This window comes from Heteronotia binoei, chromosome 21 (genome assembly GCF_032191835.1).
Source record: "Heteronotia binoei isolate CCM8104 ecotype False Entrance Well chromosome 21, APGP_CSIRO_Hbin_v1, whole genome shotgun sequence".
In the NCBI taxonomy this organism is placed as follows: domain Eukaryota; kingdom Metazoa; phylum Chordata; class Lepidosauria; order Squamata; family Gekkonidae; genus Heteronotia; species Heteronotia binoei.
Window position 1 is genome coordinate 120864624 of NC_083243.1, and position 237170 is coordinate 121101793.

At 43.0% G+C, this 237170-nt stretch overlaps 1 protein-coding gene and 2 non-coding genes across 3 annotated transcripts; 2 read left to right on the plus strand and 1 right to left on the minus strand.

Moving 5' to 3' along the window:
* The first annotated feature begins 115568 nt into the window (after positions 1-115568).
* Positions 115569-236780, plus strand: PRMT3 (protein arginine methyltransferase 3). Its single transcript, XM_060262279.1, has 16 exons — positions 115569-115686; positions 115774-115891; positions 117654-117736; positions 118931-118980; positions 119590-119692; positions 123389-123542; positions 127246-127387; positions 130369-130434; positions 143724-143845; positions 152250-152349; positions 166848-166926; positions 187662-187849; positions 194792-194878; positions 219831-219881; positions 220073-220160; positions 236574-236780. Exons 1-16 carry the CDS (start codon positions 115659-115661, stop codon positions 236681-236683), a joined length of 1569 nt encoding a protein of 522 aa, XP_060118262.1. The 5' UTR covers positions 115569-115658; the 3' UTR covers positions 236684-236780.
* Positions 137260-137326, minus strand: TRNAI-GAU (transfer RNA isoleucine (anticodon GAU)). The gene has a single exon. It is a non-coding gene; the product is annotated as a tRNA-Ile (tRNA).
* TRNAP-AGG (transfer RNA proline (anticodon AGG)) lies at positions 221454-221520 on the plus strand. Its single transcript has one exon. It is a non-coding gene; the product is annotated as a tRNA-Pro (tRNA).
* Positions 236781-237170: the final 390 nt, after the last annotated feature.

Genomic DNA, 237170 nt, shown 5'->3' on the forward strand with positions numbered 1-237170 from the left:
ACTGAATATGGTTCAGAGCTCCAGTTTTTTTAGGTAGCTTATTTTTAAATACAATTTGATTTTATCAATGTCTGTCTGTCTGTCTGTCTGTCTGTCTGTCTATCTATCTATCTATCTATCTATCTATCTATCTATCTATCTATCTATCTATCTATCTATCTATCTATCTATCTATCTATCTATCTATCTATCTATCTAATGGTTATAGTTCTCCATAAATAGCTATTAGTTCCAAATCCAGGTTATGCCCATAAAGTATACAGTTCATCTTTAGGTATTATATCACTAAAATTAAACACTTTTAAGCATCTTGGATTTCAGTGGAGATGTTAGTAGGCATGTACCCCATCTCTCTCTCTCTCACACACACACACACACAGAGGCACTTATACCCAGTCATAAAGATAGCACAGGATGTAATCATTGGAGAAAAAAATAAAATAAATCATCAATAGAAAGAAGTATAGCATGAGCCAGCTCAAACTAAGCAAAGGGGGCAAGTCCTAATGATATCAAAAGAAAAAAAAAGTAAGCATCATTATCAGTGAAAAGGTGCTTAACTTTGAAGGGATCATGCCCATAGTTTTTGGCATAATATAATCATTCAAAACTATGATGAAGAATGCCTATGTAGGTTAAAGACAACAATTGGCATCATATGAATAAATACATTGAGATGTTTTGGTGAATGTGAATACAGTTCTCTATACTGCATACAGTCCCACAGGAAAGCAAAAAGCATAATGATTAAAAATGAAAAAAAAAATAAAGATAGCAAATAGATGAAATATCTGTGTCATAATAGGTGATTTTAACTATGAACACACTGATTGTGTCAATATGTCTTCAAGTCAGAAGAAAGAGATTGAGTTTCTAGAGTTTCTAGGGGTGTCGAGCTCATTTGTCATGAAGGCCAGAACTAACATAAATGAGACTCTGTCGGGCCAGGCCATGTTGGGCCGGGCCATATGTGTACCTATGTAAGATTAGATAGCAGCAGCAATCATTTTGTAGAGAAATAGGTGGTGGAGCTCATCCAGGGATTGTTATGCAGCTGCAATACTATTCAATGGACAAGGAGGTGGAACTCTCAGAAGGAGGAGGTGGAACTCTCAGAAAGGTTCAGGGGCAGGGCTGTTGCTTTACTTGAGAAGCAAATTAAGTGTTTAGGGCCAAACAGGGTGGCCCCATGCCCCCTTCCCCGAACAAAAAATGCTGCCCCTCAACATGAAATCCTGGGGCCCCTCAACATGAAATCCTGGCTACAGCCCTGACTGATCTTCTGTAATATAAAAGCAGACCTTAATTACTACATATTGGAAACAATGTTTCCATCCATTGTCACAAGGTGTGCAACTAATAGTTGGTTCTCATATACATGTGGTACTTTCATATCTCATTGTGCTAAATAAGGTAAAGGTCTCTACTGAAAAGAATTGTATTTGAGATCATATAAAATCTGTATCTGTTATTGTTTGCTTTGTAATGGCTATATCACATATGCAAATAAACATGTGAATATAAGAACATAAGAGAAGTCATGCTGGATCAGGCCAGTGACCCATCCAGTCCAACACTCTGTGTCATACAGTGGCCAAAACTGTGAAATCCAGATGGCAAGAGAGACATTTACCTTAAGTTTTTCAGGTTCAAGGCCTGGAGTTTAAGCTGCAACCCTAAACACACTTATGTTGGGCATAAAATATAACTGGAGACATTTAAAAATAAAGGTTAGTCAAATTAGGGCAAACATTGTTTTGGTATCCAGATCTGTCTGAAATACCATGGTGGAGTGGTGGAGAGGATAATCTCAGATTTGAATGGAATAGAAAAATTTTATAAAATTGGTTGAGAATACAAAGGTTTCTAGTATAGTGATTTTGACTAATTTCACTCAAAGGAACGAAGAAAAAGGAAGTTATAGCTGCATATTGATAGTATGCTGATAAATAGCCATGATATTCTTAGCATAAGTCTAAAGGAACAAAATAGTATGTGTATAAACCTAAGGATATAGTCACAGCCTTATCACTAAATGGAACTGATAGAAACCCAAAATCACATCTTATTTCCCAGATTTTCAACAGACCTAAGTATCAAGCATTCATGATCAGTAGAGCCAAGATGGTCAGTCACAGTGCAGCTGAGCTGATCAATAACAGACACTCATATTCCAATTCCAACCCAACTTTCTTTATCTCAGTTTTGTCAGAAAAGCTTCAGTGGAATACCTGAATTCAAACACAGCCAGGAATTGTGTAAGGACTATAGAAATAGGTACAAATGTGTGTGAGAGACAGATTAATATCAATACATTGATGGCATGTCACTCTTATATCTATTCTGAATTGCACGCACACGCTAATGTGAAGAGGAAGCATTTCAGCATATGCTAACCCTTTATTTCAGTGAAGGCTCTCAAATAATTATGCATGAATGAACCTTCTCTGTGTTCTCTGTGTACGTCATATTTGCTACATATATTAAAATGGCTGTGGCTATAATATATTTTCAGCATTGAATATATATATGCTCACAAGGAGAAGTTTTGAACTAGGGTTCAAAGCAAACTAAATGGAATTATTTCCATTGTTCATTGTGGTCTTTGGACATGAGTTAAAAGAAGACTAACCATTTCAGGGGCTATATGAGAAGTACATTGGAATAGGAATTGACACAGAACTATTAATTTATTCATCACTATCTAAAATAGTAAGAACAGACTGTCAGGATGTCTTTAATATAACTCTATAAAATAATCCCCACTTGAATAAGGAAGATTTTTGTCTTACTGAGATATAAACATATCCAAGCACTATACAATTCTTTTCAAAACAGTTCTCATCCACCATAAGAATTGTTACTTCTACAGTCAAATCCAAGTAACATCTGCTCAGAGCAACCAGTCAATATTGTGAAAAGTTCAAAGAATGAAGATCATTAGTAGTGTCAGCTTTACAAGCAGAAGGTAATGACGTTAAAGTGAGCAAGGATAATACCCACAAATACTGGCTTCATTAACCAGTGATTTATCATGATGAAAAACCTGTTTAACCTTTTGATCTCTGCATGCTTTCTGATTTTAACAAAAAGCTCTATTATTTTGTGTTGTCAAGTGATAATTTGTGGGTTGTTAAAGAAGTGTATTGAATTATTCTGAAAACAATTTTTGCATATTTTAGATTTGGACTGGATTCACTCCAAAATTGTATGGAAATGGCTGTGCTGTTTCTCTTATGTTTTCATACTTCTTTTTTCATCAATAGGTCTCCACAGTGACTTATAACAAATAACAGCAACCTCCAAAGACATTTTGTCTGATGACATTTTATCCAATATTAATGGGAGATATCAAAACCCTGAACCTTTTAAGTCCCAGCTTCAACCCTACCATTGGACTCATAACAAACTGTTTATTGTATAAAAGGCTATATTGCTATCTGTCTAACTTTTCTCTTACATAATCTATCTCCTCCTCACTCCTTCTGATTTCCCTGCCTTTTTCCTTTAGTTAAAGAGGAGGCAAATAAAACAAGCAAAAAGAAACAGTAGTTTCTACTGCTGGTAGTACCCCCCTGTTTGGATCATGACATACCAGTTGAAAATCAACTGTGTAACAGAAATGCTGAACAGTGTGATAGATGACACTGACCAGATTGGTGTTCCACTATTACACAGCCATCCATAATCTCAATGTAACATATATGTTCTTAGAGTGGAATGTACCTACAGTAAATACACACTAGCATGAAACTACAAAACAGTCAGTCACTACTGCCTCATTGCATAGGCTTGAAAAACAAGTTAATGACTCCTATTTCAACACTTGAAGATTTTAAAGCATTGCTATATCTGGCATACGAATCAGGAAAATGGTGGTTCGTGTTGGTTCATTGTTCATTTGATTGGCCAAACTGGTGTTTCATTTTGGTTTGTGTTTCATTTGATTTCCCTGTCTCCTGTGAGCTCTGAAAGCATTTAAATTCCTTCAGAGCTCACTTCCCTTGGGCATGGCCAGTTTCATGAAACTGTCTAGCTCTCCCTTCCCTTCCTTTCCTCAACCAGCTGTCTGGGGGAAACAAAACGGAAGGAAAGTGGGTTGGTTTCATTCACCTCAGCTTGGAAGCTGAGGGGATTGAAACCAACCCACTCTACCTCCCATTTCCTTCCCCAACCAGCCTGCCGCAACAGGCAGGCTGGGGACATTAGACAGCTGGCCTGCCTTCTTCAGCTGGCCTGCAGCAGTCACGTGGCTGGGGGAAGGAGAAGGAGGCATTTAAATACCTCTCACTCCCTTGTCCAGGCCACAATCTCTACATTGTACCCTATGGGCCCATGTGTACTATGGAGAGGTCTCTTCCCTTCTCTCTTCCCTCTCCTAGCCAGCCAGCTCTGGAAAGCCAGCTGGGGTAGTGAAGAAAGATTGGGGAGAGATCTCTCCATTGTACTCTGCTGGGCTGTCTAGTTGAAGCCAGATAGCCTAGCAGAGCCCACAAAACAGCTGATCCTGCAGGGAGAGGTCTCCTGCAAGGTCAGCTGGGGCTCTGAAAGAAGGCAGCTTGAACTACCTTCCCTCCTGGGATTGACTTCCTCAGGAGCCCTGTGGCTGCAGGATGCTTAGGGAAGCTGAGGCTTAGAGAGGAGCCATTTAAACTGCTTCCTCTTGGCTTCTCCAGGTGCCCTGTGGCCACAGAACACCTAGGGAAGCAGAGGCTGGGAGAGGGGCAGTTTAAATGGCCTCCCCTTGGTTTCTCCAAGTGCCCCACAGCCATGGTATGCCTAGGGAAGCTGAGGCTTGGAGGCTTCCCCAGGAGCCCTGCAGCTGTGAGGTGCCTGGGGAAGCCAAGGCTTGGAGGGAAGGAACAAACTCTTCCTGAATCTCCATGGGAGGTTCGGGGAGGGTTCATGGGAGGCACTTCCTCCCAAACTGGTTCAAAATGAACCACAAACCAACATGCTTGAACCATGCTTCATTTTTTTGTTCGTGCCCATTCCTATTTGGTGAGAGTTAGTGTGGTGTAGTGGTTAAGTGTGTGGACTCTTATCTGGGAGAACCAGGTTTGATTCCCCACTCTTCAACATGCACCTGCTGATGTGACCTTGAGTCAAGTCACACGTTCTCACAGAGCTGTTCCTCTCAAGAGCAGTTTTTATTAGAGCTCTCTCAGCTCCACCTACCTCACAGGGTGCCTATTGTGGGGTGGGAAAGGGGAAGGAGATTGTAAACCACCCTGAGACTCCTTCGGGTAGTGAAGGACATGGTATAAATCCAATTTCCTCTTCCTCCTCTTCTTCTAACTAACACTGAAGTGTTGCTTGAGTTAGTTAATTTAAACAATTTTTAAGTATATGTTTTAAATCCAAAACTCTAAGTATTCCTAATATCTGTCCTCATGGTTCTGTCTATTGTAGTCACAGATAATGTAACTGGTGGCAAATAATGCTAAGTTGTGTAGCTGCATTTTGTGTAGAGAAGAAATGTCATGTCAGCAATTAAATGAAACTACTAAAATGAGATCTCTTGTGAGGAAAGAGCCAGGAGTTATGCATGAATGTGATTTTGTTAAGAAATTCATCATGCTTCATGCTTAGTATGTAGCTTATGCCCTTTAAAAGATGTTATAGAACATCTATAATTTTTTATACAATTGTTTACTTTAGAAAACTGAGCTTGTATGCATGGAAACAAACTGACAGGAAGACTTCCTTCCCAGTTCCTATCTGCCCAATGCAATCTTTACTAAGAATGAATCTTAGGAATTTTCTATTCATCTTTCATCTTACTGTGTAACCCCACATTTTTGACTGCTCTTATGCAGGCCAGCCACAGACATTTTTTTCTAACTTTAAAACTCCAAAATAGGAGAATCCATCCTTCTCAGGACCAGCATATGCACAAGTTTTCCCACTGAATGCATCACCTACCCTGGAAGTGAGCCTCCTCCTTCCCTCAGTTTCTTTTTTACCACCACGAGAATTGGATGCTTTCTAATGCTACTCTGTTTCTTCTTTGCCACTTTGATTAATACCAGGATATTTTCTCTCACATCCTTGCAAGCGCTGTCCCGTCTTTCAGCTGGGAAACAATTTGTGTTTCAACTGGGATTTCTTCTCCTGAGAGATTGTGTTCCTGTGGTCTCTCCATTATGGCATCTAAGGCTCTATTCAGAAAGCGCTGAGGTGTGGCAGGAAAATTACCCACGCCGATGTCTCTTCTGCTTGGGCCAGGACCATTATGTTGGTGCCTGCCAAGCCTGTCAGTGGTTCATACTGAAGGCTCCCATCTTAAAGCTGCATTATGGGAGGAGGTCTTGTTCTTCTTGAGCCTGGCCAAACTGAGTCCTAGCTCTGGGTCTTCGATCTCACCTCTGCCTCCATCCATTGGACATTATTCTGATCCCCTATCCATCTGCTCTGTTCTGATGGTTTCTGTCAGAGCAACTGCATTGCCTCTCAAGTGGGCTGCCTTTGTCACCTCTGAATCTAAGAGTGCACACCTACGCTCACCTTCTCCTGTTCCTTCCAAGAAAGCTAGACCAGACTCTGAACCTCCAGCTAAAATGTAAAGGAGACTGAAACTCAACGACAAATCTAGCTCAGCTGTGAAGCCATTAAAATGGGTGGAACAGCCTGAAAACTCTAGCCTTGAACCTGAGTCCATCCCAGTTGTACCGTGGACCTCATCTCCCCATTTGGTTTGCTGCCTGGATGGCTTGTTGCCCAGATGAAGATCATTTTGCTTGTTGCCTGAGATCCCTGCCAGCCAGATCATGCATATAGAACTGAGAGCTCCTTCGACATGGCAACCTACTACTCACCAGCAACCAACTTACTACATGTCACCAACTTAAGTCGGTGGGACCAAGACCATCCTGAATTTGCCAAGGAGCAAGAGATCCCCTGGCTGTGTGCCCATACTATGATGTTGAGAAAACTTCCATCACCTCTTATTACAGCCCTGAGAACATATTGGATCCATCCCCAGATGATACAGTGGGATATCAAAACCCCATATTTTTGAGTGAGGATCTTTGTTTATATGGCAAGCTGAAGCTGCAAATGGCAAAAGCACTCAAAATCAATGTGGCTACCTCTGACAATCCGCTTAAAGATAAAATCCTTAGTCAGTTCTACTCTGAGACCCCCACCTCTGTAGTATTTTCAATCTTAAAGGGTTTGTCTGACCTGGCAATTTCTATTAGGGAAAAACCAGCATCTGTTTTCCCATCTATAGCATGTATAGTGCCTCAGTGGTCTCTGTCCTTGGTATTGGCTTCCCTTATGAGCCCCCCTTTTCAACCGCTTGCCACTTGTTTTTTGGCTTTCCTCTCTTGGAAGGTGGCATTCCTAGTGGCAATCACTTCTGCTAGGAGGATGAGTGAGCTTTCAGTGCTTAGTGTTGACCCCCTTCCCTTTCCTCAAGAAGTTTAATGAGTGGATGGTGTTACATTCCTGTTAAAATTCCTCCCTAAAGAGGTTAGCACAAAACATTGCCTTATCTGTTTTCTTCTCCTCCTCCATAGAAAAGACTCTACATGCTTTGGACCTTAGAAGGGCTCTTCTTTATTATTTAGACAGGACCAGTTCTTTTTGCAAAGATAAAAGGTTGTTCATTTGTTACTGGCTCCCCAAGAAGGGAAGGGCAGCTTCCACCCTATCAGTGTCCAGGTGGGTCATGGCTGTGATACAGTCCTGTTATAGAGTGGCAAGAGAGTTCTACCCTCTTGAGGTTAAGGCTCACTCCACATGAGCACATCGTAATGTCCCACCTCAACATTTCATCATAATGTCTCACTCCTCAAAATTTGCAAAGCTGCAACTTGGTTGTTGGAAGATACCTTTGTGAGACATTATGCTTTGGACCTGCAGACAAGAAAAGAAGCAAATGTTGGAAAGGCTGTGCTGCATGCTTTTTTCCAGTGAGATAATGATCCCTCCTCCTCAGGCGAGCAGCTCTCTAATGATTCCAATGTGAGGCTCCATAGTAAGATCATGAAAGATGAAAACAGAGTTGCACTTACCTGTAACTGTTGTTCATCGATGTTTTCTGTGCACACACACATTCCCTCCCTCCAGCCTGACTATAAGCTCTCACATTAATGTATCATCATAATGATACTATATTAATTTTTTTTTTTTGCCTTGCATAAGAAATTTACAAGCGCTCATGACAGCTTAGCAGGAATTGAGGGGAGGGGGCAGCTTGCATCTGGAGCAGGTGATGCATTCTGAGGGAAAACTCATCCATGTGCTGGCCTCAGGAAAGGTGGGTTACCCCATTTTGGAATTTTAAAACTAGAAAGAAAAATGTCCATGGCCAGCCTGCGCAAGCACAGTCTCAGTGCCATCAATGAACAACTGTTACAGGTAAGTGCAACTTTGGTTTTTTAGGCATATAAGGACAATAGAGGGAAGTAGCAGTGGGGTAGGGTTGCCATCCCCTAGGTGCGTGTGGGGGATCCCTTGATTTTAAGGGCTCCTGCCCTGCCACTGGCCAGCTGGTCATTAGGGAGATGCCCCACTCCCAACAGCCATGAGCCTCCCAGATATCTCCGATGTGATAATGTTATGCAGAAATATGTCCATCATGCCAAGGACATCACACTACTTCCCTGGAATAATGATGTCATTTCTGTGTGATTTTATCATGTTGAGGATGTCACTTGTGGTGATGTTGCCCTGCTGCTCATACTTCCGGAGAGTTCCCTCCCACCTCCTGCCACCTACAAGGACTTGCAGGGTGAATTTCCCTCTCTCCTACTATATCATATTTTTCTTCCTTGAAAGTTTCCATAGTCTCTTCCTTATTCCTTCCTTCCTTCTCCCCTTCCCACTCATCATGGGAAATTTCCCCCACTGCTTAGTCCTCTGGCTTCTGACACTCCAGCCTCTTTTGCATACCCTTTTCCTCTCAGTGCCACCATGCTGCCCTACCTATCTACCCTCCACCCTTGGTAGCCCCCCACCCTCACTGTTCTGCTTACCTACCCTCCACCATTGCCACTCCACTCACCCACACCCTCACTGTTTTGCCTGCCCACCTACCATCCTTGTCACTCTACTCACCTCCCCACTCTCACTAGTCTGCCGACCTACCTCCTACATAGGGATGCCAATCCCCAGGGTTGGTGGGGGATCCTCTGGTTTGGAGGGGTTCCCCCTGACACCAGCCAGTAGGCAGGCACGGTGGAGCCCCACCCCACTAGTCCTCTGTGGCTCCATGGGTGCCACTGTCACCTACCCCCCAACATGAATTCAAGGCTTGCAGGGCAAGTGTGCATGGTGCCCACTCTTTCCAAGTGGGAGGGCATCTGCTCTTGCCCTCCAAGCCCCAATCTTGAGGATTGGAAGGAAGGAGAATACTGCACCCACTATTTCTGAGTGGGGACCCACTGGCTCTTTCTCTCCAAGCCTCAATCTCATGGCTTGTAGAGCAGGAGCCCACAGTGCTCGCCTCCCCCCAACCATTTAAAGAGAAGATCCCTTTACATTGTTGGGGGAAAGGGGGACATGTGTGCATGGTGCTGCATCCCTAGCATGGTGATGTTATTCTGCATGATGTCATGTCATTGCATTGAGGACAGTCCCACCCCCTCCCAGAACACCCCCCCCCCCCAAATCCCTGCAATGGGGAGAACGTGGGACCTGGCAACCCTACCCTTGCCACTTCACTTGCCCTCCACCTGGCTGCTCTGCCAATCTACTCCCACCCTTGCTGTTCTCTCTCTCTACCTTCACCCCATCTGCCCTCCATTGCCTCCACCCCTGACACACAGCTCACTGCCCAGTAGCCTCATGAAAATGAAAGGGAAAGCTTCCTTCTCTAACCTTTATTCCCCCCACCATAGTTGGCACAGAGCTCAGACTGGCTACAAGCCTCTGCCACTGGGCTAGGGTTGCTAATTCCCAGGTGGGGGCAGGGGATCCCCCAGATTGGAGGCCCTCCCCCTGCTTCAGGGTCATCAGAAAGAGGGGGGAGGGGAGGGAAATGTCTGCTGGGAACTCTATTATTCCCTATGGAGACTTATTCCCATAGGAAATAATGCCGGTATCTGGGGCTTTGTGGGGGGGGCTGTTTTTTGAGGTAGAGGCACAACTTTTCAGTATAGCATCCAGTTAGGCTTCCCAATCCCCAGGTCCCAGCGGGGGATCCCCTGGTTTTACAGGCTTCCCCCCTCCCCCAGCCAGCTGGCCAGCGGGGGAAGCCCCACCCCCACAGCCATTATGCACCTCCATGAACAATTCCCATAAGGAATGATGGGGAATTGATCCGTGGGTATCGGGGGCTCTGGGGGGGCTGTTTTTTGAGGTAGAGGTGCCAAATTTTCAGTATAGCATCTAGTACCTCTTCCCAAAATGCCCCCCAAGTTTCAAAAGTATTGGACCAGGGGGTCCAATTCTACGAGCCCCAAAAGAAGGTGCCCCTATCCTTCATTATTTTCTATGGCAGGAAGGCATTTTAAAAGGTGTGCTGTCCCTTTAAATGTGATGGCCAGAACTTCCTTGGAGTTCAATTCTGCTTGTCACACCCGTGCTCCTGGCTCCGCCCCCAATGTCTCCTGGTTCCACCCCCAAAGTCTCATGACCCCACCCCCAAAGTCCCTAGATATTTCTTGAATTGGACTTGGCAACCCTACATCCAGTGCCTCTTCCCCAAATCCCCCCCAGTTTCAAAAAGATTGGACCAGGGGGTCCAATTCTGTGAGCCCCAAAAGAAGGTGCCCCTATCCTTCATTATTTCCTACGGAAAGAAGGCATTTAAAAAGGTGTGCAGTCCTTTTTATATGTGATGGCCAGAACTTCCTTTGGAGTTCAATTATGCTTGTCACACCCTTGTTCCTGGCTCCACCCCCAGTGTCCCCAGATATTTCTTGAATTGGATTTAGCAATCTTACACCGGGCCTACCAAGGCTTCCCCTCAGTGGCTGCTAGCATGGCTGTCATTTAGCCTGGTGTGGCTCCTGGCCTCTGCTGCTGGCTCAGCAGAGGATTCTTAACTCTCTTATGATTGTTAGTGAGCCCAGAGCAGCTGCTGGCCTCTGTTGCTGGGCCTACCAAAACTCCCCCCCCCTCACAGCTGTCAGTGATCTCAGTATGACTTCTAGCCTCTCTTGTCAGGTCTGTTAAAGCTTCCTCCTCAGTGGCTCCACTCTGAACCCGCTGAGGCTTTCTCTCCCCCATGGCTGCCATTGGCCTCAGAATGGCCCCCGGCCTTTGCCACCAGGCCTGCTGAGGTTTCCTGACTTCTTGATGGCTCCTAGTGAGCCTAGTGCAGCTCCTGACACTGCTTCCAAACCTTCCAATATTTCCTTCCCCCCCCCCTCAACATGACTGCCATTGAGCTCAGTGTGACTCCCAGCCACTGCTGCTGGCCCCCCAAGGCCTCTTCCCTCCCTAACTGCTGCTAACGAGTGAGCGATGTAGCTCCCAGCCTCTGCTGCCAGGCCCACTGAGGTTTCTTCTCCCCTCTCCATGCCTGCCATTGAGTCCGGTGCAGCTCCAGCCTTCACCACCAGGCCCACTGAGACTTATTCCCTCCTGTATCCATTGTCATAATGACTGCCGCCTTCTAATGAGGAGGGAGGGAGGATGCATTCTCTGCACTTGCACAGACCATGCTATATTATTTGGGTTGAGATTAAAACTCCTCAAATGTCTTTCCTCCCCAACTTTCTGATTTTTCTGCAAACCTGGGGCCAGTAGATTCAGGATGAAAAAAAGAAAATACTTCTTTACTCAACAAAAGATTAAAATGAAGAATTTACTGCCAGAGGACAGTGGGTACTAGTCATGGTGACTAAAAAAACCCCTGTACTACATTCTAATTAGGAGAGTTACAGAATCTGATCCATTCTTTGGCTTGCTGTTTTTCCAGTGACCAGAAAATTATTAACAGTTTTCACGACGGGAAAAAAGAAACCCTCTACAAGATTTTTATCTCAATCACTCACTGACAGAGAGGGCAATGTAATTATACTGTGTCTCTTCATGTAAAACATTTTAACCCCAGTTATTCCAAACTGTGCCACAGATGTCTTAGTCTTGTCTTGTTAAAAAAGAATGACATTATAACTAAAACAAGAATAACAGTGTGTCCATTTTTCACATCTGTACTTACCCATATCATCCCTTATACACTGGAATCCTCTTCCCCTACAGTCAGCCATTCTGAAACCTTTTAAAATGATTTTAGAATGTGTGTCATCTTTGCTGTGCTACTGCAGTGGTGTATTCACATATCCTTTTAACATTTGTGGTATGGGTGTGTGTGGATGTATTGAATATCAACAAAATTCCCTACAGCCATTCTCTATTATCTTGTATCTGTCTACCTATCTTCCTTCCTCTTTCCCACATATTTTTCTGCTTTGTTTAAACCCCCCCCCCCCCAAAACTGGCAATCTCTTTGCAGCATGAGGTTCCCCAACTGCACACACAGTAAACCAACACATCTTTCCCCCTCTGATAGGTAAAATTTAATGCTAGGAATAAAACATGATTTTTACTCCCAGAATCCAAAAGATCCTGTGTAAGATCCAGATAATGTACCAAGGCTTTAGTGCCCATATATTTGAAAACTACTCCGTAAGTTGGTATGACATTACCAACTCTGTTCCTTGTGTAGTACATATCTACAGGCATGTTTAGACTCAGACTGAGAGCTGGTGTTCCCTCTCCCTTTCCCCCCATCCTCCCTCCCTCTTCTGTTGCCTAACAAAAGCTTACCAACAAAAGAAATTCTTCCTGGTCTGTAAAACAGTTGTGTAAAACTTGAACTGTAAAAGCCACAGTTGACTGCGTTAATGCAGAACAGTTGGGAGGGTGGGGAAATCAGTGGCAGGTTGAGGCAGGCTACAGCAGTGGTGCCCCTATTCTGTTGAAGGGCTACTTAGTCACACCACCTGCTCCCCCTGTTATTTCAAAGGCAAACCAGTCATGGCAATATGGACAGACGGGTGTTTAGCTTCAATACCATAGACACAGAGCACCAGACGGTTTGAGGGGAAGTTAAGAAAAGATAAATTAAGTGATCAATAAAGATAAGGGGAGCAGTAAAATGGTAGGAACAGAGTAGACAAAACAAAGAGGGCAAATGTTTAATAATGCAAATAATGCAAATTTAATAATGCAAATAATAGCCAAATTGAACTTTACAAACCCTTGTAATTTTCAGGATTATTTCTTCTTTGTGTTGTGTACTTGTGTTCTTATATAATGATAACTGTAAAACAACTGCATGGTCAGGCAAATGTGTGGGTTTTGTGACACAGTCCAGTAACACTGGTAAGGGGGAAACGATGTGTCTAGAATTAACTACTGCAACTCCCAATAAATCCAAGTATCTTAGGTCCAGGTAAGACCTTAAGAGTTACTCAGTTTTATAACCAACAAGAACTCTTTGTTAAGAGTTTTACAAACACCAGCACAATTTTAACAGAAAGGAAGAAGGCATTTTCATCCACCAATCTTGGTACCCAGCTCTGCAAAACACCGTACAGACTATAAATTGCAGAAAGTCTCAAAACAACCAGCAAATTCCACAGAACAATCAGCACAGTCAACAACCATCTTCCTTATCTTCAAACCCCTTCCAACCCTCCCAGCAATTAACACAGAACAATGGTCACATTTAACAGCCAGTTTCCTTATCACTACCCTTCCAGGAAGCCCCACCAAACAATGGGCACATCCACAAACCAATTGCCCTTTCATCACACCCCCTCCAGCCTAGAAATAGCAGCTCTCCAGCAGCCCTGGCCCCACTCAATGCACAGCAGCCAAGAAGGTCTGAGCGCCTGCTCCGGCTGCAACGCCACTGAGGATGTTCTCCGCAGCTGAGAACGAAACATCTGGAAGGAAAACTTTCTCCAGTAGAACACGGCACTTGATCCCAAAAGACTCTACAAACCCTAATGATGTTACCAGCTGTGAAAACCTGAAATCTTTGATAACTCTTTGTTAAATTATAAACTCTTTGTAAGATTAAAGAACTGGATATCACCTAAAAATTTCTAATCACATCTTCTGCCCTAACGTATGAAGAGAACACTGAAAAATATAATGTATGAATAAGACTATTTAATAGCTATCACATTAGAGTTACCTACAGATAAAGGGTAGCAATCAGGACCATTTCACACTTGTTCACATCACATGTATGAAAAACAGTAAAACATTTGTATGCACAGCAATGGGTACTCTTTGGGCAAAATTTAATCATGCAAATACAAACTTCTGAAAAACATGGGTCAAGTCACTGTGTATGTGAATCAGGCTGTTTACAGGGAATATGAAGAGGACCCCATCAAATAAGATGTCCTGAGACCTGACATTGAGCATAAGTTGGGTCAGTGTTCCAACTCTGTTCTAGGTCATAGCCAAATGTTATATCTGGGAAACAATGTTCCCAAGCGTACCATGGCATGAGACAAAAGAGGCTTCAGTCCCCTTGCTGCTTTCTGAAGCCAAAATGAACCTGTGGGTGAGTTAAGAACTTAAGAACATAAGAGAAGCCATGTCGGATCAGGCCAACAGCCCATCCAGTCTAACACAGTGTCACAAAGTGGCCAAAACCCAGCTATTGGCCCTGTTGCAGGGTCGCATATGCACTTGGTACTACCTATGCAGCTGCTCAATGAGCCTGTTTGGGATTGAGAAAACACTCCCCCGCAGAACTGGTCCCCAACATGCTTCAGAACTTTCCCCCCAGACATAATGTTTAGCTGTGACATGGATCAGACATGGATCAAGCAACACTACAAAGTATATTACCAGAATGGATGGTAAGGCTATACTTTTTTATTTATTTACTTAATTTATACTTCACCTTTCTCTCTGATGGGGACCAAAACCAGCTTAAACCAGGGATTATTTTGTAGAAAAAGAGGTGCTGGAGCTCATTAGCATCCCATTTGCATATGTCACACACCTCTGACATCACCAGAAGGTGTACTAAATTATATCAGCTCAGCATCTACCTTAAAATACTTCTTGAATTATAATTGTCATAATAAAACCTTACTCCCATCATACTTTTAAAATTACTTTCTCCTATGTGGCAACAGTGGCATGATGAAGATTTCCATATGTCTGCTTTATATGTTTTGGTTATATTCCCATTTTGTGTGTGTGTGTGGGGAAAAATATTAGAAAATTTGTCAAATCTGAGAATTCAGCAAAATTCTCACAGGGGATTTGAACAATGGAGCCCAAAAGCAAATATTGGGGGGGGGGGGAGGGTAAGAAAGAAAAAGCACACTAAAATTTAGAGGTTCTGGAGCTCTGCCCCTGTGAGCTCCTGCTCAAAATGAGACCTGGCTTACACCATTCTCCTCTCCTCTATTTTATTTTGTTAGTAATCCTGTTAAGTAGGTGAGGCTGAGAGCGTGTGACTGGTCCAAGCTTTGCTGGTCTGCCAGCAAGCTTCCACAGCAGAATGGGACTTCAAACTTTGATTGCCCCAATCCTAGTCTAACACTTGAATGTTTACAACTACACTGGCTCTCAGTTAGCTAGGGAAAAAATGACTTGGTGGAGATATAAATGTGGCAGGAGTTCATGAAACTATGGGTGAGATGGACAGACCTGGACCAGAGTCCTGGCTCTGGTCAAGTGGTTGGGAGTAAATCCAGAAAAGACTGAAAGTCAAAAAGTCCTTATTTTTTGTACTTGAATATGACTGTGCTCAAGTATTTCCTGTAGCTATACAGTAGCTGCAGTGAACTGATTCTTTAAAAAAAGGGGTGGACCAAATGGGCTCAGAATGATGCTGCAGGGGAAGAAGGGCTCCTGCTTCCTCCCAAGCGGCTTTCCTGAGTAAAAACCAGGCACAAGGGGGAGTTATTTTGCCAATTTTCTGCTCAACATGTACTGACACTCCGTGAGGAGCAAAAAATTTGGCAAAATAACCCCCCCCCATGTGCTTTTCCTCAAGAAAAATTAGGTAGGAGAATTCTCCCTCCCCTTTGGCACTGCTCTAAGCCTATTTTTTTTCTCTCTCTCTCTTTCTCTCAGCAGGGAAATCTTGAATGTTCGTGTATACAAGTACAAAAAACTATTACTTAGTTTGACTCTGAGGTGATGCAGGCTGGGAATACAGAATATTTGCCTGACGTTGACTTGCCAGTTTGGTGTAATGGTTAAGTGGGCAGACTCTTATCTGGGAGAAATGGGTTTGATTCTCCACTCCTCCACTTGCAACTGCTGGAATGGCCTTGGGTCAGCCATAGCTCTCGTAGGAGTTGTCCTTGAAAGGGCAGCTGCTGTAAGAGCTCTCTCAGTCCCACCTACCTCACAGAGTGTCTGTTGTGGTGGTGGTGGGGAGGTAAAGGAGCTTGTGACTGCTCTGAGATTCAGAGTATAGGGTGGGATATAAATCCAATATCTTCTTCTTATCAGACTTAGATGGGGTTGAGTTTTCTATACTAGAACAAGTTAAGAGTTTGGGGTGCTTTGTCATTGAATGAGCAGGTCAGTGCTATTAGTTGGAGCGTCTTCTTTTTATTTCATCTGGCCCCATATTTGGATTCTTCTGACCTGGCTATGCTAGTCCATGCTATCATAACCTCCAGACTACAGGACTACTGTAACACACAGTATGTGGAGGTACCTTTGAAGATATCTCAAAAGCTCCAGCTGGTACAAAATGCAGCAACAATGTTATTTTCTGAGTCAGTTGCTCCAGTCCTGCATCAACTGCACAGGTTACCTATTTGTTTCTGAGCTCCATTTAAAATGCTGGTTATCTCCTTTAAAGCCGTACATGGCCCAGGTCCCTCATACTTATCAAACCACATTTCCAGTATAAGTAGACTATCCTACATCAGTTACGTTCTGCAGCCAGCTTCCTCCTTAAGGTATTCTCCATTAGGACTATCTATCTGTATGGTTACAGTAAGATCATGGACATTTTCTCTGGTAGGCCCAGCCTTCTGACATGGCATAGCAGAGTGGGTGAAGAGGGCACTATCAGTGGCTACATTTAATAAGGCATTTAAGGAAGTCTTATTCCAACGAAAATTCAGTAGAAAGTGAATTGTTTCAGCATATGGAGGGAGGGTGGGATATAAATGCAATATCTTCATGGAGTGGAGGGTGGGATATAAATCCAATAACTTCATCTACCTCACAGGGTGTCTGTTGTGGGGGAGGAAGGTAAAGGAGATTGTGAGCTGCTCTAAGACTCTTTGGAGTGGAGGGCGGGATATAAATCCAATATCTTCATCTACCTCACAGGGTGTCTGTTGTGGGGGAGGAAGGGAAAGGAGACTGTGAGCCGCTCTGAGACTCTTTGGCGTGGAGGGCGGGATATAAATCCAATATCTTCATCTTTTTCTTCTTCATATCTGGCTGTGCTGCTTCTTCTCCTGGGTCTGCTGGTTCTGTGTTTTTAAATTCCTATGTGTTTTTAAGTCTAGAGTGCTTTTAAATTTTAATGTGAGTATTTTAATCTGTGTTCTAATTTTAGTAATTTGAATATTATCATTTATGCCCTTGCAACTTGGTTACCACATTCTTTGCTGCCCTGAATCCAAGGAGATAAGATGGAACAGAATTTTTTAAATAAATAAGTGTTCACCTCTTTTCATAGTATCAGAACTCAGGAACTTCCAAAGAAATTAATTAGCAGTACGCTGGTACAGACAAAGAAGAATTTTTTTTTCAAATAATCTGTAACTTCACTTATGTAGTGATAGTCACGGCTTAGAGGGCTTTACCGGACTATAAGACAAAATAAATCAAGGATAGATTTAACAGTGGCTGTTAGCTGTGAGAGCTAAATAAACCTCCAGGTTCAGAGGCCGTATACCCCTACTAATGTTCTACAACAGTGTCTTGAAGCTATTGTAAAGGGACTGAGGAAGATCAAAGTGAAATGGAATCCAGACATGGTACAGGAAATGCCGGTGGAAGTGTCAGCCTTGACCTTGTTGGGGGTAAGCCTTAAGAACATAAAAACATAAGAGAAGCCATGTTGGATCAGGCCAATGGCCCATCCAGTTCAACACTCTATGTCACACAGTGGCCAAAAACCCCAGGTGCCATCAGGAGGTCCACCGGTGGGGCCAGGACACTAGAAGTCCTCCCACTGTGCCCCCCACAAGCACCAAGAATACAGAGCATCATTGCCCCAGACAGAGAGTTCCAACTCTATGGCTAATAGCCACTGATGGACCTCTGCTCCATATGTTTATTCAATCCCCTCTTGAAGCTGGCTATGTTTGCAGCCACCGCGACCTTCTGTGGCAGTGAATTCTATGTGTTAGTCACCCTTTGGGTGAAGAAGTACTTCCTTCTATCTGTTCTAACCCGACCGCTCAGCAATTTCATTGAATGTCCATGAGTTCTCGTATTGTGAGAAAGAGAGAAAAGTACTTCTTTATTTACCTTCCCTATCCCATGCATAATCTTGTAAATCTCTATCATGTCACCTGTCAGTCGACGTTTCTCCAAGCTAGAGAGCCCCAAGCATTTTAACCTTTCTTCATAGGAAAACTGTTCTAACACTTTATTCATTCTAGTTGCCCTTTTCTGCACTTTTCCCAATGCTATAATATCTTTTTTGAGGTATGGTGACCAGAATTGTACAGAGAATTCCAATTGCCCCCGAAGCCGAAATGAAGAGTCGGACACAAGATATTGGTATGACTAAAGGCTACTTTATTAAGTATAATAATAAACAGCAAGGGCAACCAGAACTGCGGCCTGTTCAGCGCCAGGGGTCTCAACAGACAGCTCCCCTGCCATTAGCAGGCGAGAGACCCAGACTCCAGCAGGAGCTGTATGTTACAGCTCCCGCCAGGCCGGCCCAGCAAGGAGGCAAGCCCCAGAGGATCCAACCACCAGATGCACATCTCAATGGAAGGCACCCTTTAGTTGAGCCTCCAGGACAGTCTGCATTCTCCCACCCAGGTCATCAAACCCAAAGGCTGATCCTGCCAGACCCCTAAATCCACAAAAGGGGGTGCTTTCTGGTCCTCCCCTAGCCGCATAATACCATAAACCCAGTAAAACCTGCCACTACTAAGGCCAAGTCTTTACTTAGGCCTTAGAGCCCACAGGGAGGTCCAAGGCCACCCGCATCCCTTGCCGGAGATCTCTCAAGAAAAGCATGTTACCTTTTTCAGAGAGAGGCACCCCATCCCCTCTGTAGAGGTCAGGAAATTTCGTAGCAATATTCAGGTGGGGAAGATAGTGGCCCAACTCCCCTTCCAATGCCTTCCGAATTTCTTTATTAGCTTTATAACGGGCCGACACCTGCAGGATCCCAAGCACTGCGCCATACAAGGCAGGGAAGCATGGCTGACCAAATTATAGTGGTCCTGGGCCATCTTTCCCTAATGTGCCACAAATCCTCTTGGGCCTGCAAGACTAAAGCCTTGCCCTTCACTAGCCCGAGATCATTCCCTCCCTGGTAAATGATTAGAACCTGAGGAGAAGGGCCCACATTCCCATGGAATAACAATGGCAGCAGGCCAGGCCACTGAAGACCCTGGTGCCCCCGCATTTGATAGTAACATATTGGCTGAGTCCCAGCTGAGAGCTGACCGAAGTTCTCCGGGCCTGATGTGTGGCCCAAAACACATAGCTGTGTCCACAGATGAGAACTCGGCTCCTTTGGCCAGGAACAACAGCATCTAAAAAGAAAAAACACACAAACTAGAACAAGAACCATAACATTTCAACTACAAAAAACGAAGCTAGGAACTGAGCAGAGGACGAACATAAGATTTGTAGGCTGATGACCGCCAACAGCCCAGGCGCTAAATGGAGGAAGAAGTATATCCCAGAGCCACAGCTGTAGAGGATGCCCCAATTCTAAAGGAGTGGATACCAAACCGCACCCTGGAAAACCCCAAGCTTAGCTGAAGCCCGGGAAGTCACAGCCCAAAACTGATGCTTTGTCAGTGGGCTTCCGTTGAGGTGACAAAACAAAAACCCATCATTGGGCCCCCACACTGACAAATAAGCAGCCAAAGTGGAAACTGAGCGCAGCTCAAGCTCAGATCATGTGCCCAGCTCTATCACGGTCCCTTTATGACGCTGGTCGGTCTTAGAGTGTCGCACGGTAATGACTACTTTACCCTCAATTAATCTCAGGTCCCATAGCAACAAAGCATTGCCAGAAACATCATTTCTGGATGCTGCCACTAACTCACTAACTCTAAGGGCCCCGAAAAAGGCAACCAGGGAAGCAGCATGGAACAGTGTGGATTCAAAATAAGATGCACACACTGTGCCCCAGAGGGAAGATAGGCTTCCTAGTATCGAGATTAGTCTCAGCCTCTCTGGCCCATCCCTCCAGCATCTTTCGAAGTCGAAAGTCTGCTGTTTCTTCCTCATATCCCAACGCCTTGCTAGCGAAAGCCAGAGCAGACAGGCGTCCCCTAATGGATCGCACGGCCAATCCCTTACCTTTTAGAGAAACACAGTAGTGGAGCATCTCTTCCACCAGGAGGGGCCAAATGATACAATACCCTACCTCTGCCCTAAAGTCCTCAAACTGCCACATAGCACATTCGTAAGACTTCCTGGTGCTATTGCTCTGCAGGCCTCGGCTTTCCAATCAGCCATAGCTCCTGGGGCATTGGCGCCGGCTCGCAATCGGAATCTGGGGCCAGCTGACAAAACCTCTCCATCTGTTTAGAGAGAGAGCATGAGCCACCTCGTTGTTTAAAACAGTTGGCTAAAAACAGTATGTTCAGCTGCAGACAATGCAGAATGAAGGCAATCTCATAACCCGTTGAGATCTGGATGAAAGGAAATTAATGACATGGACCACAGCCATGTTATTGCACCAGAAATAAATTGTGCGATTGGCCATATAATTCCCCCACAGCCAAACTGCAACAAGAATGGGAAAGAACTTGAGAAATGTAAGATCTCGGTTCACACCTGCCTGAACCCATGAATCTGGCCATGTATCTGTGCACCAATGTCCGCGGAAGTAAACCCCAAATCCTAAAGACCCAGCAGCATCAGACATGACCTGAAGCTCCGCCTCAAGCCTCATGTCGTCTCTCCAAAAAGAAATCCCATTAAAGGACTCCAAAAATTCTTGCCATACTCTTAAATCCTCCCTCATGCTGCTGGTAACCTGTGTTCTATGTTGGGGCAGGCGGAGGCCTGCCATAGCATCACATAGCTTATGAAGAAAAGCCTGACCAGGAGCAATCACTTTGCAAGCAAAATTAAGATGCCCAACCAGTTGCTGGAGCTCAAGCAATGTGACCTTTTGCTTAAGAAGAAAGGAATTAATCCTACTCCTCAGATCTGCCAGCTTTTGAAAAGGTATTCTGGACAATTGCACCAGGGTATCCAACTCAATCCCTAAAAAGATAAGGTTTTGGTTTGGACCTTCCATTTTATCCTGCGCCAACGGAACCCCCAGTTCTGCAGCCAGCTCGATGAAGGCAGACAACATCTATGCGCAACATCCAGTCCCTGCAGGACCCACAAAGAGGTAGTCATCCAAATAATGAACGACATCCCACAAGCCAACTTTTTAGTGAACAGCCCATTCCAAGAACATGCTGAAACACTCAAAAGCTGCACATGAGACAGAGCAGCCCATTGGCAAAGCTCAGTCCATGTAAAAATGCTCCTCAAAGGAAAACCCCAAAAGCTCAAAATCAGCTAGATGGACAGGTAGAAGACGAAACACAGATTTAATATCAGATTTAGCCAACTCTGCCCCCTTACCGCAGCGTCATACTACGCCCACGGCCTGAACAAAGCTGGTATACCTGACTGAGCATAAGTGCTCGGGAATCCTATTGTTAACTGACTTCCCTTTTGGGAAGGAAAAATGGTGAATCAACCGAAATTCACCAGGTGCCTTTTTTGGCACCACACCCAAGGGCAAAACCCTAAGGTTAGGCACCAGGGATTGGAAAATGGGCCCAAAATCCTACCCTCTGCCAACTCCTTGGCAATCTTATCTCTAACTACATGCTCTAAGCCTCTACCAGAACAAAGATTCCCGGACCCAAAAGCGACCCAGGGACCATGAAAAGAAATCCTAAAACCTAACTTGAAACCTTTTAACAAGTAAGCAGTACCAACCCTACGCGGATACCTGAACAGCCAGTACTCAAGAGGTCCCACCTTTATATGACTGGGCCCCTTTTTGAGCTTGGAAATTAGCGGTACTTCCACCCCCGCCTTGTTTCTTTTGATTCTTTCGTGGCCGTGCTTTAGGGCAGTTACTGAAGGAGTGAGAGCCACCACACATGGGGCATTCATGCTTGAATTGACAAACTTTTCTACTGCACAATCCTTGGGAGCCGAACTCCCAGCACAGCAGGCGGGGTTAAACCGCCTGCCCCGCAGAACTGTGGAAAGAGGATGACGAAGCTGAAGGAGTCACCACTGCCCTGGCCACCAAATGACCGCTGTCCGAGTGGTTGCCCAAACTCGGTTGCGCAGGAGACATGACTTGGAGACACAGCTGCTGGTGAATGTGATCCCACTGCAAGGAAGGGTACAAAGCAGCCCTCATCCGGAATTCCTCATCATATTGAATCCAGGCAGGCCCACTAAACATTGTGTACCCCTTATAAATGATATCCATATACTGGATAAGAGCACCCGCCCGCCAAGGCTGGGCGCATGCAATCACACCAGCATATATAAAAAACCCAGGCAGCCAATTAGCACAAGTCTGGTCTTCTTTCTGCTTCTTCAATTTCTCTTTTTCTTTGTCATCTAAATCCTCCTTATCTTTTTTTTCCAACTCCCGGAACAGGAGGGAGAAGATATTGACATTCTCCCCCTTTAGGATCTTATCTTTTGTTGCAGGCAACAACTGATCGCCCAAAGGTAATGCTATGTCCCCGAAAGGTAAGGCCATAAAGGGGACTGCCCCGTAGGGAGAAGACCAACCCCAATCCCTGAAAAAAGTACCTGCAACACCCTGTTGCCCAACAGCTGGCCAATTTCCATAGGAGCCAAACTGTCCAGGTGGCCAAGACCAATCTGACTGAGAGCCCATAACTGGGGAGGGAGCTACGCTAGAACTCCCAGCAGCAATGCCAGGTGCCGCAGGAGTGGCAGGATCCCATGGACCCCAAGGCCAAGCCAGCCCAGTGTATGACTGTGGAGTGCCACCAGCCTTACCCACAGTTCCAATAGGCACCAGCGCTGACCCTGATCAAGCAGCCCCCAGAGATGGAACTGATCCTCCGTCTGAACCGCCAACTCCAAAGGTGCCCCCTGCAATCTTTCCAGCAGACCTGCCATCGAGAATAGACAACTGAGTTAACATATCTGCTTGAAGTGCCATTTTAGAAACTTTCCCCGATCCTACACCTTGTGAGGGAGGAATACCAGATGCTTGCTCCAGCGCCAACAGCCTTTGCATAATAGCTGCATTAACTTCATCCTCACCCTCATCAGAAGAAGAAGATACAGGCGATGGTGGCCTTTTGGGTGGGGCCTTAGGGGCCTTTGGCGCAGGCTGCTTACCCTTGGATTTACCCGTCCCTTTTCTACCAGCCGTTTCTGCAATGCCAAGGGCAAATAGTACTACAAGAAATTACACCAAATTGGCCTTCTATTAAAACCGCCCCCAGCCGCCGCTCACTACTGTTTACCTTGACTTCCAGAAAGCTTTTGATAAAGTTACTCACCAAAGGCTCCTTAATAAGCTTGATAGTCATGGGCGATACAGTATACAGTCCAGTAAGAATGAGAACGTAAGAGAATTAGATTCGCTTCTAGAAATGCTTTGGGTCGAAATAGTTGGTCTTTATGTTTTTTGCAATATGCTCCTCATAGTCCCTTTTTGCCTGCCTGATCACAGACTTTCATGTTATTTGCCACAACTTATGTTCCCTTTTATTAACCTCACTTGGACTAGCTTTCCACCACTTCTTACCTTTTACAGCTTCCATTACTTTGTTTGTTAACCATGCAGGGTTTTTTTTATACCTATTTGTGCCTTTCCTGTCTTACGGTATATATTTTATCTGAGCTTCTAGAGTTGTAATTTTAAATAGCCTGCAGGCTTTCCCAAGGGTTTTGACTCTGTTTACCTTTCCTTTCAGTTTCCTATTCACATGCCCCCTCATCTCAGAGAATTTTTGCCATTTAAAGTTAAAAGTGGTTTTGTTGATCTTTTTGGGCAACTACCTATTTATACAAATGGTGAAATCAACAACATTATGGTCACTGCTCCCAAGCAGTGCAATCACTTTTACATTTCTCACCATGTTTTGGGCATTACTTAGGACCAAATGCAAGATCGCCCCACCCCTGGTAGGTTCTGTTACCATCTGCTCCATAGCACAGTCATTGAGAGTGTCTAGAAACTCAATCTCTTTCTCCCGACCACAGCACATATTGATTCAATCAATGCGCGGGTAGTTAAAATCACCTATTATGACACAGTTTTTACATTTAGCTGCTATCTTTAATTCTTTCATTATCTTTTGATCCTGTGGGTGATAATAAACTCCCAGAGTTAAACTTCCTTTTGGACCCACTATTTCGACCCAAAGCATTTCTAGAAGCGAATCTAATTCTCTTACCTTCTCATTCTTACTGGACTGTATACCCTCTCTGACATACAGAGTCACCCCACCTCCAACCCTTCCTTCCTTATCCTTCCAATATAATTTATATCCAAGAATCACCATGTCCCATTGATTCTCCTTATTCCACCATGTTTTTGAAATACCCACCATGTCTATATTTTCCCCAACACTCATTCAATCTCCCCGATTTTACCTTAGACCTTTTGGCATTTGTATATAAACTTCTGTAATTTCCCAGGCAAGTTAGACTCGCAACCTTCCTCCTGCTGCCTCGAGACTTTGCCAGGTAGTCCATATTGTTTGTCACCATCTCATTGGAGAACTCTAATCCATTGCCCGGTAGAAAAGTGACCTTCATCTCTTTGAGATGAGTAATCCCGAACCAGAGAAATTTAATCTCCTGTTGGCTTTCCCTCAAGTTTCAGTTTAAAAACTGCTCTGCCACCTTTTTGATTTTAAGCACCAGCAGCCTGGTTCCTTTGGAGGTCAAGTAGAGACCGTCTCTTTTGTACAGCTCCCACTTGTTCCAAAAAGCATCCCAGTGCCTAACAAACTTGAACTCTTCCTCCCTACACTATCATCTCATCCACGCAACGAGACTCCTAATTTGTGCCTGTCTCTCCAGTCCTGTGCGTGGAACAGGTAGCACTTCTGAGAAGGCTACCTTGGAGGTCCTGGCCTTGAGTCTCCTGCCTAGCAGCCTAAACCTCCAGGACCTCACAATTGCATTTCCCCACATCATTGGTGCTGACACATACCACAACCACTTGCTCCTCCCCTATCTACAACATGCGTAATGTCCGCTACCTTCACACCAGGCAGGCAAGTCACCATATGGTCAGTATGCAACTTTGCCACCCAACTATCTCTCTCTCTCTCTCTCTCTCGGCTTGACTTCGCGAACGAAGATTTAAGAAGGGTGCAGTAGTCCACGTCTGCTGCAGGCTCGCTGGTGGCTGACAAGACCAATGCGGGACAGGCAGATCCGGCCACAGTAGCTGCAGGGAAAAGTCTGATTTGGGGTTGGTGCTGTAGCAGTGCGATTCTTCCTCAATCTCCTTTTGTCCTCAAGACCAGCTATGCGTGCGTTCTCAAAGGAAGAGACAGCCTGGTGGATGGTGTGCCTCCATGTTTTGTGATCTGAGGCTAGGTCAGACCACTGGTGATGGTTGATGCGACAGGTGCCAAGGGATTTCTTCAAGGAGTCCTTGTACCTCTTCTTTGGTGCCCCTCTATTTCGATGGCCGGTGGAAAGTTCGCCATACAGAGCAATCTTGGGAAGGCGGTGGTTTTCCATCCTAGAAATATGCCCTGCCCAGCGCTACCTAAGGATTGAATCACCAACTACCAAGAGCCCCCCTCTCTCCCTGCCCAGGGATGGTTCCTTGGTGCGAAAGGATGCCCACTCACAAACTGAAGAAGAGGTCCCTTCTGAGGGTACATTCCCCTTATCCTCAGCACAGTGCCCTATTCCCTCTCGACCCTCATGCTCCCTGGTAGCAGTAGGGCTACCATGCTCAGAGTGGGACACATCTAACAAGTCCCCAAGAGTCTTCTCCAAGTGCCTAACTGACTGTCTCTGCTTCTCCAGGTCAGCCACCTCAGCCTCAAGGGTGTGAACTCCTTCCCTGAGGACCAGGAGCTCCTTGCACCGAGCTAGGGCTGTCAATTCGGATAAAGGTTTACCGAATTTTTACTGAATAGAGCCATTTCGGTAAATATTCAGAAATAGGTATTCTGGCTAGGCATCTGAGCCTATTTTTGAATTCTGAATACCTGATTTCTGAATATTTACGGTACTATTTGGAAATATTCGGTAAAGCTATTTCTTCCATTGTTTTCAACAGGGAAAGGCAAAAGGCAATCTATGATTGCCTTTCCCTGGCCTTTTCCTGCCTCTGGCTGGGGTGAGGGTGAGGGGGGAAAGGAGGCCTTTGACCAATCAGAGGCATGCATTTCTGCAAAGTGCAACTTTGTGGCTTTGCAGGACCCAGCGGGGCTGTTTCTGCAGGGGGAAGAGAGAAACTGCAATTATCCAATGGAATTGCATGTTTTTCCCCTCAAGCCAATCAGAGAACAGAACAATTTATTTTCAAACTGTTCTGTCCATGGGCAGAGAGAGGGTATTTATTTACCATCTCTTGCCCCCTGGACTCCATTGCTGTTCCTGTTGCCATAGAGAGACTGTGAGCTGGTGTTGAGCCTCTGTTGCTTTGGGGAAGTGCTCCGCTGCTCTACTCTCTGTGACCTAGGGTTGCCAAGTCCAATTAAAGAAATATCTGGGGACTTTGGGGGTGGAGCCAAGAGACTTTGGGGGTGGAGCCAAGAGACTTTAGGGGTGGGGCCAGGAGACATTGGGGGCGGAGCCAGGAACAAGAGTGTGACAAGCATAATTGAACTCCAAAGGGAGTTCTGGCCATCACATTTAAAGGGACAGCACACCTTTTAGAATGCTTTCCTTCCATAGGAAATAATGAAGGATAGGGGCACCTTCTTTTGGAGCTCATAGAATTGGACCGCCTAGTCCAATCCTTTTGAAACTTGGGAGGTATTTTGGGGAGAGGCACTAGATACTATACAGAAAATTTGGCACCTCTACCTCAAAAAACAGCCCCTCCAGAGCCCCTGACACCCACGGATCAATTCCCCATCATTCCCTATGGGAATCGTTCTTGGAGGTGCATAATGGCTGTGGGGGTGGGGCTTCCCCCGCCGGCCAGCTGGCTGGGGGAGGGGGGAAGCCTGTAAAACCAGGAGATCCCCCGCTGGGACCTGGGGATTGGGAAGCCTACTGTGACCTGGTGTGGTGATCCTGATCCTGAATCCTAAACCTGGACTTCAGCATCTGACTGGGTGAGATCCTTCCTTTTTTTCTTTATTGTGGGGAAGGGGATTGGAGGATTTTTATAAGTGTTTTTTTGTTTCTATCTTTTAGAAAACCTTCTGTTTTCCTTGAGTAGGTGTCTGGGTGGTTTTGTGTTGGGGGGGGGTGTTGCTGGGGGTGGGGAGAAGGGGGTGGCTGTGGCCTGGCCTGGCCTGGTTGGGGTTGTTTGCTTTAATCACTTTTGCCTTGTTTGTTAAAATAATTTCTGCTTTGCTCTGCTGCTGTTTTGGGCCTCTGTTTGTTTGCTTTCGAATAGGCCATTTTTCTGTGGCCTGAGTGTCTACCTGGGCTCTGGTTGTTGTGCTTGTGGTGGGTCTTTGGTAGCCTGGTTTTTTGGTGGTCCCTTGGCTTATTCTCAGTCTTTATTTCTCCTGTGGCCTCAATGCCAACTTGGCCTACCTGGTCTGGGTGGCATGCTAGTTTAGGCTTGTGGGTGGGTTGGGGGTGGAGGGTTGATGACCCTTCCTGGTCTCTGCTGTGTTCTGTTGCTTGCTAGCCAGTAGCCTGATCTGGTCAGTCCTTGGCTTATTCTCAGTCTTTATTTCTCCTGTGGCCTCAGTGCCTGGCCTACCTGGTTTGATTGGCATGCTAGTTTGGGCTTGTGGGTGGATTGGGGAGGGGAGGGCTGGTGACCCTTCCTGGTCTCTGCTGTGCTCTGTTGCTTGCTAGCCAGTAGCATGTTCTGGTCAGTCCCTTGGCTTATTCTCAGTCTTTATTTCTCCTGTGGCCTCAATGCCTGGCCTACCTGGTCTGGTTGGTGTGCTAGTTTGGACTTGTGGGTGGGTTGGGGGGAGGGCTGGGAACCCTTCTTGTTCTCTGCTGTGCTCTGTTGCTTGCTAGCCAGTAGCCTGGTCTGGTCAGTCCCTTGGCTTTTAATTCTCCTGTGGCCTCAGTGCCAACTTGGCCTACCTGGTTTGAGTGGCATGCTAGTTTGAGCTTGTGGGTGGGTTGAGGGGGAGGGCTGGTGACCCTTCTTGGTCTCTGTTGTGCTCTGTTGCTTGCTAGCCAGTAGCCTGGTCTGGTGGTCCTTTGGCAAAGTCTACTTTTCTGTGGCCTGAGGAGGTTTTTTTGGGGGGGAGGGGGCTGGTTTGCCTGCTGTTTTTTGGTCTTCTGGTCTGGTGCTCTTGGAGTTTTTGGGTTTTTGGCAGGGCATTTAAATAGGATCCATATCTGTTAGGCTAGTGTTAGGAAGGACTGTCTGATATGGTTTTTTCCTTTCACTTAACTTATTGTAGGGCTGCAGTTTGGTGATTTAATAGGAAGTGTCAGGAATCTTAAAAGAGCAAAGGTTTTACCGTAAAGGCAGCTAACTTAGGCAAGGGGGGTTGTACTTAAAAAAAAAATGCATAGAAAAACTGTGCACTTTGCCTTCAGTGACTGGAGGTCAGTGCCAGCCTATTTGATTTAGTCAGGGTTACACCAGATTTATCTTCAGTTAAGGGACACCTGCGTTTCTTGTTTAAACGGAAATCAGGTTTGTCCCAGTAGATTCATCAGGGGAAGCTTTAAAGTTCCACTAAAAAGGCTTACTCGTCCATCTTGAGGAAGCCTTTTAAAACATTCAGCCAGGTACGGTCAGGTTTCCCAAGTTGAACCACCACTACCAGCTCAAACACAAAAAAGGAAATTTTTAGCAGGATAGGTTAGGGACCTCTTTAAAAAAAGAAAATTTGGTGGGAGGAGGATAATTAAAAATGACTCAGGTTCTAATTGTTAAGGTTGCATAGTGTAGCAGATTAGGTGAACTAAACACCACAAACACTATTAGTCTAGACAGAGCTTGGCCAAGGGGAGAGATTAGTAACAGGAAGGGAATTAAGAGGGGTCCTGGGGGCAAAGCGAAGGAGAAGACCAGAGGGGTGGAGGGGAGGGGAAGGGGGAGGACCCCCACACCTGTGCGTGGGACTGCTCCAGAGGGGCCTTTCACCACTCCACCCTCGGGGTTTAGTGGTGCGAGGAAGAGGCCCCGCCTCTTCCCCATGGCTGCCTCAGGGGTTGCCCCAGCAGAGGTGCCTGTAGGTGCTGGCACTGGGCAGGGATCTGCTGCTCAGGCACTCACTCCTCCAGCTGTTGTTGCTCAGCCTCAGCAGCAGGAGGAGGGGGAGCAAGAGCAGTTGCCTTTGGGGCTGGCGCTGAGTGATAGTTTTCTGTCTTGCAGCATCACCCCAAGGATGCGGAGGGTTATGGCGGAGCTGGAGGAGACGGTGGCCACCAACCAATCCACTTCTCTGGCTCCTCTGGACTCCAGCAGGCCTTCTGGGAAAGGAAAAGAGGAGATGCCACCAAGGAGGTGGAGGAGATGGAGAGGCACCCCCAGGTGCTGCCATTTCCACCTCCTACTCCCCGATGGCCATCTCCACCTGCCATCCCAAGGCATGACATGCCTTCCCCAAGCCCCTCACAGGAGGCGGCTCCAGTGACCCCACCTTCTCGTAACCGTGGGCACTCATTCTCCTCCGATGTCTGGAAGCACTTCCAGATCACGGAGGATCTCCGGTTTGCGCAGTGCCAGTTTTGTAGGGACTGCATCAATCGTGGGAGGGATCTTGCTCATCTCTTGACTGCGGGGATGTGGAACCCCTTGACGAAGCACCATGCGGTGGTGCTTCTTCGAGAGGAGAGACAGGCTGCCGGTGGGGTGCCGAAGTGGGCCACGCCACCTAGCACGGATCCTCCTGCTGCATCCACCTCCAGAGCTCTCCCAGGGAGTTCCGTGGTAATGAGGGAGCGCCAGGCAACTGTGACCGAGATGCTTGGTGGGGGTGGCTTTAGCATGCCAACAAGGGTGGTGAGGAAGCACCTTAGTGCGGAGATCACTTGGCACATTGCTGAGATGATCGCCAAGGAACATCCCTTCTCCTTAGTGGATAGTAATGGCTTGCGGGGGATGCTCCACAAATTTGCCCCCTGGTACAAGGTTCCCTGCTGCACCACTCTGAGCGGGAGCATTGTGCCAAAGTTTTTCAGGGCAATGAAGTCTGTGGTGAGGGAGCATTTGTCCCATGCTGCCGGGGCAACTGTTCACTTCACCTCAGATTTGTAGACTCCCCACAATTCACATGAATTGCCACCAGTGTCCCTGACTGCACACTGGTGGCAAGCCAAGGAGGTGGGTGGGGGTGGTGGAAGCAACAGGCAGGGTCAGGGCCACCAGGCCGGCTACCGCAAGGTCTTGCTGCATGCCGAACCAATCGATAGGCCACACACGGGGGACAACATCAATGCCATCATCACTAGGTCGACAGAGGAATGAGTAGGCAGTGGGGTCACCGCGGGCTTCATGGTGACAGATGGTGGCACGAACATGATCGCGATGACCGAGCGTGTAGGCATTACACGCATTCCCTGCACAGCTCACCTGATCCACAATGTGGTGACGGGCACCTTGGGTCAGTCATCCCAAAGGGATGATAATTGCATCGCGGTGACTCACGAATGTCGGTTTCTGCTCCAGAAATGCCGACATATGGTGAGTCACTTCTCCCACAGCAATACAGATGCTCGTTTGCTGGAGGAGAAACGGCGCTGATCGGCTTGCCAGATCACCACCTGATGGGGGACATAAGCACTCACTGGAACTCCACCTGTGCTGCTGGAGCGCTTGGTGGAGCTGAGAGCAGCTGTGGATGCCCTGATCGATGAGAGCAGGGTCATTTCAGAGGAGAGCCGGCTCAACGAGGAGGACTGGTTGACTGCCTCTCAGTCATTGCCCTTGACTGTGGAGGTTCTTCAGCCCTTCAAGACCTTCATGGAGATGCTCTCGTCTGACATGGCAAGCATCACACTGATCATTCCCATGGTCCACATGGCCCAGGGGATACTGGCCCAGTTTCTGGTGTGACGCAAACACCATGCAGACTACTTTCCAGCAGTGCGCACACTTGTGAAACATCTTCAAAGCTGGCTTGAGCAACATTTTGAGGGCACTCATGAAGTAGAAGGTCTACATGCTGGCAACCATGTATGACCCACGCTGTAAGGGCAAGGTCGCAGAGTGGGTCAGCGAGCTCAATCAATGGCAAGACGAGCTCTCGCAGGAGGTTGAGCAGAGGCAGGCCCAGAGGGCAAGGTCGGCAGGAGCTGAGGAAGTGAGGGGTGAAAGCAGCTCCTCTGCTCTGGTGGCTGCTGCTCATCCCCCCTTCCCTCGCTAGGAGGCATTTCCCACAAGGCTCCCACACCGAAGACTGTGGAGATGGCACTCTTCAGGTGCTTTTCTGGCCCCCTCCCGGAGCGTTGGGCCCGTGAGAGTGGACACGGGTGTTGCGCAGGTCAGGGCGTACCTTGAGGAGCCCTGCGTGCCACAGGACATGAGTCCATTGGACTACTGGGTTTTGAAGGAGACGGTCTGGCCGGACGTCTCTGCCATGGCCCAGGCGTTCCTCTCGTGCCCACTGACGAGCGTCGAGAGTGAGCATGCTTTTCCCCATGTGGGCGACATTGTCAGCCTGCATCGCGCAAGCCTCGATCCCAACACAGTGGCAATGCTGGTCTTCTTGAAGGTCAACATGCCACTGTTCGGCTGCCCAGACGTGGACTCTGAGGGTGTATGAAGTGAGCACCTGGTTGTGCCTGCATCCACTCTCAGTCTGGTCTGAGAAGTCAGAGAAACGCTCCTCCCTAAAATAAAAGTAGAGAGAGCCCAGAAGGAACCCCAGCCCAGAGCCCAGTAACTGGTCAATTGATTGGTGGGAAAATGGCCCAGTCCCAACATTTCTCCCATCATGCTGCCTGCCTGACTCAGAAAGAATGCTGCAGCAGAGCAGTAAAAGAAAATTTTCCCAATCCCCAAGTCATCATAACCAATAGAATTTTTGAAAGGGCTAAGAAAAACTAGCAGCTCCAGTCAGAGTGCCATAATGGTTAAGTGTATGGACTGTTATCTTTTTTTGAACTGGTGTGATTCCCCACTTTTCTGCTGGCAGAGCAGCTGCTGGAGTGGCCTTGAGTCAGCCATGGCTCTCTCAGAGTTTGTTTTTTTAAAGGGTGCCTTCTGTGAGAGCTCTCTCAGGCCAACCCAGGGCATTTGCTATGGGGGTGGGGGGGGGAGAAGACGTAAGGGAGACTGTGTGACTTGTTGTGTAAGCTGTTCTGATACTCAGAGTGAAGGGCAGGAGGGAAATCCAATGTCGTCTTTGTTTCTTGTCCTCTATTTCTTCTTTCCTTCTGTTTCTTCTTCATTGGAGGTGAAAGACAGGGGGGCCTGTGATGAGGAGGGAAGCCACACCTTGGCTAAAGTTCCCCTAGTGGCACAGAGATGGCTGGTGTGTGTTGCTGCTGAGAGATAGGGAATGGTTCCCTTCCTCTCACTCTCTGAGGCCCTCCCATACATTTCCCTCATTTGGGGTGCAACTCTGGCTTGCCTTCTCGTGGTGCACTCTGGGTAACGCCAAAGAGCCTAGACCAGCCAACCATTCATCGCTCAAGGTAAGTCTGAATACTTCATCTTGCTTTGTGTCAAACACAGATGTGGACCTAGGTGTGGTACACTGCTCCTGTTGTTTGAGAATTGTGTTGTTTGGGGCAGGGCTGGAGAGCTGGCATCTGCAGATTATCTGTTCTGTGACAGGGAAGCTGTCATCTGGGTGAGAGACCCAGAACCAGCATGGTTGATGTGCTTGGCCAGCTCTCCCCATGTTGTTTGGGGCAGGGCTGGAGAGCTGGCATCCAGGTTTGCTGCAGCCCAGTCTTCAGAGCAGACCTTGATCAGATTGTGTTTTGTGTGGCACTGAGGTTGGCAACTGGATTTATGTTGGTGCCAGGGTGCATACAGAGTAGATAGATGAATGTAGTGCATTGGGGTCCTATAGAGATTCTCTGATTTGAAGTTAGGTTTGGCTTTGGGTGCTCCAGGAATTGGACCCTCTGGTCCAATTTTTTTTTTTTTGGCCTTGTGGGTTTTGTGTGGGACAGTGCTCTGAAGCTGCACAGCAGTTTTGGGGGCTCTCCCCAAAATCCCCTGCTCCCAGGGCCACTTTTCCCATGATAATTACAATAGGGGAAGTAGCTAATTGTTTTTTTTTTCTCACCATTGAGAGCAGTGTACCTTCTGGTGTGCCCACAGATAGGTGCAGTCTTTTTGGTCCATGGGGTTTGCATGTGGGAGAGTCCCTTGCAGGTTTCCTGCAGTTTTGGGGGCTCTCCCTCACACACCCCTCTGGCCAGAGCCACTTTCCCCACAGCAATTATAGTGGAGGAAGTGGCAATTATATTGTAGGAAGTGGCTAATAGGGCTTTCCCCAGCAAAATTGGCCTTTTGGGGAGCCCACAGACAGGGACCCACTAGCCCAATCTTTTTCAGGACTTGTGGGTTCTGTAGGGGAGAGTCCCCTGCAGGTTCCCTGCAGTCTTGGGGGCTCTCCCTCAACCCTCCTGCCTTTGATTATGCCCTATGTTGCCATTGAGTTCAATGGCTCATAGGTCATAATGGTGGGATAGGGGCACCCTCTTTGGGTGCCCCTGGAATGGGACCCCCTAGCCCAAACTTTTTGGGCCTTGGGGGTTTTGTAGGGGAAAGTCCCCTGCAGGTCCCCTGCAAATTTGGGGGCTCTCCCTCAAACCCCCTTCCCTCCAGGCAGCTTCCAATATACCCTATTTTGCCATTGACTTCAATGGCCCATAGGATATAATGGGAGCCAAATACCGTATATATCCAAATATAGCGGTATATTCAGATATATCCGAACACCCTATTCGGTAATATCCGGAATACCGAAAATTTTATTTCCGAATATTTCTGAATCTGGATATTACCGAATTTTTTTTTTGGTTGACAGCCCCACACCGAGCACAAACCAAAGACCTCTGTCCAGTGAGCAGATAGTCATACATGTGATGCTCAGTGAAAAACACTGGAAAGCCCCCACCCACCCCCTAATGGCATTCTACCTTCATAATAGCTTTAAAAATATACAATCCACCCTTTAAGTCCTTTTGTGTTTATGTGGCTCTCCTTGTGGAAAGTGTAATTACCTTATTGGGAACACAAGGAGACTAGGGCCCATGCTTCCTGGTCCTTCTGGATACTTACAGAGCCCCCAGGCTAAGATCCACAGGCCCAGAGCCCTTCAGATCACGCCTCTGGCAAGGTGCAGACTCAAAGAGGGTAGGGCCAGCAGTCAGCTCCAGACAACACAGACACTCCCAATTAGCAACAATCACCTGTTGCAATCACTTACAGCCCACTCAAAATAAACATACAGCAGTTCCCCAGCAACCACACAAACTCACTCCTCCCACAGAGTAGCACCCAGCATATTTCCCCCAGCTGTTAAGGCAGTTCAGAAAAGGGAAACACTCACCCTTTCAGCAGCACACCTTTCCTGCTCTCTCCCAGAGCTCAACTGTAAACCTTCTTCTAACATACATGCAAAGAATATGGACCCAGTCTTGCTGACTGATAAGCGGTGCTGCTTCCATATAGATGATTTGCTTTGCCCTGCTTCCCCAATAGCAGCAGATTTTCTGTGTGCTTTCACAGGATATCCTCATGCATGTGGTCTCCTTCCAAGTTTTCTTATGTCTTGCTGCTTCCACCCCCCCCCCCCACCTGTTTTGGTGTGATCTTTCCTGAAAGATTGCACCCAAAGTGGGTTTGTTCACCAGATCGTTGGGGAAGGTTGGATTTTCAGACCTCCCTGCTCACATAGCAGCATTTTCTAGGTTCTGCCTTATGCTTTCCACTGATGGAGGGCTTTTTTGCAGTTGCAGAGGAATTGCAGAGCTAAAGGTCCTTGTGTGAAAGCTGAAGTAGCCAGGCTAAAATTGGCATTGCTAGGTAGGCAGAGCTCTGATGTGACTTGGATTACACAGGCTAGCCTGAATTCATCAGATCTCGGATGCTAAATAGAGTTAACCCTGACTAACACTTGGCTGGGAAACCACCAAAGAAGTCCAAGGTTGCTACACAGAGGCAGGCAATGGCAAACCACCTCTCTTTGTCTCTTGTCTTGAAAACCCTAAAGGATCTCTAAAAGTTGACTGCAACAACAGCAGTTAGAATTAGTATAAATAAAATGAGGGGGAAAGATGTAAATTACTTTTGAAATTTTTTGAGACTTGTTTAATAATATTAGACCAAATAGTATAGAAATGGCATAAAATAATTTTGAGACTGATCTGGAATGGCAGAAAACCAACAGTGAGGTTGAAAAAGTCCAGAATGCCTGGCAGCATGTAAGAGATTAAGAACATTTTAGTTAATTGCATATGAGAAAACTGCAGAGGCAAAGAATTGAATTTTTACCAGTTCTCTCCTTTACATTGCTGTTTAATGCCTCTATGAAAGAGTTTATTTTCTAAAATGAAATATGCCAGGTACCCACCTTGCATGGAAGCGTATTGTGAAATTCCTTCCTCAAATTCCCATTGTGCTGCAGAATTGGTAATAATTAGTCAACTGTAAAGACAGCCTTCCAAAGAGCACCGTGGCGCAGCACTGCAGTCCAAACTATGCTCATGACCTGAGTTCAATCCCAGCAGAAGCTGGGTTCAGGTAGCCAGCTCAAGGTTGACTCAGCCTTCCATCCTTCCAGGGTTGGTAAAATGAGTACTGCGGGTAAAGTGTAGATGACTGCAAAAGGCAATGGCAAACCACCTTGTAAAAAGTCTGCCAAGAAAACATCATGATGTGACGTCATGCCATGGGTTGGTAACAACTTGGACTGCAGGACTGCCTTTACTTTTTTACCCTTAAAGGCAGCCTACAGACACTCAAAGCACATTGGCTCCTTCTTTTCATTCACCAGTGAGCCCTGCCTCAGATTAAACTCCAAGCCAATTACATTCTTCTTCATAAGATCTATGAACCATTCCACTGATGATCAAGACCAACTCCTGCAAGCTATGGGTGGTCATGAACTGAACAGTAATTTCATGAGCAGGGCATGGCTCAGTCTCTGAATATATTGTGTAGCTGATCAGTTTCCAAAGCCCAGTTTACTCATTGTCTTAATAAATTATCTAATTAATGATATAAATCTGAGTGGTCATCATTCTAAGTCTAGCAATAAAACTGCTCCATTTGATGAGATATAGTACAATTTTAGGTCTCTGAGAAAAGCATGGCCCATTAGTGTTGGTATATCAGCTTAATGGGCATATCAAGTCATAAAATGAATCAAACAAACAACAGAGGGCATTAAGATGTGTTATGGCATTTGCTGCACTTGCAGCCATTAACATGATTCATTGAGTAGATGCTTATGACTTATTAATGTCTTAGTTGGCCTAGGATTTATATAAGTATTTGTTTAGCTACTATGAGGATGAGAAGCAACCTAGTGAGGTATAGTCATGACTATAACTATACTGATATTGCAAGACAAGCAAACCAATGAAGTGATGCTGCAAACCACACCACCTAATCTCATATTGGGGATTATTCAGTCCTTGTGAGAAGAGTTCTTGCATAGATGTCATGAAGAAATCAGTCAGCAGCAAGCCTGGAAACTGCTGCACTATTACATGACTTTCAGCACTGCTGCTTGATTTCTGAAACAGCACACTTTACCCACCCACACAGACATCGGTAGCTGCGTACCTCCTGCCCTCTCCTGCACAAAATTAGCAACATTCTTCCTAGCCAATCAAATTAAGGCTACTCCCCCTTTGTGGGGGAGAACCTGGGAAGCCCAACCTATAGCATTATTCCATAAGGCATGTTTTTTGGCTTTGGTCTGGTGCTGTTCAGAGATGACACCACAGTGATATGTACCCAAGAACTAATGTGAGTGCACTGCTTACTTAAGGCTCACATATTGATTCATCCAATTCCTGCAATGACATGGAAGATGTATTAATCCCCTACTAACTGACACAGTTTACTGGGAGCAAATACAGGGTCCATGTTTGTGCCATACTCTGCACTGGAAAACATGGTGGGCCACCTGTTCCCTTACAATATAAGCATTCCTTTTTAAAGGTTACCGCCTCTCCTGTTTCTGGCCCAATAAAACTCAAGGCAACTCCAATGCAATATTTTTATTTATTTATTTACTTACTTCATTTATGTACTGCCTTTTCCCCTAATGTGGTCCCTATGTGGTTTACAGTGCTCCCTTCTCCTCTATTTTATCCTCACAACAACTCTGTAAAATTAGCAATTTGTGTGTGACTTGGCTCAAAGTTACCCGGTGAGAATCCATACCATTTGACCCTGAGTCCCACAAGTCCTAATCCAACACTCTAACCATTGCATAATACATACCCATAGATATTATTTCCGCTGAAAGCTGGAAGTCTTAATTCTTATTCTTTCTGTATGAAAGAGTTGCCACGTGAAGCTGCTAATTCCCCCCTCCCCCAATAGCTGCTTTTGTGCAACAGCTTGCCATCCAGTTCAGATTATTTCCCCCATGCTCCAGCAGACCTTCCACTGGAGACTTCCATGGGAGTTTCCTTCCACTGGAAACTTCCTAATCAATGTGTTAAGCTATAGCACAAGAATGTGTCGCTGAAAGGAGGCAACTTAAACTATTGAAAGTGACTGCTATTTCATTTGCCCTGATCCTTAGTTCTACTGAAATCTAAGGGGAATATCTGCAAGCAAATGCATTCAGAATTTAGGTATGAACAAAAGCTGTTTATTTCCCTCCTAAGGGTACTGTGGTTAGAAACAAAGCCTTTGATATATAGAGGATTTTTTAAACAAGCAAACAATTAGACATAACAATTAGACATAATACAGCAAAGAAAAAGAGCCACCTGAGAAATAAGTATTGAACAATGTTTTCCTATATCAACTTGGTTCACTTAATTTTTCCTTTAGTTTTAAAGGGTGAGTAGTGATTAGGAAGGATGATGTAATTCATTCTGTTAATAGTTACATCTTCATCTAGTACTATTCCAAAATCAAGTTTAAGATGCTAAAAATAAGACTGATCCCTCAGGTTTATCATCTAAGTCTGAAATCCTAGTGACATTTGCCTAGAAGAAAGAACACACTGAGATTTACTGCTGAGTAAACAGGCATAGGCTCATGTTGCACACTTGGTAAATATGTTGTATACCTCTTTGCATAAAGCATTATAATTCAACTGAAATTATTGTGTATGTAATTGTGCATCTACACCATAGATAGCCAAGTCTTATGTTGTGGTTTTCCAAATGGATAGTCAAGGATGTTTGTTGAACAAAATTACTGGGTTTGAATTTTAGCTGTATGGGAGAGATAATGTTACCGAGTTTGGAGTTTTTTTTAACATCAAATCTCACACGATGATTTCTCCAGCTGTCCAAACAGAATAGGGATGGATTTTTCTCTTGGTATTGAAATTATGCATGCCAGCAAATGCTCATAACAATTGCTTCTTAAGTCACTGAAATTTAAAACCATTCAGTTTCCTAGTAAGGAGCTCCCGGCTTCTTTTGATGTGAATGTTGGTTAAGCCTAGATGTGGAGAACTAATAAAATAATAAAAAGACTCCAGAGGTGTTTATAGATTTCAATTATCTTGCTTTTCTATCCCAGGACGGGACTAAGTTGGAATGTGTTCCACTCTCAAGTAGTACTTGAGGCGAGGCTGCATTTTATCCTGGCTGGTTTTGCATTCTCCAAGACTACTTCTTTGTAGCTGAATTGCCTTATCGTGGCTAGTGTACAGAGGTGCTGAGGACTACCCCAGACAAAGCAGGCATGCTTCACAAAAGCAAAGGACCCCAAAGAAACAAAATTGAATCTCTAGCACCCAGCTCCTGAGCAAACAAGACAAAACTAATGGATCCCCTTTTGCTCCTCCCATCCAATTACTGTGATCCAGTGGAGAGAATATGGCAACATCAGTTCACACAAATTCTAATGCTCTTAATCCCTTCCATACATATAAACCTCACATTCACCAACATTACTTCATTACCAAGCCACCCAGGCAGATTGAGTGCTGGAATGGACCCACCAGCTGCATAAACCTGCCTCCTTCAGATTTTAATCAGCTAATGAGGGATATGCAAATGACAAGCTTATAGGATTATGGCTTGTCTAACAGCAGTCCTCCCCACAGTGATACAGTACTAATACAGGTGTTAGTAAACTGGTTATTCGGCCCCAACTAATTTAGGTCCATTCATGCTGAGATTGTGCTCTCAGCCTCATCATTTGTACCAATGTTTGTGGCCCAGTAGGAGATCTATTAGTGCTGCGGTGGGTCTGACATGAACTCCTGGCTGTCAGATATGATGATAACAAATCCCATTGGTTTGGTGTTTACAATCTTTCCCTGTTCTCCACCCACACCCCCACACACTTAGCTTTCCCTGGGAAATTGCCACAAAGCAGTCAAAGGGGAATTTAATTAAATGTTACTGTTTATATGGACATGTTACTGTTTATTTGGTAAAGGGTGAACCTTAGCAACAATTCATTTAACCTCCATTTTCTCTTGTTCATAAGTAGTTAGTGATCAATTCTCTGACAGAATATAGTTGAATGGGTAATACTGAGGGAGAAAAAGTACAACAACATGAGCTTAGAGTGGAGTCACTACTAAAACATCAACACAGAAAAAAGTCTTTAGATGGTTATTTATTTATTATTAATTTAATTTATATCTTCTGTTTCACCCTGGTTAGCTCACTGTCTTCTCTTTTCTGCTTTAAAATATGACAGCAGAACTTAGTGTTGTACAATGAAACACACAAGCAAGGATCTGCAGGGACTGGTGGAAAGCACCTCATCCCCCCCCCACCTATTTCTGTTCCCCTTCTCTGAAAGCCCACATAGCCTCTCTCCTTGCCACTCACCAACACTTACCTTTTATCTGGTCCTCATCTTTGGAAATATTTATTATTTATTTATTTCATTTATACCTCACCTTTCTCCACAATGGGAATCCAAAGCAGTTTACATCATTCTCCTTTCTTCTGTTTCATCCTCACAACAGTGCTCTGAGGTAGGTTAGGTTGAGAATGTATAATTAGCCTGCGGTCATCCAGTGAGCTTCCATCACAGAGTTGGGGATTTGAACCTGGGTCTCCAAGATTCTAATCTGAAATTCTAACCAGTACATCACAATGGCTTTCATGGAGTAGCTGTTGCTAATAGTAGCAAGCAGCCAGTCCTGGATGAGTCATGCAAATCACGTATTATCAAATTGCTTGGCAGTTTCTTCCAGGCCTGGCCCTCATAAGCCTTCCCTCAAAGGCCAACACAGACCTGAAAAAGTGCATGGTGCAAGCTACCACTACCAAGCTGAACCCAGTTGTGTGGTGCTAGCTGCTTCCAGTGGGATCAGGTACAGAGCCTCTGGGCTGGGCCCAAGTGTGCAGTCATGTGTGTGGGCTGGGCCTACCTGTGTGATGAGGAACCTGCAAGAACTTGCAGGGGGCACCTCACTTATCCCCTCTCCACACTATTTCCTGTTTCCTTCCTTCTGGCAGCCCTTATATCTTCATCTTCCCCTGCTTCCTTTGCACTCTGATCCCCACCAACCTGCTGTCTGCCCCCATCTTGTGTTATATTTATTTCATTTATACCCTACCTTTCTCTATGAGGACTCAAAACAATGTTTGTCATTCTCCTCTTCTCTATTTTATCTTCACAACAGCCCTCTGAGGTAGGTTAGTCTGGGACCTGGTCCAATGTTGTTTGGTGGCTGCTGTTGAATAGCGAGTAGGTAGGCCTGCTAATGAATCTTTGCTCAAAAGCCATAACAGCTGTGAAAATGACCTGCTCCTTCCCACAGCCTTTTACTGACATTAACAAAGGCTTGAAGACTGGCAATACTGTTGTGGTTGCCTGGCAACTCCCACAATGGCCACTGCAGAGGGCATTCATTTCTTAATGATAAAAATGCTGCACCTATTATTTGGAATTTTTAAAAAACTTCCCTTCCCTTTTTAAGGTTTCAGATTTTTCTGCACACCTGGGGCTTTTCTCAGGTTTGTACAAAGATATGTTTTATTCATTAATAGTTCCAGTCTCCAGATTAAAACATCTTCAGATGGAACTGCATTAAGAATTAGATATACTGATATATGGATATAGGTTGAAGTAAAATTAAATAATTGCATTTCAAATATAATAAAACTTTAACAAAATAGAACAGGACATAGATGAAATTATCAGTCTGGCTGTCTAGCAACTGCTCAGTTTGGCTGTCTAACAACTGCTTAAAACAATTAATCTAAACATACAATATACCTGAACACACAGACTCATGAAGCTGCCTTATACTGACTCAGGTCATTGCTCTTTCAAGGTCAGTATTGTTTACTCTGATCCCAGTGGCTCTCTGGGATCTCACCTACTGTCTGATCCCTTTAAGCAGAGATCCCAGGAATCACATGTAGGACCTTCTGCATCCAAAGCAGATGCTCTACTAAGCCATAACCCCCCCCCAACGTATTGACCTATTGATATATTTTTTCCCTACAGGAACATGTTTAGGGCAGGACTAGATGTTTCTATGTCATGCTTGCTTCTGTAAGATCACCCACCTCTTCCCCATATGCAATGAGGTGAATATAATGAGACATGGTAGTAGAATTTCACCCGCTTTTCTTAAACATCCCTATGTCTTTCTCACAGGGGCAAAAAGACAACAAACAGAATGCCAAAAACCCCTCCACCAGATGGTCAAAATGCATGGATTATTTTATAGTTTTATTCAAGACTATTTTTGTAGGAAAAGCCCAGCAGGAACTCATCTGCATATTAGGCCACACCCCCTGATGTCACCATTGTTTCACATAGGGCTTTTTTGTAGAAAAAGCCCAGTAAGTACTCATTTGTATATTAGGTCACCTCCCCCCCGCCCACCGACATCAAGCCAGCCGGAAATGTAATGTAATGTAATGTAAAATTTTATTTATATCCCGCCCTCCCCCGCCGAAGCAGGCTCAGGGCGGCTAACAGCATTTCAAGTAAACAATACAGTAATAAAAACATTAAATTCACATTAAAATTCACATTAAAATCAGTCAATAATCAATAATTAATTAAAACATTCCTAAATCAACACTGGCGGTAAACGTTATTAATCTGGCGGTAAACATTAATTCAGTTATTGGTGAACGCCTGTTTGAAGAGGGCGGTCTTGCAGGCCCTGCGGAACTGGTCTAAGTTCCGCAGGGCCCGCACCTCCTCTGGGAGTTGGTTCCAGAGTTGTGGGGCCGCAACGGAAAAGGCCCGAGTGCGGGTGCTTTGAAGTTTAACTTCTTTTGGCCCAGGGATATTCAGTCTGCTTTTCCCCACTGACCTCAGTGCTCTCTGGGGCTCATATGGGGAGAGACGGTCCCTCAGGTAGGTCGGTCCTTGGCCATATAGGGCTTTAAAGGTTATGACCAGCACTTTGTACTGGATCCGGTATACGATTGGCAGCCAGTGCAGTCCGCGCAGCCCCGGCCGTATATGCTCCCATCTTGGGAGACCAAGTAACAGCCTGGCCACCGCGTTCTGCACTAGCTGCAGCTCCCGGGTCCGGTACAGAGGCAGCCCCATGTAGAGAGTGTTACAGTAGTCCAGTCTTGAGGTGACCGTCGCGTGGATCACCATTGCTAGGTCCTGACACTCTAGGAAAGGGGCCAGCTGCCTCGCCCGCCTCAGGTGGAAGAATGCTGATTTGGCAGTGGCTGTTATCTGGGCCTCCATTGATAATAAAGGCTCCAGTAAGACGCCCAGGCTCTTTACCCGCTGCGCCGTCTTCAGCGGCGCCTCGTCAAAGGCCGGGAGAGATATTTCCTTCCCCAGAGTGCCACGACCCACATGGAGAACCTCTGTCTTCGCTGGATTTAACTTCAGCCCACTCAGTCTAAGCCACGTTGCAACAGCCCGCAAAGCCCGGTCCAGGTTCCCCGGGGCGGAGGCGGGCCGGCCGTCCATTAGTAGATAGAGCTGGGTGTCATCTGCGTATTGATGGCAACCCAGCCCAAATCTCCGGGCAATCTGGGCGAGGGGGCGCATATAGATGTTGAATAACATCGGGGAGAGAACTGCTCCCTGGGGCACCCCACAGTCTAGTGTGCGCCTCTGGGATCACTCACCCCCAATCGCCACCCTCTGTCCCCGACCCATGAGGAAGGAGGAAAGCCATTGTAAGGCTAGCCCCTCAACCCCTATGTCGGCGAGGCGGTGGATCAGCAACCGATGGTCGACTGTATCAAATGCAGCTGACAGATCTAATAACATCAGTATTGCCGCACCGCCTCGATCCAGTTGCCGCTGGAGGTCGTCCACCAAGGCGACCAGGACCGTCTCCGTCCTGTGGCCTGGTCGGAAGCCAGACTGGCACGGGTCTAAGACAGAAGCGTCATCTAGAAATCTCTGTAGCTGTAACGCCACTGCCCTCTCGATAGTTTTACCTAAAAATGGTAAATTGGACACCGGTCGGTAGTTTGCCAATTCGGCCGGGTCTGCTGTAGGTTTTTTCAAGAGGGGGCGGACCAAGGCCTCTTTCAGAGGTGTTGGAAAATGCCCCTCTAGGAGGGATCTATTTATGATGTCCCATAGAGGACATCTAAGCTCCCTCTGGCAGGATTTAATCAGCCAAGAGGGGCAAGGGTCCAAATCACATGTTGTTGGGCGAGCAGCAGAGAGAATTCCATCAACTTCCTCCAGGCTGAGTGGGTCGAAGTGGTCCAGTACTAAATCTGAAGACAGGCGCGGAGCCTCAGTTTCACTTACTGTGTCTAATGTGATAGGCAGGTCTTGGCGGAGCGATGAGATTTTATCTGCAAAATATTTCGCAAATGCTTCACAGCCTATTTCTAATTCCCTAATATTTGGTTTGCCTTGTGGCAATGTTATAAGATCTCCAATTACTCTAAACAATTGTGCTGGGCGCGATTTTGCAGATGCAATCTTGGCTGCGAAGTATTCTTTCTTTGCAGCCTTGACTGCCATCTCATAAGACCTCATAAGCGTTCTATAGGATGTTCTCGTCGCTTCGTCCCGAGTATGCCTCCACCATCTCTAGTCGTCTGAGCCCTTGCTTCAGCTGGCGTAACTCCAAGGTATACCATGGTGCCAGCCTCTTGCGAGGGCGCAGAGGGCGCCGAAGTGCAATTTCATCGATAGCCCTGGATAGCTGGCCCTGCCAGACTTCCACCAGGTCATCGAGAGAATTGCCAGTGGGCCAGGGATCCCTCAGGGCTGTTTGGAACCGTTCCGGGTCCATCAAGCCCCGGGGGCGAGCCAAAATAGGCTCTCCGCCCATACAGGGTTGGGGCAACGTCTCCATACGGGCCTTAAGGGCTAGGTGGTCCGACCATGGAACCGCTTCAGCCGCGATATCGTTCACCAAAATCCCGGATGCAAAGATCAGGACTAATGTGTGCCCGGCCTGATGCGTGGGAGTTGTGACAAATTGAGAGAGCCCCAGTGTTGCCATGGAAGACACTAGGTCCATCGCCTGAGTGGAGGCCGTGTCATCGGCATGGACATTGAAGTCACCCAGGACCATAAGCCCCGGGAACTCCAATGCCCAGCCCGCCACTGCCTCCAATAGTGATGGTAAGGCGCTGGCTGGTGCGTTGGGCGTACGGTACACCAGCCAGATCGCCAACCCCTCTCCAACATCCCACGTCAGGCCGGCACATTCAATGCCATCGATCCTTGGAGCCGGGAGAGCCCGAAAGGTGTAATCCTCCCGTATGAACAATGCTACCCCTCCCCCCCGCCCGTTATTCCGTGACTGGTGAAAGACCGAGTAGCCTGGGGGGGTCATCTGGGAGGGAGCTACTGTCTCTCCGTCCCGCACCTAGGTCTCGGTCACGCAAGCCAGGTCCACATCCTGTTGGAGTAGAAACTCCTTGAGGGTCGAGGTCTTATTGTTGATAGACCTGGCGTTGCATAACACCAGTGACAGAGACGGGCATTTCCTGCTCAATGCGTTCCTTGGCCATATTCCACAAAACAACAGGAAATGCGTTCCTGCTCAAAAAAAGTCCTGGTTTTATTGGCTTAAAATGTTTTATTGCAGCTTTTACTATTTTATGCTGGTTTTGCCATTGCTTTTTAGAGTTGAACTCCTTTTCTCTTTGCTATAAATTGCCCAGAATACCCTTTTATTAGTCCAATAGTTTACAACAAATCAATCATGAATGTCCCTCATGGTGGGGTGTTAGCATGTTTACAGAACAGAATCAGGGAACAGGATGGCCACCAAGGGCTTCCATGTCCAAAGACCTTTACCCACAATTGTTTTTACCCCTGTTTTTTCTTCCCAACCAAATCCAAGACTTGCAGTAAGGTGGGGGTGAAATGACCTAGAAGGTAACGTTCCAGAGGAGAATCAACAGATGGGTTGAAGGGAGTCTTCCCTGCTGATACTGCCCTATAAATGGTTGCCTTGTATAATTTTCAAGGCAAGAGATGAACATTGTGTGCCTCTGCATAGCAATCCTTGACTTCCTTGGTGGCCTTCTATCCAAGTCCTAACCAGGACTGACCCTGCTTAGTTTCTGAGATCTGATGAGATCAGGCTGGCCTGGACCATCCAAGTCAGAGCATGTGACCATTTAGGGAAGAAACATTTGGCAGCAAAATGTGCTATTCAACCCTCAGAAAGAGAATATCTTGATGTGAGTCTCAGATCTCTTTGCCTAAATGCAAGTTTTTACTGATATAAACATTATCCTTTCACCTTACATTGCATGCACTCCTAAGGCTGCATTACTCCTCATTCTGGTCTGGCAAAATGTTTGAGGTGATGCTGAGGCAAAGAACTGCAGTGCTGCAAGTGGATATGGTATCAAATGGATGAAATCAGTAATGATAAATGAACATGAGCAGGGACAGAGAAACAATTATGAAAACTCTGACTGATATTCAGTAAAAGCAAGCAGATATTGGTGTGGATCCCTCCTAGATTTCCATGGGCACAAGGATGGGGACATTTTTGACACTTCTCCCTTCCCATGTGAGAACACCAATCCCCCCCCACACACACACACTATATGTGGGGACACCCATTTTCCCAAGAGCAGTATTTTGGGGTGTGTTTTTAGCTGTCACAGGAGGACAGAAACAGTAAACCCTCCTCTGAAATCTAGGCAAGATCCAAGCCATGGTAAGATACACAGTGCTTTTTGTATGATTTTTGGTAGTGTTTACTTCCTTCACTATATATTTTAATAGCATTTTTAAAAGATCTACTAAGCAGGAACTAGTGTTTCAATTTGTCATCCTTTGGATTGCTTCCACACAGACAGTTCTCTCACTGCAGGATGAACAGAGGACAACCTCATGGAGATGTTCCTGAAAATAGTGCTGTTGTAAGGAAGGCAAGGTGGAGCAAAACATCCCTTTGGACTTTTAACTGATACAGACTGTTGATGCTAGGCTTCCCAATCCCCCTGCTTTGGCGGGAGACTTCTGGGTTCGTAGCTTCATCCCCCCCGTCTCCAGAAATCAGGAAGCGGGGGGGTGGGGGGGGTGGAGGGGGGGGAGAACATACCTGAATGGTTCATGTTGGTGTAGAGCTCCTGAGCAGTTTGTAAAATTTCTGCCCCTTTAAGGCTGGGCAGGAAGGAGGAAACAGGAAGGGCTTCGGAGAACGGCCCCTCCCTTTCTTTGCTTTCATTTTCACAGCAGGCAGAGGGAAGAAGACCAAGTGCGGTGTTTGTTTGTGTGTGTGAGAGAGGGAGGGGGCAGCGAGGGGGGATTCCCTGGTATGGAGGCCCTCCCCCTTCCTTTAGAAAGCGTGTGTGTGGGGGGGGAGGGAAATGTCTACTAGGCACTCTATTATTCCCTATGGAGAACAATTCCCATAGGGAATAATAGGGAATTGATCTGTGGGTATTGGGGGCTCTGGGGGGGCTATTTTTTGAGGTAGAGGCACCAAATTTTTAGTATAGCATCTAGTGCCTCTCCCCAAAATACCCCCCAAGTTTCAAAACGTTTGGACCAGAGGGTCCAATTCTATGAGCCCCAAAAGATGGTGCCCCTATCCTTAATTATTTCCTATGGAAGAAAGGCATTTAAAAAGGTGAGCTGTCCCTTTAAATGTGATGGCCAGAACTCCCTTGGAGTTCAATTATGCTTGTCATATCCTTGTTCCTGGCTCCACCCCCAAGGTCTCCTGGCTCCACCCCCAAAGTCTCCTGGCTCCGCCCCCAAAGTCCCCAGATTTTTCTTTAATTGGACTTGGCAACCCTAGTTGATGCTCATATTCTAAACCACACATGATGTTGGATTACCTGGCCTGGATCCCACAGAAGATTTCCATATGCACAAAAGTGCACAGAAGTCCACACACATGTTAGCACTAAAATGGCTCCCCTCTGTTTGCTTGCACTAAATGGAAGTGATCATATCTCCATTATATTCTCAGTGTGAGCAAGACATAGATGAAACTATTTATTCTGATACAATTTCAAAACCAAATTAAATGAGATCACTGTGAACCATTTACTGCACCATCTATGCTCCATAAGAACACAGTTATTTTGCTAAAAATTATATGAAAGTACTTCAGAACTAAAGAAGATCATTAATACTGAAGGTGGAACACTAAGATATGTGACTGAGTTTGAACAGCTGATTATAAAACAAAATGAGCATTTACCTCTGCATATATAACTTACTACTCCAACTAGAAACGGAAGAACAAGTGAATAAATATATGATTAAATGGCTACAGAACTTTAAAAACAGATATCCATGAATCAATGGGAATGGCTTTGGGAAAAAATATTATTTATTTATTTATTTATTTATTTATTATTTATTTATTTCATTTGATTTATATCCCGCCCTACTCCACCGAAGCAGGCTCAGGGCGGCTCACAACACAAAAATTCTAACAATAAAATTAAGAATTAAAATACATTAATAATTTACACAATAAAAATAAACAACAATTCATCAATGTGCTAAGTTTACAGTCAGTGTTAAGTTTACAGTCAGTCAGGCATGAAGAGAAAATTGGTACAAAATGTTTTTAGATTGTATATAACTTCAAAGGCTATTGAGAAAGCAAATAAAAGCTAAGAAGGAAAATGTTGGAAATATCTAGACATAAGACGGAACTTTCTTCCATATGTAGTGAACGTGTAAAAACGTGGAGAGCCAGTTTTGTGTAGTGGTTAAGTGTGCGGACTCTTATCTGGGAGAACTGGGTTTGATTCCCCACTCCCCCACTTGCACCTGCTGGAATGGCCTTGGGTCAGCCATAGCTCTGACAGAGGTTGTCCTAGAAAGGGCAGCTGCTGTGAGAGTCCTCTCAGCCTCACCCACCTCACAGGGTATCTGTTGTGGGGGAGGAAGATAAAGGAAATTGTGAGCTGCTCTGATTCGGAGTGGAGGGCAGGATATAAATCCAATATCATCATCTTTTTCAAAAAGATATTGGAAGGAAATACATGGAGAAATGCAGAATATATTAAAGTTCATTCCCCATGAAAACCAAGAACATGCCTAACAATTTGCCAAAAAAATTGGAAAAGATATTCAAATACATGATGACAGCAATCAGAATTATCTACACAGCAAAATGGAAAGTAGACACTTGTCCACAGAAGAATGGGAAAAGAAACTTGTGAAATATGCAGTGATGGTGAAATTAACAACTTATTTGAGAAACAGATCAGGTACAAAATTTGAGGAGAGATGGAGTGTATGCTATGCAAATTGGAGTCAAATTTAGAATGAGAAGTACTCTAAAATAGTGCATACAGTTGTACTGTAATGAAGCAGAATGAGAATCAGTTCTAGATGTAATATGTTGAATATAAATGTTTGTAATGAGACAGGTTTTGAGGATAAACATTTTTATTATCATTAGATATACAATAGTCTTTCCTTCTGTATTTTTGTAGAAGAAGAATTGCAGATTCATACCCCGCCCTCCTCTCTGAATCAGAGACTCAGAGTGGCTTACAATCTCCTATATCTTCTCCCTCCACAACAGACACCCCGTGAGGTGTATATTATCTATTATATTAAATATACACCCTTTGTATTTTATCTATTTGACAAGCGTAATAGCAAGTACACAATAATGGATGGTATAATATGCAGTACTGAGTATGTAGTAACAGTGAAATTAATAAAAACAATTACAAAATTCAAAATGTAAAATGTTGAAAAATACATATATCCCAACAGTCATAAGTTTTATAGTATTGGGTAAGCGGTGACCCAAAAATCTTTCAATGTAATGAAAAGGGTGTTGGAGAAATATATTAAGTTTCATATATTTTGTTATACATAATAACCTTTTTGTTGTATAATGATACATAATAATTTTTTTCTTTTCCGTATTTTTATAATCTCTGTTTTTTAAAAATAAAAATATCATTTGTATTTTATAAAATTATATGAAATTTTGTGCTGCTGCAGCTGGTGTACTACTGCTTATGCATGCAAAGCTGGGCTAAGAAGATTTTTCTTTTCACTTACATTATGCTGGATCCAACTCTTGCCCTTAGTGTTTCTGGTAACTAACCCAAAAGCAAAATATCTAATAAAGCTAGCATTTTTCCTTATTAGGTGATCAGCTCATCCCATATATATATACCTTTTAGGATCAAGATCCTGTATCAAAGTTACTTTGGAATATTATGTATGAACATAGCAACCATTTAAAAAAAATTGTATTATTACTATCGTTGAAAAAGTACAATCACTGTATTTAGTGGAAGTACATGTTAGATGAACACAGTATAGCAAGGTACCAGTCTTTGCTTCATAAAGCGATAAGACAGTACTTCACACTTGCAATTTATAGTTCCTGTGGGAATTATAGAACTAGATTATGAAGAGGAAATCTGGAATGGTTAACCTTAATATTTGCTTTGCTATGTTTTAGTGATACAGAGCTATTTTAGGCAGAGTTGGGGAAACAGTCCTAACCCTGTTTTGAACTGCATGAGATTATTGCACACGAGCTCTTAAAACTCTGGACATTGTGAAGTATGGATTGACTCAATAAAGCAAGCCATAGCCTTCAGTTTGCAAGTCCTGAGCGAGTTTGTTAATGATAGGATGTTTTCGATGTCATTAATTTTTAACGTTGCCACAGGTGATGGCATATCACACACACACACAGTGTAAAATGCATTGTATTTTTTGCAATACAATCATAAATATATCCAAGATTTAGCCTTTTGAACATCTAAGAATCTTGATCCTTCCCAATGAAATCACTTTATGGCATTCTGTCCTCCCTATCCTTTAATTACAGCCCTGGTGAGTGAATGTACTATTGCCTAAATATGTTTCCCCTCTTCCCTGTACTTTCCTGCATTTTGATATTCACTGTCACAAGAACAAACTTTAAGACAATCTTCAGCTAGTACTCTATTCATCATTCCATTAGCTATTCTCTATTTCTCAACTTTGGCTATCATGAATCCAATTGTGGAGGATGGTATTCATATTTAGACAGGATTAAGGTACAGAATTCCCATAGATATAGTTGAAAAATGCAGTTTTTATATATGTTAAACTGGGATAGGGAGAAGTGTAAAAGATCCTGAAGAGACACATTTCTCTAAGTTACTGTTTAAGGAATTAGTTGAAACAGGAGGGGGGGAGAATAACAATGTGAAGAATTACCTTAAAACCCTAAGGTCAATCAGGCTAAAAGCGTATTTATTGCATGCCTTCATAAGAAGATTTTTAAAGGAATCCTTGCCACATGATGGTACAAAGGGTCAAAGGTTAACTACTGACCAACTCTGAGGACAAGGCATTATTTGAAACTGGGTACTTAGAACATTTGCGGGAGGACTTAGCTATTAGAGTTGTTTGGAGTCGGTGTGTTTCCCAACAGGGAAAGTCTTTAGAAAAGAGTAAAAGGAATCTGGACATAAAAGAAATTAAGAACATTCTACTGTCTCTTGTCACTGTATGGAACTGAAAGAGTTCTTTAGAGGTTGGTTCTGTTTTTTCTTTTTAAAAACAAATCATGACAATATCCAGATTTGTTCTGAGGAATTGGTATATGATGGCACAACTCTCTCCAAGCAGAAGTAAGCCTAAAAATATTCAGTCTCCATTTTTGGTGCTCATTGGTTTTAGAAATTATAGTGCACCCATTCCGCCGACCCCCAATTTTAAAGCTGTTAGTGAAAAAGAAGATACAGGTGCCCAGTGTAGTATATTCCCAACAATGGAGATTACTCTACCTATCTTTTTAAAGCACCAAATATGTAAATGTTTGATAAACTGTTCTGCTGAAATGAGAGGAATAAAATTGTTCAGGAGAAGGAGCAACATATTATTAAGTTCTCATCAGACATACAAATACACAAATACTTACAATGTAGAAGGGGAAACAAGACTGAACCTATTGCCCCCCAAGTCAAAATGAAGAGTCGGACACAAAGTATTGGTATAAATAAGGACCACTTTATTAAGTATAATAATAAACACAGCTCCCGCCAGGCTGGCCCAGCAAGGAGGCAAGCCCCAGAGGGCCCAACCACCAGACGCACATCTCAATGGAAGGCACCCTCTAGTTGAGCCTGCAGGACAGTCTGCATTCTCCCACCCAGGGTCATCAAACCCAAGGGCTGATCCTGCCAGACCCCTAAATCCCCAAAGGGGGGATGCTTTCTGGTCCTCCCCTAGCTGCATAGTATCATAAACCCAGTAAAACCTGCCACTACTAAGGCCAAGTCTCTACTTAGGCCTTAGCGCCCACTGGGAGGTCCAAGGCCACCCGCAGCCCTTGCCAGAGATCTCTCAAGAAAAGCATGTTACTTTTCAGAGAGATGCACCCCATCCCCTCTGTAGAGGTCAGGAAATTTTGTAGAAATATCTGGGTGGAGCAGATAGTGGCCCAACCCCCCTTCCAATGCCTTCCGAATTTCTTTATTAGCTTTGTAACGGGCCCTCTCGATACCTGCAGCATCCCAAGCACTGTGCCAAACAAGGCGGGGAAGCATGTCTGACCAAATTATAGTGGTCCTGGACCATCTCTCCCTAATGTACCAAAAATTCCTCTCGGGCCTGCAAGACTAAAGCCTTGCCCTTCACTAGCCCGAGATCATTCCCTCCCAGGTGAAGGATTAGAACCTGTGGAGGAGGGCCCGCATTCCCATGGAATAACAATGGCAGCAGGCCAGGTCACTGAAGACCCCGGCGCCCCCGCATTCAATAGTAACATATTGGCTGAGTCCCAGCTGAGAGCCGACCGAAGTTCTCCGAGCCTGACGTGTGGCCCAAAACACATAGCTGTGTCCACAGACGAGAACTCGGCTCCTCTGGCCAGGAACAACAGCATCTAAAGAGAAAAACAAACAAACTAGAAATAGCTGTAAAGGCTGCCCCAGTTCTAAAGGAGTGGGTACCAAACCACACCCCGGACAACCCCAGCTTAGCTAAAGCCCGGGAAGTCATAGCCCAAAACTGATGCTTTGTCAGTGGGCTGCCGTTGAGGTGACAAAATGAAAACTCATCAATGGGCCCCCGCACTGCCAAATAAGCAGCCAAAGCAGAAACTGGGCACAACTCAAGCTCAGAGCACGTGCCCAGCTCTAACACAGTCCCTTTATGATGCTGGTCAGTCTTAGAGTGTTGCACGGTAATGACCACCTTACCCTCAACTAACCTCAGGTCCCGTAGCAACAAAGCATTACCAGAAACATCATTTCTGGAGGCTGCCACTAACTCACTAAGGGCCCTGAAAAAGACAACCAAGGAAGCAGCATGGAACAGTATGGATTCAAAATAAGATGCACACATTGTGCCCCAAACCACCTTCAGACCCTTAAGAATCAGAGGGGAAATAGGCTTCCTAGTATCGAAATTAATCCCAGCCTCTCTGGCCCATCCCTCCAGCATCTTTCGAAGTCGAAAGTCTGCTGTTACCTCCTTGTATCCCAATGCCTTGCTAGCAAAAGCCAGAGCAGGCAGGTGTCAGCTAATGGATCGCACAGCCAAACCCTTACCTTTTAGAGAAACACAGTAGTGGAGCAACTGCTACACAGGGAGGGGCCAAAGGATGCGATACCCTACCTCTGCCCTAATATCCTCAAACTGCCGCACAGCACGTTCGTAAGACTTCCTGGTGCTAGGTGCAATGGCTACACCTATCGATCTGCAGGCCTCGGCTCTCCAATCAGCCATAGCTCCTGGGGCATTGGTGCCGGCTCGCGATCGGCATCTGGGGCCAGCTGACGAAACCTCTCCATCTGTTTAGAGAGAGAGTGTGAGCCACCCCGTTGTTTACCCCAGGAATGTGCTTGGCTAAAAACAGTATGTTCAGCCGCAGACAACGCAGAGTGAAGGCCCTCACCAATCTCATAACCCGTTGAGATCTGGATGAAAGGGAATTAATGACATGGAGCACAGCCATGTTATCACACCAGAAATGAATTGTGCGATTGGCCATAAGATTCCCCACAGCCAAACTGCAACAAGAATGGGAAAGAACTCGAGAAACGTAAGTTCTCGGTTCACACCTGCCTGAACCCATGAATCTGGCCATGTATCCGTGCTCCAATGTCCGTGGAAATAAACCTCAAAACCTAAAGACCCAGCAGCATCAGACATGACCTGAAGCTCCACCTCAAGCCTCATGTCGTCTCTCCAAAAAGAAATCCCATTAAAGGACTCCAAAAATTCTTGCCATACCCTTAAATCCTCCCTCATGTTGCTGGTAACCCATGTTCTATGTTGGGGCAGGCAGAGGCCTGCCAGAGCATCACATAGCCTCACAAAAACAACAAGAAAAAACAGGAGCCAGTACACAGCGCTCCTATTCCTCCAAGCTTCTGCCGTGGACTGAGATAGAGGGCAGATGGTCCTGCCGTTAGTACAGCAAAGCCCCGCCCCCTCCAGAGCGTGCCTAAATGGGCCGCAAAAGTCCTGTCTTCCCTTCCAGGAAGGCAAATACGTTCCCACAGCCTAGCAGCATTGCTGCTGGTTGCTAGAAATGGCTTATCCCTACTGTATGCATTGAGCTGCTTTGTGTGTTCAAAGATTACATTATATAGGGTTGCCAGATCCCCCTCGGCCACTGGCAGAGAGCAGGGCCAATTTGGGAATATGTGGACTGTCTCTCCATATAATTAGACAGTCTGCATTTCTATATGCACTGGGAGTATTGTAACACACAGTTTATCCTAGCTGCGCTAAAAATCTTTAAGGCTAAAGTGATACCGCAGCTTTTATATGGGGTCCCAGTGTGGATCACAGCCTTGGATAAGAACATTGAAAGTGTCCAATCAAAATTCCTACGGAAAATTCTGGGATTCCCAAAGTGCGTACCATATGCAGTTTTGTGTTTAGAAACAGGGACGAATCTTGTGGAAACACAAGCATGGCTAATGTCACTTAAATACTGGCTATGGCTACATTTCCACTCTGACTCAGAGAACCTTTTATATTAACTGCTCTCAGAATCTAATTTGTCAAATTGGCTAGTATTTATTGAGAGGAAAATAAAATCTATAGGCATTGATTTAGATTCACTTCTTATGCTATCCTTAAAAGAAGCTTTTTTGAAACTTAAGCTCAGAATTCTAGATATTGAAATGCAAACGTTATATAGCCTGGCCAACAAGTCCTGCTCCCCGCTGAATTTCGAACTTCCTCTCTCAGTAGGGAAATTAGCGTCGTATTTCTCCTCTCTGCAAGCTCCACAGCAATGGCGTGCATTCTCGTTAACGAGATGTAATGCATTACCATCTGCTATCCTATTTAGTAGATTTAACAGGATTGAGTACTCTAATAGACACTGTCTTTGTAATTCCAAGTCTATTTAAACTATTTCCCATGTATTACTGAACTGTCCTCTTTATGGTGATATTCGTTGTATATACTTGAAAGATTGTATATACTTAGCAGATATGTTGGGCTGTGCTGATTCAGGCAAAGTCCACAAACTTTTAAATGGCACTTGCGCTGAGGTAACTTTAATGGTGGCTAGATTTCTCCAACAGGCCATGGAAATACGACAGAGAATGGTTCTGGAAAGACCACATTTTATTTGTTTTAATTATTTAATTTGGCTAAACTCGACTCATATATATTTTACTTATTTTATGTATTTTAGCTCCCTATGTACTCTATAATCTAGGATTTTATACTATTTATATTGCTATTTTACCGCTAAATCTGTTTTATGCCAATAAAGGCTTGCTATTTGCTATTTGCATTTGCACTTGTTATGGAATAAACCTCATCTGGGTTTCTACTTTTTCAAAAGCTGTGACCAGATCATTAAGTCACTCCTGTACAGGTGTTGTATGCTTCACTTGTTCTTGCTGCCTGAAGAGACAGAACCAGAGAGAAGGAATGGCAGTTTCAGGTTACAGGTAGGAGAGGAATAACAGTAGCCATGTTTGAAATAGAAGAAAAGTTGCCATAGGTGAAATGGCGGGTGGGGGGGGGGGGAGAGAAACAGAAACGGAGAAAGACAGTAGCTTGTGTGTGTGTGTATGAACAGAATTGCACTGAAACATAGAGTGAATGACTGACTGTTGTGGAGGGGAGGCAATGGTGAGATGAATGGGACAGCTGAATATCACAACCTTGGAGATGAATAAGTGACTACAAATCCTACTCTGCAATTACAAGTTAAAACAAGCCACAACACATCACACATTTTGCTGTGGGTCCCTTCTTGTAAAACTTCTAAAACCAGATCCTTCTGGTCTTTACTTACCAGGACTCTAACTGTAGTTCACCCTTTTCAATTCCCCAGAGTAACCTTGGTTATCTGCAGGAGTCAGCATAATTCCTGCAGCACTCATGATTCAAACTCTTTCCCTTGATCAATGCAAATACAGTGGGTCAAACTGCAACACAACATGCTTCACAAGTACATCTGTCAAAGTATCAGTTCTTTTTCTAAGGGGCTGTGCCACCACATGCTTCAAAAATGTTTTATACACTGTTAGCAAGTATTGGTTCCCAGTTGGCATTTCTGGTAGTGGGCCTTTTAGGTCAATGTAGGCAATTTCCCATGCTTTTGCAGTTTGTAGCATGTCCCCTTAATGGGGTTCTCTCTTGTCTTACTGGTGCTTTCTCTTGTTGGCAGACAAAACTAGGGATGGGCACAAACTGAACCACAGAGCACAATTCGTCACAAATTTTGCCCTGTTTGTGGTTCACAAACTGAAGTTCACAATGGGTCTACCATCACAAACTTCCATGTACTTTTAAAGCAGTTTGTGGTGGTTCGTGGACAGAGCAGAAAGGGACTGCACAAGAAAGTGAAATGGCTGAGCAGCTGGGAGCACCTCCTTGCTGCTAGCTGTTTTTCAGGCTTCTTGCAAACCCCATTTAAAGGGACACTGGTTCATTTCAACAGGGTTTGCAGGGCGATGAACAACAAATTGGTTCAATTCACAAATGAACCTGTTCGGTTTTTGTTCATGGTTCAGCCATGAACCACAAATTGACATGAACTGCATTTTTCTGGTTTGTTCCTATCCCTAGACAAGACTGCACCCATTCTGCAAAATCCTTTGTCATATCAATTAAAAAAAAAACCTTTTCTGATACCTGATGAAGTCTCTTTTCATATCTCAAGTGACCTGCTGTTTGATTCTCATGAAGGCATTCTGATACTGTTCTCGGTGAGGATGATGGCAAAATAACCTTGTGACCCTTATAAACAAGTATGTTTGAAACAGGATCAGAGGGCAATTTTTCCTGAACTGGATCAAATCTCCCTATCCTAAATTTCTTTTGATATATCAGTTGATGTACAACACCCAGCTCAGGGGCCTTGCACTGCTTCTGGATGATGTTCTCCCATGACCAGGATGCATCTACTTTCACTGTTCCTATGTGGCTTGGAGCATCTGCCACTATATTCCATTTCAATGAATTGCGAACGTATATTAATCTTGTGAATTCATCTCCATTGATGAGTTTCTTGACATTGATTATGGGGGACATAGTAATGTAGAATGTTCTTTCAGCATCTGGGTTCACTTTTCTTTCATGATGTATTGATATGCTAAAGGGTGTGACATGCAAGTTCACTGGCACGCTGTTTGGCTTTAGCACAATCTGATGGTGTACTTTATATCTCTCATATCTTTATCATATCTCTTTATTACTACATGAAAACACACATATTCTAGAAGTTTCTGCTCCTGTTGTTTTTTAGAAATGCCTTCTACTAGTGCTTCTATCAAATAAATACCTAGTACAGACAGTCAGCTTGGTGTAGTGGTTGAGACTGGTGGACTCTAATCTGAAGAACTGAGCTTGATTCCCCACTCTTCCAAATGAAGCCAGCTGGGTGATCATGAGCCAGTCACAGTTCTCTCAGAGTTCTCTCACCTACCTCACAGGATGTCTGTTGTGGGGAGAGAAAGGGATGGTGATTGTAAGTCACTCTGAGACTCCTTCAGGTAGCCAAGGGTGGGGTATAAAACCAACTCCCCCCTCTTCCTCCTCCAGCTTCTTGACTTTGCTCCTGTACAGCTCTTAAATTCCACATTTTGAAGAGGCTCTGAGATGCCAGTTACCTTAGACACTGTCCTCAGTGTCTGGTTCTTCGTGAGCTGTACTCCTTGGTCAAGTGCTCTTATGTGGAACTCCACTTTTGCTCCAGCTTGAAACAAGGTTCTACTGCAGGGGTAGCTGGGGCTGATGGGAGTTGTAGGCAAATGACCAATGGCTGGGGCTGATGGGAGTTGTAGGCAAAAAACATCTGGAGAGCTACCGTTGGCCACCCCTGTTCTACTGGATAAGAGGACTGGATAGATGAAGCTAGGTTTGAACCAAGGCTGGCTGAACTGCAGCTCGACAGCCACATGTCTTTCACACATATCATGTGGCTTTCAAAGCCCCCTGACACACACACACTGGCCAGCTTGGCGAAGACATTTCTCTCTTTAAATAACTTTTCCAAGCCAAGCCAGCTGGCATCTAGGAGAATGCATTTAAAGTTAAAGTTGCCTTTCCCCCCCACCCCCTCCCTCCTTCTCTCAAACATCTGACGTTCATGTCTTGCGGCTCACAAATATCTGATATTTATTCTATGTAGCTCTTACTTTAAGCAAATTTGGCCACCCCTGGCTTGAACAATCATTTCCTTGAAGCAACTGTTTATCCACAAGGCCAGGGCATGCTGTCTGGGCTTCACTGACACTTATGTGCCACTACAGTCCTTCTGACTATACCAACATGGTGTAGGCCCCCTATATCCAACTCTTGGACACCAAAAACTTCTGTGTCTTTCCAGTTCATCTATTTGTTCCAGTGAAAATCCCACATTGACCTTAGAGGTATCACAGGTTACAATAATCAGGTGGGACTGATCTGGGAATTTAAGAAAAGCATAATTGAACAGACAGTCAGCTGCTTGCGGAGGTTCATCAGTCAAGAAGAGAGCTATCTGGAAATTATTCAAGAACAAATGTGTTTTTCTAATAGTTCAAGCCTCCATGTAGTGCACCTGAACAAAATCTGTTCCAAGAACAACTGCACTAGAAACCTGTGCCTATAGAAGTTTGTATTGCTTCAGAGACACCAATGTCACTGGGAACCAAACTTCTCCTTCTGCTAGCAATGGCTTGTTGTCACCAGTAACCAGTATTAACTCCAGCTGCATCTCTTTCCTTTCCTGCATGTGTGTAAAGTGCTGTCAAGTCACAGCCAACTTATGGCAAACCTACCAAAGGACTTTCAAGGCATGTGAGAAGCAGAAGTTGTTTGCCATTGCCTTTCTTTGCAGTCTACCTTGGGGGTCTCTCTTCCTCTTCAGCTTCCGAGAGCTGACAAGATCGAGCTATAGCATGCTGTCTTCCCTCCCATTCCAATGATCACTATGCTTATTGCAGAACCTGAATCCAACAGTATGGAGTTTTCCCAGCTATTCACACAGTAGCAGGTGCCTGACCACTTCACCAGGGCCCTTCTTATAGTTCTTGATGGTGACCTTGCCCTGGTGCATCTTCCTCTGCTTGGACAATTCCACTTCCAGTGACATTGTCATCTGCACTAGTGGCAGATTACATCTGGCCTAGGACTCCCCTGGGGACCTGCTGTTGCTGCTTTCCACTTGCTTGCAAGTGGTGTTTTCTAACTGCATATTCACCACAGTGTCAAGTTGTTCCTGAAGTTTGTCATTCCCATATTTGATTGGACAGGATCAAATTCCTCTAGACTGTCACTTGGATTGGGAGAAGCAAAGAAAGGTCTGCTCAGAACACATAAATAAGTCTGCAGAGGTACCCCCTCTTCGCTTGCCATTCTTCTCTATATTTTAGAAGGGCAAGGCCACCCTCATACTGGTCTTTTACATGTTTGCAGAGCTGCTTGTACGAACTATGTTCTGTACAAGGAAGTTACAGGTGAAATGCCTCGGCACCCCCCTATAAAAACACTGTCAGGCACTGTGCTGCCTTCTGATCACTCATTCACAGAGACCAGAAGGTCAAAGTCAGCCAGGTACTCACAGATTCCAGGCCCTTCTGAGTGACTTGTAAATGTCTTCTCTGCAATAAAACTTTTGTCGTTTTGAAGCTGTAAGACACTTTTTAAGGAACAAACTTAATAGAAGGTTTCAAGTGGTCTCCAGAACAGTCTCCAGCACAGATCTTAAAAACAGTTACTACAGTTAAACAGTCAAGTTCTACAGAACAACAACTAGAACCAAAACAAAATCAGCACAAGCATTCAGATGTATAAGAGCACCACCCACTGGTAGGGATGGTTATCATAATCATTACGGTATCTACATCTGAAGATCAGAAAATGGCCAAAGAGAAGGTTACTTGCACGTTTTAAATTGCATACATGAGGGTTATCTTTAAGCCTTTGAAACATATCTCTATAACATAAATGGCTGCAGCTTGAAAAAAGCTTAGATATTATTACTGTTGTTGTTGTTATTCAGTTGCCTCGAATGTCGTCCATTGACCCTGAAGCAGGAAAAAGAATAGATCACTGGGGTTTTCCACTATTGTATGACAAATGCACAGAACTTGAAGGTCATAGTTAATGAACACCAAGGAACTTAAACTCTTTCTTCCCTTTTTGACTACCTCCCAAATTGATGAATTGAGTAGTTCTGTTGTATATTCACTTTTGTCACTATTAAAAGTGCCTCCAGATTTCATACAGCAATCATGTTAGCAAGCAAAATAAGAGTGAATGGAAGTGTCTACATGTGTATGTAAGAAGACGTATCTGAGGCCTGCAAATTACATATTTGCTTCAGGTAACAACAGTTTAGTTGAGGCAATCATGAGTACAATGTAAAGTGTAGAGCTGCTTTTAATTTGCACATCAAGTAACACTGGTATAAATTTAAATCCTTCCAACGTTGGAACACATGCACCAGGAGCATGGGTGTTTTCCATATGAGCTTGTATGGAATCTTCATTGCTGCAGCAGCTGACCATACAGTACAGTGGCAACAAGGCTTCCACACAGCAGCATCCACCCTCTTCCCCACCCAGATTTTTTTCAGGTTTTATTTTTTAAATCAGCACTTGATATCATTATCTGTGTATCTAATTCTCAACAAAGCCAAATCTGTGGATATTTAGAGATTGGTGCCATGGACAGACCAGATAAATAAATACCCCCAGGTTTGTACACATATCTGAAATCTAAACAGACAAGAAACAAACAAACATTGTTCTAAAATGCCTGTAGCTATTGTTAGGTAACCACAACAGTATTCTCAGTCTGCAAGCCTGTCAGTAAAAAGCAGGGGGAGAGGGCAGGTCTATTTCCAAGGCAGGTCTATTTCCATCTTTGAGGGAGGGCTTATCTGGTCCAAGCCTGGCAGCAACCATGGGTGACATGGGAGGAAGAGAAGGAAGCAGGAAATGTGAGCATGTGAGAGTTTCCAGGAGGAGGAAAAGAGGAAATAGTGTGGGGGAGGGGATACAGGTAGGGTGGCCAGACCGTCCCGGGCGCCCGGGAATGTCCCGGTTCTGGCCCCCTATTCCCGCCTCCCGGGCTGGCTATACCGGGACCATTTAGAGGTCCCGGTTTAGCCAGCCCTGGAGGCGGTGGGCCGCGGGCGCCGGCAGGGAAGGCGGCGAGTGAGGGAGGGAGCGTCCCTGCCCATGCGCAGGGCCCCTGCACACGCGCAGGGACGCTCCCTCCCTCACTCGCCGCCTTCCCCGCCCGCGCGTGGGGCCCGGCGGCGGTGGCGGAGGCCTCTCCGTGGCCTCCGCTGGTCGCTGGAAGCCCTCCAGAGACTCTGGAGGGCCACCAGCGACCAGCGGAGGCCGCGGAGGGGCCGCGGAGCAGCCGGCGCTGGTCCCGGAAGGCCTTCCAGAGACTCTGGAGGGCCTTCCGGGACCAGCGCCCACCAGCGAAGGCCTCTCCGCGGCCTCCGCTGGTCGCTGGAGGCCCTCCAGAGACTCTGGAGGGTCTCCAGCGACCAGCGGAGGCCGCGGAGAGGCCGCGGAGCAGCCGGCGCTGGTCCCGGAAGGCCTTCCAGAGACTCTGGAGGGCCTTCTGGGACCAGCGCCCACCAGCGAAGGCCTCTCCGCGGCCTCCGCTGGTCGCTGGAGGTCCTCCAGAGACTCTGGAGGGTCTCCAGCGACCAGCGGAGGCCGCGGAGAGGCTGCGGAGCAGCCGGCGCTGGTCCCGGAAGGCCTTCCAGAGACTCTGGAGGGCCTTCTGGGACCAGCGCCCACCAGCGAAGGCCTCTCCGTGGCCTCTGCTGGTCGCTGGAGGCCCTCCAGAGACTCTGGAGGGTCTCCAGCGACCAGCGGAGGCCGTGGAGAGGCCGCGGAGCAGCCGGCGCTGGTCCCGGAAGGCCTTCCAGAGACTCTGGAGGGCCTTCCGGGACCAGCGCCGACCAGCGAAGGCTTCTCCGCGGCCTCCGCTGGTCGCTGGAGGCCCTCCAGAGACTCTGGAGGGTCTCCAGTGACCAGCGGAGGCCGCGGAGAGGCCGCGGAGCAGCCGGCGCTGGTCCCGGAAGGCCTTCCAGAGACTCTGGAGGGCCTTCCGGGACCAGCGCCAACCAGCGAAGGCCTCTCCGCAGCCTCCGCTGGTCGCTGGAGGCCCTCCAGAGACTCTGGAGGGTCTCCAGCGACCAGCGGAGGCCGCGGAGAGGCCGCGGAGCAGCCGGCGCTGGTCCCGGAAGGCCTTCCAGAGACTCTGGAGGGCCTCCAGCGACCAGCGGAGGCCGCGGAGAGGCCGCGCAGCAGCCGGTGCTGGTCCCGGAAGGCCTTCCAGAGACTCTGCAGGGCCTCCAGCGACCAGCGCCGACCCGCGGAGGCCGCGGAGAGGCCGGCGCTGGTTGCTGGAGGTCCTCCAGAGACCAGCGGAGGCCCTCCCCGGCCTCCGCAGCTGCCGCCAGCCTCGCCAGCAGCACCAGCCGCCGGGAGGAGAGGCCGTCACCCGCCCTGGAAGAAGGTAAGCAGGGAGGGTGGGGGCCGAAAGCGGGGGGGCTGGCAGGAGGGGGCGGTCTTAAGAACATAAGAACATAAGAGAAGCCATGTTGGATCAGGCCAACGGCCCATCAAGTCCAACACTCTGTGTCACACAGTGGCAAAAAATGTTATATACACACATACACTGTGGCTAATAGCCACTGATGGACCTGTGCTCCATATTTTTATCTAAACCACTCTTGAAGGTGGCTATACTTGTGGCCGCCACCACCTCCTGTGGCAGTGAATTCCACATGTTAATCACCCTTTGGGTGAAGAAGTACTTCCTTTTATCCGTCTTAACCTGTCTGCTCAGCAATTTCATCGAATGCCCACGAGTTCTTGTATTGTGAGAAAGGGAGAAAAGTACTTCTTTCTCTACTTTCTCCATTCCATGCATTATCTTGTAAACCTCTATCATGTCACCCCGCAGTCGACGTTTCTCCAAGCTAAAGAGTCCCAAGCGTTTCAACCTTTCTTCATAGGGAAAGTGCTCCAGCCCTTTAATCATTCTAGTTGCCCTTCTCTGCACCTTCTCTAAAGCTATAATATCCTTTTTGAGGTGCGGCGACCAGAACTGCACACAGTACTCCAAATGAGACCGCACCATCGATTTATACAGGGGCATTATGATACTGGCTGATTTGTTTTCAATTCCCTTCCTAATAATTCCCAGCATGGCATTGGCCTTTTTTATTGCAAACGCACACTGTCTTGACTTCTTCCTTCCCTCCCCCCTCCCTTCCTTTCTTCCTTTCTTCCTTCCTTCCTTCCTTCCCTTCCTTCCTCCCTTCCTTCCTTCCTTCCTTCCTTCCTTCCTTCCTTCCTTCCTTCCTTCCTTCCTTCCCTCCCTCCTCCCTTCCTTCCCTCCCTCCTCCCTTCCTCCCTTCCTTCCTTCCTTCCCTCCTCCCTTCCTTCCCTCCCTCCCCCCTCCCTTCCCTCCCTTCCTTCTTTCCTTCTTCCCTTCCCTCCCTCCTCCCTTCCTTCCCTCCCTCCCTCCTCCCTTCCCTCCCTCCTTCCTTCCTTCCTTCCTTCCTTCCTTCCTTCCTTCCTTCCTTCCTTCCTTCCTTCCTTCCTTCCTTCCTTCCTTCCCTCCCTCGCTCCCTCCCTCCTTATGTTCTTATGTGACACAGAGTGTTGGACTGAATAGGCCACTGGCCTGATCCAACAGGGCTTCTCTTATGTTCTTATGTGACGCAGAGTGTTGGACTGGATGGGCCTCTGGCCTGATCCAACAGGGCTTCTCTTATGTTCTTATGTGATGCAGAGTGTTGGACTGGATGGGCCACTGGCCTGATCCAACAGGGCTTCTCTTATGTTCTTATGTGACGCAGAGTGTTGGACTGGATGGGCCACTGGCCTGATCCAACAGGGCTTCTCTTATGTTCTTATGTGACGCAGAGTGTTGGACTGGATGGGCCACTGGCCTGATCCAACAGGGCTTCTCTTATGTTCTTATGTGACGCAGAGTGTTGGACTGGATGGGCCACTGGCCTGATCCAACAGGGCTTCTCTTATGTTCTTACGTGATGCAGAGTGTTGGACTGGATGGGCCATTGGCCTGATCCAACATGGCTTCTCTTATGTTCTTATGTGACAATACTGACTTTGGTGGACCCAAGCACTGATTCAGTGTAAGGGAGCTTTGTGTTTGTGACTGGAGTGGACAATACTGACTTTGGTGGACCCAAGCACTGATTCAGTGTAAGGGAGCTTTGTGTTTGTGTCTTCTGGTGCAATTTTGTTCTCAGATCCTGTATTTACTTCATCAGTATATGGGATAAGGCATTTTCTCAACTGTGCTGCATAATGCAGCCTATTTATTTTGTCCTGTTTGCTCTGTTGGCTCTATCTGCGCCACCTTCATCACTTTCGGGGTTTGGATCCCCCAGTGGGGTGGTCTCCCGACTCCCTCCGCCGGCTGTTTCTGATAGCCCTGCGCCCCCTCTTTCATTTGATATGTGTCCCGTGCGGGTGCCACCCTCCCGCCGGGAGATGCCGCAAAATGAGCCCCCTTGAGGCTTATGGCGGCAGGGCTCGGGGGAAGCGAGCTAGACTGCTGTTCTTTTGAGGGGTTATAGAGTGTTTCGAGCCCGTCCCTGTGGCATCGGTCCCATCGTTGTGGGGCCCAGGGGGCTGGCGCAGCGGCACGCTGAAGCAGCCTGTCGGTCACTTCCGGGTTCCTGTCCTGCATCTCGACCTGTGTTATTAGTGACAGGCTGCTTCGGCGGGCCACTGCGCCGCCCCCCTGGGTCCCACAATGATGGGACCGATGCCACAGGGACGGGCTCGAAACACTCTATAACCCCTCAAAAGAACAGCAGTCTAGCTCGCTTCCCCTGAGCCCTGCCGCCATAAGCCTCAAGGGGGCTCATTTTGCGGCATCTCCCGGCGGGAGGGTGGCACCCGCACGGGACACATATCAAATGAAAGAGGGGGCGCAGGGCTATCAGAAACAGCCGGCGGAGGGAGTCGGGAGACCACCCCACTGGGGGATCCACACCCTGAAAGTGATGAAGGTGGCACAGATAGAGCCAACAGAGCAAACAGGACAAAATAAATAGGCTGCATTATGCAGCACAGTTGAGAAAGTGCCTTATCCCATATACTGATGAAGTATATACAGGATTTGAGAACAAAATTGTTTCCGGCGGTGATATTTGGGGGATTTTTGGGGACGTCACAGGAAGTGCTGTGAAGTCACTTCCTGTTTCCGACAGTGGCATTTGGGGGAAATGATGTCATTTGGGGGAAGTGATGTCACAGGAAGTGATGTCACTTCCCGTTTCCGGCAGGTGGCACGGGGAAATGATGTCACAGGAAGTGGTGTCACTTCCTGTTTCCCGCGGTGGCATGACATCACCGGAAGTGATGTCGCCGGAAGTGACGTCACTTCCTGTTTCCGGCGGCGCGCGCTTTGCGCGCGCACCCCTGCCTCCCCCCTTTCCCTCCAAGGTGTCCCTGGCTGGCCTTCAGACATTATGGTCACCCTAGATACAGGAATTGGACCAGGGGGTCCAATTCTACAACCCCAAAAGAAGGTGCCCCTATCTTTCATTATTTCCAAAGGAGGGAAGGCATTTAAAAGGTGTGCAGTTCCTTTAAATATGATGGCAAGAACTTCCTTTGGAGTTCAAATATGCTTATCACGCCATTGTTGCGGGCTCCACCCCAATGTCTTCTGGCTCCACCCCCAGAGTCTCCTGGCTCCACCCCCAAAGTCCCCAGATATTTCTTGAATTGGACTTGGCAACCCTAGCCATCTGTCTTACATAGAGAGAGAGTCAGGAAGTGCAGCCAGCCACATTGAAATCATAGGGAGTGGGTGTTCAAAAATACCATTTAGAAAAGCTGTATAGATGCTCAATTTATTCATTACCACATCTGATAGAAGTAAATCCCACTGTGCTATATCAGATTTACAATACACTCCTATGCAAGTTCATTCAGAAATAAATCCTGTTCTGTTTAATAGTGCCCCCTTCCTAGATGAGTGTCCACAGGAAGGATTGCAGCCAGACTACAGCAAATGAATTTAGGATTTCAGATTAAACACCCTTCTAAAGACACTGATGTCAATTAGCTTAGAAGGATGTTACTGTTTAGGATAGCACTGTTATCCTCAGAAATCATCATGAAAATGCACCACTTTAAAAGCCATGGAATACCCCATTGCCATCCCTTTTTACTTTCTAAAATGCAATGTGTTAGTAATATTTTTCCTAAGGACAATTAAAAATGAGTGGGAAGATTTTAAATTCTTTTGCCTCCTAATATGATTATTCTCTGTGATTTACAATGCTTCATCTTAGGGATGTATTGTAAAAGTGAAATGACATTTAAAGTGATCAAACTGTAATCAACATATATGCATAATCTTTCTTACTTGTTAATAACATTCTTAAATCTGTAGACTACATTAAGTCTTAAACAAGAGAAAGATGGATTAGAAATCTAAAATAACAGATTTCCAGGGGGGAAACAGTAGGTCTGTTCCTTGATGCTACTTTGTATATTTAACAGCCACCACATAACACACTACAATTGGTGTCAGGCCAAGGAGATATAACATTTCTGCCGACCTCTTCCCATAAGCAAGAAGCTGGGGAATGAAATCTCCTTTCTCCCAATTCGCTCCTCTGACTCTAAGCTACTAAAATTGGACATTTGTGACTGCCTTCTAAGAAGATTATCAAGCCAGATGACCCAAACAGCAGTGGCCCCAATTAGTCACCATTCAATATTAATAAACAGTATGATGATAACAAATAAAAAGATTGATTCTTCAGATGCAGGCATCATTTTAATTAATTTAATCCTTGCTGAAAGATCAGCTGCGCACAGCCCTGCCTACCAGTGGGCCCCATTTGTCCCTACCTCTTGCCATCACCTAAAGCCAGTGAATATGATCAGTAGCCAGCACTTAGGGAACAATACGAAACAGATTGTACTGTCAGGCTTCATTAAAGATCATCATTAGTATTCCAATTTGGAAACAGTCAATCTATCCTAACCTTTTACCCATTCTTTTGGGGTTGTTTTGTGAAGTTCAGATCAGCTGCCAAACATAAGAAACATCATCCTGAGATTTAGAGAGAGGGATGGATCTACTTGATGCCTGTCAGTTGGAAGCTTAAGGATGGAGCTCTGAGGGAATAAAATATTAGGAGACTATTTTTTAAAATGATATCAAGTTCAAACTGCTTATGGCCTTGAGAATTTTGTTGATATGTTGTCTTTTAAAAGTCTACTGTTGTGATTTTTCTGAGTTGGGGAACCTAAAGCTAGGCCCAGGTGGATTGTTAGAATCCCATTTTGGGGCTTTGCCATTTTGAGTGTCTTGCAAGGGAAATACCTTGAATACTAGGGAGATGACTACATGAATGAGCATTCCCATCCCTAGCGCAAGATTAATGGATTTGCAGGAAAGGAAAGGTCCCCTGTGCAAGCACCTGTCCTTTCCAGCTCTGGGGTGACATTGCTTTCACAACACTTTCACGGCAGACTTTTTACAGGGTGGTTTGCCATTGCCTTCCCCAGTTTTTTACACTTTCCCCCCAGCAAGCTGGGGACTCATTTTACCGACCTTAGAAGGATGAGTCAACCTCAAGCCAATTACCTGAAAACCCAGCTTCCACTGGGGATCAAACTCAGGTCATGAGCAGAGCTTAGGACTGCAGTACTGCAGCTTTAACACTCTGCGCCATGGGGCTCTTTTCAATGGATTTGCAGAGCTGCATCCAAAACAATTCCTCACGTAAGGTGAGGTTCTCATATGATGACATAAATGTGCATTTCCTTGTCCTGTGTGGGGATCATTGTATGAGTCTGTCATTTTACCCTTAAGTAATATTCAAAAAAAAATATGCATTGGCTCAATTAATGTTTAAAAAATATAAATTGAGTTTACTTTACAGTGGGTGGGTTTTTTTACATAAATTGTTTTTGGGTTCCATATTCACAAGGAAAAAGAGCCATTTCTCTGTAAAGTTGCAAGTGCAGGTATGATTCTCTATAACTTTCAACTGGGATGATACTTTATCAAAAACATTAGCATTTTCCAGATCTTTAGGATTGCCAAGTATGGGTTTATTTATTTATTACATTTGACTTATATCCCGCCCTCTCCGCAAGCAGACTCAGGGCGGTTGGGAAATACCTGGAGATTTAGAGGGTGGAGCCTGAAGAGGATGGGGTTTGGGCAGCTATTTTCTCCAGGGAAGCGATCTCCGTCATCTGGCAATCAGTCAAAATTCCAGGAGATCTCCAGGCCCCATGTGGGGCTGGCATTCCTACATGGAGTACTAGATTGAAATAGTAGCAAGGTTCCCCTCCCCCACCCAATACACTTTTGAGCTATTTGTAATTAGGCGGCCGCCAAAAACTAAGTTTATAAATTCTTACCTAATTGGAGTAATCTGTTTATTATGTCTGTGTCCCAATAGGGTTGTTTTTGCTTGAAAGTGAACTGAATGTTCTGTCATTTTTTGAATATACATAGGTGCAAAACATGCTGAGTTTTGGTACAAAGCCACCAGGTATGACAGAAGATACCTGTTTCTCCACATTTTCATCAGCACAGAGTATCCTTTGTGAATAATAAAATATCGGGTAGTGAAACCTTTCGGGTAGTGGAAAGTGCCAACAAGTCACAGCTGACTTTTGGCAAGCATGTAGGGATTTCAAGGCTGGAGATATTCAGAGGTGGTTTGCCATTAGCCTGCCTCTGCATAGCAACCCTGGACTTCTGTGGTGGGGTACTTGGCATCTACGATTTGATTAGATCAAGCCAGCCTGGGCCATCAAGGTCAGGAAAGTGAATCAAATACTATCATATAAATCATTTAAAAAGTGGGTTACCTTATATTATAGAAGCAGAGAAGGAAGGTGGGAGAGACCGTATGTTACAAAGAGTTGCCAGCTCCAGGCTAAAAAATACCTGGAGATTTTAGACACTTCTGGTTACAGCGAGATGAGACGGTCACGTTTCAAGCCATCAGGGCAGGAACAGATCAAACCATGCGGGTTGGGGGGTCATAGAACCCAGCAAAGCTCCTGTAGGAGGAGCATTGCTAGCAGAAGGGGTCTTGGGGAAAGGCACGGGGGAACTTCTAGGTTCCTGGCTTTTCTACCCTCCCTTTACCCTAACCATATCGCGCGCCATTAGGTGAGAGAGTCTCAGCTACTGGAGACAGAGGTGAAGGTGGAGAGCGTTTGGTGAAAGTAAATGAAACTAACCCAAAAACGGAAGACCAAGAGGAGACGAAAAGGGGAAAAAAGGACAGTATATACCTGAAGTAAGGCGCTTTTTGTTATGGCTGCAAATTGGGCTTGGCTCGGTCGCGTATGTGGGTGTGGCTGAGAGAACTACATTGAGACAACTACTTTGTGGCTGGCAAGAGGAGCAGAGGAACAAAGTCGGAGGAAGAAGGAAATGAGGTGGGCGGTGGCAGCAGCAGCGGATTTGGCACCGAAGGAACAAACTGATTTTTTCTTTCCCTGTCTCACCTCCTCTCCGTGGCTAGCAAACACCATAATTGGTATTTTTCTTTCTTTTTGAAGTATTCTACTTTTTTCTTGTTAAAGAACACTGAAATGTGATTTAAAACACTGTATCTCTAGCTGAAGGGCGTGGAAAAGAGAGGAGGAGGAAAGTGACAACCCTGTGCTACAAGAGTGGAAAGACCTCGAGTTAGAAAGTAAATCTCTTGAAACTTGCCTAAAACTAAAGACTCATTTAAAACATTGTGTGTAAAGATTGCTACGTGTTGTGGAGATCGGATGGGAGAAAATATATAATGTTATAGAAGATCTGATTTATATTAAGGATTAGGTGGACTATTTTTTTGGACTAAGAGCTGTAGAAAAGTGAATAGTTCATTAAAAGACTGTGTTCGATCAATATAATATAAGTAACTTGGAAGAAGAAATTTAAAGACTAGAAAGACCAGAAAGACAAAAAGGGGGAAAAACGGACAAAGAAGAGGAGGAAGAAAGGAGAAACAGAAGGACTGAAGGAAGAAAGAAGAAAGAAGAAGAAAGAGAGGGAAAGCAAGGAATTGAATGCTGTTAGTCTATAACTGTATAATTTACAAAAGTGTGTGAATGTGTGTGGGTCTAAGTAAAAGTGTATGGTTAATGAGAAAGGATTAGGATGGAGAATGAATGAAGAAGTGAGTGTATGTAGTCTGCAAGAGGTAGTGAGTGGAGTGTTTGAAAGGGTTAAGTGGTGCAAGAGGAAGGCAAATAATGAATAATTATTGAATCAGTTGAACATGAACCATTATTGCTTGGGGAACAAATTATTTAGACTAGTTGGTAAAGGGATACTAAATCTCTGTATTGGTGTCTTCATTCTATATTAGTATATGATAATTTGAATTTCTCCTGCTTAACTCAATGATAGAGGGAATCATGTTGTTGCAGGATGCTCTCAAAGTATTTCAGTCATCTTTTGAAGATTTTTTAATGGGGGCATTAAATCAGATGCAGAACAATTTAATGGAACAGATAGGGGGATTAAAATTTAAGCTTGATGGATTAGAAATTGGATTGAAGGCTTAAAAACGGATATGACAAAGTTGACGCAAACCAAAAATTCTATTGATACAAAACAAATACTAAAGGAGCAAGGTACAGGAGACTTGGAAATTAAACAGGAAGAATCAGAGAACAGGATTACTAGATCAGACATGTATAAGGTAAAATATACTTCAAGATTTTTAAACATATCAGAAGAAATAAATGAGGATTTATTTTGTTCAGTAGCGGAAACATTGACCCCCATGCTGGAAAAAGAACAAAAAAAAGCCGAGAGGGAAATTGAATATATATATATAGGCTAAACTCTCTAAAGCTAAAAAAGAATGGTTCACTTAGAGAAATACATTCAAGAGACATAAAGAAACAGATCAAAGATGCAGTTTGGAGAAGGGAAAGGGAGCAACATTAGATCTAGAGGTCAGAGAAATAAAAAAATGAAAGAGATATTATGGATAATTAGGCATTTAACTCCAAAACCAAGAGAGGTTTTAAATAACCAAGAGAGAAACTGGCGTAAACGAAAGAAATACCAAAAATGGAGGATTCATTAGGAAAGTATGGAATTTATCAAAAGTACATAATTGGATGGTGCTGCTGAATGGAATGCCAAAGCAAATCGTTAGATTAGTGGGGCAGGTCATACAGACGGTTAAAGGTGTATGGAAGTAAGGTATTATGTAAGGTGTCGAGTGTCATCGATAAAACATCTTTAATCAGTTTTCCTTGAGTGTAAGTGAAAAGGATAAATGGGTTTAATTTGTAATGCAATAGTGAAGGCGAATGCATTAAATGGTGAATAGAGATAATGGAATTTGAATGTATATATAACAGTGAAAACACTGCCTTTGACTTCTGTTTTAATAATACTATTTTCTTTTGTATGGTAACGGGCTTGTACACAATATATTAATTTAATAAACTATAAAAATATTGGGGGAAAAAATAAATACCTGGAGATTTTGTGGGTAGAGTCTAAGGACGGTGGGGTTTGGAGAGGGAGGGACTTCTATGGGGTATTATGCCATAGATCAGGTGTAATAGTGGGAGACTGGCAAGCTTAATGTAATGACACACACTTTTTTTGTTTTTTAACATCTAGTTCAGTGAATTGTCCTGAATAAATTTAAAGTTTTCACACTGTTTTGTATCATTCTGGTTGACCTTAATAATTGAATTTGGTTTTAGAAGTAGAATCAGAAGTAGAAATCCGGTTTCATACTTCAAAAAACTAAAACCAACACAACACACATTTAAATATATGTAACCCTCACCCCACCATTGTCATTTTAACTTTACAAGGTATAGCAACCTTTTAAATAGTTTTTAACAGTCTTTTTCATTTGGTTACATAATTGACAACTTGGAACTCAAGATAACAGGTTGCCTGGTCACCAAACAAGGTTATTACAAGATGATTATTTCCATTGATTTCGATGTTTGATTAGCCATACAGCATGATCTGAATGCTAACATGACAGTGTCCCACTAAATTCAATGGATGAATTCCTAATAAATGTGCATAGGACTGCAATTTGAACTTCCACTGAATTGTTATATAGAAGAAGAAAAGGAAGAAGAGTTGGATTTATACCCTGCCCTTCACTCAGAGTCTCAGAGCGGCTTACAATTTCCTTCCCCTCCCCACAACAAACACCCTGTGAAGTAGGTGGAGCTGAGAGAGCTTTTTTGAGGACTGCTTTTGAGAGAACAGCTCTGAAAGAACTTGTGACTGACTCAAGTTCAAGTAAGACCTTTAATGGCATAATAAAATAATAAATAAATAAATAATACAAATGAGCTAAAATGAAAGAAGCAATTAAAACAATGTCACAGAGAAAAAAAATACTAAAAACAGAATTAATCAAATACTCATTGCCTTTTTCTAGATATAGAGTAACCCTTATACAGTACAATAGCCAAATACTCAGCCACTATTGCAGTCAAACTGGCAGATTTATTAGCAAGTAAATATTGGGTAATTCTTTCTGGAGGGCCAGAGAGGATAGAAATAACAGGATCAAGGAGTTGCTGGCGAATCTTACAGAACATGGGGCAATGGAGAAGACTCAAGTTCACATAAGCAGGTGCAGGTGGAGGAGTGAGGAATCAAACCCAGTTCTCTAGATTACAGTCTGCTGCTCTTAACCACTACACCAAACTGGGCAGACAGCAACAATCCTATGTACATTCAAGGGTGCAGAGAGCCAGCACAAAAGCTCCCTGTAGGGTTGTGTTTCATATTCCACCTCTGTCCCTCCCTGCCCTGCAACATGCAGAAGAACAAATACCAGTTGCTTCATTAGAACAAATGAAGATTCTGCAGCCATTGTCCAGTAGCATCATGCCTCAGGGTAGGGAGGGCACATAATTTTGAACCCCTAGTCCCCTCTGTTCAGTATCCCCACACACAGTTATAAAGCACTGCAGTGTAAATGTTTATTTATCTTTATGAATCTGTGATCTTCTGTTCTTCCACTGAAGTAATAAATTTAGAATGATGTATAAACTGCTTTCCCCCTCAGGCCACTATGTTTGTCTGATTCAGTCACTGGTATTCCAGTCCTAAATTAGTTTACTCAAAAGTCCAGTTTGCCATTTAGGACTAATTCAAATCACTGGATTTTCCCAGATTAGAACTGTAGTGCCCTCTTGTGTTTGTAAGCAGAAATTGCAATGAAACCATGAAGACTATTTCCACGTCTATATCAATTTGCACAGCACGCAAAATTGCCATGTACCTCAGCATCAGTGTACCTCAACATAAACTTGTATGTATTTCATGCTGTGGAACTGAACTTGGAATTTCCATACAGATTCTCAGTTCATAGTGCATCACCTTGACAGATGGGTTTGCAAACTGCCGTCCAACCAAGGCCTCACCAAAGTCTGTAATTCATGCAGGTAGACATGATAATAGGATGCACAAGTCATACCCAATTGCCAAAAAGGTGCAGTTCCACCAGCATGGAAGCCATACTTCTGAATCCTAAATGAGATGACAGTGTTTATACTGTAAGTGAAGGAAATCACCACACAGATAATCAAAGACACTTTCTTTGCTACTTTATTTATGTTCCCAAGGATTCTCAACTCTAGTATTAAAACAGATTCTGAGTCTGAACCATAGTGGATGCTAGAATAAATCAAGATTTGGTAATGTGAACATATGAAGTTGTCTTGCACTGTATCAGTCCATTAGCCCATCTAGATTAGTATTACCTACTTTAACTGCTGTCTCCCTGAGAGCTCATACATAGAGAGAGCATTTCCAATACCTTCTGAGATACTTTTACTAGAGTAAGTTTCAGAGAGTAGTAATGTTGGTTTGCAGTAGAATGGCTAGATTCAAGTCCAGTAGCTCCTTAGTGACCAATAAGATTTTTGATGAATAAATTTTGAGAGTCAAAGGTGCTACCAGTCTTGAATCTAGCTATTTTACTAGAATGTGCACATGATCTGCTGTTGAACCTTTCCCAATAGTTCTTCTTGGAACAGAAAGCTAGCCCCTAGAGAAACTTGCCTTATTTACTTACTTATTCATCTGTCATTTAGTTAGAGAATTTATATGCCATTCTCCAGAGATCTGCTTGAGGCAGTTTACAAAGTAAAAACATTACAATATATCATACCACAACATTCACCATCCTAAAACTATATCCACAAAACAGCCCTCAGACTACAAATAGGCTTTTATTTTGAGCAATGTCCTTTTGACAAAATGATCTGTGGTCCAGGCAGGGTAAAAACTATTAAACTTATCTACAATTTACTTTTGCAATTGAAAATGGCAGATGAAATGGTTAAAGACTGTGTGGTTAAATAGGTCCCAAATATAGGTTATAATATTGAATTTGATACTTGGACACAGATACAGATATGGAAGTACAATGCGAAAATGACTAAATCTGTTATAAAGAAAATATAAGATGTTTTATAGATGGCATGACTCCAGAAAAGTTAGCGAAAATGTATCCTAATATGTCTAATAAGTGTTGGAAATGCGGAACTCAGACTGGAACCTTTTTTCGTGCTTGATGGTCTTGTGATGTAACATAAAATACTGGCAAATTGTACATAAATATTTACAAAAGATGCTTGGAAAAGCACCACCTTTTAAATCAAAGCTATTTCTGTTAAATATAACGCCAAATGATTTTGATAAGACTGTGAAACACTGATTCATGTAATAATGACTGCTAGAATCTTATTGGCAAAGGTGTGGAAAAGTCTGTAACACTCTTGAAAGCAGAATTTATCGAGAAGATTTTTTACACATTCTTTCAACAATTTTGAAAGAGGGAGATATTCAAAGAATTAAAGATATCTGGACACCTTTCTACAGATGGCTTACAGCTTAGGTTTGGAACATATTCTCTTTCAAATGTAAGCTTAAAAAGAATGAAACTCACAGTTAAACATGAGCTGGTTGGCTTATCATGTTTTTAAAAAAATGTATTTTAACATTTATGGAGAATAATTTATTTTTTCATGTATGGACTTTATTAGTATACTTTATATGTTAGCTGAGTCTTTTTCTAACAATGTTTTATACTTTTTTCCTTTTCTTGTCCCTTTCCTAACATAACTTTTGAAACTCAAATAAAACTTGCAAAATTAATTAAAACAGTCCTCAGGCTAAAAGGCCATAAACCCAGCTAAAAAAAGATAGAATTATTTGGTAGAAATTTTTTTTTGCCTGAAGCACAATAAGATGTGCACCAAGTGAGCCTCAAGGAGGAGGGCATTCCAAAGGCAGGGTGCCATCATTGCCAAAGCCTTGTCTCTGGCTGCCACCCATCTCACTTTTGTATGTGTGTGTAGGGGGGAGGGGGAATGTGACTACATTCTTCTGGCAGATTGTCTGCTGCCTGTGAACCAAGGCTCCTTGTTCCTTTCAGCCCAGATCAGTGTAGCTTTGCTTTCATTCCACCCCCCCCCCCCCAACAATTTTTCTGCCCTATAGCATGGGTTACCTTGAGAGTGTTCTTCAGATTCAAGTCCTGCTCAGGCTATTTGTTGTCTGTAGCAAATTGTCTTACTCTTGAAGTATGTTTCCTGTCAATCACCCTTCTCTTCCCCCAGACAAATATCTGTTGTCAAGACTGAATTCAGGTGGACCTGTGGCTTGCAAGTCATAATCTCCGGTAGGGATGAGCAATTTATTAAACTGATCTAACCCACCCTATTAGGCAATATTGGGAAGGTTCCTAATTTGAACAAAATTATTTCTGGCATTTGAAAACCAGAAGCCTTACAATCTTAGAGTTATTTTGGTCTCTTATTGTCTGGTTTAATTTTCCTAGGCTTCATTAGAGGCTGGGAAAGCAAGGGGAGAGAGGTATTCAGTATCCACAGTTATGAGTAAAAGGGATGCCATCCACCCAGAAGATCTGAGCAGAATATCCCAATGGGTGTTTCACATGCAGCATTTCCATTTTCCACCATCATTGAACCATCTCACTAACGAGGGAAAGCTGTCATTCTGCAAGACTGTGGGTCTTGACTACCTGAGCTATGCTGTTATTTGAGGTTCTGCACAATGGGCTAAGGAAGTGAGATAAATTGCTTGTTTCTGTTGTATGCTAGGAAAGGTGGCAGAATGGAGTCACAGATGCTATGGCTCTCCACAACCTCGAGTTCAGTAGACAGCACCAGGCAGCCCACTTATCCTTCAGGGGAGAGAAGAGCACTTTGCTTGCACACACTGGCAAAAAGGCAGGGCAGATTCAGGGGAGGAAGGAAGTCAAGGACAAAAGCCTTGCCTTGTGTACAGTTGGTGGCCACTACTCATATTACCTCTTATGTGACCTGCAGAGGTCAGAAGGATTTTTTTCCATATTAGCTGCTCAGCAGGGAGATTTATATATTTACATCATTCATGCCCCACCTTACTACTCAATAGAAACCCAGCTTACATTGTTCTCCTTTCCTCCATTTTATTTTCACAATAACTCTGTGGGGTAGGTTAGGTTGGAAGTGCAGCAAGCTTCTATGATAAGAAGGAGAAATAGAAACAGATTCCTTGATTTTCCACCTCCCATGATAGGCAGGTGGTCTCGCTCTCTTTCTGTCTCTCTCTCACACACAACAAACACACAAAAATATGGAATTTACTTATATATTGTACAGGTAGAAAAGAGACTAAGTTCCACATTAAAGACATATCAAATCAGGTAAGAGGTGAGGTATCAGTGACAGTGAAGGGCTCTGATGTTTTCTCCTGTGAGAACGACAGACTTAGCATCTCTCAGTGTCTTTAACCACACCTTAGGCTTCCCAAGCTCCCACTGGGGGTGAAGTTTCCCTTGGTTTTGGGGGCCCCAACCCACTGGCGCTGAGCATCCCTGCATAACGTGCCCAGTGCGATGTCACTTCCGGGGGACTTCACTATACTGCGTGCACTGTGTGCACACAAAAAAGTCCCCCACCAGCAGCCACTGGGGGCTTAGCAACCCTCCCACCCCTCCCCCCTCCCGTCCCATGTTAACTGTTGTCAAGTTGTTTCTGACTATGAATTAATGACCTCCAAAACATCCTGTCATTAATAGCCTTGCTCAGGGCTTGCAAACCAAAGCCATACTCCCCTTTCCCTGCTGTAATTAGCTTTGTTGAGTGTGGGGGTGGGGGGAAGCAGGCAACTCTTCTCATTCACATGTAAAGAAAACAGGAAATGAGGAATCTGTTTTGCAACAAAATGGGAGCACATGGGAGATCTGGGGAGCTATATCTGACCCAGTGTATTTTGGTGCTTGAAGCTTATCTTTTCCCCAAGGGCAGAGCCAGTCCAAGACCCTTTGACACCCTAGGCAAAGCTAAATACTTGTGCCCCCCCCCCCGGGATCACTGTGGCCATTGCATTCTGTCCTATGGCCCCATAGCATAGAACAGAGGGATCCAGTCGCTGCTGTGATGTGATGCTAGAGAAGGGGTTTTAAACTTTAAACCCCTTCTCTGGGATCATGATGAAGAGGTGGCCCAATTCCTCCATTCTATACTATGGGCCCATAGGAAAGAATGGGGGGGAGAGATGCTCTCCCTGCTTTTGAACCCCTGGGGTAAAAAAGCAGGGAGAAAGCCTCTGCCATCATTGCCTCTCAGGAGATTCCCAAGAGCCATGTGGGGGAACTCGGAGAGGCAGCCACTGAGCAGCTGCCTCACTGAGTCACATAGGGGACATCCAATTCAGCACCCCCAGAAGGCTGGTACCCTAGGTAAATCCCTAGTTTGCCTAGTAGCAGGACTGGCTCTGCCCAAGGGCTCCCGTATAGGGGATTATATTTTACTGGGGCCCAGAGGGGCCCGATGGCAGTTCAGGCTGCAAACCCCATTACTGTGAGGAAAAAAATGAGGATAAACTGTAGATCATGACTGAAGATGTTTATAGAAACTTATTTCCTTGCATTCATGAATCTGTTGTTCAGATCTTTTGTGGGATGGAGGGGGGCATCAAAAACAGTGTTAACAGTAATCTCAAGCAACATTCTGAACTGGCCAGTAACACTCTCCCCTAGAACAAGACAGTGTGTGGTACGTGTGTAGTTAAACAAGGTGAGTGAAACTGAGAGACATAGGGATTTGGTTTCTTCAAACAGTCCTCAAACAAAGAAACTTCATGGGGACATTACAATGCTAGATTGCTAATCTTGAGTTCATTCAGAAATTTAGAACAGGGCTGAAAAGGGACACAGGATTCTTATATCAATACAGATGCTACTTTTCTGTCCCCAAGCATTCTGTTCCTCTCTGCTCTCATCAAGCTACTTACAATAAACCTTCTACTTTTGCATCCTTTACAAACATTCTCTGCAACACCCCTCCCACCTTCTGACTGGGATATAAAGAATCAGAGATCTCCATTCCTACTGACAAAGAGAGTGTTGACTCTAGAAAGTTTCTACCTGAAGATCTTGTGGGTCTCTAAGGTGTTACTGAACTGAAATTTAACTATTCTACTGTGGAACAACAACACAGCTGCCCCCTGAAATGTGGTTACTTTTATTATTTATTTATTTATTTATTTATTTATTTATTTATTTATTTATTTATTTATCTGGGATTTATATCCCGCCCTTCCCACCGAGTGGCTCAGGGCGGCTTACAACATATATAAAACTAACATAAAAATATAAAATTACACTTTAAAATTAACATTTCATAATATATAATTAAAATCAAACATTTGTTATAACTATACATCATTAAAACAGACAGCGGTCGTGGAGCTACACTCTATTCAGCTTCAGATACAAATTCAGTATACAGTATTCAGTAGTCGGTATACAGGGCCGTTAGTTGTGGGCCAGCCGGAAGAGGACTGTCTAACAGGCCCTGCGGAATTGGGTGAGATCCCGCAGGGCCCTTACCTCCTCCGGCAGCTGGTTCCACCAAAATGGAGCCATTACAGAGAAGGCCCGGTCCCTTGTGATCTTCAAGCGGGCTTCCTTTGGCCCGGGGACAACCAAAAGATTTTGAGATCCCGATCTCAGTGCTCTCTGGGGAACATGCGGGGAGAGACGGTCCCTCAGGTAGGCAGGTCCTAGACCATATAGGGCTTTAAAGGTAATAACCAGCACCTTGTACCGAACTCGGTAGGATATTGGCAGCCAGTGCAGCGCCCGAAGTCCCGGCTGAATGTGCTCCCACCTTGGGAGCCCCAATAACAACCGGGCGGCGGCGTTCTGCACCAGCTGCAATTTCCGGGTTCGACACAGGGGCAGCCCCATGTAGAGGGCATTGCAGTAGTCCAGCCTCGAGGTGACCGTAGCATGGATCACCGTTGCTAGATCGTCGCATTCCAGGAAGGGAGCCAGCTGTCTAGCCCGCCTAAGATGGAAGAATGTGGACTTGGCAGTGGCTGCTATCTGGGCCTCCATAGTTAAGGAAGGCTCCAGAAGTACCCCCAGGCTCTTGACCCTGTGCGCCGCCATCAGCGGCGCACCGTCAAAAACCGGAAGGGGTATTTCCCCCCCCAGGCCACGACGGCCCAAGCAAAGGACCTCTGTCTTCGCTGGGTTTAGCCTCAGCCCGCTCTGTTTGATATATATAATATCAAGAACTACAAGTCCCAGAGTTCCTTGTGCACACACAGACTGGAGGATCACCTGGTAGGAAGAGCAATTCAAAGGATTGGAAGCAAGTGCTACGTCTTTGTCTAGTAGGATTTATGGACCTGTGGCAGAACATGCCTGCTCTGACCTGCGGGCCCTATACCTAGGGCTGCTAAGCTTCCACCAGGGGCAGAGAATCCTCTGGTTTGGGAACGCCTGATCCTCCGGCACAGAGCAGGCCACTGGAAGATCCCTACCCCAAACAGCCTCATCGCTGCGCAATGTGCCCTGTACTATGACATCACCCGGAAGTGACAACTTCATGCTGGGCACATCATGCCATGGGCACTCTAGGATTTTCAGTAAAACTCTACAGTACCATAAGAGGTAGGGAACATCCAGCCCGAGGGCTGTTTACGACCCTCGCGATCACCTGGTCTGGCCCTCTGAGATTGCTGGGCTGAGCCAAGCCACATGGCAACCTCCCTGGGGCCTGGCTGGCTGGTGAGGATCATGGGGCCCAGCTGCACTGTGCAATGGCCTCCCTGGGGCCCAGCTGGCTGACCAAAAAGTAGAGACATCACCCTGCCAACAAAAGTCTGTATAGTCAAAGTGATGGTATTCCCAGTAGTAATGTATGGCTGTGAGAGCTGGACCATAAGGAAGGCCGATCACAGAAGAATAGATGCTGCTGTGGTGCTGGAGAAGAATCTTGAGAGTCCCTTGGACTGCAAGAAGATATACTCCAAGATCAGGACTCTTAAAAGGGAACCCATGAGCAGTTCTGGCGTGAAACTTGACTGCCGTGATTTCGCAAGGGGATCTAGGGGGGTGGTTCTGGGACATGCATATAAGCAGGTTATTTCTTTTTCTTTCAATTTCTTCCCCCCTTTCTTCATTCCCCTTTTCTTCCCCCCATTTCTTTATTTCCCTTTCACCCCCTCATTTCCTTACTTCCCTTTATTCTCCCGATTTCTTTATTTTCCTTTATTCCCATTTCTTCCTCCCATGTCATTTCCCTTTATTTCCTTTTCTTCCCCCATTTATTTTTCCCCTTTATTACCCTTTCTTCCCTCCATTTTATTTCTCTTTCTTTCCCTTCCCACTGGTCCTTCCTCCCCCCCCTGGTCCCTCCCTCCCTCCTTCCTTCCTTCCTCTCTCTCTCAAGCCTGAGTGGTGGCCATTGTGAAGGACTGCTGCTGGGGTATGTGGGTGCCTTTAAAGGTCTGCTGGGATCAGCTGCAGTTTCTGCATGAAGGGAGGAAGGGAGGGGTGGTAGAGGTGGTGGGTGGGAGCCTGCTACCACCAGTTCAGCTTGCACTTGATTATTCCAGATGGTGTGGCCTAATATGCTAATGAGTGTGTGACCTAATATGCTAATATTAAGGGATATAGTCTAATATGCTAATGAGTTCCTGGTGGGCTTTTTCTACAAAGAAAGCCCTGGACCTAGGCATTTGCATAGGGTGGCAGACCAGGGGTTGTGTGTGCCAAATTAGGCTCTCCACATATGACTTCAAATAAAAAACCTATTATTTGCATTAACTTTGCCGGCCTGAATTGTTCTCCCTTAGTGGAGCACTGTTTTTTAAGTTGATCATTTTGTATGGCCTGCAAATTATGTTATAAATATCCAATGGCCCTTGGCAGAAAAAAGGTTCCCCACCCTTGCTGTAAATCCTAGAGTGTCCCTCTGGAGTAGTGGAGAGACTTGGCAACCCTACCTATTCCGCCCTGCCCTCCAAGGTTTTTCCAACACCTATAGGGGCTATGCTTTCTGTCTCAAGTAGTTTCCTGAACTTTGTACAGAATTGCCCACTGGGAGGGTCAGGATGACCAATTTCCCTTCCAAGTTCTGAGACCTTGCCACTGTATCTTCCATGAGGACTGTTTACTGCCTTGTGCACCCTTGGAGGAATAGTCACTTGCCACTTCCAACTGCCTGCCTTCCCCTGTGTAATACAAAGAACCACTACCAGCATCAAAACTTATGAAGTATTTATTTAAAAGAAAATATTCACAAGCATACTTTTAGCACAGAACTAGATTGAGCAAGAGATTCGAAAGAAAGGGGTAAAATGCAAATCCTCTGTTCCTCTCTCTAGCTCTTCTGGCTACCACATGGCCAATGGTAGCTAAGAGTTTTGTCTGCTGTCATGGACTAAGACCCCAAATAAATAAGAACTTCCTCTTTGCTCTCCTGAGTTTTATCAGCTCTCTTTTACCCATCCTCTGACCAGGCCAGGCCAGGTCAGCAAAGCTTTTCCTGCAGATCTCTCCGGCAGAGAGTCAGTTTGGTGTAGTGGTTAAGACTCTTAACTGGGAGAACCAGGTTTGATTCCCCACTCCTCCACATTCACCTGCTGGAATGGCCTTGAGTTAGCCATAGCTATCACAGGAGTTGTCCTTGAAACGGCAGCTGCTGTAAGAGCCCTCTCAGCCCCACCCACCTGTCTGTTTTGGGGGGAGAAGATATAGGAGATTGTAAGCTGCTCTGAGTCTCTGATTCAGAGAGATGGGCAGGGTATAAATCTGCAGTCTTCTTTTGTAGAAATTTCCTCCTGAAGCCTCTCTTATATTTAACACCTCCAGATATCTGTTCCCTGCTTGAAGGTTGCGGGGCGGCGGGGCTGGATGATTCAATTGTATATAGCTAGACCTATTAGCATTTGTTAAGGGGTAGCTGAGGTGAGCCTGGAAAGACATTGACTGACTTCCTCCTCCTCGATGGTTCTTTGCCCAGAGGGGGCAAAAAACCTTAAAACCCAGAGAAAGGTTCTCCTCATCAAATCTCCAAAGGAAAAAATGCATTTCTTCACAGGGCTCAAAATGTATCTAAGCATCCAGTTAACTCACAGTCATACACACATAATGAATCCATCGAGTCCAACTCTTTGTGACCCCATGGATCAAGTCATGCCAGGCCCTCCTGTTTCCACCATCCTCCGAAGTCTGCTCAAATTTGTGTTTGTTACTTCAGTAACGCTGTCCAGCCATCTCATCTTTTGCCGTCCCCTTCTTCTTTTGCCTTCTGTCTTCCCCAGCATCAGGATCTTCTCCAGTGAGTGCTCCCTTCTCATTTGGTGGCTAAAGTATTAGAACTTCAACTTCAGCCTCTGACCTTCTAAGGAACAGTCTGAGTTGATTTCCCTTAGGACTGACTGATTTGATCTTCTTGCAGTCCAGGGGACTCTCAAGATTCTTCTTCAGCACCACAGCTTGAACGCATCTATTCTTCTGCGCTCGGCCTTCCTTATGGTCCAGCTCTCACAGCCATACATTACTACTGGGAATACCATCGCTTTGACTATACACAGGCCTCAGATTCAGTGGGAGCTTACAGGAGCACAACTCCTGAACCTTTCTGAGAGTTCCACCTCCTCCTTCTGAGAGTTCCACCTCCTTGTCCATTGAATAGTATGTGCAGCTGCATAACAATCCCTGGATGGGCTCCACCACCTATTTTTCTACAAAATGACTCCTGACTATACGGACTTTTGTTGGCAGGGTGATGTCTCTACTTTTTATTATACTGCCCAAGTTTGCCATAGCTGTCCTCCCAAGGAGCAAATGTCTTTTAATTTCATGGCGACAGTCACTATCTGCAGTGATCTTGGATCCCAGAAATGTGAAAGTCTATCACTACTTCCATGTCTTCCCCTTCTGTTTGCCAAGGTGTGATGGGGCCTGATGCCATGATCTTAGGTTTTTTTGATGTTGAGTTTCAAGCCTACTTTTGTTCTCTCTTTCTCCCTCAACAAGAGGTTCTTTAGGTCCTCCTCACTTTCTGCCATTAGAGTGGTATCATCTGCATATCTGAGGTTGTTGATGTTTTTCCTGGCAATCTTAATTCCGGTTTCTGCTTCATCCAGGTCAGCATTCCGCATGATGTACTCTGCATATAAATTAAATAAGCAGAGTGACAATCTACATCCTTGTTGAACTCCTTTTCCTATTCTAAACCAATCAGTTGTTCCATATCTAGTTCTGACAGTTGCTTCTTGACCCTTATACAAGTTTCTCAGGGGACATGTGAGGTGGTCTGGTACTCCCATCTCTTTAAGGACTTGCCACAGTTTGTTGTGATCCACACAATCAAAGGTTTTAGCATAGTCAATGAAACAGAAACAGACGTTTTTCTAATACTCCCATGCTTTCTCCATAATCTATCGAATGTTGGCAATTTGATCTCTAGTTCCTCTACCTCTCCAAAACCCAACTTGAACTTCTGGTAGTTCCCGATCTACAAATTGCTGAAGCCTAGCTTATAGGATCTTTAACATGACCTTGCCGGCATGTGAAATGAGTGCAATGGTGCGATAGTTTGAACATTCTTTGGCATAACCCTTATTTGGGATTGGAATATAAACTGACCTTTTCCAATTCTGTGGCCACTGTTGCATTTTTCAAATTTGTTGACATAATGTGTGCATCACTTTAACAGCATCATCTTTTAGGACTTTAAATAGCTCAACTGGGATACTGTCATCTCCACTCGCTTTGTTGTTAGTAATGCTTTCTAAGGCCATTTGACTTTACACTCCAGGATGTCTGGCTCAAGGTCAGCGATTTCTTATTAGTATTATTTTCTATCTTAATTAATAGTCTTATAATATTACTATACTTAATTTTTGGTGTTATCTATCTTAATTGTTATCTATTAATCCCAATCCTCATATGCAAAAAACACTGTATATTTCCATAATTTTACTTTATCTGTAGTTGACATTTTACACTAAAAAAAGAAAGAAAAAAGTTAATCATTATTAAAAATCACCAAATGTCCTTTCACCTTCCACTGTTTTTCAACATACTTTTGAAATTTCTCCCATTCCCTGTTATATTTATCTATATCAAGTTCTTTTAAAGTTCTAGTAAGTTTGTCCATACCGTCTGTATAACATTTTAAAACAGTTTTCTTTAATATTGTTACATGTCGATATTTTCATAGAGTTCTTCCATAAATATTCCCATTGTTCCATCTGAATATCTTTATTTATGTTAATTGCCCACTTTATCATTTGAGATTTAATCACTTCATCCTCTGTAGACCATTTCAATAATAATTTATATACCTTTGAAATTATTTTTTCATTATCGCCAAACAGCATTCTTTCCAGTTCAGTTTGATCTTGTCTTATTCCTTCATTCCATTATTCTTAGACTTTTTGAAATGAGATCTGTCACAAAATTTATTTAAAATATAATTGAAGTCCCTTCCTATTGTTGTCTCTCTTTCCTGGAAATTATTCAATTTCTCTGAAATTTCTTTAAAGTATTGGACCTGTTGTGTATTGGGGGCGTAGACTGAACCAATCGTCATGAGTTCTCCCTCTAATTTGCCTCTAATGAAGTGGAATCTACCCATAGGGTCCTTTAATTCTCCTTGTAAGTCAAACCTGGTTGCTCTATCAATTAAGATAGCTGTACCTCTAGATTAAGATAGCTGTACCTCTAGATGGAAGAATATTGTGTTGTGTACCAATTTGTAGCAAGTACCTTTTTAGTAGCATCTTTATGATGTGTTTCTTGCAATAACAAAATTTGTGGTTTATATTTCAAGATATGATTTGTGACCTTTTAATACATTTTTTTAATCCTCTAACATTTCATGACCAGACGGTAACCATATTGTACACCTCTTCAGTATATTGACACACTTCTGATTGGAAAACTACCCTTTCCTAATTAAAAGAACCAAATTATTATTTTTCTTTTTAATAATACTATGAATTTAAGTATCTAAATTTCTGACCTAAGTATTGTTTTGCTTTCCCCTACCTGCTTCTATACAATCTTACCAAAACCAAATATAAACCCACCTATTCTGTTTGTATGATTGCTATATCTTAAAACTTACACTTAACAACAACAATAATATCTAATGTTACTCGTAAAAATGTATTACTATGTGCCACTAATAAGTCGGGACCTACCCCTAACTTCCCTCTCCACCTACTATTACGCCTACTCTGTGGCCTCTACTATTCTATCTAGCACAATTATTTTACCAGTTGTACCAACTTTACTAGGAGTTTAACCTTCTTCAGAACCCCCCTCCCACCCCTCCCCGCAAAATGCAAAATTATGCAAAAAATATAAATTGTGAAACATTCAAATCAATGCATACTTAACAAATTTTCCAGATACATGAGTGACCTTTGCCAGTTGTAAAACGTCAGTCTATATTTCTTCTTTTTCTGGGGATTCAGTTAGTGACAATTTTCTTTTAGCTGATTTCCTGTTCTGGTCAGTGTCCTTATCCAATTTCAAAGCTTGCAGAAGTCCAATTCTGGAATCTTCATCAGCTGCGAAGTATTGGCAGCCATTTCTGTAGACCATCAGCTTTGCTGGTGTGGTCCATCTATACAGAATGTGTGCTTCTCTCAGTTTTGTTGTGACATGTTTAATTTTTTTCCTGGTTGACAGAGCTTCAGAAGGTAGATCTGGGAATACTTGTATTCTAGTATCTTGAAATGTAAGGTAGCCCATTTCTCTTGATTTGGCAAGAATTAGATTTCTTTGCCTTATATCAGCAAAGGCCACCAAAATGTCTCTTGGTAGTTTTCTATTCTGCTTATATGGGGCTCCAATGCGATCAACTTTCAGTAGAATAGGATACACATTTTCTATTTGCATAATGTGGGCTAACCAGAGAGACATGTCTTGAAGTAGAGTGCCTGTTTCCTCTGGATTTTCTTGAAATCCACGAAATTTCAGCTGGTTACAACGCATTTGGGTTTCTAGTAGTAGCACTCTGTCCTTTAAGTCCTGTGTTTCCTTTTGCAATTGCTGATTTTCCATTTGGATAGTCATTCCAAGAGTCATTGTAGTTTCAACCTGTGCCTCAGTTTTTTTAACTTTCATAGAGAGGTCTTTAAGTTGATCCGTTAAGGATTGCATTTTTCCGTTAAGAGTGCTATCTATTTTGGTCATTATTCAACGTTCCATGTCTTGCAGAGAGTCATTTAGAATTTTTTGAAGTATTTTTGTTGTAATAGGTTCTTCCTGAGCGTCTTTTTTAGTAGCGGGATTTTCCGACGCCATTTTTTTCGGTGCATTTATTTTCACACTACTTCCTGGCTTTTCTTCAACAGCATTTGTTGAGTTGTTCTGACGCTTCACGCTGGGTCTGCCTGGTGAGTTTTGAAGGGCTTTTCTTTCTTCGTTTCTTTTTTGCATGCTTTAGTTGCGCTTCGTTTGTTTTCACGCTATTTTTAACTGGCAGGGTGAGATCGGGCCTGGAGCTGAAAGTTTAGGCGTCCGCCATAAATCTCTCCGACACCTCACCCCCCCACCTACACCCTTCTGAGTCCATTAACTTCAATCAACTCAGAACAGTGCAACTCTACTTAGAATGACACTGTTAGTTTCGAAGCTGTTTTATTAATATTATTGCCCCAGGAGAGACCGTTGAATGTTCTGTATCCCACTGATAAAGAGGTAAACTGCTGTTGCCTTTCAGAAGAGACTTGCCTCAGTGGAAATACTGAGCAAAAATCTGTGAACAAACTTTGAGTCTATGGTTATCTCTTGAGCATGCATGTCCCATTTTTAGATTATAGTCAATTTCATACCACATAAACTGAAACACACTTTAAATGTCATAATATATTTGCAATGAAAGCTATCAAAGAATGGCAAGTGTAATTTATTCTTTACTTACAGACAAAGCAGAATGCCATCTGATTTTAAGTACAAAGCCAGTGTAGTTCCAGATTTAAAAACTGATCACCTCCTCAAAGTCTGTGTGAGAAGATACACAACTTTTTGCCCACATCTTAAATTCTGAAGTAAAATAGTCCACCTTCCTGTACTGGCGTTCTGAGTGAGCAGAATAAGACAGCTGTTCTGCAGTTAGGTGCTAATGCATAATTCCTCATCCCTCAAACCCTGGCTTAAAGGATCAGGTGAAAATGAATAAGATAACACCGGTTTCCCCACTCAATTTCTTCAAACCCCCCTCCAAATAAAACACAATCAGATCTGGTATAATAAGGATGTATTTCCTTTTCTGTGAAGAGGACAAGTGTGACAAATATGTAGAACAACTGAAATATGGTACATATTTCCTACATAAATTTGTTTGCTTGAGGCATGGAAGCACTAGCAATATACTAAGCAGAGACAAACCCACCAGTATTCATTTCTTTTTGTTTGAAGGAGGAAAACTACATTGTTATAAGTGATACATTTTAGTAAAACCTACAGACCACTTAACTTGGCAGATTTACCTACTTTAGAACCTAATCCTATGTGCAGGTGAATAAGTTGTGCCTTGTGCAGTTGCAGCTGACATTATACTGTGCCTATAAAACATAGTACAAAATGGCATAAGAACAAAAGAGAAGCCATGATGCATCAGGCCAATGGCCCATCCAACCCAACACTCTGTGTCACACAGTGGCCAAAAATATATATATATATATTTATATATATATATCTATACATACACACACACACACTGTGGCTAATAGCCACTGATGGACCTCTGCTCCATATTTTTATCCAATCCCCTCTTGAAGCTGGGTATGCTTGTAGCCACCACCACCTCCTGTGGCAGTGAATTCCACATGTTAATCACCCTTTGGGTGAAGAAGTACTTCCTTTTATCTGTTTTAACCTGACTGCTCAGCAATTTCATAGAATGCCCACGAGCTCTTGTATTGTGAGAAAGGGAGAAAAGTACTTCTTTCTCTACTTTCTCCATCCCATGCATTCTCTTGTAAACCTCTAAAATGTCACCCTGCAGGTGATGTTTCTCCAAACTAAAGAGCCCCAAGCGTTTCAACCTTTCTTCATAGGGAAAGTGTTCCAACCCTTTAATAATTTAAGTTGCCCTTTTCTGTACTTTCTCCAATACTATAATATCCTTTTTGAGGTGCGGTGACCAGAACTTCACACAGTATTCCAAATGAGACTGCACTATTGATTTATACAGGGGCATTATGATACTGGCTGATTTGTTATCAATTCCCTTCCTAATAATTCCCAGCATGGCGTTGGCCTTTTTTATTGCAACCACACACTGTCGTGACATTTTCAGTGAGTTATCTACCATGACCCCAAGATCTCTCTCTTGGTCAGTCTCTGCCAGTTCACACCCCATCAACTTGTATTTGTAGCTGGGATTCTTGGCCCCAATATGCATTACTTTGCACTTGGCCACATTGAGCCTCTTCTGCCACGTTGACGCCCACTCACCCAGCCTCAACAGATCCCTTTGGAGTGCCTCACAATCCTCTCTGGTTCTCACCACCCTGAACAATTTAGTGTCATCTACAAACTTGGCCACTTCACTGCTCACTCCCAACTCCAAATCATTTATGAACAAGTTAAAGAGCATGGGACCCAGTACCGAGCCCTGCAGCGCCCCACTGCTTACCGTCCTCCACTGGAAAGACTGCCCATTTATACTCACTCTCTGCTTCCTATTAATCAGCCAGTTTTTGATCCACAGGAGGACCTGTCCTTTTACTCCATGACTCTTGAGCTTTCTAAGGAGCCTTTGATGAGGAACTTTATCAAAAGCTTCCTGGAAGTCAAGGTAAACAACATCTATTGGGTCTCCTTTGTCCACATGTTTGTTCACCCCCTCAAAGAAATGTAACAGGTTAGTGAGGCAAGATTTTCCCTTACAGAACCCATGCTGAGTCTTCCTCAATAACCCGTGTTCATCAGTGTGCCTACTCACTCTGTCCTTGATAATGGTTTCTACCAACTTTCCCGGTATTGAAGTTAGACTGACTGGCCAGTAATTTCCCGGATCTCCTCTGGAACCCTTTTTAAAGGTGGGATGACATTTGCTACCTTCCAGTCCTCAGGAACGGAGGCCGATTTCAATGAAAGATTACATTTTTTTGTCAGAAGATCCACAAGTTTAACTTTGAGTTCTTTCAGAACTCTTGGATGTATGCCATCTGGACCTGGTGACTTATTAGTTTTTAATTCGTCTATCAATTGTAGGTCCTCCTCTCTTGTCACCTCAGTCTGACTCAGGTCTTTCAACACCCCTTCCAAAATAAGTGGTTCTGGAGCAGGCAAACACTTCTCATCTTCCGCAGTGAAGAAAGAGGCAAAAAATGCATTCAGCTTCTCAGTCATTTCCCTATCCTCCTTCAGTAATCCTTTCACACCTTGGTCATCCAAGGGCCCCACTGCCTCCCTGGCTGGTTTCCTGCTTCTAATATATTTGAAAATGTTTTATTGTTGGTCTTTATGTTTTTTGCAATATGCTCCTCATAGTCCCTTTTTGCCTGCCTGATCACAGTCTTGCATTTGATTTGCCACAGCCTGTGTTCCCTTTTATTAATCTCACTTTTCTAGCTTTCCACCGCTTAAAGGAATCCTTCTTACCTTTTACAGCTTCCATTACTTTGTTTGTTAACCATGCAGGCCTTTTCTTATACCTGTTTGTGTCTTTCCTAATTTGTAGTATATATTTTATCTGATCTTCTAGGATTGTAGTTTTAAATAGCCTCCAAACTTCCCCAAGGTTTTTGACCCTATTTACCTTTCTTTTCAGTTTCCTTTTCACATGCCTCCTCATCTTGGAGAATTTACTCATTTTAAAGTTAAACGTGGTTGTGTTGGTCTTTTGGGACAACTCCCTATTTATACAAATGGTGAAATCAATAACGTTATGGTCACTGCTCCCAAGCGGCGCGATCACTTTTACGTCTTTCACCAAGTCTTGGGCATTACTTAGGACCAAATCCAGGATCGCCGCACCACTGGTAGGTTCTGTGACCATCTGCTCCATAGCATAGTCATTGAGAGCATCTAGAAACTCAATCTCTTTCTCTCAACCAGAACACATATTGACCCAGTCAGTCTGCGGGTAGTTAAAATCACCTATTACAACACGATCTTTAATCCATCCATCATATTATAATTGTCCTCTATCTTTTGATTTGGTGGGCGATAACAAACTCCCATAGTGAAATTTCCTTTTGGGCCCTCTATTTCAACCCAAAGCATTTCTAGAAGGGAATCTTATTCTCTGACCTCAGTCTTACTGGACTGTATACCCTCTCTGACATACAGAGCCACCCCACCTCCAACCCTTCCTTCCCTCCCTATCCTTCCAATATAACTTATATCCAGGAATCACCGTGTCTCACTGATTTTCCTTATTCCACCAATTTCTGAAATTCCCACAATGTCTATGTTTTCTCCCAACACTAAACATTCCAACTCACCAATTTTACTTCGGACACTTCTAGCATTTGTATACAAACATCTATAATTTCCCAGGCAAGCTAGGGCCACAAACTTCCTCCTGCTGCCTCCAGATTTTGGCAGACAGTCCATACTGTTTGTCACCATCTCAGTGGACAACTCTGATCCATTACCTGTTAGAAAAGTAACAGCTAACCCTTCATCTCTTTGAGATGAGTCCTCCTGAACCAGAGACGTTTCATCTCCTGTCGGCTTTCCCCCAAGATTAAGTTTAAAAACTGTTCTGCCACCTTTTTGATTTTAAGCACCAGCAGCCTGGTTCCATCCAGGGACAAGTGGAGACCGTCTCTTTTGTACAGCTCCCGCTTGTTCCAGAAAGCATCCCAGTGCCTAACAAACTTAAACCCTTCCTCCTTAAAGCATCGTCTCATCCACACATTGAGACTTCTAATTTGTGCTTCTCTCTCCTGCCCTGCACGTGGAACAGGTAGCGCTTCTAAGAAGGCTACTTTGGAGGTCCTGGCCTTAAGTCTTCTGCCTAGCAGCCTAAATTTTTCCTCCAGGACTTCATGACTGCATTTCCCCACATCGTTGGTGCCAACATGCATCACGACCACTGGCTCCTCCCCAGCACTGTCTATCAGCCTATCTACAACATGCCTAATGTCCGCTGCCTTCGCACCAGGCAGGCAAGTCACCATACGGTCAGTACACGGTTTTGCCACCCTGCTGTCTACTTGCCTAAGGATCGAATCACCAACTACCAAGACCCCCCCTCTCTCCCTGCCCAGGGATGGTTCCTTGGCGCGAAAGGATTTCTGCTCACCAACTGAAGAAGAGGTCCCTCCTGAGGGCGCATTCCCCTTATCCTCAGCATGGTGCCCTGTTCCCTCTCGACCCTCACGCTCCCTGGCAGCAACAGGGCTGCCACATTCAGAGTGGGGCTCATCTAATACGCCCCTGAGAGTCTTCCCCGAGTGCCTGATCATCTCTGCTTCTCCAGGGCAGTCACCTTGGACTCAAGGGTATGAACCCGTTCCCTGAGGACCAGGAGCTCCTTGCATCGAGCACACACCCAAGACTTCTGTCCTGTGGGGAGATAGTCATACATGTGACACTCAGTGCAAAACACTGGAAATCCCCCACCCCCCTGCTGGCATTCTACCTTCATGATAGATTTTTTTTTAAAATATACAGTCTTCTTTAAATCCTGTTTGTTTAAGTGGCTCCCCTTCTGGAGGGTCAGCTTACCTTATTGGGAGAACAAGGAAATTAGGGATCTGGGTTCCTGGTCCTTACAGAGCTCCCAGGGCAAGAGCCCTTTAGCTCTCACCCTTTAGCTCTCGCCCTTCGGCTCGTGCCTTTAGCAAGGTGCAGCTTAAAATGCAAAGAGGGTGGGGGGCACAGGCACTCCTAAGCAATCAGCAACAATCACTTTCAATCACCTTCACCTTCAGCCCACTCAACCAAACAAACAGCAGTTCCCCAGCTACCACAACTCAGCTGTCTCAGCTTATCTCAGCTCTGCTCTCCCTCAGACCTCTGTGAGATGTACTCAGCCTTTGGCAAGGCGCAGCTTAAAATGCAGGAGGGGACAATGGCCACTGTTGTACTATGCAGGAACTAGGGTACAAATTGCAGGGAAGCCAGGGCTTTTTTTGTAGCAGGAACTCCTTTGCATATTAGACCACACCTCCATGAGGTAGCCAATGCTCCAAGAGCTTGTGGTAGGCCCTGTAAGAAGACCCCTGTAAGCTCTTGGAGGATTGGCTACATCAGGGGGTGTAGCCTAATATACAAATGAGTTCCCACTACAAAAAAAGCCCTGAGGGAAGCCATCAACCATCAGGAGTATGGGCATGACCCTGGAGGTCTCCCTGCCCATGGAGGCCCAGGTTGTTAAGGTTGTCAGGCTGGCATTTTTCCAACTGCATCAGGTTAGTCAGTTGGCTCCCTACCTGTCACACCCTGACCTAGCCATGGTAATCCATGCAATGGTCACCTCCAGGATAGACTACTATAATTCTATGTGGGCCTACCCTTGCACCTGACCTGGAAGCTCCAGGGGATCCAGAATGTGGCTGTGCGGGCCTTTACGGGGACTCCCCGGATGGCACATATTCAACCTGTGCTATGCAAGCTGCACAGACTTCCATTGGAGCACTGGATCAAGTTCAAGGTCTTTAAGGCCCTTAGTGGTCAGGGACTTACTTACCTTCGGGATCACCTCTCCCACTATGCCCCCAAGAGAGCACTGTCCTCAGGGAACAAGAACTTATTGGTGGCCCCAGACCCAAGAGAGATTTGGATGTTCTCAACTAGGGCTAGGGCTTTCTTGGCCCTGGCCCCCACCTGCCAGAGAATATCTGTGCCCTGAGGGATCTACTACCTTTCCGCAGGGCATGTAAGGCAGAGATGTTCCACCAGACATTTGGTTGAGGACAGCGATGGGACAGCATACAATCTGGCACTCTCACACTCTCCCCCACCCCAGCAGGCTTAGAAATTAAAATTTTCTTACCATTCTGTAATGGGGACTTTTATTCTGGAATTGGTTTTAATGTAGGTAATTTATCTATATATATTCTATTGTAAACTGCTCTAATCCTTGCTCACAGGGGAAGGGCAGTTCATACATCCAATGAAACAAACAAACAAATAAAATTTATGAATTGCCCAATCCCTGCTACTGGAGGGCTCTGGGCAATGTACAACATTTGACAAAACATCAATATATAAACAATATTAATACAATACAATAAATCTAAAAGAATGAGATGGTGAATTTCATAAATTACTTCCTAATTCTGGATTGCTGGCCACCTCACAACTGGGAGGGGAAGGGGAACAGAGCAAGTGTAGTGAGCAAGTGAGGAATTTTAAACCATCCTCCCCTGTAAAGACAGGGCTCGTGGTGGTGTACTTTAATAGAATACATTCATACAATAAATACATAGCTAAAACAGTTAAAATACAGTAAAAACATAACAGTCAACTTGGTAAAAGATGCTAAAAAACTTCCAGTTGTGCCACTACTTCATGGGGGGAAGGCAGGGGTTAGTAGTGTCAGACAGATGGAACCATCACTGTCCTCATCAAAATGTCTGGCGGAACATTTCTACCTTAAAGGCCCTGCAGAACTGCATTAGGCCCTACAGGGCATTAATGTTGTTCGGTGGAGAATCCCACCAGGGTGGAAAACACTCAGGCTCTGGTTGAAGAGAGCTGGATAACGCTTGGGCTGGGGATTACCAATAAGTGCTTATCTATCAAGCACAAGAGTCTTCTGGGGGTATACCAGGAAAGGCTGCCCCAAAGGTTTGTGGGTCCCACACCATTAAGGGCCTTAGAGGTTAACACCCAAACCTTGAACCTGATCCAGTACACCACTGGAAGCCAATGCAGTTCACGCAGCACAGGTTGGATATGTGCTGTTTGTGGGGACCATCTGGTCCAGAATGAGGTGGTGTGGGTCCATAAGGACCTTTGCCACCACATTCGGGACCAGTTGGAATTTCTGGCTCAGTCTCAAGGGTAGCCTTACATAGAGCAAGTTACAGTAGTCTAGTCTGGAGGTGGCTGTTACATGGATTACTGTGGCTAGATCAGGGAAAGACAGGTAGGGAGCCAGTTGCCTGACTTGGTGTAGCTGGACGAATACCAATCTGGCAACATTTGGGCCTCTTGATAGGGAGGCATCCCGAATCACACCCAAACTCTTGACAGTTGGTGTCAGTCTCAAAGGCACACTGTCAAGGCCTGGGAGTTGGCACCCCAAGCCTGACTCTGCCCTTCCCAGCCACAGAATCTCCATATTAACCGGGTTCAGTCTCAGCCAGCTCTGGTTCAACCATCCCACCACAGCTTCCAATCCTGCAGAACATTGGTGACACTCCAGCCTGAAATTCTACACCAGTTGGGCAGGGGGATGCATATAGATGTTAACATTGGAGAGAGGATTGCCCCTTGAAGAAGTTCACATACTAAGGGATACCTAGTTGACATCCTGGGCAGTATAATAAAAAGTAGAGACATCACCTTGCCAACAAAAGTCCACATAGTCAAAGAGATAGTATTCCCAGTGGTAATGTATGGCTGTGAGAGCTGGACTATAAGGAAGGCCGAGCACAGAAGAATAGATGTTTTCAAGCTGTGGTGCTGGAGAAGAATCTTGAGAGTCCCTTGGACTGCAAGAAGATCAAATCAGTCAGTTCTAAGGGAAACCAACCTGACTGTTCCCTGGAAGGTCAGATGCCGAAGCTGAAATACTTTAGCCACCAAATGAGAAGGGAGCACTCCCTGGAGAAGATCCTGATGCTGGGAAAGACAGAAGGCAAAAGAAGAAGGGGATGGCAAAAGATGAGATGGCTGGACAGTGTTACTGATATAACAAACACAAATTTGAGCAGACTTCGGAGGATGGTGGAACACAGGAAGGCCTGGCATGACTTTGTCCATTGGGTCGCAAAGAGTCAGACTTGACTGTGCAACTGAACAACAACAGTTGACATCCCAGTGCCACTTTCTCTCTCAGTGCCACCCTCTGCCCCTGACCTTGGAGAAATGAGGTTAGCCATTTCAGGATTACCCCATGGACTTCTATGTTGGTGACACAGTGGGTCAGAAGATAATGATCGACCATATCGAATGCTGCTGTGAGATCAAGCAATAATAGCAGTGGCTAACTGCCTTGATCCAGCTGTTTGTGGAGTCTGTCTGTGAAGGCAACCAGTGCCATCTCTGTCCCATGGCTAGGGCAGAAGCTGGACTGGAATGGGTCCAGGAAACTCTGCAGCTGTTCTGCAGCCACTCTGTCAATTACCCAGAAATGAAAGATTCAAGACTAGGCAGTAATTTTAATCAATGCAAAAGAAAGGGAGGTTTCCAGTTGCCGGATCTAAAATTGTACCACGATGCATTGTGTTTGGTGTGGATTAAAGAATGGATGATGTTATTAAATAAGAAATTGTTGGTTTTAGAAGGCCATGGAAATATTTTTGGTTGGCATGCATATATGTATTATGGGAAAAATAAGATGTTATTAAATAAGAAATTGTTGGTTTTAGAAGGCCATGGAAATATTTTTGGTTGGCATGCATATATGTATTATGGGAAAAATAAGATGTATGGTTTTTTCTCACATCATTATTTAAGAAGGAATCTGTTAAGTACCTGGTTAAAATATAAAAAATATGGTGATGAGAGAAAGCCACTATGGAGTGTGCCAATGGAGGTAATAAAATTATCCTCAGAAACGGATGAAGGGATGTGGTTAACGTTTAATCAACTATTCAAGATACAGGGAGGAAAGGTGGAGCTAAAATCGGCTGAAGAATTACAGTACAAATACAATTGGTTTCAACTACAACAAATTAAGAGTTTGGTGGAACAGGACATTAAAAATGAAGGCATGACAGGAGCAAACAGAATTGGAAAGAATGCTGTTGGGCGATAATGAAAAGTTGATTTCAAGAATTTATAAATTACTATTGAAGTGGTCTACGGAAGATGAGGTAGTTAAATCTCAAATGATAAAATGGGCAATTAATTTTAATAAAGAAATACAAATGGAATCATGGGAGTATTTATGGAAGAACTCTATGAAAATATCAACATGTTACAACATCAAAGGAAATTGCTTTAAAATGCCATATAGATGGTACATGACATATAAGAAACTGGCAAAAATGAATAATCAGGTGTTAGATAGATGTTGGAAATGTAAAAAGCATGAAGGATCTTTCTATCATATGTGATGGACTTGTGAAAAGGCAAGACAATTTTGGCAAATGATTCAGAAAGAAATGTCAAAAATTTTAGGTTATGACATTAAGAGGTCTCCAGACTTTTTTTTGTTGGGATTACAAATGGAAAGTTTTCCGAAATAAGATAGAACGATGGTGTGCTTTCAGTTGCAAGGACATTATATGTGCAGTTATGGAAGCAAGATAAAATACCAGAAAAATGGGATTGGGTATTAAAAGTTATGTCTTGGAGTGAAATGGACAAACCTACAAGAATCTTAAAAGACTATGATTTGGAGAAGTTTAGAAAGGTATTGGAAAAATTTCAAAAAATACGTTGAAAAACAATGGAAGGTAAAGGGACATTTAGTGATTTTCGACAATAGCTGAAGTGTGGCGGAATAATAGACTAAAATTTATAAAGAAATAATTTCCTTTTGTTTAAGGTGAAAGGCTAAGAATGAAGATGGGCATATAGGGTTCGACTTTTCTTATGCTCATTTCTTTTTTTTTTTCTTTTTTACTGCTATATGGAGATTCTTGGTTTGATAAAATTATTTTGTATTTTTTACCAATTTAAGTAAACACCAGGGGGTCATGAAAAGGGAGGACAGGAAGAGAGGGAAAAATGTAATGTATTGTCACTAACTTGTATTGATTCATTTATTCTATTAAGAATATTATAGCAATATATTGCAAATTAATAAATTTTTTATACAAAAAGACTAGGCAGTAATTGGAAGGATTGGTAAGATCCGAAGTTGGCTTCTTTAAGAGTGGTACAACCACAGCCTCTTTTAATCCCTCTGGGTAAGCCCCCAAATCCAGGGACATATTGATAATGTCTACCAGGCAGCCCCATATTCCCTCACCACCAGCTTTTACTACCCATGAGGGACATGGTCCAAGAGGCATGTGGTCAGCCTAATAGTGCCTAGAATCTTGTCATCTAGAATTAGCCTGGGAAAGTTGACCAAAACTATCAAATACAGAATCCAAAGCAGCCAAGGGGACTCCGGTTCACTTACTGGTTGGGAGGTCGTGGCGGAGTAACAAGACTTTGGGTGTGATCACACAAGGAATTTGGCACAGCAGTATCATGGCTTTGAAAGTGCTCTGAGAGCCAGTTTGGTGTAGTGGTTAAGTGTATGGACTCTTATCTGGGATAACCGGGTTTGATTTCTTACTCCTCCACTTGCAGCTGATGGGATGGCCTTGGGTTAGCCATAGCTCCTGTAGGAGTTGTCCTTGAAAGGGCAGCTTCTGGGAGAACTTTCTCAGCTTCACCCACCTCGCAGGGTATCTCTTGTGGGAGAAGGAGATTGTAAGCTGCTCTGAGACTCTGATTCAGAGAGAAGGGTGGGGTATAAATCTGCAGTCCTTCTTTGATGCATACTGCCACATTCACACAATCCCTGCCCTGCTGCCAGGAGAAGCATGGGTTGCACACAGGAAAGATGAACATTCAGACTGCTCTTGTGCATGCAGGGCACTTCCCAGCCATCCAGACAGCTGGGAAGTGCACCCTGCATATGCTTATAGATTTGCTACTAGGAAGTTCACAGGAGCTATTTAATCCGGTCCCAGCCCATCCTAAAATGAGGTATGTATGGGCAGGATTCAGGGGGCAGATGTGTGCATGTGATCACACACATTAAATCTGGATGGGAGGTGTGGCTAGGTCAGGCCAAATCTCTTGTGTGATCACACTCTTTGTTTGAAGAAAAAAAAACTTGCAAAAGCCAAATAGCTAATAGCCAAATCTCTAACATTTTGGGTACTCTCAGTGAGAGAAGTTAAAGATGTAATTACCTTAAACAATTGTGCTGGGCAATAGCTAGTGACTGTGATGGAGGCTGTGTAAAACTTTTTTTAACAACCTTAATTGCCATCTCATAGGGTTTCATAAATGTCCTATAGGATGTACTTGCAGCTTTGTTGTGAATATGCCACCAAACTCACTCTAGTCATCTAAGCTCCTGTTTCATGCCCCTTGAACTGTACTAGCGAGATAATTTAGATAGAGAGAGAAGAAGACATTGGGGAGCAATTTAAGAACATAAGAGAAGCCATGTTGGACACTGTGGAAGCCAGTCAATACTGTTTGTCACACAGTTGCAAAAAAAATTATATATATATAATTTTATATATCTAAGCCCCTCTTGAAGCTGGCTATGCTTGTGGCCAAAAAAAGTTTATATATATATATATATATATATATATATATATATATATATATATATATATATATATATATATATATATACACACACACACTGTGGCTAATAGCCACTGATGGACCTCTGCTCCATATTTTTATCCAATCCCCTCTTGAAGCTGGCTATGCTTGTAGCCGCCACCACCTCCTGTGGCAGTGAATTCCACATGTTAATCACACTTTGGGTGAAGAAGTACTTCCTTTTAGCCGTTTTAACCTGACTGCTCAGCAATTTCATCGAATCCCCACGAGCTCTTGTATTGTGAGAAAGGGAGAAAAGTACTTCTTTCTCTACTTTCTCCATCCCATGCATTATCTTGTAAATCTCTATCATGTCACCCCGCAGTCGACGTTTCTCCAAGCAAAAGAGCCCGAAGCGTTTCAACCTTACTTCATAGGGAAAGTGTTCCAACCCTTTAATCATTCTAGTTGCCCTTTTCTGGACTTTTTCCAATGCTATAATATCCTTTTTGAGGTGCGGTGACCAGAATTGTACACAGTATTCCAAATGAGACCGCACCATCGATTTATACAGGGGCATTATGATACTGGCTGATTTGTTTTCAGTTCCCTTCCTAAGAATTCCAAACATGGCGTTGGCCTTTTTTATTGCAACCACACACTGTCTTGACATTTTCAGTGAGTTATCTACCACGACCCCAAGATCTCTCTCTTGGTCAGTGTCTGCCAGTTTACACCCCATCAACTTTGATTTGTAGCTGGGATTCTTGGCCCCAATGTGCATTACTTTGCACTTGGCCACATTGAGCCTCATCTGCCACGTTGACGCCCACTCACCCAGCCTCAACAGATCCCTTTGGAGTGCCTCACAATCCTCTCTGGTTCTCACCACCTTGAACAATTTAGTGTCATCTGCAAACTTGGCCACTTCACTTCCCAACTCCAAATCATTTATGAACAAGTTAAAGAGCATGGGACCCAGTTCTGAGCCCCGCGGCACCCCACTGCTTACCGTCCTCCACTGTGAAGATTGCCCATTTATACTCACTCTCTGCCTCCTATTAATTAGCCAGTTTTTGATCCACAAGAGGACCTGTTTTTTTACTCCATGACTCTTGAGCTTACTAAGGAGCCTTTGATGAGAAATTTTATCAAAAGCTTCCTGGAAGTCAAGGTAAACAACATCTATTGGGTCTCCTTTGTCCACATGTTTATTCACTCCCTCAAAGAAATGTAACAGGTTAGTGAGGCAAGATCTTTCCTTACAGAACCCATGTTGAGTCTTCCTCAATAACTTGTGTTCATCAATGTGCCTACTCATTCTGTCCTTGATAATGGTTTCTACCAACTTTCCCGGTATTGAAGTCAGACTGACTGGCTTGTAATTTTCTGGATCTCCTCTGGAACCCTTTTTAAAGATGGGGATGACATTTGCTACCTTCCAGTCCTCAGAAATGGAGGCAGATTTCAATGAAAGATTACATATTTTTGTCAGCAGATCCACAAGCTTAACTTTGAGTTCTTTCAGAACTCTTGGATGTATGCCATCTGGACCTGGTGACTTATTAGTTTTTACTTCATCTATCAGTTGTAGGTCCTCCTCTCTTGTCACCTCATTCTGACTCAGGTCTTTCAACACCACTTCCAGAATAAGTGGTTCTGGAGCAGGCAAACACTTCTCATCTTCCGCAGTGAAGACAGAGGCAAAAAATGCATTCAGCTTCTCAGTCATTTCCCTATCCTCCTTCAGTAATCCTTTTACACCTTGGTCATCCAAGGGCCCCACTGCCTCCCTGGCTGGTTTCCTGCTTCTAATATATTTGAAGAAATTTTTATTGTTGGTCTTTATGTTTTTTGCACTATGCTCCTCATAGTCCCTTTTTACCTGCCTGATCACAGTCTTGCATTTGATTTGCCAATAAAAGGGAAGCCTGTGTTTCCTTTTATTAATCTCACTTGGACTAGCTTTCCACTGCTTAAAGGAGTCCTTCTTACCTTTTACAGCTTCCATTACTTTTTTTGTTAACCATGCAGGCCTTTTCTTATACCTGTTTGTGTCTTTCCTAACTTGTGGTATATATTTTATCTGATCTTCTAGGATTGTAGTTTTAAATAGCCTCCAAGCTTCCCCAAGGTTTTTGACCCTATTTACCTTTCTTTTCAGTTTCCTTTTCACATGCCTCCTCATCTTGGAGAATTTACCCCTTTTAAAGTTAAACGTGGTTGTGTTGGTCTTTTGGGACAACTCCCTATTTATACAAATGGTGAAATCAATAACGTTATGGTCACTGCTCCCAAGCGGCGCAATCACTTTTACGTCTCTCACCAAGTCTTGGGCATTACTTAGGACCAAATCCAGGATCGCCGCACCCCTGGTAGGTTCTGTGACCATCTGCTCCACAGCATAGTCAGAAAGTCTCAGGAACTTCCCCAGCTGCTTAGCCAAACCTCACCCTTATATCACTTATTCTCTGCTCTCTCTCAGAGCTTCTCTGCTCTCTCTCAGAGCTCTCTGAAATTTAATCGACAGCTTCAGGGAGACAGGAATTTCAAAACTCTATCAGCACATCTAATGAATTCCCAGGAGCATTAGATCCCACAGGACATTCTGGAAGCCATTATGGGCTGAACTATTTTCTTTCACCGTTGCTAATACTTTTACAGAGCAATGCTAAACAGAATTATTTTTTTCTAAGCCTGCTAACTGCAGTGGGCTTATAACAGTGTAACTCTGTTTAAGATTGTACTGTTATTACCACAAATCCTGTGCACTCCTTTAGGACTGAATTGATTAGGATTGAAATAGCTAAACACAAGTCTACACTGTCTACCCTGGTTTATGGATTTCAGCATACCTTCTTTTGATAAAGACTCCTGTTTCATTGTTTTCAGTTATGCTTTTAATCTAAAACAGTTTACCATTTCATCTTTTAATGCTGAAACCTAGTTGAATATAGTCTCACATTAACATTGTCCAATTTATTGATTATGTATTGGTATTTATAGCATTTTGTAGTCCAATGTTTACTACTATGTATCAGAATTTCCTTTAACTTTCAGTCATAAAGGTAATTTCTGGTGCATCATAAACCATTAAGGTAATTACTGGAGGACACTAATTCCATTTTTGCCTCAAGACAATTCTGTTACACTGATATTTGAAAAGAGCCAAGTTTATATATTGCCAAAGACAAAACTTACTTGCTTTTAAATAAATTTTAAATTGCTTTGTCTGAAAACTTCAACAAAAATTACTTTTTCTGTGACTCAGTAGTGAAATGTAACATTAAAGGCCACAATGACTACCTTTAGCATTTGAATCTTTATTTCCCAACTGTAACACTGTGTATATTAAAAAGCCTGAGGAAAGCGAATGGAGGAAGTAAACCACCAGAAATTTTAGCATCTTAAAAGAACAAATGTTTATAATCAGTTTGAGAGCTCAGTGAATTTGTGAAATTGTTTGGGATTAACAGGCTATTGATAGGTAATAAAACAATATTTAGCTTTGTTTAGGGAACAGCAGTGGGAAAAGGTGTGGGCACCTTGTCAAACGAGTCCCATTGAGGAGGGATGATGGGTTAAGTGTGGGGGTTGGAGTGGCAGCGTGGGTGCCCATTCTTCAAGGAGGACTTGTCAGTTGTTCGTAAGGCTAATGAAAGGAAGGACGCCAGCATCTGATGGCTGGGGTAGTATTGATGCAAGTTAGCTGACTAATCAGATTGAAAAAGTCCCATGGTATTTATGTCACTTTAATTTCCTTCAAACAATTGAAGACGACAGCACTCTATTAAGGAAAGCTTGATCCAGAACTAAAGCTAAATAAATTAGGGTCTCAGTTTAATCAAATTATCCTTTTACTGGCCTTGGATTAACTCAGAGAGACAGCGTCGGTATAGGGACTTTTGATTGGCTGGCTAATTTTTAAGAACCCAATATGAAGAATGAGAGATTTTACACACAACTACTATGTATAATACTTCAAACAACCCCTTCTTTTCCTTTTAAAAACTGGAAATAATGCATGTGTAAAGAGAATTAGTATTTTCCTCCTTTAGGATAGAAGCTTCAGTTTCTTTTTAAAGCATAATTTACTTAAATTAATTCAATTTAGTTGAATTACATTAGCCTAAAAACAGCTTTCCCCACTTTTGTAAGGAACTGTTGCTTTTCACTGCATCTGGCATGAGGCAACAGCTATTCATTAAAGCAATTTAAAATGAACCCAAACTGCCACAGTCCCAGGGTTGGACAATAATTTGGTGAAGAGGTCTCTTCTCTTTGTAGGCAGCCCCTTTATTTTAAAATAAAAAAATCTTCTAGTTAAAAACAAAAAAGTAGTCTCCAGAAATAAAAAGTGACTACTTTTTGGTTTGTTTGAATGCACTACAAAGTCTTGCATTAAACAGAGAGGATTAATTTATACCATGCTTCATATCTAATCTTATGCAATGTTACAATCAGACTTCATTTTGCATAGTTCTCTACTGCAGATCCTTGTTTAACATGTCTGTATGTGTTCTGTATTATAAAAAGGGGGGGGGGGGGCAAAGGTTTAAACCGATCAAAAGCAGTAATTAATTATTATATGTAAATTGCCCAACAATCTTCCTCAAAGCTGCTGTAAACAAATAATATCTCTAAAACAGATATTAAAATTAATTCAAAATACTAAATCCATAAGTTCTACTTTTAGTTAGAAGATATACACACTTGGGTACTGCAATTTAGAATGTGTGTCATTTAGCATAAAAGAAGAACAACAAACACCTGAAGCCAAAGAAAACAAGAAAAAGACATGAATAACATTTGTCCTTATGGATGTCTCTTATGACCCACCAGGAATCTCAGCACTATGGTCACAACTGATACTGCAACATTAAGGTACCCCTTAAAGGTATGCAAAGGGGCTTCACTGAAGAGATGGTTCAAAGCAGGGACCTTCCACTTCTTTAGTCTACTCCCCATGTCATAGATGGATGTAAAAGGTGCTCAGATATTCACACAATGTCATCAGGTTCCTCCTAAGAGGTGGAATTGTGTATTGACTAGCAGTCCTCATTAAGCAACAGACAGGAACAAAGTTTTCTACACACAGAGTAAATTTTTAGTTTACAGTAAAGGGACACACTTTTGACCGTGATGTTCTTTCAAAACATTGCCTTAATGCGCTGGAGAATGCAATGGGAGCCTTCATAGGAATCTGGGACCCCTTGTTGGTATATGTATACTTTCCTGCAGAACTACATAAGAACCTACTTGGACCAAATTATTAAACCTCTTAAAGTAGGGGTGGGGAACCTTTTTTTCTGCCAAGGGTCATATGGATATTTATAACATCATTCGCGGGCCATAAAAAATTATCAACTTAAAAAACAGTGTTCCACTGAGGGAGAATGATTCAGGCCAGCAAAATTAATGCAAATAATTGTTTTTCTATTGAAGTCATGTGGGGAGAGCCTAATCTGGCACATACACACACGGCCCGCTGTTCTAGGCAAATGCCTAGGTCCAGAGTTTTTTTGTAGAAAAAGCCCAGCAGGAACTCAGTAGCATATTAGACAATATCCCCTAATATTAGGTCACACACTCATTAGCATATTAGGCCACACCATCTGTGATAATCAAGTGCAAATTGAACTGTGACAGTAACTTTTCCAGGCTCTGCAGCAATTCTGGCTGGCCAGCCAGGCCCCAGGGAGGCTGCCACGCAGTACATCCCTGCCTGGCCCTGTGATCCCTGCCTGGCCCTGGGGAAGCTGCTGCACAGCGTAGCTGGGCCCCATGATCCTCGCTGGCCAACCAGGCCCCAGGGAGGCTGCCACTTGGCTCGGTTCAATCCAGCAATCCCCGAGGGCCACACCAAGTGACCTCAAGGGCCATATATGGCCCTTGGGATGGAGGTTCCCCACCCCTGTCTTAAAGTGACTTAATTTTATGCTATCCCCACCTCCACACCCCTTAACCAAGGTAAGGTGTGGAGTAAGTAGAAAAAGCAGCAATATGGGAGAATGTGTGCGCCTCTTTTCATGTAACCCATCAGAGTTCAAGGGGGTGCCTAGAATGTGGTGGTAGCATCAGCATACAACTGAGGCCTTTCTCCTCCCTAATCCCTGCCCTCCTCAAACTCCACCACAAAACCTCCAGGAATTTCCCACCAACCTGGAACTGCCAGCCCTAGTCAGGATTGGGTCAATTAGTTCTCCCTCAAAGGCCAAAATAGGCCTGGAAAGAGCCTCCCCTCACCTCTTACTGAAAGAACCAAGCTTGGTTGCTTTTTACTAAGAGAACCAAGGATGGTTGCCACTGCCTAGCAGCTTTCCCAGTGGCCCAATCCTCATCTATCCTGGGGCTGGCAATGGGCGGGGGAGAGTGGAGTCAGCCAATGCCACGCAAGTGCACTTGAGTGATATTTGATGGGCCAATGGCTGATGGAGTATATATATAATATTCTAACATTATATCTTTTATAGTCCACCAGCTTTCTGGATACTTAAATCCAGGCTGCGGTCACACTACAGGCTTGCTGCGATCTGGCCATGCCTATAATTACAGAGTTTTATTTTGAAATGGGAAATTTTGATGAGACATCCCACCCTGTACCAGCTTCACTGAACGCTTGCCCCATAGTTGATCATTCAGATTTCATCCATTGTCATAAGTGTGTATTTGAAACTCCAGCTCCTTTTTGACAGCTCCACAATCCCTCTGCCAAGTACTGTGGACTTCAGTAAATTTACCTTTCTGTCAATCATGGGATGTTCTCCGACAGCAACTCTGATGCAGAAACAGGAGAGAGGGGTTGGGGGGGGGCAGTTGTCACTCAAAAAGAACTCCCCTGTGGAATCCTGATCTAGAATAAGTACCTGACCACAGTGGTTGACAACACTTGGGGCAATTATGTGCTTATGTGCACATTGCTACCTGATCCAAAATTTTTAAAAAGGAGGCAGAAAGAGAAGAGAAAGTTCAGGCTTTCCAAACAGTTTGACTCTGCAAGAGAGGAGTTCAGGCAGGTGGAAATGAGGGGTGAAACTGCTGGCATCTGTGATGACCAAACTTTTTCTGATGTCTATTAACTCCACTTCAATGACAGGGCAGAATGGGATGGTGATGACTGGGGCACAGAAGGTAGATATCACTGTCTGGTTGTGCTATTTAAATCTGCAAGGGTACCACAATGATACTGGATCAAATTGTTCATGTGACCCAGCCCCAGTGATTGGAGCTGTGGAACAGGCAATACAGATCTCTCTACAGACCTGAAAATGGCCCCAGGTTTTCAGAAAAATCTGAAATCTTAAAAAAAAAAATTGAGAGTTTTAAAAAGCCCAAATTGATAAAAGGAGTAGCTGTGGCTTTAAGCAATGAATTCCCTCAGTGGCTGTTGCTAGACAATGACAGGATTCCATGTTGTGTTCAGGGTCCTTTCCAGTCCTATTTTGGCCTTTGAGAGGGGATTAACTGGGGCCAGCCTGACTAAAGATGGCAGCTCCAGGGTTGGGAAATTCCTTGAGATTACGTGGTGGAGTCTGAGGGAGGCAAGGTTTGGGAAGGGGAGAACCCTCAGCAAGATATAGTGCCATAGAGTCCACTCTACAGAGCGGGCATTTTCTTCAGGGAGACAAATCTCTGTAGACTGGAATTCAGTTGTAATTCTGGGATATTTCCAGGTTCCACCTGGAGGCTGGCAACCATGAGCCTGGCAGCAGCCTCTTAGTAACTTGATATGACCTGACTTGCATGACTCAGCTAGGCCTGGCTGCTTGCTACTGTTCAATAGCAGCCACCCTATGAAAGCCAGTGTGGTGTAGCAGAACTTCAGAGAAGAGTCTGGGAGACCCAGTTTCAAATACTCATCTTGCTGTGGAAGCTCACTGGGTGCTTTTTGGACCAGTTACACACTTTCAGTCTATTCTACCTCATAGGGTTGTTGTGTGGATTTAAAAAAAAGAGGAAAGGAGAATAATGCGAGCTGCTTTGATTCCAACTGTGGAGAAAAGTGGGGTATAAACGGAGTAAATAAATAATACATATAGCTGAAGATGGGAGGCAGATAAAAGGTAGGCTAGTGAACACCTTTGAAGCCGAGAATGAGGCAGGGAAAGGGGAAATAGTGTGGGGAGGGGGATACAGAGAAAATGAGGTGCCACTCAATGAGTCCTTGAGGGTTCCAGAGAGCCAGTTTGGTGTAATGGTTAAGTGCATGGACTCTTATCTGAGAGAACCGGGTTTGATTCCCCACTCCTCCACTCGCACCTGCTGGAATGGCCTTGGGTTAGCCATAGTTCTGGCAGAGGTTGTCCTTGAAAGGGCAGCTGTTGTGAGAGGCCTCTCAGCCCCACCCACCTCACAGGGTGTCTGTTGTAGAGGGAGAAGGTATAGGAGATTGTAAGCCACTCTGAGTCTCTGATTCAGAGAGAAGGGCGAGGTATAAATCTGCAATTCTTCTTCTTCCCTACTATCCAGGTGAACCAGGCCCAGTTGCTAGCTCCATACAATGGAGAACAGAAGAAATCAAACAAGTGAAGGCTTACAAGTGTCTGGGAATTACCTTTAACTACAACCTTAGATGGCCAATGCATCGTAATAGATCTGTAAGTTTAGTAAAATGTTCTCTGGTGCAAATTTAAAAGTTCTATTTCTTAGGAGGTAACCAGTTCATTCCAGCAACTCTGAAAATTTACAATGCCAAAATCCTTCCTCAGTTGCTAGATGGAATACCTTTGTGGATTGGAGCCTTTAGTCCCTGTGTGGAGAATGTGCAATCATCATTCTTCTGTCAGATTTTAGGTGTTCCCAAATGTGTCCCCTACTCATCCATTTGTGCAGAGCTAGGTTTACATCTTCTAGAAACCAGAGCCTGGATTAGGGCATTTAAGTTCTGGTTAAAAATTCATTTCAGAACGGATTCAGGAAGTATATTTTCATTTCTCACACATTATCAACAACTACAGACATGAAAGGGAGATCCTATCTCCCAGTAGAATAGCCCCCTAAATTGGAGGAAGGTTTCAAATGTTGTTTAGTGGAGTGTTGGTGGGATATGGATCAAAGACTGCCGTATTCCTAGCACTGTGTGTGGAATCTTTGCCTTTGTTCCTGAGGTTCCTGTGACTTTCAGGGTTGTAAGTATAAACCTCCTTGCACTAACTGGGTTGTCTAGCTAGTTAGAAATTGAAATTGGAATGTCTTTCTTTTCTGACTATTCCCGTTAAAAAAGGAGTGGATTATGCATTTACTGCCCTCACGTCAACTGGTCTATAGGTAGTGAATGGGGAGACTCTGGGCTTTCTGTGGCAACTTGCTTGTGCTTTTTGTGAGTTAACACAGACATGTTAGGTTATAGCCTGACATTCTAGATCTTACATGAATAGATTCCACTGTTGAAAGTACACAGGATCAGAACACTGCACTAGTAATAGCATAGCAGCCACCTACCCCATGGAATTCCTAGAATGGTTCTCCTGATATCTTAGTTTTGCCAGTTTATTTTTCTGTCAAATGAGTGCATCTCCTACTATATTACTTGCACTAATTTGCTAATCATAATGGAATGTAGGTAGAGTTTTGAGCTAAAAATGCTTAGATATAAGGGTAGACTGACAACTACTTGAAGGGGCGGCAACTCATTTTCCCTCTCCTGCTATTTTCCCTTTCCCTTCCCTGAAAGCCCCCAAAGCCTTCTCCCTTTCTCTGCTTCCTACCCACCAGCCAACCTACCTTCATCCAACTCCGTTTTCATCTTCCTGCCTTCCCTCCGCCATTCATTGCTTAAAGCTGCAGGCACTGTTTTTTATCATTTTGGATGGTGTTAACTCCCCGTTTTTTTAACATTTCATATTTTTCTACAATCCTGGGGCTTTTCTCAGAGTTGTGCCTATGGCCTCTGGATGCAGCAATCCATATAACCTGTTCTGTGTTTACAGGACTTTGTAGGCAGAAACAGCACTGGAAATGACCTTGCCTTTTACTGACAAAACCTAATGCCTGCAGGTTGGCAATATTATTGTGGTTGCCTAGCAATCCCCACAAACTGCCACTTCAGAGGGCATCCATTTTTAAAAGGTACAGCAGTGGCTTGTGTTATTTTTGAGGAGTTAACATCCAGATTTTTTTTTTTTAATTTCAGGGGGTTTTTTGCAACCGGGGCATTTTTTTTGGCTTTTAGAAAGATCCATCTTGTCTGTTCATGGCTTTGATCTCTGGATTTAAGTATTCACATACAGGGCCATGTTGAGAATTAATCCTCTTAGTAATTAGGTCTTTTATATTTTTGAGAATTTTGTTTCCAGGAAGAGATTCTGGAACTCCGTTCTGCCACATTCCCCCAGAAAAAAAGCCCTCCACAAGACTTACTATAGAGCTAACATTAAATAGGAGGTTCGTCTTTTCATGAATCCCTTTTCAGTTTTATACTTCTTCTGTCAGTGGCATCCAACCTTGGGGAAGGTGAACAGGAGCATGGCAGTGCCCAGCTTGTCTACAAGCACAGTGCAGCTAGCAAGGAAAGGCAGTTCAGGCACAGCATAACCAGCATTGTTGCCATATCTAGGGCCTCCAACTGTTTTTGAATCTCTTTAATTCTAATCTGTAAACTAGGATTACACTTTCCCATTATTTCTTTTTGTAACTCCTCCAATTCATTAAGTTTTGTTTGCCTTTTTTTATACCATTCTCTTTTTATGTCTTTTTCCTTCCTAACCAAATGGCCCCTTATTACCGCTTTAGCAGCGTCCCATAATATATTAGTTGGCACAGTTACTCTATTTTCCTTAAAATATAATTTTAACTGTGTCATTAAGTATTCCCTATCCTCTTCTTTTGCCATTACCAGGTTGTTATACCTCCAAGGTCTATTTGTCGGGGGAAGATTTAGTTCTAATTCAATACCTAGAGGGGCATGGTCAGAAATCAAAATTGGATGGGTCTTGATCTCTTTAACCACCATATTATTATTTTTTTCCAAAATTATATAATCTAAGCAGGATGCTGTTTTATATCTACAAGAGATATGTGTTGGGCGGGGTCTCGTGTTGGTAAACTCATGAGCGTCCTTCAAGCCCCAATCTCATAGTTTAATACTATTGTTCTTGGTTATGTCCGTATTTAAATCGCCCACTACAATTCGTTCGCCCTCTGAAAACTGTTGTATCTTCTTAAAAACCAAGTTTAAGAATTTCCTTTGTCTTTTATTTGGTGCATAAACATTTACTATAGTGATTTTTATGGCTTCCAGCTTAAACTTAACTAACAGGTATCTACCTTCCTTATCTACTAATTTTTCCATGTTCTCCACCTTAATATCCTTACGAATCAATGTAGCCACGCCTCTAGCTTTGGAAGACCCTCTTGCTTCTGCTAAAACCTGCCACCTCAAATCTTTTATCAATGGTTTTCTATCATTTATTTTTTTTGTGAGTTTCCTGTAGGCACAACAGATCTATTCTTTGTTCTTTAGCCATTTTAATTACTTTGAATCTCTTAAGATTTGATGTTAGACCATTCACATTCAGTGAAAGGACTCTTAAAGATCTATCCATTCTCTTTGTTTGTAACAAACTTGGGCCCTAATGGCTGAGGGTATTTTACTATACTTCTAACTGAAAACCCACCCCCCATTCCCTTCCCCTGTGGGACAGACAACTTTCTGGATGAGACCATCATCCTGTCTCCCACCTTCCAGGGGGTACGCACCCCGCTCTCCCCTTCTAGCTTCTAGCTAAATTTAGCTCAAAATGTTTTATACTTCCCTTTAGTAGTCCGTTCTTGGCCTTTTCTCTTGTCTACTTGAGCCTCCTTCTCCTGGGTCCACATCAAGCTCCACTGTTTCTTCTACTTCTTCCTCTCTCGGGTCTCTCAGGTCGTCTGTGGCGATGCCCAGGCGAGTGAGGAGACCTCTTGCTTCCTTAGGGTTGCGGGCCACCAGCCTTTTTTCATCTTTAAAAATAATTATTGAGGAGGGGTACCCCCAAGAGAATTTAATCTTATTGTCATATAGTTTTTGCCCAAAGGGTCTCATTAGCCTTCTCTTTCTAATGGTTTCCTGGCAGAAGTCTTCTCTCACCCAAACTTTCCTTCCTCTAAAAGAGAGGTCTTTCCTTTTTTTCAGAGTCTTAAAAACTATCTGCTGAGTCTTTTCCATTGAAAATTTAATTATGACTTCCCTTGGGGCACCAACATCTTGTCTCCTTTGCAGTCTATGAGCTCTCTCAATATACTGAGATTGCAGAGTAACTCCTTGCTCACCCATCCAGTCTATAAGAGTTCCTTCTAGGAGTTTATTATTTATTTCCTCTGAAATTCCACCCAGGATCAAATTCGCTCTTCTATTATGGTCAGAGAGCTCTGTTAATTGTGAGTTCAGCTGGAGTATTTTCTGTTTGTTAGATAAGGCAAGTTCATTAGCCAAAATTGCGATGTTCCGTGTGTCCTTTAGCTCTGCCGTCAACTCTGAAAATGCATCTCTGAGTGATTTAATTTCAGATCTTATCTGGTCCTGGGACGGAAATAATGGTTAGGAACGGTCCCATCGTTGTGGGGCCCATGGGGCCGGCGCAGCGGCACACTGAAGCAGCCTGTCGGTCACTTCCGGGTTCCTGTCCTGCATCTCGACCTGACACTAATAACACAGGTCACTAATAACACAGGTCGAGATGCAGGACAGGAACCCGGAAGTGACCGACAGGCTGCTTCAGCGTGCCGCTGCGCCGGCCCCCTGGGCCCCACAACGATGGGACCAATGCCACAGGGACGGGCTCGAAACACTCTATAACCCCTCAAAAGAACAGCAGTCTAGCTCGCTTCCCCCGAGTCCTGCCGCCATAAGCCTCAAGAAGGCTCATTTTGCGGCATCTCCCGGCGGGAGGGTGGCACCCGCACGGGACACATATCAAATGAAAGAGGGGGCGCAGGGCTATCAGAAACAGCCGGCGGAGGGAGTCGGGAGGCCACCCCACTGGGGGATCCACACCCCGAAAGTGATGAAGGTGTCACAGATAGAGCCAACAGAGCAAACAGGACAAAATACAGTCTCACTGGAATCTGACTGGCTTCTCAGCGTGGAACCCGTTCTCTCTAGTCTTCTCACTTTGAAAAAAGTAAAAAAAGAGTTTTATTTAACTTTATTTCCCCCTTTCCCTCTCTATAAATAATCTTGGTGTTTCCGGCGGTGATATTTGGGGGATTTTTGGGGACGTCACAGGAAGTGCTGTGAAGTCACTTCCTGTTTCCGGCAGTGGCATTTGGGGGAAATGATGTCACAGGAAGTGATGTCACTTCCTGCTTCCGGCAGGTGGCGGGGGGGGATGATGTCACAGGAAGTGATGTCACTTCCTGTTTCTGGCAGGTGGCGTGGGGGGAAATGATGTCACAGGAAGTGATGCCACTTCCTGTTTCCGGCGGTGGCATGACATCACCGGAAGTGCCGTCACCGGAAGTGACATCACTTCCTGTTTCCGGCGGTGGCATGACATCACCGGAAGTGACATCACTTCCTGTTTCTGGCAGTGCGCACGCTCCGCGCGCACGCACCCCAACCTTCCCCCCCCCAAAGGTGTCCCTGGCTGGCCTTCAGACATTATGGCCACCCTAATGCTGCAGTGTGTGTGTTTCTCCTTCCTGGTTGTACTGCACCTGGATTTGCACAAGCTGAATATGGGCACTTTCACGCTTCACCTGTCTTGATGCTGTGCATATAGGGTAGCACAGGTAAAGCCAGTCACCACTATCATTCTCCCCACCACCAGAACCTGGGCCACAACCCAAGCTATACACTTTCCTCCTCTTCACCTGCCAAACCACATTCAGGCTGGTATTGGGCAAAGCCTCTCTGACTACAAAGGCCCAGGTTACCACCACCGCTAGATTGGCCTTTTTCCATCTGAGGTGGGTCAGACGGTTGGTCCCATATCTTGCCCCCATGACCTGGCCACAGTGACCCATGTGATGGTCACTTCCAGGCTAGATTATTGTAACTTTCTCTATGTAGGGCTGCCCTTGACCCTGCTCCGGAAACTCCAGCTGGTGCAGAATGCTGCTGCACGGATGTTGATGTCATTGCCTGTGTGGACACAGATCCATCCTGTGCTGCATGAACTGTACCTACTGAGTACCTGATCTGATTCAAGGTGCTGGTACTTACATTTAAAGCTCTATACGGCCAGGGGCCAGCATACCTTTGGGACCGCCTCTCCCTATGTAAGTCCCATAGGTCTTTATGATCAGTGACCCAACACTGTTTGGTGATACCCAGCCCCAGAGACATCTGCCTGGCCTTGATGAGGGCCAGGGTCTTTTCAGCCCTGGCCCATGCCTGGTGGAATGAGCTCCCCATGGAGATCCGGGCCCTGTGGGATCTACTTCATTTCCGGAGGACCTGTAAAACAGAGCTCTTTTGCCAAGCTTTCAGCTGAGGCAGTGGATGTTATTGGCCTCCCCCCTTTCATTCCATCCCAGTGCTGTAGGATCTGCTGGACCTAGACAATAGGCCATGTTTGTGAGGCAGAATTTGCCATTTTAGTCTCTACTATTACTCTGTGATTTTAGATCTAATATATTTTAATTGGTTTTTAATTGTTGATTGCCTTTTATGATGTAACCCACCCTGAGCCTGTTCTACGGGAAGGGCAGGCTTAAAATAGAATAAAATAAATAAATAACAGCAGGGAATGCTAAGATAGTCACATTAGGACTGTTTACTTGATTTCTTCCACCTGTACTGTTTTTCACCTTTCACCATCACACCAAAATTATTGTTTATAACTAGGGTTGCCAATCTAACTCAGAAAATACCTGGGGACTTTGGGGGTGGGACATGAGGTTGGGATGTGACATGAGGTCACACAGAAGTTCAAAGATAAAATGCCAAAGCAAGAGAAGCTAGCCCAGGGATGGCCAAACTGTGGCTCTTTCACACATATTGTGTGGCTCTTGAAGCCCCCACCACCTTGTTGGCTGGCTTGGAGAAAACATTTGTTCCTTTAAATCACTTCTTCAAGCCAAGCCAGCCTGCAGCTTGGAGAATGCAATTAAAGTTAAAGCTGCTTTCTTTCTACCTCTTCTTCTCCCACTTATTTGCCTTACTTCCTTCCTTCCTTCGACTCTCAAACATCTGATAATCATTCTATGTTGCTCTTATAGTGAGCAAGTCTGGCCACCTTTGGGCTAGCCCAAATGAGCATTACCCTTGAGAGATACTGCCAGGGCAAAAGCATTTATAAGTTTCAATGGCCAATAGGCTCAGGCCTCAGATTCACTGGGAGCTCACAGGAGCACTTTCTGAGTTCCACCTCTTTGTACATTGAATAGTATGTGCAGCTGCATAACAGTCCCTGGATGAGCTCCACCACCTATTTTTCTAAAAAATGACCCCTGAATAGGCTACTGTACAGGAGTAAACGGATTGGCACAGTGTTATGACTGAGATGAACTTTACTAAGGGACAGAGGTGATCCAACTCACTTCATAAGTGACCAAAGTTGCTAAAAGTATTGTGATTGTTAAAATTGTTGTTAATAATATATACATCTATAAAACGTATTTCCATTGAAGTGTTCTTGTGGTGAGGTCCATTATGTATTTCTAGCATGCTGCTATCCATTGAAAAGGAATTGTTAGATGAATTGGATACAAAAGCAATTATTGACAGATTTGCACAATCTAGTGAATTAAAACAATTGCTCCTAATATAGTGGACTGCATGAAATATGTTTTTGAACTGCCTGTTAATGTGTTACATTTTCAGTACAAGCAAACTATTTAAAAATATCTACCATTTATTTAAAATAAAAAACAATTTGAAAATTCAATTATAGCAATCTGTATTTGCATTTAGTATCTACTGTATACTGCCAGTAATGTACACTGTAATTACTAAACAATATACATTTATTTCACAAGTTTAAATTGTACCTCTTTTCCACTTATGTATTTTTTCAAAAATTTATTTATTATAAAAATTAAATAATAACCTTATAGTTGTGGGTGGGCCCCTTTTGTCTCCTCCTGGCAACCAGTATTTTTAGACCCAGTCCGCCACTACTCTCTAGCCACCCCAAACCCAGGGCAGTGCAGGAGGAAGCTAAATATTGCCGAGTTCCTTCATCTTAGCCGCTCCACGTTCAGACTGGTAGGTCAAAGCCAGGCACTGCTGTGCCTGTGCGCCTCCTCTAACGCTGCATTGGACTCAGATCTACATAACATGAAGCCAGGTACTCCCGGGCTCCTGTTCCTTGACCACACGCAAATCGCGCCTAAATCAACACAAGTCCAAGGCGGTTTGACTGGAGATTCAGGGGTAGAGCCTGAGGAGGGAAAGCATAACCGATATCATGGCGTGCACCCCCCAAAGCAGCCATTTTCTCCTGCGAAACTGACTTCTGTCATCAGTTGTAATTCCAGGAGATCTCCAGGCCCCACTTAGAGATTGGTAACCATATGGGACAACAACTTATAAAATTCTGGGCAATAAAATAAAGCAACCCATTTCCCCCGGCTCACAGCTCTGTAGCACAGTTTTCTGTAACTATATAGCAACCAAGAGAGTTGTCTATTCAACATCTCGTCTTTTTTTCATAGCTTCTTCATTCTCGAGCAGTAAGTCCTCGTAGATTTGGCCCATTTAAGCTCCCGTACCCAGCGCTTCTTTTCTCTTTGTGAGTCTCTTTTTTACGTCCCGTTATCTTATTGGTCAATGGGCGGAGCTATAGACTTCCTGGGTAGTTAGCCGGGTACCTTAGCCCGGAAGCGGTTTGGAGAGTCCCTCGTGCGGAAGACGCTTGTTGCGACGGCGCAGGAATGAGTTCTCGGATAGTTGTGTCTATTGGTATGCTACTCTCTTCTCTCTCTTCCCCAATAAGGTTTTAGGAGGCTCCAATGATATTCATTCTCTCTCCCACCCCTCTTTTTCCAGGTGGGGCTGCTTCTGTGACCGATCCTTGTTTGTCTGACAGTGGGAGCGAGGATGCCTGGGAGGAAGTAGAGGAGTACCCAGAGGGTCCGTTGCGGGCTCAGTGTCTTTTTTGTGACAGGTCTGGTCGTCGTCCCTCTTGTGGGTAGTGTGCATGCGGAGAGTCTCTCTTCCCTGAACTGCTTACTAAACTTTTGTTGATAGTTTCTGTTTATTTGCGGTGAAAGCTTATCCTCTACCTGTTCAAGGGATGTCCAAAGAACTGCTTAAAATATTAAATTTTGTCTCTTTAAAGGAATCATTTGTAGCAAATAAGTTCTTGTAAAACTTCAGGATAGATAGAAAAAAATAGTTGCAACTCCCCTCCCCCAAGTCTTTATGATCCCCCACCTTTTAAATATCACTTTAGGGTTGCCAGCTCTGAGTTTGGGAATTTCTGTAAATTTGGGGGTAGACCTTGGAAAGGATGGAGTTGGCGAGAGGCAGCATCTCAACAGGGTGTGATGCTACAGAGTCCACTCCACACTTAAAAGTGCCATTTTCTCTTTCTATTTTAAGGAAATTAGTTGTAACTACAGAAGGTCTACAGGTCCTTCCTGGATGTTGGCAATCCCATAATCAACCTTTGATAAAAAAAAAAACAGCAGCAACAATATGCCATCCAGAGATAAAGTAGGGGTTTCTATGTGAGGTTTTTCAGATATTTAGACAAAAATTACTTTCTAAATTAACCAGAAGTGGGATGACCCCAAATGATTTGAGAAGGCCTGAATGTTTTTGAGGAACAGAGAAACACACACAAAGTACTGTTGAGCATCACGAAAAGGGAGGAGGAACTCTGTTCTAGATGCACAGATTTTGAGTGGTGGGTGAGTTCTAAATTGTTCTTTTCCTCTCAGAATTTCTGATGCCTACCCCCGTTAGCTTGTCTTGTTAGCTAATAGTAAACTCGCTAGTTCCTGTGTGTATGCTGAAATCATTCAGTCCAGTCTACTCTTAGCCCAGGATCTCTACTTATTTGGGTGATTCCCAGGTCTGTGGGAAAGTATGATGTTATAAATTTATCAATAGGGGAAACAAGTGACTTGATGGGGACTGAAAATGCTCCAGTATGGGTTGAATAGTGAAGGTACCTGAGTATCAATTAAAGTGGCTCAGCACCTGCAAACTTAGAAAATTTTGAAGAGAGAGATTTTGAGGAATTAAATGGGAATTCCAAACTGTTTGTTCTTGTGGCTCTTCATACGTTCCTAGCTTATAGTGCATGTATTTGCAAGTATTCTCATGTTGCTGTACACCCTTCATGTGCTTATGTTCACATTTAAAACATCAAAGGCATACACTTAACTATCTAATGGTGATGCATTTTTCCCTTCAAATGACATATATTTTGCTCTACTGTGTATTCTCGTGTTTCTTGTTTATCTCATAGACTCTTGTCACTACTTTCTGAAGTAAATTCTAGATGATTTAAAACAGTCTTTTTGCTACGTTCAGTTTGATGCCTGTAGTTGGCTGTGTTTATGGAAACTGATGGGTGGTGGGGTGAGGAGCACTGTTGTAGGCTTGATGGGCTTGATTTGTGGGAATAACTTTGGTGAACACTTTCCAGTATGGGGAAACAGCAGAGTCTGCAACCGGTATGTGATATAGGTCAACTGTATACCTTGTCCCTTTTGTACTTCCCTGTAATTAGATCCATCACCTAGTCAGTACATCCCCTTCACTTCCCCCCAGCCCATTTCTTGGGTGAACTGATAAAGATTTGGTAATTATTCATTATCCAATCATTGCCCAAACCTCTGCTTTATTTGTGTCTACATATGTTATCTTCCTGTTCCTTTCAGAATACAAAAATAAATTCACTTACTGTGTTTTCCTAGGTTTTTCAGTTCACCTGAAGATGTATTTGACCATTGTTCATCTGACCACAAATTCAGTATTGAGATGATGGTTCATAAACATAGTAAGTGTATTTTCTGCATTTTAAATATTTTTCTGCTTTTTAGTTTTCTTCATTTCAAGCTCTACAGATCTTTTGTGTCAAAAATGAAAAGATCACATTTCTTTCTTCATGGTCCTTTCTATACACCAGGGGTGGCCAAACTGTGGCTCGGGAACCACATGCACCTCTTTGACATATGTTGTGTGGCTCTTGAAGCCCCCACTGCCCCATTGGCCAGCTTGGAGAAGGCATTTCTCTCCTTAAATCACTTCGCCAAGCTAGTTGGTGGCTTGGAGAATGTATTTAAAGTTAAAGTTGCTTTCTTTCCACCTCTCCCTCCCCCATTTCCCTCCCTCCCTCCAACGTCTGACATTCATATCTTGCGACTCTCAAACATCTGATTTTTATTCTATGTGGCTCTTACATTAATCAAATTTGGCCACCCCTGCTATACACCATAGGCCTGTTGTATGAAACTCAATTATAGAGTTAATTTGGTAGCTTACTTGTTGATATCTGACTATAGCTGAAATCATTCTGTGCATTGAAAATGAAGGAAGAAAGAGAGGTAAGATAATTGAGGGCTCCCAGCGCTGGATTGGGAGGGAAGGTGGCTTAGTGGTAGAGCATCTGCTTGGGAAGCAGAAGGTCCCAGGTTCAATCCCCAGCATCTCCAAAAAAGGGTCCAGGCAAATAGGTGTGAAAAACCCCAGCTTGAGACCCTGGAGAGCCGCTGCCAGTCTGAGAAGACAATACTGACTTTGATGGACCAAGGGTCTGATTCAGTATAAGGCAGCTTCATATGTTCATGTGTCCATTATGGGGAAGACCTAAGTTTATTTCTGCTTTTTAATATAGAGTGGGGCAAGCAGCTTCAGCACAAAGTGTAGGCAGGCATGCTAAAAGTGAGGTTTTTAGGCTGTTCACATTTGTTAAAATAATTACAAATATATTGTCTAAAGTATACACAGGTGTTCATGCATGCAAAGTGATGTGTGTACATATGTGGAATCTCCACCCAAGTCTATTGATCTCCATAGATTTAGCTGGATTTGGTGCACCATATTGTTAGGCTGAAAGCGACATTGAAATTAAGATAGTAGAGCTGATAGAGAATAAAAGCAATTCAGTGAAAAAAGGGTCAGATGATAGCCAAATTTGTCACAATTTTAATCTAAGTAATTATTTCTCAAGTTGGATTTTTTTCTCTTTCAGGACTTGATTTTTATGGCTATATCAAGCTAATAAACTTCATTAGGATGGAAGTAAGTTACTTGGTATTCAAAGAGTAAAACAAGACTTATAACTGAATAATATTACTTTGTGTTCTTTAGAGGTGGTTTTTTACTTATGCTCTTTAACTACAAGTTCACAGAATAAATGCACACTTTATTTTAAAAGCTGGATCAAAAGTGACTTTCTGGAGAGTGATGTTCATTAAGGCTTGAAGAAATTATCCTTTAGTAATGTACTGAATGTACCTGTGGCACAGAGTGGTAAAGCTGCAGTACTGCAGTCGGAGCCCTCTGCTCATGACCTGAGTTCGATCCCAGCGGAAGCTGGTTCAGGTAGCCAGCTCCAGGTTGACTCAGCCTTCCATCCTTCCGAGGTCGGTAAAATGAGTACCCAGTTTGCTGCGGGGGGAGTGTAGAATGACTGGGGAAGGCGATGGCAAACCACCCCGTAAAAAGTCTGCCGTGAAAACGTTGTGGAAGCAGTGTCACCCCAGAGTCGAAAAACGACTGGTGCTTGCACAGGGGACTACTTTTACCTTTAATGTACTTAATAGGATAGTCCATATGGGAAGAAATTGAAACTTTTAAACTGGTATAAATTTTAAAACATTTTGTATGTCTTTTCCATTAATTTTTCAGAAACCAACTGCAGAATGTCTCATTTCAGTCAGTGCACCAGTTCCTTGGGAGGAAGAGAAGTACTTGAAGCCTATTTTGGAAGATGATCTTTTGCTTCAATATGGTAGGGTTTGTTCTAACTTGAATTTGGGTACAGTCTTTATGAAAGAAATAACCATGTTTGCACACTGATGTGGTTTAAAGGACTGGCCTCTTCCAGGATACATAATCTCCCCTCCTCCTTCCAACTACAAGTAAACATAAAAGGCCTTGAACATCAAGCTTAGGGGCATCTAAACATATGGCCCATGGGATACATCCAGCCCCTGCAGGGCTCATATCTGTCCCATAAGCAATTGACTCTCTCCTGCTTCCTTCTCCAGGGCTGCTGCCGCCACTGCATTGCAGCTTGCTTTTGCCCAGCTCCCTCTTGTGCTTCCTGCTTCAAAAGCCAAGTCTCTGTTCCCTCCATTGGCTGAGGGGGGAAGGGGGAAGAGAGAGACAGTTCCCTCATAGGAGGGAGAACAAATTCTGAGTCCCATGGTACCTTTAAGACCAGCAAAGTTCTATTCCAGGTATAAGCTTTCGAGGGAGGGTGGGTGGATGAATTCTTCTGAGAAGTACAATTTACTTTGGGATTGCTGTGCTTTGCTGTTTTCTTTAAGATTTGATCTCTCACTCTCTCACTCGCTCTCCTCTCTTTCAATTGCTGTTTCCTGCTTTGGGGGGGAGGATTCTTCTGGCAAGCACAAGTATTGTGTGAGTGTTTTAAGATTAGATTTCTCTATACGAGGAGTGGCCAAACTGTGGCTCGGGAGCCGCATGTGGCTCTTTTACACACATTGTGTGGCTCCCAAAGCCCCCACCGCTCCATAGTTTAATGGCTGGAAGTAGATGGCTAAGTATTTAAAAATACATTTATGGTTCCATATGTTTCAGTTCCACATGTCTCCCTTTCTCCCCTCCTACTTTGCTGGCTGCCTTTCTTCAATCCCCCTTTGCTTTTTAAACTGTTTCATTATCATCATTAGTGCTTGAGTGGATTTTGCCCAGTCTGAAATCAACACATTATTTCACTTGAAGAGATCCCCCTCTCCAGTTTAAACAGATGGAGAAAAAAGGAAACCTAACAGTACAGCTTACTGTCTTTATTAATGGAAAGGAACAAGAGTCCAGTAGCACCTAACAAAATTTGTGGCAGGACATGAACTTTCATGAATTACCGCTTCTTCAGACACAGTGAATCCACTTGTCCTTATATCTTGGAAAGTGGAGTGATTTCAGATGCCTAATGACAATAGCAGGCATTGGTAATGAGACAGGAAACATATGCCTCGGTTCCGCTCTGGAGGATGCATGGAGATTCATTATCAGTTGTAATTCAGCATTCTCACTTTTTAATCTTATTTTTAAAATTCCTTTGTAAGAGAACTGCTGCTTTCAGGTTAGCAACTAGAACGTTAAATATTCCCCCAATATACTGGTTTTTGAATGTTGTGGTTTTTAATGTTGGACTTAATGTCCATTTATTCTTTGTATCCTCCTGGACTGATTCCTTCTGGACTGAGCTGAGATCTGGGTTTCCTGTCTCATTATCGATGCTGGTATCTCCATGCCTACTACTTCTCTGCATAGCACACCTAATCCAATCAAGCCTGTTGTTGTTGTTCACCTGCTACTGCCATTCGACATCGGAAATCACCTTTATAAAGTGTATATCTCTGGTACCTTGTATTACATGTTTACAGCATGTGTGTCCAACAAAATGACATTTATATCTGATCAGGCCCTCATAACATACTAGTTCAGCACCTCTGACCCAGCTTATTATTAAGTTGCTGCTTTATACAAGAATCTATATATTTAATTCCCAAGTGTACCCCTGTCTGTGATAATTATATCCATGGGTTGGGGCTACACTTGCAGATGTTTGAGCACACTTGAGGGAAGCGTCTAGGTTTACAGAAAAATCTGGGAGAAACCCCACATTGGGAGGTTTAAACTCTCCCCCAAATAAAAAAGTGTTGCACTAATCTTTAACAGCCCTGCCCAGGCTAGCGCAATCTCATCAGATCTTGGAAGCTAATCAGGGTACGCCCTGACTAGTATTTGGATGGGAAGCCTCCAAGGAATACCAGGATCGTAATGTGGAGGAGACAATGGCAAACTAACTCTGAATGTCTCTTGCCTTGAGAACCCTTTGGGGTTGCCATAAGTCAACTGTGACCTGATGGCACTTTTCACCACCACCCTTTAACAGTCCTGGTGGCAGCAGTGAAGCTTGGAAATTGCTGCCAGCCCAACTTGCCTGGAGTAGTGTCATACAAGCCACAAAAAGCTGTGGGGGAGGGAGGAGCCCTAGCGGTCCTGCCTGGAGCTGCTCCGGGTAAGCCACTGAGAGTGTGAGGGAGCCTTGGTAGACTCACCAAGAGTTGCTTTGGGTAGGCTGTTAAGAGCGGGGGGGAGAGGGAGGGAAGCCTCAGCAGGTTAGCTGGAGCAGCTCTGGGAGAGCCACCAACAGTGGCTATGGAGGGGGAAGCTTCAGTGGGGGTGGGGGAGAGACAAACAGAAAAGGTGAGAGTCTTGGAGTAGAGGAGCAGAAGAAGAAATAGAGAATGCTAGGATAAGTGGCAGAAAAAGTGTTATGGGGTGGGGGCAGAAAGAGTGACAGGAATGAGGGAGAGTAAGAGATGGGGTGGCAGGATGGAGAAGGAATGAGAGGCAGAGAAGTAGGGGGAGACAGGAGGAAACAGAGGGGAATGCCTTTTCACAACTTTCTTATGGGTCTCAGCTTGTTTTACATATTTGTGTTTTCAAAAATGGGGTATCTTTCATTATAATTCTCACAAATCTGTAGTGCCTTGCAGTGATCCCTTGTTTATCAGATGTGTGTTATTTGTATGCTTTTCATCTGCTTGCTAAACCTTTCTGTATATCCAGACATCTGATTTATTCCAAATATTAATCTGTATGCTTACTTTCCATTTCTGGAGATGGTTGAAAGACTGAACTCATTTTAAAGGAAATCTACTAGGATCTGGTGGTTTTTGGAAAATGATTTTTAAAGGGGAAGAATTAACAGCTGTGCTTGGTTTTATATGACCTAGATGTGATTACTAAAGAAACAGCCCACCTAAGCTAGCCAGTTACCTATCTGCCTATGAGCTTGTATATTCGCTTTCTTTTTCTAACTACTTAGTTGGTAGATGTATTTCTGGTGGGAAGGGAAGAGATTGTATCTGGGAATATGAAATAATTTCTGTAGATGGAAATCCTTGAAGTGTCCCTTGGTGCTGTGTGCGCACTAGAGGAATATCTAGTTTCCCCTTCCTTACGGTCCCATCAGTGTCTGCCTAGTAACTACCACCTTGCAGTAGGGAAAGGTATGAACTGCTGAGCATAATGGACATGGAAATAGAGAAAAGAATAGTCATAATCAACAGTCATCTCTTGGTCACCTGCTTGGCAACAGCCTCATGATATGGCCACATTCCCGCCATTTTAGTAGCTATTTTCATGTTAGTAGGTCAAGTAAGCAATACTAAGACCTAAAAGCACAAGCTAAAAACATGAATTGCAAACTAAAGTTATACTTTGTTGTGTATGTATGAAATAATACTAAGGGCATGCTTATAATAAAACAAATTAAAATGTCACTTTTGCACAATCAGTAACATTTATCTTGTTCAGCCTGAAGGGAACTATAAGGAAGGTTGCCTATGGTTAGCTCAGCATCTCCTTGAACACTCCAGCCTTTGTTCCCTTGCATGCTAGTGTGCATTTAATATGTGGTGAATTCTTTTGTGCTTTCTCCTCTCAGATATAGACGATTTTGTTGACTCTGCCAATACCTATTGTTCCAATGAGGTAACAGAGGCTTCATCTCTCCTGGAGCGCTTGAAATGTGCGGAGCACAGAGCAGAGTTGGCAGAAGCTGCATTGGTCAGAGCCCAAGAAGATCTTCATAAAATGAAGTACTGTTTCAACCAAACATTTTATTTATGTAGAAACTTAATTGGCACCTCTCTTGGGTACATTAAACTATAATAGTTTAATATGATCTAGATGGAACTACGAAAGAAACAGCCCACCTAAGCTAGCCAACTACCTATCTGCCCATGAACTTGTCCATTCTCTTTTTCTGACTGCTTAGAAAGCGCAGCAAGATTGTCATAAAATTAAGTACTGTTTCAGCCAAACATTTTATTTATGTAGAAACTTAATTTGCACCTTTCTTGGATACATCAAACTACAACAGGCTTTATATACTATTTATGGTCACTAGAAGCCTTACCATATGATCAGTTCCAGTAAACTGAGTGTAGTGGTGAGATTTTTACAGGTGTCAAATACCAGTTGCTTTATTCCATCCAGTTTTAATAAGATCTTTTGATTATTTTCTTCTGTGTCTTTTTTAGTAGCTGTTATGCAGCTTTTTCCCCTAATTCATAGAATCATAGAGTTGGAAGGGACCTCCAGGGTCATCTAGTCCAACCCCTTACACAATACAGGAAACTCACAAACAACTCCCCCTAAATTCACAGGATCTTCATTGCTGTCAGATGGCCATCTAGCCTCTGTTTAAAAACCTCCAAGGAAGGAGAGCCTACCACCTCCTGAGGAAGCCTGTTCCACTGAGGAATCGCTTTTAACGGTCAGGAAGTTCTTCCTAATGTTGAGCCGGAAACTCTTTTGATTTAATTTCAACCCGTTGGTTCTGGTCCTACCTTCTGGTGCCACAGAAAACAATTCCACCCCATCCTCTGTATGACAGCCCTTCAAGTACTTGAAGTTGGTGATCTTATCATCTCTCAGCTGCCTCCTCTCCAGGCTAAACATCCCCAGCTCCTTCAACCTTTCCTCGTAGGACTTGGTCTCTGGACCCCTCACCATGTTCGTTGCCCTCCTCTGGACCTGTTCCAGCTTGTCTATATCCTTAAAATGTGGTGCCCAAAACAACACAATACTCCAGGTGTTACGAAAGCAGAGTAAAGTAAACATTTCAGTTGTGAAACAGATTTTCTTGCAGTATTGTAAAAGAATGGATCATATCCAGTGAATGGAATTCCACCCATGCAGTGAAATTTCCATACCTTTACTCAGGGCTTTTTTTGTAGTAGGAACTCCTTTGCATATTAGGCCACACCCCCCTGATGTAGCCAGTCCTCCAAGAGCCTACAGGGCTCTTAGTACAGGGCCTTTTGTAAGCTCCAGAATGACTGGCTGCATCAGGGGTGTGTGGCCCAATATGCAAAGGAGTTCCTGCTACAAAAAAAGCCCTGCCTTTACTCCTTTGTTGCGGCCTAGCATATACTGCTCCTGGGCTCTATAGGATCTCCAGAACACTGCAGGGCATGATATGGGGGCTAGCAATGGGAGAGATAAATTGACTGAAAGCATCCCTTCTTTCTCCAGAGGAAGTCCAAGTATTGGATAGAACCCAGTCTTTGCAACCCCTCCCCCCAATGTGTGTTTGACAAGATGTTCTCTGTTTTGGAGTATAGCCCTCTTTTCTTCTGAGAACCAGAGTGGAGTAGCGGTTAGAATGTCTGACAAGGATCTGATAGACTTGGTTAAACCATGTATCCATGAAGATCATTGGGTGGCTTGAGCCAGTATCACACTCAGCCTAATGTCTCTCAGAGGGCTGTTGTGAAGATAACATGAAGAAAGGAGAATCATCCCATTCTGAGATCTTATAAGAAGGGCAGGATTAAAATAGATAAGCTAGTATTTGTTCCACCAGATTGTCAACATCTCTCCCCCTCCCAAACATTTAAAAACCTGAAAGTTTCATTGTGGACCTGGTGCAACTGAAACGTTGGCTCCTAGCTTCTTTGATTGCATTCAAGTGCCTCTTGAGAGATTTCTAGATTCAGTCAGTGATTGCTTCTGGTGCTTCTTCCACTTCTTTGGCTTTTTTGCTAGCTGTTAATGATTATGGTATAAAGCTGATTGTGACAGAATTTTTGGCTTCAGTGCCTTCAATATGAAGGTAGAATTAAAGGACATTATTAGTGTGATTTATGTTGCCCAAGACTGAGATCTATTTATTTCAAATAATCATCGGGTTATTTGAAATAAAAGTAAAACTGCTGGTGGAAGTGTAGGCACATACAACATGCCCAACACAGTTCTTGGAGCTCCTCTGAACTCAAGTACAGGGTAATGAATTCATCAAGCTATCTTATTCTGAACCAGACCATCAGGGTCAGTATTGTCTGCTTAGACTGGCAGCGGCTCTCCAGGGTTTCAGGTAAAAGGTGTTTGGTATCTTCCACTGCTTGCTCCTTTACTAGAGATGGCAGGGATTGGACCTTGAACCTTTTGCATGCCAAGTAGATGCTCTGTTACTATGCTACAACTCCTCACTGAAGGGTTTTAAGGGCAGGATACAGTTTGACTCAGCCTTCCATCCTTCCGAGGTCAGTGAAATGAATACCCAGCTTGCTGGTGGGGAAGTGTAGATGACTGGGGAAGGCAATGGCAAATCACCCCGTAAAAAAAGTCTGCTGTGAAAATGTTGTGCCCAGAGTCAAAAACGACTGGTGCTTGCACAGGGGGACTACCTTTGCCTTTTAGAGAATACAGCGGGAAGGTGGAGGTGGAAAATTCCTATTTGCTGTGTGTTGGCTGCAACAAGCTGTTTTGTTCTAAACTATAATATGGACAGTTATGGGAATAAACTGCATATCCATGGCACAGAATGGTTTTTACTCAGTCCAAAATAATAATAACCTCTTAGTGAATCAAATGCTTTTGTTGCCACTGTACCAGTGCATGGTTGCTGTGTATTTAGGACATTTTAAAGTGAAGTATCAGGGAAATTCATTGTAACTTTATTTTTATTTATAGTTATTTGTAAAGCAGATTGTTTTCTTTCCTGTAACCAGTTCTGTGTTCTTAAAAACCTATTATATTAAAATTCATTGTTAATTATTGACTGCAAGCAATTTCCCCCCATCTCTGTCTTTCCCACCGAAACCCACTATGTTTGCCAAAAAGATTTCCCCATGGGGCTGAGGGGATTCTTGGAGCATGGCAGCTGACACATGGGAAGGGGAAATCATCATTTCTGACCACAGAAGTGCAAGTTGGCTGGCTTCTGCTCCAGGAAGGTAGACTTTGAGTCTGGCGCAGTACGTAAGCAGTCAGTGAAGAAGCCTGGGAAAGGAGGTGGGCAGTTGTTTGAGTGCCCAGGTCTGCTGCATTTTTTGGATGGCTTAGTATCTGTCATCCTGGGTTTCTTTTTTTCCCCCTAATGTACATCCTTACTTGAGTAGAGTTGTGATTTTAAAAGCTGCAATTGGAGGTACAGAAAATTTTCTTTTCTGTGAACATCCAACCTGAGTGGGTTGGTCTGGGAAGACCTATATGTCAAAGGAGACTGATGAAAAAAAGTGCCAAGTCAGGGTTCCAGCAATCAGAATTTTGTAGCACAACGTTATCTGAAATGTGGAAAAATACTAATGCTGATATGCAGAGAATACCAAACTCTTCTGCAGCAACTTTCTGTGCAGCAACCAGCAGAGGGAGCTTCAAGTTTTGAGGAAGTTCTTTGAAACATGCATGCTTTCTCTTTCTCCCTCTTTCCCCCACCCTTCTCTTGCCCTGAGGTTCTTTTTTTTTAGTGGTCCTGTAAACATGTCTCAAGGGTATTTTTTAAACTGATTACAGACAATTTGCACAGGATTTTGTGATGAATGCAGAAGTCAGAAGCAACTCAGCAGCCAGTGCCATTGCGGAACTACAGGAGAATGAGGAGGATGTTTATTTCAGCTCTTATGGGCACTACGGGATACACGAAGAAATGATAAAGGTTAGAAAGTGAGCACAGACATGTCTTCCTCTCCATAAAGATGGAGGCAAGGCTGATGGTCTATAAACATGCTGCAGCATAGCTGCATTTTTAACCCTCTCCTGACTAGTTAGGACTTGCTGAAAGTGAAGGTGTAGAATGTGAGAAAAAAGGAGAAATCGTACACAAAAACCAGGAACCAAAGGGCTGCATACATTTTGCCTCTTCTTCCATTGCAGTTACATTCTCTGCAAAGCCACTTCAGAATGTCAGAGAACTCTCTGGAGCTGGCTTCAGCACAGTGCCAAGAAACTGAAGCCAGAAATGAAACCACCAATTCACAGTATTTCTAGAATTAAGACAGTTTGACTATATAAGTAGAACCTAATTATGCAGCTGTACATTAGAAAAATGGTGGTTACAAAGGTAGATGATGGATTTAAGCAGATTAAAACTATTGTGTTCCTCTAAAGATATCATATAAGCTACCATTTTTACTTGGTCATACTATTATACCAGAAACAGAAGTGGTTTCAGTGGAGCTGAAAATTGCTTGTGTGTGAATGTGTATAAATTGGGTGCATTAATAATATTTTCACCTGTTCTTTCATAGTTCCTCTGTCCGGATTTTATTTTTACAGTTAGCCTATAGATAGGAACCTGTGTATTTTATTAGTGGGTTGTATACAATTAAAAACATGGCAGGGGGAAAAGGTTCTTAAATATTCATATGCTCATTTCAAGCAGGGCAGTTTACATGCCTAAGGCAAGTGGTTCTGGGGTTGTTGTGTACCTGTCAGCATTCCCAAGGCTTCTGTCTTGATTGGTGACAGGCACAGTATTTTGTGCACAGATGTTGCAAGGCAAGTTAATGACCAGTAGAGAAAATAATCCATAATAGAGGCAATGATAACCAATGCTTTGGGCTAAAACTAGGCAACAAACAAGGTCTTTAGGTCTGTTTTAGTGCTCAAACTATATAGGATCCATACATTTGAAAAAATATGGTAGAAGTTCAGGAACTGCCAGAAAATAAAAATTAGACCCCAAAATCCAGCATGTCAATTTCCTATTAGATAACCATGAAACTACAGCTTGATTAAATTTGAGATTACCATAAGTTTAGGTTGTGTTGGGTCTACACAGGATAAATATATAAATGAACCTTTTCCAATGTTATGGGATGACTTGCCAGTTAATTTTAGTTAGCTGCGATTAAACTTGTAAGTGAATTTTCCATACATTTCCATATAGAACTAGAACTTTGACAACAATTTGCAGGGTTCTCAGGAAGAACCCAGTTAGCATGAGACTGATTTTGAAATCTGATCCTTGAGATATCATTGAATTTGCTTGAAAATACCAGCTAATTTTTTAAACTCTTCCCTGTGTTCACTATCAATGAACACCTTGGCTAGTCAGCACTAGATATTCTTGCTTCTGCATTTCAATTGAGTCCATTTTCAAACCTATGGCGAAGAATAGATGGCTTTTTTGGTGCATAACTTCTTGTTCTGGCTACTTCTGTGCTTTTTTGGTTGCTTGAATATTTTAGCTCCACTGAAATAGTGGGAGAAATTCCTGATGGAGGTGAGGAAAAGAACAGAATTCTAAACAAATGTCTGCAGCTTTTTAAAACAGCTGTGAATATAATGAGGGCAGTAGTTGGAAATCTCTTGACTAATTTGAACAGCAAGAATAGTGTGGGTAGAAGTACTGAAAGTTTTACATTTGATTGCTTATGTGACTGACAGCCTTTTGAAGCTTGGTAGAGTAAAATTAAGTCCAATCATACCTTAAAGACCTAATAGCTTATTGAAGCATAAGCTTTGGTGAATCAGAGCTTACTTCATCAGGTAAAAACTAAGCTCTTGTCAGTATAGTGACACAAAAATATTAGTCCCAAAATATTGGGTCCTTGTAACTAAACAAGCATTTATCAACTGTAAACAATACTGGAACTTGCATTGACATTTTGTAAAATCAATTCTAGGTCACTTTTTTATAATTCAGATTTATACGTTTCAACCTAGAGGAGTAACCTGATTTTATGATTAAGGACTGTATTTCGGTTTTTGTAAGTTCAAGTTCTGGACTGCAGCTTGTGGAAGGAATTGTCCTTTTCATCCTTTTGCTATTCAAATAGCCTTGCATCTTGTGGTGCAGTGTCTAATTTGTATGCAAGCAGTGATGTTCTCTGATTTTTTTTTTACTGTTCTGTTTGTACTTTATACTATTTTTGACCGCTATCATAAGGAGCTAAAAATAAAATCGTAACTACTCTGTTCTTTCACGTTGGTGATTGGTCCACTTGCTGTTTGCAGGGCTAGTAAAACATACGGCTTGCTTGGCCATTTTTCTTCCTTCCTACGCATTTTAAAAGTAATGAAGTCAGTTTGCTACTAAGACAGCCTATGCAGCCAGCTCACATACTTACGTACTACATCTATTCAAGTGCACCCTCTGGAAAACCAGCAACATTTTTATAGTTATGCTGAATAAGCACTTGCAATTTCCCCCTCCCCCAATGAACTTGGCATATTGTTGCATATAGCTGCTGTGCATCTTCTAGGTTGAAGATGAGGCTGTTCCGAGACATGGAACAGCTTGTTCTGCTATCTAGACCTGATTCAGAGTTTTAATTTTAAAAAGAACAGCTTGTGGATTATTTTTCTTTTAATGTACTGTGTAGTAGTCCACTGCTGAGGTACCCAAACCTAGATTACTGGTAGACGTTAATGGTTTTGATAGTGTGGTGCTGCCAGGAAATTTGGAATACATATACAGACAGTATTTAGTTAGTATTGCTTTGTGAGTTATTACAGAAAATTAACTGACTAGTTCGCAAGCAAAACACTGAAAGTCTGTGAATGGATGATTCTGCATTTGTTCTTGTAGGCTTGAGGAGTGGGAAATCTTTGAAATGTGACAAAGTACTTAATGTTCTTGTCATTATACAATAATTTGTAGTGTGTGCTCTGAACACTTTTTTTTTTAAATAGGATAAAGTGCGTACAGAAAGCTATCGTGACTTTATATATCAAAATCCACACATCTTTAGAGATAAGGTAAGTGGGTTAGCTTTAAAGCTGTAAATGTTCTTGCAGTATGAGATTTTTGTAGGTAATAGACACTCTTTGATTGGATTCTTTCTGGACTTTGGGGGAATGATTTCTTGGCAGGCCTGTGATTCAATATACGTTGGGTTCTGTTACATGAAGAGCATTCAGCTGCTGGAGGGTGCAGAACACTGATAACAGAAATGCTGATCAGCATTGTCATTGTTCGGTGTGCTGTCTTGAAGTGTTCATTAATTATGATGACATGGTTTTGTCAAGCCTTCCTTGTCCACTGTTTTTAAGTAGCGTCTGAAATACGTATGCCTGCATTTATTTACAATAATTCAAGTGCATTTCTAATCTGTATTTCACATGATAAAAGCATAATGGATATCCCTGTGGAATTACTTGTGAGGGTTCAGATCTGTTTTTTTTGTCTTAATGATACCCATATAAAGTATAAACATTAGACTGGCTGCCACAGATTTCTGTCTTTGCTGTATATTGCATTCCCTTGTGTAAGCAAGGATTAAGGTTTGGAAAGGAAGAAAGCTATAAATATGTGGCTTGATTGGTCTGTCCCAGCTGATACATGCTGCTTTGCTTACGTATGTGTAAGTAGACTTGCAAATTTACTGCTGGGGCCTTTTGATCACCTTGCTGGTCTTTGGACAAGGACACAGAGTGTTAGTGTGTTGAATGCTACCTAGACATTGCCTTTATTTGGTAATGTGGTAATAGAATCCTAAATCTTTACTGTAATGTATATCAATATGTCTAATTCTCAGTGTAACCTCATTTATAGATATTTAAATCCCAACACTGCCCACTTTCTCTGTATTTAAAGATGGCTTTCTATTCCAGTTTTGTCTGATGAAGTCTGCTTAAGAGCATATGAAAGCTTACATTCTGAATAAAACTTAGTTGGTCTTAAAGGTGCTACTTGTCTACTGCTTTGTTCAGTTTTCAGTCCAATTCCTCGAACACTCTGCTATGCGGGTTGCTGGAATTATCTTGCCACTTTGCATGTGGAGCTCATTTCAGTGTTCAGCACTCTGTGTACTGTCTGAAATTGTTGTTCTGAGATGTCCCTTATAAGGACTGAAAGCAAGGTACAGATTTTGTGCAATAAAGTACCATGGACTCAGCAGCTTTTTGTCTAGCTCTATATGCTCATCAGTACTGCTGGATCAGGATGCAAATGTTCCTGTCAAATCCACATTTTGTTTTCAACTAGCTAGTTACACATTTAACCGATTCCTTTTGGGTTTGTATGTCTTCTGCTCATTTCCTTACTAGATATTCAGATGAATGTAAGATTGACAGTTTGCATATATCTTATGAATAATGTCCTATTTTCAGAAAATCCTAATGGAGGTGCAGTCAAAGTTGCCAAAAGTAGAGTAATATTAAGTAGAGTAATATTAAGTTTTAATTGTTTTTGAATGCTGCAGGATTTTTCAGATGTGAAATACCTTAACATGAGGTTCACAGACCTGCCAGCCCCAGATGGGCTTGGGTAACGTACCCTTTATGGGACCCTCTTTTCTTTCTGAATTTTTTGAGTCCATAAGGCAGACGGTGGGGGCAGCAGTCAGGGCATCTGGCCGTAGGAGGCCAAGGTCTCCCAGGTCCAGTTCCTCCTCCAGGTCCCCTTCTCCAAAGAGGCCCAGAGGTAGCTCCAGCCACCTTAGGGCTTCAAAGAAGCCACTGATCTGTGACCAGATGGAGAGCGAAAGATCCATTTCTGAGGCTTGCTCTGAGGATTCCTATGGGGGAGATCGGGAGGAGGGCGAGTTCTTATCTGATGAGATAGAGGACGTTACAGTTCCGGAACCCTCATCACGCTTCTTCAAGGCAGAAGAGTTCCAACCTCTCTTGGCCAAAGTGCTGTCTGCCCTAGACCTCCAAGTATCCCCCGAGGAGCAGGAGCCTCCCCACCCACTAGCCAACCCCAAAAACAAACCCAAGGGGAACACGGAATTCTTTCCCAGATTCAGATCCTCGGACAAGGTTTTTCCCTTTCCGGAGTTCTTCGAGCGTCAGTTGAAGTCTGAATGGGCCAAGCCTAGTGCCAACAGGCAGGTGCCCAATTCTATCAAGAAGCTGTATGAGTTACCTACCTTTGCCAACGATATGCTACAGGTACCGTTGGTGGATGCACCGATTGCAGCCTTGCAGTCACACGGCCTGTTAGCTGAGAATGGCCATGGCTCGGTGCGAGACAACTGGGACAAAAAGATAGACCTGGCTTTGAAGAGGAGCCATGAAGCTACGGCTCTGGCCATCAAGGCAGCTGCGGCCAACTCTATAGTTTCCAGAGCAGCGATCGTCTGGATAAGACGACTAACTCAGCTATTGCCAGACGCAGATAAAAGGGTCCTGGAAGGTACCCTTCCGAATTCTCAGCGGATGCCTCGCTGAATGCCCTTACGTTCTCCGCTAGAGCAATGGCATCAAACACCGTAGCGAGGAGGGGTCTATGGCTCCGGGCCTGGCCAGCAGACGTTCATTCGAAGTCGATTGTTTCAGCCTACCCTTTTCAGGGAGAAAAACTATTTGGAGATACCCTGGATAAGATCCTGGTGGAGACACGGGATAAGAAAAAGGCCATGCCCAAATATCTGAGACGCTCCGACAAAAGAAGCTTCGGGTCTAGTTCCTTTCGTGCCTCCGCCAGCTTCTCCAAACCTAAACAGGACTTTAGAAGATCAACCTGTGGACAGCCCGAACAGAGTTTTCGAAAGGGTTTTTCCAACTCCCGGTTCCAGAGGAATCAGCCCGATAGGTCCGACAAATTCGAGAAGGGACCCAAGCCCAACAAAGCATGACTGGGACTCTATCCCAGTGGGGGGCCGTCTGCTACACTTCCAGCAGACGTGGGCGGCCTCGAGGGTCGATGCTTGGACTTTGGAAATTGTTTCATGGGGTTACCCCATAGAGTTCAAAAGAACACCTCGAGATCGTTTCATTGTGTCTCCTCTTCGCTCAAATCCGGAACGGAGAAGCATCACCCTCAAAGCAATTCAACACTTACTGGAAATTGCGGCAATAGAACCAGTCCCTCCATTGCAGAGATGTCAAGGCGTCTATTCCATCTTCTTCACAGTGCCCAAGAAAAACGGGGACTGGAGAGCAATTCTAGACCTGAAATTTCTGAACAGACATATCAAACTCCGTCACTTCAGGATGGAGTCCATCAAATCAATAACGGAAGCCCTGCACCATCAGGACTACATGTCATCTCTGGACCTAACAGAGGCCTATCTGCACATTCCAATCCTCCCTGCACATCGCAAGTTTCTCCACTTCTGTGTGAACGGGTCCCACTACCAATTCAGGGCCCTACCATTCGGCCTTGCAATGGCACCGCGGGTGTTCACCAAGGTGTTGGTGAACCTGATAGCACTCCTCAGGCAGAGAGGGATACATGTACACCCTTATCTCGACGACCTGCTGATAAGATCTTCGTTGAGGAAGAGTGCGGAGCAGGACATTTTACACACCATATCCTGCCTTCAGCAACACGGGTTCATAATCAACGTACCCAAGAGTCATTTACGCGCATCCCAGAGGCTACAACACCTGGGCATGGTCATTGACACAAACCTGAACTCTGTTTTTCTCCCAGGAGACAAGATACTGAGGACCAAGACGTTGGTGCGTCAGATAGTGCGGGAGCCATCGTCGTCTCTCCAGACCCTGGCAAGACTTATGGGTCTTCTGGTTTCAAATCTAGAGGCGCTTCAATGGGGTCATTTTCACACCAGACAACTCCAGATGTTCTTGCGTCCTTTTCAGACCCAGATCATGGAGAAGCGCCCTATGTCTCTGACAGTGCCCAAGACGGTCAAGGAGAGTCTTCTGTGGTGGACGAAGGACCACAACCTGCGTCAGGAGAGAACGTACCTCGTAGAGAAGGAAATACAGCTATTTTCGGATGCCAGCCTATCAGGATGGGGGGCGACCCTCAGCGAGATACCTTCCCAGGGCCAGTGGACGACCAAGGAGGCGAGCCTTCCGATCAACCTTCTGGAACTCTGGGCCATTCGCCTGGCTCTTCTATACTTTCAGGACCAGGTGACCGGGAAGCATGTCCTGGTTCGAACGGACAATATCGCAGCCAAGGCTTACTTAAACAATCAAGGGGGTCCAGGTCGAGTTCCCTTCACAAGGAGGCCGGGAAGCTGTTCGAATGGGCGGAGACGCATTTGAAGTCTATAAAAGCAGAACATATCAAAGGGGCTTGCAATGTCAAGGCGGACTGGCTCAGCCGGGAGAGCATTCAATCGGGAGAGTGGTCTCTCAACAAGAGGCTTTTCTTAACGATAGTGGAGCGCTTCGGTCCACCAGTGTTGGATCTCTTTGCGTCCTTTCAGAACCACCAGCTTCCTCGATTCTACACGAGGTACTACCACTATCAAGCGGAGGCCACGGACGCGTTAACATCTCCCTGGCCGCAAGGTCTTCTATACGCCTTTCCTCCAATCCCAATCATTCCGAGGTTACTCAGAAGGATCAGGCTGCTAAAGGCCGAGGTCATCCTAGTTGCTCCCTGGTGGCCTCGATGTCACTGGTTCTCATCAATCCAACAGATATCAATAGCGGAGCCACTTCACCTACCAATCTGCCCGGACATGCTGTTACAGGGTCCGGTGTGGCATCCTCATCCAGACTGGCTGAGATTGACTGTTTGGAGGTTGAACGGCGCTCTCTATTAGATCTTGGTTATGCAAGTGACGTGACGAATACCATCCTAGAATCCAGAAAGAGCTCCACAACGCGGATCTACGATATGTCTTGGAAAGCCTTCCACAGGTGGTGTCGGAGAAAAACCGTGGATCCGTTACATCCTTCTGTCCCCAAGATTCTCCAGTTTCTTCAGGACTGTCTTCATTCTGGGTTGAAGCCAGCTACCCTCAAACGTCAGGTGGCAGCCTTGTCCTTGGTGCTCCAGCAGGTGGACGGCGTGAACCTCTCATCTCACCCTCATATTCGACGTTTCCTTAGAGGAGCCTCCATGAGTTCTCCACCGCAAGTGTATCGATTCCCTACCTGGAGATTTAACCTGGTACTCTCGGCCCTAACAGGCCCACCATTCGAGCCTTTAATATCTGTGCCTCTAAAGATGATGCGCATGAAGACAATCTTTCTGGTGGCAATAACATCGGCCAGAAGAGTGTCAGAGATTGGGGCCTTGTCAGTTAAACGGGAGCTGTGTGTGTTCCACAAGGACAAGGTAGTTCTCTATCCGGACCCTACCTTCCAACCGAAGGTTTCTTCTAGATTTCACCAAAGTCAAGAGATCAACTTGCCATCTTTCTGTCCGGATCCCAAGCATCCCAAGGAGCGCACATGGCATACCTTAGACGTGCGAAGAGCAATTAAAGTCTACCTTATCAGAACTGAATCTATTCGCAAATCAGATTCCATGTTCATTAATATAGCAGCACCCAGACTGGGACAGAAGATGTCCAAGTCAGCAATTAGCTATGCCATCAAGCAGTGTATATCGGAGGCGTATAAGGCGTTACACCTTCAGGTACCGCCAGGGATCACCGCACACTCGACCAGGAGTGCGGCTACCAATGCAGCCTTTAGCAGGAACGCCTCCATCGAGGAGGTGTGCAAGGCAGCTACGTGGTCATCTATCTCCACTTTTATCCGCCACTATAAGTTGAACGCATATGCGTCGGCGGACGCAGCCTTTGGCAGGCGAATCCTGAAACATGTGCTGCCTGAGTAGGACGATCCCACCCTGAATAACATACTGCTATGGGAGCACCCAAGATGTCCTCCGCCTCTTAGGGAGAATGACCCTTGGCACTTACCGTGAGGGGTCCTTCTCCTAAGAGGACAGGAGGACATCTTGCCCTCCCCTTTTCTGTCGCCCTACCTTGGGCAGCATCTATCTGTATTTGTATCTGTGTCTGGTTTTTTCTCCTGTAGCCTTCGTCTACAGCTGTTTTTTTTTTACCCTCTGATATAGGCTACCTGTAGTTTGCCTGTGCTTCTTTCCTATACGAGATTATTTTAGTCGGTCTAGGAGGCTGATGCCAAGTTTTTTACCGACCACCAGTTAGTTTACTTTTTCATCGCAGCGATAGTTGCAAGAGTTTTTACTGCTTCTCGGAGTCACCCGAACTGGAAGGAGGGTGGTTCCCACAGCCACAGGAAGGGGAAGTTTTTTAAGATTCCTGCCTCCCTGATTGGACAGTGGGAAACACCCAAGATGTCCTCCTGTCCTCTTAGGAGAAGGACCCCTCACGGTAAGTGCCAAGGGTCGTTTCATTGACATGCAGTAGGAGATGGAAATTCAAGGAAAAAATAACAGTAGCTAAGTGAGTTCTTGTAACTGTTTTCTTTGGATTACTAATGCCTAGCTGGGAACAGTGTTACTTCTGTGTGTGAAGATTGCCCTTCTTATCCGTGACTGTGCAATACTGAAGCCATCCTCCTTTCCATTTTTCCTTTGCCTCCTACATAGCATTGTCATAGCCAATGTTACCAACTGCATACAGAAGGGCACTCTGCCTTTTTTGAGACCTTTCATACTTTTCAAAAAAATCTTTGGGAGTCCAGTTTATCTGGAAGGCCCTATTGACATCTCATAAATTCTACATTAAAAATCCTTAAATGTCATTATGTATGTAGATAGCCTTAATGTTAATTTCAGCCAAAATAGATATTTTATGAGGGTAATGAACATATGAAGCTGCCTTATACTGAATCAGACCCTTGGTCCATCAAAGTCAGTATTGTCTTCTCAGACTGGCAGCGGCTCTCCTGGGTCTCAAGCTGAGGATTTTCACGCCTACTTGCCTGGACCCTTGTTGGCGATGCCAGGGATTGAACCTGGCACCTTCTGCTTATCAAGCAGACGCTCTACCACTGAGCCACCATCCCTCTCCTAATAATAGACAACTGAATGTCATTTCAGGCTTGTCAACCAGTGTCTCCCTTTATTCTCCCTATTCAGTCTTTATTTTGCTTCTCTATCATGCTTTATTTTGTTTCTCTGTCTACCTTAACTGACATGATCAGGTGGAATGGGCTATTTTATCTTTTGCACATTGATTTCAGCAGGAATATCATTCTTGCATTATAAATGATACAAAAGAATTTAATGGAGGCTCTCAAAATACTTGTAGTGTAAACATTTGTAAACATCCGTAAAACATCAGTCATGATAGAAAGAGCTAAAAACAGAAATACAATATGTCACAGAAGTGAGTACACCCCCTCACATTTTGTAAATATTTAAGTATATCTTTTCATGTGACAACACTGAAGAAATGACTCTTGACTACAATGTAAAGTAGTGAGTCTACAGCTTGTATAACAGTGTAAATGTGCTGTCCCCTCAAAATTATGCAACACAGCCATTAAATTGCTGGCAACAAAAGTGAGTGCACCCCTAAGTGATAATGTCCAAATGGGGCCCAAGTAGCCGTTTTCCCTCCCTGGTGTCATGTGGCTTGTTAGTGGTACGAGCTTGGGAATTAAAAATTGATTGGTGGCAAATTAATTAAGGAAAGATAATTATTGGGAGGGTTTTTACAATTAATGAGCTTTTAGATTAAATTAATTTGATTTCAGCTAATGAGTGAGAAGTTAGATAGGAGTTAATTAAATAGCTAGATAGTAATTGGCAGATTAGTTTTATTAATTTATATAAATAGATAGATTGGCTGGAAGGAGGGGTGAGGAAGAGAGGGTAGCTTTAACGGTTCCATCGGACTAGGGAACATTAACAAGAGATGACTGGCCTAGGGATTCCAGTACTCCTGGGGAGGGGAAGATACGACGGTGGGACGAGGCAGAATTATAAGGGAAGGAGACCGAGACACAACAGTGCTCGACCCCCTTCCAGCCTCCGTCCCATCCCGATGGTGACAAGTAGTAGGGCCAGGCTGAATTACTCGCCTCCGTCACTGGTGTTATGCAATGCCAGGTCCATTAATAATAAGACCTCTGTCCTGCGAGCGTTTCTGACCGAGCAGGACATGGACCTGGCTTGCGTGACCGAGACCTGGGTGCACGAGGGGGAGACGGTAGCTCTCTCCCAGACCGTTCCCCCGGGATACTTGGTCTTCCACCAGTCACGGACTAGCGGGCGGGGGGGGGAGGGGTGGCACTTCTCATAAGAGAGGCTTACTCCTTTAGGGCTCTTCCGGCCCGAGAGATTCCAGGCATAGAATGTGTTGGCCTGATGTGGGATGTTGGGGAGGGGTTGGCGATCTGGCTAGTGTACCGACCGCCTAACGCACCGGCCAGCGCCTTACCGTCCCTGGTGGAGGCCGCGGCGGGCTGGGCGTTGGAGCACCCAAGGCTTTTGGTCTTGGGTGACTTCAATGTCCATGCCGACGACGCGGCCTCCAGCCAGGCGACGGACCTGGTGTCATCCATGGCGACACTAGGACTCTCCCAGGTTATTACAACGCCCACTCATCAGGCGGGACACATGTTGGACCTGGTCTTTGCGGCCGGAATATCAGTGACTGATATTGCAATGGAAGCAGTGCCATGGTCAGATCACTTTGCCCTTAAGGCTCATATGGAGGTGTCACCCAAAACCTGTTTAGGCGGAGAGCGTATTTTTGCTCACCCGCGGAGCCTGATGGACCCGGAACGGTTCCTAACGGCCCTTCGGGACACCTGGCCCGCTGGCGACTCCCTGGATGATCTGGTAGAGTCCTGGAATGATGGGCTCTCCAGGGCCATCGAGGAGGTCGCACCCAAGCGCCCTCTGCGTCCCCGCTCGAAGCCGTCGCCCTGGTTCAACCAGGAGCTGCGGCAACAAAAGCGGGGACTCGGACGACTGGAGAGGCAATGGCGGCGTACTCGAGACGAAGTGACCCGAACATCTTATAGAGAGAGTTTGAAGGCCTATGAGATGGCAATCAAAGCTGCAAAGAAAGTGTTCTTTGCGGCTAAGATTGCGTCCGCAACTTCGCGCCCGGCACAATTGTTCGACATAATTAGAGGATTTACAACGCTGCCGCAAGGCAGACTAAATTCTACTGAATTGGAAATAGGCTGTGAGGCTTTTGCGAAATTTTTTGTGGATAAAATCGCGTCACTCCATCCCGACCCCCCTGCCAATTTTGAGACAGTTAGCGAAATCGAGGCCCCGAGTCTGTCTTCGGATTATATGCTGGACGGCTTTAGCCCCCTCAGCCTGGAGGAAGTTGACAGGATTCTCTTATCTGCTCGCCCAACTACTTGTAAACTGGACCCATGCCCTTCCTGGCTTATTAAATCTTGCCAGGGTGACCTTAGATATCCTATACGGGATATCATAAATAGATCCGTGACGGAAGGGCATTTTCCAATGCCGCTCAAAGAGGCCGTGGTCCGCCCCCTCTTAAAGAAACCATCTTTAGATCCGGCCCAATTGGCACACTATCGGCCGGTCTCAAATTTACCTTTTCTGGGCAAACTTATTGAGAGGGCAGTGGCGATGCAGCTACAGACCTTCCTGGAGGATGCTTCCATCCTTGACCCATTTCAGTCCGGCTTTCGCCCGGGACATGGGACGGAGACGGTGCTGGTCGCCCAAGTGGATGACCTTCAACGGCATCTGGATCGGGGCGGCTCGGCGGTGCTGATGTTGTTAGACCTGTCGGCTGCGTTCGACACGGTCGACCATCGGCTACTGAAGGGTCGCCTCGCCGACGCGGGGATTCAAGGGTTGGCCTTACAGTGGCTTTCCTCTTTCCTTGATGGTCGGGGACAAAGGGTCGCAGTTGGGGGGGAGCTGTCCCAGAGGTGCACACTTGATTGTGGTGTACCACAAGGGGCGGTTCTCTCCCCGATGTTATTTAACATCTACATGCGGCCTCTTGCCCAGATTGCCCGAAGGTACGGGCTAGGGTGTCACCCAGCTCTATCTACTGATGGACGGCCAGCCGACCTATGCCCCGGAAAATCTAGATCGGGCATTGCATGCCGTGGCTGAGTGGCTCAGACTGAGCGGGCTGAAGCTTAACCCTGCGAAGACAGAGGTCCTTTGCTTGGGTCGCCGCGGCCCGGGAGGGGGAATCCCCCTACCAGCCTTTGACGGTGCGCCGCTGATAGCGGCGGACAAGGTCAGGAGCTTGGGGGTGTTATTGGAGCCTTCCTTAAAGATGGAGGCTCAGATAGCAGCCGCTGCCAAGTCCGCTTTTTTCACCTTAGGCGGGCAAGGCAGTTGGCCCCCTTCCTGGAGCGCGACGACCTAGCAACAGTGATCCATGCTACGGTCACCTCGAGGTTGGACTACTGTAATGCCGCGGCCCGGCTGTTATTGGGCCTCCCAAAGTGGGAGCACATTCAGCCGGGTCTTCGGACTCTGCACTGGCTTCCAGTGATATACCGAGTCCGGTACAAGGTGCTGGTTATCACCTTTAAAGCCCTATATGGCTTGGGACCTGTCTACCTGAAGGACCATCTCTCCCCGCATGTTCCCCAGAGAGTACTGAGGTCGGGATCACAAAACTTCCTTACTGTCCCTGGGCCGAAAGAAGCCCGCTTGAAAGCTACAAGAGAAAGGGCCTTCTCTGTTATGGCCCCTACATGGTGGAATCAGCTACCGGAAGAGGTGAGGGCCCTGCGGGACCTTGTTCAGTTTCGCAGGGCCTGTAAAACAACCCTCTTCTGGTTAGCCTACACCTAGCTTGAGAATTTTAATGCAACCTGCCAGATCTCTGTATATATTGGAATATTTATTGATTTTTATGGTTTTATCTGTTTTAAAGTTATTCCCTTACATGTTTAAATTGTTGCTTTACATAAAGATGGCCTAGGCTATAAGAAGATTGCCAAGACCCTGAAACTGAGCTGCAGCACAATGGCCAAGACCATACAGCGGTTTAACAGGACAGGTTCTACTCAGAACAGGCCTCGCCATGGTCAACCAAAGAAGTTGAGTGCCCGTGCTCAGCATCATATCCAGAGGTTGGCTTTGGGAAATAGACCTATGAGTGCCTCCAGCATTGCCACAGAGGTTGAAGGGGCGGGGGGGGGTCAGCTTGTTAGTGCTCAGACCATACGCCGCATGCTGCATCAAATTGGTCTGCACGGCTGTCGTCCCAGAAGGAAGCCTCTTCTAAAGATGATGCACAAGAAAGCCCGCAAACAGTTTGCTGCAGACAAGCAGATTAAGGACATGGATTTCTGGAACCGTGTCCTGTGGTCCGATGAGACCAAGATAAACTTAGTTCAGATGGTGTCAAGCATGTGTGGTGGCAACCAGGTGAGGAGTACGAAGACAAGTGTGTCTTGCCTACAGTCAAGCATGGTGGTGGGAATGTCATGGTCTGGGGCTGCATGAGTGCTGCCGGCACTGGGGAGCTACAGTTCATTGAGGGAACCATGAATGCCAACATGTACTGTGTCATACTGAAGCAGAGCATGACCCCTTCCCTTTGGAGACTGTGCCTCAGGGCAGTATTCCAACATAATAACAACCCCAAACACACCTCCAAAACGACCACTGCCTTGCTAAAGAAGCTGAGGGTAAAAGTGATGGACTGGCCAAGCATGTCTCCAGACCGAAGGGCTCCTATCAGGCCTGAGAGCAAGTCTGTTTACTTCTTCCTCTCTCTTGCTCCCTTCTGCATCACAGCTTGCTTTGCCAGGCTTTCTCAATCACACAGGAACTATAGAGCAAAGCCTCTATTTTCTCCATTGGCTGAGGCTCCTCCCTTGGGAAGGATGGGGGAAGAGAAAGCTTGCTTTGCCATGCTCTCTCAATTGCTCAGCAGAGCTACTGAGCCAAGCCCCTCTTCCTGAGACTCCTCCCCCTCCTTGTCCCCTGAGGTAGGAGGGAAAGAGCCAGAGATTCTTTGCCCAGTTCCTTCAACCACACAGGATAATACGAAGTACCTTTAAAGTAAACAAAGTTTTATTCAAGGTATTAGCTTTTTGCCTTGCTACAGAGAGAGAGTGAGAGAATATTTATGTGTTATGCCAGAGCTCTCCTGGGTACAACTAGGTTGTACTCTCCCTTTTCACTATATTCATGCCTTCTTGGTCCAGTCTTTCTCAATAGGAAAGCAATGTGAACTATATAGATGAGGAAGAATGACATGCCAGTGAGGTGGATTAAGTTGAGTGTGTGTTCAGATCATGTTCACCCAGCACATTTCCTTTGCAGATTGGGAAATTTCAACTTAAACTTCCCAGGTACTATGCTGATACTGATCACTATACATGGCTGTCTCTGTACTGTTACACTGCTTCATAGAGTCTTTATAAAGTCTAAATCTCTGCTACTTGGCCTTACATTTTATGACACACATGGCCAGTCTGACAAGGTCTCATTTATGTCAGATCCAGCCCTCAAAACAAATGAGTTTGACACCCCTGCTCTAGTTGCTATGCCTAATGAAGATAGATAGTAGCAGATTTTTTCAATGTTTCTATAAATCCAGTATTCACACTTAAAAGTATACTGTGTTAAACTATTATATAACCAACAGTTTTTCTGTGAATTTTTGGTGAGGCTTTTAAAATTCTCAGCACAGCTTTTTCTGTGACAGGTTGCTGCTTGTAGTGCATCTCAGTAGTGAAATGAAAAATCACTGAAGGGTCTATAATGAAAAAAAAAGTGACAGGCCTTTAATTACAGACCCATAAGTGGCACCACTAGAATGCAATCAGAGTACTCCACCAGGCTTGGCAGTTTGAATAATTGTCTCATACTTAAACCCTTGTGTGTTCAATTATCTCACCATCTCTTTCCCCCTGTATTTTCCTTTTTTCATACTTGATGGTTATGCTTGTATACAAATAAGAAAATGTAGCTATTGCAAATAAATGACTAGTCACATTAACACTAATTCAGGAGTTGACAACACATTCAGTTTGGAGGGTCACACCCTGAATATCTTAGGGTTCAAGGGATATATTTTATAATGGAGAAGTAAATCATTCTTATTAATTGGAAGGTGTTTTCATGCTTTCATAATTAAGAAATTCAGAAACACTATAAAGATTTGTGTTCAGTCTTGATTTACGTCAAGGTTTTTTAATCCTTGAATTATGTGGTCAGATGAAATCCTCGAGTCTTCTGCATGCAGCCTATAAAGTGTACACATGTTCTTGCCTATTCCATTGAAGTTAAAATTACTGCATTCAAGTGTTTGTTATTACTTTGTTAGAACCTCGGTGCAAATTTATGCAGATTTACTCCAGCATAAGACCATACTATTAATCTTGTATGCTAAATTTTTATGAGTCATTTTTCAGAATCTGTTTTGGTATCAACAGAGCCAACCTTCTTGTAATAATGACGTTTTGCCTTTTTGTGCTAGATTGTCTTAGATGTGGGCTGTGGAACTGGGATCCTCTCCATGTTTGCTGCCAAAGCAGGTGCAAAGAAGGTTATAGGAGTGGACCAGTCTGAAATTATTTATCAGGCCATGGACATCATTAGGTAGGAACAGTTCTTCTGAATTAGTGACTTTTAGTAATAAGCTGTGCTCTTATTCATATTAAAATTGAAGATTGTATATAACACAGATCATAGGGGCTAGGAAGTTTGCATGCGAGAAAGAAGGGTGTACACAATGTTTAAAGCCTAGCATTATTGCATTTCTACTTATGCACTTAATTTCTGCACCCACAATACTTTAATACCTGCTTCTTTTGAAATCTCAAAATGCAGTATTGTTCACCACTCATCTATAAGTAATGATGACTAAATGTGTCTTTGCCTGGTCTTTCTGCATCCCAGCTACAAGGGTGTGTATACACACACACAGAATTGGAACTACTGTTTAACTAAAATTTTCTAGGTCACATATGACACCATTGTAACTGCTTAAAAAGTCCATGTTGACCATTGTCGGTCCTATAATCCCTCAGATGATTGGGGAAGGGGCTGTGACTCAGTGGAATATTCACAGGTTTGAGTGTAGAAGGTCCTGGATTCTGTCCCTGATATCTCCAGCTAAAAGGATCATGTGGTAGGCAATGTGAAAGACTCCCTCCTGAAACCCTGGAGAGCCATTCCAGAGTAGACTGCTCTTTCTGACTTTGATTATTCCAGTAGAAAGATAGTTCCATAGAAGCTGTTAAAAATACTGAAAGATTAGCTATGCCATTTGGAAAGTTGCAGGATGAGCAGGGAAAGTAGGAAAATTGTTTAGTACAGATGGATATGTCTAAAGATTACCATCCTTTACTTGCCCTTTTCTTTTGTGAAGTCTAGAAACTAAACGAAAGCTGGGATTGTTGAGACTTCTGATGAGCCATTGGCCATGTCTGTCAACAGTAAGGATTGCAAATAGTATAGACCTGCTATATTACTTTCTGTTGAATGTTACCTGACATCGTAATGTTTCCAAAGACTTTTTGTATTGAACATGTACAAGGAACAGTGTTCCTGCAGTTCATTATTCCTCTTGGCCACTGTTGTGCTTTGCTGTTTTGAGAGCAGGGGACCAATATGAGCGAGAAAGGTAAAGTTCTTGAAATATCTATGGTGGGCAGGAAGCTTTCTCTTTTAAGGCAGTGCTTTTCCATAGCAGTTGTTGGTGGACCCAAGTCCACATTATTGTTAATGATGTACACAAAGAAACCTTGCCATGTACTAGATCTGAGAGAGGGAATAGATTTAGCAAGACTATCTGTGTTAAGTTATTGCTACAGATCCACTTCAGAATCCTTAGGCATTTCACATTCAGTATTTCTTTTTTTAAAATATATTTTCTTTATAAGACAACATTGGGTTCTTTTTCCCTTATGGTCATTGTTTTTGCATTTTTAGAAACATCTTGCAATGATCTTTGGCATGCTGTATTAACTTAGTACCTTCTAAGTTTGAAAGCAAGTCATGGCTCTTGTGTGAGGGCTTTGGGTTGACTTCAGAGCCAGAATCTAGCTCCTTTTTGACACTTCAGCCACCATCAGTGTTGTTGACCAAGTGCTTCTCTCTGGCTTGTTTAGGCCTTGAATGGCACATTACTGCTAGGAGAAAACAATAGAGCTGGGATAATGTTTTACAAGGCATCTCACTTGGGAAGAGTATTCTTAGTAGGATAGGCTTTGGATGGCAGAGGTGAGGGTTATCTGGCTCTGTTTTGTTAATATAAACATATGATACCATTTCTTTAGAACAAATAATTTCTTTTGGTTTGAGATGCCACTTTAACAGACCATTGCTATTCTGGTGAATCAATCTGCACTTCCTTAATTTGTCTTTTAGAATCCATAAGCAGTGCTGATTGACCTTGATAGGTTACCTGTCTCACTGGAGGCAAACACTGTTACATAGTTTAATTTTCATTATCAGTAAAGGCCTTATTTAAAATCACTTCAAAGTCACAAGGAACAGATCAGTTAATTGAGCTTGAGACTTTCTACTGGACACTTTCAGTGGGGAATAGCAGACAAAATTAGCACCCAAGTTTGAAGGCAGTCGCTGTGTCACAAGGATCTGTTTGGATCTATGTTATAGCAGCTAAACTTCAGAGCTCATTTTCATTTTGTTTGTAGCCTATGCAGGCTTTAGGAGGCTTTAAAGGCATTTTAAGCAAACATGCTGGATGTGTTATAAGATATGAGGCAGGCAAAATATCCTCATCAGAATTTGAAGCTGCACACTACTGAAAAGGAAACCCAAACATGTAGCTGGAATCTTTTTTGTTCTTTTTTTTTAAAGAATTGGAAATCAGGGCCTTTGAATTTTTTTCCATATAATATGTCTGGAGTATGTTTATTGTGGAACAGCACCTCATTCAGACTTGCTCTGAAATATTGTGGAACAGCTGTAGTATTCCAAAGCTGTCATTTGGATTTTTTTAAAAAAAAAATCGCTTCAATAAACGTACAGGAAGCCCTTGCTACACTTGGAAACAGAGTGATGAAAACACCTGTCTGCATAACAGTTTTGGATTTGTTTGATTTGCATGCCACGCTAAGGGCAAAGAGGGATTAAAGAGAACTAATCTTATGACAGTGATGAATGATGTCTTGGAGTACATGGGGAACAATTGCTGTAAGGTTACATCTGCTGACTGTTGGAATGCGAATTAGAGACAAATGAAATAGTTATACAATTTGTAACAGCCTTGTTATACTTTGTTGCTCCTGACAACAATAGATATCACTTTAACCTGTTTGGAGCATATAGAGTCATACTGAAATTTGGTTATTGACCAGGAGTAGATCAGTTGCTGGTGTCAAGATGTTTAGTGCCTCCTGCACCATATATTACTATCAAATATGTGCTTTTTTAAAACATGCATAAGGTAATGTCTGATACTAATTGGGCTTATAGATTAAGAGACAATTGGAGCACTGAGTTTGAATGCATTTTAAAAGCACAATTTCTCTCTCCTATACTTAATTTTATTAGCCAGTTTCTTAAAGGTCCCAAAGCAGTTTCAAAGTGCTCAAGATTTGGCCAGCAATTTTCTTTTTTACCATTGTCATTTCCCCCCCTAACTCTAGCCAATTTATCTTATAGAGGCCTTGAGTGGCAAAAGAACAAGTAAGAGGCTCAAAAAATAAATGTTCACATTTAACCTCTTTACAAAAAAAACCCTTCAGCTGTCCAGTTCTTCACACCTCCGTGTACCTCAGTGAGTTAGAGCTGGACTGGCTCTCGATGATGTCACAGATCAGAGATGAGTTATTTAGCTCTGCTTGGTAACAGACTTAGCTACCACTGAAACTGAGATTCTTAGGAAGATAGGTTGGTTAGAGAAAATACTGCAGTCTTTTCAAGTGGAGTTTGGGTGAGGTAACATGGTCAAAATTGTCAAAACTGCCACAATAATACAGAACAAGAAAAGCATGTTCAGAACTCTTGCTTGATTAGCTTATATAACCATTTCCTAGGTTTTCTTTTCTTGCTCTTTCATGAGTTAGAGGTTATTAGGGCTGCCCATCCAAGCTATTATGCAAAGGCTGTTTTGCACTATTCCAGGAGGTGGCTGCCTTTGTATGGTGAGCCATTCATTTGTTCCATACAATCAAACTTTTTTCCAAAGTCCTTTTCCCCTTGGACTTTAAAATGATACTTCTGGTTCTCCAGTAGGAAGCTGCTGATCCATCCATCTTTGGTGATGTTCTACTGTGTTAATTGGAAATAGTCACCTATTCAATTATTTTCACTCACTAGTGTCTTCAAGCAGTGACCCAGTGCCCAGGGAAATGCACTGTGTGTAAGTAAATGAGCCTTAACTTCCAAATACTTGCTTAATATAACTACTACTTGGGTGCTAGCAACTTTTGACACAGAATGGGATATTCTGGCAATATTTATGCAATCCCTGTTAAATACAAGCAGATTAGTTCATGAAACTTTTCACCCATAACTTGCCATCATCCAAATATCAGTTCTCCCAAGTTATTAAAAATGTAATGAGATTACTGTGTTGGGTTGAAAGTCAGGTGTAGAGAGGTTGAAGGAATAACAAATGTTGAAGAAAGGGCAGAGATACCAATTGCACTGGAGAAATAATTTTCAGTGGTGTGAATAATTATTCTGTCCTCTCTAACATTAGCTGTCACAATAATGGCATATGAAAGGAAGATTGATATAGTGTGCTTCAGAGAAAGTAAATGCCATTAAAACTTGATTTCAGATTTACTTGTTAAATAACCATGCAGTTTATTTTGAAAATGAAACACCTGGATATCTTTGGAGCAAAAGCTATAGTTTTGCACTGAATCAGCAGATGCTATTATCAGTTGAAGCAAAATGAAAGACGACTTCATCATACATTTATATGCTATGTTTATGAAATATGATTACAAGAGTTATATCAAGACCATAGTCCAGTAATGGTGAAACTCAAAGGTACACAAATGAGAAGATCATGGAGGTTAAATACTTCTATTTTGAAAGATAAAGATTTTCTTAAAGAATCTAAGGTTGAAATGGAATCTTTTTTTAAACAGAACATAACTCAAGATGTAAAGATGCAAGTAGTTTGGGATACTGCTAAAGCATATTACAGGGGCCTTGCAATCAGATATAGCGCGAAGAAGAAAGAAAGAACTGAAAATTTTCAAAAATTAATGTTGCAAGCAGGAGAAGCTGAAAAGAATTTAAAAGTGCAACCGACAAGACAGGAGTTTCAAAATAAGGTTAAAGAAACACAACAACTCAATTTATTACTTATAGAGGAGATGGAGATAAAACTGAAATTCGCAAGACAAAATTTTTTTGAACATGCTAATAAACCTGGAAGGTGGTTGGCCTATAGAATGAGAAAAGAGAATGCCAAAAGAATAATACCAGTTCTGAAAGACGAGAATAACAAAGAGAAAGTTGAAAGACAGGAGATATGCCAAATCGTGGAACAATTATATAGAAAATTATATGAAGATAAACAAGTTCATAAGGCAGATTTAGAAGAATATATTAGCCAATATAATCGTAATAAATTTACAGAAGAACAACAAAAAATTTTAAACGAACCAATAACAATAAGGGAACTGGGAGACGCAATGGCATCTCAAAAAAATGGTAAAGTCCCAGGTCCAGATGGATTGCCTGCGGAATTTTACAAAGCTTATGAGGAGTCCTTACTGTTACCGTTCAAATGTCTCCTTGAAAGGATTCAAGACAAAGCCCAAATACCAGCTTCTTGGCAAGAAGCTACAATCTCCTTAATTCCAAAAGAAGGTGCAGATTTGAAAGATATAAAAAATTATCACCCAATCTCTCTTTTGAATGTGGACTATAAAAATTTTGCAGCAATATTGGCACAACGCCTGAAGAAAGTTCTACAGTACACAATGCATCAAGACCAGGCTGGATTTCTTCCTAGAAGATATTTGAAAAACAATGTTAGAACAATCTGTAATATATTGGAATATTATGAGACCCATCCAGAGAAACAATTGGCATTAATTTGTTTGGATGCTGAGAAGGCCTTCGATAATGTTCGTTGGCAATTTATGCTGCAACAATTGAAGGGAATGGAATGTGGTGAAAATTTCTTGAGAGCAATAGAATCAATATACTCCTCCCAAAGACCAAGAGTGATGGTGAATGGTGAATTAACAGAAGCAATTGATATCCAAAAGGGTACAAGACAAGGTTGTCCATTGTCACCACTCCTTTTTATTTTATGCTTAGAGATATTGAATAACCAGATAAGAGAAGATACAAGTATTAAGGGAGCGGTGGTAAAAGATGAACAATATAAATTGAGAGCCTTTGTGGATGACCTGGTTTTTATACTAGAGCAACCATTAGATTCAATTGACTGTCTTACAAACAAGATTAATCAATTTGGTTACTGGGCAGGACTGAAGATCAACTGCCATAAAACAAAATTTTTGACAAAAAATATGACGATAGAGCAAATTCAACTTCTTCAACAAAAATCAGGATTTTTGTATGAGAAAATAATCAAATATTTAGGTGTACTCATCTCAAACAAATGCAGTAGTTTAAAAATGGACAATTATCAAACTTCTCAAAGAGATTAAAAAAGATTTGGAAAAATTGCATGATTTGAATTTATCCTTGATGGGAAGAATAGCTTCAATAAAAATGAATATTCTACCAAGACTGTTATTTCTATTCCAAACTATCCCAGTATTCTTAAATAGTGGGTTTTTTCACGAATTGAATAAGATGGTTTCTAAATATATTTGGCAAGGCAAAAAACCAAGAATCAAACTAAAGATACTGCAAGATTCTAAACTGAGAGGAGGTATGGGCCTTCCAGACTGGCAACTGTATTATAAAGCTTCTGTGCTCCTGTGGGTAAGAGACTGGATACAATTGAATGACGAGACAACTGCTGCTAGAGGGATACGATTTTAACTTGGACTGGCATGCATATTTATGGTATCAAAGACTTGAAGGACATTCTTACTTTAAGAATTATTAGTTCCGGAAATCTTTGTACCACACATGGTTATGGTTAAAAACGAGAATTTACCAGAAAATCCCAAGATGGGTATCCCCAGTGGAAGCATTCACTCTTCCAAATCTTTTAAAACCTACTCAGAGTTACAGATATGATGACCTGCTGGAAAAAGACAATCAACTGAAAACCAGAGAAGAGCTAGAAAACATGGACATTAAAATGAGTTGGTGATTGAGAATGCAGGTTGAATCTAGGTATGCCAAAGACAAGATGGTAGGCTTTAATACAGAGCAATATCCATTTGACACAATCTTTCTAGGTCCTCAAGAAAAGCTAATCTCTAAACTATATGCATACCTATTACAGATGAAGATGCAAGATGAGGTTGTAAAAGATTGTATGGTCCAATGGGCAAAAACTTGGGTCATAATATCATGTTAGAAGAATGGGAGAGGTTGTGGAAATTCAACATTAAATTAACCAAGTCAGTAACCTTTAAAGAAAATTTGTATAAGTTGTTTTATAGATGGTACATGACTCCACAGAAATTGTGTAAGATGTATACTAATATGTCTAACAAATGTTGGAAATGTACTAAACAGGTGGGTTATTTTTATCATATGTGGTGGACATGTGAGATGGTGAAGGACTATTGGAAAATGGTTCATGAACTATCATAGAAAATTATGAAGACACAGATTCAATTCAGACCAGAACTGTTTTTGTATTGAAAATATTTCCTGAGGACTATCCCAAAGAGATGAGACACTTGTTGGCGCATATTTGCACAGCAGCCAGGATTCTTCTGGCACAGAGATGGAAACTTCAGGAGACTCCCATGAGAACGGACTTGGTGGGAATATTCTGGAAATAGTGGAGCTTGTCTACTTACCCCAGCTGTTGGCTGGGAAATCTAAGGAGGAAGCAAGAAAATACTGGTTGAAATTCTATATTTGGCTAGATACTCAAGACTCTTAAGATTCTTTGGTAAAGAACTTCTTTCTCCTGTATTTTGTACTATAAGATTCTCTTTATTAGAAATGTCAATTTGAATAGGTATTTTAATAAGATGACTTACAATATAAAAATACCAAAATATTGATGATGTAAAGTTAAGAGATAATAATGTGTGACAATTTATGTATTTTAAGAAAGCATATTAGATGCAGACTTGTATTTTATGAAAGTATACTATATGCAGACTAAGATTGATTTGTAACTATAATTTCTTATCCCCTCTTACCCCATGCCCTCAATTGCTAGAAAACTAATAAAACTTTTAAAAATTACTATTCATGCTTTCCTCCTTTGCTGAACAAAGACAGTCTTGCATTTACATGACCTGTGGCTTGCCTCAAAGTGTCTTTGTGCCTGGGAAATGTGTGGGTGCTGACAAAATATGCAGTAGGATCCCACCCATATACCTGTAGACCATTTTTAAGGTGCTTAAAGGTAAAGATATTAGAATAATTTATTTGAAAAATAAGCTCAAGGCTCCCACTGCAGTGCATAAGGGACTAAATTTACAAGTTAGTTTATCAGGACTAATTCCGCTAGGACTGGTAAGAATCATTCTCTTCACAAGCTCCCCCCCCCCCCCCTTCAAACATTTTCAACTAATTAGTATGTCACAGATGAGAGATCAGCCTGTGAGTGTGCAGCCTACCCAAGGCTACAAAAAACTGTTTGTACCAGAAGTCTCTTTATGCAAGTCCAATCCTCTGGTGAGCCATAACACTAGGACTCTTCTTTGGAGGGAAGTGGGGGTGGGCACAAAATTACTATTCAGACAGTTTGGGTTAATATAGGCTACTGGAGGATTAATAATTCTTTTGTGAGCATCTTACTAATATACAGTGCAGAAAAATACATGTTTTCCCTAGAAAAGAATCTGTAGTGGTATTTCAATACATTCTGTATGCTCTTATGACATGTTACACTAATGTCAGTATAGTAAATCCATATTATGAAATATGTAACCAGGTATCACTGTTTTTGCAGACTCAACAGACTTGAAGATACCATTTCTTTAATCAAAGGAAGAATTGAAGAAGTTGATTTGCCTGCTGAAAAAGTCGATGTTATAATTTCTGAATGGATGGTAAGAGAACCAATATGCTACTTAGTAATAAAAACAAACTAGATTTTTATGAAAGAAATACGTAATCTGGAATTTAATGATTTATGTAATTATAGGCTCAAATTATTGACTTGCATTTTTAGGGAACTTCTTTAGTATTGTGCATGGATATGCAGGTTAAGGATGTGTAAGGTTTCTGTAATTCAGATTTGGATTGTAGTAATTGGTTTGAGATAGTAGAAAAGAGTAAGAGTTCAGTAGCACCTTAAAGACTAACAAAATTTGTGATAGGGTATTAGCTTTTGTGAGTCACTACTCAGTTCTTCAGCTGCATCTGAAGAAGTGATACATCTGAAGAACTGAGCAGTGACTCACGAAAGCACCTAACCTTGTCACAAATTTTGTCAGTCTTTAAGGCACTACTTGACTCTTTTCTACAGCTACAGACTGACTAACACAGCTGCTCATCTTGATCTGTCGCCATAGTTTGAGATACTAATGCCAAACAAGCATAAGGGATGATCTGTCAAACAGAGCCCCATTGAAGTTCAGGTTCTAACATTTTTCAGTTAATTGATGAAGAATCCAGTTCTCAGTGAATTTTTCAAGGACTGGCAGAGCTTGACAGGGCAGCAATGGTGCTGTTAACTTACAAAGAACTGGTTGTCCCTGAGGTATCTTTTATGCTTCAGACATGTTAGAAGTAGGAAAGACTTAAAAGCCTTCAGGTATCTCACTGTAATGCAGTCCAGGATTTAACACTTTATCAGACTGGCTTGTCAGTCCATCAGTCTTTATTGCATCAGCAAAAAGCCATAGTAACAACACAACAGTTTCATCAAAGTGAAAGCAAGAAAATTCTACACATTTTAATACAAGGTTTGTCAGAAAAAGCAGTGTTTAAGCAAGCTGCTAGCTCAACTGAAAAATCATCAGAAGTGACCACCTTTATTACATATTGACAGACTGAACCAGCAACTTAGTTTTTTTGTTTGAGATGACAGCAGGGTACTGGATTGGTTTGTTACAGGTCTTTAGAATTTTCTTTGGGCTGCCTGATTTAGAAATGCAACAAGTTGTACATTTTGGTGACTCTGAGCATTATCAGTTTTGTATGAGAAAGGAGAAAATTGAATGTAAATCTAAGTTATTTCTGTAGCTGCCCCCCAACCTTCCTTCTTTTTATCATTGGCCTCTGTAATGTTTGGCTTCTCTGCTGTTATCTCTGTATGGAACGTCGAGACCCTGCATAGAGAAAATTACTGTTGAAAACACAGAAATGTTTTCAGATGATACATTTAGGTACTCATACTTTTTTCCATAGTGGCAAACAAGAAAAAACCCTGTCAGCTGTCTGCTTTCCTCAAATTTAGAGGTAGAATGAAAAAGTAGTTTCTCATCAGTGGGTTCTGCTCCTATTAGCCATGTGATAATAGTGTAGACTGGAACCCCTTTTTGTATTATGCATGAATGAGAGTCTAATAAAATGTACATGGCCTACTTTTAAAAAGCTAAATATATCTGGCATATTTTATGTATCCAATAAAGATTACTTGTAGCCTAAGCAGTAAAGCTGATTTTGCATAAACTAGTATACTTAGACCAGAATGTACATCTGTTTACTAACCATTACCTGCTGAACTTTGCTTTTTTGTTCTACTTAAGTACAGAAAATTGTATCTGAATATAAATATTTAACCTTTCTGGTCTCCTGGCAGGTACCATATATTTTAGACACAACTGCAGGATATAAGAGAATGTAAGCTGTTAAGGCACTGCTATTTACTTTGAGTTGTAAAAATTTTAGAAATTTTGAAGGCATGGGAAAAAAGCATCTCCTCCAGAAAAAACCTGAACATATTTGCTACCTAAGCTAATTTTACTGCTATAACAACATAAAAGTCATCATTTATAACTTAGTATACCTGATTGCAGTATTTTACATATTTATAGAATTTAAACATTATAAATACCTTGGCTTTCTACAAGAAAAATTGCAAATATACCCAGTACTTGAGAGAAAACTGCAAGCTGATGCTACCTTAGTACATGTACCTTATTTGTGAGTTTCCTGCATTGTGCAGGGGGTTGGACTAGATGTCCCTGGAGGCCCCTTCCAGCTCTGTGATTCTATGATCCAGCTAGATGCTGTCTTTTGCCTTCTCTGGCTGCTGTTTGGAGAGAGCCCAGTTTTTGGTGAAACTTCCAAGAGTTTTCCTCTTAGGCTTTAGTGCAGTTTCTGCCCCACCTCCTTTTGATTTCCCTCCCCTCCAGCAAGATAGGATAATAAGCTAATTGTTACTCAGTCTGTGAGTATTTGTGTCAATCGTCTAAGGGGAAGTCGGGACAACAGAAGGTATGAGAAGCAATGCACCCTGCGTGCTTCCTTCATGAAGATTAGATATTATTTTAGCTTTGGAATGCATCTTTGATTTAAGAGCTGTGTATGTCTACAGCTTACCCACCTTATCTTTGCAATCTTTTAACTCAATCTAAAAGAGAAACTATTTCACAGGAGGTTTGTTCAGAACTTCCAAGGCCTGGAGGGGGGAAAACATGAAGGCGGGGACTCCCCCTTTTCCCCTTCCCCTGTTTTTCCCCTTGAGCCTTTACATCTCTGTTTATCTTCTTGATGCTGTTTTTTTTTCTAGGAATCTCTACATCTATATTATATGAAAACATGCAGTGTTTTGAGTATATAGTAAATCTAAAAAAGGACTACATAAGAAGGAATGTGGTGATTTTCAGAAGTGAATATAGTAGACCTTTACTTCTTGCCTTGCATGTACACTCACGTGGCAGGAAGAAGGATATGAAATAAATAGTGCTATCCGTTATGATCAAGTGGTAGTGGTGCCAAAGTTGTTAGTTTTGCAATTAAGTATAAACTACTGTAGCATTTTGAAGACATTAAAAGTACACCTACAGTGTGCTAGTTAAAACTGAGAACCATGCCCCAGATAGTGCATTATTGAAGAGATGTACTATAGAGCTAGGTGAGCAGGCTTTGTGAACAAGGATGTTTTATATGCAAGCGAAATTATGCTTCTGTTCCCTCGAGGTATAGAATTTTAAGAGGTAATGATGTTTTACAGTAATTAGAGTAATTCTACATATAGTAGTTAACTGTGAAATGAGAACGGCTGTGCAATATGCTGTTTTCCAGAATATTCATTGTATCTGTAGGAGGAGATAATTTGGTGTATACATTTGGGAAGAGGCTTTTAGCAGAGATTTTACTTTTTCATATTTTGATTCCTCATATCAAAATAATACTGATTAAATGACAGTATCAGAACAAATGGAATGCTGCTTTAGAATTCCTGGGTGGAATGTTTTCCTTCTAAATTATCTTCTAGTTTTACCATTCAAATATGTAGTTCTAGTTTTTTGAACTAGTAAATGCAAATTTCAGGGGCATTTTTCTGTCTTATAGATAGATAGATAGATAGATAGATAGATAGATAGATAGATAGATAGATAGATAGATAGATAGATAGATAGATAGATAGATAGATTATCTATAGCAAACCTGTTTTAAAAGCTGTCCTATGAATATAGGATTGGATCCCGTGGAAACTTGTGTGAATAGAGTTGGGGAAAATGTATCTTTCCCCACCATCTCATTTTCCAGATAGCCTGCTGTTTGTCCTGCAAATACTCTGAGAGTTTGTTGTCCCACCTGTATGCCTTGGTCATAAGTGCTTTGTGGAGGAAAAGGCCAGGCTGCACTGTGACACAAACAACTCTCAACAACACTTGGCACTTGTGACACTCTGGAAGTCCTGAGCCAGACTTGGCAAAGAAAATGGAGGCTGACAGCACTTTGGTCAAGCTGTTCCAGTTCCTAAACACACTGTAACCCCAAGGCACATCACATACCAGCATTAAACAAGCAGAGATATGCATAAAATTGCATTGTGTCTGACTGTAATGTCACCGAGCACCGGAGCCAAACCCACCCCCCCCACACACACACAACTTATATCATCATTCCTCTAGCTTCTATGAAATGTACCAACTTGGGAAAAGTTCCTATTCTTATGAGTTTCTATCTCGGTCGTTGAACCTTTGACTTCTGTCAGTAACACCTCCGGTTATCTATATCAGTATTTCCTGTTATCACCCTGTCTCAAACTCCCAATTCTCCTGCTCCATCTCAGAAATTAATTGCTTTCCTGCCTCCATTCAGATAATCTAATCACCCTGCCTAGTTTTAATTCTTGCCCCACCTTTTCAGCAATGGGTTATCAACACCTATTAGTCACACCCAGCACTCTGGCTTCCTGAGACACTTTGTTTGTCTCAGAAAAACCCATCAACTTGCTCCTGCACACATTGTCTCACAACTTTATAGCCCAATTTTACATTGTTCCAAGGAACATCCTGATCACCTGTACCTCAGGGTATGTTTTTTCTTAAGAAAGTACTCTGTACATGTTCAGTGTGCCCTGTCTTGGTGCCTTCAGACTCCCAATCCCAAATTATGTTTGGGTACCTCCATAGTAGAGCACTGGTAGTTCTGCTGTTCTTCTCTGTGGACTTCTACTCTCCAGACAGGAAGTTATAAACATCTCTCCCCTCCACCCCAAATCTTATCCCCTACCAGCTCTGCTAAAACCTATTTTTGGTGTCCTTCTGTGTGTGTTAGTTTAATTCAGTGTGTGTGTATTTTTTATCATATTTTTAATAAAATTCTTAATTACAATTGGTTTGGTCATTTCAAAATTTATATATATTTCTCACTGGAGTTATTACTGGTATACACATTGTGGAAATTCTATTCCTAAATATCTCTACCTGAGTCTTCCTCTGCTAATTTCCCCATAAAAAAGGAGTCTCCCAGCATTTCTGGTAACAAGTTGGATGAGCCTCTCAAACAAAAAACACCATATAATAGAATAATGCAGCGAAGAGGCAGATTTGAGTGTTACTGTTGAAATAAATTCCCAGTGGAAGAAGGAGGCTTCTGATTTTCTCTCATAGCTGCAAAGCCCCACACTGTGATGTGTTTTGTTTGTGAGGCGCAAGCAACCTTCACAGCAGGTTATATACGGAAGGAAAAATAGGGAAAGATCCAGTGTGCCAGTACATTCTGTGGCCTTTTTTGATGGACAGCCAGGAGTTTACTTAATTATCATGGAAAATATGCTGGTATAAAAGGCAAAGCAGATGCTCCTAAAATACTTCATTATAATTTCCTTTCTTAGTTCCTCTGGTAGTAAAATTGTCACTTGCATGTCTTGGTTTGTCAGCTAGAATCATTAATATTCTGTTCACAATTCAGTGTAGTATGGATCTCTTTGCTGTAATTAATTTTGAGGGTTCTAATACAAGATTTTGAAAAAAATCTGAACTTTGTCAGTGTGGAAGCAGGAGCATCCCAGAGCATCATTGGAGAATTGTCAGGTATAATTCTCTTTCCAGATGGCACCCCTACAGGTGAGGCAGTAGCCTGTGAAATTACATTCTAAATTACACTAGAGATGAGCACCACACATAGAGCAAAGCATTCAGAAATTGGTAATAAATGACTGGATTGAAAATGGAGGACAGTTCCAACATAACTTACAGGGATGTGATATTGCATGAAAGAATAGAGATCTAAGGAAAGTCTAAAGAACCGAACTGGGAAAAGTTTGAAGGAGGACAATGATATCTGTTATATTGCAAGATAATTTTGTCTGTGACCTACCTTTTCATTTACTGGACCTTTCAATGTAGCTCTCAACATAGAATCATAAAGTAATGTCACAAGAAATAATTTACAGATAACATAAAACTAATGAAATCCCTTTTGCAGCTGGAAGGTAAATGGAGGAAATATGCAGCAACCTGCAGGATGTAGATTATCACTGGGTGTTGTGACATAACATCACTTGAGTGCATTTGGTTCTTGTCTTAGAAATTATCTGCATACATACCTCTCTGCTGGGCTATGTTTAAAGGTATGAAAAAAGGAATGCTGTGTGGCCATTTCTCATGATTTCAGACTACTTCTTTTGTTATGAAAAAGTGTACGAGTTGTGATAGGAAAAACCCCTGAAAATCCCACGGTGAGCACAACAGAAATCTTGAGGGCCTCTACAGAACCAAAGTGTACACTTCATTCTTAGCAAGCAGCAGACATGAGGTTAAGGATACAGCAGATAGTTCCTCCTGGATGTCTTGGAGCCCTTCAAGATTGGCTGCAAAAGGATTTCTGAGAAGTATTGAAACTCAAAACAATTGGAAGGAGATTTCAACAGCCCCCAGTTTTTGCTTAATTCTCTTTGCTGATGCTTGTAGCTGTGTTAATCACTTTATGTATACAATTCCAGAGGTGGTGTTCTCTGCAGCCAAAATTAGGGTCTTATTTACACCTTAAAAGCAAATTCCTTGAGGAAAAAACTGTCATGAGGCAGAAGCACTTGTTTACAAAAGCTCATACCATAATAAATTGTTCAGTGTGACAGACCCTTTATTGCTGACTGAAGAGACCCAGACAGCCCCTTGTGATTTTGGGGATCAGATTTGTTTTGAACTGCAAACTTCCCTTCAGTTACAAGATATTCTTAAGGTAGCAATTGTAAAGGCTCTGGATCACTGTTGTGAAGTAAGTTTTGTATTGAGCCTGAAGAGTACACAGTTCACTGTTGTTAGCCACCCTGAGCCCGTCAGGGGAGGGCAGGATACAAATGTAATAAAATAAATCACTGAAGTAGGAGGTTTAATAAAGCAACAAAGAAGATGTATTTATATGCAGGTTATGTAGTGAATTTTCTTTAATGCTTGTGGATGCAAACAGGCTTTCACTGATGACGTTGGGTTGGATCCGTACACACACACGCACGCACACATACACACAGGATTTCCCATACCAGCCTGCCTTTTCTTAGACTGTCTACTCTCTTGCTGATGCAGACCCAAGAACTGACTGCTGCTGTGCTTTCCTCCAACTTGCCAAGCCACCTTTGAAAGATGATTGGATGCTGGAGCAGCACTCCGATGACTTGGGTGTGAAACAGCTGAGCAGTTTTCTTTCTTTCTTTTTCTTTCTTTTCTTCTTTCTTTTTTCCTTCTTTTTCTTTCCTTCTTTCCTTTTTTCCCCTTCCTTCCTTCCTTTCACTGGTTTGCAGAGGAGAGGAAAAAACCCTTTCCTTGACTGGCAGAGGGAGTTGGAGGGAAAGCCAGAGAAAGCCTTCCCTCAATTGGCTAAGGGAGGATGGAAAGAACCAGAGAAAGCCTTCACTTGCTTGGCTGAGGGGTCCTCTCTTTCCTTTTCTGGAAGTGAAACAGCCAGAGACAGGGGGGGAAATGGTGTCCCATGGCAGCAGACCAGATAGAGAAAGAGAGGGGGGGAAAGTAAGAGGCAGAGAGGAATTGAAGTCCTGTGCTTAAGACCAACAGTGTTATCAGAGAGTGTGTTGGTCTGAAAGGTACCACTTAAGGCCTCTGAGGGTGAACTCATTGGGGCCAGTCCTGACTAGCTAAGGCTGCCAGTTACAGGGTTGGTGGCAAATTTCTGGAGATTATGTGGAGGAGGGCATAGAAGTGGGGGCTTCAGAGCAGGGTATACCAGACCCAGGTTCTTGCTGAGGAAGCTTACTGGGTGATTTTGGACCAGTCAGATTTTCAGCCTAACCTACCTCACAGGTCTGTTGTGCAGCTAGAAGGGGGGAGAGAATAATGATGTAGGCTGCTTTGTCCCCCCCCCCCCCCGGAGAAAGACTGTCCGTTTCCTACATAGACAGGGAGGGGGGATGTGATGGAAAACTGAAGTCAGAGGGGTAAAGGGAAGGAGATGGGGTTGCCAACTCCATGTTAGGCTCTTCCTCTGAGGAGCAGGCAGGCAGAGTGCATGCTTAGAACAGGGGAGGAGCTCTGCCTCCCGCTCAATTTCTTTTTTGCCCACCACCCTTACTGGACCTCATTGCGTTAGCTTTTTCCCTCAGCGTGCTCTTCTCAAATACTCTCTTCATTGTCATCGTTCTTTGCCTTTATCTTCTTTTATCTATGAAATACAATGCAAAAAAAGGACCTTTTGTGAGAGTTGATCTTTCCCTTCCTTTATTCTTCCCCCCCACACACATATACACCCTGGCAGACAGGAAGGGGACAACCACCTTTTAAAAGTGTTTGAAGTGTCGGGCCAAACTCCCTTCCACAGATGGGCATTCCTACTGCCTGTTGTGTCTAGGAGAGGGACACAAAGTAGAAACCTGTGGCCATTGTAAAGGCTTCGGCAGACAAACGCAAAAAAATCAAGCAGTGCATCTCCATAGCCATTTGCTGGAAGTATCGCTTATGCCTCACTCCGAGACATCAAAGACTTTGCCGCCTCCCTCCCAAAAAGAGCGGGGAGATTTGACTTCATCGGCCACTTCTCATAAAAAGAAGCATAAGTCCGATAAGAAATAAAAACATCGATCTGCGACTCCGAAGGGTTCAACTACAATGCCTGAAATGGCTGCCTTATCACAGAGCCTCTTGCCCACTATACAATAATCTCTGCCTCAGCAGTCCTTGGCTTCTACTGCCTCGGCTTTGGCTTCTACCACCTCAGCTCCTATCCAACAACTGCGACCTCAGCAGCCTTCGACTTCTACCGCTTCAGCCTCAGCTCCTGCAACCCAATCAACTCCTACTCAATTGGCTACTGACTCATTGACCAATCCTTCAGCACCCCTTGAGCCTTCGACTTCTTCACTCCCTCTTGACAGTGCCTCAGCAGTCATTATAATTTCAGACTCTGAGACCTTTGACCCTGATGTTTTGATCTCTCCTGCGACCACAATAAATAAAGCCCTTGACTCCGTATTTACTCCTCAACAATATCACCTGGATGCACAGCAGTCTTCAGCCCCGGATTGATTGGCCTGGTTTCGAGACATACCTAACGTTTCCTTGTTGGGCCAGTCTCCTCATCACCCTCTAACTCAGCTTACCTCTAGCAAGGCTGCACATCCGCAATCTCAGTCCCATCGCACTCATTCTCGCTCCTACCGTCAATCAACTTCAAGGTGTGGACATTCAACTTCTAGAGCATCTTATAGAAGCCGACACCACTCGCGTTCCAACTCTAGGTGTTGATGTTCGACCTCTCATAGAAGCTGTCGTTTTTCGCGCTCTGTTTCCAGGCATCGACGCTTGGTGTCTAGAGCTTCCATCAGACGTGAAGACTGCAGTTGGTCTCGCTCTCACTCGACATCCAGACACTGTTCCTTTTGTCGTTGACATTATTCTCCAATGCCTACACCATCTAGGACGCATTCTCCACATACCTACGCTTGTTGGTATGGTTGCCACTATTGGTCCTATACGACAGTTGCTCCCTCACACAGAAATCTTTTTTTTAACTACCAAGCCTGCTGAACCCATTCAAATTCTCAGCACTGTGACTATTCAGGCTCAACCTCCTATACTTACGCCTTACACTACCTCAACAGCTCCTGCGGCTGTTGGAGCTTTGTCACAACTTCCTGAACTGGTACCAGAGCCTGTCTATATGCCAGACAATTCACTGCCAAAAGATCCTGACGATCTAGTTCTTAAGGACCCGGAGAACCCTTGTTCGGATGCTTCATCAGCGTCCTCATCCTCAGTCATTGGTGATCCACTGCTACTTAATCATTTGCAAGACAGTACTCCTCCTAGCCCTTTATCCCCATCTGAAGGGGCTAAACCTTACCTGGAAATGATCACTCACATGGCAGAAGCTTTACATATCCCAATACACACTGACAAACCTGAGGTGACAGATTTGATCTACAAACTTGTTCAGGCAGAACTATCTCCTGCAACTTTGCTACCTATGTTACCTGTTCATTTGGCAACTCTTAAGGAAGCCTGGGAAACCCCTGCTTCCATACCACCTACCCCGAGATTTCTTGATGCCCTTTATAGAGTCCAGGCTTCAGATGCAAAATTTTTATTTTCTCATCCAGCTCCAAATTCTATGATTATCCACTCTGCTTCTAAATCTAAACCAACTTGACATCCTTCACCTCCAGAGTGAGAAGGTCGAAAGCTGGATACATTGGGAAGAAAGCTGTACTCTACCACTACCACCTTGAGTAAACTCCACACTTACTTGGCATATTTTTCAGCTTATAGCTTTAATCTAGCCAACCGCTTGATTCCTTTACTGTCCAACCTGCCTGATCCTGTAAAACCTCAAGCCTCAGCTATCATCCAAGAACTCAGTTGTTTCTTGTCAGCAGATCAGTTCCCTAAAACATGCGATTTCCTAGAGTAGCCTAGAGTCCTGGCTACTTTGGTAGCCATTTGACACCATGCTTTGCTTCACTCAACAATGCTCCAGCCTGACCTGAAGACTAAAGTTGAGGACCTCCCCTTTGATGGGGAAGGTCTCTTCCACTCGACTACTGTTGAAGTTCTTTCTAACGTCAATGACAGTAGGAAGAAAGCAAAGAGGTTAGATGTCGCCTCTCCTACTTTTTCATCCAAACTGAGGCAATGGTCATCTCATAAGAAATACTATCCACCGAGAGCCTCTGATAATTGGAGACATAAACAATTCTCTTCAACAAGACCCAACTTTTCAGCCATACAAAAATTGAATCAGTCCGAATGTATGTCACCAGCTGACAGTCGGTTTGACAGCCTTGCTCATCTGGAACTTCCATTAACATCCCCTTCACCTCACCCAGGAACCAGACTCTCTCCCCCTTTCAACATCTTTGGGAGACTATAACATCAGATGTCTGGGTCCTCACTATCATCAGAGCAGGATATGCCATTGAATTCTTCGAGTTTCCTGTGTTCCCATACTTCGTTCCAACACCGCCCTCTCTGGTCCTCCACAAAGAAGTATGCTCCTTATTAAAAGGGCAATAGAACCTGTGCCTTCTTCAGAACTCAAGGCAGGCTTCTATTCATGTTACTTCATTGAGCCCAGGAAAGATGGAGGAAAGCGCCCAATCATGGACCTGAGAGACCTCAATCGGTTTATCCGCCACAGAAGTTCCAGATGATCACCCTGCAAATGATACTGCAATTGTTACCAAAAGATGCCTGGCTGGCCTCCATGGATCTACAAGATGCATATTTCCACATCATCTGCAAACACCATTGCCGCTACCTCAGGTACATAGTGGGTCAAGCACACTACCAGTACAAGGCCTTACCATTCGGCCTCTCCACCGCACCCAGAGTCTTCACCAAGTGCATGGCCATGGTAGCAGCAGCGTTACGTCAACAGGGAATCCAGATTTTCTCATATAACGATGATTAGCTGATACGGTCATCATCAGCCCATCAACTACAAAAGGACATTACTGTGACCATGGAGTTGCTCAAGAACCCGGGTCTCTGTGCATTTTGCAAAATCTCATCTGCAACCTACGCAAGCTCTTCACTTTGTAGGGGCACTCATCAACACTACAACGTTCAGAGCCGATAGACAGGGCCCAAACCCTGAAGAGCCTGATTCACAACTTTCTTACTGCTCCTACTCAAACGATGGAGTCCATTCAAAGTCTCTTGGGCTTCATGGCAGCCACAACTGCAGTCATTCCTTTCGCCCATCTGAACATGCAGCCTCTACAACTTTGGTTTCTGCACCACTTCAGGCCAACTATCCATTCTCAGAACTTGCTTCTAACGATACCAGAGCATGACCTGGACTCTCTGAACTGGTGTTTGCTAGACACCAACCTACTAGTGGGCAAGGAGTTTAAACTTTCTTCTCCCACTCAAATGCTGATAACTGATGCCTCACTCAGTGGCTGGGGAGCGCACTGCAATGCGTTACATCACACGGAACCTGGTAGTTGATGGACAGCCGGAAACACATCAATGCCTTAGAGCTTATGGCTGTCCATCGTGCTTTGCAATATTTCCTCCTACAACTCAAAGATCATCATGTCCAAGTGGCTTCAGACAATGTCACTATTGTATACTATATCAACAAGCAAAGGGGCATGAAATCACACTCCCTTTGCAAACAGGCTCAGCAACTTTGAAACTGGTGCATTCTCAACAACATCTCTCTATCTGCAGTGCATCTGCCAGGATCAATGAACATTCATGCAGATATGCTCAGCAGAATGAAGCCAGTGACCTGGAATGGTTGCTCAGCGACAGTTACCCTCACCCCATATTCCGGACACTTTTGCATCCTGCAGGAATGTGAAATGCCGCATTTTTTTCAGCAGAGGTGCTCTATGGACCAGTCACTGGGGGATACCTTTTTCCATCGATGGTTAGGGAAACTATTCTACATGTTTCCTCCAATCCCATTAATCACCAGGACTATACAGAAAATCAGAACGGATCACACAGATTGCATACTGATCATGGTGGCCCCACCAGCCCTGGTTCTCCCCTCTCTTACTTCTCTCTCAGGAGGTCTTTTGTCGACTGCCTCTAGTTCCCGACATTCTGACGCAACACAACAGAAACGTTTACCATCACAACCCAGCTTTCTTTTGATTGACCACCTGGAGAATCAAACCTTGAACTTCTCTGCAGATGTTAGAGGTCTTCCTTAATGGCCATCAAGTCATACCAACTGAAGTAGAACCATTTTTCTATGTGAGTAAACATAATTTGGACCCATTACAGGCGCTCTTCTTTTACCTACTATCTCTCTCGGATACTAGCCTCAGCTTGTCATCTCTGAGAGTTCACCTATCGGCCATCTTGGCTTTTCACGTCTTGGTAGATAACTCCTCAGTTTTCTCACATCTACTGTCAAAGGCTATTCACATTTGACAAAGACTTTTCATTTATCGCAGTCCACTGGCTAAGGGGCTATTCACATTTGAAACCTTCCATCAAACCTTTCATCTCCCCGTGGAGTCTCTCCCCAGTTCTCACATAGCTCATGGGTAAACCCTTTGAGCCCATGGCTACAACTTCCATGCAACTCCTTTCCTGGAGGACAGCCTTTCTACTGGCTGTAACGTTGGCCAAAAGGGCCAGTGACATATCAGCCTTTACAATCCCATCCACCATATACTATCTTTTACAAAGACAAGGTGGTGTTGTGTCCAGACCCAACTTTCCTACCTGAAATTGTTTCGACTTTTCATTTATCGCAGTCCACTGTGTTGCCAACTCTCTGTCAGGATCATACTGACAGTATCCAGAAAGCTTTGCGCACTCTGGATGTGTGCAGGGCGCTCGCTTTCTATCTGCAAAGGACAGTTGCTTTCAGAAAGGACCAGAGACTATTTGTGGCCTATGGAGCACCTCAGCAAGGTGCCAAGGTGTCACCTCAGTGCCTTTCAAAGTGGATGTCTTCCACTGTAAGGCTTTGCTATGAACTTGCTAAGGAAGCCCTACCTGAAGTAATCCGCGGTCATTCCACCAGAGCGGTTTCCACTTCTTCATGGGGTTCCTCTAGAAGACATTTGTTCACTAGCCACTTTGCCATCAATCTTTGTGATGCATTACTCCCTCGATGTGCGCTCCAGGCGAGATGCGTCCTTTGGAGATCGGTGTTGTCACCAGTAACATCATCATTGCTGGACCTCAGGTGAGCCTATAAGAAAACATGCAATGTCTGCATTATTAACCTGTGTTTGTTTTAGGTTGCTCAGATCCTTCTGCCAGCACCCACCTTCCAAGCATTAAAGGTTGCTTGCCTGTAACTAATGATCTTTGAGTGGTCACCTGTGCGGTCACACTCGACCCACCCAGCCTTCCCCACTGCTGGCATTTCCTTCTACTTACCTGCAGTTGGACCTGCTAGCAGCGGCTGGAAGAAACTGAGTGGGAGGCGGAGCTCTTCCCCGTTCTAGGCATGCGTTCTGTGTGCCTGCTTCTCAGAACGGAGCAAGTGCCTGCCAAAAACACACTGCGCTACTATTGGAGTTCTCTGAGGTTGGCTTTGAGCAAAGGGAACCAACCCAAGTGTGTAGACTGCACAGGGGCCACTCAAAGATCATCAGTTACAGATAAGCAACCTGTTTTTATAGTGAACTCTTGTTTGAAATACTTTATTACAGAGGAATTTCATTATCAATAAATTAGGTAAGGGTAAGATTATTATGAAACCAGTTGCTATGTTACAACAGCTAACAGGAGAAACAAAAGCAGCTTATTAGAAGTGACTTCTCCGTAAGCCTAAGAGCCCCGTGGCACAGAGTGTTAAAGCTGAAGTACTGCAGTCCTAAGCTCTGCTCACGACCTGAGTTTGATCCCCGGTGGAAGTTGGGTTTTCAGGTAGCCGGCTCAAAGTTGACTCAGCCTTCCATCCTTCTGAGGTCGGTAAAATGAGCACCCAGATTGCTGGGAAAAAGTGTAGATGACTGGGGAAGGCAGTGGCAAACCACCCTGTAAAAAGTCTGCTGTGAAAACATTGTGAAAGCAACGTCACCCCAGAGTCGGAAATGACTGGTACTTGCACAGAGGACCTTTCCTTTTTTCCTCCATAAGCCACTGTAAGAGAACAATGGTTATTTGTCCTTGCGGACTTTATGCTACAAAACATTATAAAGCACATCTTGTAAAATCTGTATATGATTGTAGAAGAATTTCTTTAATAAGGCATTTTATCTTCTGCTATACAGGGATATTTCCTCCTTTTTGAGTCAATGCTGGATTCTGTGATTTACGCAAGGAACAAGTACCTGGCAAAAGGTGGTTCAGGTTAGTCTACAATTCTGTTTAATAAACCATCTCTGGGGAAGCAAAAGATTTAGACTCTGCTATGCATGACTAAAAAAGTTCTTACCTGAGATGAAAAATGTTTCCATTAGTGGAAGCTTCAAAGCATTCATTTTATAGTATGGGTAATACAAACCAATTGATGGGATATTTGGGCCTTAAAGAAAATAGCATTTTTAAATAACGGTTTGACTTTACAGAAACAGAAGTGTAGTCCTTGAAAGTTTATAAAGTTTGCTGTTGTTGAAAGACAGGCTAAGGCTTTCACCATAAGGCATTACCATAGGAATGTAGGAGCACTTCATAAGACTTGAAAGTAATCAAATTTTAAAGAGGGTCAGTGGGCTTAGAAAAGTGTGACAGGTTAGGATTGCGCTGTTTGTGTGTGTATACATCATAGAGTTGCTGCTGTATGTAAGAAAACCATGAAAACTGAAGAGCTTCTTCAGTGAATCAGGGTTTTTTTGGTGGGGGTGGATTCTAAGAGATGTAAGCAGCTTGTAGCTAATAGTCTTCTTTTATGAAGATCTGATAATAATTTGTTGTGTGCTCAAGGAAATGGGGCACATGCAACTATGTGTGGGTATATGCATTGTATCTAAATTCCAGATTGGTGTGTTCCATGTTGAAGAGTAGACTATAGGTTAATCAGTAAATACTTCTAAATTCTTTAGAATTCTCATGTTACTGCAAAATCACTTGATAGAATAATGAATACATGAAAAACTTAAATCACTTAAATTAAGTCAGCATTTTGTTACGTGTAGAAGAAAACAATTTAGCTTCACTTACTATACTCATTGTGCATAATACTTACAATCCAAAAGGTTTTTCTCTATTCCCTTGTAGATTTTTTTAAAGAAATAGTTTTAAATGTTGGGTTATTAAAGAAATATTATGGAGTGTCATTTGTTCATCAGAACACACACTTGCAGTCCTTTCACTACATTATACTCACCGCTCTTAGAAAAACTAGTTTCTGTACTCTGAAACCTTGTCAACTGCATTCAGAATATATTTATAAACTAGGAATAAGGCCCGTTGTGGAGAAAAATACAACGGGCTCTAGAAAGAGGCACTGGGCCAGTGCCCCCCCCCCTTGCTGCCTTCCCACCCAAGTGAAGGCATCCACTCGAGCCCTCCTTGGAGATTGGCAACAGTGGTTCCCCAGGGGAAATGGCATTGTACCTGTCTGAGGTCCCTCCCTTCCTCAATCCTCACCCTTCCCAGGCACCACCCCTTAAATCTCCAGGAATTTCCTAGCCTGGAGTTGGCAACCATATCTCTTTCCCTTTGTGTCTAGCAGATCCCTATCTGAAGCCCTAACTCCTATGCCCTCTTCACCACAGAATCTCCAGGAATTTCCCAGACCTGAACTGGCCTCAACGAGTTCACCCTCAGAGGCCTGTAGTGATACCTTTCAGACCAACAGTCTCTCCCTAACAATATTGTTGGTCTTCAATCTCTCTCTCTTTCTGTATTTGGTCTGTTGGCACAGGATGCCATTTCCCCCCCTTCTAGTGGAGGATCGGGAGGAATCTTCAGCCAGTCAAGGGAAGCCTTTCTCTAGCTGTCTCCCTCCTCCCTCCCTCAGCCAATTGAAGGAAGGTGTTCTTTCTCTCCTCTGTGAATAGTGCAACAGGCAGTTCAGCCAATGGGAGAGCAGGGAGAGCCAATAACTGCCAAAACCAAGACGGTTTGCCGTTCACTGACAGAACCAGCTTTGCTGGGTAGGAACAGCCACTCGAGTGGGAGAGCAGAGCAGACTCAACGAATGGCATGCAAGTACTCTTCATTGATAGTTTGATGGGCCAAAGGTTGATGAAGTGCAATCCCATCCAGTCCCAACCAATCAGGGTGCTTGGATTTGCCAAAATGAAACTGGTTTTATGTATATAGAATATATTTCTTCCCCATTTCTAATTTTTGGATGAAACATACTGTGAGATCCCCAAAGCACTTGGAAGTGCTTTTTAATTAGTTAGCAGGGAAGAAGGCAAAAAAGGGAGAATAGCAGGCTGCTCATCATGTACAGCCCACACGCACCCAGAAGAAAAGGTGGGTTGGAGAGGAACAGATGGTCAAGAAGATCTGCTGCTAAAAGCCCAAGGATGCAAGGTGTGCAGCCAAGCGCCATCATCATCGGGTCAGCTCTGGACTCTCAATACAGTTGCTGCCACTGCTTGCCCTGCCGCAGCAATGTTCCCACACCACAGCCATTACTGCTGGACTTTTTCAAATTCTGATGCTTTTCCCACCACTGCAGAGCTCTAGCTGCCACCCCATCCTCTCGCTGCTCCTCTTCTAAAACCAAGTTGCCATCACAACTCTTTAATCCACACTACCCCACCTGGAGCCTATTCTCACATTGATCCTTCAGCATTGGAAGCTGGAGACCAGCTTCTATGAGACTTGGAGGTGACCCAATAAATAATGTGACAGTCCAGACAAAAGACCCTGGCTCCTGGTTTGTCTGTAGACCCCATCCCCCTGTAACCCACCCAATTGCCCAGATTGCTAGTTTGAACAGCGTCTGGGCCAATCAGCAGGTCCCCCATTGAACTGAGGTAAGGGAAACCATCACCATTCATCTGCTCCTGTTCCCACAGCTGCAAAAACAGCTCTGGGTAATTCTGGAGCTTTGGCTTATCATTCCTATTTCTGCTTTGGCTACTTTGTGGTGTCTCATTTTAAATATAAGCAGTGAAGCTCATAGGCAAGTGTTTATGTTGTGCATTTTGTGATAAGTAAACACTTAACTCCATCGTGTATTTTAGATCCAGAGTTTAAGCACAGAGCTGAGTTCCCAACTTGTGAAGTGATTGTGCAGGATAGACTCTCCAGGTTTTAACACCATAGCTATAAGAAGAGGCCCAAGGAATCTGTCCTTTCAATTTGCCTATAACTTGTAGTGCATCTGGGTGGTTTGTTTCCTGTTAGAAACTGAGAAGAGAATTTGTCCAACCAAAACTCTTCCCAAAAGAATTTGTACTCCTCCTTCTGTTTAGAATTGAATTCTAAGTTAGAATTCTGAATTAGGTTGTTGAACTTTTGATTTTTTGTTAATGGAAAACTTTGGGTTCTCTTTGCTTACTGATCCATTTATTCAGTGTGTTCATAGTTACACAGCTTAATTTAAAGTGGTGCTTATTCAGGGAAAATGTAGGCACTATCTAAAGCACCCTGGGAGAGCTGGTCTTTGCCCCACGTTAGTGTTACAAGCACATAGAACATTACCATACCTTTTCTTATTGTAAATATTTTAGCATTAATAATTCAGAAGTGTTCATTGCTGGATTGTTCAAAGGCTAAGGAAAATATTTGCTGGGGAAAAACTACCATTCTTTTGTTGAAAGCTTTTAGTTTTAATGCAGGTGGGGAGTAATAATTTAAGCTGCCAAGAGGAACACAGCTGCCACAGCAAGTCAAAGCGATAACAAAATGGAAACATTTTCTACAGCTTGCTTGCTTTTTCTCCTGGGGCAAATTTAGAGTCTTGCAAAGCTAGCAAGGAGCACTTCTTGCTCTGGTTCTAAATAGTACAGCTATGCAATCTCAGTTTTTCAATCTTGCTGCAACGCACTAAGCCAGCAACGCCAAGAATGCAACACATGAATAACTTGTCTAGAACAGGGTTGTGCATCTAGTAGCCAAATAATCAAATCTGGGCCCCTGCAGTGGTGCCAAAGCCATTTCTCATGCCTGTGCCTCTTCAGGTGACAGTATAGTTACGAAAGGGAAGAACTGTGGTGGGGGTGAAGCCATACTGGCCACCAAAATAACTTTGCAGTGTTGCAAATGACTCTGGTATGTATTCTCACTTGGTGTGGACACCTGGTTGAATCAACTGTGCTTGCTGCTTCTTCATTTCGTTTTAAACTGAGTTGCTCAAGAATGGAAAAATTAGTCTGATTCCTTCTGTGAAAGCATTTACAGGTTTAACGGTTGTGTTTTAAAATATGTTTTGTCTTTCCTTAACAGCTCTTGGTGGCTTGCATATTAGCCATAAAAATTATGATAAAATTTACCTATACAAAATTTCTACAAATGGTTTAGTGTCAACAGAAAACATAGGCAACATGTTACCTGAATTACTGTACTTGTCATGGCAGTAACATGCAGAGATGTCCTCCTGCCTGAACAGAACAAATGTGTACTTCTGGGAATTTCAAAACTTAGGACTGTATTGCCTATGTTTATGGAGATGCAGATTCAGAGAAATATGGGGCAAGGGAAGGAAAAAAAGCTTTATTTACTAACAGAAAAATGCAGAAAAATTAAAGTCATATGGTAAAGCTGTAATGAATTAAAAATACAGGGGGGAATTCAGTATGGAAAAACAGCAATAACATAAACTCTTTCCTTGGAATGGCTGCCTATGTACAAAAAATAACCATTTACGAGAAAACAAGTTAAATCCCTAGGAGTGGCCGTGTATTCCTTTCCTCTTGATATGACTCACTGCTTCTTGATATCACTTTGATTCATGCAGCTTCTATTGTTTCTGGGCCCACACTGACTCAAACCAGAAAAAGGGGGAGGCCTCGAGTGAGGATCTTGTGGGCATCAAACGCAGCCTCTGAATTGCCCTGACCTGAATAGTCTGGGCAAGCCTGATCTCAGAAGCTAAGCAGGGTCAACTCTGACAAATACTCTGATGGGAGACCTCTTTGAAATACTAGCAGTTGGGAGGACGGGGCAGCCATCTCTCTGAATATCTTCCAGGCCTCCAGTAGGGGTCAGTCATCAGAGGTCACCATAACTTCAAGGTACAGACACACACACAGTACCAAAAAATACAAAACAAAAAAATCCAGCCCCTAAAACAGTTTCTTGAGCAAGAGAAGGTCTCACAGAAGACCTAGGGCTGGATCCTAGAGATACATTGCAACAGCATAGGTATTTTTCTCTGACAGATGGAGCCCTTCTCTTACATGATTTTCTTGCGTCTGTGTGTTTTCTGATAGTCCATTTCAAAGGACAGGGATATGATTGAAATGGCTTGGGTGTAAGTAGGTGAAGTTCTAACTACTCTCAATGATAACATGATTGTTTTCTGATGGCACACTGGTGACTGAGCATTAGATATTTATTTGTTATTTACAGCCTGCCTTTCTCACTTGGACTCAAGGTGGATTACATTGAGTGAGTCAGTGCAATCAGCAGATGGGCTGCATTCAGTTTTCAGTGCAATAGAATTAGGATTATAGAACCAACCAGAAGCCTAAAAACAAAACTGAAGGAAAGCATAAGTATTAACATGACAAATTAACTGATGCAAAATTCCATAGTGGGATCCTAATTTCAGCAAGCTATACACATCAGAATAGACCACGGTCCCTAATAATTTTCCAAATAATGCTGTGGATCATTTAATACAGTGTAAATCTGTTGCCTGCTTAGAAAAGCACTCTTGAATAATTCAGTTTTGCACAGTTTTCAGAAAGCCATGAGAGTGGGAGCCTTCCTGACCTCAAGTGGGCTGTTCCACATGGTGGAGGGGGGCACAACAAGGAAGGTGTGTCCATGGGCAGTTGTTGATTTTGTCCATTTGCAGATTGGCACCTGCAGAAGACCCTGCTCCAATGACTGAAGCTGTTTGGTAGAGCATTGAGGGAGAGATGATCTCGCAGATATGAGGATCCAGAGCCATGTATGTGATAGTCAATACCTTAAATTGCACCCCATAACTGATGGGCAGCCAGTGAAGTCCCTACAGGATGGGTAATGTGTGCTCCATCTAGCTCTTAATCATAGCCAAGCTGTGACATTCTGCACTAGCTGGAGATTTTGAAGGGAGACTAATGTACATTGCATTGCAGCAGTCTAGTCTCAATGTTACTGTGGCATGGATCCAGGTGGCCATATCAGCTATATCGAGGTAAGGGGGCATCTTTGGGGCTAGACTGAGTTGGAAGAAAGCCATTTTTGCAACTGCATTAACTTCTTCTCCAATAATAAAGTTGGGTCAAAGTTGGGTCCGGTAAAACCCCAAGACTCTTAACTGATTCAGCAGAAGTCAACTGAACTCCATCAAAAGAGGGGAGCTCAGTGTACTTCAAGATCTCTGCCTTCCCAACCGGCAATGCCTCTGTCTTTTTAGGATTAGTTTCAGTTTTTTCACTCTTAGCCAATATGCTGCAGTAGCTAGGCAGTTAATTGGGATCTCTACTCCATCACCAGGGGATTTTGATATGAGTTGAGTTATCATTTGCTTACTGATGACATCCAACCCCAAAGCTGGATTTGAATTGTCCTAAGGGCTTTACATAGTGATTGAAAAGTATTGGGGGGGTGGGGGTAGGATGGCACCTTGTGGAACTCCACAATAGGTCCCACACTGATGACAGCTGGTCTCCCACAGCAACCCTTTTGAATCTGATCTCTGAGGAATTATTTGAACCAGTTTAGTGCACGTTCTGATACCTACTCCTGACTCCAGGTGCCTCAACAAGATGTACTACTGAACAGTAGTACTACATCTGCTGTATCAAATGTTTGCAACAACAAGGAGGCATGACCTGTGTTACAGCTGACATCCAGGTCAGCAAGTATTTTCAGTATTTCATCAGCAAGAAACTTGGCAAAGATATCACAACTAATTGTTTCTTCTTGATACAATAAAGGCTTAGATTTTGGCATCAGTTCCTGAGCTACCTTTAACAATTGGGATGGTTGTGAGCTAACCTGATGCTATAGTAGCATAGTAGTAACATTTCTTTGCTGCCCATCACTGCAATTTCATAGGTCTCCCAGTGGACTCTATAGTATAACCTATCAGACTGGGTAAGGGTTTGCCACCGGGATCATTCTAGACTTCTCTATAGTTATGTGATAAACCAGGGGTCCAGTTTATGCTCCAGGGTGGTCATGGTCATAGGAGGAAACCTTGCTGATAGCTTCAAGGAGCTGCACGTTCCATACTCCCATTGAAGCCTCTGCTGAGCATGTATTTGGGATCCTAAAATCCCCGGTGGGTTTCATAAACCAACATAGGCAGACCATTTTAACTGGATCACCTCTCATGCACAGTGTTGGAGCAAAAGCAACATTCACTTTGGATTTAAGTATGTATTGCTTAGACCCAGTGGTGTACCAAAGTCAGGACAGGGGGCATGATCTGCCCTGGGTGCAGCTTGAGGAAGGCCTTAAAGCCCATGTAATGCTGTGCTCAGCTGAACGTCTTTCCTTTTATTTTTAAACTGCAGTTTTGGCTGCAGCCACTAGTGCTGCAGGGATGTCTGAGCATAGCAAAAAGAACTCCTGGATCAACTAAACTTCCCTTTCTCCAAGAATGAAGCAAAGTCATTAACAACAACCAAGCCACTATGCTGATAACTGCTACAGTAATTTCTAGCCTGCAAGTCATTTTCTCTGAGAGTCTAGCTTTTCTGTCTTCCTTTCCTTGCACCCAGCTCAGCTAGATTTTGCAAAGTAATAGTTAGGGTGTTACAACAAGATAAAACAACCTTTCCCTCTCAATCTCTCTCCTTTTCCACATATTTCTCATTCATTTCTGCCTCTCTTCACCTGATTTGCCTGTCCCTCCCCTCCCCCCAATTATTTTCACTTCTTGATCTCAAGACCTTCTCATCCCTATCCTGCTTGGTGTCAGAATGTATTTAAGAGTAGTATAATAGCAAACTTCTGTTAATATTATGAACAGAAGTTACTGGGTTTGCTGGGCATTGTACGTTGCACTGGTTTTGCTGTGCTTCCAAACTCTTGCTTGGACTGTGATTCTGTGCTTGACGTCAGCTGGCATTGGCACAATGGCACTGGGTTTGCTGGACACTGGACACTGCACTGGTTCTACTGGGATCACAAAAATGCCCCTCTTTCAGTTTCTACTGCAGAGATTCTCTGATTTTACTTTAGTCCTTTGGAAACAATGGAAGATGGGTGCAATTTCTTTGGGGGTAGTGTGTTTCTTAACATCCAGTCTAGTGAAGCTTGTGATACTATTTTGTGATGCCTTGGCTAGCGTTAGTAAAAGTTAGTGCAAAGGCAGATTCCTAGCTCTCAAAAATGCCTCGTAGATGTTTGGAATGCTCAGCTCTTGGCCTTCAAAATAGAGAACAGAAGCCCTCTGAAGTGCCTGCTTAGTACATGAGTAGTGTGATGGATTTTTCATTTTTGTCATCAAGTCACCGCTGACTTATGGTAACCCTTTAGGGTTTTTGAGATAAGAGATATTAGGAGGTAGTTTGCTGTTGCCTGCCTCTGTGTTGGCCCTGTTTAGCTTCTGAGATCAGGATATCCTGAGGCTATGCAGGTCAGGGCTAGGCTGAGAGCAGTGTGACTGGACCAAGGCCACCCAGCAAGCTTCCATGGTACAAGTGGGGATTTGAACCTAGATTTCCCAGATCTTCGTATGACATTTTAACTACTACATCATCCAGGAAACTTTTTAAAATTTAACTTCATATATATAATCATGCTAGTAAAAAAGATTCAAATCCAAGCACATTATTCCATCATGCTGGTTCTTGTGATGGAATAATGTGCTTGGATTTGAATCTTTTTTACTAGCATGATTATATATATGAAGTTAAATTTTAAAACGTTTCCTGGATGATGCTTCCGTGCTTAACCCACATAAATCCGGTTTTCGATTGGGTCATGGGACAGAGACGGTTCTGGTTGCCCTCACAGATGATCTCCATAGGTGGCTCAGCAGTGCTAATGCTACTAGACCTGTTGGCAGCGTTCGACACAGTCGACCATCAACTACTGACCTGTCGCCTTGCCAATGCTGGGATCCCGGGGTTGGCCTTGAAGTGGCTCTCCTCCTTTCTCCAGGGTCAGGGACAGAGGGTGGCGCTAGAATATTAACCATCCCGATGACACCCACTTTTTTTTCAGATAAAAGAATTTTATTGAACAAATGATTTCATTACAGTCAACATTAAAAATATATCAGATTATGATACACAGGATTTTGCGGTAAAATATTATTTATAAGATAAGTCACAACTGGAAACCAAGGAATCACAACTTTTTTTTCAAAAGATTGCGGAGAACTATTTGAGGAATAATGTGCCATTTTTGTTAAAATGAAATACTCTCAAATTTTATCCTTCCAATTACTCAAAGATGTGGTGTGCCGCAGGAAGCAGTTCTTTCTCCGATGTTATTTAACATCTACATGTGCTCCCTCCCCAGGCTGCCCAGAGGTATGGGCTGGGTTGTCACCAGTATGCAGATGACACCCAGCTCTATCTGTTGATGGGCGGCCAGTCTGACTCCACCCCGGAAGATCTGTCCGCAACATTGCAAGTTGTGGCAGGATGGCTCAGGCTGAGTAGACTGAAATTAAATTTGAAGATGGAGGTCCTGTATCTGAGTTGCTGCAGTCTGGGACCAGAGGTCCGTTTACTGACCTTTGATGGAGCGCAGCTTACGCTGGCACCCAAGGTTAAGAGCTTAGAGGTACTCTTGGATCCCTCTGTAACAATGGAGGCCCAAGTAGCTGTCACTGCCAAATCAGTTTTTTACCATCTGCGGATGGCAAGGCAGTTGGTCCCCTATCTCGAACGCGATGACTTGACAACAGTGATCCATGCCATGGTCACCTTGAGACTGGATTACTGTAATGCCCTTTACATGGGGCTGCCCTTGTCCCAAATCTGGCAACTCCAGCTAGTACAGAATGCTGCAGGAACACATTCAGCCTGTGCTGAAAGCACTGCACTGGCTACCAATAGCGTACCGGATTTGCTTCAAGGTACTGGTGATTTCCTTTAAAGTCCTATGTGGCCAGGGTCCTGCATATCTTAGGGACCACCTTTCCCTGCATATGCCCCAGTGAGCACTTCGGTCCAGGTCTCAAAACCTGTTGACAGTTCCCAGTGTCAGAGAAGTGAGGCTCAAATCAACGAGAGCTAGGGCCTTTTCCGTTGCTGCCCCTAGCTGGTTGAATGAGTTGCCAGAGGAGGTCAGGGCCCTGCGAGAACTTCCACAGTTCCGCAGGGTCTGCAAAAAGGCACTCTTCCGCCATGCATTTTCATGATAGCAACACCTGCAGCAACAGAATTGGTCCATAAATCACTACCAACAGTTCTACCTCACCACGCTATGGCGATCCTGGGACCTCTTAGAACAGCTGACTTAGCACCTTACCACCATTAGAATTCTTTCGCTGTCTGAAATCATGATATTAGCACATGTAGATGCTTTAGTAATTGTTTTTATGTTTTATGCTTTTAATTGTTGTTTTACCCTGTTGGTCACACTAATCTGATTGTGGGACCTGTGCGCCACCCTGAGCCTGCCTTTGGCAGGGAGGATGGGATATAAATTAAATAAATAAAAATAAAAAAATTCCACTGTTGCTTTCCTTTTCTGACCACTGAAACAAAATTTTAGTCTAGTGGCTCAAACTTTGTTCTGGTGCCTCAGACCAACAAGGCGTTACCCATCTGAATCTATTTTCCGGCCATTATTATTATTTGTTTTATTTCATGATTACTCCCTGCAAATAACCCAAGTATGGGTTAAACTAACAACATCCTTTTCTAAGGCTAGTTCTGTCAGAGATTTCACCTCTGTTATATTGCATAATATCACAAACATTTTGATACACTATTCTAAAAGAAATATAGTTGGATGTATTTTGTGAAAATGGGTTTAGCATATGTAATGAGATAAGAAACCAAGATCCCTGTTCAGTTCCAGGGAGGTGTTTGTTCCAAGTTTCATAACAACTTGTAAATCAGCAATTTCAGAAGAGGGAGGAGTGGGGAGTTAAAATTTATCTGTCCTGAGCAGTGAATAGGCTACTTATGCCACTGGTCAGACCATGCTGCAGGTTGAATCTCTAGCCCTGGAACCAGGCCATCCTTCAATTGCTCATTGCAAAAAAATAAATGCAGTGTATGACCTCTTTCATGTGTTGGGCCCATCACAATTTGATAGAAGGCCAAGGCAATAAAAGAGACTATAAAATCCTGGACTGGTCATTGTAAAGTATCCTTGGCATGGATTTTGAAGTCTCCTAGAATGCTCAATCTAGGAACCCCCAATGCCACATGTGGCAGTACTTCTACAACTGAGAGACTCATGGTGCAATCCTAAAGATGTTTTCCTGTGAGTAAGCCCCATTGAATAAACAGTGGTAGGATTCAGAGCAGACCTGCTCAGGATTGCTATCTAAGTGGCTGGTAGACAAGAAGAGTGCCTAATCTGTCCTTAGTGTAAGGCGTATACATCAATGCCAGTTTGCACCGAAAGATAGCAGAAGGTAGAGCAAAGTTTTGGTAGAAGAAATACACATCTTTTTTTAAGCTTCTTCCCCCTCCCTCCCCCCACTTCCTAAACCATTCCATTACAGTATTACCCTATTACCTTTATAGAAAAACCCTCCTTGAGAAATCTATTTAACATAGGTTACAGATTGACAGCAAGGGAACCTTTCTGACCCCTTCAGGCAAGCTATTCCACAAAGTGCCGGCACTAGCAGATAAGACACATGTACAGGCCAGGCCACAGGGGAGCCTCATAGCCACAGGGGAGCCTCTGGGGGCCCAGCCCCTGACTTCTGTCCCAGGGCCCCTGACCCAGGGGAGGCAAAAGGAGGCCATGGTGGGTCTCTCTACTTCTCATAGCTGGCTTTAAACCCAGCTGCAAAAGTACGGAGGCTTGGCCTGCCAGCTCTGCCTCTCTCCCCTGTCCTGCTTGATCCAAGCAGGATGGAAGGATAAGAGGCAGTGGGTCTTCCTCCCTGCTTCTTACAGCTGGCTGCAAAAGCGCAGAGACTCAACCTGCTGGTCTGCCTCTTTCCCCCCACCCACTCCTGTTCCACTGAGCCAGATGGGAGAATGAGAAGCAGCAGGTTTCTCGCAGCTGACTTCGAAGCCGGCTATGAAAGCAAGAAGACCTGCCCAGGGAGGCTGCCTCTTGGGTGTAGCCAGGATTTTTTAGTGCCCCCTGAATTTTTAAAAAGCCCCCCCAATCAAAACAAATCCTGGCTGTGCCTCGGTACAGGCTGCTTTTCATATTTCTCCTTTGCAGTATGGCTCCTGTAGAGTGATGATGTTGTGGTGAAACACAGAAGGAGAGGCAGTCCAGCAGAAATGAGGGTACAAGGCCATGCAAGGCTTTGTGTGTGATAGTCGGTACCTTGAATTGAACCTGGTAACTTAATAGGGAGCCAATAGAGTGCAGAATGGGAGTGATATGCGTACCCTTCCTAGTTACTGACAGTAACAAAACTGCAGTATTTTGTACTGGCTAGAGTCTCTGAGTTGACTTTAGGGGCAGACCCATGTAGATTGCATTACAATAGTTTACTCTTGATGTTACTGTGGATCCCGGTGGTTATGGCTTTCATTTCTCTCCCTCTTACTTTGCCTAGGAAATCTCCTACAGTTCTTCCCTGGCAATTTCTGCCCTCCTTTAGCTTTCCTTTCCTCTCGATTTTTCTCCCACCTTTTTATTATTCCATTGTCATTTGCTATGATGAGGAGTCTATGGCTGTATAGCATGAAAGAAAGAGGGGTGTGAATTGGTTATAAGGCTGTGGTTCAGCATCAAGCTGTACTTGTTCCATAGCTTTGCTTATAGCCCATCAGCCTAATAATCACTGGCATGTTAGTGAGTAGTTTAATAAACACTATAAGTGCATAGTTTAAATCTATAAATCTGTTGCATTTTGGATCCTGGAAACCCACCAACATGAAGAGTTTGCCCTATATAGTGGTCTTTCCTCCCAAAATGTTTATTCTAATTCAGTCTTTTAGAAAGCTGTAGGAATTTTAATTCTGCATGATCCAGTCATGGCTTCAATTAGTTATTGAAATAATATTGAAACTTGCATGCAGGTGAACCTTAGCATGTTATGTACTTTCAAGTGTGATAGATAAATTTAATGTAGTGGTCCTACATTGGAGCTACTGAAGTAACAGCTTGAATGTGATTTTTAAATCTGTAGGTAAAACAAAAAAATGTGCTTCTGTCATTTTGTGGTATTGAGGTTTTGTCAAACAGTAAGCATACTTGAGAGTTCTGAGCTAGATTTAATTCATAACAGATCTTTCCTATGTAAAGTTTTTTGTCAAGTCAATTAAGGGTTTTACCGAAATTATTTTATGACTGCAGTTATGTTAGACATACATTTGTAGTTACGCATAATATGGAGGGGTTAGCATAACTTTAGTAATTTCTATATCAATCTGTGTTTTTTTGTAGAAAAAGCCCAGCAGGAGCTCATTTGCATATTACGCCACACCACCTGGGCTGGAAGCATGTGGCTGCCGCATGGCAGATTGGGCCAGACAGAACCCTAGGCAGCCCAGGTAGAGCTCCAACCTCTTTGGACTCCTGCAAAAAAACCCAAACAAACCCTGATATCAGTATATCTAGTTCTCAACATGGTTATACCTGCAGAAACTTAAATCTGTGGATCAGGTTTACATTGAAAAAAGGGAGATTTTTCTCCAGACTTGGGGGGCCTTCCAGGGTTACAGAAATATATGATTAAATTATGCCTCCCCCTGAAGCATGTTGCCTTTGTTGAGCAGTGTGGGAAAGGGAGGGGAGAGGTGGCAGTGATACTGCAGGTGGGTATAGGGGAGAGCTCGAGCAGCTGTTTTCTTCCCTCAGTGCAGAGTTGGTGGGGCAGGCAGGTGGGCAGAGCATGAAGGGGAGTGGGCTTGTGAGATTCTCCCTTTCCCGTGGCTTTATCTCTCCCCAACCTGCTGCTGATCAGGAAGAACAGGAGCCTGAATTAGTTCTGGTGGTGCTGTGAGCTAGCAGATAGCCAAGTGGATAGGATCACCCCATGAATCTTGCAGGTCCTCAAATATAGGCAACTGTAATATGGCAGAATTTTGTTGCACAATGTCAGAATATGGAGAAGCAAGCCCAGTGAATGAATAGTGAACTGACGTTTATAGAAACCATTCTGGTAAAGGCATGTACTGCTAAAAAAATTGTTTTTAAAAATACATCTGGGATTTATGTAAAGTGAAGTGGGGGTCTACAGTAACAGAGGGATAATGGCCAGTATTTCTGCTCAGTTGGATTCTGCCAGCATTTCTTCTGGAACAAGAGAGAGGGGCCCCTTTTGATGCTTCAAAGACTATGCTGGCAATCATGGGACCCATTTGACCAAAACTCTACATGGAACTGGAGCTGCATTGAGGAGAGGAATTGGCAAGATCACTCTTCCTTCTTATGCCCACAGAAATTCTATCTCATCCCATATGTTTTTTGAAAGGTAGATCCAGGTGGGCAGCTATGTTGGTCTGAAGCAAAAGAACAAAGTTGGAGTCCAGTGGTACTTTTAAGACCACTGGACTCCAACTTCATTCTTTTTTGAAAGGCTTAGCAAATGAACCATAACCCCATAATGTAGGACATAATTTTAAATGGGTAGCTACAATGGAGTATTAATTTTGAAATGCAGAACTGACAAATGGCTTTTAGAAGGCCAGAAACTGAGCTATAGCTAGAATGCAGCTGTCACTGTAAGAGAGTTGAGTCAGTGTGGAAAGAGCAGTGGGGTGCAAAGAATGATAGGGGTATAAATATTAACTTCATTTTCCCAATAGAATATAATGTTAACAGCACTACTATCTTGACTGTCCACCATTTAGCAGGATTTTAAATAGAACACTTGTTCATTTGGGCATTTAGCTGATGCTCTCCTACTAGCTAGTTTGGGAGGTTAATGGATGCCTTGTAAATGGTTTCCTATGTTTCTCTATAAATCAGCCAGCAGGTGGGGTTCAAACTGCAGAAGACCTCATAACACACACAGTCTACTTTTGCATTATGTGAAGCAATAGAATAGATGATGCTGTCAAGCATCAATGAGATAAAAATATACTACATTAACACTGGAGTGGAACTTTTTCAAGATTTGAGCTACAGGTCTAGTAACCTCCTTGCCTGTGGGGAGAATGGAAATTTATAATGGAAGTGCTTTGATACAATACAAGGTATTTTAATCCAGGGATTTTTCTACAACCATGTTTATATAATGTAATTAAACAGAATATGCTGATGTTTTGCTTCTCATAAGTGCCTGTTTATTGACATATCTAGTATTTTCTGCAGGGATATAAGCAGAGGGCTATGAAAAATAAAATACTGCAAAAAATAGGAGATTGGAAGGGAATTAAGAATCTGCAAAATATGCATGCATTTAATATATATTGTCTTTTCTTTCTCATTGCAATCCTGTAGCCTAATTGCACAGTTCATTTGGCAGGATTTTAAATGGAATACTAAATTCCTTCAGGACTTTGAACCTAGTGAACTGTTGACAACTAGCTTGGAAGAAAGTACCTTCTCTGATTTCAACCTGCCCAAGAGACTTGAAGCATTTAACCCAATAAGCAAAATGGTTATCCAACTTTTGTTTAGAAGTCTGCGGTGTAGTTGCACCAAACCCAGAATAATTAAGTTTCCTGTATATTAGTGTGGTTCTATTCCTGACGTGTCAGATTCAACTCTGGGATTGTAGGACTCTGATTACACCTTTCTATGGCTTCATTTTGTGGATTTATGGAAATCTGTATCCCAGTAAACAGCAGAAAAGAGCAGTAAAACAGCAGAAATGGCGACCTGAAACACAAAATGATTGCACACATTATGTTACATCATTATATCGATACGTATCTTATGTGTGTTTCTTATGTTCATTTGAGATTTGTACCAGGAAATCAATTCCCCACATGCCTCTCTCCCCACCAAGATTCACCTAGCACAACTATGCCTTCTATTCTAGCAGCTCTTCACAGAACAGTACTCACCCTTGATGACTGAACACAAGTACTGAAAACTAACAGGAAAGTTCATGTGTGGTGCTATAGCTGTTACTACCATCAGGAACTGTTTGGCTTATGCTAATGTTAAAAGCAGCAACCAGCATAGCATAGACAAGGTCTGGATTTCTCCATATTCAGGGAACTCTCTAGCTATGAAAAAGGAGGATTGTAGCAGAGAAGGAGAGGAGTAAATTGGACTTTAAAATGTTTGAATATGGGAGGAGGAACACCTCAAGGCTGGACATAGAATGTTAAATTAAAGACAGAAGTGAGAGAAAAACCCAGAGGGCTGGGAAACTGGCTGGCTAAGACCTGTTCTCTTGTGTAAACCTCAAAGTTTCATTTCTGTAAATGTTCTTAATAGTCGTGTGTTTATCACCAGGATGGTGAAACTGTGCTACCCACAGATAGTATAAAGGATTTTGGTTTTAAACTGATAGTATAAAGGATTTTGAGACAGACTGTATAAAGGATTTTGAGAGCCAGTTTGGTGTAGTGGTTAAGTGTGAGGACTCTTATCTGGGAGAACCGGGTTTGATTCTCCACTCCTCCACTTGCACCTGCAGGAATGGCCTTGAGTCAGCCATAGCTCTGGCAGAGGTTGTCCTTGAAAGGGCAGCTGCTGTGAGAGTCCCCTCAGCCCCACCTACCTCACAGGGTGTCTGTTGTGGGGGAGGAAAATAAAGGAGATTGTGAGCCACTCTGGGATTCGGAATGGAGGGCGGGATATAAATCCAATATCATTTGTTTTGTTTGCTTGTGAGATTCCTAACTAGGGTTGCCAGGTTCAACTCAGGAAATATCTGGGGATTTGGGGGGTGGAGCCAGGAGCAAGGATGTGACAAGCACAATTGAACTCCGAACGGCACCCCAAATACCCACGGTTCGATTATCCATTATACACTACGGAGACCAAACTTGATAGGATATAATACAGTGCCAGCAGACATTCAACCTGGCCCCCACTTTTTGCTAACCCACAAGTGGGGGGAAGGCCTCCAAACCAGGGGATCCCCTGCCCCCATCTGGGGATTGGCAACCCTAATTACCTAACTTGTAGTGAAATACTACCTTGTAAATTAAAAAGGAGGCCTGATGAGCATGCTCTTTGTCTGCTTGGTCCTGCAGAATATTGAGGGCAGTTGAACATCAGCTGAAGGTGTGTGCGAGGAGAGTGACTTCTAACCACTTTCTGGAGAGAAAGATTCTGGGATATTTGAACCCCCCACCCCCCCGGCAAGAAAACCCATTCTAAGAAGAAACTGCTCTCCTCGTTCCTGATTTTCCTCTTGGTTTTCTTCTTTTTGCTTCAGCCTTTGTACTAATTTGGAAGTTCTCTGAATTTAGGGGGACTCAGGAGACTGCAGTAGGAGAGGGAAGGTGGCAGATTTCCTTTTGCAAAACTGCTCCGTTTGAAAAAGAGTTGAATACAATCCATTGTGTTAATTTGACCTTGGTGCTTTCTGTATAGTGGTGTGTTCAGCACAATGTGGACTAGCAGTTGTTGTGATCCCCTAGTATACCTCAACTTCTGTAAAATCTGTGACTCATATTAAACTATAGTTTGAGAAAAGAGGCTTTTATTAAAAAATAAAATGGTGTATGAGAGAATGCTTGCTTGATGTTCATTTACAACCATGTCCGCTACCTCATTAGAACAGGCTTACACTCTAATGTTCTTAAATTTGTGAGGCACTGCTTAAGGGATAAAAGATTTCCCATCTCACTTTCCTCTCTGTATGAGCTGTTATTGGTGACAAATGATTCTGGAGCAGTGAATCGAGAAGGACACAGATGACAAACCCATGAATTTGTAGAGTGGGCTGCTGTGAGATGTGTCTGATCAGCATTTAATATCACCTATGATGAGGAATAATTTAATCAGATAAAAGCTAAAGGACAGAATATGAGAACTGGAAATTAAAAGATTCCCACATAAACTGACCAATCACCAAAGTATATGTCCAAATCTTTCCCCATAAACTGTGGTCTTCACAAAAGTAAGGGAAGTAATTTCAGTACTGGTTGGGTTGGTTCTTTTCCAACAAAGAGGGGGGAAAGACTGCATAATGTAATACTGCAACAAGCATACAAATGGTGACCCTGTCCAGAAATCTACAAGTGCAGTAGAGGGTCATGAATTAGCTATCAAATGCAAGATAAGGTGAGAAAAGGGGACACCTGAGTGTGATGGTAGAGGATTCTATTTTAAAATAAGGCTAACTACAATCCTATACAACTGAATTTAAGTTGCCATTTGAACATATTGGGATTTTTGGATAGATGTGCATAGAATCTGGATGTGTAACAAGTACATTGAATTTACATTGGAAGAACTGTAAATATGTCAGAAATTGGGAACCCACAAGGACTTGTGGGAGCTACTTCACTTTCTTTTGTATTCCCTTCCCCACACTATAGCCTCTTTTTTTCCTCCTGGAAGTCCCCAAATTCTCTCCCATTTCCCTGCTTGCTTCTCTCCTTCCCATTCACCAAATAAGCTTTATATCAGTCCACCCAGTGTGTTTATTTCATTTATATTCAGTCTTTCTGTCCAGAGGGGCACAAAGCAGCTCACAGCATTCTCCTCCATTTCCTAATGGACAATATTAGACTGAGAATGTGCGACAGGCCCAAGGTACCCAGTAAGCTTCAGATCCTAGTCTGACACTGACACAGACACTTCCCTTTCAAAGTCAGCTTCTAAGCAAAATTATTGTCTTATTTCCAACCACAATGTGCATGGTAACCAGGCCTTGAATTCAGCAGGCGCTCACAGGAGCACAGCTTCTGACCCTTTCTAATGGCCCCCCTCCTCCTCCCCACCTACCCCATCCATTGAATAGTAGGTGCAGCTGCATAACAATCCCTGAATTAGGAGAGCGGCCAGTCAGCCACCAGGGGCTTTGTCCAGCAGCCCTCATTAACCCCTGGAGAAGCCCATGCCACCCTTCCTCCACTTCTTATGTGATTTTGGGTGGCAGGTGGCTTGCTGACCTTTTGACTGGGGTGGGGGGTGGCCAAGGGAGTGAGGCCTGCTTGGGCTGGCTGGATCTCTAGCCAGCCCAAGCAGGCCTTGTTTGCCTGGTGAAGGAAGGCATATGCTAATGAGATCCACAACCTATTTTTCTACAAAATGACCCCTGATTGTAACCCTCTCCGAGTCCTGCTTGTGGAGGAGGGCTGGATAAAAATTGAATTAATTAAAGAACTGCTATACCACTCTGGCTTTCAGATTTCCCTCCTTCCCTCTCCTTGGAAAAATTCTGACCAAGCCACAAAAGATGTACAGTAGCAAGTTGCTTGGATGAGTTTTGTGGTGGCCACTGCTGAGCCCACCAAGTCATGCAGATTGTGTGGAGGTTGCTGGTGGACTCAGGCAGGTTGTATGGTATCGTCATAGCCACTGCCATACCTGAGTGAGTTGTATGGATTGCATGGTAGCAGGTTTCCTGGTGGTTGCTCCTTGAGTGTTCCCTCCAGGATAGGAGAGAAGGGAATGTGAGTGGTCTGGAAAGCCAAAATAGCCTTGACTGATAGAAACCAAGGTTCACTGAGATCTGAGAAGGAATTACATTCTTAAAGTTACAGATGCTGTTTCTGTTAACACCCACACTGCATTTTCTTTAGAATTTGTTGGGGAGGGGGGTTATGGAAACCTTTTCTCAGGTTTGTAAAGAGATCTGTTTTGTTTGTTCATAGCTTCAGTCTCTGGATTTAAGTATCTACAGATGGGGCATGCTGAGAATTAGATCTATTGATAGTGTAACGTGTTTCAATATTGTTCACTTACTGCTTCAAAGTGCGATTTAAAGAGTTTTTTAGGCAAGACTAAAACTGGTGTCTGGGAATTAAGCACTTATTGTCCAGTTCATGCCAAATCAGTAAGACCTAAACATGTTATTTATGGTTTTGTTTGGTTTTCTAATTCATGCGCAAATTGCTCGTAGTGCTGTGTTGTAATTTTTTGACATATCCCTGTTCAGTATTCTCCCACTCTGAACTTTCAAACAACTTTGTGACCGTAAATAAAATGTATTGGATGCCTGGCTGCTGAACAAGAACACTATAGTACAATTCAGGTATAACAAAAAATCTTGATTTATTTTAACTAACCTTAGTTGGCTGTTGTGTGAATGCAGAACTACTTCGCTGATGATGGATGATTATGATGTCTCAGACCAGGATCTGAAACTGAGATGTGAATTGGATTTATTAACTACAGTTAACTGTTGTTTTGTGTTACATATGAATGTTATATCCTAGCTTGTCTCCTGACAAAACTCTTTGCCTGCCCAGCTACAGAGGTGCTTGGCAATAGTATTTCAGAAATGAAATCATTTTGTTAGCAAGTATAGGAATGTTGGCATGCTCTGTGAATGAAAAGAATTTTACTGTTTCACTGCCCAAAGTAGAGTTGTAGCAAGCATGTCTAAAATGTGAGCTGGTTTCTCTCTTGTGCATGTATACCCAACCTCCAGAGCTGTCTTGCTATCACAGTTCTGTCAGAGGTGTTCTCTCAAGAGCAGTTTTCTCAGAGCTTCCTCAGCTCCACTTACCTCACAAGATGTCTGTTGTGGGGAGAGGAAGGGAAGGAGACTCCACTCGGACTCAGAGTGAAGGCTGAGGTATAAATTGGAGAAGGAGGATTAGCAATCTTGTTTGCCTTTGCAGCTATTAGCAAATACAAAGTTATCTTATATGTTCTTGGAGTAGTTACAAATTACCACAATACCACATGCTAGTTTGTAACAGCTGACATGTCTGTAGAAGTCAACTGACTAGTCTGCCTTCTTTTGGGGGTCATCATTTTCCCTACATGTTATCTTGCTTTTATTTTTCCTTTTAGAACCAGTTATTGAATCATAGACTACCATAGTCAATATTTGACTTCTCTTCCAAAACTGTGTTCTGTTCTACAATCATTATTCTTCTGTTTTGCAGTATATCCTGACATCTGTTCCATAAGCTTGGTGGCTGTAGGTGACTTCAGTAAACATGCAGACAGGTTCACTTTCTGGGATGATGTGTATGGCTTCAACATGTCCTGTATGAAGAAGGCTGTAATTCCTGAAGCTGTTGTCGAGGTGTTGGATTCAAGTACCCTTTTGTCTGAAGGCTGTGTTGTCAAGGTACTGTAGCAAATATTTAGAATGCTGTGAAAAACATTCATCATTACTTATTCCATTTACAAGCCTGTGGAGACTTAACTATTGAAAGGTAAATACTAAGCAGCCCCTCCATGAATCTGTAATGATGTTGCTGTGTCTATGCAGCCGTTTTGGAACTTGGGCCTAATAATTGTATGCATGTTACAGCATTTCCAGAAGCAGAAGAAAAATAGGGAGTAATAATGCTTGTCTCCTGGCTGTTGGGTCTATCTAGGGCACATTTCATGACCTAAGAATCTTTGAATCTTTCAATGTCAGTTTGTCTTTCTTTTCAGTTTCCTTCTCTTCCCACTGCCCCAAGTGAAAGGATTTCAGCAAGCGGGAGTGATGTGTTTTGCCTTCTGAGCTTTCCCAAGGTCCACTTTTCCCCAGGGACAGTGGGGGTGGGATAGTATTTGAGGCCTTATTGTGGAGGAGAAAGTCCCATTCCACAGATGGAAATTCCTTTCATCTGTGGAGATTCCCAGCGGCTCCAAGCTGAATGTTAATCTCAGGAAAGCTTATGTTTTCCCCTCCAGTGTTTTGTCTTTTTTTGGGGGGGGGGGGGAGGTCAGGGTGGAAGTACCATCACGATACCTATTTATATAGTAATTTGCAATTGGAAAACCATAGAATCATAGAGTTGGAAGGGATCTCCAGGGTCATCTAGTCCAACCCCCTGCAAAATGCAAGAAACTCACAAATACCTCCCTCTAAATTCACAAGATCTTCATTGCTGTCAGATGGCCATCCAGCCTCTGTTTAAAAACCTCCAAGGAAGGAGAGCCCACCACCTCCCGAGGAAGCCTGTTCCACTGAGAAACCACTCTAATGGTCAGGAAGTTTTTCGTAATGTTGAGCTGGAAACTCTTTTGATTTAATTTCAACCCATTGGTTCTGGTCCTACCTTCTGGTGTCACAGAAAACAATTCTGCACCATCCTCTATATGTCAGCCCTTCAAGTACTTGAAGATGGTGACATATACATTCAGATATAAGATGTATATACTTGAAGATGGTGATATATACATTCAGTGAGGTCAGTTATCATATCATGTCTGAAGTGAATTTTGAATCCATGTAATGCTCTTTTATGTGGACCAAGGTAGGCTACACTTTTGAGTGTCTGAATTTAAAAGGTAACTGCAGGAACTTCTGGGAGAATGGTGACCTGAACAGGAGCATTTTCAAAAGCTCTCGACTTATCTTGCCGAGGTGTACTGTACTAGGGATAGAGAGAAAATATTCCTCTATCCTCACATCTCCCCTGTGGGGGAGAACTAACTAATAGATTAATCCACGTGGGGAGCTTGATTTATCAGGACTCCACCTGGATTCTGATAACACCAAAGTCAGCTAGAATAAGGAGGCTAATTGCCAGCAAAGGTTGATTCCCCCCTACCCTTCTACCATATTTTCTTTTCTTTTTTATTTTTTCCATACTTGCAATTGTTTAGCTCACTTTTTAAAACCCACCTGGAATTATAATGTATCCATTCTGGAATTACAGTTTATCTCAGCAGGCTGGCCAATTTTCAGCAGCGTTGGACTTAATGCTAAGAGAACTACTGAAAATTTACAGACCATAGGATATATAGTGCAGAGATAAACTGCCAAATTGCCTAATTTACTATTCCTTTCATGAAAGATTCAACCTAAAATAGAGCAGGAACATTGGAAGCAGATGAAATAATCCGTAATCCTATCTTCTGAATAAATTTAAACATTTTACTGCACATACATGTAGATTACTTTCTCTGTGGGTTATCTTCACTGTGGATTAAACAGTTGGTGACTCTTCTCCCTCTCTTTTTCTTTGGAAGGAAAATGTTTGTTTAAAAGAATTAGATCTTGGATGAAAATTGTTCATTTAAAGGACTGAAGCCTAGGCCTTGCTGTGATGCAGCAAAAAAAAAGTTTGGTAGATTTGTTAAATAAATGGCCTATCAGAAAGACACAAATTCTATGCATTATCTATTATATAAAAATAAAGAACTATCCCCCCCCCTTCAGATAACAGTAATCAAAGAGGAATCATCATACTAGAATACTTTTAAAAATATATATTTTGGGCTTATTTGGGTAAAGTATAACAGTATGATATAAACTTTTGGGAGCCAACAAATCATAGAAAAGTGTTAAATATTAGACTGAACTCCCTTACAAAATGTGAAAATTTTTAACCAGCTTAAAAAACAAAATGGAGATATTTTATGCTTACAAGAAACTCACATAAAGAAGAAACATGAGCATTTCTTAATAAAAATTACGCAAAGTGTATTCTGCTTCAGCTTCAAACAAAAAGTGTGGAGTAGTTATTTATATGAACAAATCACAACTGAAAGTAATTAAGAGATTTAGAGGGAAGATACTTAATTTTTAAAATGAGTCTTCTGGAAGGCAAGCTCTGTATGTTAGCGACAATATGTGTGCCAAATAATGCCAATGTGAAATGTTTTGGAATTTTTTTTTTCAAATAATGCTAGAATTTCAAGATGAAGGTATAATAGTTTTTGGAGAGGTGAATCTAGTTTTAGATATGGAGAAGGTTAGATTGAGAAATTCAAAAAGTGGAAAACTTCCGAAAAACATATTCTGGTATTTGGAAATGTTGAAACTGGAAGACACTTGGAGAATAAACATCCAAAAAACAAGGATTTCACACACACACACACACACACACACTCCCAATAGAGAGTATGGAATGGAATGAAGAATTTGGATCCCTTTCAAGAAATAAAATTAATAGAAAGAAGACAAAAACAGATAAACACATTTATTTGGAATGGCAAGAAACCAAGAATAAACCTTAAAATATTACAAAATGAGAAAAACAGGATTAGCATTTCCAAATATAAAATTATATTATCAAGTGGCAGGTGTGGTCTGGATTGTGGATTTGTTAGCAAAATTGCTGTGGATCTCCTCTTAGGTGGGGGAATTAGTAGAGGAGACCCTGGCAGAGCATAGGAGAGATCTTTTGCCAATTTATGGAGGTGCCGTTTCAGACAGAAAACTCCAGACTAAATGTATTTTTTAAAAAGTGTGTATGTGTGTGTGTGTGTGTGTATATATATATATATATATATATATATATATATATATATATATATATATATATATATATATATATATATATATGCAGTTGCATATTCAAATAATTCATACAACAGTCACACAGTTCCTTGAGATGAAATTGATAGGGGTAACACAAGGGTAAAACATAGACAGGGTGATACTTTACCATCTTGAAGATTTCCCAGTAACAATAGACAATAATGGAAGGGAAACCAGAGATGACCAGCATTACTAGTCATAATGAGGTCCAATTGTGCAATTGGGGATGGCTCAGACAGCGGGGTAGGGATGCGGAACAAGACTGCCATGTGTTGCCCTTGATTTAACCTGATTTGTGCCCTCAGGTAATGAGATCATGTGGTGTGTGACCAGTAGGTCAGGTGACTTGTGACACTGCAGTGATGCCAGTACATATGACTCCTATGTCACCAAAAAGGGGCGTATAGGGGGAGGCTCCCACAGCTTGATAGGATTAGTGAGTAATGATGGGTTTACCTATTGAAAAACTACATTAAACAAAGAAAAGAAATTTGTCAATTTAGAGCCACGTTGTTAATCTACTGTAACACCAGAGCAAACACAATGGAGTTGTTCTGCATGATGGGCTTGTCCTTAGCAACAGTTACTTTCTTGGGCTAATTCTTTGTGTCCAGTGCTCTTCTCAGCGGCTGACAGGAACAAACCTATGTTATGTGCGGGCATCATATCAAGCTCTTTCTGCTGACTAACTTGTTTGCATCTGCATTGACTCACCCTGAGCATGTGCTGCTGTAGTTGTAACTTCATGGCTGTAGAAAAACAAGATGGATTCAGAATCCCTCAGTTATGGCTTCTGCTGAAATCTGTTCTTATAGGCTGTCTTCCTTGGACAGAAGTGCAGTTGTGTTCTGCATGGCTTGGCAGCTTCTTGGGGAAGCCTGATCAGGAATCCTTCTATGCAGGAGGAATGCACAGTTACAGCAATGGCATGAACAAGCAGGGAGGCCTGCTTGTTGCTTGGCCCCATGGAGTAAAATGGCACAGTTGCCAAATGCTTAGAATCACACAGGATTCACTGCCTATAGACAATAAGCAAGTGAGTATTTGTTATTAATGTCCATACTGAGTTAGTTCTTATGCCCAGTATTTTCTGCTTATCACTGAATGGCTATAGGAGCAGTTTGCCTGTGTTCACACAATATAAGTTCATACCAATAAGAGTCCTGTATCTCTGACACTAGGCCAGATTCAATTCAGTCCATAAATAGAAATAAAAAGGGGGTCCAGGGAGTCTGGAACCAGGGCCAGAGTAAACATAGTCCATTAAAAGATGGAGGAGGAGGGCTTGGGCCTAACAGATTAGATCAAAAATAGTAAGACTTGAATCAGCAGACCTAGATGAGTGTTTACACATTTATGGTTAGTCAACTAAAACTAAAAGAGTCATATAATAAGAGATGGACTTTTGAGAATATTGTTTACGAGCCAGAATGTACTATGTCCTTCAGACTCTTCTTATGTCTCCAAGAAAAGCTTACTATGATAAGAACAAGAAACAAAAATTTCTCCAGGTATTGTAAAGCCCAAACCTTGTGTCTCTGGAAACATAAAGTCAGCACACATCTTCCACAGCTTTGGAACAAGTGAAAAGCATGTTTGTTAGGGGTATAGCTGTTGTGATATCCTACAACTTTTTTCCAGCCTATTGGTACATTGCAATCTATGAGAGAAGATGCTTATATGGTATTGGTAGGTAAAGCTTCTGAAGAATCTTTAAATTTTGAACATATTTATTTTCCTATGCAACTTGTAGTAAAATTAATGAGTTGACTGAGAATGTCATAAGTAAACATCCAAAATCAATAACTGCTATGTAAAATTGATGATTTTAAAATATCTAGGAAATTAGAAAAATATACCTAGTTAATCATATGATGACTTAAAAGTTTGTTTACTTCTGAATCTGATGTTCATTAATGTGAGTAATGTCTATGTCATGCTCCATGCAACTTTAAGAAAATCTGACAACTTGTACATAAGATTGAACTGTGTATATTTTCAGGGAAGTTTCATTTCCATAAGTTGAGCAATTTCTGATCATAATTTGTATATATTCCGTATACAGTCACATAGTTCTACTATTGGAAATAGCACAGTGGGATCATCTAGCTTCTTAGGGAGGGTATTGAAATACCTAAAATATGCCCAACAGATATCTGTTTAACCCTTTTCTTGAAGATCTTCATTTTCAAGAAAAAGATTTTGGGCATATTTTAGGTATTTCAATACCTCAACAAAGTTGTGCAGAGGGAGGTATAATGGAACTAGAAAATTTGTTCTAGAGTATGTATGAGAACGGAAGTAAAAAGAATCCAAGATTTTCCCTGATGATGCTGCAAAATGCACAGACTGTTTAACTATTAAAGATTCTATTTCCCTCTACATCAATTTTTTTCTTCTAATTTGGACAACTGGGTTTAATTCTCCATTCCTCCACATGCAACTGCTGAGTGACCTTAGGTCAGTCACAGTTCTCTCAGATACGTTCTCTCAAAAGAACTCTCTCAAGCCCACCTATCTCACAGGGTGTTTGGTATGGGGAGAGGAAGGGAAGGAGATTGTAAGTCACTCCGAGATTCTGAGTGAAGGGTGAGGTATAAATCCATTATCTTCTTCATCTTTGTTTTCCCTTAGTGTGGCCCTCATTTTCTTCACTAACCCCTTTCTTGGAAATGTTCCAGGAAGAAAATTTTAGATTCCCAAATGGGTAACTTACTCAAGTCTTACACTTCCAGTTGGCAATGAATTCTGCATTCCTATATCAGTGAAATAATTGCATCATATCCTATTTGATGTGGTATTATTTATCATTATAAACTCTTTTTAACTACACATTTATGCTGCTTTCCTATCCAGCTTTCCTTTGCCTAAGCTAACAAACCTGGGTGTTAATCCTCCTCACCTCCTAATTCCCTCATGCCTCATTTGAAAAAGCACAGCAAATGGCACATGGCAGCTCTTAAACAAGTGTTTGGCCGTTGGCTCAGCCATCAACTCTTACGAGATAAAGGAAGCTTGCAAGAATTTGGAAGCTTGCATGAAGCATAACTTCTAAGTGTAACCCTGTTATGTGCTAATAGAATTTGTATTCTAGACACATCCCTGCTCTATTCCTTTGAATCCACTAAAATTTAATAAGTTAGTTCTCAGAACCAAACATCCAGAGGTCATCTTGCCAATGCTGAGCCTGGTAGTTCCATATCCTTGGGCACTGGTAAATACAGCTATAATTGTTCGTGTCTATATGTCACAGCATTGCATTAACTCATGTTCAGTTTATCACTATAATTACTAATTATTGCCAGTGGCTTTTATCTAAATTCAAAAGGGAGTGCATTCAGAACATGCACTGATATGTTGAGTGGTTTCTAAAGTTAGTACTATGATTGTGGAACCCAGTTGCTTACATATCCAGTAAGGGCACGTTGCATTTGCCAGCTACTCATCCCAATACTTCTTGGCTGAATCTGGAACCATACAGTGTCAGATTGATCTATGTTGCTGCTTGTGGTAGTGACTACTGCCCCCACATGCACAGCTGGGAATTGGAGGAGGTAATGCAGCAAGAGCCTGCAGCAAGCCACACATGCTCTGCTGGACTTCCCAAATTCTTGCAAGCTTCCTTGTAGTAATAGACAGCACTGTTCTATCACTTCAGATACTTTGACTCCTGATATAAAATGTTTAGGTAGAGTCTACAATTTATCACTGATTAAATCAGTCTTTCTGCATATTCCTTTTGATGTTTGTGTCCATTTTTATATATTTTTATATTTGAAATTAACTTTAATTTTCTCTTTCTTGTAGTGGATAGACTGCCATGCTGTATCAGTTTCAGAACTAGAATTTACATCTGAATTCACCTTGACAATTATAAAGACTTCACTGTGTACGGTAAATATTTATGTTTGATTAAATTCAGATTGTATTACCTTTTTGCTATGCCAAAAGAATGAATAAGGATGCATAGTTACTTCTATCTAAGGATGCATAGTTACTTCTATTCCAGCATACCACATTCCTGTGACACTAGCTCTGGTATGCTGGAAGTTGATAAGTGGAACACGTCTCTCAGATGTAGACATTTGAAACAGTATTACAAGCTTTTCTGTTATAAGCTTATGACCTTCCACTATATATTAAACGTCTTTAAAGAAAGGAAGTTTAAAGCAACGTCTTAACATCATAAATTCTTTGCTGAAGAACAAGAATTATCTGCAATTGCAACACGTTGGACACTGGCACTTTAAGCAATAGTTTTCAAGGATTTCAAACTGGATATGGACTAACTGCAAGCACTTTTGAATATTTATTCCTTGTACTTTATACTTTGCACTTTTGATAATATGCTGTTATATGTAATGATATGTGAAAGTGTGTGAAGTTGAAGTGTTTAATTCTCTATTACAATTGTGAAGTATTTTTCATTAATTTTTCGTTATTTTTCCACAGTTTTTTGTTGTTGGTTGAGACAAAATGAACCTTGGCTACTAGTAGTACCCTCCATGAATTTGTATAATCTGTTTAAAGCAGTCTACTACTGTGGCCATCATTACAGCTTTTAACAGCTAAAATCGCATTTTAATTGCTCATCTTGCATCTACTGCCCATCAACTTCATTCCATGTCCTCAAGTTCTGATATTTTAAGAGAGGGAGAAAAAGTTTAACCTGTCCACTCTCTCCACTCAATGCATAGCTTTATAAACATATTTCATGCCCCTGTAGGCAGTCTTTTTTTCTAAACTTTTTTCCTCGTAGGAAAGATGCTTCAGCACCTTAACCATCATGGTTGCTGTCTTCTGAATTTTTTCCAGCTCTGTAATGTCCTTTTTGAGATACGGTGAATAGAACTGTACAAAGTATCCCAGAGGAGGATGCACTATAGATCTATTTGAGGACATTATAATATTGGCCATTTGGTTTTCAGTCCCTTTCCTAATAATCCCCAGCACAGAGCTTGCCTTTTTCACTGGTGCAGCACACTGGGTTGACACTTTCATTGAGCTATCCAGTCATCTCTGACATTTCTTTCCCTCTCAGCCTTGGCAGGTGCATACCCTGTTAGCATATACTTGAAGATGGGATGTTTTGTTCTAGTGTGCATCACCTTACCATTGAACTTCATTTGCCACGTTGTTGCCTAGTTGCCCAATTTATGCGGATCCTCCTGGAGCTTTTCACAGTTAGCCTTGCTTTTCAATACCCTGAAAATGTTGCAAGCTTAACCTCTCCTTATCCTTAGTTCCAGATAATTTATGAACTAATTTATGAACTAACAATACCAATCTTTGTGGGACCCCACTGCTCTCCTTTCTCCATTGCAGGACCAGTCCATTTATTCTTGCACTCTTCTTCCTATTGTTTAATCAGTTTTTAATCCATAAGTGAATAATCCTGACCCTTCACTTTTCATGTTACTTTTGTCAAGTGGCACACAGTTCCTCTTTTGGGAGAAGGCAGAAGTCAGAAGTTTCACCTTCTCTCTATCACCTATTATCATTCCACTGTATATCAGTCCTGTTGTTTCTTTTACTCTGAACTTATGTGAAAAAATTGATTTTGCTCTTCGTAGCCTTTGCCAGCCTCCAGTCATATTGAACTTTAGCTTTCCTGACCCCATCCCTACATCTGTGGGCTACTTGTCTGTAGTGATCTGCCCCTCGCATGTTTTACATGTGTCCTCTTTGAGTTAACTTGACACTTAGCTTCTCATGCACCCACACTGTTTTTTTATGTAAAATATATCTCCCTTTTTGCCATTGGTACATTTTGAAATTGTGCCTTTTTTCAGGAAGTCCCACTCAACTTGAACTTTTTTAGTTGCTAGATTATCTAGCCATGAAATCCTACCTGGTGTGTAGGGGTGGACACAGACCTGAACCCAGGTTTGGTCCGAACTTTGGCCCGTTTAGAGGAGCAGTGCCTGACGCTGCCCAGAAGTGATTACACATCACCTGGGGGACCCTGAGCCAGTTCAGTTTGGGCAGGCTTTGCTAGGGGGTTTGGTGTAGGGCCACCCGGTTCACAAACCTGAACCGAACCAGGCTTTCCTGATCTGTGCCTATCCCTACTAGTGTGTCTCTGTTTATTAAAGAACTGCTGTCCTAAAGTTCAAGGTTCTTGTTTGACTATAGGTAACCTTTTAACTTCCCATAAGATTAAAAATTCCATTATTATTTATTTAGAAAATTTATATTGTAGCTCTTCAAAGACCTGCTTGAGGCAGCTGACAGAATCATACAATAAAATAACAAAACAGTACAAAATTATCAATAATAAGCAAGGTAGAATATAAAAGGCATAGATAGTCATAAAACAGTCCCCATTGATCACTTCCCCAAAAGTACTGCTCCTATGGCCTCCTCATCCTTTTGGTAAGCAGCAAGTTATTGATAGCTAATTCTTTTATTCCTCCTTCTGAAAGAGAAACTGTCATCAAAGCAAGTCAATAACTTTTTGAACATTCTGTGATTTGCAGAGGTTGTCTCTGAACAACTGTCTCCCAACAGTTAAAGTTGCTTTCCTGAAAGATTGTATCTGCTCCCAGCAGTTGCCTCTGCTCATTCAAGCAGGATGTTCTCTGGCCTCTGTCAGTTCCTTTTTCACTGTTGTCTTTTGCAGCAGTACCAGAAGCCTGTTTGAAAGTATAATGTTCACATAATTCAGCCTGAGAATCTCAGTTCCAGTTTTCGAGTAGAGAATCTCAATTTCGGTTTTCAAGTAGAGACCTGTTGGCAAAGGTGTAAGGTTAAGTATTTAGGGACTTTGCTTTACAATATCTTAGAGTTGTATTGGTCCTGGGACTGCTTGATGACTGTGCTTAGGTATAGGTTTTGTTATGGGTTGGTTTTTTTGTATGTGGCTACTCTGCATTGCTTGATATTGCAGTACTGTAAAACTAAAATAAAAACAAAGTTTTGGGGGAAAGTATTTAGCCACTATAGTTTCTGGTAACTGCTGACTATGACAGACTTTTGAAGCAAAGTTTCCTGTGTTCAATCATCGTGGAATGGCTTCACTAGAACTTAAATCTTGTATCTCATGGTGATCATCCCATTAAATCTCTTCTTTTTTTGTATTTATTTCATATTCAACGTTTAAACCTTATCTCCCTTTGTCATTTATCCCTCACAGGTTTGGGAGATACACATTTTCTTTTTGCTTTTTCAGGTTTGATTTGTACCAAGGTTTATGCCATCTGATTCCCCTTTGCTGTCTATAAATCTTACATCTTTAAGCTCACTACATCAGCAAAACAGTTTAGTTACGTTTAGAATTTTGCTTTGTACACTGTGTGGATAATTTGCATAGATTTGGAGTATGGGTTGCACTCTCATCTGATAGCTGAAAAAGGTACTCTGTTGCTTTGTATGCCTTTGAGTTCTTCAGTCTTCAAAATTAGACCATGTAGGTGAAATGTTGATTTGGAAGCTGTTGGTTATAGTCTGTTTTGTTGTTGTTGTTTTATTTTTGTGGCACTCAAAAAACAGAAAAACTTTGTTAGGTATTACCTATTTCATCATGAAGAATTATTGACATTTATGACCAGGATTTCCATTCCTTTATGATGGAGTGTGGTGGTTTAGTTAGAGGCTGACAGTCCATCCATCATATCAGGCTGCCTAACCTTGCAGCAAATGAACAGTAAAGTCCATTATTTGTATTTAGGATTTTAGAGATGGTTTAAAGGTCTGAGGTTAGGCATAACTTTCTCCACCCCTCAAAATCTGTATCTATATTTTGGCTTGACTTAAGCTGCTTATTTAATGCACAGAAAAGTTTTTCAGTTTATGCTTTTCTAATCTAGTGTGATGTTTCCCCACCTTAAGACTAGTGTTAAATACATTTTGTACTTTCATAATTTTATGTGGTAACACAGCTCCTTTTCATAGTTGATGCTGAAACTTTTTGTGCTGGGGCTGAAAATGAAGCTATGCCTTGCTTGGCTGGCTGAGAGGTAGGGAACCATGTTTCATTTTTGCTTACACCTCAACTGTGCAAAATTTAAACATTTCATGGTAAGCTACACACTGCCATTCCTAATGTTATAAGCAGCATGTAACTTAGTCATGCTCTTAGAAGGGTCAGCCACAATGACACTTTCACAGGAGGGGAAATCTTGCTTTTGTAAGATACGTTACACATGAACTCATTTAACTAAAAAATATGTTGTAAGATACATAGTCTGATCCTGGAATAGCCTCCCACACTTGTTTCCAGACTTTCTTTTTAGAGAAATAAAACCATCTGAATCTTGATTTTTAATAGGTTCAGACTAAATAAGCATATCTTTCCATATATCCCTACAGTTGCTCTATCTCTGTTCATGCTAGCATTACATTGGCATTAAAACAGATTTTGCAGCTGAGTTATGAGTGAAAAGGTCATAGTAAAGAAATAATTTAAGCCTAACATAATACAGGAGAAGATCAGAATGAAGTGATGTTGATTTAGGAATGCAGAGTAGTATTAGTAATAACAGTAAAACTTTTGATCAGTTTTCTTTAAAAAGAAATTTGTTTTCACTTCCGTTAATACAAGATTTTTAAGATGTATTTTTAAAAGGGAGGCAATTACAGTAGGTTTGATATCATGGAAATGGCATCTCTTCTAGGATCACTTATACACATGAAGTCCAGAAAAGCTCATAAAAATCAAGTCTTTGTTTTCGTTTTAAATCTAGTTCCGTCTTCCTTACCTTGAGGGGTGAAACAGCACATTCATCTGATGCCTTTCCCCCCCAATAAGCAAACATACTATTCATCCTCTTAGGCCTTTGCATCTGTTGTACTGCTATCCCTGTTTTCTGATTTGATTTGTATCCTCAAAGATGAGAGGATTTTCCTATCTCCCTCCCCCCCCCAAAAAAAAAAATTAAGCAAAGGTTGGGGGCCAGGTAGGAGTTTTTTGCTTCCATTCTTGATTGGCAATTAGAATTGAGGTGTTTTTGCCTACCTTGCATTGGAACAGCGGATTTGCGATAATTGGCTTGGGTGCTTGCTGTTAAATAGGTTGGTCACTTGGCAGTGTAGGGCAGGTGTAAAATTGGAATCGGTGAGCATCTTTGGCATTGTAATTTTGGTATCAGGTGTTCATCATGAACAGCCTTCAGGCTTCCACTGCCCAGGGCTGGGATTGAGGACCGCTGCTGGGAGCTGCTTGGTTAGGCTGATCTCTGCAAGTTGTAAGACTTCAGTGATGGCTTTCCATGGTGCCAGGCTGCCGGCCAGGAGCCAGAATTTGGCTTTGAGTTGGGGCTGAGTGCTCGCCCAAGGTAGGCGAGGTTGGTCAATAGGTGACACCTGCCTGGCTTTTGTTCCACATTTCCCTCTTTGCTGCTTAGTTATAAAGTTTAATAAAGTGGCCCTTGTTTGATTCCAAAATGGTGTGTGTCTCCTCATTTCAACTTGGGGGGCAAACTATTCGTCCTCTTAGGCCTTTGCATCTGTTGTAGTGCTATCCCTGTTTCCTGATTTGATTGTGTCTTCAAAAATGAGAGGATTTTCCTATCTGCTGTCAACTTTTTTTGTTTTGTTTTGGGGGGCTTGCGGGCCTTCTTGTTTTTCCACCATATTCTGCATGTTTCCTCATCATTGCTTCTTGAAATCTTGTTGCCTTTATTTTGACAGCACTTGCCAAATTATTGTAAAGATATCATGGACCATATGTTATATGTTAACATGGGGGAAGTTAACACCCACAAACTAGGACAGATTGGAACTTGAGAGCCAGTTTGGTGTTGAGAGCCAGTTTGGTGTAGTGGTTAAGTGTGCGGACTCTTATCTAGGAGAACCGGGTTTGATTCCCCACTCCTCCACTTGCATCTGCTGGAATGGCCTTGGGTCAGCCATAGCTCTGGCAGAAGTTGTCCTTGAAAGGGCAGCTGCTGTGAGAGCCCTCTCCAGCCCCACCCACCTCACAGGGTGTCTGTTGTGGGGGAGGAAGGTAAAGGAGATTGTGAGCCGCTTTGAGACTCTTCGGAGTGGAGGGCGGGATATAAATCCAATATCTTCTTCTTCTTCTTGTAACTTAGCAATGCTCTGCATATGAAATAACTGTGTACAGGCAATGCATGTTGAGTAGTGAGTGAGCTTACACTGGCTAGGTTCCTATGGATGCCAGCCTCTAGGTGGGACTTGTACATCCCCTGGAATTACTAGCTCATCTCCAGACTACAGAGATCAGTTCCCCTGAAGAAAATGGGAGCACTGGAGGGTTGACTGCATGGTGTTGTACTCCACTGAAGTCTTCGTTCTCCCCAAGCTCCCCAATATCCCCAAAAGGATATTATAGCTTTAGAGAAGGTGCAGAGAAGGGCAACTAGAATGATTAAAGGGCTGGAGCACTTTCCCTATGAAGAAAGGTTGAAACGCTTGGGACTCTTTAGCTTGGAGAAACGTCGACTGCGGGGTGACATGATAGAGGTTTACAAGATAATGCATGGAATGGAGAAAGTAGAGAAAGAAGTACTTTTCTCCCTTTCTCACAATACAAGAACTCGTGGGCATTCGATGAAATTGCTGAGCAGACAGGTTAAGACGGATAAAAGGAAGTACTTCTTCACCCAAAGGGTGATTAACATGTGGAATTCACTGCCACAGGAGGTGGCGGCGGCCACAAGTATAGCCACCTTCAAGAGGGGTTTAGATAAAAATATGGAGCACAGGTCCATCAGTGGCTATTAGCCACAGTGTATGTGTGTATATAACATTTTTTGCCACTGTGTGACACAGAGTGTTGGACTTGATGGGCCGTTGGCCTGATCCAACATGGCTTCTCTTATGTTCTTAAGCTCCACCCTAAATCTCTAGGAGTTTCCCAACCTGTCTGTAACAACCCTACTCTCCATCCCCCACCAGTGGCTGGGGAAGCATAGAAACCCTACCTCTCCACCCCCTCCCCCCGATTCAGCATAGAATCAGCACATACACACTGTACTCATTTAGGGCTCCATCCATGGATTCGATCCCAGTGGAAACTGGTTCAGGTAGCCGGCTCCAGGTTGACTCAACCTTCCATCCTTCTGAGGGTGGTAAAATGAGTACCCAGCTTGCTGGGGAGAAAGTGTAGATGACTGGGGAAGGCAATGGCAAACCACCCCGTAAAAAGTCTGCCGTAAAAACATTGTGAAAGCAACGTCACCCCAGAGTCGAAAACGACTGGTGCTTGCACAGGCGACTACCTTTACCTTTTTGCCATGGATTTGGAAGCACTGTGTGTAGATTCTGTACTGATGTTAGGCTGAATATATGTAGGCACCCTAGTGGCTGTGATTCCAGTTTCCAGTCTCCCTCTGTGTACATAGCCTGTACTCAGATCATGTATGCAGGGTTATCAATCTTTTAAAGAAGGTAAACCCTCTCCTAGCTCCTACCCCAGTTAAAGTTCTGCACCCTCCAACCAGGCTAAATGCAAACTGATGAGAAGTCTTTAGTTGCCTTCAGCCATTCTAGCTTGTGCAATGTTGTTAACTTGGTAGTAAATTCCTATCTGGTGGTGAGTTGAGAAGAACAGTGGGTTTTCTGTTAGTGGTAAATGGGTTTGTTTTGGCATTTCTAAATTGGACTGGAAGCTGGAGAAACAATGCTCATTCTAGAGCTAAATTTAAAGGAAAAGGCAGCTGCTAGCCAATAAAATCCCACATATGATCTGAGTTAGTCAGAAGCAATACACACCGGAGTTAGATGTGAAAGGATCTCTCAGCATGGCCACTGCAGGGGGGCAATGCTTCTGCTGTTACTAAGAGGCAAAGTGGGTGTGATTCCCCATTTCTCCACATGAACCTGCTGATGTGACCTTGAACTCAATATGGCCACTGTTATACCACAGTCCATCGATGTTGAGATCCCCCTCCCCTAGGGCATACCATCACTATTCACAATACTGATGGTGAGTGAGAGTATTCTCAATACTCTCACTCACCATCAGTGGAAGCCTACAACTATTCTCGGTACCGAGAAGTTCTTTCTCCTCATCACAGAATTCCTCATGCTTATATACTTCCGAGACAGTATTCCCCTTCTGCTCCAACTCCTCCTCAGCTGCCTCCTCCCAAACTCGTTTCAATCAACCAACCAACTTCAACCCTTTGACCACAGCGCTGATCACCCAGATCAACCTAGGGATGATACCTCTCCTCCTAAAACTCTTGATGCTCCAGATGGAGGACCCCTTGGACAACAGTGCTCTGGTGTCACCAGCTTTTGATGTTAATAAGCCTGCAGACCTGTCTCCCTCTGAGGGCTCTAAAGCCTAAATATGTCCAACATTCTGAACATCAAGCTCACCACAGACATCCCCAGAGTGTCCGATGTAGTCCACGATTTAGTCCACATCGACCTTCCTGCAGGCTCCTTTCTTCTCATGCTCCCTGTCCATCTAGAAGGTTTGCAGGAGGCCTGGGACAAGCCAGCTTCTGTACCACCTACTTCCAGGCATTTTGAGTCATTATACAAGTTTCACACTCCTGAATCTAAATTTCTGTTCAACCATCTGGCTCCGAATTCTGTCACTGTCCACTCAGCGTCCAAGTCTAAGCAAATGAGACACCCTACACCTCCTGACTGGGAGGGCAAAAAGCTAGACACGTTAGGACGAAAAATTTACTCCTTGGCCACTACTACTGCCAAGATCCATAATTATTTGGCATATTTCTCAGCTTACACATTCAACCTTGCCTCTCAGCTGCCTTCATCCCATCCTTTCCTGACTCCTGTCAGAGGTCTGCCTCTCAGCTTCTTAATGAAATCTCTTGTGTAAGCAAGCAACAGATCAACTCTGTTCGCCATGCAGTTTCTTGCTCTTCAAGAAGTTTTTCTACAGCTATTGTCTTACGCCACCATGCCTGGCTTCGCTTCGCAGCACTACAGCCGGACATAAAATTCAAGATTGAAGATCTGCCCTCTGACGGCCAGGGCTTATTCAACTCAACTACTGATGACATTCTTACTTCGATAGACGACAGTCGGAAATGGGTCAAGTGTTAGGTGTTAGCCATAATCAGACACAACCATCGGTCCAGATCTTGGAAACCTTCCTACTTTAAACGTCCATGCTCTCCCAAACAAGCCAAGTACTGGAAACAAAAGGCTTCTCCTGCTAAGCAAGCATTCCACCAAAGGCCTTGCCCTCAAACCTCAAAAAAACAGGCATCAACCTCCAAACAGTCTCTTAGACTCTCTACAACTTCTGCCACCCTTAACCCCCCCCCCCCCCCCGCTCCCCGCCCGGTCAGCATGCACAAGGCTATTCCCTTTCCTTTCCATGTGGGAGGCCATAGACGCTTGGGTCCTGATAATAATAAAAAGGGGCTATTCCATTGAGTTCGCTTCACCTCCACTTCATCGATTTGTATGGACTCCTCCATCTCCTCTGTACTCCAAAGTTTTTTCCCTACACAAAAAGGGAGTGATAGAGCCTGTCCCACCCTGCCTACATTGCACCAGGTTTTATTCTCAGTACTTCCTAGTTCCGAAGAGAGATGGAGGAAAACGACCAATCATGGACTTGCGCAAGCTAAATCATCACATAGTATACAAAAAATTCCATATGATCACTCTTCAGTCCATACTTCCCTTGATTCCTCAGAGCTCCTGGATGGCTGCAATAGACCTCCAGGATGCTTACTTCCATCTAACCATCAATCAGCGTCACAGAAGGTTTCTGAGATTCACCATAGGAAACCACCACTACCAGTTTCGTGTCCTCCCATTCAGCCTATGTACTGCACCGAGGGTCTTCACAAAATGCATGGCAGTAGTGGTAGCCACCCTTAGCCAGTGAAATATCACCATTTACCCCTAAATCAACGACTGGCTGTTGGTTGCACAATCCTGGGAGCAACTTCTACAAGACATAGTCCACACGCTTGCCCTTCTGTCTACTTTGAGATTCCAGGTTGCGGTCACACGTCACATTAAAAGCGGGTGTGTAGCGCTCAAATTTGAACTGCTGAATATTGATTTGATGCAGGGCCGATCAGACGAGCATCCAAGAATGCGACTCATTCTGTTGTTGAGCGATCAGACATCCAATACTATCACACTCTTTTCTTGGCGCATGCATGATCAGATGGTGATTTCTGGGAGCGGGGGTCCATTGAACATGCGCCCAACTGTTTGGAGGTGGGAAATCAAACATTGCTTCAGAGGCGGGGTGGAAGGGGGGAAAGTTTCCAGAATTAACGTTGCCGATTCAAACCAGGAAACTGCCAGGAATTACTTTCCTAGAAATTGGCAGTGACAATGATATCTGGAAATCCTCCACATTAAAAAAAAAATCCTGTTCTGAATAGTGGGATAACATTTCCCCCCCTCCCCTCCGATCCTATGTTGATTGGAGAAGCAGAAGCTTCTCAGATTCCTGGATGATCTGGCAATGCGCATGTCTGCTGGGGCTTTTTTTTAAAAAAAAAAACAGGTGGAAGGGGCGGTAAACATTCCAAGCGGCAGTATCACATGTGAGCTGTTCAAACAGGAAAAAACAGATCTTGTGCCGCTTTTTTGAAAAAGGGCTGGACTTTCTGCGCTATCAAATTAATGCGGCATTTATTCGCAGCGAGCCAAGATGACCCTGGATGACGCTTGATTGCCATATGTGGATGTCTGGACGAACATATCTAATCCGTCAGCGAGACGGAACTGTATCGCCGCTAATGGTACGTCTGACCGCACCCCAGGTGAATCTAAAAAAGTCAAAACTGACACTTACACAGGACATCCAATTCATCAGTGCTTGATAGTGCACGATCTCTCACATGGCCTATCTCCCCTTAGATCGCAGCCTCCCCATAAAGTCTCTAGCGGCTACCATTCTTTCTGCTCCAACCCAAACTGTTTACACCTTCCAGAGGATGTTGGGACTCATGGCAGTGACAAAATCTGTCCTTTGCTTCGCAATTCTCCCCCTTCAACTCTAGTACATCAGAACCTATCGTCCATCATGCCACCACCAGAGGACTTTGCCCACTTCAGTCTCTGCTGTGGTGGACAGTAGAGGCACATCTCCTCTCGGGAATGCCCTTTCTTCGGCCATCGCCGACAGCAATTGTCATGATGGACACCTTCAAATTGGGATTGGGGAGCTCACTTCTGCAATCTCACTGTCCAGGGTCAGTGGACAACCACAGAACATACTCTGCACATCAATTGCCTAGAGCTTACAGCCGTTCACCATACACTACACTAATTCCTTCCTGCATTGCAGGGCCTTCATGTCCAGATTGCTTCAGACAACATAGCAACAGTGTTCTATATCAACAAACAGGGAGGGACAGCGTCCATATGTCTCTGCTGCAGAGCGCTATCCCTCTGGCATTGGTGCATCCACCACAAGATATTTCTCACGGCTATGCATGTTCCAGGTGTAGACAGCATTTGGGCAGATTCCTTCAGCAGGAGTCCGGTGAACGACCACGAGTGGACTTTGAACCGCACTCATCTCCAGACTGTCTTTGAGATGTTTAGCACTCCTGTCATATATGTTTTTGCATTCCCAATCAATGCTTAGTGCCCGATGTTTTACTGTTGCGGGCCACCCTCTCCGCAATCCCAAGGTGACACATTCCTTCACAAGTGGTCTGGCCCTCTACACTTTCTGCCCATTCCACTCATAACAAAGACTTTACAAAAAATTTCTGTGGATTGAACCAACTGTATTCTTATCACCCCATGGTGACCCCGACAACCGTGGTTCATCACACTACTTCATCTATCCCACAATGTCTACCACCAATTTCCGATGGTTCCAGATCTCCTCTTCCAGCAAGACGGGAGAGTTATTACAACCTTGCTATGCTACGCTTGCCCACCTGGAGAATTGCTTTCTAGATTTCTCTCCTGCTGTTTGTGAAATCATACTCAATGCTCGTAAAACTTCCACTCGCAAATCTTACTTTCTCAAATTGAAGTGTTTTTCTACCTATGCCACCCAGCATAGTTTCTCCCCAGATTCTGCATCTGTCTCTCAGATTCTATCATATATCCTATCTCTTATCTGAGTCAGGGTTAGCTTTTTCTTCGTTAAAAGTACACTTGTCTGCCATTTCTGCGTTTTGCCCTTCCGTAGACTACAGAGGTCTACACTGTTTTTTCGCATTCTGCTACCAGATCGTTCCTGAAGGAACTCTTACATCTCCGTCCTCTTCTGCCATCATGGAGCCTTCCTTTGTCTTAAGCCAACTCATGCAGCCCCCATTTGAACCTATGGCTACCATATCCTTTCAACTTTTATCAGACAGCACTTCTAGTGGCACTCACATCTAGAAAGTAACTGACATTTGTGCCTTTAGAGCCGACCTGCCTTACACTGTCTTCCATAGTGACAGGGTCATGCTGTGACCGGACCCCTCCTTCCTTCTCAAGGTAGTCTCTCCATTCCATTTATCCAGTTTGACTGTGCTGCCTTAATTCTTTCAACACCCTAAGGACAACGGTCAGCGTGCCTTGCATAACCTTGACGTCAGAAGGGCATTGGCCTTTTACTTGAATTGTACACAGTCCCTCCGCAAAGATGCCAGCCTCTTTGTAGCTTACAGCAAACAATGTCAAAGTTGCAAAATATCTAAACAATGTTTTTCTAAATGGGTTTCTTCAGCTATTGTTTTGTGTTACGAACTGGCCAAACAGCCCTTACCTGAGGCTCCCAAAGTGCACTTCACTAGGGCTGTCTCGACTTCTTCGGCTATCTTCGAGGGCATTTCCATAGAGGACTTCTGTGCCCCCACCATGTGGTCCTCACCATTAACATTCGCCACACACTATGCCCTGGATGTTCATGCACAGCGAGATGCTTCATTCGGACAAGCCATCCTTTGTTCAATTTTTCATTGACGCTGTTTCAGGTGGGTCTCTGTAAGTACAGTAAACAGCTCGTAGTACTGGTAAGCTTGACTGTGGTCGTATTTCCTTCCTTGTCATGCCAGCACCCACCTTCCTTCGTTTCAGCTTGTTAGTCACCCATGTATGGGATTCCACAGAGATCATGATGAAGATAAACAGGTTGCTTACTTGTAACTTATTATCTTCGAGTGGTCATCTGTGCAGTCACACACACCCTCCCAGCCTTCCCCGCTGCTGGCAAATCCTTTCTTCGTTCTTTAGTGGGACTTCTCAGTAGCAGTTGGAAGAAACTGAGGGGGTGGAGTGCCTTCCCCTCACTCTGGGCATGTGCGATGGATGCCTACTCCGCAGAGCATCAGGGAAAGGGCGCCAAAAATCACCTGAGGCTTGTTAATCAATCTCCGAGGTTGGGTTCTTGACTGAGCAGATAACCCATGTATGTGACTGCACAGATGATCACTCAAAGATAATCAGTTACAGGTAAGCAACCTGTTTTTCTCTCTGATCATCAGGCAACTTTCCCCTTTGTGTCCAGCTGCTTTAATACATCTGCTATACTCTGAAATAAGATTGGTCTTATATGTCTCTCCTTTCTTTTCCCCCCCACTTATTGTTTCTCTGCCATTAAAATTTCCCTTCTGGAGAGGCTGGAGAAAGTTGTAATAAGGAATTGCAATAATGCAAATTGGAGAGGGAGAAATATTTATACAAGTACAATAGCACTGCTTAAGCTGGTTTCAGTAATACATGGCATGCCATGCCATAGAGTGTTCTAGTTCTGAGATGGTAGGTACCTTTGTACATTAAGCTATTGACAAGAAATTGTCTTTAGAAGAGAGGACCATTCAGGAAGCACAAGGTTCTGAATTGTTTTCATTTTAGAAATATCAGTTTAAAACTGAAGTAGTATTTCTGTTACAACAGCATAGTGATTCTCTTTCTCTTCCTCTCTGCTGCATGGCTTACAAGCGTTTCATCTCCATGGTTGGATAAACTCCATCAAAAGCACATTATCCTCCTACTTCTGTGGTCAGCTGCCTAATTGTATCTGCTTTAGCTGCATGCTGTTGAAACACAATACTGACTCAGAACAAAAATGATAAATTGCTCCCTGCAGCTGATAGCGATGATGGTAACTTTTAATTTCCTTTCTCTTAAGCGAATTGGTCAGATTGCTTTTAGCTGTTTACACAGGGGGTTGTGTCAATCAGCTGGGATTTACAATATTAACAGAGGTGTTTTCTTTTATAAAGAAAAGGCTCAGATATCTGAGAAAGAACTGTGCAGCCTTGTGCTTCAGTCCGTCATTAAATTAACCATGAAACATGTTTGTTAAAAGTTGGGGTGCTTGTTATGTTAATGGGGGGGAATAGGGGTTTTTATTATTTAGAACTCTAAAAATGTGCCCCTCTGCTTGGGCAAGAACATCCTGTCTTTTCCTCCCTTACCTTGTGCTCACAGAAACAATAAGGTCTATGTACTTTTTTCCTGGAAGTGATTTGAAAGGATTTCTTAACTGAGGCAACAAGCCTAGCTTATATTTCAACATTGGCTTGGCCTGTGAATTGATTTCATAGTACAGTTATATAGGCTTAATGACCATATTTGCAGCTCCAGTGCTTTGCATTTTTCCCTGCATAGCTGACAGTGTGCTCTGAATATTTACTTCTCTTTATCCTATTTCCAGTGTCTTTTGCCTGCCATCACCTCAATTCATGGCCCTAATCTACTCAACAAACACGCACTTCTATCTGCTTGTGAGATGTGAAGAAGAGAAAGCAGAATTATTACCCTGCTGTAGTGGTTTCCTAATATAAAACATCCTCTCAAAGCGCATGTCAGGCCAGAGCTGAAGGTTATATATAGCTGATCAGGTTGCGTTCGCTTTCAATTTCTTAGAGGAGGCAGTTCAGAGAATAGTGCTTGAATGACTCTCACTGAGATGCAGGAGTCAATCATGATTACTCCTCTGGGGACGATAGATCTGCTGTCAAAGATGAAGTGAGAAGGAGAAAGAAATAGAGATGAAGTAAGCAAAATCTCTTCTGTGTTAAACAAAAATGGAAACCTTTATAGTTACTAGTAGTGGCAAACCTATTTTAGGTTTGATATACTCAGACTTCAAGTTTTTCATTTTATTTCTTTAAGGTTACATAGATTTAATTCTAATACAAAACTATTCATAATAGAATAAAATCTCACTCTGTTTTTCATCATTTTAGCTTCTCTTGAACCTGCTCAATTGAGCCTGACCATGTTTTTAGTGAGACTAGACAGCACGCCCTCATAATTCACAGCAGAACTCATGTTAGCATATTTTATTTATTTGGAGGCTTGTCTTGCCTTGAATGCAGAGCTTTAAGTGGTTTATAATACACTTTAAAGTTACAACGGAAGGCAAAAAAATTAATATAAAGAAACATTACAAAACTGATGATCTAGATTAGCCTTGCCTTTCTGCGACAATAGAAAAACCAAAACAGCTGTGTCCTCTCACTAAGGCATTGCCATGGCTAAGTTGTAAAACTGTGGGAACCACAACCAAAATCTGTTCTTGGCTTTGGCATGTAAATACAATCATAGATGCAGAATATAATGTACAGTACAGAATCCAGTAACTTTTTCCATAAACAAACTTGATGCCAGAATGGGGGAAGGTCAAGGGCAGATATGTGGTTCACAGAAGTAGCATTTTCTGTCACCACATGATCAAGTTTTTTATGGGGTAAGTAAAGGTAAGTCAGAAATCAGCCTTTCTTAGCAAGATCCTTACACCATCTTAGGCTGTCTGAAAAGTCAGGACAGGCAAGAGCTTTCACAATGTAGTAGCTTTCACAACATCCAGGATTCTCTCAACATTGCTGTTATTCTGGGACTCAGATGTTGGGGTCATCATCTGTCAAACTACCCGAAATAATTGTCCTTGATATTATTAAGCTAATATGGCCAGTATTACTGCATACTAAAAATCTGAAGAACTGGAAAAATTCACATTTTGTTCCCTGGGAACTTTTTCAATTTTTGTAATGAAAAAATTGGAAATTCTGGGGAGCACTGAAAACTATGACACATTTTTCTTTCTGGATTAAGTGAATTTTTTAAAAGACAACGTTCTTAAAGACAAGTAGTTTGAAGATTATCTACATAAGGCTATCTATGGCATTAGAGAATAATTATATATACTGCAGATAGGAAAATTACAGTCTTTCTCCTCATGAGGACCATTCTCCTTTTGATTTACACAGCAATCCTGTGAGGTAGGTTAGGCGGAAAGTCTGTGACTGGTCCAAAATCACCCAGTCAGCTTCCACAGCAAGAACCTGGGCATGGGAGACCCTGTTCTGAATCGCTAACTCTCCTATGTCACATTGACTGTCATAGGGAGGCTGCTGCTGGAGAAAATAACTGCTTTAGAGGGTGGTCTCTATGGCACTGTATTTAGCTGAGGTCTCTCCTTTTACTCACAGAACCAAGGTTGGTTCTCTAGCAACAGCCACTGTCTAGCAGCTTCGCCAGTGGCCCAGTCCTCGACTGTTCCAGGGCAGGGTTGAGGGAGGAGGGAGTAACAGGAAAAAGGCCACTGCCATGGCTCCGAGGAAACACTCTCAGTGGGGCCAGGCCTTGTGCCTTTTCTAAAGATTATATCTCCACTGCCTGGCCTTACGATGCATTTCCAGTGATGTCAGGGGTGTGTGGCATATGCAAATGAGTTATGCTAATGAGCTCAGGCACCTTTTTTCCTACAACGGGATCGGGCCTTCTCCATTGCGGCCCCACTGCTGTGGAATCAACTCCTGGAGGAGGTACAGGCCCTGCGATGTTTAGACCAATTCCGCAGGGCCTGTAAGACCTACCTCTTCAAAATAGCCTTCACCCATACCGAACTAAGATAGTGTCGCTGTATATGTTTTCTTTTTTCTTCCCACTGAACTTATGAAAGACCTATTTTAGCACCTTAATGTTAATTTTAATGTAACGTAAATTGATTTATGATGATTTTATTGCTATGTATGATTTTATTGTATTGCACTTATACGTTGTGAGCCGCCCTGAGCCTGCTTGTGCGGGGAGGGCGGGATATAAATAAAAAGTATTATTGTTGTTGTTGTTGTTGTTGTTGTTGTTATTATTATTATTAACATAACCCCTGTATATAGGATTGTATGTTTAATATGTTTTACTTGGTGCAAAATAATAAATTAGCACATTTCCCCTTTTCATGTATTGGGGCCAAAACAATCTGAGATAGATCAATGGTTGTCCTGTCCATAAAACTGTGCTTATAGCCTGTCAAGTAGGTCTCACTGTTAATATTGAAATTCTAGAGGTTTCCAAGATAAACCAAGATAAGAATGCCCACAGGTTAGCTAGATGAATAAGGCTGCATTTTCAGCTGATAATGTGGAAACTAAAAAAATAGGTTTGCTGCCTTTAACTAGGATGACTAGAATCTGAGCTAAAACTGCATAGCTTTCAAGAGTCACCCTCTTTCCCCATTTCTTTATTTATCTTGCAGAGCTGGAGAGTTTGCTCATCTTTTTCTAGTACCTGCTGCTATTATTATCATTCTTATAACCAGGGCTTTTTTTGTAGCAGGAACTCCTTTGCATATTAAGACACACACACCCCTACAATGGAGCCAATCCTCCAAGAGCTTACAGGGCTCTTGGACCTACTGAAAGCTCCAGGAGGATTGGCTACATCAGGGGTGTGTGGCCTAATATGCAGAGGAGTTCCTTCTACAAAAAAAAATCCTGCTACTATATAGTGCATCAGTTTAGTTCTGGTAATTTTTAGGGCAAATGGAAAGCAATTTAGGGAATTATAGCAGAAAAAAGTTTGTGGATGCGGAAGAGTTAATTATTCTCTTGCTGTTTCTCTTTTCCAAATTACCCATTCTTTGATTTAAAACAATTTTATTGGTAACATATGGTAATAAATCTATATCTTACATCTTTAAAAAAAGCTTCTTTTATCTACCCCATATATTACTTTCTACCTACCCCTCCCCCCCGTTACTTGACCCCCCCGCCGGTGTTATTTACTTAAAATGCAAATATTTAAAGGTACCCTTAATTATTAAAACAAAAATTTATGTTCTTCTTTTTAAAACTTAATCATTATCAAAGATTGTCCAATGTCCTTTTATTTTCCACTCTTTTTCTACATATCTTCTAAACTTTTTCCACTCTGTCTTAAAAACTTCTAAATCATAGTCTCTTAATATTCTTGTTGATTTGTCCATTTCACTCCATGTCATAACTTTTATAATCCAATCCCATTTCTCTGGTATTTTTTCTTGCTTCCACAACTGCACATACAGTGTCCTAGCAGCTGAGAGCAAGTACCAGATTATAGTTCTATCTTCTTTTGGAAATTTTTCCATTTGTAGTCCCAACAGAAAAGTCTCTGCAACTTTGCTAAACTCATATCCCAAGATCTTAGAAATCTCTTGCTGAATCATCATCTGCCTAAACATTTTAGCTCTTTCACAAGTCCACCACATATGGTAGAAAGAACCTTCATGCTTTTTCATTTCCAACATCTGTCTGGCATCTTGTTATTCATCTTTGCCAATTTTTAGGAGTCATATACCATCTATACATCTTCTTAAAACAGTTTTCTTTAATACTTTCACATGATGAAAGTTTCATAGAGTTCTTCCACAAATATTCCCAAGTTTCCATCTGTATTTCTTTATTTACATTAATTGCCCATTTAATCATTTGCGATTTCACTACTTCATCTTCTGTAGACCATTGTAGAAGTAATTTATATACTTTTGAAATTAATTTATCATTGTCTCCAAGCAGAACTTTTTCCAATTCTGTCTACTCTTTCCTTATTCCTTCAGTTTTAATATCATTCTCCACCAAGCTCTTTATTTGTTGCATTTGAAACCAATCATATTTATAATTCAACTCTTCAGCAGTTTTCAGTTCTATTTTGCCACTTTGTATTTTTAATAGTTGATTATATGACAACCACTTTTCTTCGCCTATCTCAGCCGTTAATTTTTATTACTTCAGCTGGCACTATCCATAACGGTCTTCTCTTATCTCCATATTTCTTGTATTTAATCCATGTATTTAGCAAATTATTTCTTATATAATGGTGAGAGAAAAAACCATCCATCTTCTTTTTTCCATAATACAAATACGCTCGCCAGCCAAATTTATTTCCGTGACCTTCCAACACTAAAAGTTTTTTGATTAACAACGTTATCCATTCTTTCATCCACACTAAACAAACTGCTTCCTGATATAATTTTAAATTCAGCAGTTGAAACCCACCTCTTTCTTTTGCATCCGTCAAAATTTTCATTTTAATCCTTGGTTTCTTCCCAGTCCACACAAATTCTGAGATTTTCCTTCACCATTTATCAAATTGTTTGCCATCCTTCACAATTGGAATAGTTTAAAACAAATACATTATTCTTAGTAAGATATTCATTTTGATTGCAGCTATTCTACCCAACAATGACAAATTAAGCTTATTCCATTTTAACATGTCTTCATCAATTTTCCGCCATAACGTCTCATAATTATTTTTAAACAGATCAATATTATTCATTGTTATCTCCACCCCTAGGTATTTTACCTTAGAGGTGACTTCACAACCCGTTAGTCTCTGTAATTCTTGTTGCTTGTTCATCCGCATATTTTCACACAGAATTTTTGATTTTTCTCTATTAATACAAAGTCCCACCAACTCCCCATACTCTTGTATTTTAGCTAGCAGCAAAGGTGTAACTTGTATGGGGTTTTCATTTATAAACATTATATCATTAGTAAAAGCTCTATGTTTGTAAGTAAATCCTTTTATTCTTAATCTTTCTATTTCTTTTCCTTCTTTGATCTGCATCAATAATATTTCAAGAGTCATTATAAACAATGGTGAAAGCAGACAGCTTTGTCTAGTACCTTTGCTAATTTTCATATATTCTGTAAGATCTGTGTTTATACACAACCTTGCACTTTGTTAAGAATATATTGTTTTTATCATTCTTATAAAGTTTTCACCCAGCTCCATTTTTTCCATTACTGCAAACATAAAGTCCCAATTTAAATTATCAAATGCTTTCTCTGCATCTGCAAAGAATAATGCTACTTCTTTTTCTAGATATCTTTCATAATATTCTACAACATTTACAACAGTTCTAATGTTGTCTCTTATTTGTCTTTTGGGAAGAAACCCTGCTTGATCTTCCTTTATAAAGTTTATCAAATGTTGTTTAAGCCGTTCTGCCAAGATTCTTGTAAATATTTTATAGTCATTATTTAATAGCGAAATTGGTCTATAATTTTTTACGTTCGTGACATCTCTATCTTCCTTAGGTATCAACAAAATAACAGCTTCTTTCCATGTGTTTGGTACTTTCCCTTTTATTCTTATCATATTCATCAACTTCTGCAGTTTTGGTATTAACTTACCTTTAAAAATTTTAAAATATTTAGCTGTATATCCATCAGGCCCAGGTGCTTTTCCATTCTTCATTGCGTTAATTACTGCTTCAATTTCTGTTTTTCAATTGGATCATTCAAAACTTTTTGCATATTTTCAGTTAAGTGCTCTATTTTTATCTTTTGTAAATTCTCATCCATCTTCTCTTTCTTTAACACCTTTAAACAATTTGGCATAGTACTTAAAAAAAATTCTTTTTATTCCCTCTTGAGTAACCACTTCTCTTCCATCTACCACAATTCTGTTAATAATTCTATTTTCTCTCTTTTTCTTCAGTTGCCAAGCCAAATACTTTCCGGGTTTATTTGCTCCCTCAAAGGATTTCTGCTGAAGTCTTTTCAAACTCCATTCCACTTCTTTATTTAACAAATGTCTCAATTGAGTTTGTAATATTGTAATTTCCCTTAAAATTTTCTTTTTCCCTGGTCTTTTTCTCAACTCCCCTTCCTTTTTCTTTATTTCATTTTGAATGTTCAACAACTGTTTTTCTTTTACTCTCTTATTTTTATTATTCAAAGTAATCAACATTCCTCTCATTACTGCTTTATATGCATTCCAGACCGTCTGAAAGTCAATATCCTCTTTGTCATTCACTTGGAAAAAAGCTTTAGTTTCATTTTCTAGGTATGTCACTGTTTCTTTATTCTGTAGCAAATCTTCATTCAATCTCCATCTTCTCAACTTCTTGGACAATTTTGTAATCCACATTATTGGGTTATGATCAGCACCAATTTTAGGTAAAATCTCTATATTCCTTGTTATAAGACCTAAATCTTTAGTTCCCCACAACATGTCAATTCTAGAAAAAGTTTTGTGTCTTGTAGAAAAGAAAGTATAGTCCTGAACTTTAGGGTTAAATTTCCTCCATATATGTTCCAGATTTTCTTGTTTAACCAGTTCAAAAAAAGACTTTGGCAATTTTCCTTTTTACTAGTTTTTTTTCCCTCCTGACCTGTCCAATGAGTTCTTAACTGTTCCATTAAAATCTCCCATTATCAAAACTTGGTCATAGGTCAATTCATCAAGCTGTTGTATAATGTCTTTTTAAAAAAGCATCCTTTGCACCATTAGGCGCATACAATCCCAATAACGTTTTTTTCCCTTTAATATTGTCTCTAGTGCTACAAATCTTCCATCTTTATCTTTAAACACTATTTTTGGCTCCAATTCTTGTTTAATATAAAAAACCACTCCCCTTTTCTTCTGTTCAGCCAATGAAAAAAATTCCACTCCCAATTGTTTGTTCCATAAAAATTTATAATCCTTTTGTTTGATATGCACTTCTTGCAAACAAATTATATTACAGTTTTGTTTCTTAATCCAATCAAATATTGCCCTTCTTTTTTGTGGAGAATTTAGCCCATTTACATTCCAAGGCAATAATTTGTAATCCATCATGGTGCAAACTCTTTATTTTCTTCAAAAAATCTACGCATATCCTGTGCATTTGTAATTGTGATTCTTTTCCCCTGGAGTTCAAAGCTCAAGCCTTCAGGTATTATCCATCTGAACCTTATTCCATTGTCTCTCAATTTTTCTGTCAACTTTTTATATGTTCTATAATTTGTCACTTGCCTTGGCAGCTCCTTCATGATTCTCTCTCTACTGCCTCCCACTATCAATGTCTTTTCAAAGTTTTCATGATCCTTCCCACCATTTCTTTTGTCATATATCTTATGACAACATCTCTTGGTAAGTTATTTTTCTTGGCATAAAGTGAGTTCACTCTATACGTATAGTCATACATGTTTTTAGACTCTTCAGAGTCTTCCTCTAAAAATTCTGCAATCATTTTTATTATATATTCTTTTAAATCACCATCTTCTTTCTCAGGTACTCCTCCATCAATTTGCAGTCATAGATTGTCACTTTTTCTTGCATTTTCAACAAGGTGGAATCATATACTTTCATTCTGCCTTCTACCTCCTGCACTTTCTTAGATGTTTCCTCAGTTTCCTTTCTGAGATCTTCCATATCTTTTTTAATCTCTGCAATAATTTCTTGTTTTGATTCATTTATCATCTCTCTCACCCCTTTCATCATTCTGGCCTCCATTGCCTCCAATTGGTCCTGCATTTTTTCCAGTGAAGTAGCCCTTGTACGGGGGCTGCTTGTGTTCAGACATTTAAAAAACAGCGAAAATTTGGACCTCACCAGTTTCCAGTTCGACTATCAGATTCAAAAGAGTAGGCCTTGCCCTTTATAACAAGCCCAATTTGCCATCCTCGGAGCTCCCAATGTCAAGATATTTATTTTTAAAGTTTTTAAATCTTCCAAAATGGCAGTCGCAACTTTTTACTGCTCCTTACAATTTTTTCCCCTTTTAAAAACATCCGAGGTCCACACAAATAATATGACCAATAGTATTTATCTTCTTACCCTCTTCTCAGTTAACTCCAATAATTTTTAATGTCCCGAATTCTTTAAAAACATTGTTTTTATTTTGACCTCCCAGCAATGGCCGCCAATGTTTCTCAATGGTAGTAAATTCCTAGAGTAGGTTTTCCTTCCGCTACATTCTGCTTTTGTTGCCACAGAGTCTCATTCACACTGGTAAGGAGATCTCACGATACTTGACATATTTGCTTGAATATGCTGCAGGTCTGTGACGATAGTGCTCTTTTTTCAAAACCGCAAGTAGACTAAACAATAAATTCCTTTCCACTTTTTAGCACTTTTTAACATTGTTTTTTAAATTTATAAAGTCCAAATTTCACCTCTTCCTCCCCTCTTCTTACAGACTTTCTAGATTTTCCTTTCCCACCTTTTAAATTTATTCCATTAACCTGTAAATAGTTCCAGAATGAAAGATAGTAATCTGTACCTTCTCTTCCAGTTATGCAAGTTCCCACCGGTCTTGCAAAGCTTTAGATGTTTAGCAATGTCCAAGAAGGTTAGGATCCTGTTGAGCTTATGTCAAATAAATGACTCTGAAAACTTCTGCAGATGATGAAAATGCAACTCTTCCTGGAGACCCCTCAAAGGAGCTCCCCCCCCCCCCCCGGGATTCCCTTTTAGCCAAGGTAAATCTCCTGAAAGTGTCCTGTGCATATCTTGGACTAATCTCTGACTGAGAAAAGTAGGCAGTAGGCATTAAATTGCCTTCCACTACCCCGAACAGACGTTCCAGCCTGCTCCCGTTATGAGGAGCAGCTCAGCTCGACATTTTCCTCCCCCGGAAGTCTCCAAATTACTCATTCTTGAAGCTTCTGTTGTGTAGAGATAATTGCATTTAGAGTTTGTTGTACCCACACATGCATTAAATCCTGTGAATATAAAGGTGATGCAGTCTCTTCCTAACGGTTTAGTTGTCTACTAGATAAAGTAATTATTTGACAGTGAATTGTGGACTTGCTGCATTCTTGCAATTGGTTTCCTGGTCCTTGAAACAGATACACTTCCTCTGTGTACTGTTTTGGTTAGTGATAAAATTCTGTGAAGTTAGAATTGCAATTTGTGTATTGCAAGTTGTGTTCATTTAATGTCCTGTTTGAAAAACTTGTCACTGTGATGCTACTCAGTTCTAATTATGATCTAAAATTTCTCCATTATTTAAAACATATAAAGGATGTCTTGTTTTTGGGGGGAGGGGGATCACATTCATCATCTTTCACAAATAATCCTTACCACATAGACCTCTACAGAGAGAACTCAATCCAAAGAACATAGTCCATATCACAAACCTGATTTATCTGACATGAACAAACTGCAGGAGGAAGAAAATGCCATTTACATCTGCAAACCTGTCTGGAAATAGCTTTTGGAAGCAATGTCCTGGTGTATCACCCTCTTCAACCACTCCACTAATCTAGGACAGTGTCATGGCGACTCCAACCCACATGGTGTTTGAAGGCAAAGAAGATAAGCAGTACAAAAGCACTTAGTGCCAGTTAGGTGTCATGGTTGAAAGAAACTGTGAGACTAAAAACCTAAATCATGAATGTGGTCTGCTGCTCTTGGGATTCCTGGATTAGTTGGATTTTGTTAACACTTCTAGTTTTATCACATTCATCTTTTTACAAGATTAGGTACTTGTGATATAAGCATTTTAATTTAAATTTCTGTGCATACAGGGTAGAATGTGTATACGTGGTCTTCTAGACCAACTAAGTGAATGCATGTAGTATATTGTGAGAAAACTGTTTCTTCTTTATTTCTGCAGAATTTACATTTTCTTGAATTCTTAGTAACATAAGGCTGTGGTTTTAAAACAACTTTCCTGGGAATAAACCCCATTTAATAAAATCGGACTCACTTTCCAACAGAACTACTTAGGTTTGCTCTTTTTTTACCTTTTCCATTCCAGAAGCTATAATAAGCAATTTCCATAAAATTAATAGAAATGGAAAATCCAAACCTTAATTGAATAAAGATGCCAGCCTTAGATTTTCTGACTGCAAGTTCACAATTTCTAGGTTAACATCAGCCTGAATATACAACATCCTTTTTCTTTAAAACTAAGGCTTTTACATTTTGTCATTTGGCTTTGGGGACGCTTTTAACCAGACCACTCCCAGCATTTTATTTTATTTTATTTTTTCAGGCAATTGCTGGATATTTTGATATATACTTTGAGAAGAATTGCAACCAGAAAGTGAGTACCTAAAAAGCTACATATTTAAAATATAATTGTAAATTATTTTATTTCTGAATATGTGTCTGCTTTTTGCCTTAAGGTTCTTTAGAGAAAGCCTTTTTTGCTGTTTCAGGCATTTATTGTGTATATGTTTGTCTGACAGATTAAAGCCTTGTATTTAATCAGATTCCTGAATTCTATCAATGCAGGTCTTGTTTTCAACTAGTCCTTGTAGTGCCAGAACACACTGGAAACAAACACTATTTTTTCTGGAGAATCCAATTCATGTGGAAAAAGGTATAATATTTTTTCTAATCTTATGATAAAAAGTATCTCCACAACTCTAGATACTCCTTGATAAAGCTGAGTGCATGGAATATTCTGTTTACTGAAAAAATTATATTAATTCTCCTCCCTTTTATCACAAAATACAGGATCTGTGAATGTTCTTGCTTTAGTGTTGGTCTGCACATTCAGTCACTACAATATGACAGACTCCTGCTAGGATAAGGAAGAGGAGGATTGTTATTGTTACTATTGAATCATCTCATCCCAGCCATTGCCGGGCTCTAGGTGATGTACAACAAAAATACACATAAAATCAATAAAACCAGTAATTTAAAACAGTTGCAGCCCAATGAACCTACTTTATAGTGTGCTGTAATTCTGCTATGTAGGCATTGGGAGCAGTTCCCCCCTTAAGTAGGAGAGGGGGGTGCCAGCCCAGCAGCCGTTGTTGTCCTCAAGCAAAAGCTTGACAGAACATCTCTGGTTTACAGGTCCTGCAGAATTGTAAAAGATCCTGCAGGACCATAGTATGTTCCGGCAGAGAGTTCCACCAGGTCAGGGCCAGGACTGAAAATGTCCTGGCCCTTGTTGAGGACAGCTGGACCTCTTTAGGGCCAGGAATCACCAGTAGATTTTGACCAAAAGAGCATAGTGCTCTTCCATGGACATAGTGGATACATCGGTACCAGATTGCTCAAAGCCTTAAAGGTCATAACCAAAACCTTGAATCAGTACTCAACTGGAAGCAGGTGTAGCTGATGCAGCACAGGTTGAATGTGTGCTGTCCATGGCATTCCCGCCAGGACTCGCGCCACCACATTCTGGACCCGTTGGAGTTTCTGGGTTAAAATCAAGGATAGGCCAGCATAGAGCGAGTTACAGTAGTCTAGCCTGGAGGTGACCGTCACATGGATTACCATGGCTAGGTCCAAACGAGGCAGGAGGGGAGCTAGTTGCCTGGCTTGGTGTAGATGGAAAAATGCTGCTTTGACAATATGTGTGACCTGGGCCTCCATTGAAAGAGAGGCATCCAAGGTCACTCCCAAGCTCTTGGCTATTGGTGCCAATGTTAAGAACACCCCGTCAAGAGCAAGCAATTTGCGCTCCAGCTCCAGCCTTGGTCCCCCCAGCCACAGAATCGCCTCTTGTTTTCAGCTAGTCCTTGTAGCACCAGAACACTTAAGGTTTCAGGTGCAGTTATATTTGAATGTTCCTTCCCATTAACCCCCTTTTAAAAAAACTTACTACACAGAGACAGGTAAGACATCAGGGAACTAACTAGGCTAGAATTTGGGGAGGGACGGTGGCTCAGTGGTAGAGCATCTGCTTAGGAAGCAGAAGGTCCCAGGTTCAATCCCTGGCATCTCCAAAAAAGGGTCCAGGCAAATAGGTGTGAAAAACCTCAGCTTGAGACCCTGGAGAGCCGCTGCCAGTCTGAGAAGACAATACTGACTTTGATGGACCAAGGGTCTGATTCAGTATAAGGCAGCTTCATATGTTCAGAATATTTCTTCCTGATTTGCTGATTTTCTTCATACAGGGAACTCTGCATGGGAAGCATTCAAAACTCTGATCCCATTATCTAGCCTGCAGTGAGAAAAGATACATCTCAGAAAGGGTTCTCATGCTTTATTTTGCCAATAAAGTTTGATTCCTACCTTCTTATAGTGCCTTCAAACTTGTCTATCAGTGTGGATATAGTTTCCCAGATTCCTTATATTTGTTATTATGTATTAGTTGTTTAAAACAACTCTGTGCAGCCTCTTCAAAAATCTAGTTGAGGTGCCTCACAACAAAAAAATAAAACACAAGGTTATGAACATTAACAATTTTTAATTTGGGTAGGCATGTCCTACTCTTTTTCCCAAAAGTTAGAAATTCTTAGAAAGGTCTGAATTTTAAATTACTTGAATTAGCGACCATAAGGCGGCTAACCTATTTCAAAGGAGACATTTGTAGCTTGCTCTAAATTAATAAATTTGCAATGAAATGTTTAAATGTTCAGTGGCATTTGTCAGAGAAAACACTTAACATTATAAAAATTACTGTATTTTTCGGACTATAAGACGCACTTTTCCCCCCCAAAAAAGTGGGGGGGAAAGTGTGTGCGTCTTATAGTCCGAAGGTACGTACCTTCCGGGGGGGGCGATCTGCTGCCTCTTCCTCTGATCCAGCGCTTCCCCCGCGCCTGCCTGCCTGGCTCCATCTTCTTCAGGCAAGCGCTGGGATTGCTCCACATGGCCCCAGCGCTTCGCAAGCGCCGGCTGCGGAGGGGGCAGCGTGCTTCCTCCTTGCCTGTGTCCTTGCCTTCAGTTGTGATGTTTAAAGCAAGCGCTGGGATCACTCCCTCCCCCCTCCGATCCCAGCACTTGCTTTAAACATCACAGCTGAAGGCAGCAACACAGGCAAGTAGGAAGCACCCGCCCCCTCCGCAAACGCAGCGCTTTGCAAGCGCCGGCTGTGGTGAGGGCAGCGTGCTTCCTACTTCCCTGTGTGCCTGCCTTCAGCTGTGATGTTTAAAGCAAGCGCTGGGATCGGAGGGAGGAGGGAGTGATCCCAGAGCTTGCTTTAAACACATCACAGCTGAAGGCAGGCACACAGGGAAGTAGGAAGCACCCGCCCCCTCCGCAAACGCAGCGCTTTGCGAGCGCCGGCTGTGGAGAGGGCAGCGTGCTTCCTCCTTCCCTGTGTGCCTGCCTTCAGCTGTGATGTTTAAAGCAAGCGCTGGGATCGCTCCCTGAATGCAAGTTGATTATGAGGCAACAGTAGCAAACTGAGGCTTTTCTTTGAACCCTGCAGTGATTCTTCCAGGGTATCTAGTCAACGATCGTGAGAAACAAGATGCTGAGTCACTGGGACTCTTCTGTTCTTGTGCTTGTTTGAATAGTAAAGCCCCTTATTTTTCCAGATGCCTTCAGTCATTCCATACTAAGTCTAGTTCCCATTTTGTCTTCCTCTTGTGCCACAGTGAATCTTTTAAAGCAGGGGTTGGTTCCCAACCCCTGGTCTGTGGCCCGGTACTGGTCCATGGCCTGTTAACAACTAGGCCGTGAGTTGTATAATTATTTCATTATGTGTTAAAATGTAGCAGCAACAATAACAAATTGGATTTATATCCTGCCCTCCACTCGGAATTTCAGAGTCTCAGAGTGGCTTCCAATCTCCTATATCTTCTCCCCCCACAACAGACACCCTGTGAGGTGGGTGGGGCTGAGAGAGCTCTCCCAGAAGCTGCCCTTTCAAGGACAACTCTCCAGAAGCTAAGGCTCACCCAAGGCCATTCCAGCAGCTGCAAGTTGGAGGAGTGGAAAATCAAACCGGGTTCTCCAAAATAAGAGTCTGTGCACTTAATCACCATACCAAATGAATAGAAATAAAGTGCACAATTGTATCAGCCTGAAACCATTGCCCCTCCCCCCCCCCCGATCCCTGGAAAAATTGTTTTCCACAAAACCGGTCCCTGGTGCCAAAAAGGTTGGAGACCGCTGTTTTATGTATTAGATAACATACTGGGTTCTCTAATAAGGCATTTTTAACTGGAACACTAAGGTGCCTGTTAATTGAACCAAACATGCAGTAATAGCACCTAGTTTTGCATTATACAGTTTCAAAGTATGCGGGGGATCACATGTTCGGACGTTTGCTACATAAGACGTGCTAGCTTCAGTGAGCAAAAAATATCAAGAGGAGGATTTTCTCTGACTTGCTAGCTTCCATGTACAACATTTTTGTTTTTACTGTGGAGAGGCATTCAAGCATGCAATTTTTCACCTGTAGTTTGAGGGAAGGTATCAAGCCCAGGAGGAGAATATCAAGTTGTCTGTGAAAATGCAACAAAATCCAATTTGGGATGTTTTTTCTAACACAGCTATCATTGAATCTGGGGTTGTTGTTGTTATTCAGCCGCTCCTTGAGAAAACATTTGTAGCTTTGCCATTTCATTACATTTTCAAGTCCTTGGGCCATTAGAAAATAATAGCAATAATGAGGGAATTATCAGAAACTGAAGTTGCCATTGGATACAGGAGAGGTACAATTTGTTTGCATGAAGAAGGGATCAACCAGTAATATTGGAACAATGCTGGTTTATTTTTTGTCTTCTCAGAACAATGTTCAACAACCAGATTTCCAAAATACAGCAGTTCTTGCATAAAGCCTTTATTCTTAAAATCTAGCTCTAAAAAGTTTTATTAAAACTGTTGTAAACCTCTGATTTGGTGAAGCTTTAACTTCCAGTTTTTTTCTACATATGGTACTCATTGTCATTCAACTATGACAGTGTTTCCCATTTGCAGGGTCATGATCCGGTACCAGGCCACGGAAGCCTTGATACCAGGTCACAAGAAAAGCCAAAGCCTGAACTCTGTTCTGCATCCTTCCTTCCCCCATCTCTGTGTTGTGCAGAGAAAAGGTATCTTTGAAGACTGACACAGGCTGCAAAGTCTGAGCTCCGTTTGGCTTTCTTGCTTCCCCCGTCTCTGTGTTGTGCTTTGTTGGGCTGCCTCTCCTTCCTTCTCTCCCCCTCCCAGTGTTTGAGGGAAAAGCTGGAGTCCACTGGCACTTTAGACCCATGAAATGTTCTTCAAGGTATGAGCTTTCATGTGCCTTGCAGGTGTTCTTTTGGAGAGATTTCCCTGGGAGGCCTGGGCAGTAAAGAGGGGGGAGGGATGTTTTTTTCAGCCAGGAGGGGCGGGGAGTGGGAATTCCAGTAACTATTTTTTTTGCCAAACAACCCCTGGGCAGAATTGTTGTTGGTTGGGGTCATCTGATGGTGAGTTAGGCTCGCTCTTTCTTTCTTTCTTTCTTTCTTTCTTTCTTTCTTTCTTTCTTTCTTTCTTTCTTTCTTTCTTTCTTTCTTTCTTTCTTTCTTTCTTTCTTTCTTTCTTTCTTTCTTTCTTTCTTTCTTTCTTTCTTTCTTTCTTTCTTTCTTTCTTTCTTTCTTTCTTTCTTTCTTTCTTCCTTCCTTCCTTCCTTCCTTCCTTCCTTTCCTTTCCTTCCTTCCTAGTGATACTCCGTCTGTATTCTTGGTGCTCTGGGGGGAGCAACAGTGGGAGGGCTTCTAGTGCCCTGGCCTCATTGGTGGACATTTTGGTGCTTTTTGGGCATTGTGTGAGAGAATTTTAGACTGGATGGTCCATTGGCCTGATCCAATATAGCTTCTTGTATGTTCTTTCTTTCCATGTCCACCCTCAAAGTCTTCTGGCTCCACACCCCCCCCCCCCCAAATTTTAGTGGGCCATCAAGGAGAGGTGTAAAAATAACCAGGCCGTGGGAAAGAAAAGTTTGGGAAACCTTGAACTATGAGAATTCAGAAATTGACCTGAAAGGGTCACTGTGATATTGCAGGGTTATTTAATATTGTAGTGAGAGTTAATCTACAAATACAGTCATAGAATACTTATGAGTAAGTCCTGTTGAATTCAGTTATGATATGAAACATATTTTGCAAAGATTCCTCCCTTCTAAGTAGAATATAGTCACTCTTCTGAATGAGTGACATTCCAAAAATTGACAACAGTGCAAACTGAGATAGAGCAGATTGCTGTCAGTATGCTCCATTTGTTCATAATACATTGTTGCATTGCTAAATGATGGAGGAAGAAGTCATCTCATATTTTATAGGCAAGAAAAACTGTGCATTTTGAAGGGCATTTTTGGAGGTAAATTCTTGACTGACATAGATGTGCCCTATACAGTCAACTCTTGAATATGGAATCATTTTCTTTTCATGCAAGAATGGGCTTTAGCTCTAAACTTGTAGGACAAATTTAAAGTATCTTATCATTTCCCAGTTCTTATATGTTTTGCCAGAATAGGAAAATATGAGTTAGAGAATATCCTTAGCATACCAATTAGGTTCAAATGTCAGCCATTTAGTAAATAAATCTTAACTCTCCCAGAAATCTTTAGAAAGACTTCACTAACTAACTTTAAAAGTAAAGCATGAAGTTGAGACACAAAATCGCCATGCAAGAAAATCCATTAGCAATAAAACAGCACATGGTTGCATTTTATGTTCCCTCTAATGCCTTGCAGTAAAAATAAAATGTCTATTTTCCGCAGTGTCTTAAAAGGCTATACACAGCAAGCAAACAAAAAAAGAGGAACATTGGTCACCAAAACTCTTATAAAGAAAGTTGGTATTGTGATTTTAAAGTTGATAGCTTATTCTCCATGTAGGGTAAAATATGTGTTCAGAATTATGTAACATTTATCAAATACATGTATTTCAGAAGTTATTTTGTCATAGATACAAAGTTGACTGTGCATTTCTGTATTTGTCAAAAGTAATATATGTAGCAGCTTCAGCATTTTTCACAGCCTGTGTTATGTAATAGTTAGGTTTTAGGAAGCAGAAAGTAGAAGCATTAAAAGATGTTAAAATGCTGAGGGCCATGTCTGGAAATATTATGCACACAATAATGGAGATGGCACCATGCTTTTTACATGACTTGCATCAAGGACCTCCTAATCAGTAAAATTGTTTTGAAACAGCTGAATGTCTGAGCAGTATACAAAGTCAAGTTGCAATAATTTAAACTGGATGATTTCAGGCACAGATAACTAAAATGAGCTGTCTAAACATATACCAGATCAGGGCTGTATAACTCTGTATTATCTGCTTTGACTAGAGGCTACCTAGACAAAGAAAGGCCTTTACCAACATCTGGCACTTGGGGTCCTTTAACAGGCAATACCAGGGACTGAATCTGACATCTTTTGTATTTAAAGCATGTACTTTACTACTGGTCATGGCCTCTCTGCTTCTGTCCAGGAGGCTGCAACTAGTGCACTGATTTGAGTTGGTAGGATGTGTTTCATGTAACTGATGCCACCTGAATGCAAAGTAAAGGATTGATTCAACCCCTCCCCCCAATAAAGCCTTGAACTCCATGGAATAGAGTGGGGCAAACCAAAAGTATCTCAGCACCACCTTCCAGAACACTTCAGCCAGAGGGGAATGGAAATGAGTATGGTGTTTCTGGTTCCCACCTGTAATAGATGGTCTTCAGAGAGCCAGTTTGGTGTAGTGGTTAAGTACACAGATTCTAATCTGGGAGAACTGAGTTTGATTCCCCACTCTTCCACATGCAGCTGCTGAGTGACTTTGGATCATCCACAGTTCTCACAGAGCTGTTCTCTCAAGAGCCCCACCTACCTCACAGGGTGTCTGGTGTGGGGAGAGGAAGGAAGGGAAATTGTAAGCCACTCTAAGACTCCAGAGAAGAGCCCCGTGGCGCAGAGTGATAAGGCTGTAGTACTGCAGTCGGAGCCCTCTGCTCATGTGACCTGAGTTCGATTCCAGTGGAAGCTGGCTCAGGTAGCCAACTCGAAGTTAACTCAGCCTTCCATCCTTCCGAGGTCAGTAAAACGAGTACCCAGCTTGCTGGGGGGGAAGTGTAATGACTGGGGAAGGCAATGGCAAACCACCCCATAAAAAGGTCTGCCGTGAAAATGTTGTGAAAGCAGCATCACCCCAGTGTCGGAAACGACTGGTGCTTGTACAGGGGACCTTTCCTTTTTTCTAAGACTTCAAGTGAAAGGCAGGGTATAAATCCAGTCTTCTCCTCCTCCTCAAGCCAATGACAAATTCAAGAAGAGTCATATTCTTTCTCTCTCAGCACACACACACACTCTTCATCTAACTCAAAGTGTAGGCAAGACAACCAAAACCATTTTGGTGCTGTATCCAGATTGAAAGCCGGTTTGAAATGGATCCAGTATGTGCTTTCTGGTACATGAGGTGCTAGTCATGTTATGTGGAGATGGGCACAGGACTTCATGTAGTCAGCTGGGAATAGTATAATGTAGTTGTGAGCCTGAGTTATTAGTTATGGAGAGCCAGTTTGAGAGGCGGTTTCGTGTAGTGGTTAAGTGCGCAGACTCTTATCTGGGAGAACTGGATTTGATTCCCCACTCCTCCACTTGCACCTGCTGGAATGGCCTTGGGTAAGCCATAGCTTTCACAGGAGTTGTCCTTGAAAGGGCAGCTGCTGTAAAAAGCTTTCTCAGCCCCACCTACCTCACAGGGTGTCTGTTGTGAGCAGGGGGGAGGTAAAGGAGATTGTGACCACTCTGAGCAAGGATTGCTGTGTCTGCAGGGAGCTCATTGATTCCTGCAGGTGCAGCTCTGCGCTTCCTTTGTTGGCTGCCAGTTTTAAATCAGGTGGCTGGAGAGGGCAGCTCAGCCAGCTTGCTGTCCCTACAGGGAGCCAATAGCTCCCTGCAGGTGCGGATCTGTGCTGCCTCCTCCTGTGGCAGGAGAGGGAAGCCTAGCCAGGATCAGATGTGCCCACAGGGAGCCAATTGCTCCCCACCAGTGTAGCTCTGTGCTGCCTTCTGTTTAAACCAGGGTGCAGGAAAAACCAAGACAGCACTAGGATCAAGCTGGTATTTTTTTTTACTGGCATTTTTCAATTCAGATACTTGGATCCTGGATTTTTTGGGAATTCCATTCCATAGACTTGAACTGAAAAATACCAGTAAAAACAAATTGTACACCCCTAGTCCAGACTCTGCTCTCCTGGGTCTTTTGGGAAATGAGACCCAGGACAAGTGCCTAAATTTGAGGTCCAGGTTGTCTTTCCTCACTTTTTGAGTCTTGTTCCACTGAGGCTGGGCCAGTCAGAGGTGTGGCCAGGAGGTCTATTTGACCTGGACCTCAAATTTAGGCACTTGTCCTGGGTCTTATGGACCTTTGAGAGGATCTGTGTACAATCATACTCACATATTTTCACTATTACATTCTGTTATAATTAATTGTAATATGGATAATTGCCATTGGTGCTGGTTTTTCATTATGGTCACCTGGTACCACATGAGCAACATTCCCTATTGTTCCTTTAACAATATAAATTCATTTTTCACTCTTATCCCATTAGGCATCTTGAATGGTCATGGAATGTAAGAGGCTCAGCAGTAAACAGTCATAGTGTGCTTAGCCATAGAGAACTGCCATTTACAAGAAGTGCTAAAATATAACCACACCCGTTTTTGTGCCATCAAACCAGCATGCTAATTGTATGGCTCTGCTGTAGTTTTTCATACTTGTCAAAACAATTTCAGTGTATTCTAAGGGGTAACAATACTGCAGTAGAATAATGATGTATTTTGTCTTGATCAAACTCTGGCATGACTTGGGACCTTGCTTGCATCTTATAGAGCTTAGGTGATGCAGCTTGGTTTAACAGAACGTACTCTGCATTGTACAGAGCAGGAGAGTGTTGATAGCGCATCAGTCATTTTATATCTACATGGCATTGATTAATTGGTTGGATCCTCCTCTCTGTTATGATTACGCAGCCATTGCTTTATTTCAGCTGCAGAATGGTTTTTCACAAAAGAAGATTTAATGTGGCCTGTTAGGGCAAAGGAGAGGCACAGATCTGCCTCATGACAATGAATTAAACTGATTGTCTGTGTTGCTTAATGCAATTAACTTGGTTATAAATAACTGAAGACTGTCCTTAATGGAAACTGTAGTAGGTTGTTACAGAAATGTTGTTTCTTAGAGCTTGCCTCAAGGTATGCTTCACTAGGGTTGTTTAAATAGCAACTTTAATTCATTTTCATGCAATTAAACCAAGACAATGTTTTCTGATAAAATAACAATAAAATCACCTAGGGGGGAGAATTATAGCTCTACAGTTAAATCAGCTTGCCCATATGTTTAGGATTATGAAAACGCTTTCTTTGAGCTGTGTTAAACCATTTGAATTCAGTCGTTTTTGCTGTCAAATATAAATATATTTGTGTTGTTCCCAGGTACATATTTTAAATAAATGTGGATACTCCCATAAGGTTTGCTATATTTAAAGACTAGCACTATGGGAGACATACACTACCTTTGAAAATGTGCATTTGTAAATATACCTCCATGTTCTCAATTGATGCTTCATTTTGGGTGGAGGGGTGGATTTTTGGAATAGAATGTTAAAATGTTTTGAGTAGCATGTTAAAATGACATCAGTTCTGCAGTAACACACAATGTTTATTTATTTATTTAGACTTTTATTCCACCCTCCCCACGAGCAGGCTCAGAGTTGATCACATAATAAATTTTAAGCCATCAGTTTATTACAAAAATACATAAATATAATAATAGAATATATAAAAAAACAATATTTTAAACCATCAAGTAATATACATTAAAACAGGTAACAGTGTATAGCATAAGTATACAGTTTCAACTGGAGTGGTTGGATCCTGAGATCTTCTTAATCTGAGCCAAATAATAATGGAAGGCTTTGGCAAGGGAGGCCAGCTTCATTGGACACCCTCCACCTCAACCAAAGGCCTGGTAGAACAGCTCCATCTTGAATGGTAATAGGTCTCACAGGGCCCTGATGTAAAGAGAGAGTTTGTTCCACCAGATTGGGGCCAGGGCTGAGAAAGCCTTGGCCCTGATTGAGGCTAGACCCCTGGGCTGGGGACAACCGGTAGATGTTGATCAATTGATCGCAAGGCTCTCTCGGGCACATATGGGAAAGAGCTATGTCAGTCCCTGGCTGGGCAAGGTTTTAAAGGTCAAAACTAGTACCTTGAAGCAGATCCAGTACTCAATTGGTAGCCAGTGCAATTGCTGTAGCACTGGATGGATGTTGCCTGCACAGGTGACACAGCAAGTGCACTGCCGCATTTTGCACTAGCTGGAGTTTCTGGATCCGCTGCAAGAGCAAGACCATGTAGTTACAGTAATCAAGCCTGGAACTGACCATTGCATGAGTCACTGTAGACGAGTCCTGGGGAGAGTTAGGGAGTCAGCTGCCTGATCTGCCAGAGATGATAAAAATCAGACCTGGCAACTGTCATGACCTGGGTCTCCATATAAAGTGAGGCATCCAGGACCATCTCCAGGCTCCTCACCTTCTGGGCTGGTACAAGTGGTTCACCATCCGACATGGACAGCCTGATTCTTGACTTAACCCCCTTCCCCCAGCTCAGGTACAGGAGGACCTCTGTCTTTGTTGGATTAAGTTTCAACCAGCTGTGCTGCAGCCCTCTAGCACTCTGGTCAAATTGTCCAGGATATGGGCAGCTGTTGATGAAAAGATAGAGTTGGGTGTCATCCACATGTTGATGACAGCCCAGCCCAAACCCCCAGACCAGTTGGCCGAGATGGTGCATATAGATATTAAACAACACTGGTGAGAGGATCGCCCCCTGCAGCACTCCACATTCAAATGGGTATTGCTGAGAGATCTCCTCACCAACTGCCACCCTCTGTTGCAAACCATGGAGATAGGTAGAAAGACATAAGGTGATCCTCCAGACTCCGATGCTGGCGGGGTGGTGGGTCATAAGACTGTAATAGACCATGTCAAATGTTGCTGCCAGTTCTGAAAGAAACAGCAGCACTGAGTCACCCCAGTCCAGGTGTATCTGGAGGGCATTTGTGAGTGCAACTAGCTAAACCATTTCAGTCCAGCTTCCACCCTGGCCACAGGGTGGAGACAGCGCTAGTTGCAATGACGCCTGCGTTGCTGATAAGGATAGTACTTACTATGGCATTCCTGCTATTATGTGTGCTAATTGGAGAAAGCTAGGAATTCTTTTGGCATTATTGGACCCGGGAAATTGTACAACATTTATAAGAATGGTCCCTGGACGAAGGATCTGAGATCCAAAACGGCTTGCAAAGCAAACCGGTTCTCCGTTGGACCACCTACTTTCAATACTGGACTGAATGTTATTTAGTGGCTTTCAGCCACATAAGGACAGTAGGAGCATTGAGTAACGTATGAGATTTTAACTTGCTGATATGTACTGATATTATTCATTTTGTATTTTGATACTTATTATTCACAACAAGTTAAAATTTCATTTTACACGGAGAGTTTTTTCTTTTTGTTGTGGCTTAGTCTCTCCTCCGTTGTCCCATTACATTGTGATGCAGGAGGTGGTGGTGGCTACAAGCATAGCCAGATTCAAGAGGGGATTGGATAAGCATATGGAGCAGACGTCCATCAGTGGCTATTAGCCACAGCGTATTGTTGGAACTCTCTGTCTGGGGCAGTGATGCTCTGTATTCTTGGTGCTTGGGGGGGGGGGGGCAAAGTGGAAGGGCTTCTAGTCCCAATTGTGAACCTCCTGATGGCATTTGGGTGTTTTGGGGTTTTTTTGCTACTGTGTGACACAGAGTGTTGGACTGGATGGGCCATTGGCCTGATCCAGCATGACTTCTCTTATGTTCTTATGGCTGGTAGCAAGCAGCAGAAGCCCAGTTGGACAACCGGTAGGCAGACCTGGAAACTCCACAGCTGGAAAAGCTGTATCTGGGATGCTCAGCAGGAGCCTGGCAGATGGGTTCTCTGGTCCATTCTCTCCATTTTTCCAGGAAGGGAACATCAGCAGCTGAAGCAGTCACTAGAAATCACTAACACAGGAGTCAAGTAGGCCAGTCTATTGTTATTCAGTTAGGCATAGTTAGTGGTTAAAACATAAAAGAATTTAGGAGCTCTCGCTCAGGAGGTCCTTGCCAGTTGCCCATAATGATCAAGACTCACCCCATCCAGTTAGTGGTATCCACATGTACACATGCGCCTGCCTGGTGCCTATGCAGAAGTCTGCATATGGGTTTTCTTAAAAGTGTATGGATTCATTGTTTAGCTAGTTAACCAGGCAGACTCACCTTTTTAACAACACTTGATTAAAAAGTGCCCTTGGTTGATGCCTCTTGTAATATATGTTTTGTTATTTGTATGTACATGTATCTTCTAAAATAGAATGCTTTTCTCCAGAACAGTTTTTATGTAGAGTTAATTTAAAACATCTAGTTTTAGAGAAATCTTATTCATTGTTAAGAGAAACCAAGTTCATTATTAGAATGCTGAATAAGGATCCAGTATACTCACATAGTTTTGATTTTTGAGCATGAGATAGATTATGTTCTCATTTAGTTTTCTATATTTATGTTTCTGTCCTTTTTCTCACCCTTGCCAGAATCTGTTAATGAACCTTGAACTTTAGGCAACCATTTTCATGGTCACAGGCAACTAGGGATGGTCACGAACTGGCCCATGGACCTAATTTTCCCACAGACTGAGGCCCAGTCCATGGTCCATGAGCCCGGTTTGTGCCATCCTGCCAACATGGACCTCACATGACCCTCCCAGGAAGTACATAAGATTGGTGTCACTGGGGCTTGCAAAAGCCATTCAAGTGAAGGCCAAGTGGTAACTTCACCCACCTGAAAGTGGGTGAAGTTGCTGCTCACCTTCACTTGCGTGCCACATGGCTTTGCAGAAAGGCCTTTCAAATAGTTTTTTGTAAAGTTGGCACAGCATGCAAGTGAAGGACAAGCAGTGACTTCGCCTATCTGTAAATGGATGTAGTTGCTACTCACCCTCACTTGCATGCCATATGGCTTTGCACAAAGGCCTTTAAAATGGCTTTTGTAAAGCAGCATGGCATATGAGTGAAGGACAAGCAGCGACTTCACCCATCCAGAAGTGGGTAAAGTTGCTGCTTAGTTGCACTGTGCAGCTTTGCACAGAGGACATTTAAAATTTAAATGGTTTTGCACAGACCAACAGACCACAGTCCAATCCATTAAAACATGAAGATTTGTGGTCCAGGGGTCTGTGACTCCATGGACCTCAAACATCTGTGGTCTGCTGTTTTTCTGGACCATGCCCATCCATAGTGGTGACTCTCTTGTCTCTTGTTGCAGAGGACTGTTTTCCTTTTATGATCTTCCCAGGAATTTGAAATGTTCTATAAATGCAGTGGAATGAATTATGTATAGGGAATGGGATTTAGGCTGTCCTATGAGTTACTGAAACTTATACTTTTTGTATTTTCCTATAAAGGATGAATTCTCTCTGGTCAGGATGCTAGCTTGTTGTTGAATGAGCTGCTGTCAGAATGAATTTCATTCTTAAATAAAACTGCCTAATTTGCTAGAGGAAAAGCCCTAAAGTGAGGATTTTTTTCTCTCTCCAAGATAAATCTCGGAGAAAGGGTGGGATTTCATTGGGAGTACAATTTTTTTTTAATCCTTCAGAATTAATAGATTTTTTTTCCTTTAGTTTTTGATAACACCTTTCTTCCCATCCTATAAACAGACAAAGCTGTTTAGGACCTCTAATAATATGTAGTAGGGAACGAGTAATTTTACACACTACTGAAGCAAACTTTTCTCTGAGGTGGAATAGAAACAGATACTTAATAGTGCATGAAATGTACCTCAGAGGATTCAGACAAACAGGAATGTAGTGGAAACATCAAGAGAAGATTTTGAGTAAGTAGAAGAGTCACTAAAACATAGCCAAGAAGCTAGCAAAGAACTGAACAAGAACAGTCTTGCCATAGGTGCATTTTTTTCTTGTTTCATGCAGTTCTTCATAAACTTTCTTTCAGAAATTGTACTTGCTTAACTTATGTTTTGTAGTTTGCATGACTGCGATAATAGCTGAGCAAGTGTATTTATCTGTATTATTAGTGGGATCATGTATGTATTTACATTTTCTCAACAATTTTCTTGTAGTTCAGAGCAGCTCATAACATTGAAGCATTTAGGATTTTACCAAATTACATTTGTTTGATTTGAAGTAATACACTTGGATTAGGTGATGCCAGCAATATCAAACATTTGCACAACTGATCATTAAAAAAAATAATTAGCAAGAGATGGTACATTCACTTTGCCTCTAACATGGCTCTTCTATCAGTCAGTTCAACTTTCACTCTCACGTTCCCGCTTAACCAATTGGAAGCCCCAATGGCTGCCAAAGAAAAGATATACAATGGTCCCCCCAGCCATCATGAGAGGGAAAACTAGAAAAGTTGCATTAATTGATGCCATAAAACTGTAGACTCAGTGCTATGGTTGTGTCAGGGGTGGGCTGGGAAGGGAAAAGGCCCTGCCCCTCAAGGGAGGGAGAAATATCTGCCCAGCTGTTACCCAGACATGCCATGTGAAGTAGGGGTACCTCACAGTGTGAGACTGGGTACATTGTTCAGTGTGCCTGGAAGAGTGAGACTGGACTGATCCCATCCTTTACCAAATAAGCAAGCACAGGCCAGGCACAATCACCACCAGGCAGGGCGAGGCCAGGCCAAGTTAATCCGTTCTGCACTGGGTGAGTGACCACAGAAGGAGTGCATCCCTTACTGGGTCAGGTTCATCTTTTACTGTGTGAGGTGGAGCTTGGCCTGTCCTTCACAAGGGAGAGGCTAGGAGCAGCACCGGCCCGAGGGTGCATAGCGCCCTAGTGAGACTGGTGGCCTATCATCCCCCTCTACAGCACCCCCCATGCCTCCCCCCTGCGGCACATCTTCCTCCCTCCCTCCCACCTCCTTCTCCCTCCTTCCCCCACCCCAGGTCTATTTCAATGCCCGGAAGGGCAATCACACCACTCCTGGGCTGTCTAAAGGTGCCCCCTCCCACTGATTGGCAGGTAAAACCGCTCTGCGTGCTCACTCAGCGCCCGAGCAAGGCAGCAGCATGAACAAACCACATCCCAAAAGGGCGCTGCCGCAAGTCTCTCCTCCCCACTTCCTGGATGGGAAGGAAGTGGAGAGGAGTCAGCGGTGGCGCACTTTCGGGACGTGACTTGTTCGTGCTGCTGCTGGCCTGCCTGGGTGCTGAGTGAGCACACAATGTGGTTTTACCCACCAATCAGCTGATTAGCAGGGGGCGCCTTTAGACAGCCTGGGAGCGGTGCTCATTCACCTTTCCAGGCATTGAAATAGACTTGGGGTGGGAAAGGGAGGGAGGAGGAGGCTGGGGAGTGGGCAAACTCGGCATTTTACCTAGGGGGGAGACCGAATTCGGTGAACCCACCCCACTGGTGCCCTAGGCAACCACCTAGTTTCCCTGTCCCTTGCCCGGCAGGGTGACCACCCCCAGGCCAGATGCATCCCTTGCTGAGCGGGATGAGGCCAGGTTTGTCTTTTAGTAGACATGCTAAGGCTGTTCAACCCAGTCCTTCACCATACTGGGCAAGATGAAACTGAACCAAGCCAGGCATGGCAACAAGATGCCTGCTCATAACAGCAGCAGACTGCAGCCAAATCTTACTTGGGCTAGGAAGGCTCTGGTGTAGGAGCTGCTCCAGGGTGACCATCAGCCCCAAGAACTTCTCCCAATGGCCTTAATGGCCAGTCAGATCCTGCTCGGTGTGCAAAACTAATCATAAGTGAGTTCTGTTTTCCTTGGGAAGTGATGGAACTGGATTTTAACCCTATGATTAGAAGGAAAGAGGGCTCTGCAAGTCAGTGTCTGGGATGACAGCCTTCCCCTGTTTATTGCTTAAGAGACAGTAAAACCTGATCAGCAGAAATCCTCCCCTCCAGTCATGTATCTTGTATCCTTTTTTAATATAACAGTCATTCAATTAATATAAGCCTAACTCCACTGTATGTTGTAATTTATTTGTAATTTAATAGAGTATCTGGATTTGTATTTGGTTTTTGTAGGTGAAGAACTGAAAGGAAAGATAACTATCCGCAAGAACAGAAAAGATCCACGTTCACTTATAACAACTCTTTCCATTAAAGACATCAAACAGACATACAGTCTTCAGTGAAGATAATTCAGCAACCAGCTTTTGAGAGAGATGCCTTTAAAACCTGCCTCATGTTTTTGGATAATTGCATCTGAATAAAAATTGATTATTTGGTACAGTTTTGCTCTGACTGATGTTCTCGCATTTCTTGTATTATGAGAAAGGAAGAAAAGTACTTCTTTCTCTACCTTCTCTGTCCCATGCATAATCTTGTAAACCTCTATCATGTCACCCTGCAGTCAACATTTCTCCAAGCTAAAGAGCCCCAAGTGTTTTAACCTTTCTTCATAGGGAAAGTGTTCCAACCCTTTAATCATTCTAGTTGCCTTTTCCTGCACTTTTTCCAATGCTATAATATCTTTTTTGAGGTGTTACCAGAATTGTACACAGCATTCCAAATGTGGCCACGCCATCGATTTATACAGGGGCGTTATGATACTGGCTGATTTGTTTTCAGTTCCCTTCCTAATAATTCCCAGCATGGCATTGGCCTTCTTTTATTGCAATC

Coding starts and splice junctions, on each gene's coding strand:
- PRMT3 (XM_060262279.1), top strand. CDS start 115,659: ATGAGTTCTCGGATAGTTGTGTCTATTG. Junction 118,981..119,589: donor TAAACTTCATTAGGATGGAA/GTAAGTTACTTG, acceptor TTAATTTTTCAG/AAACCAACTGCAGAATGTCT. Junction 130,435..143,723: donor CACACATCTTTAGAGATAAG/GTAAGTGGGTTA, acceptor TTTTTGTGCTAG/ATTGTCTTAGATGTGGGCTG.